The following is a 288,358-nucleotide window of genomic DNA, read 5'->3' as shown; positions in this document are numbered from 1 at the left end:
GGATGTAATGGAAAAAAGAGAGTGTGAGGCTAAGGTTAAAAATGAGCATGGACACCACTGAAAATGGATGACATAGGCATACATTAACCCACACAGTCCCTAATATTTGTTTCAAACCCTAAGAAGTGAATTTGGAAATAAACATAGGGTTTTACATTTCACACTTGTTTCTCCACTTCAAAACACCATAATCATGTCTAAATTTCACTGAGAAAACATAAAGAACCTACTTGCAAGAAGTTGGAGGAAATTTGGCATGAATCTGGATGAAGGAGCAAAAAATTTTACCCAATGCGTAGCGCACCCCTGAGTGCGTAGCGCCTGTGTATTTTTACACTGGCCAGTGAGGCCTAGTGCGTAGCGCCCATCTCAGTGTGTAGCGCCTTTTGCAGGAGGCTTTTGGAGGCCTTCCCAGTGTCCAAATCAGGTGCAGGATAGCTCGTTGGAAAAGTATTTGTGTCTAGTTATCATTTGACTCATCAAAATAGTAATTTGGCCAACCACGCTAGGAGAAAACGTGATTTTCCCAAGGTCACTTCAGAGGTGCATTCGATTCTCCTGAGGCAACGATATTTTTGACATTTATCTAAAGCCATAAAACCTGTGTAAAAAGTGAGGGAGTTTTTTCTTCTTTGGCATTTTGGGGACAAAAACCTCTCTCAGTTTTCCAAAATTCATCTTTGATTGCTCTGAAACATCTTTTGAGTGAAACCTATCCCGATGTGTGAAACAAGGGATTTTGTCGAAATGAAGCGAAATGAAGGGGATAGGGGGCTTCTAAATTCTTGAGGAAATTTTGGGGAGTAGAGAGGGATGTTAGGAAGCAGAGGAAAGTGGAATCTCAGAGATTGAGTGAGGGGAAGGGGTCCAAAAGGGCAAAACACAGGCCCAATCTAGAAAATTGCCAAGTTGTAGCAAGAAACTAGGGTTTGCGCGAAAATGAGGAATTTGGGGAATCTCAGTGATGGGAAGCATTTGATAAGGTACTTTAAGGATAGGGGAATGTGTATGAACATCAGGATACAAGTTTTTCCGATGATTTGACCGTCCAAGAGAAATTGCCTTCAAAACCCTAGGAGAGGGAAATGACCTTACCTGGGCGCAACTGAAGCATGAACAAGGTGTAAAATGACTCATTAGACACTGACATGATAATGAAAACCCTATGAATGATGATAGACTCAGCTGAATAGTGACATAGATTGGCATTTGAGCAATTTTGAAAAGAGTGAAAGCAAACCCTAGACCTAATGCCTAGTGACCAAATTTTACTTGAAGACTCACTGAAATGACAAAATTTGACCTTGACACTCTGAGACCACTTTGTAAGAGCATATTTGATCACTGGAGGAAGGTTGGAAAGACTGACACTAACAGTGTGTCCAAAATAAAAATCAAGCTTCCACCAAAATCAATATCCTCCATTATTTATTTCCTAGCCCAGGGAACCTCCACATGTTCTCTAGGCCTTCAATTATTTTCTCAAATACCAAAAATAAAGACCAACAATTCTTATTTCTCCTCTCATCCTCCTTCCCTTTATGTCTCTCCTACTCATCCACCTCAACCACCTACCTTTAATGCCATGAATACCCCCCATCCTTTTAATTTAATGACCTTGACTTTCCTTTTCATATCTTATCCAAAAATAAATATGAGAAGACACCTTGGGAATGAAAATATTAATATTTAATTCAGAAATAAATTGAAGAAGACAACCTGGAAAACCTTGGGAATTGAAATATTGATATTTAATTCAGAAATAAATTGAAGAAGACAACTTGGAAAACCTTGGGAATTGATTAATAATTAAATAATAACATATAATAAGAAAAGTCAAATCAGTAAAATAAAATTACAAATTCACAAGTACAGGTATATATGAATATTAGTTAATACTTATAAGTCAATAATTTTAGGTTAATTAAACACTATTCAAAATTAGCATAACAGGATCAAGTAGAGTTACAACAGTTTTACCCTATTGGGTATTGTTGACGATGTTGGAAGTTGCCAACAGTTAGAGGATTTCCCTAGTATGAAGTCCCAATTATGCCTCACACGTTTGGAGTAGGAGCCCTAATTCGAAAATTAGTCTGATTTCCATAATCTTAAAGATTTGAATTGGCTGCAATAAACAACACAAGAGAAACACATATACTTTCAAGATAAACAAGTAAGTTAGCCTTGTGATGTATTCAATTGCAAAATGTATAATGGTTCTTTCACGGAAAAGAAGAGAAAGTGAGTCTTTAAGAGAAAAGTAATAGTACTATCCTAATAAAGACACACACATACATATGAAATAATCATTAATAACATTTCCAAATAGTTCACAAATTAATAATGATCATGAAATAAAAAGATACATGATTCAAAGATGCATACTAAAGCCAACAAAATAGTTCATTTTCATTAGTATGTAGAAACATAAACATACATTGCAAACAATGAAAGAATAGTCTTACAATCATTCATGTCATATGCATGAAAAGTGTGCCGACTTCAAGATATTCAAATTACAAATTGAAAATCCCAAGATACGCGATTACAATGATACAACACTAGTTCGAATAGTGAAACTTTAAGCAACTAGTTGCTTATCAAAAGAGTAATCTTATCTCCTATGCCTAAATTGAGAAGCCAAGGTGAACATTCCTTTTCTTTCCAACTATGAGAGTGTATATATAAAAAATGAGGTGACTCTTCACCTATCTTGTGACTCTTGAGATCCCATGTGACTTTTCAAATTCCTATGAGACCCTTGAGCTTCTATATGACTCTTCACATTCTATGTGTGACCCTTGGGCTTCTACACATTTTAAATTTTCTGATTTTTGGAAATTAGATAACTACATCCACAATTGATGTGGAAAAATATAATGACGCACAAGAATCTAAAGTTAACACTTGGACAAGCCATGACTTGGCAATGATGACATGGAACTTCATTGTAGAGTGTCAATGTCAAGCTTCTCTACTTGCTGCCTTCTCTGTATCTTCATGATAAGTCTTGCATGCACTTCATTTTCATCCTCCAAGGTTGGGATGATATGGATTCTTCCATGTGGTTTTGATCTTCCTTCTTCTATTGTTATCTAGTGTTACTTCATCTCCTTGCTTGATGATATTTTTGTGGTTTCAACTTCACAAGTGTCTTCTTACACGATATCCTTTGCATCCTCCTTGAGCATCATCTTGTCATGTCAAGATACTAGCACTTGCAAATGGAATTCACTCACGAAAAGACGACACCAGTCCCAAAATATCCTAGTCTAACTTGTTCTTCATGCCACACGGTGACTGAGTCGAGACAATGAGCAAGATTGAGGAAGAGGCCCGTGGATTGAAAAATGTGCAAGAATAAGAGGCAATAATTATGGTATAGTCACTATACCTATGCAATGCGCGATATCTGAAGATTAGGAAGGTAGGATTGCATAGTTAAGGGAGTTTAGGATGCAGTGAGGTAAGATTGCTCACTCTGATTACACAAGGCACAATTTTGGAAGCACTGAGACATATTGTGTAGTTGGGAAAGTCAAGGACTAAGATAGAGCCTAACTACTGACTAGGAATGTGCAATGCGTAGTGGAGGCCCGACTAGGAAAATATTGGGAAGTTTACAGGTGCAAGAGTCAAGGACCGAGCACTGAGATTGTGCAATGTGTAGTTCTTAGAGGAAAAGACTATGTAGTGCACAATTCCAAGAGGTAAGGATGGCTGAATGGGGCTTAATACTATGTAGTGCACATTTTAGGAAGGCATTAATATGAGGAGTGGTTGATCAGGTAAGTTGCGAAGACAAGAACACTTCAGAAATTGACTAAGTGTGGGATTGGTGAGGGAAAATATGAAAGCAAAACATGCAACAAGATTGGAACATGATCAAACACTCATAAACAATCAACCATGAAAATGAAACACTTAACACCCAAATTCAACATACATCCATGAAATGACAACAAAATAACACTTTTCTCCAAGTGTGACACTTAAGATATACCTTGTGACACTAATGTCGACTGCAACAAGAAAGTGCACAATACTTTAGGAATAAGTCCAATTCCTATCTCTATGATATATAAAACCCACTAATACAAGATAAATCACCAAATATTCCTTTTAAAGGTGCACCATGACTCCCTTTCACAAAGAGAAACACTTTCCTTAACAAAATATGGCACTTGGAATTTCTTCACAGAGAGACTTGAAAACTTAGAAAACAAGTATAGAATGACTTTAACAACTAGAAATGATAGTTCACATGGTTAAAGGGAGGCTCCAAAGTTTGATTATATGCAAAATATTGGAGGGTGTTGTAGCAGAAAAAACAGGTACATAGAGGACCAGTGGATCTGGTGGTACTACATAGGGAAAAAGTTGGGGAAAAGCATGCAAGAGTACACCACAAAGTTTAGAGAGACGTCCATAATTTTGGGTGTCTCCCCAAAGAACCAAGATGTACTCCTCAAGTATTTGGGGGGTCTACTGTTATGAAACCATCTCACAAAAAGATAGAAAAGATAGATCAACACCTTAGATATAAGCCTCTTCGAGGGGGAAACCTCCTTTACATTACACAAATGAAAAATTATTGGATGATACAAATGAAAAGACCTCCTTTCTATATATAGGAGTCTAAGGGGTCATAATATAATCATAGCCAACATAACAATAATAATGTAAGGGCACAACAATAACAATAGTGGGCTTCTATGGGGCACAATAATAACAATATGGGTACTACATGGGCACAACAATATAATAAGGGGGTTGCACTAATAACAATAAGGGGTTACAATAGTAGCATAGGGACCTAACATGCCCCTCTCCTTCAAAAAGTGTTGTCCTCAACACTTGAGTCGTTCTGGATGCTTATGTATAAAACTATCATCCTTTCATGTGGAATCTTCAGCGGGTAAGTTCTTCCACTTGATGAGATACTCTGAAATTGATCGATTTCGCAACTGTCGATTTCTTGGTTCTATGACTACTTCAGGTTCCAATACGATTTTTCCTTCCTTGGAAAGTTCTGGAAATATTGTTTGAACTGGGATCTTCTGCAACTTTTGAATGAGTTCCCACCCCGCTTCGTCATTCTTCCATTCATCCATTTCTTCGTTTATCGAATTTGGTTAGATAATTATACCAACCTCTAGCATTTTTCCAACCATACGTTCAATTTCACTCCTTTGGGCATATGGATATCTGTAAGGCCTGATTTTTGGAGGAACACTTCCTGGAATCAAATTAATAGCATGATCATGATCACAAATAGGTGGGAGGCCTTTGGGAGTCTCAAAACCTTGGAATGATTGTCCAATACTTTTTGGACATTTGGAGAAATAGACGATTTCGATGTGGGAACCTCTAGCGAACATAATTGTACAATTAAGCCTCTTTGTTCTTTATTTAGAAGCTTTTTCATTCCGTTAGAGGTGATTATCTTTCTTGGTTTCCTTGTGATACCCCTTAATTCAACTTCCTTTCCTTCCGAAGAAATTTTCATGAAAATTTCTTGAAAATTAAAAGCTATTGTACCTAAGGACTGTAGCCATTGGACTCCTAGTACAACATCAACACCACCCATTAGAATGGAAAGAATTGGGCTATTCAATACATATTCTCCCATGGATAGCTTGATATTATGGCACTTTCCATAGAAGTTTATGGTTCCTCCACTTGCAACCATCACTTGACACTCTGGTGCTGGGATGTAGGAAGCAATTCAATTCCTTGGCTATCTTACAATGAATAAAATTATGGGTATTTCCCGAATCAATCAACACTATTACCTTTTTCTTCTTGATATGTCCTTCTATCTTGACAGTTTTAGGAGTGGTAATTCCGGCCAATGCATTACAAGATATGGTCAAATCAATTTCTTATTTCTCTAGGGTTTGTTCCTGGTGTATATACTCTTATTTTGATGTTTTTTGTTCCTTTTCTTCCTCCTCTTCACAATCTATGTAAATTAATTTCTTCTCAGCACACTTATGACCTTTAGTGTATTTTCTATCACGACTGTAACAAAGCCCTTTTTCTTTTTTTTCTTCCAATTTTTGTGGTGTCAACCTTATAGGTTGTGGAAGGATAGGGGAAACAATACTTCCATCTTTATATTTGTGAGTGGTAGGCTTCCTTGTTGCCATAATTTTGCTTTCCATTTTTCTTGCCAACCTGAATGCCTTCTCCAATGAATCAGGTTCCAAAGGCGAACCTCATGTTGGATGTTATCCTTTAAAGTCCCTATGAACACATTAATCCTATGCTCCTCTTGAATATCTTTTACCCTTATATACAATTTTTGGAAGTCCTCAATGTGCTCCATCATTTAACCCTTTTGTTTGAGGTTTATTAATTGGCTAAAAAAGTGTTGCTTTTTGTATCCTCATAATGTGCTATCATTTCTTCCGTAAAAATTGCCCAAGTGACAATTTGTTTATGAGAGCAAATCCATTGATACCATACAAATGGATTTGGTTTCAAATATAAAGTTGCAATGCATACCTTTTGTGTGTTTTGCACATTATGAAGATCGAAATATTGCTCCATCTGTAGTATCCATGTTACAAGATCCTTGCCATCAAACTTTCTCATATTGATCTTTGGAACATGGTGGGTCTTTGTTCCAACGTTAGAGTCTATGAAATCATGATTAACATTTCTTTTGTTCTCATCATGAGTTTCCTCTACTACCTTTTCTCCATTAAGAAGCCTTTCTTGTAGCAACTTTTTCAAACCTTCCTTCAAACCTTCCATGTATTTCTTTGAATCTTCAATATTGTCATTCTTCGAATCATGATTAACATTTCTTTTTTTCTCATTATGAGTTTCCTCTACTACCTTTTTGCCATTAGGAAGCCTTTCTTGTAGCAACTTTTTCAAACCTTTCTTCAAATCTTCCATCTTAGCGTCCATGCCATTCATCTTAGCTTCCATGCCATCCATCTTAGCTTCCAAGCCATCCATCTTAACTTGTACGCCATTCATATTAGCTTCCATGCCATTCATATTAGATTCTCTTACCTTTTGTGAGAGTGAAATTTGTTGTATTTGGTCTCGTAATTTTGATATATCATGTTGCATTTCTTCCTCTTCTTCATGAGTCATGCAGGTTGCTTACTATTTGTTGCCATTTTCTTTCTTCAGGGCATCAATTAATGATAATTATGCTTCACTATGCCCTTTGAAATTAAACCTAATTTTTCAACCCAAACTTACCTCTGAGGTCTAAAATTTCTTCCTATGGTATCCCTCTAAGTCCTCTTTCCAATTCCACCAGTCCGATCAAAATTGGATTCTCCAAGAAATAGTTATGCCCAATCTCCCAAGATGACCTGATTATATAGTTTTTCAGTAGAGCGAACTTGTACGATGTGCCACATGTCACTGTTTCGACCTTCGAATCTGAAAAAGGTACATAGAAAACTACAGTCCTTCTTATTTTTGTAACTTCTTACAAAATTTCAATATGATGCTCAGAGAGAAATTTATGATGCTTTTCCCAAGGTCACTTGTTTGGAATGTGATTCGAGAGTCTGCAAAAACCCTAACTTCCTCAGATCATATCTTTGAAAATATAGCAAGACAATATCAGAAATTTAGACCCGAGGTTTAGAACGATTTCGACTCAAATGGGTTTTTTTTAGCTTCTGAAACATCGTAGAAAAAACGTTATAGAGAAAATTCCACGATGACCTGTTTGGAGTAGCGAAACCCTAGAATCCAAAGCTCCGATACCAAATGTTATGAAACCAACTCACAAAAAGATAGAAAAGATAGATCAACGCCTTAGAAATAAGCCTCTTCGAGGAGGAAACCTCCTTTACATTACACAAATGAAAAATTCTTGGATGATACAAATGCCAAGACCTCCTTTCTATATATAGGAGTCTAAGGGGTCATAATATAATCAGAGCCGACATAACAATAATAATGTAAGCGCACAACAATAACAATAGTGGGCTTCTATGGGGCACAATAATAACAATATGGGTACTACATGGGCACAAAAATATAATAAGGGGGTTCCACTAATAACAATAAGGGGTTACAATAGTAGTATAGGGACCTAACATCTACAGTGCCATCTGCAGGAACAAGTGATGTTGTTCAAGCCTAAAATTAATGGATGAGGCATGTGTATAGGCAGAGTACTTGAAGAGCATAGGCCTGAAGAGAATACAATCAATTGTATCGAAATAGAAGGAGAAACATGATGCTTCTAAGGAGGGGAAGAAGAAGAAAAAGGGGGAAAATATAAAAATATGATAGCACAACACATCATTGCAAATATCCCGGCAACCACGACAACATTGATGGCCATACAAAGGAGTGTTGGAAGTTGCATCTAGAGCTAAACCCAAAGAACAAAAGGAAAGATAATAAGAATAAGAATCTCAATGCCACTAAATCAAGAAATGAAGTTTAAATAATATCGTATATGGATGAGAAGATTGTTTGTATATCAGTTCAAAAGTAGGTTAATTTGAGTATCCTTCAACAACAGGAAGAGAGAAATTACCAAACCCGTCCATATAAAGATATAGGTGAATCTCATTGTAGTAGAGCTAGCTAAGAAATTGGGATTGGAAGTTCATGATCATCCAAGCCCATATCCACTAGGATGGGTAAATAAGGATGCGAAGTTGAAGGTAAAAAAATAGTGCAAAATTAGATTTTCCATCCGTGTTGATTCTATTGATAACGTAGAACTAGATGTGCTTCCCCTTTATGTATGTGGAGTCATGTTTGGGAGTCCCTAGATATACATGTGAGATGCAATATTCACGCGGAGATCTAACCAATACTAGTTCGTCAAGGGTTGGAAATTGTTCATCATCAACGTGCACAAAGTAAAGTCGAAAATTTCAGTAGTAAGTGCCAACCAAGTCAAGAAATTGATTAGTTCCATCAAGAAGTATGTTTTATTATTTTTAATAGAAAATCATTTTGTAGAAGAATCCTAAGAGGAAAAGCATCCCTAGAGGGTGTACTAAGAGACAAAAACAACAACTGGAAGAGTTGCTAGAGGCATACAGGGGTGTGTTCCTGGAGCCTAAAGGGTTACCACCAAAGAGGGAAATGGGGCACGAGATCCAACTATTTTCGGACTCACCATTGCCAAACATTAATATATATAGGAAGTCTATTATAGAAGTGAGTGAGGTGAATAAACAATTGTAGTAGCTAATGAACAAGGTTTCATACAACCAAACACATCACCATGTGGCTCACCCGTCATCATTGTGCCGAAGAAAGATGGGACTTGGTGGATGTCTATAGACTACAGGGCGTTGAACAAAATCACGTTCAAGAATAGGTACTCCCTACCTAGGATAGGTGATTTTCTAGATGAGTGGCAACAAGAAAAATGCTCTGCCAAGCTAGACTTAAAGCCTAGATATCACCAATTTCAAGTCAAATAAGAAGATACCTAGAAGACCGCCTTCAAAACCAAGCAAGGTTTGTATGAGTGCTTAGTCATGCCATTTGTCCTATGCAATGCACCAACTATGTTTATGAGATTAATGAATGATGTACTATGTCCATTTGTAGATTCATTTCTTATTGTCTATTTAGATGATATTTTGGTATAAAGTGCTGTCTGGGAGGAGCACACCTCACATTTGACACAAGTGTTGGATATTTTAAAGAAGCATCGACTACTAGAAAATATCAAGAAGTGTGAGTTTTCACAACAATATTTGGTGTATCTAGGGTATGTGATAGGTGGAGGAGAGCTGAATATAGATCCTGCCAAGATGGAGGCCATCATGAAATGATCGATGCCTACTAATGTTTCTGAGGTTAGGGTTTTCGTGGGGGGAAACAATACCTAAAGAAATTCATAGCCTCATTTTCAGTAGTAGTAACACCGCTCCATGCCATAATAACAAGTGGAAAGAGTTTCCAGTGGGGAAAGGGTCAACAGAGGGATTTTGAGGAGCTAAAGAAGAAAATCAATCAAGCACAAGTTCTAGCATTACAAAACTTGCAACAACCCTTTGAAGTGGAGACAAATGTGAGTGGGTATGTTATGGGAGCGGTCTTGATGCGGCGAGGAAGGATTATATACTAACATTCTGAAGTATTTCATAGGGTAGTTCTTAACTATCTTGCCTACGACAAGGAGCTCTATGCCCTGTTGGAAGATGTGAAGAAGTGTAAGAACTATCTAATGGGAAAGGAGATAGTAATCCACACAAATCACCAACCACTACAATTCTTGTAGGCCCAGAATAAGCTACAACAAGCCATACATTACAAGTGGATGGGGTTTCTACAATAGTTTCAATTGGTGATCAAGTACAAGAGGGGAAGAAAAAATAAATTAGCTGACATGCTTTAAAGGCCACTCACACGAAATATCACAACTTTGGGAACTCTTATGCACATGGAGCCATTCACCCATGATGCATACATAAAGGCATATTCATAGAATGAGGACTTCAAGGAGGTTTTTTAGTAATTTTAAAGTCAAATTCATGTGCATGATGGTGATAACACCATTGACTACCATATCCAGGATGGGTTACTCAACAGGCTAGATAAGCTATGTATTCCTAAATGTGAGTGATTGTAGCTGACTAGATAGACTCACACCTCGAAGTTTATAGGGAAATTTGGTGTAGAGAAAACCGTAGAAAACTTGCATAGGTATTTGTATTGGACCAAGATGCAAGAGAAAGTAGGTAGGTTGATAACATGATGCATGCTTTGTTGTACCAAGAAGCATAGAAATAGGAAACATGGTCTATATCATCCCTTACTTATACCCATTCCTCCTTGGGAAAGTATTTCCATGGACTTTGTGGGAGGTTTACCAACAACCAGGAAGGGACATGACTACTTGTTCATGGTAGTTGACAAGCTCAACAAGATGTGGTTTTTGATGCCATGTAAAAATACCATCAATGGGAAAGAAGAAATAAACTTTTTTTTGGATAGGTCTGGGTGCACTTTGGGATACCAAGGAGCATCATTTCAGACAAGGCACAAGATTTCTCACTTTATTCTAGACTTCCTTGTGGGAAAAGATGGACATGAAGTTGAAGAGATCTAAAGCATTCCATCCACAAACAGATGGGCATAAAAAGTATTCAACAAGAATTTGGTGCAATTTTTGAGGGGATACAACCAGAAGCATATGAAGATGTGGGATGAAAATATGGCATATATACAACATTCTTACAATAGAGTAGTCTACACTTCTACAAGAAAGTTCCCGTTTGAAACCTGTTTTGGATATTTTACGCCTTCATCTTTGGACATTGAATATGGGCAGCAAGGAGGAGTGAGGGAATACCTTATAGGAGACGCTTCGAAGGCTGAAAAGTTTGTAAAAAAGATCAGACATATCCATATACATGTACAAGAGACACTACAAAAGTCACAAGAGAAATATAAGGCCAAGCATGATCATCATAGAACATAGAAATTGTTTAAGGTGGGAGATAGAGTATGACTATCGTTGCACAATGAGAGGCTACAAGGGCCTAGAAAGAAAATAAAGGCTCGAAGGTATGGACCCTTTGAGATACTAGAAAAGGCGAGTGATAATGCCTATCGACTCATTTTACCACCATATATTCACATTTACTTAGTTATGAATGTTGAGAATCTGAAACTCTAAGAGCCTTCCATGATAAATCAGGAATAATAATAGGTCCTACCTTCTGTGGAGGTTTTGGCACTAGATGCTAAGGAATATTTGAGAGAAGATACAATTTTTTAGAAGAAGTCTAGAACTATAAGACAAGGGCAACATGACCTTTGGTAGATTGGGTTGAAAGGATAACTTCTAATAAAAGCTAAATTGTACACCCGAGACAAGGTGGAGGAAAAATTTCCTCCCCTCATTTGGTAGAATATTTTGGGGACCAAAAGCCTCCCAAAATGGTGAGGCATGATCCAGATTGAATCATTATACTATTTTTAATCCATCTTGATGCTTTTAGAATGGAAAAAGCAGATGAATCATCTCACAGGAACATTTTTACTAGCATGACCTAGTTTGGCAAAACAAGGTCTGAAACCTTCCGAGAGAATTTTAAGGCATAAAACAACGTTTTTTGGGGGTAAAACTTTCTTGTTTTAGAACAACACATTTTCATATTATTCCATACATAAAGGAATTTTCATCGACACAAGAATTGTGCACGAATCACGTCAATCGAAGTCAGTGTGTGAAAGTTATGCCACTCAGAAGTCAACCTTTGTATTTTGACCACCATAATTCGAGAGGATGCCATGTCGGCCCCCATTATTATTGAAAAAGGGGTTATGATGTAGAAGACTCTAGAAGATTCTATGTTGTAACTCTGGTTAAGTGTTTAGGTATTCAAACCTAAGCATTAGCAGGCTATCGAGTTATGTTATAACCAGGCCACTAGGTGGAAAAAGGGTCCCATTCTTTCGAGTGCATTTGTTCCATAGATGAGGAAAAATATCCAACAGGGATAGGAGATAAAGCACACAGAAAGAATGTGTGCACTATGAAAACCCAAGGGCCAGAGGCCATACTTATTTGTACTCACAACCATATTTTCATTCAGAGAAAGAGAGCAAAGTGACCTCACCTTCTAGCTGGGTTTTTCTCTTGAAAGGGTTTCCTAGAACATAGCTTATGCTAAATGTGCACGTGAGATTTTATTTCTTTGTTCTCTATTTTATGCATAATTTTAATTTCACATGCATGAATGATTAACAATAAATCTATAGATCTGGAAATCTAATGAAAATGTAATACTATAGAATTTCAAATTTCAAATATAATTTTGTTAGATATGTTGTGAAAAACTGTCCAATAGAATATCTAGAACAATTTATAGATGAATAAAAGCCAACTTCTGTATATGCACGTATATGGATTCCATATATGAAAATATATGGAAGCATGCAAACTTTCATACATACACATATACATAAGCATACCTTCATAAATATACACATCTACAAAATTTGACTTCTATAGATACATTCACATATATATGGAAGATTGGTTTTGTAAATGCACATATAAGGAAGTATTTGTGTATTTTCACATATACAAAAAGGCTTCCATATATATGCATTTACGAAAGCTATCTTATGTATATGCATGTATATGTCTTCTATTTATGAACATATTTGGAAGCAAGATTTTGTATACGTGGATATACAAAAGGGCTTCTATATATGTAAATTTACAGATGCCCTTATGTATATTTACATTTATAGAAGCCTACTTTGTGATATATATATCCTTTTATATATGTGCACTTTTGTATATGCACATATATAGAAGGAAACTTGCATAAATGCACACATATAGAGAATCCAACTTCCATAAATGTATTCATATTTATGGAAGTTAGCATTCATAAATGCCTATATATGAATCCCTTCCACGCATGTGAAAATACAAATATCTTCTCTATATGCACAATTACGGAATCATTTAGGGAAGCTAGCTTCTATATATACATATATGCAAAAGTTGGTTTTTGTATATGTGCACATATATGGAAGCCTACTTCCATAAATGTTCCCTTTCATATTAACATATACAAAATTAGGATTTCACGCACACACACACATATATGATTCTGTAAATGTGCATATCTACAAAAGTGGGATTTCATAATGAAAGTGTGGAATCCCATCCTAGATTTTGTATCTATGATGTGAATATATGGAAGAGATTTTATATATGCTTTCTTATGTAAGTGCACATTTATGGAAGTCAATGATCTTACATAGGTATTTTTAGAGGTGGAACCTAGTTTCAAGAATTAGGGTAAGAATTAGGCTTTCATAGAGTTTTTTATATGCACATTTACATATGTAGGATTTTGTATATGCACATTTACAAAGTAAATATTTCATGCATGCACATATTGAAGTAGGCATCCATAAATGTGCCCACACAAAAGAAGGCTTCCATATATGGGCACATACGAAAGCAAACATCCATATATGTGCACATATATGGAAGTTGGGTTCTATAAATGTGTGTATATATGAAATTTGAATTCTATAAATGCATGAAAATATGGAAGTTGGCTTCTATATATGAGAAAATATGAATATAAGCTTTTGTAAGTGTGTGTATATACAAAAGGTTTCTTTTATAAATGTGTGCATATATGAAAGTTAGGTTCCGTAAATGCATGTTTATATGGACTATAGCTTTTATATATGCATGCATACACAAAAGTTGGCTTTCATATAAGTTTGTATTTATATATATGCACACATTTATGGAATATTACTTTTGTATATGTGCATATACGTGAGTGTGCATATATAGAATGGATTATGTATATGCACATATATAGAGACAGGGTTCCATAAATGCACACATATAAATAAGTTCACTTATGTATGTTCACATATATGGAAGTTGACTTCGATAAATGCATATATAGAGAAGCCTCCCCTAAAATGGATTCCTAGATCATATCCTTGTGTTTATGGTTTTTGAAGTGTGTCTGCATTTCACTATCTATTTTTCTGCGTTTTTATCTATTGCATGCATAATCACAAAAATAGTAATTAATCAATCTAGAAATTTAAGTAAATTTCATCTACTTCATGGCTTGCTTCCATACATGCACTATATGACTTCCATACATATACTATATGGCCTCCATATATGTGCGTGTGGAAAGAATTCTAAAAATGCATGCATCTATATATGCACATATATGGAAGCCTACTTCTATAAATGTGTGCATATACAAAATCCTACTTACACAAATGCTTCCTTATATGCACATATATTGAATCATGCTTTTGTAAATTCACACACATATATGGAAGGCAACTTCCATATATGTAGATATCCAAAAGTATTTTGTATATTCACATATATGAAATAAAACTTATGTATGTGCTCATATATGAAATCCTAATTTTATATATGCACATATAAGGAAGCACACATATACAAAATATTGCTTTTGTATATGCACATATATGGAAGCCTATGTTTGTACATGCGAAAATAAAAAAGTTTATTTGCATAAATGTGCACTTACATAAGCATGCATATATGAAGTACCTTCCATGTATGCACATTTATGGATACAAAATTCAGGAAGGGATTCCATATTTGGATATATGAAAGCCCACTTTTTTATATATGTATATATACATAAGCCCCCCCCCCCCCCCCCACACACACACACGCACACACACACACACATATAATAAAGGAAACATTATGTGTATAAGTAGAAGTTTTCTTCCCTAAATGATTCCATAAGTGTGCATATAGGGAAGACCTTTTGTGTTTCACATATATGGAAGGGATTCATGTATATGAATTTACGGAAGCCAACTTCCCTAAATATAAATGTATTTATCGAAGTTCACTTCGATATATGTGTGCATTTATGAATGTTTACTTTTGTATATATGCATATACAAAAGCACCCATATATGAAAGTACTTTCATATATGTGCATGGCAAAGTAGGCTTCTATAAATGCACATTTATAGAAGTACATCCATATATGTACATATATAGAATCCATATACATGCATATATAGAAGCTGGTTTTTTTAAATGCATATATATGCATGCCATTTCATATATGTGAAAATACAAAAAGACTTCCTTATATGTGCATTTACAAAGGTGGGCACACACAAAAACACACACACACACACACATATGCACACTTATATGGAAATTGACTTTATTTTTACCTTCACCTTGAAGTCTTTCCTTGCTGATGTACAACCAAACTTGATCGCCCACTTGGAAATCATGATCAACCTGATGCTTGCCATGTATTGCTTTTTACTTGGCTTTTCTTTTCTCTAGATATTATTGTACTCTTTGATGCACTAGTTGAAAATTTTCAATGAAATGCTTGGATTTTTCCAGATCATTGTGTCCATCTAATACAATATCTTTACCAAAGATGAAATCCAAAGGAGACTTTGGCAAATAACCCAAACAAGATTCAAATGGAGATACTTGTGTAGATGAATGCTTGGCATGATTGCAAGCATGATAGATGTAATACAAATGCTCATTCCAAATTTTAGGATTCTTACCAAAATATTCTTGAAGGAGATGCACTATTATTCTATTCACTACTTCTGTCTGGCTGTTGGCTCATTGATGAAATGCGATGCTATATTCAACTTTGTGTCCATGAGTTCCCATAAACTTGACCAAAACTTCTTGACAAATCTAGAATCTCGATCAGAAATAATAGAAGTAGGTAACCCAAAATGAACCCATACATTTTGGAAGAACATCTTTGCGATCTGTTCAACTGTAACTTGTTTCTTACGTGGCATCAATACACACATTTTTTTGAGACGATCCACAAAAACACATAGATAATCATAACCTTTCCTAGACATTGCTATCCCCTCTACAAAATCCATAGAAATACTTTCCCAAGAATGAGAAGGAATAGGAAGTGGAGTGTACAAACCCAATTTCCTATTACTAGGCTTGCTAGTAGCACACATGGAACATTCTTTTACATATATTGAAATAGTTTCATTGACACGACGCCAATAACAATACCTCTGAATTTGAGAAACTATTTTTCCTACACCAAAGTGACCAACAATAAGAGAAGTGTGGGCTTCCCTTATGACATTGACTCTTTCACCCCGTGGAACACACAACTTGCCAAGATGATACAACAAATTTTCATGAACATGATAATCCAAATCTTCAACATGATTTCCTTGAATCAAAATTGCATAAACATATTTAAAATCATCATATTGAGCATATTTTTCAATATAACTTTCTTTCATGTTTGATTTATGCTTAAGAATGAAAGATGCGTTAACAATAGGCCTTGATAACATATTTACAAGTTTGTTTTATATACCTTTCTTATACTCGATTACCAAATGAAATTGATGTAGGAATCCCATCCACCTGAAATGTCTAGCTTGTTATAGGTTGGTTTGCGACTAAAACTATTGCAAAGGTTGATGGTTAGTATGAATAATTGTTTCTTTATCCATCAAATCATGCTTCCATTTCTTCACGCTTTGTACCAAACCATACAACTCTTTATCCAAAACTGACATTCTATACATGCCAATATTTGGAAGTGGTGCATCTAGTTGCAAGTGAATCTCATGTTGGATTCCTCTTTTAGGATTCAAACCTTCAGGTTCCTAAAACATATTTTCATAAGTGTTAAAAAATTCAGATAATTCATGCTTGAGTTTAGAATCACATCTTGTGAAAGCTTCAGATTCAATAGTATATTTAGCTTTAATCATTAACAACACAAAATGCTTAGTAGCATTTACAATCCTTTTCGACCAAAACTTACAAGAGATAAGTTCATCTTCTTGCGATGTTCTCTAACAATATAATCAACTCCATCTTTAAAAAGATGATTTTTGTTCTCATGGCGATAGCATATGGCTTTTTGGTCATACAAGTATGGACTCCCTAAAACAATTCCGCAAATATCAAGTGGTACAACATCAAGCTCTACCTCATCTATAAAGTTAGTGGTGATGGAGAATTTGAATTTGCACTTTCTTATCACTTGTAATTTGTCATCATCACATACCCAAACCAAAGGGTAAGGTTTAATATGAGGTTTAGTTTCTAGATTTAGTTTCTTGACAATTGCTTCAAAAATAAGATTGACTTGGGATCCACTATCAAATAATGTATTAACTTTTGTATGTTTTGTAATGACCCTCATATGAAAAATCTCACTTATTTGTTTATCATTTTGATATTCAATAGGCTTACTATAAGAACTAATACTTGCATTAGAATCTATACCTTTCATTCCCATGGCTATGATTTTGGTTTCATCACCTGAATCAAATCTTAGATCTTATTGAGTTATAGCAACAGTCTTTTGTTTCCCCTTGTTATTGAACTTATTTGGTCTCATTTCTGGATGTAATTTTCAACAATGGTATTCATCTTGGCATTCTTTTGAATAATGTTTATAGGTAAGTTTCTCTCCCTCTTTCTTGACTGTAACATTCTTTTTGCATTTTCCTTTAAACTTCCCCTTTCCTTTGTCTCTAGATTTGAATGGTTTCTTGCTAGTCTCTTGAGGAACATTCTTTCCTCTTGATTTTAAACGAGTTTCCTGAACACATACTTCATCGATATTGGTGGGATTAAACATAAGTATAGTATGTCTCAAATAACTATGTAATCCACCTATGTATTTAAGGAGAGTATCTTGTGAAGACAAATCAACACCCAAGATTAAAGCTCTTCTTCTAAATTCTTTTGTGTAACTTTGGACACTCTAACCTTTATCTTGTCTAAAGTTTTTCCAATCCATAATTTCTTTTTGCATGTAATATAATGGTTAAAATTTCCTTTTAATGCAGTTATAACATCATTCCAAGAAGATATATTTTACCACTTTTGTTCAAATATTCTTGAGTTCCAGCGTCCCACTAGATGAGGGCTGCACTTTTTCTAACTAGCATTTACAAGCCTTTTTATCTGACCAACACTTACAAGAGATAAGTTCATATTATTGTGATGCACTCTAATAATATAATTAACTCCATCTTTAAAAAGATGATATTTTTTCTCATGATGAAAGAATATGTCTTTTTGGTCATACAAGTATGGACTCCCTAAAACAATTATGAAGATATCAAGTGTTACAAATATCTAGCTTGCTTCTCTTCGTTTGGAAAGTGCAACCCTCATCTGATGGGATAATGTTCCTCAAGAGACTAGAAAGAAACCATTAAAATTTGGAGACAAATGAAAGGGGAATTTTACAGGCAAAGGAAAAAAGAATTCCACAATCAAGAAAGAGGGAGAAAAACTTACCTGTAAACATTGTTCAAAAGAAGGCCATGATGAAGACCATTGTTGGAAATTACATCCTGAAATGAGACTAAAGAAGTTCAATAACAAGGGAAACAAAATATTTCCGCTACAACTCAATAAGATCTAGGATCTGAATCAGGTGTTGAAACAAAAATAACAACCATGGAAATGAAAGGTATAACTTCTAATGCAAGTACTAGTTCTTCTAGTTAGCCTCTTGAATCTCAAAATGATAAAGAAAGAAGTGATATTTTTCATATCAGGGTCATTACAAAACACATAAAAGTTGATACATTGTTTGATAGTGTATCCCAAGTCAATCTTATTTCTGAAGCAATTGTCAAGAAACTAAATCTAGAAACTACACCTCACACTAAACTTTACCATTTGGGTTGGGTATGTGATGATGCCAAATTACAAGTGACAAGAAAGTACAAACTCAAATTATCCAACACTGTTAACTTTATAGATGAGGTAGAGCTTGATGTTGTAGCACTTTATATTTGCAGAATTGTTTTAGGGAGTCCATACTTGTATGATGGAAATTCCATATTCTATCGTCATGAGAACATATATCATCTTTTTAAAGATGTAGTTGAGTATATTGTTAGAGCACATCACAAGAATATGAACTTATCTCTTGTAAGTGTTGGTAAGATAAAAATGATTGTAAATGCTAATAATAATTTTGTGTTTTTGATGATTAAAGCTAAAGATACTGCTCAATCTAAATATTTCAGAGGATGCGATTCTAAGGTTAAGCATAAATTAGTTGAAGTTGTGAACATTGGTGACAAGATATTTTAGGAACCTGAAGGGTCTCCTTGTAAAAGAGGAATCCAACATGAGATTCACTTGCAGCAGGATGCACCACTTCCTAATATTGGCATGTATTGAATGTCAATTTTGGAGAATGCAGAAATTAAAAAGAAAATTCAAGAGTTGCTTGACAAAGGGGTCATTAGGCCTAGCACATCTCCTTGTGGGTATCCTATTTTCTTGGTTCCAAGGAAAGATGGTACATGGTGCATGTGTGTGTATTTTCGAGCTTTGAACAAGATCACAGTAAAGAATCACTATCCTCTTCCTCACATTGATGATTTTCTAGATTAGTTAAAGGAAGTTGTTTACTTTACTAAGTTAGATTTGAGAAGTGGTTATCATTAGATAAGGATTGCTGAAGATGATATTTGGAAAACAGATTTCAAGACAAATAAAGGTTTGTTTGAATGGTTGGTTATGTCATTTGGGATTTTCAATGCACCTGCAACATTCATGATAGTTATGAATGATGTATTGATACCATTCCTTGGTGATTTTTTCATAGTATACTTAGATGATATTTTGATTTTTAGTAAGACTCATGAAGAGAATTTCAAGCATGTGAAACAAGTTTTAGATGTCTTGAAAAAATAGAAGTTGTATTTGAAGATGTCTAAGTGTGAATTTGGGAAAACCTATTTGGTTTATTTGGATCATATTGTAGGAGGGGTTGAATTGAAAATTGATCCCTCAAAAGTTGAAGTCATTGTGAATTGGCCTAAACCCAACAATGTAACAGAGGTTAGGAGATTTTTTGGAGCAACCCAATATTGGAGAAAATTTATCACTAACTTCTAATTCATTGTAGCACTATTACATGCTTTGAAAAGCATGAAACATGTCTTTCAGTGGGGAGGAAAACAACATAAATCCTTCGAAACATTGAAAGAGAAAATCAATACAACACCAGTTCTATCACTTCCAGATCTTAAGCAGTCGTTTGAAATTCAAACCGATACAAGTGAATATGCTATGGGAGCAGTTTTGATGCAACATGGTAAGCCAATTTGTTATCATTCTGAAACCTTTACCAATGCAGTAATTAACTATCCAACTTATGATAAAGAGTTGTATGGTTTAGTACAAAGCATGAATAAATGGAAGCATTATTTGATGGGTAAATAAATGGTTAATACATACTAACTATAAACCTTTTCAATACTTACAATCGTAAACCAAGCTACAACAAGCTAGACATTTCAGGTGGATGGGATTCCTACAAAAATTTCATTTGGTAATCAACTATAAGAAATTTATATACAACAAAGTTGTAGATATGTTATCAAGGCCTATTATTAATTCATTTGTCATTCTTAAGCATAACTCAATCATGCATGAAAGTTATATTGAACAATATTCTCAAGATGAAGATTTTAAAGACGTTTATGCAACTTTGAGTCAAGACAATCATGTCGAAGAGTTGGATAATCATGTTCATAAAAAGTTGTTGTATCATCTTGGAAAGTTGTGTGTTCCATAGGGTGAAAGAATCAATGTCTCTATTGGTTGATAGGTTTTGGTTTTGGCTAATCGGAGGGCGCCATGTCACCCTATGAGAGGTCACCATGTGGACCTATGACAGGGCACCATGTGGCCCTCAAAGTTTGTGCAAAATATTTGGTTATGGACTGATTGACCTCAATCAGGTTCGACCTCGTGACCTCTGGAATATTCTCTACCATCACGCCATATTTTTTCTTATTACTATATGGTTGGGCATGAAATCACTTAGAAATGTCCTCTTGGTTGTACGAGAGAATTTTCCAAGGTAACCTTTTCACTCCAACTGACAGACTTAAGGCTAGCCCCTTCAACCCAGAGAGGGCTCTCTATGACCTTTAAACTATGGAAATATCTTTAGATAGGTTGTGTTGATGTAGGGTTTGGTTGGGCTTGAAATAAATAGTTCATTGGGTGATGGAGTCAAATAGCTAGGGTTTAGATTAATTTACCAAGATAACTAGTTATCTGATCAGGATTGATAAAGGCAAGGTGGATAACAGATCCTATACCTTTGTCATTTTTGTAGATGGATGGAGAAAATAGGGGAACAATCCACTAGAATAGGGCAAACATAGTGAATCCTATAGTAGTTTTAGAGGATCAAAATGAGAACATTTGAAAAAATCAACTCATGGCCTCACAACAGAAATGAATTGTGAATCAATTAACGTTTTTTCAAATACTTGGAAGACATACATTCATGAGATTATAAAGAAGAAACTATGAAAAAACACAAAGAATACATACTAAAACCTACTATCACATGGATCATTATATCATTGGTCAGAATATACTGATCTTGGCAAACTAAAATGAATAAAGTATTCAAAACACATAGACAATGAATATTTCTTTTCAATAAACCAACCCTTTCTCCATATTTTTCATGTAATATATAGGAAAATAAAATATATATAAGCTCCTTGAAGTATGGTAGAAATTATTACAAAATATTTACATAATTTGAGAGTTTAATTGAAAAAAATCATAGTAACCCTATCATCTTAGCTACTCAGATCTCTAATATGGTACAAAATCACTGGTTAAAAAACAATACAAGACGACTATACGTCTCTCCTGTTGGTATCCTGGAACAATAGAGAAGTCACTACTGCAAGATAGGATCTATATCTATTTACTTGTTTACAGGCTTGATATCTTGAACCAAACTCGTATTCCCTCCTTATAGCCAACTAATGCATGAACTTGGAAATAATGCCAAAAATGTGTAACTATTTCTTCCTACACTGCTTTATTTTCTCATGTTGACTCGTAATCTTTTAGGCACAAAAATCTCTAATATTTGACCACAATATATTCAAAAAAAAATTATTGCTTAAAGATTAACCTTAGTAAGCCAATTGTTGAATAACCATTAGGGTTTGATGCAACAAAATTAAGGTTTATGTAATACTCTACCCTTGAAGTCAACTGATCACTTCTCTATATCTTCTATAACCTGAGCAAGGATGTCTAGCTTGTTTTGACTCCTTGTCACCCTTCTAGTAAGTTTTTTTTGACTTTTGTCAACTTTTAGGGTTTTTCCTTTCTTCTTCTTAACATGTTTTGTTTTCCTCTATTTTTTTTTTGAAGTATGTTATGTTTTCTCTTATGCATCAATGATAATGTTAGGTCCCTATACTACTAGTGTAACCCCTTATTGTTATTAGTACAACCCCATTATTATATTGTTGTGCCCATGTAGTCCCCATATTGTTATTATTGTGCCCTTACATTATTATTGTTATGTCGGCTCTGATTATATTATGACCCCTTAGGCTCCTATATATAGAAAGGAGGTCTTGTCATTTGTATCATCCAAGAATTGTTCATTTGTGTAATGTAAAGGAGGTTGACCCCTCGAAGAGGCTGAATTCTAAGGCGTTGATCTATCTTTTCTATCTTTTTGTGAGCTGGTTTCACAACATTTGGCATCAGAGCTTTGGATTCTAGGGTTTCGCTACTCCAAACATGTCATCATGGTATTTTCGCTATAACGTTTTTTCTACGATGTTTCAGACACTAAAAAAAAAACCCATTTGAGAAGAAATCTTGCTGAATCACATGTCCAAATTTTAGATCTTGTCTCGCTATATTTTTGAAGATATGATATGAGTAAATTAGGATGTTTGCAAGCTCTAGAATTTCATCTAAAACAGGTCATCATGGTATTTTCGCTATAACCTTTTCACTACGAAGTTTCGGAAGCTAAATAAAAAACCCATTTTAGAAGAAATCATTCTAAATCTCGGGTCTGAATTTCAAATCTTCTCTCACTATATTTTCGGATATATGATCTGAGGAAGTTAGGGTTTTTGCAGACTCCAGAGTTACATCCTAAACATGTGACCTTGGGAAAATCGTCATAACGTTCTCTCTGAGAAAAAAATTGAAATTTCGTAAGAAGTTGTAGGAAGAGGATAGAGTGTAGTATTATGTGCATAGTTTTCAGATCTAAAGGTCGAAACAGTGACACATGGCACATCGTACAAGTTCGCTCTACTGAAACATTATATAATCAGGTCATCTTAGGAGATTGGGCATAACCCTTTCTTGGAGAATCAAATTTTGATCAGACTTGCGGGGTTGGAAAGAGGACTCAGAGGGCTACTGAAGGAGACAATTTCAGAACTTTGAGATTTGAAAGTACAGAGTTACAATCATTTCAAGATCGAGCTCCTAAAATCAAGAAAAGGCAATATGAGGAAGTTTGATGGAAAGGATCCAGTAAATTGGATACTACAGATGGAACAATATTTTGATCTACATGGTGTACCACTGTTACAAAAGGTATGTAATGCATCTTCATATTTAGAACCATATTAATTTTTATGGTATAAAGGGTTTTGTTCTCATAAAAAAATTGTTACGTGGTCAATTTTCATGGAGGACATGATAGCACATTATGAGGATACAAAGAGCAACACCTTCTTTAGAGAAACACCACAATAATTGGAAGAAAAAAGAGAAAAATAGATTTGTTACAAAGTGGAAAGAAAAATTATGGCAACAGGGAAGTCTACCCCTCACAACTATAAAGATGAAAGTGTTGTTTCTCCTAGCCTTCCACAACCTACAAGGGTTACACCACAACAATTGGAAGAAAAAAGAGAAAAAGGGCTTTGTTACAATTGTGATTACAAATATATTAAAGGTCATAAGTGTGCTGAGAAGAAATTATTTTACATTGATTGTGAAGAGGAGGAAGAAAAGGATCAAGAAACGTCAAAATAAGAGTATATACACTAGGAACCAACACCAGAGAAAGAAGAAATGAATCCGACCATATCTTGTAAAGCATTGGAAAGAATTACCACTCCTAAAACTATTAAGATAGAAGGACATATCAAGAAGAAAAAGGTTCAAGAAGTGAAAGATCTCATCGAGAAAGAAGAAATGAATATGACCATATCTTGTAATTCATTGGACGAAATTACGACTCCTCAAACTATCAATATAGAAGGACATATCAAGAAGAAAAATGTTCAAGAATTGAAAGATCACATTGAGTCTCAAGAAATCAATCTGATCATATCTTGTAATGCAGTGGAAGAAATTACCACTCCTTAAACTATCAAGATAGAAGGACATATCAAGAAGAAAAAGGTAAGAGTGTTCATTGATTCGGGCAGTAACCATAATTTTATTGATTGTAAGATAGCCAAGGAATTGAATTGATTCCTATATCCAGCACTGGAGTGTCAAGCGATGGTTGGAAGTGGAGGAACCATAAATTTCTATAGAAAGTGCCATAATATCAAGCTATCCATGGGAGAATATGTATTTAATAGCCCAATGCTTTCCATTCCAATGGGTGGTGCTGATGTTTTACTAGGAGTCCAATGGCTACAATCTTTGGGTACGATAGCTTTTAATTTTCAAGAACTTTTCTTGAAATTTTTTTGGGAAGGAAAGGAAGTTGAATTGAGGGGTATCGAAGGAAAACTTGGAAAGATAATCAACTCTAACAGCATGAAAAATATTCTAAATAAAGAACAACGGGGTGTAATTGCACAATTATGTTCACTAGAGGATCCCACATCGAAATCATGTATTTCTCCAGATCTCCAAAACGTTTTGGACAATCATTCCAAGGTATTTGAGACTCCCAAAGGCCTCCCACCTATTCGTGATCATGATCATGCTATTCATTTGATTCCACAAAGTGTTCCTCCAAACATCAGGCCTTACATATATCCATATGCCCAAAGGAGTGGGAACTCATTCAAAAGTTGCAGAAGATCCCAGTTCAAACAGTATCGTGAGAACTTGACAAGGAAGGAAAAATCATATTGGAACCCGAAGCAGTCACAGAACCGAGAAATCGAAAGCTACGAAATAGATCAATTTCAGAGTATCTCATAAAGTGGAAGAACTTACTCGCTAAATATTCCACATGGGAGGACAAGAATTTATACAGAAGCATCAAGAACTACTCAAGCGTTGAGGACAACACTTTTTGAAGGAGAGGGGCATGTTAGGTCCCTATAATACTAGTGTAACCCCTTATTGTTATTAGTACAACCCCATTATTATATTGTTGTGCCCATGTATTCCCCATATTGTTATTATTGTGCCCCATAGAAGCCCACTATTGTTATTATTGTGCCCTTACATTATTATTGTTATGTCGGCTCTAATTATATTATGACCCCTTAGAATCCTATATATAGAAAGGAGGTCTTGTCATTTGTATCATCCAAGAATTGTTCATTTGTGTAATGTAAAGGAGGTTTCCCCCTCGAAGAGGCTGAATTCTAAGGCATTGATCTATCTTTTCTATCTTTTTGTGAGTTGGTTTCATAACAGATAATAATTGTTTCTTTCATTTGAGGGTTTATCCTAGCTTTGAAATTTAATCTCAATTTATTAGTAGGGTGAGTGTGAGGCCTTTTTCCATGATCCCTAATCTCTATCTCGGCTTCTTCATCCTTAGTTTCAATTTTCTGCTTGCCCTTTTCTCTTTTTGATGCTTTCTATTTTGTTTGCTCCTCTTCTACTATAATCTTCTATTGGCTTCTAGTCTTTCCTTCATAAATTTTAATCTCAGGTGTTTTCACAGGGACTTCATCATGTTTTTCAACCCGGGGGTGACTAGATTATCCCTTGGTTTCTTGAGATAAAGCTTTTGTAGAGGCTTCATTTTGGCCTCTCTTTGATATTCTAGGTACATGCGGGTTTGGGTTTCTTTTCCTCATTTTCCTCAATTGTTCCACTTTCTTATTCAACTCATGAGTGTGTAATATTTTAATTAGGCCACGATGATAAATATCATGGGCTTGTAGCTCAGGTATTTTCCTCACTTTAATCCACATTTTTAGGAAAAGGTTATGTAGAAAATATGGTAAATTCATCTTTCTAAAACCTACCATGTGACAAAGAAACCACATATGAGATAAGTAGGCTTTGGAATACCTGCCTTCACAAGTGAAGAAGAGATGAACAATTCTAAGTGCAACAAACCATTGAGGCTTTAGTATACTTTGGAGGATGCTTGCATCCCAATATTTATTTTGATAGTTCTCTTTTAGGAAGAAAATCAAATCTACATTCAACAACCTTTGTTTTTTGAACCATCTTTCACCCTTTGTTGGCAAACCCATTGCTTCAACAATAGACTCCTCTGTAACAGGGAACTATAGTGTCCTGATTCTATATGTGTTTCCATTCATGGAGAAGATAAAATCGTGGCACCAACTAATATTATGCCCATTGAAACATTGAAAAACTAGCTCCCAACCTGCATTTATAAAAATATCCAACATTTCAGGATATACCTCAAAATACATGCCATCGGGTTCAAATCTCTTGAAATGACCAGACTGACCCATTTTGCAAAGCTACTGGACCTTAAAACACTTTCACTAACCTTGAAACACTCTAACAGAAGGTTGTAAGACACTCAACAACCTTCCTGCACATGAAAACTGCAAATTTGGGTTTGCTGGAAAACTGTGTTTCAGGGAAAACATAACAGTTTAGGGTTTATTCTTTAAGGAATTTATTGGGCATGAAAACAATGGAAACTGTCACATCTTGAAGGGGCAGGAATATTTTTTTATGAATCAACACTTTTCTCAAAAGAATGGGATTAGAGGGTTGAAAACCATTTTAAAAAATTTTTCAATACGCGTTACGAAAATATTTCATAGCCCCACACTGCGAAATTTTTTTGTAGAGCCACCTGAAATTTCACTATAGGTTAAAGAATTTCGAGAAATTTAGCATAATATTAGGGTTAGGTGAAATAAGTTTAATAATAAATTTTCCTAGGCTTAGCTAGAAAACTTTAAAAAAATACAATACCTCCTTTACATAATTATGACCTTGCAAAAGATGCACTGATAACATTGCCTTGAAATGAAGGTCTAAACTTGATGCTAACAATAGGCTCCAATGTTAGGTTCCAACCATAACCCCCTTATTTATGTAATAAGGTCGAGTCATGGTTATAGTTAGTTAAAGAGTCAATAAAGCCCATATTAATAATTGTAAGTGGTTGACCCGCATTTAAAGAAGGGACCACAGTTAGTTGCAAATGGGCCATGGTATTAGATAGATGGTATTAATAAGAACGATGGTACTGACCCATGGTATTTCATGTATGAATCCTATATAAAGGATAGAGACTCCCCTTGAGGAGCATCATGTCTTATTTTGTGATTGAGCCCAGCTCTATTGGAGGTTGCCCCCTTAAAGAGGCAAGTGAACATTGCTTTCATTTCTGAATAATAAAATACATGCTGTTATTTCTTATTGTTCTGTGTTTTGGGTATATTTCTTCGCATATTTGGTATTCTGGTATCTTCTCGCAGGTAACAAGTGCTATCAGAGCACTTTCCAGGGCCGGTGGGATCTCCATTTTTAGCAGATTTTTTTTTGGCTAGATACATGTTCCGGCGTCTTTAAACCATGGGATCCGTTGTTGAGCGCATAAACCTGTGGATTTGGGGAGGCATACAAGTAGGAAATACAAGAGGTGGTCACACTTTTTGGACTCCCTTGTAACCCCTGTGGGTACCCCTTCGAGTAGTAGCACATTAGATAGAACCGCGCACTGACTATCTTCCAAGTACCCTCTAGGTATATTGGAAGCCCCTAGACTCTCTTGAAACCTCGCCATAGATAAATCGTTGGTCGTCTTGCTGCTACAGTACACTGAGCACATCACTCGGGGAGATTACTCGCGTGTACGATAGGGTAGTCAGGTTGTACGGCTAAGGGTACGGTTGATCCTCCTTGGTTAGTGCCCTGAAAGATTGGGCCGAATACTACTGTCGGACCCTTATGTATATTGCGATTTGTAGCACTTGACACTCCTTGAGACTATAGTTCCCTTGTCTCTCTCTAGATCATGCATCATCTTTGCTAGGTTAGATCTAGCATATTGGGTTCTGTCGTAGCCACGATAATCAGTTCCACCATTCAAATCTATTAGATCCACCATTCAGATCTATTAGATCCGCCAATCAGATCTATCAGATCTGCCATTCAAATCCAGCAGTTTGGGTTCTGTAGCAGTCGCAACAATAAGATCTGTCATTCAAATCTAGCAGCAGGGGTTTGATCACTACCACATTCCTACTCATACTCTGTAGTTGAGGGTTTCACCAACAGATCTGACTATTTGTGTGGCTCCTATACCTGGGCGTGATTCTCGTAGGACATTGGGCAGAATTAACTTTTCTGGGAATTGACTACTTTAGTATTCCTATAAGCGTCCCGGGACGCTTATAGGAGACTTAGCCCATAAGAATCAGGTCGACGGGCTGAGCAAGGTGGTACCATTCACTTGTCAGCGTCAAAATTTCAGGTGGTCCCAATTTTTTTTTCACAGTAACGACAAGTGCACCAGATCTGTGCATGGTACAAACCAGAGCTCAAGCTATGGCCAATGAGAAGATAGACACCCTTGAACAAAAGTTGGAGGCATTAACGAAGTAGATCCAGACCTTAAATGACATAATCACAAAGGGAAAGTCGGGGGAACAATCAGAGGCATATGATTTTAATGAAAACCTTGAGGGCGAGTCTAGCCATTCTCTTCACTTCTATGGAAACCACCAACAGTCCCAGCCTTGACCACCCAAGCTGGACATGTATAAATTTGATGGCTCTCATCCGGCCATATGGCTAGCACAAATGGAGCAATATTTCACATTGAATCACATCAGAGATGATGCGACTAAGCTAAGTGTGGGAAGCCTGTACTTGGACCAAGAAAGATGGAAATGGTGGTAGTGGCATAACCACTGCTATGCAATGCCAATGACTTGGCAGATATTCTGAAAAGCCCTTTCTAATCCCTTTGACCATGAATCCAAATTTTTGGGTCATCTTACTAAGCTCCGACATATAGGCACAGTGCAAGAATATATTAAAGCCTTTGAAGCATTAGCCTTCTGCACATGAGGTCTAGCAGATGAATTCTACTTGGAATGTTTTGTCAGTGGTCTCAAAGACACCATACAAGCCCACGTCCGACTGCAACACCCAGTCTCATGGCTAGCAGCTTGCAAGATAGCTTGTGAAGTAGAACACGCGTTAGCGGCCCAGTCGACTTGTCCAAATTTCATAGCTAAGGGATGCCCCACCCAGGCTCCGAGCACTACCCAAACACTTAAGGTTCAAAAGGTGTCACCAGTGGAAATGGCGGAAAGAAGAAAGAAAGGATTGTGTTACTACTGTGATGAGAAATACTCCCTGGGGCATAAATGCAAGGAACCCAAATTCTTTCAAATTGATGCTACTGATCACAGTTCATCTGAGGAAGCCCCACCATTTGAGGGACCAGAGGAGGAAGATGAGGACAACTAGCCGGACAATGAGCTCCCAGCTACACCTGAAGAACCAGTTATCTTGCTTCATGCTTTGGCAGGAATTTCTTTTCCAAAAACTCTCAAAAGTAGAGGTTTTATTAAGCATCACCTTGTAGTAGTCTTGATTGATAGTGGCAGTACGCATAACTTTATCCATCAAATATTTGCTGAAGCAGTGCATTGTTTTGTCAGAGCAGTCTCTAATTTCCAGGTCTAGATTGCTAATGGGGGGACAATGAAATGTGAAGGCCGCTATGAAAATGTCAAACTTCAAATGGGGGATTATCACCTAAAGACCCACATGTTTGCCATCAACATGGGTGGGTGTGACATTGTCTTGGGTGCTGAATGGCTTCGCACACTCGGCCCAATCACAATGGATTTCCAGGAGTTATATATGAGCTTTAAGCAAAATAACTACACACATGCCCTCTGCAGACTCTAGGCAGGTGCTCCTTCTATCATCAACTCGCATAGGATGGAAAAATTGTTAAAAAAGGGCCACCATGGAGTTATAGCCCAATTTAATGTCATCGAGGCCTTCAAACCCACTTCCCTTCATATTCATCCTGAGATGCAACAGGTCTTAAACAACCATCGGCAGGTCTTTGACAAGCCTCATGAGCTTCCACCCTCGAGAGGGGAACATGATCATAGAATTACATTGGTCCTAGGGGCACAACCGCCAAATGTGCTCCCATATAGATATCCTTTCGCCCAAAAGAATGAAATTGAAAAAATCATCAAGGAACTCCTGGAAGCTGGTGTCATTCATCCTAGAATTAGTCCTTATTCATCGCCTGTGGTCATGGTGCTAAAAAAAGATGGGGAATGGCGTATGTGTCCAGACTTCAGGGCCCTCAACAAGCTGACGGTCAAAGATAAATTTCCCATCCCGGTTGTTGATGATTTGCTGGATGAACTAAATGGGGCTCAATTCTTTACTAAGCTCGACCTTCTCTTGGGCTGTCACCAAATTCGCATGAAAGAAGTAGACATTCCAAAGACTGCTTTCTGAACTCATGAAGGCCATTATGAATTCTTGGTCATGCCATTTGGTCTTTGTAATGCCCCATCCACTTTTCAGAGCCTCGTGAATCACCTGCTCAAACCATATCTCAGAAAATTTGTCCTTGTTTTCTTTGATGACATCCTCACTTGGGGAAAACATCTTCAGCATGTAGATCTGCTCTTGCAACTGCTCTGGAAGCATAAATTATTTGTCAAATTGTCCAAGTGCTCTTTTGGCATGGAAGAAGTTGAGTATTTGGGCCACATTGTGAGGTGTGAAGGTGTCAGGTTGGATCCCAAAAAGATCCAGGAAATGCAGGATTGGCCTCAACCAAAGACCTTGAAGAGCTTGAGAGGATTTTTGGGTCTCACCAGCTACTATCGCAAATTTTTCTGCAATTATGGTCGCATTGATAGACCCCTCACTCACCTTCTCAAGAAAAAATCATTCCTCTAGAATGATGAAGCACAACAGGCATTTATAGCTCTCAAACATGCCATGTGTTCCACTCCCGTATTGGCACTACCCGACTTCACCAAATGTTTTGTGATTGAATGTGATGCTTCAGGTATGGGTATTGGGGCTGTCTTAATGCAGGAAGGTCGACCCTTGGCCTTCACTAGCCAACAACTAAGTGGGACAAATCTGGGACAATCTACCTATGAGAAGGAGATGACGGCCAGCTTACATGCAGTGGATACCTAGCGACCATACTTATTGGGGCCACAAAAAAATAAATGGCTAGCCAAAATGTTGGGATATGATTATGAGATAATTTACAAGAAAGGGTGCGAAAATTTCATAGCGAATTCTTTATCATGCCAATTTGAGGAGGAAAGCACCCTGCTAGCAATCTCTCTTCCCATTCCAGAGTGGATTGAAGAGGCTTGCAAGGAATGGTTTTCACATCCTTTTCTCTCCCAACTCATTAATAAATTGCAGGCAGATCCAAATTCCATAACGGTCAACTCTTGGCAGGATGAGATTCTTCGCTACAAGGACAAAGTAGTGATATCACCAACATCCACCCTCAAAAGTCGCATTTTGGCAGAGTTGAACTCATCTCCCACTGCATGCCATTCAGGCTTTCAGAAGACTTATGCTTGCACTCGACGTTCATTCTTTTGGACAAGCATGAAAAAGGACATTCTTACTTTTGTCGCTGAGTGTGATGTTTGTCAGCACCACGAAGGAGAAATAGTAAAATCCCCAAGCACATTACAACCATTTCCCATCCCTGCCTCAATCTGGACGGAGGTTTCTATGAATTTCATTACAGGTCTTCTGAAGTCAGGCAACAAGTTAGTCATCATGATGGTTGTGGATAGACTTTCTAAGTATGCTCATTTTTGCGCCCTACCCCACCCTTTTACACCAAATTTGGTGGTTCAATCTTTCATGGAGCAGATCTTCAAATTGCATGGCATGCCCACTTCCATTGTGTCTGATCGTGACCCGATATTCACCAATAGCTTTTGGCAGGAACTCTTCAGGCTACAAGGTACCCAACTACAACTCAGTACTTCCTATCATCCCCAAACTGATGGTCAAATTGAAGCAGTCAACAAATGTCTGGAGACCTACCTCAAGTGTTTCAGTTCAGAAAAGCAACATCTATGGGTATAGTGGTTACCTCTAGCCGAATGGTGGTATAATACTAACTATCATGCCACCACCAAAATGACTCCATATGAAGCAGTTTATGGTCAACTCCCTCCTTCACCTACCTCTTATATCCAGGGATGCTCGAAGGTACAAGCAGTGGATCAACTCCTACAAAACCGTGCGACCATGCTGGCCCACCTCAAAGATAATCTCCATGAAGCTCAAAATCACATGAAGCAATACGCAGACCAACATTGTTCAGAGCGCAAATTTCAAGAAGGGGATCAGGTATTCTTGATGCTGCAACCATATAAGCAAACATCACTCAAAGACAAGGGTTGTCAGAAATTATCTCCAAAATTCTACAGACCGTATCAAATACTTCACTACATCGGAGAAGTAGCCTACAAGCTAGCCTTGCCACCCGCTACAAAAATTCATCTCGTCTTCCATGTCTCAGGCCTCAAGAAAGTGGTTGGGAACCATTGCAGAATTCAAACCAGTCTACCGAAATTGGATGAAGAAGGTTCAATCTGGCTCCAACCTGAACAAGTTCTTGATGCACAAGAACGACACCTGCACGGCTGCACGATCAAGGAAGTCCTCGTCAAGTGGAAAGACACCTCTCCAGAAGATGTGACCTGGGAACTAGCCACTGTTCTTCAGCAGTTTTCGCAGCTTCAGCCTTGAGGACAAGCTATTTTTATGGGGGAGGGCATGTTAGGGTCCAAACCTAACCCCCTTATTTATGTAATAAGGTCGAGTCATGGTTATAGTTAGTTAAAGAGTCAATAAAGCCCATATTAATAATTGTAAGTGGTTGACCCGCATTTAAAGAAGGGACCATAGTTAGTTGCAAATGGGCCATGGTATTAGATAGACGGTATTAATAAGAACCATGGTACTGACCCATGGTATTGCATGTATGAATCCTATATAAAGGATAGAGACTCCCTTTGAGGAGCGTCGTGTCTTATTTTGTGATTGAGCCCAGCTCTATTCGAGGTTGCCCCCTCGAAGAGGCAAGTGAACATTGCTTTCCTTTCTTAATAATAAAATACATGCTGTTATTTCTTATTGTTCTGTGTTCTGGGTATATTTCTTCGCATATTTGGTATTCTGGTATCTTCTTGCAGGTCAAGAGCATAACATCCAATGGGGATAATGTCTCCCCGGGAGGCGATAAAGAACATGTAGACCCTGTGCCTTATCCATTGGGTAAGCCTCTAAAATCTACAAATTTAACTCTGCTTTATTTTAAAAGTAAAAATTTAGAAACTACTTAATTGAACTACGAAACTGAAATTCCTGTAAAGTTTGACAACCCCTCATCGAAATCTTATGGCCTTCACCTCAGGCCTTAAATTATTCAAAGTTGTTCTCCAATACTGAAAAATGCTCTGAACATGGATATGTACAATGAATTGTGATAATTTACCTCTTTTAAACCAAGAAATGTTTTAGGAAGCGTCCATTTACTGGACCTCCACTTAATAACACTCTAACAAGTTTTTGATAATTCTGACTATAATTTTGTTTGATGATTAAGCTAGTCCATTACCCTGGAGATAATAGGATGTAGAATGACCTAAAGTAATATGATAATTCTCATATAATTTGACCATTTTCTGAGATTTAAAATACTAAGTGTTATCTGTTATAATTTTTCTAGGGCATCCAAACCTTGAAAATATACTCTCTAAAAACAAAATTACTACACTATCTGTAGCTTATCTTGTAGAATGGATTCAATCCATTTGGTAAAGTAGTTTTTGGTATTTAATATCCATCTATGTTTTCCTAAAGAATGTGGGTGAATTTCTCCAATAAAGTCCAATCCCCACTGTTGAAATGGGGTTTCAACTGAGTTTGGTTTCAGAGGTAATGATAGTAACTTTGTTTTTCCTTCAAACATTTGGCACTTAAAATAGGCTGTGACTTCTCTATGTACATCTGCAAAAAGGGTTGGCAGATAGTATCTCGCCCTAAGGATTTTATTAGTAGTGGATTTCTAGTAGTGATGCCCTCGACACACTCCTTGATGACATTCTTTTACCACCAGTTTTGCTTCAACTTCAATGAGAAAGTGCAAAAGGATCCCTGTTGGATCTTCCCAAAATAAGTAACCATCAATATAACAAAACTTGACATTTTTTTTACTTTCAAAGATCATGCTCTAGTTTTATCCATCATTTGTGGAGCTTCTAAATTTTGCAAAATATAGATTATGTTGTTGAAAATGGTAAAAAGAAATTGCTAAAAATAGAAGTGCTAAAAATAGCACTACTTAAAATAGCAGTTTGGGTACCAGTGCTGGATTGGGCAACAGGGAATGAAAAATGGAAGTGCTAAAAATAGAAGTTCTATTTTTAGCAGTTCAGGATGGATTCCTATTTTTAGTCAGTCCCTGGACTAAAATAGGAAGTAAAATTCGAATTTGATATTAACAGCAGTTTGTAAATTAATTAATTAATTCAGTTTGAGTTAATTAGTTAAGGAATTATGAACTTGAAGTCTATGTGAGGACATGCAACAATTTCTCCTTTGATTGAGGGATTTAACCATCAGTTAAAGGATGAGGATGAGTTGTAATTAGTTGGCTCAGTTAACTGAGTCAATTCCAGTTAGATTAATTTAACAAGTTTTTAAATTAATGAGATTTAGTTTGTTAACGCTTGCATGCATGTAACAACTGGTATTTTCAGATAACTAAAGATTCACTCATGGATAACTCATGCATGTCAGTTCAGACAGAGACCTAGTTGAGATCAGATGGAGGGACAGTGTACTATCAGTTGCTAGTATATTCCTTGTGAATATTCCTTGCATGTAGAAGGAATATTATTCCTTATGGATTGCGTAGTTGGACCTGAGGTTACATCATGTATGATGTGGCCAATTCACAGATGTTATGACATTGGATCCCAATCAAAACTGCGCAAGGAAATAGGAGCTTGGAGGACTTGTGTAGCCTATATATTTAGGCTTGGGTAGTCCATGAGCTTGATCATCAAAGTAGAGAGAGAGCAGGATAGCTTTTGAGCTGATTCTTTTTGTATGTTGTTGAGGATTTCCACTTGATTGATAATACAAAGATGGGGTTTTAGGCTAGTGCTTTCCCTAGGTTATATCTTCTGTGTTATTGTTGATTACTTCTCATTCTCAGTTATATCTATTCATGCTTGATGTTGCTCATGTTCAATTAAGCTTCCGCAAAGTTTATGGTAGATGTAGATCCAGAATTATGCTTTAGTACATTGCATATATCAGTTTGATCTGCAGGTGAAATTTCTACATGATATCAGTGAGCTAGCTGATTTGTAGAGAAAATTCTACATGGTATCAGAGCACAGGTGATCAAGGAAGAAAAATATATAATAAGGGGGAAGTTGAAGTTTGTGGTTTCTGAATATTGAATTGAGTTCTTATCACATCTATTTCACCGATGGTGTTCTATGGTTTGAGACTCGAATATGCCCTTGATGGCAGTTCGAATTATATAGCTTATAAGGATCACATGAAGGCAGTATTATAAGATAATGGCCTTAAGGACTTCATTAATCAAGAAGTCTCGAAGTCGACTGATGCTACTCAACTGGCGGAATGGAAGAAGTGTGTGTCTAGAGCAAGGAGAATCCTTTTGGAGGGAGTTCGAGATCACATTGTCTCGAGCCTCTATGGGAAGGAGACTTCGTTTTCAATGTGGAAAACATTGAAATATCTTTATCAGAATAGCAGTGATAAGAGGAAGCTGGCACTGAAGGACAAACTTCGAAAGATCAAGTGTGAAAAGGATAAAACGATCTCTATGTATCTGAACAAGCTCACCTCATGCAGGGATGAGCTTGGAAGTGTAGGGATCGTGACATATGATGATGACATGGTGAGTCTTGCACTCCTCGGTCTTCCTAAGAGCTGGCATAACTACCAGGACTCAGTTAATGGAAGAGAGAAACTGCCAGATTGGGAACAACTTTGGTCGGATTTGATGTAGGAGGAGATAAGAAGAAGCACCAGAGATGGTTCTTCATCCATGGACAATGAAGAAAACTGTGCCTTAGCGAGTAAGGCGAAGAAGGGGAAGGAGAAGGTTTCTCTTTCTGAGTCCAGTTCTTCCCATGGTGGGAAGAAGTTTGACAAATCAAAAGTGCGATGCTTTCGTTGTCATGAGGTGGGCCATTTTATTACAAATTGTCCACTGAGGAAATCCAAGAAGGGATTCGAGGGAGGATCTGAAGGTGAGGCACTTGCTTCATAGTTCGAGTTGGATTTCACACTCTTCACATGCATTGTTTCATCCATGGTGGGAAGTGGTTGGTTTCTTGACAGTGGAGCTTCTTTCCACATGACTGGCAACAAGAGTTTGTTCAGTACTTTGGAGGAGAAAGATCTCTAGATACTCATAGCGATGGGTAATGATGAAAAGTATACTGACTCAAGTGAAGGCACAATTATTTTTCAGAGGGAGCATGGAGCTCGCCTTACCTTGACCGATGTCAAGTATGTACCAGGACTGAAGGGAAACTTGGTGTTGATCGTGATGCTGGAAGACAGAGGCTATGATGTAGTCTTCAGTAAGGGAAAGGTTTTCCTTAGACACATCATCAGTAGACAGGTGAAGCAGATTGGTTCATGGGTCAAGAACCTGTATGCTCTTGAGGTTCAAGATGCATGCAAATCCTTGAGTAGCAAGGAAACTGATGGAGACTTGGTGGTTGAGAGGGAGAGTACATTACCTCTCAACATGTAGCGCCAGAAGAAGTCTCAGACGATTGTGGAGGAGCCACGATTGGTGAAGCAGCTTTAGGAGGTTGTGGAGCAGCCACAACTAGAGAAGCTGAGAGGAGATCAAGTAGAGACATCTACTCATGCAAAGACCTCCAGTAGGGGGAAACTTCAAGCCAGGTGGGCAGAGGGATCACATGCAGCCATACCTCCAGGTAGGAGGTGGGGTGATGTGGAGTGATTGTCCCAAGGACTAGGGGCAGGATCCTTGAGGTACCCAACCTCTTTGATTCAACTTTGCTATAGGAGCCCCGATGAGAAGTAGTAGGACTGGATGATTGGGTAGAGACAGATTCAGATGGAGCAACAGAGAGAGCTACAGTGTAGGGAATCCTAGGACAACGCAGAGCTAGCAGGCTGCAGCAATGCAAGGGGCACAAGTGTGTTGCACGAGTGCAGGGTAGCACAAAGAGGTGTGCAATAGTGCGAGATGCATGAAGATGTTGCAGTAGCACATAGGTCAGAGAAGGAGCACTTGTCAGCAGCAGGTAGAGCTTCAACATTAGAGTATGTTTCTAGCCCAACAGAGAGGTCAGTTGGGAGTTTTTTTGTTCCGAGAGTTGCTGGAGCAACCACACATGGTAGAGGTGTTGCATGCAGAACATTCCGAAGGTACAAGATTGGGTTCAAGAGGAAGCCTTTCTTGTTGAGAGGGAGTGTTGAAAATGGCAACAAGAAATTGCTAAAAATAGAAGTGCTAAAAATAGCACTGCTAAAAATAGCAGTTTGGGTACCAGTGCTGGATTGGGCAACAGGGAATGAAAAATGGAAGTGCTAAAAATAGAAGTTCTATTTTTAGCAGTTTGGGATGGATTCCTATTTTTAGTCAGTCCCTGGACTAAAATAGGAAGTAAAATTCAAATTTGATATTAGCAGTGGTATGTAAATTAATTAATTAATTCAGTTTGAGTTAATTAGTTAAGGAATTATGAACTTGAAGTCTATGTGAGGACATGCAACAATTTCTCCTTTGATTGAGGGATTTAACCATCAGTTAAAGGATGAGGATGAGTTGTAATTAGTTGGATCAGTTAACTGAGTCAAGTCCAGTTAGATTAATTTAACAAGTTAAATTAATGAGATTTAGTTTGTTAATGCTTGCATGAATGTAACAACTGGTATTTTCAGATAACCGAAGATTCACTCATGGATAACTCATGCATGTCAGTTCAGACAGAGACCCAGTTGAGATTAGATGGAGGGATAATGTACTATCAGTTGCTAGGATATTCCTTGTGAATATTCCTTGCATGCAGAAGGAATATTATTCCTTATGGATTGCATAGTTGGACCTGAGGTTACAGTAGGTATGATGTGGCCAATTCACACATGTTATGACATTGGACCCCAATCAAAACTACGCAAGGAAATAGGAGCTTGGAGGACTTGTGTAGCCTATATATTCAGGCCTAGGTAGTCCATGAGCTTGATCATCAGAGTATAGAGAGAGCAGGATAACTTTTGAGCTGATTCATTTTGTATGTTGTTGAGGATTTCCACTTGATTGATAATATAGAGATGGGGTTTTATGCTAGTGCTTTCCCCAGGTTATATCTTCTATGTTATGGTTGATTACTTCTCATTCTCAATTATATATGTTCATGCTTGATGTTGCTCATGTTCAATTAAGTTTCCGCAAAGTTTATGGTAGATGTAGATCTAGTATTATGCTTTAGTACATTGCATATATCAGTTTGATCTGCAGGTGAAATTTCTACATGATATTAGTGAGCTAGATGATTTGTAGAGAAAATTCTACATATGTCACTATACCATGGAGAATTTCTGAGTTCACCAACTACTTTAAAAATCAGAATTTCATAAGAATCATTTGAACAAATTGAGAAGAAAATTATGCCCAAAGTGTCACTATTTGTTTCTGTCATCATTCTAGCTAGACCTTGACCTTTGATTAATTTTTTTGGTTAATGGTCATACTCCAACAACCTTGCAATCCACTTACCTCTCCGACCATCACTGTCAAGATGGTTTAGGATGCCTTTTACAAAAACATTAGGAACAAATGCTGTTACATGAGAGTGAAAAACATAAACTTTGAATACTTTTAGTGCTTTCACCAATGCAAAATCCTTTTTTTCCATAATACTGTATTTTAGTTAAGCATTTCTCAAATTTCCGCTAAAAAATGAAATAGGTTGTTCTTAGTTTTCTCGATTTCTCTGCAATAAGACTCTTGAGATAATATGTTTAGAAGCAAATAAAAACACCAAGAAATCCTTTGAAAAGTCTGGGCTGATAAAAATAGGATCTTTAGTTATTGCTAACTTTATTTCTTCAAAAGTTCACTTGGCTATAAGTGTCCACTTGACTTCACTATCCTTTTTCAACATGTTGTTAATTTCTCTTAGGATTTCAGCAAAGTTTCGAATAAACCTCTGCAGAAAATTTACTCTACCCATGAATCAATGGGTTTCCTTCTTGCTTTTGGGTAACTCAAGCTTTTGTATTGCTTCAATTATTTCTAGATCAATTTGAATTCCATCTTTAGACACTATATGTCCCAACAACTTACCCTCCTTCATAACAAAATGTGTTTTTTGGGGGTTTAATGAAATACCAAATTTTCTGCATTTCAAAAATACTTGCCTAAGATGTTTTAAATGCTCTAATTCCGATGTTGAATATATTGTGATGTCATATAAATAGATCATAGCAAATTTATCATTTTCTCCTTCAAAATATATGTCCATATCCCTCTGAAACGTAACTCTTGCATTCATTAACCCAAAAGGAATTTTGGAATACATGAATGTTCCCCATGGTGTAGTGAATGTTTTCTTTTCTTGGTCTTTTGGATTCACCAATATCTAATTGTACCCTGAGAAACCATCAAGCATTGAAATCTTGTCAGATCCAACAACACTTTGCAAAATGTGCTCCATCTTTGGTAGAGTGTAATTTTGTTTCAATGACACTTTGTTTAGATTTCTGAAATCTACACACAATCAAATTTCCCCATTTTTCTTCCTTACTGGTACTAGATTAGCCACCCACTTTTAAAATATGAGAGAATTTATAATCTTCGTATGGAACGACTTTTTCACCTCTTTCTCTATTAGTGGCAATAGTTTAGGATTTATCCTTCTCAATTTTTTCTTGAAAGGTTTTTCATTCTCCTTTAAGGGTATAGTATGTTGAATTATGCTTGTGTCATAGACACTTAAAATTTCATACTTCCATGAAAAGACACCAAAAAATTCTTTCAACAAAGTAGCATATTTTTCCTTTTGTTCCTCATTTAAAGAATTTAAAATTTTAACAATTTTTGTCTCCTTTTCTGTACCGAAATTGCATTCCTGTAATTCTCTACTATTAGGCTTCATTTTTGGTTTGACAGCTACATCATTGTTGTCAAACAACTTCTCCAAAGGCACTAACCCATTGGGAAGAAAATTATTGCTTAGTTGGATTATTTTTTGATCTTCTATAACATTTACAAAGTCATTTGTTTCAGCATGAGCTTATGAATCTCTTTCTTCATCAATAGGACTATTGGAAAACTCACCATCTATTTCCAGAAATATCTTTATTTTTTTATCTTCAAAGACTTGCCAATGCTTTATGGTATTTGGAATTGAAGGTTTTTATCTCATCTCTACCTGATATTGTTGATAAGGGTAAATAGGAACTTTGAAAATACTTCTTGTACTAGCCAACGAATCAACAATGCAATTTTCCTGTCTGGAAACCACTGAAATTTTAGCCTCAATAAAGAAATTTTCAAATAAATCCCAAACCTCATTTCTGTAAGCTCTCGTCCTTAGATGATTTTTCTGATACAATCATTTAACCTGTTTTATAATGAGCTTTGAATGTCCAAAAATGAGAAGTCTTCTAGCTCTTTGCTTCATAAGTATGTTCAAACCAATGACTAAAGCCTCATATTCAGCTACATTATTATAAAACTCAAAATATAACTAAAAAGAATATATTTGGTTGTCTCCCTTTGGTGGCATGATCCATATACAATATCCTTCTCCTTCTTTGCAAATAGAAGCATCAAATATCATACCCCATGTCATATGTTGGTATCAAATTCTGACTGTCCATTTCACTTAAAAATCCTCTTTTGTTCATCATTTTTGACCATCTAACCTTCATATTTCATCCATAACCCTTAGAAACTAAATGATATGATGTCATTATCATTATTTTTAGCTTGAAATTAATTTTTGAAATTATTGTGTTAAAAATGACATTTTCCAAAAAATTACAAGAAGTTGTAACTTCCTGTAATTTCTCCATGGTTTGACATGTTGCATAACAGGTTGGAAAATTCGAAGATTGTGGGCATGAAGTTAAATGTACATGGATGGTGGATTATCTATCCACTTTTGAATTTGAAGGAAATAGGTGTCCGATCAACGCTGGTCAAACCCAGCCACTTCAGTAGTGAACAAAATTTCTAGTTTCTTTGATATTTTTGACTAAATGGAGGATTTGAACCAATTTCAACCTCCTTTGATGTAAATGATAAGATTTGATTAAGATATTGGGGAGGATGAATAGTTTCTTTTTTTTATGGAAATTGGTGATAAATAGCTCAAAGGGAAAACTAGATAGTTTAGCTTTTGATTTATGAAGAACTTGGAACAGCCTATGTGTGATTTTTGATTTTCAAACTTAAATTCATAGCTACAACATTGAGTTCAGCCTATGCTTTCAGATCCAATAATATTCTTCACTTGAATTAGCTTACAGTGTGCTTGCGAAGTGTGGAAGGGCCCCCACTACAGAGCTGGTACACTCCTTATTTAGTTTTCTTTCTAAATTGCATTGATAAATATGATATTTAGAGTTTGCTATTTCATTTATGTGCTGCAAGTTTATGCCATTAAAAGTTGTTAATTGAAAGATTTGTATTTGTTGTGAAAGAGCCTTGTAAAAGGACTCAACCAATATCCATCTTAAGGATTAATAAACATGCTTGTTATCTCATGATTTTGATTTTAGAAGTTGATTCATAATTCATGATTTGGAATGCAGAATTCAATTAGTAATTAGCTGAATGAATCTTGTAAAAGAATCACTTACTATTTGACTTCTAGTACTACTCATCTTGAATATTGTTTTGAATAGCTAAGTCTTAGAAATTGTTTTGAAAGGGACTCTATAGAACAAAATTCTTGTAAAGGAATTGTAGAACCCCTAACAAAGGAATTAATACTCTGTTTTTGTTACCTAGGCAATCAGAATTTCATTAGATTTGTTTTCATCTAAATTGATGCTTAAGTGCTTGAAAAGACAAGGAAGGACCTCTTGTAAGAGAGCATTGTTAATTTCATTTCACTAGGCTATCATTAGAATCCTAGATCCTTCTAGATCTATATACATTAGATGAGTGCCTCTAAGTGTACTTTCTCGGGTTGATAAAGGAATTAGAGTTTAACTTACCTTAGTAAGTAAAGACCAAACATTTTGGCACCGTTTCCGGGGAGGTGCAACTAGAAATATTTAGAAAAAAAATCTAAAAAAAAAACTTAAAATCAACAAAACAACAAAAACATAGATTTAAATTTAATTTTTAGTCATGTTTATTTATGTCTAGATTTAGGGATGAGAAAGGAAGATTCACAAAAACCCCCCAACCAACAACTAACCCACCATTAGGAGTAGAACCATTAGAAAAGATTGAGTACACAACACCAACTGGAAAAGTTACTGTGGAAAAACTTGAGGAAAAACAAAGATCAGGCCAAAGACTTACTCTTGTTGAAAGACAAATCCTACTAGCTCATGAGGCAAAGAAAAGATATATACCTGAGACTTCTACAGTAGGGAAACTAAAAGAGAGTAGTACAAGAATCCAACAGCCTATCCTTGAACAGATTGTTCCTCAAGAATCAAAACAGGAAGAAGAGATAGAAACCTTAGACAAGTCACATATCACAATGGCTGAAGACGGAGGATCTAGAGGACCTACTGTAGAACAACTAAGAGAGTATGAGAGACAAATGGAAGAAAGGAGAAGACAAAGAGAGAATGAAGAAAAACAAGGAAATGATACTCTGTTTGGAGGAAATCAAAATCCACCAGAGGCAGAGGAATCCACATTTAAATTTCCAATTCAAGATAGAGGAGAGTATATGGATGAGGAAATTAAAATGAAAAATATACCGCCATCTATATTACCAAACTTTTATGGTATGGAATCTGAAGACCCTGATTCGTTTTTGTTTGAATTTGACATAGTATGCCGAACCTATGGATATACCGATGATGCACATAGACTTCAAATTTTTCCTGCTACATTAAAAGCAGCAACACTTAGGTGGTTCATGGGATTAGGTGAACACTCAGTCACTGATTGGGATAACATGAGAAAAATCTTTTTGAAGAAGTATCAACCTTAATGTCGATCAAAAGATTCTAAAGATGACATCTTTAGAATGAATCAACAAGAAGATGAGACCTTAGAGGAATACTTGGAAAGATTTTCATATAATCTACAAAAATCAAAACATAGAGCCATGTCTGTTGATCTTATTCGAACAATATTTCTTAAGGGCATCCGGGATGAATATCTAGATGACCTCAATCTCATGGGTAAAGGGGACATTTCTAATTTACCTTTTGATGAGATTGCTGACTTGTGTCAGAAGTACTCCAGAAGTAGGGCAAGAAATGGAAGAAGAGCTATGACATCTAAGATCACTAAATCTGCCACAGGAAATATCACTAGAGCTGAACTAGGAAATCTATTTGAAGATTTCAAAACAGACCTTTTAAGTACTTTGGGGAATCAAATAGACACTTTAAAAGAAAAGAAAAGACAAGATGAACAAGAACAATAGTTATCTATATTCTATCCCAAATGCAAACGAAAACATGCTTTGAAAGAATGTCCTTTAGATAATGTGCAGATTTGTGGGTTTTGTACAGAAAATCATGACACTAAGGATTGCACAAAGATGAAAGTTTTGCAAAACTATAATTTGGAAGCCAACGTAGAAATGGAGAACATGTATTTCATGGGAGCTAGAAGGCCATGGCAGCCAAGACCTCCAGGTATGTTTCAAAATCCAAATCTAGCAAATTATAACATGCTTGTTCAAAATTCTTGGAATGTTCCTATGCCTTGGCAAAATTGGTTTAATCAACAGCAACAAACTTATCCACAACAAGGATGGAAAGGATATTCCTATCCTCAACAATTTTCTCAACAACCACCTCAGCAATATCAACAACCATTTCCTCAGCCATATCCCCAACACTATCAGCAACAATATTCTCAGCCATATCCACAACAATACCCTCAGCAACCAGTTTCTTATCAACAACAAAATCCTCAGCAAACCTTACCTACTCCTCCACAAATAAATTCACCACAACTACAATTACCATCCAATAAACCTCCTAAATCCATGCATCTACCAGCTCAACCCATAGCTAACCCAAAAAACTGAATAGATAGACCATCTTATAGGGTGGATGAGGGACCATTATACCCAACTCTGCCATGCAAAATATTGAACTAAGGTCAGGTCGAATTCTGCAAAAAGAACCTCCACCTATTCCAACGCAGTCACAAAAAGAGAGTCAAATAGATGAACAAGAAAAACCAACACACAACAAACAAAATGATCCAACACAAAACAATCTAGAACAGGGTCAACAAATCAAAACAGTACAATCACCCCCATTTCCAGAACGATTACTTCAACCAAAATTACCCACACCATTGCCACAATTCGATGTTCTTGATGAATTGAGAAATGTGTATGTCAAAATGCCATTACTCCAAGCAATCAAGGATATTCCAATTTATACCAAAGCCATTAAAGAACTCTGTCTCAAAAAGCCTGCAAAGAAAAGATTTGATCCACAAACAATACATGTTATTGGCAATTTAGCTGGCTTAATGTCAAATGTCATTTCCATGGAAAAATATGTTGACCCAGGCATACCTAGAGTCACAGCAATTATCAACAAAATTTCAATTCCAAACACTCTGATTGACTTAGGAGTTGCAATAAATGTTATGACATTGGACACAATGAAAATTTTACAGCTAACAAATTTACAGTCAACACCGATTGTTTTGGAATTAGCAGATCGCTCTAAAGTCATTCCTGAAGGGATACTGGAAGATATAATTGTTTCACTGGACTCTTGGGAGTATCTAGTTGATTTCTTAGTACTCCAGCCAAAATCAAATTTAGGAGGACACCCACTCATACTTGGCAGACCATGGTTGGCAACTGCTGATGCATTCATTGGGTGTAGATCAGGTAACATGATTATTTCTAGAGGCACGGAGAGAAAACAACTTACCTTGTACCCATCAGCACAAGCTCCAACAGTAACACAAAACCTATGGCTTGATGATAAATACAATGATAGGGAAGAAATATACTCTGTTTTAAGCATCAATCAAATGTATGATTTCGGGGAGGACAACAATGAAGATTTAGTGGAAATGTTTATCTCTCAACCTGATGTTTCAGAGGAGTTGAGAAATGAACAATACACTGCTGCAGATCAAATATTGGCACAAAGCTTTCAGGAGACTTGTACCATGTATTCTCTGAAAACATTATTTGAAGATATATTTCCAATCAACTCCATTACAAACACACAAAGAAAGACTGTAGAAATCAGCCCAGGAAAAACACTGAACATTGGGGCATTTCTAGAAACATCTCAGGAACGGAAATTGCTTGATTTGCTCACCAAATACCAAAAGGCATTTGCTTGGGACTACACTGACATGCAGGGAATTCACCCAGAAACTTGCACTCACCATATCTATACAGACACTAGTATTCAACCAGTGAGGCAGCCACAGAGACGGATGAACCCCATGCTCAAAGAGATTGTAAGAGACGAATTGCAGAAGTTACTAAAAGTAAAGTTCATTTACCCCATTTCTGACAGCCAGTGGGTATCTCCACTAGTAATAGTTCCCAAGAAAAATGGTAAGTGGCGAGTTTGTGTTGACTACAAAGAACTGAATAAAGCCACCCTTAAAGACTATTTTCCATTGCCATTTATTGACCAAGTTTTGGATACATTAGCTGGAAAAATGTCATTTTCCTTCCTAGATTACAATCAGATCAACGTAGCCTCAGAAAACCAAGACAAAACAACATTTACATGTCCCTAGGGCACGTATGCTTACAATGTGCTACCATTTGGCTTGTGCAATGCTCCAACAACATTTCAGAGAGCAGTATTAGCAATTTTTGCTGATCTGGTCCATGAATGTGTTGAGGTATATATGGATGATTTTTCAGTATATGGTGATTCCTTTGACCATTCTTTGCAAAATCTTGAGAAAGTTTTACAACGATGTATAGAAACCAACTTGTCTTTAAGCAATGAAAAATGTTATATGATGATGAATGAGGGAATAGTCTTAGGACATCATATTTCTCCCGAGGGAATCAAGGTAGATCAAACCAAAATTCAAATTATTGTTAAATTGCCAATTCCAACAAATCAAAAAGATGTAAGAAGCTTTCTTGGTTATGCAAGATATTATAGGAGATTTATTGAAAACTTTAGTAGGATAGCTTTGCCTTTGTTTAAGCTTCTTGCAAAAGATGTATCATTCAATTGGAATGAGGCTTGTCAAAATGCTTTTGAGAAACTTAAAGAGAAACTAAGCACTGCTCTAGTTTTAAGGGGACCCAATTGGACTTTACCTTTTCACATCTCAACTAATGCATCCGATACAGCAGTAGGGGATTCATTAGAGTAGAAAGAAGGTGCTTTAACTTATGCCATTTACTTTATCAATAAAAATTTGACTCCTGCTAAACTCAATTACACAGTAACTGAAAAAGAAATGCTTGCAATTATACATGCAGTGAACAAATTTCGTCACTACATAACTGGATATGAAGTCCTCGTTCACACTGACCACTCCGCCATTAGATACTTAATGAACAAACCTATTACTAATGGCAGGATCACCAGGTGGTTACTCTTATTGCAGGAATTTAATATCATCATACTGGATAGACCAGGGAAAGAAAACTAGGTAGCAAACTACTTTTCTAGACTACAAAATCCAGGTGAAGCTGTTCCAGTTGAAGATTCATTTCCTGATGAACACTTGTTTGCAATTTTAGTGTTAACTCCATGGTATGCTGATTTAGCTAATTACTTGTCCACAGGAAAAGTACCTCCATCTTTCAGCTCAAAGGAGAAGAAAAGACTCATCAAACAAAGTGCAAGATATTCATGGGTTAATGGCGATTTGTTTTATACTGGTTATGATATGATTATTAGAAGATGCATTAGAGAGGATGAAATTATTGACATACTAAAATCATGCCATGATCAACCTTGTGGTGGTCATTTTGTAGCCAAAAGGACATCACACAAAATTCTTAGCCTTGGCTACTATTGACCATCAATTTTCAAAGATTCAAAGAAGTATGTAAGAAGTTGTGATAGCTGCCAATGCATGGGCAGACCAACCACCTCCGATGAGATGCCACTACAGCCACAAGTACATCTAGAGCCATTTGAAAAATGGGCTCTCGACTTTGTTGGACCCATCAATCCACCATCCAAAGGTAAGAAGTACATTCTTGTATGTACCGATTATGTGACTAAATGGGCTAAAGCAAAGGAACTTGTAAGGGCAACTGAACAAAGAGTAGTCAATTTCCTTTTTGAAGAAATATTTGTTATATATGGAGTGCCCAGAGAGATAGTAATAGACTAAGGGACTCAATTCACTTCTAGACTATTTCAAGAAATCACTGACAAGTACAAAATCAAACACAGAAGTAGTACACCCTACCATCCACAGGCCAATGGCCAAGTGGAATTTACGTACAAGACAATAAAAGGGATCAGACTAAAACAGTGGCAACAAACAGAAAAGATTGGGCAGATAAGCTCAATGAAGCACTCTGGGCATATAGAATCACCTGGAAAAACACAATAGGGTTTACACCTTACCAACTAGTGTATGGAAAAGAAGTCATGCTGCAAATAGAATTTCAAATACATACTTACAAACTGGCTACAGACTTAGGAATGGATCTCTCTGAAGCACAGCAAGAAAGAATCATGCAATTGAATTAGTTGGACGAGATGAGACAACAAGCAGTGCAAAGGACAACAATGATACAACAACAAAGGAGACAGTGGCATGATAAGTTAATTAAGAAGAAAGAATTTCAAGTTGGTGACTGGGCATTACTCTTTGACTCAAAATTCAAAGACTACAAAGCCAAATTTACAACCCATTGGATGGGCCCTTATGAAATCATTGAAGTCTTTGAGAATGGATCAGTCAAACTCACCACAATTGACCAAGAAGGATGAACATATCTAGTGAATGGACACAAGCTAAAGATCTATCATAGGTCTATCAACATAGAAGATTTTATGAAAACAGTGTCACAGCAAAAGGAGGTACAGATAGTACAGCAGTCAGTTGTAATATCTAAGCCTTAATCATTTTATTTTTCTCTTAACAAAAGTTAAAAAAAAACAATAAGAAAAAACTAAAAAAAAATAATAATAAATGTTTAGATATGAAAACCAGATATGGCATACTCTAAACATGAATTCTTACGAGAAAACCAAGCAATTGGCTTGTAAGAATTCCTTTTCATTCATTTTGAAGTTCAAAATAAAATCATTTTAAAATTTCTATCTCAGAAACATTACTTGAGGACAAGTCAAACCATCAGTAGGGGAGGAGAAAGTCTGAACTTCTTCATGCTTTCATCTCCTTAATTTCATCTCCAGCAGAAGAAGATATTTTTCTTTACATTTTCTAATGGATTCTCAACAAGAAATGGTTGTTGTTCAGTATTTTTCAAAGGATTTGATCAATATGATGTCTTAACACTATTCCCTCGTGATCAATATGAAGCCCAAATGAGCATCAACGCTTTACTTCAGGAAGTAGAGGTAGAAGCAGAGGCAGAAGGCAGAGTTTGACAGGTTAGAATTCATTTGCATGAGGGCATGCAAAATCCTGAGTTTGGGGGAATGTTGGTATCAAATTATGACTGTCCATTTCACTTAAAAATCCTCTTTTGTTCATCATTTTTGACCATCTAACCTTCATATTTCATCCATAACCCTTAGAAACTAAATGATATGATGTCATTATCATTATTTTTATCTTGAAATTAATTTTTGAAATTATTGTGTTAAAAATGACATTTTCCAGAAAATTACAAGAAGTTGTAACTTCCTGTAATTGCTCCATGGTTTGACATGCTGCATAATAGGTTGGTCAATTCGAAGATTGTGGGCATGAATTTAAATTTACACGGTTGGTGGATTATCTATCCACTTTTGAATTTGAAGGAAATAGGTGTCCCGTCAACGCTGGTCAAACCCAGCCACTTCAGCAGTGAACATAATTTCTATTTTCTTTGATATTTTTGACTAAATGGAGGATTTGAACCAATTTCGACCTCCTTTGATGTAACTGATAAGATTTCATTAGGATATTGGGGAGGATGAATAGTTTCTTTTTGTTATGGAAATTGGTGATAAATAGCTCAAAGGGAGAACTAGATAGTTTAGCTTTTGATTTATGAAGAACTTGGAACAGCCTATGTGTGACTTTTGATTTTTAAACATAAATTCAGAGCTACAACATTGAGTTCAGCCTATGCTTTCAGATCCAATAATCTTCTTCACTTGAATTAAAAGTTGTTAATTGAAATATTTGTATTCGTTGTGAAAGAGCCTTGTAAAAGGACTCAACCAATATCCATCTTAAGGATTAACAAACATGCTTGTTATCTCATGATTTTGATTTTAGAAGTTGATTCATAATTCATGATTGGAATGCATAATTCAATTTGTAATTATCTAAATGAATCTTGTAAGAAAATCACTTACTATTTGACTTCTAGTACTACTCATCTTGAATATTGTTTTGAATAGCTAAGTCTTAGAAATTGTTTTGAAAGGGACTCTATAGAACAAAATTCTTGTAAAGGAATTGTAGAACCCCTAACAAAGGAATTAATACTCTGTTTTTGTTACCTAGGCAATCAGAATTTCATTAGATTTGTTTTCATCTAAATTGATGCTTAAGTGCTTGAAAAGACAAGGAAGGACCTCTTGTAAGAGAGCATTGTTAATTTCATTTCACTAGGCTATCATTAGAACCCTAGATCCTTCTAGATCTATATACATTAGATGAGTGCCTCTAAGTGTACTTTCCTGGGTTGATAAAGGAATTAGAGCTTAACTTACCTTAGTAAGTAAAGACCAAACATCATATATGTATCAACTTGTTCATTTTATGTTTGAATTTGTTCTTCCACTTGTTGTTGATTTTCTTCTTCCAAATTCAAATCATTAAATAAAATTGTTGATCCCAAATCAATGTCTACAACATAAATTGGATGATTTTATGGTTCTTCTTTATTTCTTACCACATATTTCATTTGAATCTCCCTGTACAGTCTCCTTGTTTCTCCAAAAACAGGGATGGAGGCATATGACATGTCCATCTACAAAGTACCACCTACTTTAGTTGCCCAATCACAAGAAAGTAGCACACCAAATCTTAGTTGTATGTCTTCTACCACAACATCCATTACTATACTCTTTGCTAGAATTTGGGTTAAGTTCACAACCAAGTCTTTGATCAACCCAAGACACTGTACTTTTCTAGAATCAAATGAAAACAAATCCTTGTAAGGTCTAGTGATGTCCAGTCCTAGATTATCCATAACAATCTTGGGCATCAAATTGTGTGAAGCCCCTAAATCAAGCATTGCATTATGTAGAACCATGTCATGGATATTAAAGCTTACATAAAAGGGGGGCACATATTCATTTATTTCAGTAGCATGTGGACCAAATAAGAATTCAAGTGCATCATCTTGGATATTTAGAGAATCTTGACTATTGATGTTCAAAGTTTGATCAGTTGAATAGCTTTTTATCATTTTGAAAATCTATTCTTTGTACTACATATTCTTCAATAATTCAACAAAAGGAATGGATATCTTAACTTTCCCTATTTCATTTTCCAGACTGAAAGAAGACTGGACCTTTTCTAAATATTTGACACTTCCTTCTTTCCTGATTTCCTCACCTTTCTTCGATGCATATTTCTTCAATTTCGTTGTTTTCTTAGGATCTTATGTTTTCTTAGGATCAATTTGTTTCTATTTCATGGTAAATTTTCCTAAAGGAGGTTTAGCAACAATCACATTTCTGCCACGTAAATTATACGACCTCTGGAAGTCAGAAACAACATTATTATACCCCTCCTAATATATTTCTGAATCAAACATTAGTTGTTCACTATCCCTTTCTCCTGAACATTTAACAAACCTGTCATGTTCTTCCTTTGTTATAAATACTTGTGTTTCTTCATCATCAAAACAATTTATTTGTTGTTGCTCAGTTTCTTCATTATCTTCCTCATCAACAAAGTTTTCAGGAAATGGAGCTTTGATTGTTTGTTGATAATCTGGATTCTTCTAGTGAGGCTGAGGTCCAGGTGGTCTTCTAAAATTAGGATTTTTCACTTGAGGTTGGGGTTCGCTTCTGGGAGGGGTCAACTTATCAGATAGTTTCTCCATGGTATTTAGCATAACATCAAATTTCATTTCCGGTGAAGAAGATAATTCCTCCTTGAACACTACTCTTCTCTCAGTCTTCTTCTTTTATTTCTTAGCCAACATATTTGATTCTACTCCAATTGCATTTCTTTGCATCACCTATAATGTAGTAGGATTCCTCTCTCTGAGATGATAAGCTAGTTGGGCAATAGTGCAACAAGGCTAAACCAAGAGAGGTTTTATCTCAGTAGGGATCGAATTGTAAACCCTATTGAACCTTGTTGTGATTCTTGAACTGTCTCCCCTGGGTTCCTTTTTAGATTGTCATTTTTGGCTAATATTCGCAGAGGATTTTTCGTCACATATCACCTAGCAAGGAAGAGTTGTTAAAACTATTGGAAATTAGAAATTCTCGGTGTTGGTAAATCTCTTGACCATTTCTTAACCTCCCCTAATATAATTTGTGAAAAAATTCTAAGTTTAACATCCTCATGATCTACCTCCTCTAGATCAATGAAATCATTTAGGTTGTCTACATGGTGCTGAGCTATGAGGGGTCCTGTACCATCAAACTGAAGTAAACACTGACCATAATTCAAAGGCAGATCATGTAGGGGAGATGGGAGATTGAGAGGGGCATATCTAGTAGCCATGGTTGTATGAGGTGAGGTTGAACCAATAATAGGGATCTAGAATGCAGATGACAGAGGAAGTGAAATTGTTGTTATAATAGTTGATGAAGTGGGTATAGTAGATCCAACAAGAGTAGTTGAAATATAACTGTGTGGGATGAATAATGGAAATGAAATTGCTGGAGCAGAAAATGGTGGAACATGATACTGAAATGTGGGAGATTTAGAAACAACTATTTGAAGTTGATGAACTAGATGTTCTAATTTATAAAACTGTAACCAAATATCTTTATCTTCTTCTGAAACAATAGTACTAGGAATATAAGGTTTAAGCTTTGTTTCATCAATACCTATGTCTGAAAAAATGGACTCTCATTTTGATTTGAATAAAATATGTTCAATTTTTAAATCAAACTGAATGTCTTCAACAAATTTTGTCTCTTTAGGAAGAGAAAAATACTTTTCTAAAAGAAAGGTACCTGTTTCTTTTAGAGACTTCCTTTTCTTGAAGAGTTTTTTTGGGCTTGTCAAGACTTCTGGTGGATTTGGATCAGGATGACTCTTTGTATGCATCCTTCTATACACCATAATTTCCAATGAAATAATCTCAAACTTTACACTATGGAGTCACTAGAGCAAAAATAACAGTCAATGTTTTCATCTAACCTTCTGCTTTCCCTCAAAAAGTAGCTCTGATCATTAAAGCAATTATGGGGAAGATGTAACTTTTGAATTCCCTAGTATGGTCACCAAGATGTTATCACTTAGAAATGTCCTCTTGGTCATAGGAGAGATTTTTCCAAGGTAACCTTTTCACTCCAACTTACAAACTGAAGGCTAGCCCCTTCAATCCAGAGAGGGATCTCTCTGACCTTTACATTGTGGCTAGATATTTAGATAGGTTTCGTTGATGTAGGGTTTGGTTGGGCCTAAAGTAAATAGTTCATTGGGTGATGGAGTCAAATATATAAGGTTTAGATTAATTTACCAATATAACTGGCTGTTTGATCATGATTTATAAAGACAAGGTGCATAACAGATCCTAGAACTTTTTCATTGTTGTAGATGGATGGAGAAAGCAACAGAACAATCCACTAAAATAGGGCATACAAAGTGAATCCTATAGTAGTTTTAGAGGATCAAAATGAGAACATTTGAAAAAATCAACTCAAAGCATCACAACATAAATGAATTCTGAATCAATTAATCTTTTTTCAAATACTTAGAAGACATACATTCATGAGATTATAAAGAAGAAACTGTAAAAGCACACAAATAATACATACTAAAACCTACTATTGCATGGATCTTTATATCACTGGTCAAAATCTATTGATCTTGGCAAACTGAAATGAATAAAGTATTCAAAACACACATATAGTGACTATTTCTTTTCAAAAAACCAACCCTTTCTCCATATTTTTCATGTAATATATAGGAAAATACAATAGAGATAAGATCCTTGAAGTATGGTAGCAATGATTACAAAATATTTACATAATTTGAGAGTTTAATTGAAAAAAATCATAGTAACCCTATCATCTTAGCTACTCAAATCTCTAATCTGGTACATAATCATTGGTCAAAACAGAGTACAATTCTGCTATATGTCTCTCATGTTGGTATCATGGAACAATAGTGACGTAATTGCTGCAAGACAAGATCTAGATCTGTCTACTTGTTTACAGGCTTGATATCTTGAACCAAACTCGTATTCCCTCCTTGTAGCCAACTGATGCATGAACTTGGAAATAATGCCAAAATTGTGTAACTGTTTGCTTCCTTCACTGCTTTCTTTTCTCATGTTGACTTGTACTCCTTTAGCCACAAAAATATTTGATATTTGACCACAATATATTCAAAAATAATTTACTGCTTAAAGATTAACTTAAGTAAGACAATTTTTGAAGAACCATTAGGGTTTGATGCAACAAAATTAGGGTTTATGTAATACTCTACCCCTGAAGTCAACTGATCATTTCTCTATATCTTCTGCAACCTGAGCAAGGATGTCTAGCTTGTTCTGACTCCTTGTCACCATTCTAGTAAGTTTTTGTGGACTTTTTTCATCTTTTAGGGTTTTTCCTTTCTTCTTCTCAACATGCTCTGTTTTCCTCTGTCTTTTTCTGTTCTTTGAAGTATGTTTTGTTTTCTCTTCTACATCAATGATAATAATTGTTTCTTTCATTTTAGGGTTCATCCTAGATTTGAAATTTAATCTCAATTTATTAGTAGGGTGAGTGTGAGGTCTTTTGCCATGAACCCTAATCTCTATCTCAACTTCTTCATCCTCTATTTCAATTTTCTTCTTGCCCTTTTTGCTTTTTGATGCTTTCTATTTTGTTTGCTCCTCTTCTACTATAATCTTTTGTTGGCTTCTAGTCTTTCCTTCATAAATTTTAATCTCAGGTGCTTTCACAAGGACTTCATCATGTTTTTCAACCTGGAGGTGACTAGATTCTCCCTTGGTTTCCTGAGATAAAGCTTGGGTAGAAACTTTGTTTTGGCCTCTCTTTGATCTTCTAGGTATAGGTGGGTTTGGGTTTCTTTGCCTCATTTTCCTCAATTGTTCCACTTTCTTATTCAACTCATGAGTGTATAATATTTTAATTAGGCCGTGATGACAAATATCATGGGCTTGTAGCTCAAGTATTTTCCTCGCTTTAATGCACATTTTTAGCAAACTTTGATGTAGGAAATATGGTAAATTCATTTTGCTAAAACCTGCCAAGTGACAAAGAAACCTCATATGATATAAGTAGGCTTTGGAATACTTGCCTTCACAAGTGAAGAAGAGATGAATAGTTCTAAGTGCAGCAAACCATTAAGGCTTCAACATACTTTGGAGGACCCCTGCATCCCAATATTGATTTTGATAGTCCTCTTTCAGGAAGAAATTCAAATCTACATTCAACAACCTCTATTTTTTGAACCATCTTTCACCCTTTGTTGGAAAACCCATTGCTTCAACAATAGACTCCTCTGTAATAGGGAAATGTAGTGTCTTGATTCTATTTGTGTTGCCATTAAAGGAGAAGATAAAATAGTGGCACCAACTAAGATTATGCCCATTGAAATGCTGAAATATTAGCTCCCAACCTGCATTTATGAAAAGGTCCAACATTTCAGGATATACCTCAAAATACATTCCATCAGGTTAAAATCTATTTACATGGCTAGACTGACCCATATTTCAAATCTATGAGACTTGTAAACACTTTCACTAACCTTGAAACACTCTAACTGAAGGCTGTAAGACACTCAACAACCTTCCTACACATGAAAACTTCAAATATGGGTTTGCTAGAAAACTACGTTTTAGGGAAAACATGCCAGATTAGGGTTTGTTATTTGATGACTTTATTAGGCATGAAAAAGCTGGTATTTGTCACATCATGAAGGGAGAGGACTAATATTTTATGAATAAACACTTGAGCGCTCAAAAGAATGGGATTAGAGGGTCGAAAACCAATTTTTAAATTTTTTCGATACACACTACAAAAATATTTCATAGCACCAGCTGAAATTTCACTATAGGTCAAAGTGCTGCGAGAAATTTAGCATAAGCTTAGGGTTAGGTGAAATAAGTTTAATGATACATTTTCCTAGGCTTAGCTAGCAAACTTTACAAAAAATACAATACCTCCTTTACATAATTATGACCTTGCAAAAGATGGACTGATAACATTGCCTTGAAATGAAGGTGTAAACCTAATGCTAACAGGGTGGTTATATTTGAACCGTTATGTTTCCATCGTTTGGGGGGGGGGGGGGGGTGGAGGTGGGCCAGTGAGCTCGCCCGACTAGCCCAAAAATGATTCATATGGGTATTGCATGATCGTGTGTTAGTAGAGAGTGTGGGACGCGAGGCACTTGGCCCACACCCTGACCCAAGGTCTTATCACTTTACAAATAACTGTGGTTGGATGAATCAAAGGGGAGGGCACGTGGAACCCTTCCTGTGCCTAGCCCATGACCATTTTAATCGCTATGCAACTAGGAGCGGGGGCCAGCGAGTGCATGGCCTTTGGCCCATGTCCCCAGTCATATTATTGCCACGTGACCGAACTAAGGAGTAAAAGGATAGGGCCACAACCTTATTGGTGCACCTAACTTTCTGACAATTTGCACCTTTTTCGATGGAATTGTGGCTGAACCTACATAAATTTTTTGTTTTTCAAGGTCGCCAAAGACATAATTCGTTTCCACTTTTGACAAAGGGTCAATTTTGTAGAACAGTTAACATGGAAATGAAGAAGGAGGCCTAAATTGGCCATTTTCAGCCTTTTTGAGCCCAAGAAGAGCCTACACAAGGGATTTTGGGTGTTCTGGACATAATGGCAGTGCTATTTTTACAATTTGAGCATTGTATGTTGATGTAATTTGACGTTTGAGCATATAATTTAAACGACCAACTTTGGAAGTTAGACCCAAAGATGTAGCCCGGGAGGGGTGAACTCCGTCATCAAATTGTTGTTTTGTGTTGTTGCTTGTTGTTTTTTTGTCACTGGTAAAATCTACAAAACTTAACTAAGCTTACTAAGTTTATGTTTTTTTTCAATTTCGATCTGTTTCATATAAGACATAAACTAGCTTGCAAAATTTTATAGCAAATCTTCAATTTTAATTTCAAATCAGTTTGGTATCAGAGGATGGTTGTTGTGAAGGTTTGAAAGTTTTTGCAAGTGTTTTTCTTGAATGATTACAAGGTCTAAATTGAGAAGAGGAGGATTGATTAAGAGGAAAACCCTAAAATTGGTTAAAGGAGGTCACAAATTCCAAAAACTCCACTAGTCATGGAACATGAAGAAGGACAAGAGTTGATGTCTGAGGATGAGAGAGCTTTTAGAAAGGATTTCTATGATATGTATGAGATGGTGAAAGTGTTGTATAATGAGAGGACAACAAGGTTGCAAGGAGAAATTTCTAATCATCCAAAAGGTAATGGTGGTGATGGGAGAAAGCCTCCACCTCCACCTCCTCCTTCACCTCCATCTACACCTCCATCCTCACCTCCTTCTTCACCTCCTTCATCTCATAGACCTACTCCTCCTCCATCTCCAAAAGGACATGCTAAGTCTCCTTTGATTAATCTTGATGTCAAGTTTGAATTTCTATGTACAATGGGGAAGTAAATGTTGAAAATTTGGATAATTGGGTTCATATAATTGAAGTATATTATAGGATTCAAAACATTGATGATTATATTACAATTAAAAATTGAAGGTTTCTTGTAAAATTTTGCAAGCTAGTTTATGTCTTATGGGCAATGGATCGAAATTACAAAAACACATAAACTTAGTAAACTTACTTAAGTTTTTCATATTTTAAGAGAGAAAAATAGACAACAAGCAACATCATAAAACAACAATTTTAAGATGGAATTCACCCCTCCTGGGCTACATCTTTGGGTCCAGCTTCCAATGTTGTCCCTTTAAATTATATGCTCAAATGTAAAAGTACATCAATATACAATACTCAAATTGCAAAAATAACATTGCCATTATGTCCAGAACACCCAAACGCACCTGTGTAGGCTCTTTTTGGGCTCAAAGAGGCTTAAAAATGGCCAAGTTAGGCCTCCTTTTTCATTTCTTTGCTAATTATTCTACAAAATTGACCCTCTTTCAAAACTGACAATGAATTTTGTCTTTGGAAGAAATGCAAGGCGACAAATTTGCGCGGGTTCAACTATAATTCCATCGATAATGGTGCAATTTTTCAGATGATTAAACGCACCAATAGGGTCATGCCCCTATTCCTCCGCCCCTAGGTCATATGGCAATTAATGTGACTGGGGGCTAGGTGTGGGCAAGGTGCCATGTGCCAGCCCCCTCCTGAACTTCCTGCCAATGGTTTTATGGTTGTGATATAACCCTGGGCTAGGGCCACATGCCTTGCCCCTCACACCTTCACTGATGGTTATGGTAATAACATAGGACCTTGGGTCGGGCCGTGGGCCAGGTGCCTTTCACCCCAACCTCTCCGCATAACCCACAGTTATACACAACATATGTAACTTGGTGCTGGGCCATTTGGGCGAGCCCGCTGTCACGACCTCCCCCCATTAATGGTGGAACCATTGGTAATTAAACATAACTTGGTTTCTATGTATAATACGAAGCAATCGTGTGGTGTAGTGGTAGAACAAAGATTTGTGTTATAGGTCACAGAGTCAAACCCCATCGATGTCGATTAGTCCACCAAAAAAAATTAGCCAATGAAATAGAGCCATGTGGAAACTGCCCATAGGGTCATGTGGTGGCCTTTGATTGGGCCACATGGTGGCCTGTGGTTGTCTTGACCACAATCACTACAACCAATAAAATCTCACTGCTTGTCCTATCCTGATTGGTCCAACTGACAACTATATTGTAAAGTCAACCTATTGACATCAACAAGGCAAGCAACAAAATCAAAATGAAAAGAACGAGCCAAAGAAAATGCTCTTTGTAAAAAGGTCATTTGCCCCTAGAGACAAACTAAGAAAATTTGGAAGATACCAAAGGAGATTATTTTCTCCCTTGAAAGATATCAAATGTTTTTCTTGCCATGAACCTGGTGTTAGAAACTAGATCACTACTGAGAGGGGGGGTGAATTAGTAGTGAAAAAAACTATATATATATATATATATATATATATATATATATATATATATATATATTGTTGAATTACTAAATAGCCACACACATGAACAACATTAAAAGTTTGAAAGTAAAATCAGCATAAATTCAACACATAAAAACCATGAGAATAATCAACACAAACATGCACACTTGAAAACAAAACTATTTCTAGTAGAAACCCTTCTTGGAGAAAAACCACCATGCTGCTATTGTGCTTCTCTGAATATGCATTAATCAAGTTTTATTTTACTTGAATATTACTAGCACCCACTAGCAATGAGCTACTATTCCTATGCTTAGTATGTTGACTACCATTAGTTAGGAAGTCTCTATTCGCATGACTTATGGACACCCATCCATTGGAAGCCACCACGACTAACGAGCCTCACCCAACTATCATTGAACTATCTAGACACCACTGGATGGGGATATTATTCCCAATATATCGATTTGTTGGTTACCACCACCAAGGAAATGTCACCCCTGAAGACTCTTGGGCCACTTTTTAGAATATTTCAAACTAGGACCTATGCTCTTCAAAGAAACAATATCCACAATATAACCACAATAGATTAGCAATAATAAATCTCCAAATCAAAAAATTTGCAAACAATAAACTCTGCTCTCACATCAACTGTACCAAGCAATCTATCAACACAAATCTAAGAAAAATAACTTTTCCATATGATAAAAATGCTACAACCATACAAATGAAACTCTACCCTTACAGTCACAATTAATGCATCAGTCATGCAAACAAGTAGCTACACAATCCTGTTTCTCTCTTCTATGATGAACCTCCCTCTAATTAGCCTCTGCTACAACCTCTTCATATTCTGCATCAAATTTGATCTCTGGTTCCTGCAAACAACATTTTGATATATCTCTGAAAATATTTGCGAGAAAATATATTATTTCTCTCACAATGCCCTCTCAATGGCATGCTCTCACACTCACAAAAGAACTAAGAAAATAACCTCATAGCATTTTACTATTTGTAATTTTAAGAGATGATTAAATTAGTAAATGCTATAGGTGATGGAACACTCAACAACTCTGTTCATACACTTAATTTGATCTAGATTCAGATCCTTGACTTGATCTTGCCACTAACTTCACTTATTACGAGAGATTCTCCACTTTAACCATCTTCTAGAAGTTAGTTAACCTTTTTCGACCTTGTCATGAAAAATCTAGAGCAATACAACTGGAAAAACACATAAAACATCTCATGTGCACGAGGAATGCAGAGGAAATATCATGAAGAGGCTCAACTACACGCACACCAAGGCTAGATATTGGCTACAACCACATGCACAAGCCTTCCTCCTAATGGCTAGGTGCTTCCATCCACATGCACAAGCCTTCCTCCAAGTGGCCAGGGAAAAGTATAGGGAGAAGAAATGGACCTTCAACTCTAAACCTCTACCAATTATTTGCGCTCCTTCTTCAACACCTGTAGGACTTTTCCAATCCATGTAAAGTCTTAGAAACAAATCTGCAATCTCCTATTGGGCTCATACAAGACATAGACTTCACGAGGGCAGGAACAAAGTCATGTGTGTGTTATCACCCAAAAAATGATCACCTAGCCATTTCTTATTATGTGGATCGAAATACACCATGTAGGATTAATTTTACCATGCTAAAGCCACTTTCACCATGGAAATAATTTTCTAAACCATTTCTCATTAAAATTCAAAAACTCCATGAGAATAATTGAATAAATCATTATTTATTTAATTTTATCTAGAAATAATTATTAAATAATTATTTGATAATTATTTCTTAATTACTTTTGACTTAATCACCTTGGAATAATTAAATAAATCACTATTTATTTATTATTCCTTATTTATTCCATATTTTCCTTATGAGATAATTATTAAACCACTATTTAATAATTATTTATTTCTTAATTCTCACAAAGTGATTAATAAATCATTTTTATTTGTTAATTACTTCAACCACTTTCTAAATAAAGATATTTGACAATTTTTTGTATTTTTTTCCCCTCAAAAATATAATAAAGCATTCTCAGTGGCTAGATTTTGATTTGGTCAATAATATTTTATTATTTTCCAATTCCTAATTTAGCTCAATACTTTGTTATAAATAAGAGGGTTTTCCATTCATTCTTCACCTTGATCATTCTCATTGTCACCACTATCATTTCATCACATTTGAGCTCCCACTTGAGTTCAAGCTATTTTGTTTGTTTTTTTCCCATTGCAAGTTGAGAGAGAGAAATAGATCACTGAAACATAAGGATATCAAAAGGACTGTTGACACCTAATCATAGGGATTGGGTGAACAACTGTAATTAATGTAAATAAATAATAGAAAAGATGGAGAGTCACCGGGAGATGAACTGAACAGTCACTCCCTCTTGTATATAATAATGAACAACCTGAATGAATAACATGAATTTATTTGAGGAGTTACCTCCTGGTCTGACATGGTATCAGAGCCAATCCCATTTTTGACTTCCCTCTTTAATTTGTAACTCCTATTCTACCTATTCTACCTATGTTCTGAATCCTTTGCAGACTGGCATCTCTCTCATATCCCCTGCGACTCACCATTATTCTCCTGATTTTGGCTAAGCCTGGCAGCTATGATGCTGAAGCTTCCACTGGTCTGACAGTTTATTCATTGATTCTAGCTAAGCCTGGCAGCACATAGAACGTTTTGAGTTGAATGTTTCTGCTCTTGCCGCTGCATGATACCTGCATACAAAATGCTCAGCCTTGTCTGCGCTCCTTTCTTGTGACATACCCTCATTGTGGCATTGAGCCATCGTTTGAGCCAATTCAGGGCATCAAGCCTGCAACTACAGGCAGCTTTTCACAAGCTTTGTGGCACTCATACCACTCCCTGGATTGTGTTTTTCTTCTTAGGACGTTCAAAACTGAACTGTTGCATTCCCATTACACACTATCCCCTCGGCATCACTGTGATTAGAATTTCTATATTGTGTGAAAGGATTACATGTTGCGTAGTCCATAGTCCACCCTGCTCGGCTCCAAAATGCATCAACTCCCATATGTATCTGTCACTTTGACTGCCATATGCTCTGCTTTGACTGTTTTACGCTCTTCTTTGTCGAGAACAATGCTGGTAGTGTGGAAGCCGAGATCCTGTGCTGGTGGCGTCGCTCGGACATGAGATTTGGAGTGTTGGTGCATTGAAATACTCTAGTGTGTTGCATATAGTGTAAGTCAATTTTTTTTTTCGAAGACTGTGTGGCATGTGCGTACATGTTAACTGAGATTCGAAATATATATATCACATGATACTATGTTTTTTTTAAGACTAGTCAACATATATATTGTATGACAGAGGTGATATTCTATATGGATAGAATATAGCTTTTCTCTTTGTATATTAAATCAATTTCTTACCTAATCAAGAAGGAAGAATAAGGCTGCATTATTTTTAAGCACATAGTCCTTTTAAGAATGCATTCAATCATATCTATTGTGGGATTAGTTCTCACTGGAAAGAAGAACTATCCTGAGTGGTCTCAGAAGATAAAACACACCCTCATTTTCAATGAGTTGTGGAAAGGAGTGTGTATTGGATATGGAGTCAAAGAGCCAGAACAACCTACCTCAAATAAGGAGTTCGCCATTTGGGAAAATAATAAAAGCAAGGCATATGCATTGATTGCAGCATCAGTAAATGAAGAGGTGAGTCGCCACATTTCACCATTTTCAAATGCTTTCGAAGCCTTATAAAAAATGAAGGAACTCTATGACTCACACTCTGCACTTGAAGTTGTTCAACTCATGATTAAACTCTTCACCCTTGAATTACAAAATAATGATCCTCTTGCTCTTGCATCAGAAGTAAAATATATAATGCATGATATCAAAGTCACTAATGTTGAACTGGATATTCCTCTGATAGCTTTTCTCAAGGCACTTTATCCCACTTACTCAAATTATCTTGAGTCATTGCAAGCAAATGGAAACCTCAAAGATATTACCTTTGACTCCCTTGTGAAAAAATTTGTTGAAAGAGAGAAAGATTTTGGCAAGAAGACATCTCTTGAGTCTTCTGAAGAGGCTGTGTGCCTTGCTCATAGAGAAAAGAATCTTGCTCAAGATTCTTCCAAAGGAAGAGGTGGTCGAAGAGGAAGAGGAAGAAATTTCAGAGGCAGGGGGGGCAGACACTCTCAAGGAGAAAAGTCAGATTTACACTGCATACGCTGCAAAAGAGATGGATCACATGATGCATCCACATGCAAGTTGCCTTGGGACAGAATTGAGCAGGAAAGAAATCAACCCAAAGGTAAAACTAATGACAAAGACAAAGGTAAAGCACCTGAATCCGCTCACTATGTTGTGGCACACTGTAATATTGGAGTAAATGAAGGCTTATTTAATGCTTCACTTGCTTCTTGGAAAAATGATTGGTTGCTTGATTCAGGAGCAACTTGCCACATGAATTTTAGAAGAGATTTTTTTGAAGAATTTACTGACAATGTTTATGGAGCAGTATACTTTGCAAACAAATCAAAACTCAAGCCATCAGGCTTAAATTGCCTAGTCTTCTAGACTTTCTTCTGCATCATGTTCTATATCTCCCACATCTGAGGAGAAACTTGTTGTCCTTCATCCACATCCACTAGCAAGGAAACTCCATTCATATGTTTGATGGCAAGCTTGAGCTGAGAAAAGCTTCAAACCACTCACTTGTCATGATGAGGATAGAAGAAGAAAGGCTTCTCAAGCTGCAGGGTACCTCTGCTTATGCACAAAATTTCTCATACAATTCTCATTATGAAGAAGGTACATTTCCATCAAGTTTATTATGGCATGCTAGATTTGGACACTTGAACTATGACAGCCTCCGCTTGTTGAAGAAAAATGGTGTTACTGGTTTACCTACAATTCCTAGGAAACTTAAGCAATGTGATACTTACATTCTAGGAAAGCATAGCAAACAATATTTTCATGATTCAAATTCAAGAGCACATAGAAAACTTGAACTCATTCATTCAGATTTAGGTGGTCCAATGCTTGTTCCTTCTGCAAATGGAAATAAATATATGATGACATTTATTGATGACTACACCAGAATGTGTTGGGTTTATTTATTAAAGAGAAAATCTGATGCTTTTCAAACATTCAAGAACTTTCATACATGGATTGAAAATGATGCACAATCTCATATTGGCTCTATTCACACTGATAATGGAAAAGAATACACTTCAAATGAATTTGAAAACTATCTTTGCCAACATGGGATCAAACATCAAACAACTGTGCCTTATAATCCCCAATAGAACGGAGTAACTGAAAGAATGAATAGGACAATTTTAAATATGGTACGCTCCATGATGTTTTTCAAAAATGTAAAATTGATGTTTTGGGTTGATGCAGTTCTATGTGCGGTATATGTAAAGAATAGATGTCCATATAATGCTATTAGAAACAAGACTCCTTATGAAATGTGGTATGGGCACATTCCTTTGGTAAAGCATATTAGGGTCTTTGGTTCCACATGTTATGCCTTGATACTAAAGGTACATAGAAACAAACTTGGCGCAAGAATTCGTAAGTGTATCTTCCTGGGGTATTCAAACACCTCCAAAGCATACCGTCTCTATGATGAAGTCAATAAAAAGTTTGTTGTATCTAGAGATGTAATCTTTCTTGAATCATCCAAAACTACAATGTTGTTGAGCGACAACTTGATCGCTTGGATAGATTTTCAAATGAAAAATCATTTCAAGAATCTGATAATCAGATTCCACATCTTGAAGGGGGGATTCCTATACTATATCAACCTGTGGAATCTTCTTTTGAACCACTATATTCCCCTCATGAAACTCCAACAACGGATGATACTTTGAGTGATGTGATTGACATAATTGGGAGACTCAATCTTGATTCAGTCCCAACTCAATCAACGAAGTAGCATGTACCATCTGAGAAAGGTCCCCCAAAGTGGCTGACAAAGACACTTGAAAGTGTTCATCCTGATTAGGTTGGAAAGACAGGAGCTAGAAACTCAAACTGACAAAATGGAGGTGATGTAGATGACTCTGATTCACTTGTTGATATGGATGTTTCTTATGATTGTGAATTGAATTTGTCTACATATTTTGAACCAACTTCCTTCAAAGAAGCTGCTTCTCATGATGAATGGGAAGAAGCAATGCAAAAGGAGTATGATGCCCTGATAAAGAATGGCACTTGGAAGCTGGTTGATCCTCCATTGGTAACCAAACCAATTGGCTGCAAGTGGGTCTACAAGAACAAGTATAAAGCTGATGGCTCACTTGACAAGCACAAAGCTAGGCTTGTGGAAAAAGGTTTTGCACAGAAGGAAGGGGTCGATTATGAGGAGAATTTTTCCCCCACAACAAAATGGGCTACCATCCAAACAATTTTTTCCCTAGCAGCTCAGAATGGTTGGAAAGTCCATCAAATGGATGTAAAAACTGCTTTCTTGAATGGAGATCTAAAAGAGAATGTTTTTATGTCCCAGCCTGAAGGATTTTCTATGAAAGGACATGAACATAAAGTATGCAAACTTGTGAAATCCTTGTATGGCCTCAAACAAGCACCACGAGCCTGGTATGAAAAACTAACTGAGCATCTTCTGAAACTCAATTTCAAACATTATGATCTTGATGATGCAACTTTATTTGTCAAGAAGGTTGGAAAAACAGTTGTATATCTTGTGGTATATGTAGATGATCTTTTGATGACAGGGAACAATGAAAGCTACATTGCATCCATAAAGAAGGAATTGAGGAAAGGTTTTGAAATGACTGATTTGGGCTATGTTCATTACTATCTTGGTATTGAAGTAACTCAACATTCGAATTCCATATTCCTTTCTCAAAAGAAGTACATTGGAGATCTGTTGAACAGGTTTGGCATGACTGAATGCAATCCTCTGACTACTCCAATGGAACAAAACTTAAAGCTCACATCCATTGAAGGAAAATAATTTGAGGATGCAACAAAGTATAGACAGCTTGTAAGAAGTCTCAACTACCTAACTACTACCAGACCAGACATTTCCTTTGATGTTGTAATCCTCTCCAGATTTATGCAAAAGCCTTGTGAGGGACATTGGTTTGCTACAAAAAGAGTTCTAAAGTACTTGAAGGGAACTCAAGACTTTGGACTCAAATATACACAGGTGGGCGACTTCAGCTTGATTGGATACTTTGATTCAGACTTCGATGGAGACAAAGAAACTGGGCTATCTACTTCAGGTTATGCTATGAGTCTTGGATTAGGAGCTGTCTCCTAGAGATCATGCAAACAATCAGTTCCAACAGATTCCACAACAGAGGCATAATATGTGGCAGCAGCTGAGGCAACAAAAGAAATTGTGTGGCTTAGTAAAATTCCTGAAGATTTGCAGGTAAAACAAGTACAATCGACTCCACTCATGATTGACAATACCTCGGCAATAAAGTTGGCCAAGAAACTAAAGTTCCATGATCGAACAAAGCACATCAATACTAAATATCATCTGATTCAACATCATGTTGAGGCCAAAACAATCCATCTCCGCCATTGTTCCACTAATGAGCAAATTGTAGACATCTTCACCAAAGTGCTTGGAAGAGAAAAGCTTGAAAGATTCAGAATGATGCTTGGACTCACCAACATCCCTTCATATTAAGGGGGGAATGTTGACACCTAATCATAGGGATTGGGTGAACAACTATAATTAATGTAAATAAATAATAGAAGAGATGGAGAGTCACCGAGAGATGAACTGAACAATCACTCCCTCTTGTATATAATAATGAACAACCTGAATGAATAACATGAATTGATTTGAGGAGTTACCTCCTATTCTACCAAGGACCTATCCCACAAAGGGGGATCTATAGACTCAAGTTCATAAATTTTCCTCACTAGGTGTTTCATTTGCATTAATACAATTTACTTATTTATATGATCCATTGGGTTGGAACACTTTAATTTTTGTTGTTATATGTTTTGGGTTGCATATGATCTTTTGTTGCAGGGTTTTTCTTCTTTTTTCATTGCAGATCTGAAGCATAAACAACCATATTTTGTTGTTAGGGTCACTTGTCACCAATGACTTAAGTGAAACATTTTTGGTACACTTGCTAAGAATTTTCATAGTAATAAATGACGACTCCATTGATGTAGTAATTCACAACCTTGGTGACTATTGTTTCAACTATCTTCAATGTTTTTCATCTATTTTTATCCCTCTCAATTTCTATTTTTAGATCTACTCTATTTTTGGGAAAACTTTCCTCTTTTGTTAGGGTTTCACATCTTTTCGCAAGTCACAGGTACTAGCCGAGTAGGAGACAACACAATCTGGGTCCGATCTGTTGAGCGAGAGAAGTGGGAACAAAGCACACTTTTTGGCCTATTAACTGCACCCAACACACTTTTATGCCCAAAATATTGTGCCCAATGCACTTTTTAGGTCAGTTTTCGCACTTTGTAATTTTTCAGAAATTTTTTCAATTATTTATAGTTTTGCCGAGACTGTTGTGTATGTGATAGCAAGGGTTCCTTTTATTTCCCGAGCCACCTCTAGTCCTAGATCCACTTAGAAGTTTCTCATTGAGGAATGAAAAATCCCCTTAGGGTTTAGAGTATACTTTCACCGTTTAGGAAGAGAATAGTTCAACTAAGGAGTCTAGTGTGCAACATTTTCAACCATTGTTTTTTGGGGACTTTCCCACTATTTTGTAGCCCTTTTGGATAGGTTTATACAATAATTTATTCCCTTCAAATACTTGTGCTGTTTTCCCCCTCAATATCTCTTTGTGTATCCTTGTTTTTAGAGCTTCTTGCCTATCCTTTTCCAACATTTTCACCTCTATTTTTTTTTTTTTTCTACACCATTTTCAACAGATTTTAACCTTTAGATCCTAGTCCCTTAGACATTAGATATTTTGGCTATTTTGTGTGTCTTTGTGTTGCTTGTTTGCCCTCATTTATTTCTACTTGATTGCCTTCTTGGGTGGCAGTTTGTGTGCTTCAATTTATTGTTTATTTACTATTCATTTTTAGTATTATTTATAGTTTATGCACTTTATTTTCTGTAACATTATCATCATAAAAACAGGCTCAATTAACTCATCGAATTGACACAATTTTCACACATAGACACCCTGAACAAATGTGAGCTTGGTTAACACAGCCAAGATAAGACTTGAAACACTACACCTTAATAATTCAATTCACATAGATTAATCCCACTTGGGCACTAGGGTTAAAACAATATTTTTAGTTAGGTGTAGGATGACTGGGATAGAATTCCAATAACACCCATTTATTTTTTACATTGAGACATATAAAGTTGACATATTATGGAGCTTAAAATCCTTCACCATCCCATGGTCCAAAGCCAGAGTGTGTCAGAAACCCGATTAAGGGGGTTTAGGATAGATCACGGTGTTGTGGTTGATCGAGGCTACCCAACTTGTGGTAAGGAATTTTGTGTCGTGGTTGATCACCAAGAAGCTTAAGACTCAACCACCCTTGTGGACAAAGGTAACCTTAGTGGAAAATATTAGGAAAACACCCTATAGGACTAGCTGTGGGCAAGAAGTTGGTCCTCTACCCCACCTTTCTCTAGACAACTCTACTTGCAAGGATCAAATTCTGTCAAGTAAGAAGTCCCTTGGAAGGCCATCTAAAATAGTATAACTAGGACTTATTTGAGGATTTAGATCACCTTTAGGCTAGAGGTCATTTTTTCTTTGATAGGACGTGTTTGCTTGAATTAGAGTAGCATATCATTATAGTTAGTTTACACTTGGAACCACTACACTAGGTGTTTTCTTGTTTTTTGTTACTCTTTTCTCCTATCATCACCTTTTAGTCTATTGAGTCATCTTTGTCTTGACACCATCGCACCCCCTAGGCATTTGTCACGGAGAATTTGTGGCCTTCACCCCCAATTTCCTTTGGGACATATTACTCCCTCTCATCGAGTTCAAACCCATCATCCTAGTCCTCCATTGAGTCTCCATAATGAATCTAGTTCTTCTAATTCTTCTAGTTCTTCCTCTGATTCCGCATCTTCCCATCCCCGCACCACCACCATGTCAGACATCAATGTGGGTGGAGGAACCAAAGGTGGTAACCAAGGTCCTAATAAAGGTAACCCCACTGGAAGAACCTCTACCGGTATGGCCACTAACCCTCCCTTGCTTCTTTATATGGCTAGAATGAGCCTCCCTGATTTCAATCAGCTCATCAATGACCCTCTTCTCCATAACAAAAATTGGCCTCCTATTCCTACCAAGCTTCCTTTTGACATTCCCAAGTTTGAAGGTAATCCTAGAGAAGACCCCATAAATCATGTTCTCTCTTTTCACATGTGGTGTTCATCAAATTCCATTACCGAAGACTCCATTCGTCTTCGTCTTTTCCAATGCACCCTAACTAGATTTGCTTCCAAATGGTATGTGGACCAACCGTATGCCTCCCATTCCACCTTTGCGACTCTCACCAAAACTTTTCTTTCCTATTTCCAGTTACCTCTCCGATATAACATAAGTACTAAACTCTTGACCTATTTTCGTTAAAATTATTCCAACTGCCTTTTTGGCCATATACAAGATTGGTGCAGAAGGGGGATCATGTGTAGAGCCCCTGATTTTGAAGATCATGTATACATGTATTGGTTTCTAATAATTCTTTCGGCTCCCATAGGTAAATATGTCGACTCTCACTTCCCTCAGAATAAGGAAGAACTTCTCTAGATAACATTTAAATACGATATGATATATGCCCAGTCTGGTTATGCTTATATTGTCCTCCCTAATCTACCTCATCCTGGTGCTACTAATGCGCCAAGGGCATCTCATGCCACTGATAGTATCATTGGATCTCTTTCCCACCCTCAACCATCACCATATCCTCAACCTTATATGAGTTATGGTCAACCCTAGGGGGGGACCAGTTCTGCTTACACCTATCCCCCTCCTGATCCTTCACGTGTCAACTCTTACCAAGGTACAAGCACGTCATATGCATATCCCAATCTGCATTAGTTGATGCCAGGGCCAGTTGTTTCTCAACCTGGTTATCCAAATGTTGCCACGAATCCTTACTATCCTTATGCACCGCCCATCGTTCCAACCCCACAAGCACTAGTGCCTCAACCTCCCACGCCTCTGCCTCCTCTACCACAACAAAAACCACCTCCATAAAATCAAGTATATGCTTAGCAGAGTACTGCCAAAACCCCTAAACACAAGAGAAGGGATAAGGGGAAGGGTAACCCAAACCAACAACCTCAAGGTAACCAAGGTAATCAAGGTCAAAAATCTAATGCCCCTAAGGGTGACCAGCCTAATCTCGCAACCCAGCAACAGGGCAGACAACCCAAGTAGAACAAGGCTCTTAGAACCAATAAAATTTGTGCCTTTTGGAACGTTTTTGAACATTATAATCATGAATGTCCCCTTCTACCTCAGATGTGCCAGGCATGGTAAGCTCAAATATTTTCCTCTCGAGGACCTTAGCCCATGGCTCCACCTCCTCCCCCTCCTGCCTCATCCCAACCAACTATTCTTATGAATCCTTTTCTTCATTAAGGATATGTGGTTTCCCAACCCACACAAAGTACTACAACCCATCAACTATCACAATCTAGCTAGAACAATTACCAGATCCGCATGATGAATTTCAAAGAAGTCAACAAAAAGCAAGTCACATTAGAGAAATTTTGAGGTCTAAAATGGGCCTCTTAAGAAATATTGTAAAATAATTGTGGAAATAATAAAATAATATTAGATTACATCATCAAGTTTTAGAGGGAAAAAAGAAAAAATTACTTTTCAATTCATATTTTCAACTTATCTCCTTACGTTTTTACTCAAATTTTGAGAGGAGTAGTCATTGGATGCATAATTTAATTCCTCATCCAAGGAGTACCCATGTTGCATACTTTCAAATGGCCCTACTACACAAAAAATGAGAAATACATGAAAAACGTGATTACAATCATGTTTTTCATGTATTTCTCATTTTTCATGTAGCATGGTCCATCAAAAGTATGAAACATGGGTAATCCTTAGATGAGGAATTAACTTATGCATCCAACAAGTGCTACTACTCAAAATTTGAGTAAACTATAGGGAGATAAGTTATATCTATATATATATATATATATATATATATATATATATATATCTTTTTACTTTTTTACTCCAAAAATGATGAATCATCCCCCATGGTTGACATCATCATATTGAATCCTATTGGTTCTTATAAATTTTATTTTGGTTGTACATTTTTTTTTGGAGGCCCATTTTAGACCTCAAAATTTCTCTAATGATCTTTAGACTCGGTCGTGCCAATATGACAACTTCCTACGAAGTCAATGGCTGATTCCCAGACCAAAGTTTCAATTGAGCCTCCATTGTCACCAAATGGTGCCTTACATATTCCTCCACCTAAGGTAGAGGTGCCCCCCCAAGATCCCCAAAGGTTCATTACATCGAAACATTGTTTCTTATAAAGTCACCCATACCTATAGCATAGTAGATGACTTGGTACAATCCCCTGCTGCCATGTCAACGCTGGAAGTAATTCAAACGTGCCCATCCCAATGGAAAGCTATACTATTTTCTTTGAGCACTATGGATCCCTATGATGATCATATGATTGTATTTTATGTTGATGAAGTGGAACATCCCCCCCTTGCTTCATTCATTTCCTTTTAAATTCCAACCTCCATAAAGAATGCCACCGTACAACAATGTATAATAGACGAAAGAGCCTCCACCTTTGTGACGACCACTATTTTTTGGAAGAAAATTTGTTCCCATGACCTATCACCATCCAATATCACTCTTTGTGCTTGGGATGATCACCCCTCGTAGCCTCTCAGTTTATATCGCAACTGTCCCATCACTGTTGTTGGCAAGACAATCTTGATTGATATCGAAGTCATTGATGCCCCATTAGATTATAACATCTTGTTGGGTCATACTTACACCTATGCCACGCTCGTCGTTGCGTCTAATTTCTTTTGCAATATGTGTTTTCCTCACAATGAAAATATTGTCATGATCAGTTGACTTACTATGACCCTCAATCTCAGACCTCTCCTCAAACCACTATCTCATCAATGACTGGAAATAAGACTATCCCTTCCTTAACCGATGTTTCTCCTGGAGTCTACAAAGATTCCACGTTTCTTGGGGCATACTATGACTCGCTACCTACTCCTTTTGAGCCTACCTCTTCCATTTTTTGCATGCTTCAAGCATCACAGGCCATAGAAAAGCAGTCTGGTATGCTTTCTAAGCAACCAACTCCTGCACAACCTCCTACTCAAGGCTCAACTCATCCTTCCATACAATTCCTCCAAGCCATTTTCCTCTTGCTGGTATCTCTCCTGGTCATTTCCAACTAGGAACCATACCCCTACGTCTTTCTCATACAAGAGTAGTTCTCTAGGGCATTACCCCTTTGGTCAGATACCTTTCTTGTTCCTGCCACCAAGAATTTTTTCTACCCCTATAATGGCTACATTGAGTCTTCCTAACATCACCTTAGTGATCCTAGTCTGGTACATTGATCCTCCCACAAACACTACCCTTGACCAAATCAAACCTTATACAACTTTGACTCTGGTTCAACCCATTGTACCTGTTATTCAAGGTTATGATTGATGTCAATATGGCATTGGTTGTAATAGAAAATTCTTTTGACCTGTGATGTTGCCCAAAGATGCCCATTGATCATAATGCTCATAGTGATGAAAGTTCTTATGAAGATGCCATATAAAGAAGACAACATATGATGATATGGTCAAAGACCATATGGAGTGAATATACCATAATAATTGAATATATATACAGACAGAATAGAAGAAATGGACCAAGGGAGAAAGAGGAGGAAAATCCATCAGAAGCAATTGGAATCCATCAGAAGCCAAAGGAAATCCATTAGAAGTCAAGAGCAGGAGCGATAAGCCAAGATTCAAGAGAAGAAATACATCAGAAGCCATCAAAGCCATCAAAGAAAAGCCATTGAAACTCACAAGAGTGAGAAGCCAAAGGAGCGACAAGCCAAGGAGGAGAAGGTCGATGAGAAGACCGTATATGCCCAAGAGAAAGAGCTGAAGGGAAGAAACAATGACATTAGAGGATCAAAGAGAAACATATCAGCAAACCACATGAGAGAAATCATATCAACGCTTTTTATGTGTCACCACTCAGAAACCCTGACCTCCGATCTCCAGTCTCCAACTCCGACTCCAATCTCCGATTTACGATGTATGGACCTCCAACTTTCGATATGCAGACCCGGTTGTTTTATCTTATTATTCTTAAATGTAAAATCGCATCCGCTGTTTATTAGAGATTTTGGAGTGAGACGTCCGATTAGATTTGCTGACCTCCAATTGAGATATGCCATTCAGATCCGATTAAATTTATTATAACGATTTTAATGTAATATCGCATCCGCCTCGTCACAAATTTCATATCGCAAGTCTTGAAGCCATGTCTTGTTGAAACCTATAATTGCGATATGCGTTGCAGACCCGATTTCTCTATCATAACACATTTAATATTATATCATATCTGTCGTATCGCAAGTCTTGAAGGCTTGACATTTTAAAACCTCTGACTGCAATATGGTTGTGGACCCGATTGATTTATCAAAATCTGATTGGAGTATCAAAACGAGTTTATTGATATATCGCATCCACTACGTCGGAAGTAGGGGAGATATGTGTTATAGGAATATCGACGATGTTGATATTGGAAGTTAGAGCATGTGCACAACTTAAAAACCTTCGATATTCATGAAGTTGTGATATGCCAGATTAAAGTGATGATGTGGCATGTGGGCCTTCCGACATCTATTATAATGTGGTTTTCGATCAATGAAACTATGCCATATTTGGTCTACTATTATCAAAAGACCCCTTCCGATATATTTTTAATGTGCCACCTCATGCACAAGTCGACCTCTCCTCCAATGAACATGTATTTTCGTTATTGACAAAACTTGTATATATACAAGTCAAATACTTCACTTCAAGTATCGATCTCGGTCATCTATTACAAAGAAGAATATATAGTTCACAACTCGTGAACTTGAAAGAACAGAGGAAAGGAAGCCAAAGGCCAAGTAGGAAAATAAATTTTTGATTAGGTTAATATTTGGAAGGCTCAGACCTGTGATGAATTAATCTGTAGAAGAAGTGAAGATCGTGACCGGAAGGATAGTCCTGTGGAGGTTTGTTTATTAGCTCATATCAGCTCTATATCTCTGCCTTGAAATTGTGAAAAGATTAGTTCTTGATATGTATAACCTCGAACCAGTGAAGTAAGATTATGCCTGTCCTTATTTGAAGGGAGTTGAAGATGGTACCAACATTGAAGTATTTGTGTAGTAAGTATATCAAAAACTCTTGAAGAAGTCACTCCTAAAGCAGTTCCCTCATCATTGTGAATAGAGGATCCAAATAGAGAATTGGTTGGGGCAGATATTGAGGCTTAGCGCAGTTTATTGAAAATATCTTGTTGAAAAGCCTTAACATATCTTGGAGGCATCATTGAAGACCATGATGCATTGTTGAAATCATCATGAGGTAACTTTGAAGATTCTGTTTGGGTAACATGAAAAGTTGTGGAGATTCCTTCAAGTGAAAGTAAGGTTTTCATTGATGAAGTTACGCAGAGATTAAGTGGAGCCATTGCTGAAGATTGAAAGGGACCGTCGAAGAAGACATTGGGATTTGTGAAATATTACTAAATCTATCTTGAAAAATTGAAGCAGGAGGTTGGAGACTCATAGAGACATGGTTGGTGCCTTGGAAGATAGAGGATAGGAGTCTTGAATATATCAGGTTGGAGCTTGTATCAGTGAGAGGGTTGGAGCCCTAGAGGATAAGAGTCCTCAATATATCATGTTGGAGCCTACATCGAAGAGAGGGTTGGAGCCCTAGAGGATATAAGTCCTCAATATATCAGGTTAGATCCTACACCGAAGAGAGGGTTGGATCCCTAGTGGATTGAAGTCCTCAAAAGACCAGGTTGGAGCCTGTACTAGAGACAGGGTTGGAGCCTCAAAATCAACAAGGTTGGAGCCTTGGAAGTTCCAAGTCAACGCTTGGCAAAATACAGGTTGCAACCTGGGAGATTGAAGATTGGTGTCTTCATCTAGGGTTAAAGCCCTACACATTATTGTATTGAATTTATTGTAAATAGTATTGGAGTGTCATTATTGATTAATAAAATTATTATTTTATCATTGTTCATTTTGTGTTCTAATTATAAGTGATCTAACTAGTAAAATATAGCAATTGAAAAGAAATATTGATTCACCCCCCTCTTAGTGTTTCCAACAATTAGAATCAGAGCCAGTACCTTCTCTCAAAGCTTAACAGCTTGAAGGTTGATCCTTAGAACACAACTGGAACAACCAAGGAAGAAAGCCTCCAATCCTTATACAAATGTCTCTTGCTCAACTATGAAAACTGAAGATAATCATATTGGGAAAGTTCCATTGTTCAATGAAAACTTTGATGTATGGAATGTAATAATGAGAAACTTCTTAATGGATCAAGGTGTTGAAGTATGGGAATCAATGATTACTGATAGCATGATGGAAAAAGAATCCAAGGAATATAATACAAAAGCAATGACAACAATCTTGAATGGGATACCTGATCATATAAAGGCTAAAGTGGAAAACTGTTCTTCAACAAAAGGTATGTGGGACAAACTTCATGATCTTCACTCAAAATGAGCATTGATCATGAATGCTAGTCAAGAATATGATGGAAAGCAAGAACGAAATCCATAATCCATTAAGGAAGCTGAAAACATGAGTGAAGACTTAAAGGCCAAGAAAGACCTAGAAGATGAAGAGATTAAAGATAATTTTGAAGAAGATCTCAGGGCGAAGCTTGTAGTTTCCCTAGAAGAGATAAGCAGGTTGAAAAAGGAAAATGAGGAGCTCAAAAATAAATCCCAAGATGGTGACCATGACCTTGTCAAGACAAGGAAGGAAGCTAACCTATTCAAGATTCAAGTTCAAGAAATAAATAAGGACCTCACAAGCTTAAGGAGTAATTTCATCAAAACAAGAGGAAGCATCATGAAGAAGTCATATCCATGAAAAATCAATTGGATAAGGCAAATAAAATGGAATAAAATTTGTCAAGCCACCTTGAACAAAGACACAAGATCTTGAGAAAACTTGAAGCAGAAATTGGTCAATAAAAGGAAGAGGCCTCCCCCTTTAAATCTCGACTAGAAGAAACAAGAACAAGGAGGTGAGAAGGTGATGGAAGATTTGGAACTCATAAAAGGACAAGTTGATGATGCACAAAAAAAAAAGAAACACCATGATATGCCAACTAGAAGAAAAGTATGAAGAGATATTCAAACTGAAATCAGATATTAACTTGCTCAAGGCCGAAACATGTGAAGCAATAAGGATGAAAGATGAAATGGAGAAAATTGTAGTAAAGGAGAATGAAGAAATATTAAAGATGAAATCAGATATCATCTCTCTTAAAGTAGAAGCTAATAAATCAACATGAGTAAAGAAATAAATTGAGAAACAATTGGCTAAGAAACATGATGACTATGGAAAATTGGAAGAAGAGATTGTTTCACTAAGGAAAGAAGTTGAATTGTTGAAAAAAATCTTGAAAATTTCTCAAGCCTTGGATGAATTTCTCAACCATCAGAGATATCCATTTGATAAAATAGGTCTTGCTTATACAGGTGAATCCTCAAATAGAAAGGAAGCAACTCTTATTGCTTCAAACAACAGAGATATGGAAATTTTTTGAAGAAACATTGATGTCCTCAGTTCCAGCAAAGGAAAAGAGAAGAATAAAGATGACACTGGAAGAAACTCTGATCCAATAATATGTGAAGATGATATCAAGACTGCAAGAGGCAATAAATCTAATCAAAGGATTCCAGGACAAAATAAATGTAGAAGTACATCAAGACAAAACTGTGCAGAAAGTGTCAAGGATATAAGAGGAAATGGATATCGTCAAAGAATTCCGAGGCATAATACTTTTACAAGTGCATCAAGGCAATCATTATTTACTAGGTACCAAAATTTATTTCATGGTTATTGTTATTCCTGCTCAAATTTTGGACACATGGTTAAGGACTACAAAGCATATGAAGATTCCTATCAACTCTCCAAAGAAGGATTTTCAAGAAGGAACTATGCTCCATATTTCATGTTTAAGACTGAGTGTTTCAAATGTCATAACATTGGATATGTGGCTCACAATTGTAACTTATATTGGGTCGCTAAACAATCTCAAAGCGTAACTAACCATCCTAAAAAGAAAGTCACACAAGTTTGGAGAAAGAAGTAGATTGGATCAGAAATCCTCTCGAACACTCAAGCCAACAACACATGTTGTTGATATGATGAATTCATCTTTGAAAATTTTTGATGATGAGATTATATCAATAAGAGACCATCCATACCGTTAGGAGGAGCATATATTTCTGAACTTACAAAAACTAGTTGTGAAGAGCCCTATGAGACACTTGATGTGCTACATATGGGCAATTGTGTTATGAGGCATATATTCCAGAAGTAACTCCATGAAGACTATCATCCATTGATTGAAGATATCTTTCACTTGCAACATTCTTTCTTTTCATAAGAAAAAAAAAGAGAGTAAAGGAACTTATGCAGGCAGGGGGTGCTGATTGATCATCTACAATTGAATTGCAGACAATCACTAGCATTGAAAATTAGAGGATGAGATCAGATTGATATTAGAAGGCAGTAAATACAGAAAAATGAAGATGATCTCAAAAGATTATGAAAAAATCTAAAATATGGAAATGACATTTGTGGAAGCAGACAATAATTGAATCAGAAGGATATACAAGTAGTTATAAATTATTCGAACTAGTATTTGAGTCTCTACAAAGAAGACCCAGATAAATATAGCACCATTGGAGAATTATAGATCAGAATGACAGAAGTGACTGAGCATCATAATGATGACAGAAAAGGGAGCATAGGTTCAAGGGGAGTTGTCTAGTGAAATAAGAAACATGACAAGAAGTAGTGTGATAGGGGCAGTACTTGGGCACCCCATTTGCCATTGATGTCAAAGGGGGAGAGAATATTGGAAGGGAAAGAATATTTCCATAAATGAAAAAGGGGGAGACTGTTAGTCAAGGTTGTCATTGATGTTAATATGGCATTGATTTTGATGGAAAATTATTGTGACATGTGATGTTTCCCGAAGATGCCCATTGATCACAATGATCATAGTGATGAAAGTACCTATGAAGATGCCATATCAAGAAGACATCATATGATGACATGGTTGAAGATCATATGATGAGATGAAGGACCATATGTATTGAATATACCATAAAATTGAATATATATAAAAACAAAATAGAAACAGTGGACCCAAGGAGTAGACCCAAGGAGTAAGAGGAGGAAAATCCATTGGAAGTAATCAGAAGCAATCAGAAAGCCATTGGAAGTGAAAGGAAATACATCAAAAGTCAAGAGCAAGAGCGATAAGCCAAGATGCAAGAGAAAAAGTCCATCGAAATCTATTGGAAGTCAATAATAGGAGCGACAAGCCAAGAACCAAGAGAAGCAGCCCATCGGAAGCTATCGGAAGCCATTAGAACTCACAGAAGCGAGAAGCCAAAGGAGCGAGAAGCCAAGAAGGAGAAGATCCAAGACAGGACTGCATATTCCTAAGAGAAAGAGGCGAAGGGAAGAAACAATGACATTGGAGGAGAAAAGAGAAACATATTAGTGAACCACATTTCAGAAATCATTATGTATCACCACTCAGAAACCCCTACCTCTGATCTACAATCTCCAACTCTGACATCGATCTCTGATTTACGATGTATGGACCTCCAACTACCGATATGCGGACCCGATTGTTTTATCATATTAGTATTAAATGTAAAATCGTGTCCACCCTTTATCAAAGATTTTAGAATGATACCTTCGATTAGATCCGCCGATCCCCGATTGCGATATGCCATGCGAACCTGATTGACTTTATTATAACAAATTTAATGTAATATCGCATCCACCTTGTCGCAAATTTCATATCGCAAGTCTTGAAGCCACGTCTTGTTGAAACCTTCGATTGTGATATGCGTTGCAGACTCGATTGCTCTATCATAACATGTTTAATTTTATATCACATCAGTTGTATCCCAAGTCTTGAAGGCATGACATGTTAAAACCTCTGATTTCGATATGGTTGTGGACTCAATTGTTTTATCAAAATAGGTTTAATATAATATCGCATCCATCAATGGTCAAAACATGATGTGAACTCGATTGGAGTATCAAAATGAGTCTATTGAAATATCACATCCGCTACGTCAGAAGTAGGGGCGATATGTTTTATAGGAATATTGTTGATGTTGATATCGGAAGTTAGAGCATGTGCACAACTTAAAAATCTTCGATATTCATGAAGTTGCGATATGTGGGATTAAAGTGATGATGTGGCATGTGGGCCTCATGACATCTATTATAATGTAGTTTCTAGTTAATGAAACTATCGCATGTTTGGTCTAATATTATCAAAATACCCCTTCCGATATATTTTTAATGTGCCACCTCATGCACAAGTCAGCCTCTCCTCCAATGAACATGTCTTTTCGTTATTGGCGAAACTTGTATATATACAAGTAAAATACTTCACTTCAAGTATCGATCTCAATCATCTATTACAAAGAAGAAGATACAATGTACAACTCTTGAACTTGAAAGAATTGAGAAAAGGAAGCCGAAGGCTGAGCAGGAAAATATTTTTTTGATTGGGTTAATATTTGGAAGGCTCAGACCTATGATGAATTAATTTGTAGAAGAAGTGTAGACCATGACCTAAAGGACAATATTGTCGAGGTTTGTTTAGAATCTCAGATCAACTCTTTATCTCTGTCTCAGAATTGTGAAAAGATTAATTCTCGATCTGTATGACCTCGTACCAACGAAGTAGATTAATTTTTTCCTCATTTTAAGGGAGTTGAAGATGACACCAACATTGAAGTATTTGTGTAGTAAGTATATCAAAAACTCATGAAGTAGTTACCTCAAAAATGTGAACAGAGGATTGAAATAGAGAATTGGTTGGGGTAGATATTGAGGCTTAGCACAACTTATTAAATATATCTTGTTGAAAAGATTTAGTAGATCTTGGATACATCATTGAAGACCATGATGCATTGTTGAAATCATCATGAGGTAACTTTGCAGACTCTATTTTTGGTAACATGAAGAGTTGTGGAGACTCATTCAAGTGAAAGCAAGGTTGTCATTGATGAAGTGGCATGGAGATTAAGCGGAGGCATTGCTGAAGATGACACGGATTGTTGAAGAAGACATTGGTAGTTGTGAACTACTACTAAACCTATCTTGACAAATTGAAGTAGGACATTGGAGCCTCATAGAGATAGGGTTGGTGCCTTGGAATATAGAGGATAGGAGTCCTCAATATATCAGGTTGGAGCCTATATCAGTGAGAGGGTTGGAGCCCTAGAGGATAGAAGTCATAAATATATTAGGTTGGAGCCTACACCGAAGAGAGGGTTTGAGCCCTAGAGGATAGGAGTCCCCAATATATCAGGTTGGAGAATACACTGAAGAGAGTGTTGAAGCCATAGAGGATCGAATTCCTCGAAAGACCATGTTGGAGCTTGTACCAAAGATAGGGTTGGAGCCTTGGAAAGTCCAAGTCGGAGCTTTGAAAAATACAGGTTGGAGCCTGGGATATTGAAGATTGGTGTCTTCATCTAGGGTTGGATCCCTACACATTATTGTACTTAATTTATTGTAAAGAGGATTGAAGTCCTCATTATTGATTAATAAAATTATTATTCTATCATTGTTCATTTTGTGTTCTAATTATAAGTGATCTAACTGGTAAAATATAACAATTGAAAAGAAATACTGATTCACCCCCCTCTCAATATTTCCAACAATACCCACCCCTTCCTTTGCTTCAGTTACATAGCAACCTAAATAGGAAGCCACTCTTGCTATGAAAGAATTTGGTGATGGGGGAAAGCCTAGAAAAAGGGAACCAAAGACAAGGCACCCCAAGCAACTCCCACTCCTCCTAAACCACGAAAGCCTTCTCCTCCATGCACTTTGTGTAATGTTGTTGGGAAGGCCACCAATAATTTTCGTGAGCTCCCTCATATTAATAATGTGGTCTCTGATACTTTTCATGGCCCTAACATTCTTGAGCTCCTTTTTACCTTACCTGAGTTTGCCAAGAAGAACAAATCCCTACGCATGAATCACCATTGTGCTTTGTGTGATAAGTATAGACATTATTCTCATCACTGTCCCCATCTCAAATATTTTTGTGATAAATTATAATTGCTTCACGAGTTAGGTGTCACTCATAGTGATTGTACTTCCCCTCTACCTGCAGGTCCTGGCCCCAATGCATTGCTAGGACAAGAGGTCTCTCAGCCCACCATCGTGATCCCTCCTCCTGACGTCGAGATGACGAATATTTATGCCCCTATTCTCTACCTATTTTCATCCATGGGATCAATTTATTCAAACTCTTTAGGAGTTTCATATTGTGCTTCTTTCGAACCTTCTTCGAAGGACACTTCAGTCTCAACATCGGTGGACCTTGTATCCACTTGTCAACTATCTCCCTTTATAGATGATGCATATGTGAATTTTCTCTCCCATCATGATGATTTGTTCCATTACCCCTTAATTTGAACTCGTGAATTTGAACCACATCCACCTTGTGGCCATTACATTAACACCCAATGTTTGGGTAAAGGGGCATCCACTTTAGAGCGTCTAGAAGAAGAAATTCTTCCCAACCCTCCTAATGTATATGGTAGTGTCATCTCTATCACCATTATTCTTCCCCACCTTGAAGAACCTCTAAAGTCCCATATCACTCCAAATCACCCTGGGGATGATCCAATTAATCATCCCTTCATCTTATATCAACAACCTAGTCCCTTAAACATTGTTTTTGTTCAACCCTCGTGTCGTCTAGGTGAGAGCATCAATTCATTATATTTGAATCCACTCTTTGATATGTGACACCATGTATGTGAAGCCATAAGTTCAGTCCATTTGATTCATATATGAAATGGCAAGTGAGATTAGTAATCCTCCATTTCCTTTCTCATACTGCACCCATCATACATTCTTCTCGTAGGAAGATAACCATAAACAACAAATGGTGAACCACACCATCAGAATGTGTTTAATGTCCACTATTATAAACACATTCGTTATGTCCATAGCATATTATAACCACACATACAAAAATGGGGGCACCTATGCCCCTAAATCTATTCATCATCCTTTAGAGACTCTGTGCCAGTAGGGCCGAATGATTAAATCCCTAATTTGAGCACTTAGAACACAATGATGCTCCACAAACTTATCTGGATAGGGGCATCATTTCTACCTTTGCAAACCTAATAAGTCCCCTCCATATTCATATACTGGGGGGAAATATCTCATGGTTGGGGGCATTATGTCACCCTTGGCTAACTTCTCATTTGATTAACATCAATCTTGGCCTAGACCCCAATGATCTAGGTATGGTATATTATCCTCTCATCCCTTGGATAGTTTGTCCTACCAGTCTCTTCAGCGATCCATATAGAATCACATATCATATATGTTTGATACCATATATTCAAACATTCTACTCTATGGCATGCCCCACTTACCATATGGTCCCCATGTTTGAATTGGTGGACAAAATGATTCTAGACCTCCTCTAGTAGTTCATTCCGATATTTTTTCTTACCTTCATTATTCACCAAGAACCATACTTCCAAGAAGCGTTAAGGCCATTTTTAGACAAGTAAGGTCACCTACCTGAAAGTATGATATCTGGATTCCGATGGTGAGTTTTTCTACTACTAATTTACCAAGATTTCAGACCTCCTTCTCCTCTCTGACTTCTCTAATTGCTCACTATGAAAATGCATTGGATTTGGGGGCAAGAAGCCCTTTTATAGGAAAAACTCTAGTTTTTTCTGTTCACCATTACGAGAAAACCATAGCACGGTTTGACGAACCGTCATCATCATTGGAAATCTCTCACCGAGATCTATAATCGGTCTCTCTTTATTTTTGGTAATTTGAAACTTCATAATGAAGCCTTTTTCTCCATGAGTTCTCACTTTACCACCCATCAAAAATGAATCTCTTCATATGAGTCACTTTTACTCTGGTACCACTTTTCCTTGGCACTTATTGACTTATGTGTCGATTTTCTTCGTGAGTAACCATTACTTACTCATGTTTTTATGGTCCCCTTAGGGCCTTTCCCATGTGGCAACATCATAAAGTCACCCTTGTTCAGAACATCAAAGATGAGTCACCCTTGCATCATGGAGTCTGTTTAGAGTCCCATTGAGTCTTGTTATAGTGTATCATCCACCTATGCATCACATTCATCCCATTTTTCTCATATTTGGTCTCCAACTATACTGATATGTCTTCTAAAATCCTTCATTTGAGTAATTGACCATACCCTCTGGAATCGAGTTAGTCGTTTCCAGGTAAACCATGCATATTATGCTCTGAGAAGGGAAGTCATAAGTCCACCACTCATCTTGTAGCCTTCCATTAAGTCATAAGTCACATTACTATGATACTCATGCCTTTGTTGATGAATCCTCATTGCCTCAACTATGATGGGCCCTCTTCTATCAACTCCAACACATTTATTTTAGGAGAGTTGTTTAGAGAGCAGTGTACCTTGGTTCCAACCTTCATTATTGTTCTGAACCTTGGATTAATAAAATGAAATCATAATATCCCTTTGACTTGATTGTTTCTCGCATGCTCAACTCCAACTCATTATTGCATGATTGAGAATCATACACTTGATGTTCTAGGGATTCAACAGATTATACAATCATTTCCTGGGTGTGCGTGAGATGTTCCGAACCTCATGGGGGGGTGTCCCTTTAGGTAGACCCTCACATGTTTGGATGACAATGGATTATGATTCCGCCTCTGATGCAGTTATGTAGATTTGACTTTCTCAGTTCCCACCACTTGTAGCACCCCTAGGATGCATGTCTTCTTCAAATTATTCATTGAGATCTTTAGAGCCCTTTCTTGTCTTGCAAGGATTCATTGGTTATGATCTCCCTTCACCATGTCAGCTTGAGGGGCATCCTGTCTCATGTACTCAGATCAACAAATGTTATTATATTCAGTCATGACCTCTATTTTCCAGGAGCATTATGTATATGGGACTCATTGTATCACGATATCACTTTCTGTCCCATTGACGCCAGCATATCATGTATCATGTATCATGTAATTTGTAGCTTAGTCCCACATTGTTGGGCACATCATTATTATTTGTACTTAGTTATCTCAGTGGGTATGGGTATGCCTCCCCTACCTCATTTGATATTATTTACTCCAGAATAAAATGAGACTTATATAAGTTTAGTAGGTCTCGCCCACCTCCATTTCCAGTTCTTCCTTTCATTGATTCAACTTTCTCTCTCTGTGTGACTCCCCCTCGGTGTCTTGTGAAAGTGCAACCTACAATGTATTTCAGTCATACGATTTTCTCCTAACACTCTTACGTCAGGGGCAATCTGTTATCACCCAAAAAATTATCACCTAGCCATTTCTTATGAGGTGGATCAAAATACATCATGTAGGATTAATTTTACCATGGAAATCCGGTTTCACCATGGAAATAATTTGCTAAACCATTTTTCCTAAATCATCTCTCATTAAAATTCAAAAACTCCATGAGAATAATTGAATAAATCACTTTTCTCATTTATTTATTAATTGATAATTATTTTTTAATTAATTTTGGCTTAATCACCTTGGAATAATTAAATAAATCACTATTTATATATTATTCCTTATTTATTCCATATTTTCCTTATGAGATCAATATTAAACCGCTATTTAATAATTATTTATTTCTTAGTTCTCACAAAGTGATTAATAAATCATTTTCATTTGTTAATTACTTCAACCACTTTTTAAATAAAGATATTTTACCATTTTTCATATGTTTTCCCTCTCAAAAATATAATAAAGTATTCTCAATGGCTAGATTTTGATTTGGTCAATAATATTTTATTATTTTCCAATTCCTAATTTATCTCAATACTTTGTTATAAATAATAGGGTTTTCCATTCATTCTTCACCTTTATCATTCTCATCACGTTTGAGCTCCCACTTGAGTTCAAGCTATTTTGTTTTTTCTTTCCCATTGCAAGTTGAGAGAGAGAGAAATAGATCGTAAAAGCACAAGGACATAAAAATGACACATCCCATAGAGGGGGATTTATAGACCCAAGTTCATAAATTCTCTTCACCAGGTGTTTCATTTGCATTAATAAAATTTTCTTATTTATATGATCCATTAGGTGCTGTATCTACTGAGGGTGGGGGCCCCGTTGGTTGGTTTCCGTGTCGGTGAAGTGGATGAAGTGATACAAATGGGCTATGCAATATGGATTAATGATAGGAAAAATGTAGGATGTTGAGGTGCATCCATTTAGTATTGTGAGAGGGCTCGGGAAATGGGGTGTATGTGTAGTGAATGTAGCATAATGAGGCTAAAATTCAAGGTATGCATGTGAGATGGTTCTCGAGCTGGAGTGAGTGGTCATGGCTCCTTTTAGTGACGAGGGGTCTACAAAGATGAAGGGAGCCATGAAGGGGGTTTCTATCAACCAACATGAATGTTTATCATATGCAAGGGTGAGATGGTGATAAACATGGTCGAGATGATGGACCTTATGGTGCATTTTGGAGAAATGATGTCAGGATATGCAAATATTTTAGGAGGAAGCCTATCATGTTGAGTGGAGAATGATACCTGCTCTATTATTTGCTTGTCGGGTTGTTGACCATGTGTGATGTTCCTGCAATGGATACAAGAAAAACCCGAAGTGAAAGCGTTGCTCAAGACACACATATATAATTAATGTTATGGATTTAGAGAGCTAGAGAAGTGCCTGATAGTAGTTTTTGAGTTGTGTGACAGGCCAAAAAATTATTTTTTGCATTTACTGGAACAAAGGGTTCCATGATGAAGATGTCATGGGACTGATCTTCGCGTCTCTTCCGGTTTTGTCAACGGAGATCCCAAGCTTCTGTAATGTATCCCAATAGATGGAAAAAAGGGCAATAGATAAGGCAAAGGGGCCCAAATATCACTCATTTGCATTGCTGAGCTGTTGCGGTCAGCCTGAGTACCCAAGATTCGCATGGAGAGAGACAGATAAGAGCTTGAGCCTTAGCCTTTGTAAATTTGGGTTTTCTAGGTTAGGTAAGTCATACAGGGGTCCCCTATATGACCCTTTTAAGGGTAACTTAGCTTGACCACACGGGTGACTCATCCTGAGTCGCATGATCTTCACGCGAAACTTGATGTTTCACACGAAGACTTCACGCAAAAGTGATAATCAGACATGCATTGCACACATCACAGTTTGGGATTTGTGCGACGAACCCTTTCAGGATTCATCACACATTTCTCACCATTTAGCGCAGTGCACACACGCGTGTACAAGATACAAGCATGCGCACCGTGCAATTTTTTGGAAGAAAGACGTGAACACCATGCGCTTTTTTAGGAAACAGGCGCGCGGTGGGGAAAATGATTGATTTTTTTCCCATTTTTTCCTTTTTTGAGGACCTGAGGGGTCCACTTTTTTTATATGTGGTATCCTGGGTGGTAGGATGATTTGGAGGTAGGGATTCTAGGTGTCTCTTTGGGCTGCTATGGCATAGGATCCTGCAGCAAGCCAACAATTGGTTCAGTGGGGGTTGCTGAAGTTTTTCCAGAACCCTTTGATGAGGTTGCAAGATAGGTTCCTGTGATTTTTGGTGCAATGCTGGGACGCAGACCGTTAAATGATGGTCATACAACTCACTAACCTCCAGATATTGGTGCAGACCAATATCTATTTTGTGACTGTATTTGTGTCACACGGGGAGGTGCTTCCCTATCCATTGCCAACTGGGCATGTGGATATTCGTATTTGGGCTGAGGTTGAGGGTCACTGTGGCTCTAACCCTTAAGAGGAGGGCTGCGTTAGGATCACAACTATTCTAGACTTAGCTGAGTGAGCAACGTTGGCTATGATTGTCAGAGTGGTGGGGTCGGCATCCTCAAACTGATGTTAAAGGCGACACATAATAGTGCTGCAACATCTGTAGGTGGGGCAGTTTTTTGAAAGGCAGACTTCTTCGTTAATGGATTCTCTCCCAACTTACACAAGTTCAACATGGTGCATTGAAGAGTTTTTGTTTCAGGAGTGTGATATGTAGCATACTCTACTAGTGGGTTGTCATGCTTCACCCAGTCCTTGCAGTTCCAGTGGGCCCTGCTTGGGACCCTTGCATGTGCCGTTGGGGAGGGGTGACACTGAGAGACGGCGGTGGAGCGACATGGTGTTACTGGAATGCCATGGTAGAGGGTTGGTTTAACTCCAACCCTCAACTAATCTTTGATTTTCCATACCATGGAGCCAACTTATAGGGAGATCCAGATATGGGGCTTCCTCCAAGTGTTGCCTGGGGACCAACAAGTATCTCTTTTTATTTCTGCATTTTTATGCATATGTGTGTTTTTCATGTATTTATGATTTACGATGATATTGACACTATGTATTGTTTACTTGTAGATGCGGGGTCTAAGGGACATCCAATGGCCTATCTGGTAGGCCATGACCCGAGGCATATGGGTGTAGTATGGGATGCTCCTATTTCTTAGAGAACCAGGATGGCGAGGCCCTCGCCTGCTCCTCGGGGTGCTATAGAGTGACGAGCACAACGACGCAGGTTCAAAACTAGTGGGACCTCATGAGAGGGGGTGATGGATGTAGAGAGACTGGTTGTGCTTGTTGAGGATGCAGAGGCATGACTAGCGGCAACAGAGGCAGAGTTACGGAGTTACCTTGACTCCTGGAGCCGTGTTGAGTCCCTGACTAGAGGTTTGCCTACTGATGGATGGGACAGCCTGGCGAATGTTGTAGTGGAGAATACGATGTCCCTACAGAGAGTACATTGACCTGTTTTGTGCCATATTGCCATGGCTATGGCTACAGCTGGTCCTATTTTGGCTCTGGACGCGGAGATTGAGCCCCATGATACTTAGACGGACGTGATGTTTTGTTTTTTGATGAGATGATGTATGTACCAGGGCAAGCACCCATTTATGAGGATGCTCCCCTATCTTTTGTTGACTTATTCCTCCTGGTTGTGGACTAGTGATTTGTACTCGTATAATTTTTTTGATGTATATATATACGAGATCATTTTTTGGCGGCTCACATGATGTGATACATGCGTCTATACTTTTGATGTATTTATGAATTTATATTCTTTTAGATGTATCTTATGCTGATGTTTTATGTATCTTGATGGTTATATATATGCGATGCATGCCAGTCTAGGATTTGATTAGCAATGTGATCAACTATATGATTTTGATCTCTTGGTATATGTGTAAATGTGATATGATCAAAATATCTAGCTAACCTTTGTGCATGCATGCATTTCCAAAAAAGACATGAATCATGGATTTGAAACGTCCTGTTTAATTGTGATACTACGAGATGGGAATCAAGGAATACATGCACGTGACAGATACCTAGGTGGGCAAGAGGCTTATGACGACATCGTATTCTGATTGATTGTTGGTGGCTGATCCAATACAAATTTTATTAAAGAGACGAGTTGTCTGGTTAGGAGAGTATATGGCCCATGCTGCAGCAGTGATATTTTGTGACCATCGAGATGCACCATCAGTGAACTCGTGGTGATAAGCTAGCGGAAGATCCATCTATTGACATGCGATGAGAGAATGGGTTGTTTAGAATAAATCCATGATGAGGTGATCATCATAAAAAATAAGTCATTGTACATACATGTTTTACTGTAACATTTTATGGATGAAATGTTTTGAGGTAGAGACCATTGGCGAGATTTATTGGGCAAGTCCCATCGAGATTTGATAGTATGTATGCCCCCCTGTGGAGGAAATTCTTGATGATGTCTGGGCCCTTGCAAAGAGTTTCAAACTTTCTAGGTCCTATTTTTTCTTGGGAAACATCGTAGCAAAGGACTAATTCTCCCTCGGTGAATGTCTGAGGGTTAACGTTGTGGTCGAATGAGGCCTTGACCCTCTTTTTGTGGGCTTCATTATTTTGAAGGGATTCTCGCCAACATTCATTGACAAGGTCTAGCTGCACCAACCTTTGTTTCCAAATATTTGGTGTCTTTGAAAAGCTCGATGGCTAAGTGTAAAGTGGGGATCTCAAACCCAATAGGAAGTACTGCTTCTATACCATATACGAGTTGGAAGGGTTTGAACCCTATGGATTCTTATACTGCGGTGCGGTAAATCTGTTTGGTCAATTTAATGTTCTTAAATTGCAAGCATAAATTATTGACCAGAGTTGGTAAAATTATGAAGTGCAGGTGCACTATATATGCTAGAAGCCTATTCTTTCATTTAGTAAGATGATGGTTATGTTTGTTGCTATCTAGATTTTCATTAGAGTTAGATTTCTACAAATTAATACTTGAAAGTTAATCTACTATTAGAATAAATGAGAGTTAAGCTATTGTTAGATTAATCTATCAAATCGTATCTAATTGAGTATCATTCTAAAATGTCTTATGTTATTCATCCTAAAATTATGAATCTATATAAACACTTTGTTGCTATGAAACAGAGTATTGGAATTCAAACAAAATCTTGTCTACGAAATATATATACAAATTCTGATCTTAAAGAGCATGAAAGAAATATCTAATTACAAACTACAGAGTGATATAAATTTTGATTCTAGAAAGAATGGAAATACTACCTGTAATGAAGTGAAAAACGTTAAAGGAATAAACTATTAAATGACTGCAAGCATAACGAAATATGAAATGGTAAACAAGATAATCTGAGTTCTATGAAATAATGAAAACAACGAAGTAATTAAACTAGAATGCAGTGATAACAGAAAGCAATTGAATGAAAACAATTATAAAGAAATGAAATGAAAATGAACTAAAAACATTCACTGTTTGCAGGGGCCCTCCGCATCCAGTAGGTATAATTCACAGTCACATATGCATTGAATCACAGAAAGGTAACTTCAAATTAATACAAGAACGAAGGTCTGGTTCACAATTTCTTCAGCAATTAACTAATACTTCCACCCTCATATCGTTTATAGAGGATACATATTTATATAAAATGTGTGCTCAATCAGTTGAGACTTCTATGCCTACAGGTTTGTTGTTCAATCCTAATTCAAATATGAAACTAGACAAGAAAAGTGTTATTTCATCGATTTTCTATTTGGAAAGCAAATCGAGAAAACATGAGGTGCCCTAACTTTTGCTGCTATGTGTTGACCTGTGTCTTTGACCGTGCCAATGTGTGATTCCTTTGGTGAATTGGCTTGAGTGAATAGGAGGAGATCCATGAGGGGATCGATCCTCAACTACCCATATGCTTAGTTTCTTCATTGGTGCACCAGAACCCTGCGAACCATGGAGGTAGCTGCAGATTTATAAAATGGCTGCAGAATCATGTTAATTCCTTAGCTAATGCACACTTTAATATAACAATACGGAAAATTAACACATATGAAAAATAAGACATGCAAGATTTGTTACCTTATCAAAATATATGATTTACTACCTTTATTGAGGTGATAGTGATGATGAAAAAGAGGAAAATGGTGGGAAAAAGGGGGTCAAAACAAAATAGTTATGGAACTCTACATTCCCCCACACTGAAGAGTTTGTATGTCCTCATACAAATTGCAAAATTGATATCTTGAACTACTACATTTTTTTGGACACTTCTGCCAGTACATCCAACTTCAACTTTTTCACTTTCTTTCTAGTAATTTCCATCCTTGGTTTCCTCATGAGAATCTTGTATTTCAAGTTTATAACTTGTTTCTATAAAGCCTTGTTTTTCTTCTTCAGTTTCTTGTTCTTATTAAACCACAGACTTAGATGTAAGAGGAAATTGTCACTCTTAGCTATTTGAATTTCATTCTGTGCTTTCAAGGCTTGATTTTAATTTTTAATTTACCTATTTAATGTCTCCAGTTCAAAGATTTTTGTTTCAATACATTGACTACTGGAGGTTCTTGTGGCTCATTAAACTGATTTTCTCCTTATCCTTGAATTGGAATTTATTTTCTTGTTGCGTCCCTTTTCTCTAGGGACTCAATATAATCATAGATCTCTTGCTGCACTAGATCAATCTCTGGCGTTCTTCGTCTTGGACTCTAAGGAGGCGATGTGACAGTTGGTGATGAAACCCTCGGTGGTGAAACCCTTGGTGACAAAACCCTTGGTGATGAAACCCTTGGAGATGAAACCCTTGGAGGAGTTCCTGAATCTTCTTCTTCTGCTTCTGAGTTTTCTTCTATTTCTATACTGACATGCTTTGTGCTCTTTGAGGGTAGTCCTTTTGCTGAGTTGAGTCTGGTACTCCTTCTTAAACCTATGACAGGGGTCTTTTGAGTTTTCTTCCTTTCTGTTTTAGGCTTCTCTACTTGTGATGAAATCTCTGTTTCTTTACTGGCTTTCTTTCTTCTAACATTTCTTTTGTTTATTTTCTCTAAAACTTTTGCAAGAGGATGTCATCTTCTGACAGTTTCTGTGGCTGTTGTGGTTCTTGTTCCTATGTCTTATCAATTTTTATTTTCCTTCCCCTCTTAGGTCTGCTGCTATTTGGTTTCCCATGAGTTTCTTCCTGAAAGTGATTTCTTACTAAAAATCTTTCCCAATTATCACCTATGTTTTGGAGATGAAATTCAACAAGTATTTTTACTAGACCATGGTGATACATTGTATTATCTATAAACTGAATTCTCCTTTGAACATTTCCTGACATATTTCTAAGACTATTCAGCAAGAAATACGAAAGTTTTATCTCATTTTCTTCAAGAAAATTCATTAGTAGCCAAATATGATAGAAAAACATACATCCAAACCTTCCTTTGCAGGTAACAATTTTTTGGATTATTAGAAGTAGGTTCCTCCACTTACTTTTCAATGTCGTGCTTGGGATGCCCTTCTTGAAAATGGTGGTGTCCATGCTTGGTTTCTTCAGGAAAACCTTCCAGTCCTCTGTTTCAATACCTCTGTTCTTGAACCATTTCTCTCCAATCCGCGACAGTCCAGTGGCTTCGGCTATAAATGACTCTGTCACTGTGAATTTGATGTCCCCTATCTCCACTTCAACTCCATCAAAGGCCCTGGCGAAGGATTTGGTCACTTCTCTATGGAAGCCATCAAATTTCTCTACAAATTCTAGCCACTGCGCTTTCTGCAATAATTCTTTTGTCTGTGGATACCCCTCCAAAAATTTCTTCCCTGTTGGCTCTGTTCTGACTATCACACCCATGGCCGAGAAGCTTTGTTTCAAAACTGTTTTGTTTGACAGGGTAGGATGGCTTGGTAGGGTTTTTAGAGCAGAGAGGCCAAGAGTGTGAGTGATGGAATAATGAGAGCGTAGGTAGTGAGGGTATAAGGAAATGAGGCAGAATCTAACTGTTAAGATCATTCATGCTTATGTTTTGGACGACCGATTCAATGGATCAGGATATGAGCTATGATGACTGGAAGTGAATGGTGGATTTATGCAAGATTTGATATGACACGACCAACTCTTTGCAATAATGATTTTGATTTTTTGGTAGTACTATGTCTTACAATTCATATATGTAATGTTTTGATCCCTATTATTAAATTAAAGAAATGCATACCTTTAATTTATTTTCTTGCTAACCTTTGGTTTCCTTTTATGTTGTCTTCAGGTACTTTGCAGTGGAGGGAGTCAATCATTCCTTCAATTGCATGATCAGAGGTGTCTGTCAAATTGGCTACAGAAAGTCATCAGAGCTGCAGAAAATCAATAATTTTGTAGCTATTTATTCTTTTTGAAAAGAAAGGGATAAAAGAAGATGGATTTCTAGAAAATGGGATACAAAGAAAATTTAAGATGCCAAGAATTCTTGGTTTTCATCTTGAATTTTTTGCATAAACATGCCAACAATTGTTGGTTTTCATGTTTATACATATTTATTTTTTATTATTTTATTATATATATATATATATATATATATATATATATATATATATATATATATATATATATATATATATATATATATATATATATATATAGATATATATATATATATATATATATATATATGAAAAAGAAAATTTTAAGGTGGAGAAGAAGAAGAATTCTTCTTAACCAACTTCAAATCAGAGTTGTCCTGGAAAAGCTTTACAAATTCCTTTGTCATTGGTTGTGATAGATCCTGAGTCAATGTCCATTCACTAGGAGAGGAAATTTTTCTTCATCAATAGTTCTAATTCTGACTGCTCCATTATCAAAAACATTTTCAATCTCATAAGGCCCAAGCTAGTGAGTTTGAAATTTTCCTTGGAATTTTTTTAACTTTGAATCAAAGTGTAATGCCCAGTCTCCTGGCTGAATTTTTCTTTCTTTGATGTACTTATCATGCCATCTAGATCTCTGTTGCTGGACTAACTAGTCCTCTGGATAAAATCTTGCCTTATTTCATCAAGCTCATTGAGTTGTCCCATTCTTTTCTTTTATGCTTCTAATAAGTCAAGTCCCAACTTGACTATTGTCTTCTAGGTCTGAATCTGGAACTCAATTGGAAATAGGACCTACTTCCCATAAACAAGTTCATAGGGAGTATGCCCTATAGTGTTTCTCCATGTGGTATGGTAGGCCCATAAAGCTTCTAGAATATTTTCTGCCCAGTCCCTTCTGTGCAAGTCAACTATCTCGGTGAGGATTTCTTCAATCACTTTGTTGGTAGACTCTACTTGTCCATTTTCTTGTGGATGGTATGGAGTAGACTTCCGATGCTTGATTTTATATTCTTCCACTATCTTTTTCACTACTTTGGATGTAAATTTCTTTCCTTGATCTATTACAATTTCTCTTGGGACACCAAAATGAGTAAAAATATCCTAAAAAAGAAATGAAACTACAACATTTTCAATAGAAAAAGAAAGTGCTTTAGCTTCTACCCATTTAGTAACATAATCAGTGCATACAAGAATATATTTTTGTTTTGTTTTGAAGATGGATTAATTGGTCCAACAAAATCCAAAGCCCATTTTTCAAAAGGTTCGATGAGTACCTGAGGCTGTAGTGGAATTTCGTCTAAAGGAATAGGTTTCCCCATTCTTTGACAACTATCACACCTCTTAACATATTCCTTGGCATCCTTAAAAAGAGAAGGCCAATAATATCCTAAGAGAAGGACTTTATAAGCAGTTCTTTTTTCAGCAAAATGAGATCCACATGGTTCAACATGGCATGCTTTAAGTATTTCAGGTATTTTATCTTCTCTTACACACCTTCGGATGATGAGATCTAGTCTTGTCTTGTATAATTCTTCATTTACCCATGAATAAGATGCACTTGTTTGGATTATTATTCTCTTTTCTCTAGCAAACAAATAGGAGGATAACTTTCTTGAAACTAAATAATTGGCAATATCTGCAAACCAAGGTGATTTAGTAAACACTGCAAAAACATATTCATCAGGAAACTTATCCTCTACAGGTATATCATTGTTATCATTTTGAATTCTAGATAAAAATTCAGCAATTGTGTTTTGTTTTCCAGGTTGGTCTAGAATGGTGATATTGAATTCTTGTAACAGTAATAGCCATCTTGTTACTCTACCATTAGTAACTGGTTTATTCATTAAATATCTAATGGCAGAATGGTCTATATGAACGAAAGTTTCATAGCTAGTAATGTAATGTCTAAATTTATTAATGGCATGAATGACAACTAAAAACTCCTTCTTAGTTACAATATAATTTAGCTCTGCAGGAGTTAAATTTTTACTGGTATAATAAATGGCATAAGGAGTGAGGTATTTTTGTCCTAACATAGCTCCTAGAGCTGTATCTGAAGCATCAGTTGATATATGAAAAGGCAATTTCCAATTAGGTCCTTTTAAGATGGGTGCTTTAGAGATCTTCTTTTTCAAAGTTTCAAAAGCCTTTTGACAATCAGAGTTCCAACTAAATTCATAGTCTTTGGTAAGTAATTTGAAGAGTGGAGATGCAATATTTGTGAAGTTTTCTATGAATCTTCTATAATATTCAGTAAAACCAAGAAAAATCCTAACATCTCATTGACAGCTTGGGATTGATCATTTGGAAATAAATTCTACCTTAGATGAGTATACCTTAATTCCATTTCCTGAAATATGGTGACCTAAAACAATTCCTTCATTAAACATCATAAAACATTTTTCATGACTTAAAGAAAGATTTTCTTCTTTTTATCTTTTGAGAAATTTTTCTAAATTTTCAAGTGCTTCTTCAAAAGAATTTCCATAAACTGTAAAATCATCCATATACACTTCCACACAATCATGAATAAGATCAGAGAAAATTCCTAGTACTTCTCTTTGGAATGTTGCTGGAGCATTTCATAATCCAAAAGGAAGTACTTGGTAAGCATAAGTCCCCCATGGACAGGTGAATGTGGTTTTGTCTTGATCTTTAGGTGCTACTTGAATCTGATTATACCCACTAAAACCATCCAAAAATGAGAAATATTTTTTCCCTGCTAATGTATCTAAAACTTGATCTATGAAAGGAAGTGGAAAGTGATCTTTCAAAGTTGCTTTATTCAATTCCCTGTAATCAATGCATACTCTCCATTTTCCATTTTTCTTAGGAACGATTACTAGGGGTGAAACCCATTGACTGTCTGATATTGGATAGATGAAATTTACATTTAACAGTTTCTACAATTCCTCTTTAACAATTTCTTTTAAGTTTGGATTCATTCTTCTTTGTGGTTATCGATCTAGTCTAGAATTATCTTCAATATAGATGTGATGCATGGAGATTTTAGGATCAATTCCTTTCATATCAGTGTATTCCCATGCATATGCAGAAGAGTGTTTTTGCAATATTTCTACCAGTTTCTTTTTCTGTAATTCTTCCAGGTTTTCATTGATGTTCAAGATTTTTCCTGGAAAAATTTCTATTGAAGAATTTCCAAAATTTTCCATAGAATGTAAAGACATTTGTCTAGATGATAGTCAATATTACATTGTTCTTGAAAAAATTTACTATCGTCACAATATAAAGAGGGTTCATTATTTTCAATTGAATTTAAAATTTGATCCTCCTCATTTATTTGTGCAATAGTGAAAACTAGTTGTATATCATTATCTTCACCTATCCATTCTTCATTTTCTACTTCAATTATTGTTTTTGCAGGTGGGTACAATGTAAATTTCCATGTCGAGCTTCCATCTGAGATAAACATGTCTCCTAATCTACAATTGATAAAGGCATCGATTGTAGCAAACCATGGCCTTCCTAAAATTAATGGATGCCCTCCTAAAATATTCTTGGGTGTTAGAATCATGAAATCAACAGGATATTCCCAAGAATCTAAGGATACATATATATCTTGTAACACACCATTGGGTTTAATTACATACATGTTTGCTAATTGTCACAATGTTGGTGTGTATTGAAGATTAGGAAGCTTCAATTTATCCATACTTTGTTTGCTCATTATGTTTACGGCTGCTCCTAGATCAATCAAAGTGTTTGGTATTTCAGTTCCATTGATGTGTGTTTTCACAATGGGTCTCCCTGGATCTAAATATTTTTGAATTACTATTTTCCCCATCATGATATCTGCAATTTTCCCGACTAATTGAATTATTTTTATTTCTTTTCTTTTTCTGCCTGATCCTTTAATACCCAATTCTTTAATTATTTTTGCAAAAATTGGTATTTCTTTTATTGCTTGTAATAAATGAATTTTTATACATACATTTTTCAATTCATCTAACATATCATAATCAGGCAATATGATTTGCTTTCCTACTCCTTTATCGGTTTTCAACCTTTTAGGAAAAGGTGGCCTTGAGATAGATACTGAAGGTTGTTATATAATAGGAGTATTATTAGAATGTGTGGGACTTTTTTCTGTTTCAATATTTTCTTTTTGAGGAAGGGAAATTTCTTCTTCAGAGTTATTATTATCTTTTTTAGAATTCTTTTCTATTTCCTGAATAACAATAGATGGTTTCTTCCTTTCTAATACTCTACTAAACCTTAATTGAACATTATTCAGATCTAATGGAGTTATCATATAAGTTTGAGGATTTTGTCCTTCTAAGTTGTAAACAGGTTGTGAAGTTTTATTGTTTGGATTTGGGAGTGGTTGAATGGGTAATTGATTTGGTCTTTGTGAAAATGGCAAAGAAAGTTGTGGATTTTCATTTTGAGCTTGAGCTTGAGGTAATTGGTTGGTTTGAGGGAAGTATTGTGGTGGAAAATTTGGATAAGGTGGCGGATATTGTTGATATTGAGAATATCTTCCATAAGGATTTTTCCATCCTTGATTCCAAGATTGTGGTGGTTGAGCCCAAGGTTTCCATGGCATAGGTGGATTCCAATTATTTTGTGAAGATTGTGCAAATTGTTGAGGATTAAAACCTTGAGTTTGATTTGTTTGAGGATTTTGCCATGGTATTTTGGCAATAAAGTAAAGGGGGTCTACCTGATTTGGCATTCCTTCTTCACTAAACACAACCTTAAGACTTGGTATAGAGGGACATTCTTTTGTATCGTGATTTTCCACACATATAACACAAGTTTCTATGCTTTTTAAATCTAAAGGACATTCTCTTAGAGCATGTTTCTTTCTACACCTAGGACAAAAGATGGATAATGCAACATTTTCGACTTTCTGCTTGTTTTGTATTTTAAGGGTGTCAATTTGCTCACTGAGACTCCCTAAAATATCTGTTTTAAAGTTATCAAGAAAACTACCTATTTCTACCCTACTTACTGTCCCGGCTGTAGATTTATTTACTCTTGATAAAAGAGGATCCCTTGAAATTTTTCCTGTTCTTGCTTTACCTCTTGAAATATGTACACATAGATCAAAAATATATGCAAATGGTAACTGAGAAATATCTCCTTTTCCCATTAGATTGAGAATATCAATCCACTCATCTTTAATGGATTTGAGTAAGAGAGCTTTCAAAGTTTCCTCATCTAGATTATTCATTTTTTCCCTTTTGATATTATAAACAAATATTTCGACAAAGTCTTCAAGATTCTCATCTTATTTTTGTACCATTTTTAAGACTACATCTTTGATGCTATGAGGCATACAATAATCCTTATATTTCTCTAAGAATGCATCTTTCATTTGTGCCCATGTCCTTATAGAATTTGTTTCTAAACTCATAAACCACTTTAATGTTGCATCCTTTAAGGTGGCAGGGAACAATTTTAGTTTTTGAGAATCATGCAGATAATCATATGATCTACATAATACTTCAAATTCAAAGAGAAATGTCTCTGGGTCTTCACTTCTTATTCCATGAAAATTGGGGAGAATAGAGGGCGAGATGTTTTTCATTGTTAATGTTGTATCTTCATCAAGGATAGGGAACCCAAAAGGTTCTGGATCTCCTCTTCCTCTTCCTCTACCACCCCCTCTGTTTCCTCCTTCTCCTCCTCCAATCCTATGCTTTTCACCATTGACATTGTGTACTTCTCCTTCTCCTTCTCCAACCATGATGGATTCCTTAGAAGAGATATCTGGTTCTACAATAGTATTATCTAGTTTTTCTTCTATTTCTTCTGGTTCCTCTATCAATGGTTTGAAGTAAGTTTCTTCTTCTTCTTCTTCTTCAGAAGGAACTTCCAACTCTTGAGCTAAAAGTTGTTCCCCAGTTGAAGATAGGAAAACTATTCCAGTTGTTGGAGATGTAGGATCTACTTCTATCACAACCTCTGTTGATGAAGTTGGTGAACCTTTAGATTGGATTTCAGATCTTAAGACTTCAGGAAGTCTATATTGGCCTACTATGGATGGAATTTGAGTTTGTGTGGGTGGTGTGGCACTACGAGGTCGTGGTGGAGTGAGTGATGATGTAGGAATTGAACTTCTTCCTCGACCTACAAACCTACCTCTAGAGTCTCTTTCCCTATGCATGTCATGTTTTTATTTGATTTTTTTTTAAGGCTTCTATTTACACTTCCCCGACAATGGCACCAAAATGTTTGGTCAATTTAATGTTCTTAAATTGAAAGAATAAATTATCGACCAGAGTTGGTAAACTTATGAAGTGCAAGTGCACTATATATGCTAAAAGAATATTATTTCGTTTAGTAAGATGATAGTTATGATTGTTGTTATCTAGATTTTCATTAGAGTTAGATTTCTATAAATTAATACTTGAAAGTTAAGCTACTGTTAGAATAAATGAGAGTTAAGCTATTGTTAGATTAATCTATCAAATCGTATCTAATTGAGTATCATTATAAAATGTCTTATGTTATTCATCCTAAAATTATGAATCTATATAAACACTTTGCTGCTATGAAACAAAGTATTGGAATTCAAACAAAAGCTTGTCTATGAAATATATATACAAATTATAATCTTAAATAGAATGAAATAAATATCTAATTACAAACTATAGGGTGATATAAATTATGATTCTAGAAAGCATGGAAAGACTATTTGTAATGAAGCAAAAAAATGTTGAAGGACTAAACTATTAAATGACTGCAAGTGTAACGAAATACAAAATGGTAAACGAGATAATCTGAGTTATACGAAATAATGAAAACATCGAAGTAATTAAACTAGAATGCAGTGATAAGAGAAAGCATTTGAATGAAAACAACGATAACGCAACAAAATGAAACTAAACTAAAAACCTTGACTGTCTGCAGGGGCCCTCTACATTCAGTAGGTATAATTCACACTCACATGCACATCGAATCACAGAAAGGTAACTTCAAATTAATACAAGAATGAAGGTCTGGTTCACAATTTCTTCAACAATTAACTAATACTTCCTCCCTAATATCGTTTACAAAGGATACATATTTATATAAAATGCATGCTCAATCAGTTGAGACTTCTATGCCTACAGGTTGTTGTTCAATCCTAATTCAAATATGAAACTAGATAGGAAAAGCATTATTTCATCGATTTTCTATTTGGAAAGCAAATCGAGAAAACGTGATGCGCCTAAAATTTTGTTGCTATGTGTTGACCTGTGTCTTTGACCACGCCACTATTTGATTCCTTCGGTGTATTGGCTCGAGTGAATAGGAGGAGATCCATGAGGAGATTGATCCTCAACTACCCATATGCTTAGTTGCTTCATTAGCACACTAGAACCCTGTGAACCATGGAGGTAGCTACAGATTTATAAAATGGCTGTAGAATCATGTTAATTCCGTAACTGATGCACTCTTTAATATAACAATAAGGAACATTAACACATATGAAAAATAAGGCATGAAAGAGTTGTTACCTTATCAAAATCTATGATTTAATACCTTTATTGAGTTGATAGTGATGATGAAAAAGAGGAAAATGCTGGAAAAAAGGGTGTCAAAACAAAACAGTTATGGAACTCTACAATTCCCACAGGGCGAAGAACACCATGTGGTGCCAATTATTTTTGTGAGTGTTCACCATACACTGTAACATAGTTTTGAAGACCTTGTTGACGACTTATACTTTCCCATTGGACTAGGGGTAGTATGGTGATGCAAACTCGTGAGAGAAACCAAGGTTCTCGGACAACTCTTGAAAGATTTAGTTTTCGAAATGTTTACCATGGTGTGACACCAATTCTTTGGTAACACCGAACCACGTTATGACGTGGTTGAAGAAAAAATGTGAATCGGTTTTAGCGATGTTATTATATGTGGGCATTGCTTCTGCCCATTTGGTAAAATAGTCCAAAATGACTACAATGTATTTGTGGATGCCGGACGATGGGGGGTTATAGGTCATAAATTCGACACCTAATTCACAGAAGGGGTCAACCACTATAAATGGATGTAAGGGGGTAGGTGGTGCACTTACCTTATGAGAGTATATTTGGCATCGCTCACATCTTTTGACTGCTTGTATACGATTGTGGAAGAGGGTGGGCCAAAAATAACCAGCACAAAGGATATTTTGGGCTGTGGCCATTCCTGATAGATGGTCACCACATGCCTCGCTATGATAGTCATTTAAGGCTTGCTCAGTTTGTTAGTGATCGAGACATCGACATAGGATGATTTCTATGCCTCACCGATAGAGGACATCCCCTAATAGGAGGTAATGAGGGGCTTTTTGGCATATGCGTCTACGATCGTCATTTGTAAGTTGAGGTTTGAACATTTGAGTTCGTAAAAATGGAAGGATATCACCGTACCAAGGGTCATCTGTGGACACCAAAAATCGATGTTCATCGGGGAGAGCCTCATAACTAAATACCTGTGATGAATTCGACCAGGATGAGTGATTTTTTTCTTTTGGGGGTGGTAAACTATAGATCAAACTCTTGTAGAATAACCACCCATCGGGTGTATTTATGGTTCATCATACGGTGAGTGAGCCGGTATCGCATGGGGTTGATGGTTGCTACTACCATAGCGGTTTGAAGGATGATGTAATGTCGAAGTTTTTATACAGAATGTATGAGGGATAAGGTTTTTTTTCTTCAGGCTCATACTTAAATGCAGGTCCGAATAAAATCTTTCTCACGTAATAAATTACGTGCTCCTTTTTTTCTGGTCCATCTTGGACTAATAGCCCATGGATGGCTATTTCTGACATAGATAGGTATAGGGTATAATATTTGTTGTGGTCAGGGGGGCTAATCAAAGGCGCTTGAGATAATGTATCTTTCAAAGCGTCGAATGATTTTTGGGCTTGATCATCCCATTGGAAGGGGATGTCTTGACAAAGGAGGTGTAGGAAACCTTGCACACAAGTGGTGTAATCAGGTACAAAGCGACATAAGAAGTTGGCCTTACCCTGCAAGATTTGTAATTGCTTTAAATTTTTTGGTGGAGGTACCTCTTTGATGGCTTGGAATTTAAGGGGGTCTACTCTAATCCCTTGCTAGGAAACGATGAACCCCAGAAGTATTATAACATTGATGAAAAATACACACTTGAGGGGGTTCAAGCGTAGGTTATATTTCCGACATATTTGCAACACCAGGCGGAGGTCCTCTAAATGGTTGGCGCGTTTCTTTAAACGTAATGTGAGATCATCGAGATATGCAAGGATGAGGTGAGCTAGATCATGGAAGATGTTATTCATGGATCACTGGAAAGTAGCGCTAGTGTTTTTAAGACCAAAGTGTGTGACTTAGTATGCGAATGTCCCCCAAGGGGTGGTGAATGATATTTTGTACTGATCTGTGTGACGGATATGAATTTGGTTGTACCCATAGAACCCATCCATAAATGATAAGGCATCATGATTGGCGCAAGCATCAATGACTTGATCGATGAATGGTGTTGGTTAATTATATTTAGGGCACGCGTTTTTAGATCCCTAAAATAGTACAAACGCAAATGGTGCCCTGTTTCTTCATGACGGGTACAATGTTGGAAACCTAAGACATGTAAGCAATTGGGTAGATAAATCCAACTTTGTGAAGTTTGTCAATTTCTTGTTTAATTGTAGTTGACTTAGAGGGATGTAATTGACATTATTTTTGTCGTACAAGATGAGCGTCCGACGATGTGTCAATATGATGTTCCACTACAGTGGGACTAAGGCCTGGCATCTCTGAGTAGTCCTTGTTAGGACCCTATAATATTAGTGTATTCCCTTATTATTATTGTCATTGTAGCCCCTTATTATTATTTTTGTGTCCATGTTATCCCCATATTGTTATTATTGTGCCCCATAGAAGTCCACTATTGTTATTTTTGTGCCCTTACATTATTATTGTTATGTCGGCTTTGACTATATTGTGACCCCTTAGACTCGTATATATAGAAAGGAGGCCTTGTCATTTGTATCAGCCAAGAATTGTTCATTTTTTTAATGAAAATGAGGTTTCCCCCTCGAAGAGGCTAATTTGAAGTCGTTTCTCTATATTTCTTCTATTTTGTGAGCTGGTTGCACAAAAATTTGTATCAGAGCTTTGGATTCTAGGGTTTCGTTGCTTCAAATAGGCCATTGTGTAATTTTCGCTATAACGGTTTTTATACAACATTTAAGAAGCTAAAATTAAAACCCATTTGAGACAAAATCGTGATGAAACTCGGGTATGAATTTCAGATCTTGTCTCACTACATTTTCGGAGATATGATCCACAGACGCTAGGGTTTTTGCAGGCTCCTGAATTATATCTAAAATAGGCTACCTCAGAAAAATCGTCATAACTTTCTCTCTGAGCATCCGATTGAAATTTAGTAAAAAGGTACAGAAAGAGGATGGAATGAAGTTTTTCTTTATATCCATTTCAGGCCCTAAGGTCAAAATAATAACACGTGGACCTTCGTACAAGTTCGCTCTACCGAACTAGTCTATACTAAGGTCATCGTCGGAGATTTGGAATAACGCTTTCTTGGAGAATCTAATCTTGATCAGACTTTCAGGGTTAGAACGAGGACTCAAAGGGCTACCATAGGATGAAATTTCAGACCTTGGAGATCTTAAATTACATAGATAAAACTGATTCAATATCGAGCCCCTACAAAGCCAAAAAAAGGTGTGTACTCTTTTTAAAATTTTACATAATTTTGGTTTGAAAAATCAGTTTGAAGGAATTCACAAGACATAGTGAAGCACAATTATCATTAATTGATGCCCCGAAGAAAGAAAATGGAAACACCTAGTAAGCAACCTGAAATCTCTAGCATGACTCATGAAGAAGAGGAAGAAATGCAACATGATATATCAAAATTACGAGACCAAGTGCAACAAATTTCACTCTCACAAAAATTAACAAAAGCTAAGATGGATGGTTTAAAGAAAGGGATGGAAACAAAGATGAATGGTGTGGAATATAAGATGGATGGCGTTGTGAGCGATGTGGGGAAATGGATATAATTGGTTGAATGCCCATAACTCAGGGCACTAGTTGATCAAGTTTTCTGGTGCGTCACACAGAGCACAAGTGGGTGACAGAATGTCATGTGTTTACTGAGGTTGTCTTTGGTTGTGGCGGGGTGTTGATGGACTAGTTGACGAGGAGGAGCAAGAAGCTTCTTCCCTTATGTTAGGTCCCTATAATACTAGTGATGCCCCCATTACTATTGTAGTTGTATCCCTTATTGATATTGTTGTGCCCCTATTGTCCCCATATTGTTATTACTGTGCCCCATAGAATCCCTCTATTGTTATTTTTGTTCCTTTATATTATTGTTGTTAGGTTGGCTTGGTTATATTATGACCCCTTAGACTCCTATATATAGAAAGGAGGTTTTGTCATTTGAATCATCCAAGAATTGTTCATTTGTGTAATGTAAAGGAGGTTTCCCCCTCGAAGAGGCTGAATTCTAAGGTGTTCAACTATCTTTTCTATCTTTTTGTGAGATGGTTTCATAACATTTGGTATCAGAGCTTTGAATTCTAGGGTTTTTCTGCTCCAAACAGGTCATCATGGCATTTGTGCTATAACCTTTTTTCTGCGAGGTTTTAGGCACTAAAAAAAAAATCATTTGGGTTGAAATTGTTATGAACCTCGGTTCTGAATTTCAGAGCTTTTCGCGCTATTTCAGAGATATGATTTGAGGAAGTTGGCCTTTTTGCAGACCCCTGAATTTCATTCCAAATAGGTGACCTGGGGAAAATCGTCATAACTTTTTTTTTGAGCATTAGATTGAAATTTCGTACGAAGTTACAGAAAGAGGATGGACTATAGTTTCCTGTGTATATTTTTTAGATACTAAGATCAAAACAGTGACACATGGCACTTCATACAAGTTCTCTCTTATGGAAAGGTCTATAAGTAGGTCATCTTGGGAGATTGTGCATAACTCTGCCTTGGAGAATCTAAATTCAATCAGACTGGTGGCATTGGAAAGAGGACACAGAGGGCTACTGCAGGTCGCAATTTCAGAACTGGATGATCCGAAATTACAGAGATACATCAGATTCAATATCGAGCTCCTACAAAGTGAAAAAAGGTGTGTAGTTTTTTTTTTAATTTTGCATAAGCTTGGTTTGAAAAATTAGTTTGAAGGAATTCAAAGGGCATAGTAAAGCATTATTATCGGTAATTGATGCCCCAAGGAAAGAAAATGCAAACACCTACTAAGAAACCTGAAAGCTCTAGCATGAATCATGAAGAAGAGGAAGAAATTCAACATGATATATTAAAATTACGAGACCAAGTGCAACAAATGTCACTCACACAAAAAGTAACAGAATCTAAGATGGATGGTTTAAAGAAAGATGTAGAAGCTAAGATGTATGGTGTGGAAGCTAAGATGGATGGTTTAAAGAAAGGCGTAGAAGCTAAGATGAATGATGTGGAAGCTAAGATGGATGGCATGGAAGCTAAGATGAATGGCATGGATGCTAAGATGGATGGCATGGATGATAAGATGGAAGAATTGAAGATAAATTTGAATAAGTTGCTACAAGAAATGGTCACTAATGGTCAAAGGGTAGTAAAGGAAACTCATGATGAGAAAAAAATAAATGTTAATCATGATTTCATAGACTCTAATGTTGGATTGAAGACCCGCCATATTCCAAAAATTGATATGAGGAAGTTTGATGACAAGAATCCCGCAACATGGATACTACGGATGGAGAAATTTTTCGATCTCCATAATGTGCAAAACACATAAAAGGTACGTATTGCAACTTTATATTTGGAACCAAATCAATTTATATGGTATTGATGGCTTTTCTCTCGTAAACAAATTGTCACTTGGGAAATTTTTATGGAAGAAATGACACCACATTATGAGGATACAAAAAGCAACACCTTTTTTATCCAATTGATAAGTCTCAAACAAAAGGGTTCAATGATGGAGTACATTGAGGAGTTCCAAAAATTGAACATAAGGGTAAAAGATATTCCAGAGGAGCATAGGATTGATGTGTTCATAGGGACTTTAAAGGATAATATCCAACATTAGGTTCACCTTTGGGAACCTGATTCATTGGAGAAGGCGTTCAGGTTAGCAAGAAAAATGGAAAGCAAAATTATGGCAACCAGGAAGCCTACCACTCACAACTATAAAGATGGAAGTGTTGTTGCCCCTAGCCTTCCACAACCTACAAGGTTGACACCACAACAATTGGAAGAAAAAAGAGCAAAAGGGCTTTGTTACAGTTGTGATAACAAATACACCAAAGGTCATAAGTGTGCTGAGAAGAAATTATTCTACATAGATTGTGAAGAGGAAGAAGAAAAGAAACAAGAAAGGTCAAAAGAAGAGGATATACTCCAGGAACAAAGCCTAGATAAAGAAGAAATGAATCCAACCATATCTTGTAATGCATTGGTTGGAATTACCACTCCTCAAACCATCAAGATAAAAGGACATATCAAGAAGAAAAAGGTAATAGTGTTGATTGAGTTAGGAAGTACCCACAATTTTATTCATTGTAAGATAGCAAAAGAATTGAATTGCTTCCTATATCCAGCACCAGAGTGTCAAGTGATGGTTGCAAGTGGAGGAACGATAAATTGCTCTAGAAAGTGCCATAATATCAAGCTATCCATGTGAGAATATGTATTAAATAGCCCAATGCTTTCCATTCCAATGGGAGGTGCTGATGTTGTACTAGGAGTCTAATGGCTACAATCCTTGGGTACAATAGCTTCTAACTTTCAAGAACTTTTCATGAAATTTTCCGCGGAAGGAAAGGAAGTTGAATTAAGGGGTATTTTAGGGAAACCAAGAAAGATAATCAGCTCTAACAGTATGTCAAAGCTTCTAAAAAAGGAAAAACGAGGTGTAATTGCACAATTATGTTCGCTAGATGTTTCTACATCGAAATTATCTATTTCTCCAGATCTCCAAAAAGTCTTGGACAATCATTCCAAGGTATTTGAGACTCCCAAAGGTCTCCCCCCTATTCGTGATCATGATCATGCTATTCATTTGATTCCAGGAAGTGTTCCTCCAAACATCAGGCCGTACAGATATCCCTATGCCCAAAAGAGTGAAATTGAACGTATGGTTGCAGAAATGCTAGATGCTAGTATAATTCAACCTAGCCAAAGTTCTTTCTCTGCTCCAGTAGTATTGGTTCACAAGAAGGATGGATCATGGTGCATGTGTCCGGATTATAGGGAGCTCAACAAGCTCACTATTAAATATAAGTTTCCCATTCTTGTCATTTGTTATCACAAAATCGTGTACTAAGGGCTGCTACTTAGCAAGATCTCATGTAACTGTTTCAGACCAGGCTTTAGACTAAGGTTTAGCCTCCTTAGTCAGAGAGGGCTCTCTCACAGATTTTTGATATGCATTAAGGGCAAGAAAAGATGGCTAACTCTTTAAACAGTAGATGAAATTTAAGCTGGTTGGAACAACAAAATTAGGCTTCTCCCATTGGGCTCATGGAGTCATACACTTCTGCAGTAAACAAGTGGCTACTCAATCATGGAAACCAAGGCATATAATGTCTAAATGCTCAAAACATTTACCAAGAAGAACCTCAACTCAAAAAACATACACAGGAAGTCTGAGCACTAGGTGAATTCAGAGTGATTGCATGTTTAGTGAACTGTAAAACAAGATGAATAAAACCAAACCACATATACTCTGAGCATTTGAGACACAAGATGAATCTTGGGAAGAAAAAGTATTCTTTCTATTACTGTCAAAGTCTTTTACATAGGCCAATATGAAAACTCTGTTTTTATAAAAATCTCCAACCTTTTTTACATCAGAGTTTTTCCTATATATAGGAAAACAAAACTACAACTACTTGAGACTCCTCTTCCAGCATGAGGGGAGCTCGAAATCCTATCATTAATTGCCTTATCTATATCTAAACAAACTTATTAAATACAAAGGTATTGCGTTGTAAATACATAGAGTCCCATTCCTATTGAAACTCTAATTCTATCTCGTGTGCATTGATGCTTTCTTGAACTTTAACACCTGTACCATTTCTGTAGTGGCCAAGACATGCTGGAGAAACATTCACTGAACGAGCAACTTCGGATACTTGCTGTGTGGATGACTCATTAGTTGATGAGGATATGTGCCCTGTTTTCACGGTCCCTGCCTTCCATTAGTCTTCATGTACTAAAAGACTATGCTCCAAGCCCTTTAATACCTTTAATAACCACGCATAATCCAATATGCCTCATGATCTGGATGCTTTGTGAGCTGAACAGGTGTACCACCCAAAATTTCGGTAACCCTACCAGAACCCTAACAATTCGGTCATAAAGTAACTTTAGGAAGACTTTTAGCAAAAAACAAAAAGTTTCACCTTTTTCTTCAACACTCACACCTGTCACCCTTTGAATATCTGGATAGCTTTGTATAGTCTCCTTACTGGCCTCGAGTCATCCTTTTCAAGATTTGCTGACCTCAGCATCAATTTCATTTTTTCTCATAAAACAGTCATCTACAGCAGTTTCGTAGCGCGCTACGAAACTGCTGTAGATAATCAAAACAGAACATATGAATCTTAAAGCACTGTTGACTTAACTTCATGATTTCTTCAGCTACTTTATACAGGTGTAAGGGATCCAAAAAGTTTCAAAATGATGGAAACCAAAATTTATCAAAACTTGAAAAGCAAATTTCCCCTTGGATTAATCAGCTAGTTTACCTAGCTTCTTCTTCAAACTGCTAACTTCTTTCTTCAAAGCCTTGTTTTCTGCTCTTAGGCTTGTGTTCAGCTGTTTCATGTTTTTTGCCTGCTTCAGAGCTGGCACTGTCCACAAATATGCATCAGACACTGAGTCAGTTTGGCCCATTAGACTTGTACTGCCTTTTAGTACAACCTTTTTATAATTTGCATATCTCACTGCCCTTTCCTTAGAAACATTTTTAATCTGAGGCACTTCTTCTTGTGTTGTTCCTGCCTGTTGCTTGATAGCAATGACATTTCCACCTTGGCTAATGATGACCCTATTACTCTTGTCTTTACTCCTGGTTGCAGGAACTGTTCTGGTCAAAACCTCAAGTACATCTGTACTAGGCACTTCTAAAGGTGCCTCCTCTTTCTGCGCTTTCTCCACCTCTTTCATTTGTCTTCTTGTAACTGGCCTACGTGGCTTGAAAGCATATTCTTTACTAGGCTCCTCGAATCTCAACCTTTTTGAAGCTCTTGGTTTCTTAGTACTTTCGGGTGAAGATTGAGTGAGGTCAATATGCATTGGCTGCACTGGGTGATCTTGCTCAAACTCTATTGGTTCAATCTGTATTGGCTGATCTTGTTCAAGTTCAATAGCTACAAGTAAGTCACTTAAACTGCCTTTTGACATAGGGATTTCTTCCACAGTAATTGACTTACCTTTCTCCTTGTTTAGTTGACCTCTGGTTTTTACCCTTGATATCTTTTCAACTTCACTTGGTCCAGCTGCATCCTGCTTCTGCTTGATCTTCTACTTTGATGATTGAGGTGTCTCCTTTGATGATGATTTAGGTGTCTCCTTTGCAACCACAGACTTCTCTGATTTCCTCAACTTGGCTTTGGGCTTCTTTTGGTCTTTCACCTCCTTTCTGAGCTCAGCCAGAGTAGGTTCTTCAATTCTTTCTTCTCTTTCCCTAACAGGCAATGGAGTGAGGCCTGTTTTGCTTTGAAAGCCGGCCATAAAAATAAAAGAATCCCAATCTCTACCGATCTTTTGCAAACCATCTAACACCAGCAACTTTACTAAACCATGGTGAAACAGGGATGTTTCACAATCATCTTTCTTTAACTAGATTTTATCACACATTTTACTGAGGCTTCTGAACAAGTAGAAAGGGATATCTATTGATACTTTACCTGTGAAATGCAACAAAAGTTTGAAGTGATAGGAATAAACTTTGTGGTACCTCCCCTCACATGTTAGGTATTTCTGGATGCATGTAAGGAGCTGAGCAAAATGTTCTTTTATGTAACTCCTTGGCACAGCTTTGGTGAGGTCCTAATTTACATACGGTTCCTTCAAAAATTCTTTACAGGGACTCATGTCAAATTTAAAATTTTTGAACCATTCTTGTCCTCCCCTCGGAATTTCAGTGACAATAGAAATGGCTTCAGGAGACACAGGAAATTCTAACATTGACACCTTTGAATTCAATCCAGTAAAATTCAATGCAAAAGTCTTCGTTACCTCTGCATGTCCTCCCTTCAACTTCTCGCAGAACCTCCAGCAACCAGCATTTCGAAAGGCTCTTGCTACACCTTCATCTCTGAGTGTAACATCAAGCCCCTCTGGCTCTGTTCTCAGGCACCTACCGGATCGATGTTCCCTCTTTTCCATCTTGCTTCGAATATCTTCACACAGGAAACTAATAGCAGCTACAGCTCGAAAACAATCTCAACTTTGGAGTGCAGGCTCGCTTGCGATGATCCCTTTAAATGAGAACTCGGGCTTCTTTGCGTTTTTTTTTTTTTTTTTTTAAAACACTCGTCATACAGCAGACATGTTTACACATCATGAAAACACATTATGACACAACCATACCTCATAAAATCCCTTAAGATGATATTCATATGCGTGATCCTGGACCTTATGGCGGAATGATGATCTATCATGACCTGGAGAGGACATCAACTGACAAACGTGGACGGACCTATGACTCACCCCTCCCAGACTTGACATTTCAAGAAAAGACGCTACAAAAACCCCGAAACCCCGATTTCGTAGCGCAGACAGTTAAGATTTGACAAAACGCACTACGAAATGGCTGGTAAACAGTACGCTGCGAAAAGGCGGAAACATCATTGCGCAGCTAAATTGACCAAACAGACTGCGCTGCGAAACTGCGCAAAGTACTAATGACGCAATCAAGACAAGACATGCCTTAACTGATAATGATGGAGGGTATCTAACGATTTTTTACACGGACTTACATCAATACCTTTTGAAATTCTAATTTCAAAGTGACACACACACATATAAACCTATTCACTAAACCAAAGATTTTTATATGAAACTTGTGGACAACATTACATACATGAACTATGGTTCTAAGTGATAACATCATTGATGAATTATTGGATGAATTGCATGGATAAATTTACTTCACCAAGTTGGATCTTCATTCAGGATATCATCAAATTAGAATGAAGACTGAAGACATTTTGAAAACAACATTTAGAACTCATGAGGGTCACTATGAATTTTTGGTCATGCCTTTTGGCCTTACCAATGCACCTTCTACATTTCAAGGTTTGATGAATTCCATTTTCAAACCCTTAGAAAATTTGTGTTAGTATTTTTTGATGATATACTAATCTACAACAAGTCTTGGAAGGATCATGTTGAACATGTTGACGGGGTGCTACAACTAGTGGAGGAGAAACAATTATATGCAAAAATATCCAAATGTTTCTTTGGAGTACAAGAGGTGGAATATTTGGGTCATATTGTATCTCATGAAGGAGTTAAGGTAGGACCTAGCAAAATTAAAGCCATTAAGGAATGGAAAATCCCCACATCCATAAAGCATCTGTGAGGATTTCTCAGGTTGACAGGGTATTATCGCAATTTTGTTAAGAATTATGGGAAAATAGCAGCACCTCTAACAAAATTATTGAAGAAAGATGCATTTTCATGGACTCCAGGAGCAACAAAGGCCTTCGAACATCTTAAATAGGCAATGTGCCAAGAACCGGTCTTAGCTACACCGGACTTCACAAAAACCTTTATTGTGGAATGTGATGCTTCAGGAAATGGAATTGGTGCTATTTTAATGCAAGATAAAAGACCCATTGCTTTCAAAAGTCATCCAATCAAGGGAAAGTATTTACACAAAACTATTTATGAGAAGGAAATGTTGGAAATACTACATGCACTTAAGAAATGACGACCCTACCTAATGGGAAGACACTTTAAGGTAAAAACGGATCATGATAGCCTTAAATACTTTTTAGAACAAAGATTATCCTCTTAATAACAACAAAAATGGGTCACAAAGATGTTGGGTTATGACTTTGAAATCATCTACAAAAAAGGGAAGCAAAATTTTGTGGCAGATGCACTCTCAAGAAAGGATGAGGATGTGGAAGCATTGTTGTGCACCATTTCTATTATCCAACCAGATTGGATAAACGAAGCAAGGGAGTAATGGAATAATGACGAAGAAGTGTGGGCACTTATTCGAAAGTTACAACAAGTATCCAGTACATCTGATACATTTCGCTAGAAAAACGATTCGTTATGGTACAAAGATCGCTTATACCTATGTAAGAATTTCCAACTCAAACAAAAGATTCTTCTGGAATAGCATGCTTCTCCCTTAGGAGGGCACTCAGGATTTTTAAAAACTTACCACAGGGTTAAAAAGGAATTTTTTTGGGATGGCCTTAAATCGGATATTCAAAAGTTTGTGGCGGAATGTTTGGTTTGCCAACAAAATAAAGTTGAAACAATTAAGACACCAGGTCTATTACAAACTTTATCCATTCCAAGCCAATGTTGGGAGGAGGTTCCAATGGATTTTATTACAGGTTTACCCAGGTCTGAAGGAAAGAGTGTCAACATGGTGGTAGTTGACATACTTGCCAAGTATGCACACTTTTGTGCATTATCACATCCATTTAAAGCCAGCACAGTTTCTACTACATTTATGGAAACAATTCAAAGGCTACATGGAAACCCAAAGATTATTATAAGCGACAGAGATCCCATTTTTACTGGAAATTTTTGGAGATAATTATTTTCTTGTCTTGGTACTCAATTAGCTCATAGCTCATCTTATCATCCTCAATCTGATGGAAAAACTGAGATAGTAAACAAATGTTTGGAAGGATATCTTCGTTGCTTTGTATCTAATAAACAGACACAATGGGTCAAATGGTTGCCTCTGGCTGAATGGTGGTATAACACTTCCTTCCATATTGCAACAAAAATGACCCCATTTATGGCACTTTATGGATATCAGCCACCATCGATCACATCATATTTAAGAGAAAATTCTAAAGTTCAAGCAGTGGAACATCATATTGAGCATCAACAACAAGTTCTCCAACTCTTAAAGGATAACCTCATGTTGGCGCAGAATAAAATGAAACAACAGGCAGATCAACATCGCAGCGAAAGAAGTTTTGATGTAGGTGACTGGGCATTCCTACGGCTGCAACCATATAAACAAATGTCCCTCAAGCAAGCTAAGAAGGATAATAAATTATCACCAAAGTATTATGGTCCGTACAAGGTGTTGCAAAAGATTGGTACTATGGCATACAAATTGGAGCTTCCTGTAGCTTCTCGAGTGCACCTAGTTTTCCATGTTTCATGTTTAAAGAAGGTTATAGCCGACAAGCTCCCAGTTCAAACAATATTGCCAGAACTTGACGAGGAAGGATAAATTATATTGGAATCGGAAGCAGTCACAGAAACAAGAACTCGATAGCTACGAAATCGATCCATTCGGAGTATCTCATCAAGTGGAAGAACTTATCCGCTGAAGATTCTACATGGGAGGATGAGAATTTTATACAGAAGCATCCAGAACTACTCAAGCATTAAGGACAACACTTTTTTGAAGGAGGGGGTATGTTAGGTCCCTATAATACTAGTGATGCCCCCATTACTATTGTAGTTGTATCCCTTATTAATGTTGTTGTGCCCCTATTGTCCCCATATTGTTATTACTATGCCCCATAGAATCCCTCTATTGTTATTTTTGTGCCCTTATATTATTATTGTTAGGTCGGCTTGGTTATATTGTGACCTCTTAGACTCTTATATATAGAAATGAGGTTTTGTCATTTGAATCATCCAAGAATTGTTCATTTGTGTAATGTAAAGGAGGTTGCCCCCTCGAAGAGGCTGAATTCTAAGGCGTTCAACTATCTTTTCTATCTTTTTGTGAGCTGGTTTCATAACACCTTATGACATAAAAAATGTCTTTGGAACCAACCTATGTGGAGAGTAATGGGGATTTTGATTGGGTAAGCGTCATTAACACATCCTGATATCACGAAATTTTGGGGAAATGATGGGTATAAAGCCCGTACTCGGCACAGATGGAACATGCATGATTAGTGCATAATGTTTTAAGATGCGTGGGTGTGTTCTTGTTCCCGATAGGGGGAGAAGGTTTACTTGCTCTTATGGGTCATGTAGTAAGGTTTTGAGTTCTTTCAACTCAGGGCATTGATTAGTGGGGTGTCCTATGGTTGTGCACAAGGCGCATGGTTGAGTGACTCTAGAGGAGGGAGCATTTGCAGCTTTCGACTTTTTACCTTTTTTTCTATCCTTCAGTTTCGTCTCAGTTGGTGTTGGTGCAGGCACTTCTTATAATGTATGGGGTGTCGTATCATCCTAAGGAGGAATAGGGACTACGCCTGTTGCCGTGAAACATGTACTTGCTGGTGTGGCCTTGGGGGCCAAATACCATACTGGTATTGTGAGGGCTATGTCAAGCAATGAGAGTGTTGCGATGACTTGGTTTGAGACAAAACTCAGTGGTGGATATAAGAAGGGTGTGTTGGTAATAGAGTTAGAAAATAAATTTAGATTTGTAGCAGCATCGTTGTTTTCACCCAAAGCTAGTTCTTGCTTTTGGGTGGTGTTTGATGAAGTCATCATGCACACTGGTTCTCCGGTATTTGGGACAAGTTCTTGTCCTACCAGAGGGTCTCCTAGGAATGTTCCTAGGAGATTTGATGGCTTAAACTAACCTGGGCTAATCTTAGTTTAAGTAGTGATCACCTCATGGGAGGATGAGACAAAGGGAAAAACGCCAACTGGAGTGGGTAAGGTTGACTTTTCATAGTATGTGAGTTGATCAATAGTAATGATCTTTCTCTTGTGGGGGAACATCATTATTCTGAACACCGATGAGGCGACTGTGAGAATTTCATACATACAACTTCGGCCTAGGAGGATGTTGTAATCCAACTGGGCATCTAGTACTTCAATGTCTATTAGCACAGATTTTCCAGCCAACATAGAAATTCTCACTGTAGATCACCTGATAATGTAATGTACTAAAGCAAAATACTTTATATACTTCTACTATCAAACTTTGCAGAAGCTTAATCAATTTGAGCAAGATCAATCATAACACATATAACAGAGAAGAAGAAATCATACACATGAAACATAGAAGAATACTCTGTGGAAAGCCTCAGCTAAAAACCCCGCTATCTGTATTATCATACAAGTGAAAATATCTCAGGATTACACAAAGCTTTAGCTCACAAGCTATCCAGCTATCAATACAATCCCTCACTACTGCTCATAAACAGAATAGACAACACCTGTGCCTTCCTTCAGTCCTCCAAGCCTCCTATTTCCTTGCGCAGTTTCTCCTGGGTCCTCAAGCTTCCACCTGTGTGTAATTTCCTCACACACTGCTCACTAACCTTTGAAATAACTGCACAATCCTAAAGGAGATAATTCCTTCTGCATGGATGAGTTTCTTATATAGGAAAATTCCTCCAACTGATAGTACATTGTCCCTTCCTTTGATCTCAACTGGGTCTCTATCTGAACTGACATGCATGAGTTATTTATGAGAGAATATTTAGTTATCTAAAGTACACTAGTTGCATGCATGCATGCATTGACTAACTGAACTCACAATCAGTTCCACAAACTGTTGGAACTAATCTAACTGGACTTAACTCAGTTAACTGAAATAACTAATTACAACTCATCCTTATCTCCTTAATTAAGGGATAACTTCCTCAATCAAAGGGATAACTGTTGCATGTCTTCATATAGACTTCATGTTTGATTTTCTCTAACTAATTAACTCAAGATGAATTAATTAATTATTTTACAAATAGCTGCTAAGCTCAAATTCGAATTTTAATTCACAATTTTAATTTAGGGACTAATTAAAATTGGAATGTATCCCGAAATACTATTTATAACAATGCTGTTTTTAGCATTTCCATTTTTCATTCCTTGTTGCTATGTCCAACACTGGTACTTGAAATGTTATTTATAGCAATGCTATTTTTAGCATTTCTTACATATAAGGTTAGCCAAACGCCGACAATCAAAGACATTTTCGCAGAACGCAACAGTTGCCAGTAACGCTGGGTATTACAAAGACTGCAAGGGCTTTAGTATTATGCAGTTAATTTTTTAAACTTCAGTATGGCGGTTTCTATATATCGTTGAGCAGTTTGTTAAATTCATGATATACGCAGTTTATATGATTCAAAGCGTTCAAAATATTGCGGTGTTTCCAGCATTACATATATATTTGATATATTGATATATATTGAAGTGATCCTTGAGAGTTTTTTTTCTTCTCAAAACATAGTAATATTGCAGTGATATAAGAAATGCTGATATAAGAAATGCTGATGCAAACGTTAGAAGAAAATAAAGTGCATAAGGCTGTGGCATAAGGATTTTTTCAGCAGAAGTTTTTTTTTATCAACAGAAGTTTTTTTTAGCAGAGATATTCTTTTACAGAATGCATTCAATCATTTCTATGGTAGGAATAGTTCTCACTGGCAAGGAGAACTATTCTGAATGGTCTCGGATGGTAAAACACACCCTCATCTACAATGAGTTGTGGAAAGGAGTGTGTGTCGGAGAAGAAGACAAAGACCCTGTGCAGCCTACATCAGATAAAGAACTTGTCATTTGGGAAAACAAGAACAGCAAAGCCTATGCATTGATCGCAACATTTGTAAATGAAGAAGTAAGTCGTCATATTTCATCCTATTCCACTGCCTTTGAAGCTTTACAAAAGATGAAAGAACTCTATGATACACATTCTGCACTTGAAGTTGTTCAGCGCATGATTAAACTCTTCACTCTTGAACTGAAAAATAATGATCCTCTTGCTCTTGCATCTGAAATAAAGTCTATAATGCATGATATTAAATCCACTAAGGTTGAGCTGGATATCTCTCTTATTGCCTTTCTCAAAGCACTCTATCCTACCTACTCCAATTATCTTGAGTCATTACAAGCAAATGGAAATCTTAAAGATATAACCTTTGACTCTCTTGTGAAAAAGTTTGCTGAAAGAGAGAAAGCCTTTGGAAAGAAGACAGTCCCTAAATCTTCTGAAGAGACTGCTTGCCTTGCTCATAAAGAAAAGCATCCTGCTCAAGATTTTACAAGAGGAAGAGGTGGACGAAGAGGAAGAGGAAGATACTTCAGAGGCAGGGGGGGCAGACATTCTCAAGCAGAAAAGGCAGATCTGCATTGCATTCGCTGCAAACGAAATGGATCACATGATGCTTCTACATGAAAGCTACCATGGGACAAAATTGAGCAGAGAAGAAATCAGCAGAAAGGTAAAACTGATGACACAGACAAAGGTAAAGCACCTGAATCCGCTCACTATATTGAGGCACAATGTAACATTGGAGTAAATGAAGATTTGTTTAATGCTTCACTTGCTTCTTCGAAAAATGACTGGTTGCTTGATTCAGGAGCAACCTGTCATATGACTCATAGGAAAGATTTTTTTGAAGATTTCACTGACAATGTTGATGGAGCAGTATACTTTGTAGATCAGTCAAAAATCAAGCCATCAGGGCTTGGCACAATCAGGCTTAAACTGCCTGGTCTTCCAGACTTTCTTCTAGATCATGTTCTATATCTCCCACAGCTCAAGAGAAACTTGTTGTCCCTGGTTCACATCCGCCAGCAAGGTCACTCCATTCATATGTTTGATGGAAATCTTGAGGTAAGAAAGGCATCTGACCACTCACTTGTCATGAGGGGTATAGAAGAAGAAAAACTTCTTAAACTGCAAGGAACCTCTGCTCATGCACAACATTTCTCATATATTTCTCATCATGAAGAAGGTACACTTCTGTCAAGTTTATTATGGCATGCTATATTTGGACATTTAAACTATGATAGTCTCCGCTTGTTGAAGAAAAATGGTGTTGCTGGTTTGCCTACAATTCCTAGAAAACATAAGCAATGTGATGCTTGCATTCTAGGAAAGCATAGCAAACAGTCTTTTCATGATTCACATTCAAGAGCACATAGGAAGCTTGAACTCATTCATTCAGATTTATGTGGTCCAATGCCTGTTCCTTCTGCAAATGGAAATAAATATATCATGACATTTATTGATGATTACACCAGAATGTGTTGGGTTTATTTATTGAAGAACAAATCTGATGCTTTTCAAACATTCAAGAATTTTCATAAGTGGATTGAAAATGATGCACAATCTCATATTGGGTCTATTCACACTGATAATGGAAAAGAATATACATCAAATGAATTTGAACACTATCTTCGCCAACATGGGATTAAACATCAAACAACTGTACCTTATAATCCCCAACAAAATGGTGTAGCAGAAAGAATGAATAGAACAATCTTGAATATGGTACGATCCATGCTTTTCTTCAAAAATGTAAAGACAATGTTTTGGGCTGATGTTGTTCTATGTGCTGCATATATAAAGAATAGATTTCCATCTAGTGCTATAAGAAACAAGACTCCTTATGAATTGTGGTATGGACATGTTCCTTCTGTAAAACATCTCAGGATCTTTGGTTCCACCTGTTATGCTTTAATACCAAAGGTACATAGAAAAAAACTTGGTGCTAGAAGTCGTAAGTGTATCTTCCTGGGGTATTCAAACACATCTAAAGCATACCGCCTCTATGATGAAGTAAATAAAAAGTTTGTTTTATCTAGAGATGTCATTTTTCTTGAATCATCCAAATCTGACAGTGTTGTTGAGCGGCAACTTGATCGCTTGGATAGATTCACAAAACCGAAATCATTTCAAGAGTTTGATAATCAGATTCCACATCTTGAAGGGGGGATTCCTATACTAGATCAACATGTGGAATCTTCTTTTGAAGAACAATCTCCCCTGCATGACACTCCAACAACGGATGATGCTTTAAGTGATGTAATTGATAGAATTGGGAGACTCAATCTTGATTCAGACCCAACTCAATCAACAGAGCAGCCTGGACCATCTCAGAAAGGTCCCCCAAAGTGGCTGACAAAGACACTTGAAAGTGTTCATCCTGATGAAATTGGAAAAACAGGAACCAGAAATACAAACCAACAAGATGGAGGTGATGTAGATAACTCTAATTCACCTGTTGATATGGATGTTACTTATGATTGTGAATCGAACTTGTCTACAGATTTTGAACCAACTTCCTTCAAAGAAGCTGCTTCTCATGATGAATGGAAAGAAGCGATGCAGAAGGAGTATGATGCCCTCATAAAGAATGGCACTTGGAAGCTGGTTGATCCTCCATTTGGAACCAAACCAATTGGCTGCAAGTGGGTCTACAAGAACAAGTACAAAGCTGATGGCTCACTTGACAAGCACAAAGCTAGGCTTGTGGCAAAAGGTTTTGCACAGAAGGAAGGGGTCGATTATGAGGAAATTTTTGCCCCCACAGCAAAATGGGCAACCATCCGGACACTCTTTGCACTAGCTGCTCAGAACGGTTGGAAAGTCCATCAAATGGATGTAAAAACTGCATTCTTGAATGGAGATTTAAAAGAGAATGTTTTTATGTCCCAGCCTGAAGGATTTGTTGTGAAAGGACATGAACACAAAGTATGAAAACTTGTGAATTCCTTGTATGGCCTCAAACAAGCACCACGAGCCTGGTATGAAAAACTAACTGAGCATCTTCTGAAACTCAACTTCAAACATTTTGATCTTGATGATGCAACTTTATTTGTCAAGAAAGTTGGCAAAACAGTTGTATATCTTGTGGTATATGTAGATGATCTTTTAATGACAGGGAACAATGAAAGCTATATTGCATCCATAAAGAAAGAATTAGGAAAAACTTTTGAAATGACTGATTTGGGCTATGTTCATTACTATCTTGGCATTGAAGTAACCCAACATCCAAAATCCATATTTCTTTCTCAAAAGAAATACATTGGAGATTTGTTAAACAGATTTGGCATGACAGAGTGCAATCCTCTTTCTACTCCAATGGAACAAAACTTGAAGCTCACATCTATTGAAGGAAAGGAATTTGAGGATGCAACAAAGTATAGATAGCTTGTAGGAAGTCTTATCTACCTCACTACTACCAGAACAGACATTTCATTTGTTGTTGGAATCCTCTCCAGGTTTATGCAAAAGCCTTGTGAGGGACATTGGTCTGCTGCAAAAAGAGTTCTAAGGTACTTGAAGGGAACTCAAGACCTTGGAATCAAGTATACACAGGTGGACGACTTCAACTTGATTGGATACTCTGATTCAGACTTCGATGGAGACAAAGAAACTGGGGTATCTACTTCAGGATATGCTATGAGTCTTGGATCAGGAGCTGTCTCCTGGAGATCACACAAACAATCAGTACCAGTCGATTCCACAACAGAAGCAGAATATGTGGCAGCAGCTGAAGCAACGAAAGAAATTGCGTGGCTCAGGAAAATTCTTGAAGATTTGCAGGTAAAACAAGTACAATCAACTCCACTCATGATTGATAACACCTCTGCAATAAAGTTGGCAAAGAACCCAAAGTTCCATGATCGTACTAAGCACATCAATACTAAATATCATCTGATCCGACATCATGTTGAGGCCAAAGCAATCCATCTCCTTCATTGTTCCACAAACGAGCAAATTGCAGACATCTTCACCAAAGCGCTTGAAAGAGAAAAGCTTGAAAGATTCAGAACGATGCTTGGACTCACCAACATCCCTTCAGATTAAGGGGGGGAATGTTGACACCTAATCCTCAACGGATGGGTGAACTGGAACGTGAACAGTCATCAAGAAGATGAACTGTTCTGTCTCCTTCTTGTATATAAACAATAGTTCTCTTAATGAAATATCATCTCAGTTTTCTTCTGTTCATTGTGGAGTTACCCTGGCCTGACAACTCCCTCTCAACAAGAAAGGTATTCAACTCAAACCCGATCCTGAACCTTTGGAATGTTCTGCATCCAACACTTCTCCCAAGTGTTGTTGCTCAAGCAACTCTAGAAACAAAAAAATCTCCCAATTGACCTCCATGTTGGGCTAGAAACACCCTTTGATGTTAAAGCTCTCTCTGCCGCTGACAAGTGCTCCCTCTGTGACCTCTCAGATGCTGCAACACTCCATGCATCTCGCACCATTTCACACCTCTTTGTGCCATCCTGCACTAGGGCAACACTCCTGTGCCTCTCGCATTGTTGCAGCCTGCTAGCTTTGCACTGTCTTGGGATTTGTGCACTGTTTCTCTCTCTACCGATCCATCTACATCTATCTCTACCCACTTAGCCAGTCCTGCTACTCCTCATCGGGGCTTTCGTAGCGAGGTCTAATCAAAGAGGTTGGGTACCTCAATGATCCTGCCCCTATTCCAGTCTTCTTGGGACTGTCACTCCACATCACCCCACCTCAGACCTGGAGGTATGGATGCATGTGATCCCTCTACCCACTTGGCTCGAAATTTCCCCCTACTGGAGGTCTCTGCATGAGTGGATGCCTCCACTTGATCTCCTCTCGGCTTCTTCTGGCGTTGCATGTTGAGAGGTAATGTACTCTCCCTCTCAACCAGCAAGCCTCCATGAGTTTCCTTTCTCCTCAAGGCTTTGCATGCATCTTGAACCTCAAGAGCATACAGGTTCTTAACTCATGAACCGATCTGCTTCACCTGTCTCGTGGTGACGTGTCTAAGGAAAACATTTCCCTTACTAAAGACTACATCATAGCCTTTGTCTTCCAGCATTGTGATCGATACCAAGTTTTTCCTCAGTCCTGGCACATACTTCACATCTATCAAGGTAATGCGAGCTCCATGCTCCCTCTGAAAAACAACTGTGCCTACTCCTGAGACACTATACTTTTCATCATTACCCATCTCTATGAGTATCTAGAGATCTTTCTCCTCCAAGGTACTGAACAAACTCTTATCACCGGTCATGTGGAATGAAGCTCCACTGTCAAGAAACCAACCACATCCCACCATGGATGAAACCATGCATGCGATGAGGGTGAAATCCAACTTGAACTGTGAGGCCAGTGCCTCACCTTCAGATCCTTCTTTGGATCCCATCTTGGATTTCTTCAATGGACAATTTGTTGCAAAATGGCCCACCTCATGACAATGAAAGCTTCACACTTTCTATTTGTCAAACTTCTTCCCACCATGGGAAGAACTCGATTTGGGATGATAATCCTTCTCCTTCACTTTCTTTGGCTTACTCGCTAAGGCGTAGTTTTCTTCATCCTCCTTGGATGAAGAACCATCTCTGGTGCTTCTTCTTATCTCCTCCTGCATCAGATCCGACCAAAGTCGTTCCCAATCTGGCAGTTTTTCTCTTCCATTTACCGAGTCTTGGTAGCTATGCCAGCTCTTAGGAAGACCGAGGAGAGCAAGACTCACCATGTCATCATCAGCTGTCGTGATCCCTACACTTCCAAGCTCATCCCTGCAGGTGGTGAGCTTGTTCAGATATGTAGAGATCATGTCACCCTTTTCACACTTGATTTTCCAAAGCTTGTCTTTCAGCGCCAGCTTCCTCTGATCGTTTCTGTTCTGATATAGATCTTTCAATGTTTTCCACATTGAAAATGATGTCTCCTTCCCATGGAGGCTCGAGACAATGTGGTCTCGAACTCCCTCCAGGAGGATTCTCCTCGCTCTAGCCACACATTTCTTCCATTCCGCCAATTCTGTAGCATTATCCGCTGCTAGATTGGGGACTTCTTAATCAATGAAGTCCTTTAGACTGTTGTCCTCTAATACTGCTTCCATGTGATCCTTCTAGGCTATATAATTCGAGCTGCCATCAAGGGTATACTCAAGTCTTAAACCGTTGAATGCCATTGGTGAAATTTTAGATGTGATAAGAATTCGAATTCTATAATCAGGAACTTGAAACTTTGAACTTATCCCTTCTTTGTATACTATTCTTCGCTTTGATCACCTTTGCTCTGATACCATGTAGAAATTCCCACTGTAGATCACCTGATAATGCAATGTACTAAAGAGAAATACTTAATCTACTTCTACTATCAAACTTTGCGTAAGCTTAACCAATTTGAGCAAGATCAATCGGAACACATATAATAGAGAAGAAGAAATCATACACATGAAACACAGAAGAATACTCTGGGGAAAGCCTCAGCTAAAAACCCAGCTATCTGTATTATAATACAAGTGGAAATATCTCAGGATTACACAAAGCTTTAGCTCACAATCTATCTAGCTCTCAGTACAATCCCTCACTGCTGCTCATAGACAGAATAGATAACCCCTGTGCCTTCCTTCAGTCCTCCAAGCCTCCTATTTCCTTGCGTTGTTTCTCCTAGGTCCTCAAGCTGCCACCTGTGTGTAATTACCTCACACACTGCTCCTTAACCTCTGAAATAACTGTACAATCCTAAAGGAGATAATTCCTTCTGCATGGATGAGTTTCCTATATAGGAAAATTCCTCCAACTGATAGTACACATCCCTTCCTTTGATCTCAACTGGGTCTCTGTCTGAACTGACATGCATGAGTTATTTATGAGAGAATATTCAGCTATCTGAAGTACACTAGTTGCATGCATGCATGGATTGACTAACTGAACTCACAATCAGTTCCACAAACTGTTGGAACTAATCTAACTAGACTTAACTCAGTTAACTGAGCTAACTAATTACAACTCAAATACAACTCATCCTTATCTCCTTTATTAAGAGATAGTTTCCTCAATCAAAGGGATAACTATTGCATGTCTTCACATAGACTTCATGTTTGATTTTATCTAACTAATTAACTCAAGATCAATTAATTAATTATTTTACAAACAGCGGCTGAGCTCAAATTCGAGTTTTAATTCACAATTTTAATTTAGGGACTAAATAAAATTGGAATGTATCCCGAAATACTATTTATAGAAATGCTACTTTTAACATTTCCATTTTCATTCCTTGTTGCTATGTCCAACACTGGTACCTGAAATGCTATTTATAGCAATGCTATTTTTATCATTTCTATTTTTAGTATTTCTTGTTTCTATTTCCAACAATCATCATGCACACTAGTTCTCCGGTATTTGGGACAAGTTCTTGTCCTACTGGAGGGTCTCCTGGGAATGTTCCTAGGAGAGTTGATGGCTTAAACTAACCTGGGCTGAGCTTAGTTTAAGTAGTGATCACCTCATGGGAGGATGAGACAAAGGGAAAAACGCCATCTGGAGTGGGTAAGGTCGACTTTTCATAGTATGTGAGTTGATCAATAGTAATGATCTTTCCCTCGTGCGGGAACATCATTATTCTGAACATTGATGAGGCGACTGCGAGAATTTCATACATATAACTTCGGCCTAGGAGGATGTTGTAATCCAACTGGGCATCTAGTACTTCAATGTCTATTAGCACAAATTTTCCAACCAACTTAAATGGCACGCTAGGGTATAAACTGACAGGAGGAGAAGGGCTTCCATCATACGCAATAGGTGTTATGTCAGAAGGCTTGAGTTTAGGGGATCCTAATTTCTCCCAAACATATTTGGACATGACACAAGTGGAAGCCCCTTTGTCGACAATGCAATGATGGATGTTGATATTCTGGATTAAGACAGGAATTTGGAAAGTGACGACTGAGGGTAGCTGTGGAGTAGCTTTGTCCAAGTCAAAAACCACGAGGCGAGAATCAGATAGGTCAATTACGCATAGAGAATAAAGTAGGGTTTTCTACGGGGTTGGGCACGTTTGTAGGACTTCAAGTGCTGACATAGCGGATGGAGATTGAGCTAATTCGTTGACTATGCTGTAACTATGGGGAGCCTTTGAGTTGTGTCATGTGCTTCATAAGGTTCCTTTCACCATTTTAGGCATGGCTTCTACAGAAGGACGAGTGATGGTCAATGACCCTATAGGTATTTTCATAGCTAAGGTGGACAAATTAGGCTCTGGGGAGCCTCATAACTTCAACTCCGCATTTGTACGAGGATATCTTCTCCTGTCATGAAAATATCATGGTTAGGAGAACTAGTAAGGTTCCCTCCATATGGATGAGTTTGGAAAGTTTGTTTCTGTGTGTTAACAACTCCTGATGGGGGAAGGGGCCCTGCATTACTAGTGTTTGTTAACTGCCTTGCCCCCTACTATGTTGTATCCTTTTCAAATCAGGAAGTTGAGGATAGTGGTGGGTATAATGGTCATATTCTCCATAGATAGCGCATGCATGATCAGTTCACATATTAGTGTTCTTTCCCTGTTTCCGTGAGTTATTGTTGGTCATTCCCTGGTTTTGGGTCTGATTGGGGTTATGCCTTCCCGGTGCCCTTGGGGGTTGCTGCTGATTGCTACCTCCCTGCTCGATTTCTCCCTTTGGCTTATTTTTAGGTTTTTTCCTAGCAGTGTTGGAAGGATTACCTAAATTCATTTGTTCCTCCAATTGTTGTTGTGAAGCAGGAGAAGGTTGCACTAGATTCACCCATGCATTATTTTTCATTGGCGGGATGTTCCATTGTTGTGTTGGGAAAGGGGAATATTGGTTTCCATTTCCATGGTTAACGTACTGACTCGGGGGAAGATACGTCTTGTCCATACTTCAAGAGGATTATTGGTTTCCCTTAAGGGGAGGATACGAAGCTCCTTGCGGGGGCTGGTGTTGGTTAACCCTGTTGACTATATTTTGCATAGGTACGAGTTGACCATTATAATACCCTATATGTTGCAATGGTGGTGCATTTTTTGTAGCACCATATGCTTCACCATTGAACGAATACCCTGGGTATTAGACACTATTGTTGTGGTGATTTTGGGATAGGTACCCAATTAATCTGTCAGCAACATTGAATGTGCCTGGGATCTCTTTATAAGTTTGTAGGTGCAGGGGGTATGGGAGAACATGATAAATTTACCCAGATTGGGTATAGATAAGCTCCATCTATTGGGTTTTCTAATGAATTCTTCCTCGAATTTCGGGGATGAATTTTCCACATCCTTCAAGATTTCAGGTGTGAGGGATCTCAAGAATATGTCCAAGTAGATTTTATCTTTAAACTTGATTTTTCATAGGCTACGACGTTTTCGCCATTCATGGAGATGATATGAAATGTGAGTAGATTATGTTTGCTTGAAGTTGGTGAGGAGTTCCAGACCCAACTCATGACGGAAAGGGAGCTGGAAGAAGGTGAGGAAAGCAATAGCTATTGAGCGAAAGGTTCCGTGTGACGCAGAGGGCTGGTCCACATACCATTTCACGGAGGGCCCAATTAGGGTTCTTTGAAACAATCGTAATATAATAGTATCTTCCATGATACTATTAGACGAACACCACAAGTGAAACATCATGACATGGTTTCCTGGGTCTTTGCCCAGATTTCCCTCGAAATTTGGAATGTTCGAAGGGATCCTTATGGGCATAGCTAGCCAATTTTGGCCATGTCTGATTGGGTCATTGATTAGCTTGCTTAAATCTAGGAGGTTTAGTGAAGCCAGGAATGTGATCTGCACATTACATTCCATCGTAAAGTGAAATTTGATAACTATATGGAATGGAGTCCTCTGTGGGGATGTCTTGGGAGAATTACCTCAATGGGTATCTCGGAGACTATCGAGAGGAGAGGTTCATGTGCTCCCGAAGGGGGTAGCACATGGGGAACTTTTTGGAATGGTGAAAGGTGTACCTTTCCGAGGACGAGTTCCAAGAAAATATGCACCAATAAAGGAAGATCCAGTAATGATTGTAGAGTGTCTTCCTCTATGCATAAATGGCGGGAGTCCTAACACACCTCCCGATAATGTGGGGAGGTCTAAAAAATGTCTACATCGACGGTGAGCCTTGTGGTCCCCTATTGTGTCTATTTAGAGTCTATGCTAATTTGTGTATGGTGAGGGAAGGATATAAATATCAATGCAACAGGATCACATTAATAAAACAAATCGAAAATATAAATGGTTTATATTCCTTTAGTAACTAGATTATGTGATCAATCAAACGAGAAAATGGTTTTTTGTTTGTTGCGTATGATAAAAAATGCTATGTAGGCCTAATCGTCCTGTCCACTCTCAAAGTAATTTGGCCTTGCGAAGATATCCTCTTATGGGTCCTAGGGAAACATACTGAAAGAACTTGTGACGCCTTCCAGTAGCCAAGGAATCAACCAAGGTAATGGTAATGAGGCTCAAGTGCTGCCTACACCGTCACCTATAAGGAAAGGATGCTCTAGTTTTGGTCACTAAGTACCTTCATCCCACATGAGCATTCAATTCTTTAGCTTCTTGGTAGTCAGTTACTAGTACCGAGCACTAGATGGGTGAGGTAGCCGAACCCCCTCTGAATCGAGTCTTTGCCATGCTCGGGTATTCTTTTCCGTTGGATGATTGAAGGATTTTAAGCTCCCTAAAAAGTCAGCAACTATGTTTCAATGGTGTAACATGACCATGGCGACTTATGGGATGCAACCCCCCAATGATCTTAACCTGAACTAAAAAAAAGATTGGTGGCCCCTATGGGGAAATTTAATTGGTTCAAGTTATGGTTGTTTTTAAGGAGTCTTAATTCACTTATGGAGTGACTTGGTAAGCCGAAATAGACTAAGTACCTCAAGGCTCCAAAACTGGATGCTCCTTGAGTACAAAGTGTGTGGAGGCTTAGTGTTTGATGCAAATGAGCATACAAAGTGTGATAAGATGTGGATATACAGTGATCTTTACAATATCCTTTTAATTACACTAAGTGTTGGTTGCTCCTTGCACGACAAAAAGAAATATATTTGTGGATTATGGGCCACTTACTTTTTTCCTATTAAACTATGTGGATTTTAATAAGGGATATGTAAATTCAAATGTTTTCTGGAATTTTTTCATATGCAATCCCAGTTTCGTCTAAGAGACGCAAGGGGAGCAAAGATTACTTACTTTCTCTAGTAACATTTTCTCCTAGTCCCAAAAAATGCTTTGGTTAGTAGTAAGATTTGTGGATAATGGGCCACATACTCCTTCACTAATTAAGCTATGTAATTTGCAAAAAAATTAAGAAAAATAGTTTAAAATCATATGTGGATTTTGGCCACTTACTTTCCTCCCTAATTAAGCTATGTGGGTATTTTTCAAATACATAAAAAACTCTAATTGCTTCACGAATTATGGTTCATCAAGCAACCAAGAGTACTAAACAAAAAAAACTAAATGCAGGGGTGAAGGAAATTCACTAAAGGCGTCCAATCACCTGAGAAATACAAGGCTTTTCTTTGCTTTCTATCTACCATGGGGTTTTTGAAGACACAGACGCGCGCGTGTGAGGAATATTAGAAATGTTTCACTTCCATAGGTTCAGAATATATCTGGGGGTCTATAAAAATCCATGGAGGTGAAGAGCGCCTTATAGGATGGTTTTGTAGAGAGGAGGTCCTGCAAAAACAATCTCTAGATTAATGAAAAGAGATCAGTATGGTCACCATTCCTATTGTAGTGTTTTTGGAGCACAAGTGCACCAAAAGACACCCCCTTAGTAGTGGATTGTTGCCTGCAAAGGATCAAAGTCAAAATTGGTGTTGTTAGTGGACAAACTTAAACAAACACAACATTGTAAATAGTGGAAACAATGCATACATAAATATAAACTTAAACAAAGAGGTACATAAACAAAGCAATTCTCAAATGGAGAAAACAAACCAATAACATATGGAAAAATCTCCCTTTATTGATTGTTGGTGGTAGATTTTGAATACAATAGATGAATCTTAAACACTTGAAGGGAACTCTTTGAGCTATGGGGCTAAAAAATCCTTAGCAAGGGGGTTTCTTTCCTCAATCTATTTGCAAGTTTCTCCTCTCTCTCAAAGAAGTGTGAAGACTCTCCAAGAGTGGATTCCTCTTCACTCACTAAGATGATGGTTTTCTTAGAAGCAATATGAACAACATGTTAGTTCTCTTCACTTCTTTGGCTTCAACAATGGAATGGTGGTTTTCTCAAACAACAATTTGGCCAGCATAATAATGTCTCGTGTTTTGGTTCTCCCATGGTCTGTTTATATAGAATTTTTTGAATCCTTCTTCCCCCTCTTGGTACATGTATGATAAAGACACATGAATAGGACAAGAGGATTCCATTGAGGGCTGCACTTCTCCAAGGAAACTCAAATTCAGAAGTACAGATTGATCTCATGTCAGAGAATCGGCCCCAAGTGTGTAAAGTGGTCCCAGATCATTGAGTCATCATTTTCTGCAACCGAACGAATTTTGGAGGTTTTATCGCACGAGCACGCTTATCGAAGAAATATATGCACAATGTTAATTGTTTTTTCCTTCATAAACTTTGGACCTTGGGAGAAATTTGATTCTTTAAACTTCATAATGTATTCAGCTGGAAAAATGTTCACCTGTGCATTCTGCTAGACACTTTTGATGTCTTCTGGATTGTACTAACATGTGTATGATTTTTTTGTGTTAACAATCACCATCATACTAATCTCCATGACAACATAAATCCAGAAACACATTTTTATTCGGGCTAATACAAGCCAACTACATAACAATTCATGTAATACTACTAGGCTACACATAATCCATGCACAACCAAAACACATAATCATGGAATGGATCAATGTCAGAAAATAAAATAGCATGGAATACATAACCAACTCCTCCAAGGAATTATGATGCCATTAATACCACTGCAATATTGGAAGCATTTGAGATTATCCCCGCGAACATGTGCCATCACACTTTGTCAACCTTCTTCCTGGAGAGATGTGTACTCATGCTCACATAACAAATCCTCTATCATAACCTAATCACAATAGCCTTTACAAATACAACATTAGTAGAAAAAATCTAGCATCATAAGATCATCACCAAAAAGAATAAGCTTCATTGAACCCTAGCTGCATACATCAAAACAACTCCTCAACAAGAAAATGTATTCTCAATCACTTCTCTTGTTATGGATACGCCTTCAATGATGATACATGAAAAAAACATATGTGTCATATGCTTCCCTTGAGGCCTTGTGATCCTAAGTTTCTCCTTGCATACTCTTGCTGCTCTTTCTTCCTCAAAAATTTAAGTGACTAGTCTCTTGCATGTGAATGATTTCTTGTCCTCTTGTCTAGCCTACTTTGCATGCTCTTCATTCTTTGATTGGATGGCCTTAAGAACCTTGGCATATTATAATCTTTGGCCATATGACCAAGGAATAGAGGAAAGGACTTGAATAGCTTTATCTTCCTTTCATTACTCTTTGCATGCAACTTGCATTCAATAGCCTTGTGGCCAAAATCATTGCATGTGTTATCACTCAAAATTTCACCAGGTTGTGATGGTAAAAAAATCTGATGTATCCTTTAAATCCTTAAGGATTGAAATCTAACCCTTGAATCTAGAGACGGATCTCTCATCAACTCTGCTACCCTAGGTCACAACAACAATAAGTCTTTAATATGATCAATGACCATATCTTTAACTAGGATGGAGTTTTGAAAAGGGTTTGGTTGAGAAAGAGATGAAATCCATTGGGAAATGGAGTTAAACAAGTTGAGAGTTAATGAAAACTAACAAGAAATTGGCTAGGAAGTAAGAAAATCTTAGAGGCAAGGTAGACACATTTTCCTTAGACAACTCGTTTCTCATTGTACTTGAAGGTTGAAAGGAGAAAATAGTCCACTGCAATTGGGCATGTAAGATGATTCCAAAAACAACTTTAGAGGGAAGAGGTGACAAGCATTTGAATATATGAAGAAAAGCATCTACAATGAATTCTAATTCATTTACTTTTACTCAAATACTGAAGATAAACATCAAATGAATTATAGAGAAGGAAACATAATCACATGTAGGAGAAAAACAGACTAAGAAAGCATGGCACATGAATCTCTAATATGACAAAACTTCTTGCTCTATCTTGAACAACTCTTATTAATCTCAAACAAATTATGATACACAAAGGCCAAGGAGTCCTTTTCTCAGGTCTAATCCTTTATTTACATATGAAATAATAAAATATATAGACAATACCATCTCAATCTATTTCTAAGTTTCTGGAATAAAATCAAATAAAAATCATAAAATAAGCTAAATCTTAATATAGTTTGAATAGGCTTCAAATGTTGAGACTACTGATATTTATCCTCTACCTGAAAAGTGGAATGGAATCTTGGGTCAATATTTATCTGTGACTGTCACTTGCTCCAAAATCCCACCTATCTTTAACTTTTGATCTCTTTCCATGGAATCTAGGATTAGGGAAATTGTTTGTTGATTTAATTCTATGAAAAGATTTATCTCTCTTTTTAAGATACCTGAAAATATGTAAGAAATCCTCCAACTTTTAGCTGACCATCTAAGTGTTGAGTTTCTGTCTTACAATGTTGGAGGAAATCCCCAAGTCAAATTGATGAGGTGGTTTCATCAATTGATGACTAGGCATTTTTTAGGAAAAATAAATCTGGCGAATTCCTAAAAAATAGGGTCTAATTATCCATTTGTATCTCCAAAAATGTGATATTTGTTTAAAAATTGAGAGAGGATTTTTTTAAATCATCTTGTTACCAACACAAGCCTTTTTTGTTTTCAAAAAATCATTTTTAGTTGTTTAGAAACTGCACCCAAAGTTACTATATTTTACAAGAAAAAATAGTCTTAAAAGCAAAATTTTGTCAAGAATTTCATTATAAGTCTATAATACTTGCAAGTAAACTTAGCACTAGGATATTTGACCTAATGCACTGCCAATATTTGAAAAAAAACTCTTATGAAAAAATGGATAAAAAAAGTGTTGTGTCGAACATATGAAAATGAGAGCGCTAACAAATCATTTGACAATGTTGTTTTGGAGTCTTCATTTCAGCATGTCTATTGCTTTAAGAAAAATTTCTATATCAGTTGTTGGGGCTTGTTTTTCCCTTGTGTTCTTTTTGGCCTTGGGGCCCTGTTCTTGCACAATCTTCTACTATTTTTCATAACGACAAACTGATTTGCAACCAAAAAAGTGGAGGAAAATCAGGGATTTACCAATGCTAATACTAGAAACTAACAAATACACTTACCCAAAGAAACAACGAAACCTTTATGGATAAATGATGCATAAAATATATTCACGTAAAAATATCAGCTATAAACTACCTGGTAGAAACATGACCAATGCTTTCACAATCATTTCTCGCCATGCTTCAATCATTTCTCCTCATAACCATTAACTTTGACTATGATTACCATACATGGAAGATCAAATTTAACTCAATAAACTTAAATCTAATTATTTGTGACAATTGATCTATCAACGACACTTATCGAATGATGAGAGGTTATCTTTCCAATTGATTTGGAAAAGGCCTATCTTTTCATTAAATAAACCATTCACTGCCATTTAATTTGGTAGTGCTTTCCTTTTTAGTCGTTGGAACCAACGTTGGTAAATTAAATAGCAACACCTACGATCCTTATAAATATTCAACTCTTTGTCCCAATCAAGTGACCCTTGGAACTTGAATTGTGATAACAACATGAGTAGTAATAACCGTAAAACTGACCATTATACCTGATTTGGATGAACATTGTGAAGGGGGTTTTCCTCTTTGGTCGTTTGCTTGATAAGGCCTTCTATACAATTGCTTCTTATGTTGCATGCTTCTATAATTTGCAACGATATGTCCATACTTATGACAGTTGAAGCATCTCACATCTCCCAATGGTGAGAATGATATTCTAGGTGCTTTTCTTGGCATCGCCTTTGGGTTTTCTATCTTGAGTTCCTTCTTTGACTAGTGGTTTTGTTGATGGGTTTCTTTCTTGCATCTTTTGTTATTTTCATCACCTGTTATGCATGTAGCTGCAACTAAGCTGGTTTCTCCTTTGTTGAGAAATGGAAACAAGAAATTCCAGTTTAATTTGTCCTTGAATTAAACTGTGAATTAAAATATAATTCTTTTCTCATAGCAATTTGAAAATAATTAATTAAGTTTAATTAACTTAATTAATTTAGGAAATTCGAATTGGAAGTCTTTTATAAGACATGTATATGTTCTCCCTAACTTATAGGAGTTAAGGATGAGTTATGAATGAGTTATTATTAGTTAACTCAGTTTATTGAGTTAAGTCCAGTTAAATTAGTTCCAATCAGTTTTAGGAACTAATAGTGAGTAAACAGTCAATTGGGACACTAGTGACCTAATTAGTGATACTCTAGTTAACTGAAGATTCCACCATCAGAAACACATGCATGTCGATTCTGATAAAGACCCAGTTGCGAATAGAGTGCAGGGACAGTGTACTATTTCTTTTATATTTTTTCTGAGTTGCACTGATAGTGCATGCAATCACGAACTAATCCTTGAGGGATTGCGCTATTTTTAGAGGCTTTATTTCCCTTTAAATAGAAGCTATACTTCATAGGAATTACACATTGGAATAGAGACTTGGAGATCTTGTGAAGAGGATAAGCTTTGGCCTTGAGCTTGCTTATGAGTTGGATATTGAATTTTTTCAGTGCTGCGATTGTTCTAGAGAGAACAAGCATTGTAATTTCATCTTGATTTTCCGGATTAATACAAAACAAATAGTGGGGTTTTGAGCTGTGGATTTCCCCGGATATTTATTGTGTTATGTGCCTTTGATTCTCTTCCTCTATTGATTATTGTTTTCTCGATCTTTATGTGTTTCCGCTGTAAAGAGTAGAAGTAGATTCTTGTCTCTTGTTTTAGTAGATTACATGAGCTTGTGAATCTACAGATTTTTCTACATGGTATCAGAGCAAGATTTTTTTTTGGGCCGAGATTTTGTAGAGAAGATATGAGAATTTTAGTAAAAAAAAATCAGAAACAAATTGCAGATTTGGATTCCTTGGGAAAAGATACCCAAATTCAAAAAAAAATCGGCCGAATCAGAGTTCGGATGAGGGAGATATTGCTGATTTAAAATCAGCTCTCTAGAGGAGATTTCAAAGTTTTGAGTTTCTGGGTTACAGGTGAAATTTGGATTTGCAATACATACTTCAGGATTGACAGATGGTGTTCTACAGTTTCCTGCTCGAGTATGCCTTGGATGTAAGCTCGAATTATATAGCCTTGAAGGACATGTTGGAGGTCGTGTTGGAGGATAATGGTTTGAATAATTTATTGATCAGGACATTCCTAAGCCACCAACATTAGATGCTCAGAATCTGGCCCAATGGAAGAAGTGTGTGGCAAAGACAAGGTGGATAATCCTTGAGGGAGTTCAAGACCACATTGCCTCGAGTCTCCATGGCAAGAAAACTCTGCATGCTATGTGGAAAACATTGATGGACTTGTATCAGAATAGCAATGATCAAAGGAAGTTGGCACTGAAGGATAAAATTTGTAAAATCAAGATGGAGAAAGGCAAGACAATTCCAAAGTACTTGACCAAGTTCACTCAATGTCAGGATGAAATTGGAATTGTTGGAATCACAGTTTCTAAGGAGGATATGGTGAGCCTTTCTCTTCTTGGACTCCCAAAGAGTTGGCATAGTTATTAGGACTTTGTCAATGGTTGAGAGAAGCTGCCAGATTGGGAACGACTATGGTCGAATTTGATGCAGGATGAGATCAGGAGGAACACCAAGGATGGATCTTCATCAAATACTGATGATGAAGAGAACTATGCCTTAGCGATTAAGGAAAGGAAGGGGAAAGGTAAAATTTCTCGTTCCAAATCAGATTCTTATCATGGAGGTAAGAAGAAGGACATGACGAAAGTTAAATGCTTTCATTGTCACAAGATGGGTCACTTTGCTACAAATTGTCCATTGAAGAAGTCCAAGGAGAAGTCCTCAGGAGGAGCGGTGGGTGAGGCTTTGGCCTCCCAATTCGAATTGGACTTTTCCCTCATTGCATGCATGGTGTCTTCAATGATGGGAAGTGTCTGGTACTTAGACAATGGAGCTTCTTTCCACATGACCAAAGACAAAGATTTATTCAATGAACTGGAGGAGAAATATCTAAAGATGCATATCGAGATGGGTGATGACGGTAAGTATAGTGTTATTGGTGTGGGCACTATTACTTTTCAGAGGGAGCATGCAGCTCCACTCACCTTGAAGAATGTTATGCATGTACCCAGACTAATGAAGAACTTGGTATCCATTGCCATGCTTGGGGATAGAGGCTATGATGTGATATTTTTCACGAGTCAAGCAAAGAAGATAAGGGTTCGATTTCAGAATCTCTATAAGATAGAGGTAGAGGTTCGTGTTGCTTTGAGTTCAAAAGCAAAAAATATGTTGAGTTGAGATGTCGGCGAGTTGTGGCATAGGAAATTAGGCCACTTGCATCATGGGGCTTTGAAGATATTGCAACAAATCTCTATCAGTATCTCCAAAGGTACAATTGAGCAAGTTGATACATGCAAGGGTTGTACTTTGGGAAAATACACCAAGTCTTCCTTTGGAGACAGAGATAGTTGAGTAGAGTCTATTCTAGAGAGAGTCCATTCATATGTGTGTGGACCATTCTCGACAGTATCCACCACCAAACACAGGTATTATGTTATATTTGTAGATGACTATTCTCGTAAATGTTGGATATTTTTCATGCAGAGAAAGGATCAGACATTCACAAAGTTTTGTGAATTCAAAGCATTGGTCGAGAAAGAGTCAGGCAAGAAGGTTAAAGATCTACGGAGTGATAATGGTGGAGAATATGTCTCCAATGAGTTTAAGAACTTCTGTGCAGTGAAAGGGATTGAATGAGAGTTGATGACACCTTATAAATCTCCACAGAATGGGGTTGCTGAGAGGAAGAACAAGAGCATAGTAGGGGAAACAAGGGTGATGTTGCATGATCAGGGCCTACCACTACACTTGTGGGCTGAGGCATGCAACACAATGGTTTATGTTCAAAACCGTAGCCCACATCAGATACTTGAGAGTAAAACACTAGAGGAAGCTTATTCCGGTAAGAGGCCAGATGTTGGTCACTTCAGGATTTTTGGGTCATTGGTTTATTGCCATGTGACAAAATATGCACAGAAGAAGATTGAGCCAACCACAGAGTTTGGGATATTTTTGGGGTACAATGATATTCCCCACAACTATCGGGTGTACATGAAAACTAGTCGGATGACAGTGGTTCATAGGGATGTCAAGTTTGATGAGGAGAAGGCCATGCGAGTATCCCTTGAGAGGGAGATTGAGCTACATGTGGAGGAGGAAATTTTAGTTCCTAAGGTTGAGGAGCCTCAGATTGATGTGGAGAAGCCACATGCAGAGGTTCTGGGAGTGGAGACATCCACTTAGGAAGAGTCTTCCAGAGAGGGAAGAAAGCGCACTAGAGAGGCTGACAGATTGTTGGATGATGCATGGGAGAATGTGGGAGCACCCTCTTCTCAACGGAAATAGAGGAGGTCACTAGAGAGGTACACTAGATACATGGCACTTATGGGTGCATTTGTTATGACAGAGCCATCTTCCTTTCAGGAAGCAGTGTAGTAGTCAGTTTGGGTTGATGCGATGGTGGAGGAGTATGACTCCATAGTTCAAAACAGTGTTTGGGATGTGGTCTCGAGACCAGAGGACAAGTTAGTTGTGAGCTCTCATTGGATTTACAAGGTAAAGCAAGATGCAGATGGTAGTCTGGAGAAGCATAAGGCCATATTTGTGGCATGTGGCTTTTCACATGTAGAGGGGATTGACTATAATGAGACCTTTGCTCCTGTTCCAAGGTACTCATCAATCAGATCTATTTTGGCACTATCAACACAGATGGGTTGGAAGATCCATCAGATGGATGTGAAGATTGCCTTCCTCAATGGCATGATTGAGGAAGAGGTGTACATAGAGCAGCCTGAAGGTTTTGAAACCTTAGACTGTGAGTCACATGTGTGCCGACTCAAGAGAGCGTTGTATGGGCTGAAGCAAGCACCCTGTGCTTGGTACACCAAGATAGATAGCTACTTCACTAGGTTGGGCTTCATGAAGAGTGAAGCAGATGCAAACCTATATCACATAGTGGTGGAAGGTAAGATTTTGATCATTGTACTTTATGTAGATGATCTCATACTGATAGGTGATGAGAAGCTCATCAAATCTTGCAAGGAGGACCTTGCAAGAGAGTTTGAGATGAAGGACATGGGTCTCATGCATTACCTTCTTGGCATGGAGGTATGTCAGGAAGATGGGGAGTTGTTTGTTTCTCAAGGCAAGTATGCCAATGAGATACTCAGGAGATTCCGCATGGAGAGCAATAAACCCATGGAAACTCCTCTAGCTGGCAACTCGAGGAAGGAGGATGCTAATTTAGGGGAAGTAGTGGAAGCTACTATTTACAGGAAGCTTGTGGGTTCACTCATGTATTTGGTGAACACGTGACCGGATATGTGCTATGTAGTTAACCAGCTTATTCAAGTGATGTTAGGCCTACCAAGATGTATTGAAAGGTGGAAAAGCATGTATTGAGATACCTCATAGGCACTACTCAGTTTGGGTTATGATACAAATGGACAGAGGGAGTGAAGCTTCAAGGCTTCACCGATGCAGATTGAGAAGGGAGTCCCTCTGATAGGAAGAGCACATCAGGAGGTATCTTTAGTATTGGGTCAGCGACAATATCTTGGTACAGTAGGAAACAAATATTGGTTGCACTCAGTTCGATAGAGGCAAAGTACATCGCTGCAAGTCTGGAAACATGTGAGGCTATCTGGATGAGAAAGATTCTGGTTGGTTTGTTTGGTTAGAAGATGGATCCGACAATGATTTATTGTGATAATCATAGTTGTATCAAACTCTCTGAAAATCTAGTTTTTCATGATTGGTCCAAGCATATAGATATTAGTATCATCATCTCATAGATTGTGTATTGAGGCGGATCATTTTGTTAGATTACATTCCCACGGAGGAGCAAGATGCTGACATCTTGACAAAGGCATTGCCAAGATGTAAATTCGAGCTTCACAGAGACAGGATCGGTGGATAATCCCTTTCTTGTTGAGAGGGAGTGTTGAGAAATGGCACCAAGAAATTCCAGTTTAATTTGTCCATGAATTAAATTGTGAATTAAAATATAATTATTTTCTCATAGCAAATTGAAAATAATTAATTAAGTTTAATTAAATTAATTAATTTAGGAAATTCGAATTGGAAGTCCTTTAGAAGACATGTATATGTTCTCCCTAACTTATAGGAGTTAAGGATGAGTTATGAATGAGTTGTAATTAGTTAACTCAGTTTATTGAGTTAAGTCCAGTTAAATTAGTTCCAATTAGTTTCAGGAACTAATAGTGAGTAAACAGTCAGTTGGGACACTAGTGAACTAATTAGTGTTACTCTAGTTAACTGAAGATTCCACCATCAAAAACTCATGCATGTCAATTCTGAGAAAGACCTAGTTGAGACTAGAGTGCAGGGACAATGTACTATTTGTTTTAGATTTTTCTGAGTTGCATTGATAGTGCATGCAATCAGGAACTGATCCTTGAGGGATTGTGCTATTTTTAGAGGCTTTATTTCCCTTTAAATACAAGCTATCCTTCATAGGAATTACACATTGGAATAGAGACTTCGAGAGCTTGTGAAGAGGCTAAGATTTGGCCTTGATCTTGCTTATGAGTTGGAGATTGAACTTTCTCAATGTTGGGATTGTTCTAGAGAGAACAAGCATTGTAATTTCATCTTGATTTTCTAGATTAATATAAAACAAATAGTGGGGTTTTGAGTTGTGGCTTTCCCCGGATATTCATTGTGTTATGTGCCTTTGATTCTCTTCCTCTATTGATTATTGTTTGTTCGATATTTATGTGCTTCCGTTGTAAAGAGTAGAACTAGATTCTTGTCTCTTGTTTTAGTAGATTACATGAGCTTGTGAATCTACAAGTTTTTCTACATTGTGCATGTTACCATTTGATTTGTTAGATGACATATTTTGGCTACTCTTCAATTGAGTGGTTTTCTTTTTTAAATCACTCCTTAATGAAACCACCTTCGTTTCTAATCTTTCAATTTGATCCTCTTTCTCTTCATATCTCTTTTTCATTCCTTCTTTAATTTTCTTTGCCTCCACTAGCTATGTTTTTAATCCAATGATCTCTTCTCTTAGTCTATTCTCCTTCTCTTAGGAAATTTGTAAAACCATTTTGTGATCCTTACATGCAGTCGTTAAGCACAAGACATGCAACACATAGCCATGAGACCGGTGAAGCAGATCGGGGTTCATGTAAAGAACTTGTATAAGGTAGATGTGGAGGATTGTGTTGCATTAAGAACAAATGTGTATAAGGTGTAGAGTCGTGATGTCAGTGGAATTTGGCATAAAATACTTGGCCATTTTCATCATGATGCCCTGAATATTATGCAACAGATAACCACAAGCCTCCCCAATGGAGCACTTGAACAACAGGATGTATGCAAATGATGTAGTTTGGGGAATTACACAAAGTACACATTCTATTAGTAGGGCAACAAAGCATAGGAGGTCCTAGAAAGGATACACTCTGATGTTTGTGGACCTTTCTTGATAACCTCCACTACTAGACACAAATATTTTGTCATTTTTATTGATGACTTCTCACGGAAGTGTTAGATCTTCGTTATGCGGAAGAAGGAGGATACATTCTCCAAGTTTTTAGATTTCAAGGCACTAGTTGAGAAATAAGCTGACAAGAAGATGAAGGCTCTCAGGAGTGACAATGGAAGTGAGTACATGTCAAATGAATTTAAAAATTTCTGTGCAAAATAATGCATTCGACGTGAGTTGATAGCACCCCACAACCCACAACAGAACAAGTTAGCTAAGAGAAAGAAACGTAGCATTATGAGAGTAGTGAGGGTGATGTTGCATGACCAAGGGCTACCTCTGCACTTGTGGGTCGAAGCATGTAACACAATAGTCTATTTGTAGAACCGAATCCCTTATCAGATTTTGGGCATGATTACACTGGAGGAGGCTTTCTCGAGAGGAAGCTGGATGAGTCACCCTTCAGGATTTTTGGAGCCTCTATCTACTGCCATGTCTCCAAAGAATCAAGGAAGAATCTCAAGTAGACAACATAAATGGGGGTGTTTGTGGGTTACACATAAAGTCCCCACAACTATCGTGTGTACTATCCATCCCTCATAATGACAGTTGTGCTAAGGGATGTAAAATTTGATGAGGAGAAAGCGATGCAGTGCTCTCTTAAGAGGGAGATTAAGATACCACCAGAGGAAAAGATTTTAACTCCAAAGGAGAATCCTCAGGAAGTTGTGAAGTAGCCAAAAATTTAGGAGTAGGGAGTGGAGACAACCACTCAAGCAAAACAATCTAGAGATGGCAGGAAAAGAATGAAAGAAGATGAGAGACTTGTTCAGGATGTGAGGGAGAATGTGGGTGCTCCTTCAAATTTGCGTAGGTAGAGAAGGTCACCAGATTGGTAGACTGACTAATAGAGAAACATGTGTCAGTTGATGCAATAGGGGAGGAATACAAATCCATTGTAAAGAACAATGTTTTGGAAGTGGGCCCTAGACCAACAGATAAATAAGTTGTGGGTTCAAGATGGATATTCAAGGTAAAGCAAGTAGGAAACAAAAGCATAGAGAAGTATAGGGCCAAATTTGTGGCTAAGAGGTACTCTCAAGTTGAAGGGATTGAATATGATAAGACCTTTGCAAATGTAGCAAGGTACTCATCCATTAGATCAATTCTTTCTCTAGTTGTGTAGATGGGGTGGAAGAACCACTAGATGGATGTAAAAACAATATTCCTCAATGGATTTATTGAGGAGGAGGTGTACACCGAGCAACCAAAATGCTTTGACACTTTTGATTGAGAGTATCATGTGTGCAGACTCAAGCAAGTGTTGTACGGTCTCACGCAAGCACCCCGTGCTTGGTACACTAGGATCAATAGCTATATCAACAGTTTGGGCTTCATTACAAGTGAAGCCAATGAAAACCTCTATCATATCTTGGTAGAAGGTAAATGGTTGATTATTGTCTTATATGTGGATGAATTTATTTTAACTGGTGATGAACAACTGATCAGATCTTGCAAGGAGGACCTTGCAAGAGAATTTGAAATGAAGAACATGGGTCTCATGCATTACTTCCTTGGCTTGGAAGTATGGAAAGGCAATGGGGAATTTATTGTCTCTCAAGGAAAGTATGAAAATGAGATACTACAGATATTTTTCGTGGAGAGTTGCAAACCCATGGAGACACCTCTAGCAACCAACTGGAGGAAAGAGGATTCCACTTCAGGTGAGGAAGTGGATTCTACCATTTATTGGTGGCTAGTGGGTTCACTCATGTACCTTGTGAACACGCAACCAGATATGTGCTATGCAGTCAACCAACTGAGCCAAGCTATGGTTAGGCAAACCAAATTATTCTGGAAAGAATCTAAGAATGTTTTACGATACTTAAGAGGCACTACCCAGTTTGGACTATGGTATAAACGGACAAAGGGAGTGAAGTTGTGTGGATTCCTAGATGCATATTGGGTGGGGAGTCCATCAAACTGAAAGAGTACATCAACTGGACCTTTCAGTGTTGGGTCTATAACGTTTTTCTGGTAGAAGAGGAAGCAAATATTTGTGGCACTCAACTCGATAGAAATAGAATACATGGTTTTAAGTCAAGCAGGAAGTGAGGTGATCTGGATGAGAAATATACTTGGATTGTTTGGTCAGATGATGGATCCAACTATGATCTACTGTGATAATCAGAGTTGCATCAAGCTCTCTGAGAATCTTGTTTTTCACGATTGATCTGAGCGTATAGATATTTGGTATCACCATTTACGGGACTGTGTGCAGAGGTAGATAATGTTCTTGCAATACATTCGGACAAAGGAACAAGATGCTGACATTTTTACAAAGGTCTTGTCAAGAGGGAAGTTTGATTTCCAAAGGTGCAGGATAGGGGTGGTTGATAATCCCTTTCTTGCTGAGAGGGAGTGTTAAAAAATGCAGCAAGAAATTATCAATTTGATTTTGCTTTGATTAAATTGAGAAAATTTGAATTTCCACATCAACAAACAACATGGATGATTTTAACTTATGTCACATGGCTTATGTCACCAAGTTTACTCAGTAAATTCGAGTTGGAGGAGTTAGAGTTCAGTTAAGTATGTGTGATTGTTTATTTGTAGCAATCAATGTCGGTTATCTAAGGTTGTTTTCAATTAAATGAGTTCTAACTATTGGAGGAACTAGTGGAGAGTCAATTATGCAGAGGGACTTCAGTCAAACTTAGTGATGATCCAGTTAACTGATCAATCATCCCAAAATATCTAGTGCATGCAGATAATTCAAGTTCCAAAGTTTCAGTGGATATTCTAAGGCAATGTAACATCAATTATAGACTAGTCTTAAGTGTACAAGTTCTGCATGCAGTCAGTTGATCAACCTAATGAATTGCGCAATCCATTTTGGAGGAATTCCTAAACAATAGGGGCCTAATTCCTCAAGGAATAATGAAAGGAAATAGGAGCTCAAGAAGAGGAAAAAAATGACTAAAGTCTGGGTCACAACGTCTTAGTGAATAGACAAATAGGTTATGCACTTGCAGAATGTGCTTAATTGAGCAAAGCAATTGTTATAGACCTACATTCATTTGATTAATGTAAGCAGACATTGTGGTTTTTAGTAGATTACTTTCCCTAGAGAAAAATACTTGTTGCATGTCTGTGATCTCTTATTGCATGTCTAAATTTTTTACTTAATGTTTGCAGAGAAATAAAGTAGGTTTATGTCTTGTTATTTTTATTAAAAATTCATGAGAAGTTGCAAATATACGCCATAATTTCTACATGGTATCAGAGCAGGATTCACATTAGAGAAGAAATTTCGAAGTTATTTCTCAGGAGGCTCGAATTTGGAGATCAGTACGGTATGATTTCTTCAAATCTGAGAAGATGGCCTTCAATGGACTAAGGCTAGAGTATGCCTTGGAAGGAACATCTAATTTTTTCGCATGGAAGGATCGCATGGAGGCGGTATTGGATGAAAATGGATTTCTAGAATACATCAGGACAAATGTTGCAAAACCACAAGCATATTATGCCCAAAACCTCGTTCAGTTGAAGAAAGATGTAGCCAAGGCGAGGAGAATAATATTGGAGGGAGTACGGTATCACTTTGTCTTAAATATCCATGGAAAACAAAATTCGTTCGTAATGTGGAAAGAACTAACATAATTGTTCAAGAATAATAGTGACCACAGGAAGCTGGCGCTCAAGGATAAACTTTGAATTATCAATATTTAGAAGTATGACACAATTCCACGGTATCTAAGTAGGTTCATATAATGTCATAAAGAACTTGGCGGGGTCAGTGTAAATATCCCTGAAGAAGACTTGGTAAGCTAGCCCTTATGGGCCTTCCCAAGAGATGGAATAACTATCAAGATTTGGTGAATGGGAGGGAGAAAATATTGAATTGGGAGCGCTTATGGTCTGATTTGGTATATGAAAAAATAAGGCAAAATACGAGAGATGAGACTTCATCCAAGGTTGAGGATGAAGAAAAAATTGTATTGGATGTAAAGGAAAATAAAGGAAAAGGGAATAAATCTCAATCCAAACCAGAATCCAGTCAAGGGGGAAAGAAGAAATACTTGTCCAAAATTAAATGCTTCCATTGTCATGAATTGAAACACTATACCACGAAGTGTCCACACAAAAAGGCAAGCAATAAGACCTCAGGAGCAAAAATAGGTGAAGCTTTGGCGTGATAATTCGAGCTTGAATTTATCCCCATTGTATGCATGGCGAACATAGTGATGGGAAGCGTGTGGTACTTGGACTTAGGTGCATCGTTCCACATGACAGGGTGTAGATACTTTTTGAGTGACCTGGAAGAAAAATATTTGCAGATGAAAATCGATATGGGGGATGACAAAAGGTATAACGTGATTGGGGTTGGTACAGCCACATTTCAGAGAGAGTCAGGCTCCCCCCTCAGGCTCAAGGATGTCATGCTCATTCTGGACTTAAAGAAAAATCTCGTCTTTGTTTCATTTTTGGAAGAACATGGTTATTATGTGATCTTCAGCAAAGGAAAAGCATTCCTGAGACACATAGCCATAGGACAAGTGAATCAGATTGGGGTTCATGTAAACAACATGTATAAGCTAGATCTGGAGGCTTGTGCTACATTGAGCACAAAGGCAAAGAAGTTACAGAGCCACAATGTCGATGAACTTTGGTATAGAAGACTTGGTCATTTGCATCATGGCGTTGTTGGCTTATTGGGCCCTAACCTAGGTTCGAAAAAGTTATTAGCCAAACAAATCCCGCAGCTACCGGCCCTTTTGGCAACAGTCCGTGGAGCACGAACTGAGGTCTCACCCGAGGTAGCAGGGGAGGGTGCTGGAACTAGGTTTCCGCACCCTTGGGATGTCTTGATGTGGTCTGGAGGGGTTGCGAACCGTTCTGTGGCCTTGCGCCACTCTAGATTATTATCGGGCTTTCGCGAAGATCCACGCGGGTGTACTTTCTTATTAATGAAATTATTATAGATCTGATCTTCTGATTACAACCTTTAAGCAAACATTTAACAATAAAACCCAGTGCGCGCAATTATAAAAAGATATAGACTCATATAACAAATGCATAAATAAAAACACAATAGATCCGCAATACTTCAGAAACCACTTATCTTTATTAAAATCTTTCGCCAATACAACCAGATCTACCCTGCGCACTCAGCTGTAGGGGTCCACGCACATAGCTACAGACTCTACCAGGCCTCTACACACACAGCTGTAGAGCCTCTATCTATCTACCAACACCCTTGACTCGAACTTACAGACGCAGATAATACTATCTTCACAAACCCATAACACCAAGATCGATCAAAACCAAGAACTGCCTTTTACCCTTAGAGCCTCGCTCTATTTATACATTCCAATGGTCGGTGGACCATAGGCAGGCCGACTTACTTCCTATTATTCTATATTATTTCTGGGTAGACAACCCTTTGACTCGACCTATTACATTTCGCACTCCGTGCATTTCAGAGATTTACAATATTATTACCCTAACTTACAAGCTTTAAGCCCAAAAATCGTTACGCAGGGCCTCCACTACCCAATAGGCCCCCAACACAATCATCGTGACTCGTCTCGAGTCACTCATTGGTGTGGAAATACGCGCTACCTAGGCTCCGCAGTTCACCTCCTTGTGAGTGATGCACTTCGTTCTGTTGCTCCCTCTTTGTCTCCTGCAACGCTTCTTCCAGCTCCTACTCCATTGCCTCTACCAATTCACGCAACCAATGATGCTCATTCTGCTCTGCTCGGTTAACACAGAACACCCCCTCATAGGATTTTAGCTCTAGCTGGGGTGCCGCATACGGGAACTCCTCGCGCCATAGTAGAAAATTTCCAACATCTGGTCTACTATACGCACTATCTATTGTAGCTTGTGTTGCAATTTTGCAAGACCATTTCTTCTGTCTGTGAGATCCCAATCTTCAAGGTGCACCAGAGATGAACTGTTAACGGAAATTTCATCATTTGTCTCCGTATGTACAGTCTTTCCCTTATCGTTTATAGTTCACTGGCCAACCCATGGGTTAAGCAGTGTCATCCGGACCAGTTCTGCTTTGTGTCTAGGAATTTTCGGCATGTCCCCTACCATCGGTGCTAAAATCTACAGCTCCATTGGCCATATCACAACCCTCGGGCTTACTCCTTGAGCGTAAATAATGAACAGTTCCATATCGGCTGGAAGGCACAATAGCTTACTTTTCTCAAAATCACAGCTCATTTGGCGGATGCCTCCCTGTAATTTATAAGTGTTTTGAAATTCAAATTCAGTTGTTCCCTCCAGTTCTGGTGCCATAACGTTAAGCCTGCGGTAGATCGGTTCAGATCTGGTTTGTACCTTGTCTCTCAATTGCCCGCCACCCACTTCTTTTCGCCATGAGTCAGACATCTTATCATGAATAGTGACAGCAATGGTCACCTCTCTGCTTGTCAACACAACAGCGCATCCCCTTCCGCGCAACCGCGACCCTTGTGACAGACCAAATCTACGCACACCCCAGTTGTTGCGCAGCTTCCCCCCAGACTGCTTTATCGTCCCGCGCTCTCTTTCAACTGGCTGGAGCGGTGAGACTGTCCTTCAGGCGGTTAGTCAGGCAGTCGGCCCACCTGTGTAGAGCTTCAGGTGATTGCCATTTACTCTTCCCAGGAAGGGGTCTCCATTGAGCTTGGCAAGCTGGACCGCGCCTCCATCTGTAACTTCTTTGACTACATAGGGTCCCAACCAATGCATTTAGAGCTTGCCAGGGAATTTCTCGAACTTGCTGTCATATAGTAAGACTAGATCATTCTCCTTGAAAGTGTGCACCTTGATATGGCGATCATGCCAAGCTTTCTCTCACTGCTTCTATACCTGCTAATGGAATCCGGCCAAAAACTGTTCCTCCTCAAGTTCCTCCAGTTGTGCAAGCCGTTCTTCCAAAGCCCCGCGGTCTGCCATGCTTGTCATTGCCGCAATTCGCAAACTAGGTACAATGTATTCCATTGGTATTATGGCGTCCATGTCGTAGACTAACTGGAAAGGTGTCTAGCCCATCAAATTATTGCACATGGTTCAGTATGCCCATAGCACAGCGGGGATGCGCAAGTCCCAATCGTTTAACTGCGCATTGCATACCTTGGTCAACGCAATCTCCAAAATCTTGTTGAATGCTTCGACGGTCCCATTCGCTTGTGAATGGTATGGCGTACTCTGTTGATGATATATCTAGAATTCCTCAGTGAGTGCGCTGATAGTCTCATTCAGGAAGTGCGTTCCACAGTCGCTCATTAGAATTTTGGGACATCCAAACCGTGTCAACACATTCTCGAATAAAAATTTCACAGCTGTAGCAGCCCTGCATTCCTTAACTGGTTGTGCTTTGGCCCACGGGGTCAAGTATTCTGTCGCAGTGATGATATAGCGTGCACCCGTCTTCCCTTGAGGTGCGATAGGCCCCACAAATTTGATTTCCCATTTTTCAAATTGTTGCAGCATCATCTGTGGTATGAGTGGCATTTCGTCCCTCCACGATGGTTTCTCAGTCTGTTCACATACATCGTAGGCCCGACAGTATGTTTTTGAATCTTGATGTAGAGTTGGCCACCATAGTCCGGCGCGGAGAATCTTCTATGCTATGGCGCGTCCTGCATAATGTCCTCCTACAGCCCCCCCATGTACTTTGGAAAGGATCTGTCCTCACTCGAATTCAGGTACATATCTGCGTAATATTTCATCGTTACCCATTTTGTAGAGGTGCCCTGCAATAACAGTAAAGTCTGCTGCGCGTATTACCAGTTCCTTCTTCTGCTGCACAGAATACCCCGGCGGCACAGTTCCTATGGTTAAGAAATGGATTATATCCTCAAAGTGGCCATCTGCGATGCGCATGGCATAGAGTTTGCGTCAGGTAGTCCCTCCTCTAAGTTTGTGGGCTCTTCACCGTTCTCAATTTGGGACAGGTGATCTGGGCCGGCATTTAGACATCCTGGCTTTACGATGACTTCAAAATCATATTCCTGAAACAATAACAACCATCGACAAATGCGCCCCCCAACACAGGCTTATTGACTAAGTATTTTAACGCTGAATGATCAGTATACATCTTAAAGTGTCCCCCGAGCAAATAGTGGCAGTATTTCTGGAGCGCGTACACCATTTCCAACCCCTCACGCTCAGTGGTGGAGTAGTTCTTTTCAGCTTTGGACAATCGTCGGCTTGCGAATGCGATTGGGTGATCAATTCCTTCCGCTCCTTCCTGTGTGAGTACCGTGCCCAGCGCGATACATGACGCATCAACATGTACGTGAAATTCGATGTCCCATTTTGGAAAGACCAAAATGGGCGCTGATGCCATCTTTTCCTTGAGAGTTTCCAAACTTTTGTTACATTCCTCACTCCAACAATAAGTGGCATCCTTTTTCAACAATTGTTCCATCGGTGTCGTGATCTGTGCATAGCTCTTGATGAACTTTCGATAGTACCCAGTGTGTCCCAGCGTGGCGCACAATTGTTTGACACTTCGCGGCGCTTGCAAATTGAGTATGACAACGATCTTCGCTAGGTCTACCATCAGGCCTTACCTGCAGACCACATGGCCGAGCAAGTTCCCGAAGGGGACGAGGAAAGTACACTTCTTTAGATTTAGCGCAATCTGGTGCCGTCAGCAAGTATCCAACATTAACCGTAAGCTCATGACATGTTTCTTGACTAACCCAAATATGGTCCAATCATCAAGATATACTTCCAAGAAATTATGTATAAATTCCTTGAATGCAGCTACCACAACGCGCGAGAATATTGTCGGTGCGTTCTTCAGTCCAAAGGGCATCACAGTGTACTGAAAACAGCCCCATTCGGTGGCGAAAGTTGTTTTACTCCTGTCCTCTGGCGTGATCTTGATCTGGTGATACCCCGAGAAACCGTCCGTGAAGGAGTAGGCTTCCTGTCCACCCACATTTTCCAGTACCTCGTCTGTAAATGGCGTCGGAAAGGGATCATTAACACATGCATCGTTGAGCTTCCTGAGATCCACGCAGATGCGAATTTCACCTTTCTGTTTTTTCTCCTGTACAACCATAGGACTTACCCAGTTGGATTCCTCCACTGGTTCAATTATTCCTGCTGCAAGCATTTTTTCCAACTCTTCGTGGACCTTTGCTTTGTATTTTGGATTCAACCGATAAGGTCGCTGCTTGACTGGCTTCGCGTCCGGTTTCAGAGTTATCTTCATCATCCCTAGGTCGTCGAGGATTCCTTTTAACTTTGTGATTTTAGTTGGGAATAAGTCTTGATATTCTCGAAGTAACTCGACGACCTTTTCCACCATGGCATCATCCCAATAGTCCCCAAGCATCGCATACTTTGGCTCCTCCTCCATACCAATGTTCACCTGTTTTGTTTTCAGCGGCGCAGTGATGTTGGGGTCCTTGAACCTTGTGGCTCCCCTCTGTTTCTGGAATAGTGATGTTTCTGGGGTCATCATCATCATCCTCTATCTGTATGTTGTAACATTCCAGGGCCTGGCTCAACTAACGCGACCAATCTGGCTACACTATTTCTTCTGGTTCCAATGGTACCTTGAAAATGGCGGCCTTCACAACTTGCAATGCATCATCAACAATATCCATCCATTGGTCCTCAAATAAGAATGTCAATAAGAACCCATCACGTAAGATATCTCATTCGTCCGTACCATGTTGGAGTTTTTTTTCAGTATACCAGTTCTGTGGGATGACATCCAAGGTATGATAAAATAAGTGTACCCACTCTAGCTGGGGCTATTCTCCATATGCCTGGGTCCATCTGGTGAGGTGCATGCGCAGGTCATCACGTCCATTGTATTTCTTAGTTATTCGTAGTTTTGGCTTCCCAAACCTTATCTGCATCATCCGCCTTCAATCGCGCCAGTCTTCAAGGGTTCCTTCATGCGTCCCCCACCAACGCGCTGGCGTCGCACGCAATGCCCATTTTAATGCATTGAACTGATGGTGCTCTGGTACCGTGCATTCAAACTTGTTTAGGAATTCATCTACCGTCGTCAGCCCATCATACATCGGCAGTTCTCAATCCTGATATTTTACGTAATACAGAGACCTAGTCATCATGTTGCAGTTTAACGTTGTTACCCCGTTTAACCGATTATGCCACCACTTGTCTTTTTCATCTGAATCTGCAGTGCGGGACTCTATATTCAGATTGACCCAATCTTGATTTCATGCTGATATTTTACGTAATACAGAGACCTAGTCATCATGTTGCAGTTTAACGTTGTTACCCCGTTTAACCGATTATGCCACCACTTGTCTTCTTCATCTGAATCTGCAGTGCAGGACTCTATATTCAGATTTACCCAATCTTGATTTCATGCAGTGATCTTATAGATGCAATCCAGTTCATCATCACTTCCTTGGACGGGTTCCATGTAGCGCGCTCCTTCAGCCGGGTCTAGCGGAATAACTATGCGGAGTGACTTCTTCTCGAATATCATTTTCCGCTTCTTTAAATTAATGACCCCATTCATATCTGTGGCCCAGTCTATCCCTAACAATGCAGGGTAAGGGCTATTGTCATCCATGATTTCTATTACCTCAAAGTCTGTTTGTGTGCTCGTGCCTTCTATATCTACTGTGATTCCTTGCAGTCTCCCCATGGGCAAGATCTTTTGTTGGTTTTCCATCCGCAATTGAATAGGAGACCATTGCAGTGTGGGCTTGCCCATGTGCTCCCAAGTCTGTTTAGGTAGCACATTTGCATCCAAGCCTAAGTCCAAGATAACCTGATCCATCTCATAGGCGCTGATTTGCGCCGTTAACCGCATCTCCCATCTAGTATGCGAAGCATGTTTCCCTAATTTTCAGACCATGCGGGGTTCACTTGACCCTGCGCATCTAGTTATCAGCTCTTGTAATCCTTTAACCACCCTACTATCGTGAAGCAATTTCATGCATGTCTCTAAAAAGGTAGTTAGCATTGAGGGATCCCTTTCCGACTCGGGTTGATCCTTACTACCTGGGGTAGAGACCTCCGCGAAGCTCTTCCTAGCTTCCAAATCTGTCTCCTTACAAACCCCGGCATCGTCCTTGGTTAATTTCCTCTTATCCTCCCCTGTGGCTGCGCCACTTCTGAGCACCATGTTCACGTTGGGGTCTTCCTCGCACGGTTCGGCCCTCATCATTTGGACATTCTGCATCGCCGTAGGTTGCGCTGCCCTCTTCTCATGTATCTGTGCTATCAATGTGGGGCAATCTATCATTTCATGATCGAACTGCTCGCAGTAAGGGCATGATATTCTGGTCAATTTGGTACAGTCCCGCGTGTAGTGTCCTGGTCCACCACAGTTATAGAAGATTAGCTACCTGCGGCCCCTTCCTGGCCCCATTCCCCATCCTCGTCCTTGCCCTTGGAACCCACCGCATGCCATCACTGTGGCTGGATCCTGACCTCGCACCTTAGTCTGAATCCTGTAGGCAAGTGTTCGATCCATCAATAGTTCATAACTCTGGTAGTCCCATTCATCATGGCCCACCGATTTGCAAAAATTGCAAAATAGCTGTTGGGGGTCTGGGTAAAATTTTGCAGTAGGTGACAATTGTCTATGGTGTGCTTTCCTCCCTCCTGACAGATTGCGCACTAGAGTGAGGGCATCGCGCTTGGCCCTACCTATGCTTCTGGTCAAAATGGCATTGTCCCCCCCCCTGCCAAATAATTTGCGAATATCGGACAATGATCCTTATCGTGACCATGGCCTTTGCATTTCACACACCACACTTCTTCTCGTGCTTCTGGGCAGGGTGCCTTTTCTTGTTTTAAATTCTGCATTTCTAAACACAGGTTTTGTATTTGCGCGTGGATTTGTTGAACTCCCAACCCCGGATCTTGTATTGGAGTTTCATGCAACCTCATCGCTGTCTCTAATGCTTCAGCCTGGGTTGAGATCTTTTGCTGTGACAGTGTCGTCCTCAGATGTGGTGTCAATGACGCCACAAACCACGTACAGTGTTGTGCATCCATCAGCGTCATGTTCGCCTCGCAGATTGTACTTTTCAATCTTTGATCTAGATCCCATGGGGTTTCACCAAGCATCATCGTGATCTCCTTGAACCCGATGATCGACTGCGTTTCTGATTTCAGCCGGCTAAACTCTTTTTTCAATGCCTCCCAAATCTCCGTTATTCCTGCATTTGGGTGATCACTCGAGTGCTTTATATACCATGTCAACGCACGGTCCTGCAACGCGCTAACCAGAGTAGCCTTTTTGATGTTATCATCCATAACTCTGTGCGCTTCCCACACTACCCTTACTACGAACCAAAACTGTTATGGATCTTCGCTTCCTGCTCCTTTGAATACTGGTAGCTTGATCGCGCTTGTCATTTTTAACTCCTCTACACGCGGGTATGCTAGAGCCTATTACGACCTCGTACCACTTCTGATCCAAACAATCTTCAATCTCTTTCTTTGTAAGGCTTCAAAATTCCACCATCAGACATCCCTTAGGCCAATCCCAGTCCCGGCAACGGAACCATTTGTTGGCTTATTGGGCCCTGACCCAGGTTCGGAAGAGTTATTAGCCAAACAAATCCCGCAGCTACCGGCCCTTTCGGCAATAGTCCGCGGAGCACGGACTGAGGTCTCACCCGAGGTAGCAAGGGAGGGTTCTGGAACCAGGTTTTCATACCCTTGGGATGCCTTGATGTGGTCTGGAGGGGTCACGAACCGTTCTGTGGCCTCGCACCACTCTGGATTATTATCGGGCTTTCGCGAAGATCCGCACAAGTGTACTTTCTTATTAATGAAATTATTATAGATTTGATCTTCTGATTACATCCTTTAAGCAAAAATTTAACAATAAAACCCAATGCGTGCAATTATAAAAAGATATAGACTCATATAATAGATGCATAAATCAGAACACAATAGATCCGCGATACTTCAGAAACCACTTATCTTTATTAAAATCTTTCGCCAATACAACCAGATCTGCCCTGCGCACTCAGCTGCAGGGGTCCGCGCACACAGCTGCGGACTCTACCAGGCCTCTGTGCACACAGCTACAGAGCCTCTATCTATCTACCAACACCCTTGACTTGGACTTACAGATACAGATAATACTGTCTTCACAAACCCATAACACCAAGATCGACCAAAAACAAGAACTGCCTTCTACCCTTAGAGCCTCGCTCTATTTATACATTCCCATGGTTTGCGGACCATGGGCAGGCCGACTTACTTCCTATTATTCTATATTATTTATGGGTGGACAACCCTTTGACTCGACCTATTACATTTTGCGCTCTATGCATTTTGGAGATTTACAATATTATTACCCTAAATTACAGGCTTTAAGCCCCAAAATTGTTACGCGGGGCCTTCGCTACCCAACAGGCACCTTGAAGATTATGTAGCTAATAACCACTTGCCTCCCCAAAGGAGCACTTGAGCAACATGATGCTTGCAAAGTATGTACTTTAGGGAAGTACACAAAGTCCACATTCCATGAGGAGGACTACAAAGCACATGCATTCCTAGAAAGGATCCACTTTGATATTTGTGGACCTTTATTGACATCCTCCACTTCCATGCACAAATATTTTGTAATTTTTATTAATGAATTCTCATGGAAGTGTTAGATATTCTTCATGCAGAAGAAGGAGGAGACATTGTCCAAGTTTGTAGAGTTCAAGGCACTGGTTGATAAATAAATGGGTAAGAAGGTGAAGGCTCTCAGAAGCAATAATGGAGGTGAGTATGTGTCGAATGAATTTAAAAATTTATGTGCAAAAGAAGGCATTTGACGAGAGTTGACAACACCGCACAACCCACTACAGAACAAGGTGGCTGAGAGAAAGAACCATAGAATTGTGGGAGAAACGACGGCGATGTTACATGACCAAGTCATACCTCTTCACTTGTGGGTTGAACCATGCAACACAATAGTCTATTTGTGGAACCAGAGTCCTCATCATATTCTGGGCATGATTACACCAAAGGAGGTTGTCTCGGGGAGGAATTCGGATGTGTCACACTTCATGATTTTTGGAGCCTCTGTGTACTTCCATGTCTCCAAAGAATCAAGGAAGAAGCTCGAGCCAACAATAAAATTGGGGTTATTTTTGGGTTACACAGAAACTCCCCACAACTACTTTATGTACTTTCCATCCCTCAAAATGACAGTTGTGTGAAGGGATGTAAAATTTAATGAGGAGCAAGCAATGTGGTGCTCTCTTCAGAGGGAGATTCGGATCCCACTATAAGAGGAGCTTTTAGCTTCGAAGGAGGAGCCTCGGGAAGTTGTGGAGTAGAAACAAATTGAGGAGCAGAGAGTGTAGACATCCACTCAAGAAGAACCATCCAGAGAAGGAAAGAAAAGAACCAAGGAGGTTGAGAGACTTGTACAGGATGTGAGAGAGAATGTGGGTTCTCCTTCAATTTTTCACAAGCAGAGAAGGTCACTAGATCAATACACTCACAACATGGCTCTAATGAATGAGACTGTAGAGACTAGGCCATCCTCTTTCAAGGGATCAATAGAGAAACCTGTGTGGGTTGATGCAATGGTGGAGGAATATGAATTCATTGTAAATAATAGTGTTTGGAACTGGTCCCAAGACCAGCAGATAAATCATTTTTGGGTTCAAGATCGATCCTCAAGGTAAAGAAGGAAGCAAACGAAAGAATAGAGAAGTACAAGGCTAGATTTGTGGCCAAGGGGTACTCTCAAGTTGAAGGGATTGACTATGAGAAGACCTTTGCTCTTGTAGCAAGGTACCCATCCATTAGATCAATTCTTGCTCTAGATGCATAGATGGGGTGGAAGATCTACTAGATGGATGTAAAAACATCATTCCTTAATCGATTTATTGAGGAGGAGGTGTACATCGAGCAACCAAAATGATTTGAGACTTTTGATTGAGAGTCTCATGTGTGCAGGCTCAAGCGAGCATTATACGGTCTCAAGCAAGCACCTTGTGCTTGGTACACCAGGATCAATAGCATGCACAACAAGGCCGGTTCTCAATTGCATCCACACACACAAGCCTTCCTCCTAGAAATCAAGGGCCTCTAACCACACGCGCAAGCCTTCCTCCCAGCAACTAGGGCAGAGTATAGGGAAAACCAATGGACCTTCATCTCTGAACATATTCCAATTTTTTGCACACCTTATTTAGCACCTGTAAGACTTTTCCAAGCCATAGAAAGTATCATAAACAACTCTACAACCTCTTATTTATCTCATACAAGACATAAACTTCATGAGTGTAGGAATTGCATCAAGTAACATCAATCATCTAGCCCAGCGTTAGAAATGAGCTTGATACATCATAATAGCCTCTACAATACTGCTGCAACATCATGACACTAATGATCATGACAAGACCTCCAAGAATGTGCAATCTCTTTATGCAAGTATTGGGTCTCCTCCATCTAGTAGGTAATCTTTAGGAGTGAACATGAGCTAACATGAGAGTTATCTTCAAACTCTCTAACACCATGATAAACTATTGCAACCCTATGACAACATGACATACATCAAGAATGCATCTATACAATCATATGAATCATTATATCCATCAGGTGACATTAATGACAACATCAACTTGCAAACACTTGGACATGTAGCAACATAATGCAAGAGAAAAAAAATCAAGACTAATTAGTAGAAGATGCATAAAACAATAATATTCCCTTAAGCAAGAAAAAAAAGAAGACATGCATTCATCAGGTATACAAATCGTTTCTATGGTTACTATTATTTGTGCAATGAATTTGGACATAAAACAATTGAATGCAAAATGTATGCAAAGAACAGTAAAAATGACTCAAGAAGATACAAACCATTTCCGCCATTTCTTGGTCATAGAAAGTGTTACCTATGTAGAAACCCTGGCCACAAATCCAAATATTGCAAGCTTCCAAATACCCTAAAGTGCTCTAAACATAAGGTGGAATCCACTCCAAGCATACCAAACAATGAGCCAAAAGGAAATGCACACAATAGCAGGCAATCTACTAAAGTGTGGAAGAGGAAGAAAAAGGGGTAGTCAATGATTTCAATGACAAAGTGAAGTTAGCATGACCTTAGTGGGGATCTTCTCATGAAAGCAATGAATAATTTTATCAATGAGAGTGTTAGAGAAGGAACATCTCATGGGAGATAAATCTCAATAGTTTCTTGACAATATACTGCATATTTTGATGTCTCTGTAATAAAACTTTAGTGAAAAGGAATAAGAAAGCAACATATGGTTGTTGAGCTTAGAGTATTGCATTTGGAACGATATGTGTGAGCATTTGGGCTTGAAGTAGCATCAAATGGGAATCTAGGATAATGATGATACTCTACTATACCTACAACAGACAAGAACTGTGCAAGAAGATTGGAACATGCATATTTTGAGAACACTTTTGACAACCCTAGAATTCTTGACAATATACACTCTTTGAAGCATATTCATTAGATATATATGGTTGATTGTATGCCAAATAGATTGAAGCCAATTTGAACAAAGGCCACCTCAATTATGGCTAAAATTCATTATTATATTTTCAGTGAAGGAGTGGGTTACTTGGTTCATGATTTGAAGGGTTTACAAAATGATGTGACATAATGAATTCTAACAATACTAGCATATAAAGCTTAGTGCATATTTGGAAGAAAGTCTAAACTATTCTTGGGATTGATATATATATATATATATATATATATATATATATATATATGTGTGTGGAAAGGATATGCTTGTACTTTGGCTTATTTGGAATTTGGTTAGTATGTGTGATGGCCCAAGCACTTTATGCATTGGAAAGTGTTTGAAAGATGGTTAAATGATAAATCTAGCACAATTCCCACAATATCAAAATGCTACTCTGCAAGCTGAAAAAAAAGGACTAGAATGTGGTAATTTCTCTATCCTCACTTTTTGAAGGCCAAATAGGTCTTTGGACAACTGAGATAGTGGATGAGGTGCTTCGTGACACAAAGGAAGCTAAAAATAAGAAGGCTAAGCAAGGTCCTTTGATATCAGAAAGAAAATAAAAGCGGAAGCTTACAAAAAGGAAGAAACAGACACTAAAGGACAAATAAGTTGGTGTTAAAAGGTCGAAGTTGACACCAATCACCAAATCCAAGCCTGTGATTTTGTGTAAGTTCTACATTAAAGGGTGGTGTGCACAAGGTACATAATTTTCTTTCTCACATAAGAAATTACATCATACTTATGAAAGTATCATATCAATCACTATTGTTTGAAAGGGGATGAATGCCCATTTTCACATGATCTCTCAACTTTTCCATGCAAATTTTACCATATAAGGGGCTATTTTTTGGAAAAAGATATGTGTTTCTTCTACCATAAGTCGATTACAAATATTTTTTTACAGGATCGTTTAAAGCAATCTAAGTGTTGATAGTGTTGGAATTCACTGAAAATCAAAGGGTATCCCTGGTATGAAGTGCCAATTAGACCCCACACCATTTGGAGTAGGAACCCGATCCCAAAATTTAGGTCAGCTACCATAATCTTAAATATTTTCCTTGGTTGTGTTAGGTTCCTATAGCAATAGGTTTCATTTTTCATGATTGACTATGGAAGTGCCAAATATGTTCATCCTTGCATGCTGCAAAGGTTCCATATTTTGTAGAACAAAAGAAGAAGATTAAAAAATGAGAAGAGGGTATGCCTTAAAAGAAAAATCAAAGGGCAAAAAGAGTAAATTGGTCAACAAAAGCAAAGAAAATGAACCCCAAACCAAAAGACCAGGAAAGTGGCTAGTCAAAATGCCACTGCTATCTTATTTGCAAGCTCACAATGTGCAAATACTGTTGTTTATCACACTTGATGGATGGCCCAACAGTTCAATCTGGACCATGCCATGTTTGAATTTCCTGCTGTAGAATAGAGAATGAATATCTGTCCAAATAGTTTAAGCTTGGCAGATGAGTAGATAGATAGAGAAAATAAGGAGCTCAACTGCTTAATCTGGGCCCTTGGAAGAGATAAGGGTAGACTTAGATAGGAGGGCAGTCAAAAGAAGAGAGGACAATCAGGGTTTGCTAGTCCAAATGCACCCAATCAAAAGGAGGAAAAAATGTTAGGTGTATTAGGCTGGGTAGGCAGTTTGAGGTTGCAGAAGCAGGTGGGTGCTCACTTTTGTCTTGTCAAGAAAGACTCATATCATCAGTGACATAAGTACTAAGGCAGTTGTTGGACTGTAGAACAATGGAAGCATGACTAATTTCCCTTTCATTCCCCACAAATCATTTACTAACATCCCCTCAAGGAGCTTGGGATCTGCCCAAGGGTCCTGTTTCACTTCATTTCATGATAAATGCTGAGTTGAATCTTGACTCCACTTAGTGGAAAGAAGCCACATTTCTTGTGTAAAAATCATTCCAAACTCCTTTCATTTCCCTATGCCTAAGTTTCATTCCACATACTTAGCATTCACCCATACAATTTCAATTCACAAGGTCATATTAACCTCTAATTCTATTATATAGCTCCCTTAATCATTTCCCTATCCCTATAGTACAAAAAACTATATAAAAACCCCAAAAAAGTATAAATATCCCCACCCCTTGGCACTATAGCCATATAACCTAAGTTTGGGAAATACTAAAGTCCATTTGGGACTTATATTAGCCCTTCCGCGTATGTACCTTGGGATTAATTTAACATCTGGTTAAATTAATAACCATGCGCGCCCCCCCTCACACATAAGCCATACTTTATTTACCTTCCGCGCTCATATATTTCGGGGTTTGTTTGATATTTTGATTAAACAAATAAACTATATCCCCGACGCCGAACACATAACCCATATAAATCTAAAGTTTTATACCCCGCATATATTGTTAAAACGTTTAAATATGCGTGGGCCCCCGTCATTTCAAACCCCGCAACTTTAATGTCCCGACCGCCGTCTGATCTAGGGCCTTAAATCTAACGGTGGGCGGCAATATCACATGCCCTGATCCGCCGAAGATTAGTGTGCGGGGGATGGGCAGTATTGTTGCCGTACCCCCGCCATGCGTCAATCTCCCGGCGTGATCGGAGGCCCCCTCTGCAATACCGCCCGAGGCCAAGAGCGGTGCGGGGAAAACCGGAAACCGCCTGCCACCTACCCCCTGACGTCAGCTCCCCGTCACCTATGACATCATGTCCACATCGGCCCGCCGCTGCCCTCTACCGTTGCCACATCACCCGCTCACGTCACCACCCCGCCAACGTGTCATCTGCCACGTCACTATCCTCGTCAGCTTCCACGTCACCGTCCCGTACCCGCTGCGCGCCAAAATACGTCATGCTGACGTCATCAATCAAACACGCCAAAAAGCGCCGAAATGTCCAAAATTCGATAAAAAGTCGTGAAAACGACTATTTTGTTTGTTTTCTATTGTGCGCCCGTGGAGCCTTTTGCATGAAATTTTACGTCCAAATCGCCCAACAACCTGCACAGTGCATCACCCGGTGAATTCGGCTCCATAGTCCGACCCTGCAGCTCGAAGTTGTACCTGCTAACCGTTCTTCGCGCCATATAAATAGGTATTTACCATCTGTTCACCTGCAAACCCTGTTTTCCACAGTTTATCCATTAAAGTTGTTTGAACACCTGCGAATTCAAACCAAAAAGGCACTTGAGCTCCTAAAATTCCACCTGTTAACTCACTTATTGACCCTTTGTTCAAGTGCAACCCGGCAAATTTGCCCTCCTCTGCAAATTCCACCATTTAAATACATTTTAAGCTTGTCTCCACCGGCGGAGTCTATAAATTGCCCATGTATTCACTCCCTTTGTCAAAATTCTCTGCAAGATTTCACTCATTTGGCCAAAATCAATCCCATTCCCTCTGCAGTTTACCCACAGAGCCTATCAATCCAGTGAAATCATTTAAAAGCCTCTCTAAATTCTGCAAATTTGCCTTTTTATCATAAACTACACACAGTGAAGGCCAGTTCTATATCTAAGCTTATTCTACAGCTTCCTCACAAAGTTTCTGAGGCAATTCTCACTGTTCAGCTGTTTCACCAATCCAAATTTCAAATTACAGACATAGAGCATACAACATGGCCACTCCAGCAGCATTGAACATTGCTCCTCTAAATGCACCTCACAAGGAACTTGAAGCATTACCCCTAGCTGATAGAGACCACCTTATTCAAGATTTGGTTGGGGACAGAAACCACTTGCAGACCTTCTGTCAGCTGAGAAATAGTTTTTTGAACAACTGTGATATGTATGGGATATGGGAATCTAACCTGCCCATTTACTTCCTCCCTTCTGTCAACATTTTCCCTGAGATAATTCATCTCTGTGCTGAAAACTATGAGCCAAATCAAAGAGCAATCAAGTCTCCATCTGGGAGCATTCTTTTCCAAATAACTCCTGATTCAATCAACCAAATGCTTAACTTCAAGCAAACTCAGCTTCTGATGCCTCTTTCTATGAAATACCTGCTTGATGAAGGTCCCAAACTCTCCACCTCAGAGATAGCCAGAGTTGCCAAAATATTCATGAGAGCGGATCGCCAGCCTATAGAGCCACCTCCTTTTCTCTATGTCAATTTCAATGAAGTAGGGAAACTACTGGTAGACATGATATCCTATGTTCTAGGTTTCAAAACAAGTGAGCACATTGATGAAACCATTCTGGTCCTATTGTCTGCATATAGCCTAGGACAGCCTCCTGCTGTCAAGTACAACTATGCTAAATTTATCTCCAACAAGATACATGACCAACTACTGAAACTGGATAGGGAGGGAGTCTTCAAATACTCATCATACATTTATCATTTGTTCATGTATTATCAGCCAGACTGCTTCCAGTGCCCCATCAAAAGATTGGACTCTAAAGGGGAAAAGAGGTCTGTAATTTTCTGGACCTCAGTCTTTCATGAAGTCCAGAACTCCCCCTACTCTTACTGTGAGTTTATTGACATGTTTGTCTATCCAGTCTCTTGTCTTCTAAAGAGAACTCCTCCTGCTAGACTATCCTGTGACATGCAGAAAATATTGCAGCTTTCAAAGAACTACAAAATAGGTGACTGGTACTTTTACCAGAATCACACTATCATTAGGATCTATGGCTGTGAGCTCTGTCCCTACAGGCTCCCAAGGTATGTGCCAATGAGACTCTTTGCCTTGGAGTATTACAGGAAACTCATCAATTCAGACTTAACTCATTTTCATAGTGCCAAGAAGAAGGCTCGCCTGAAATTCAGAGACCAACTAGGCCCCTTTGTCATGAACAAGAAAGAAGGTTGGCAAGATGCTGATCAAATATTGGGGCAGAAACTCAAGTTGAAAAGGAGTTTCTAGTGGGTTCCTTATGACCCAAATGGCTTTATCAGTGCTAGAAAAGTAAAATATAGGCTGACAACCTATGAACATTGTAAAATCCCATAGATTGAACAATTTTCCAACCAAGATGAGTGGGTGCAAGGTACACTAGTTGAGGAATTCACTCAAGAAGAAATAATGGAGCAAAATGTCAAAGATTTAGAAAAAACTCTTGACTTGGATTCTTTTGACCAGGTAACATTCAAACTGCCACAACAAGTCGGAGAAGGCCCATCTACTGCTGCAGCTTCACAAGCTGCCCAAGAAAGATCTACATCAGCAACAGGTACAGCAAAAGGCAAGGAGGTAATGGATGCAGGGCAGGAAACAGTGACAGAACAACCTACTACCTCAAAGGAGCAGGGTCAAGGACAAGCCCCTCCACAGCAAACTGAGGCACTACAAGTGCCAGCTTTACAGACTCCCGTTAATGAGGAAAGAGGTAAGAAGCGGGACCGAGAGGAGACTACACCTGCTAGTGGATCAACACAGCAACCGGAAGCCAAAAGACAAAGAGTTGATCCTCAAGTTGAGGAGGAAATTAGTGAAGAAGTGATAGAGAGTCCGAGGAGAGAGAGGGAAACAAGCCAGCAGACACCTACTAGCTCATTCCAGCAAGAGCAAGAGAGGCAGCATGGTATGGAGGTGTCTTCCTCAAGACAGCAAAGCAAGCAACCGCCTGGCATCAAAGCAACTTTCATGGAAATCAAAGCTCAGAATGAACTGTTAAGAGTACAGCTATATGATCAGTTTCTCAAGGCAACACCCTCCAAACAACAAAGATTAATGGCAGCCTATGACTTTAAAGAGGAGAAAATGATACTAAGTCATTTCAAGCCAAAGATCCCACAGCCCCAGACAGCTGCAGACTATATAAAGACAAGCTTAGAGGTCCTCTCCAAGGACATACACCCGATGGACCTGTTAGCTTTGCTATGCCAGAGGATCCATGGTGGCTGTTGAAATCCACAAATTATGGCCAAAAACCTCCCTCCGATCAAAAAACTGCAAGAGGAAAGTCCTTGAAGGGGCGGAAATACATTATCGGGAGGCACAATTGCTCTAAAATCATTAACAAATTCAAAAAACAAGCTTAAGGATCCGCTGTAATCTCGGTCGTTGGATCTGGCCGATCAACGATCCAGATCGCGTCGGCATTTCGCAATCGGAGGAGGCAGGCAGCGGCAGCGAGGTGGTATCGCCGATGGGCGATCGCCGATATCGCATCGGCACTTTCAAGAGGGCGGGGCTTTAACATAAGTTATGGTGCGGGCCGACGGGCCAGACCCGATATATGCACAACACTCCATTTCATATTTTTTCAAGTCCGCGCCCTTAGCGTTTTCAATGTATTTTGTGTATTTTCTTTATATAAAGAAAATACAAAAGGAAGCGTTGGTGGGTGCCTTGCGATGCGAGAAGTCCGGACCTGATATCATTCAGTGCTCCATTTTATAAACTTTCAAGTCCGTGCTGAGGCCATTTTCATTGATTTTGGGCGCGTTTTCTGTGTATTTTTCAAATTTCAAGGAACAGAGGACCGGCCGGCTACTATACGCGACTGTGACCCGAGAGGCGACCCGATAGAGGAGTTATGCATGAATGAGCCTTTGGTGCTCAAATGAGGCAAAGGGGGCACAATTTCTCAGCGGCGCGGAATGTGTTAAAGCAAGCATGGGGCAGTACAGCACAGCAGCGGCTGCAATTAATTCACAACATGGCCGCATGGAAAGAGGACATGCCTTGGGCAGATAGCAGTAATTATCAGTCATGGACTTCGTCCATATCACACGCTTCCTACTCAGAGAAGAACCGACGAACTGCAGAAAGGGTCAATTTATTCAATAAAGCATGCAGATCGTAGCAGAGGCCCTTTTTTAACTGTAAATGTGGTTGGTGGCCATTTATGGGCTCCTCCACGCATCACCAGCAGAGCAATTTTGTAAACAAACTCCATATATACCCAAAAGAGGGATGTAAGAGGTTGATGAGTGTTAGATGAAGAGAACCCTGTTGTAAGGTTCAACTTCTGGAGACTGTAACTACTTTGTAACCTGCAACGTCTGGTCTTCATGTCCAACTAATACAAGCTTCTTTTGTTGTTTATTGCTCACTTTCCACTTCTCTTTCTTGTTCCAGGCTGTGCCTGTTTGCATTTGTTCTATTGCTGTGAATGTTTAGCATCAGAGAGGCTGTCATCCCACCTCTGTGTTAGGATTTAGCATGTATCATAGAACATGTGTGCAGGTTTATGTTGTTTAATGCATAAGAGAGTTGTCATCCTGTCTCTGCATTAGAAACTAGATTTACAAACCTCTTAACTAGTTGCAGCCGGCCATCACAGGGTCCTGTGCATCTGCTGGTGTGGTCAGTATTCTCCATTATCACCTTATCCTCAAACTGTGAGTAATAGGTGGTTACAAGCCTTGTAGTCCGGGGGTGTTCACCCATGTCTGGGGTCAATCATAGTAGAAGTGGTTATCTGGCTTGAATATGCGACATTTGTTCCATTCATCCACCATTTATCCAACTATATTTGGTTGAATTTGTAATGTTCCCGAGCATCACCGATATGCAACCTAGGTGAGTTTCTTGGGGTGATAACATTAAATGGCGCCGTTGCCAAGGAGAGGAGAATCGAAGCTCAGCTTCCCTGGGAGATGACACAGCTTCAAGCTTTGATGACAAACAAGGCTTGAACACAGATTTTGGTTGTAATCATCTGTCTCGCGACTCCACTGGAGGAAGGCCATCCTTTGGCGACTCCACATTGAAGTTCTGGTGCAGTTCGTGAAGCTTACTCGGAGAAATATTCAGAAATCACTAGCTGGCCAGTGCCTGATCCTGAGAAGATCGTTAGTCGAAGAAAATATTGCAGAAGGAGCATCAGGGTCAGGTAAGCCTTAAAGAAGTTTATGTATCTCTGTTGTTGAAGTATTTCCTTCAGAGATTCATTCAGCTCCTTCCCCCATTCATTTCCCTTTCGGACCTCAGTTGAAAGAAGCATCCATGTTGTCTATCATTTTCCTCGGTCTCTCCTATCCTCTTTATTGATTCATATCACTCAGTTTACCAGTATCTTTTTACCTTACCTTAGTCATGGCAGGCCAACAAGCCCTTTCAAAGATAGAACGAATAGTTGCTGCTAGGTATGCACCTTTGGTCTTGCCTACCCCTTTGAATGCCATGCCTGTAGGAGATTACATGGAATATATGCCTAAGTTTACTGGTGCAGAAGGAGTATCAGCTGAAGAGCACCTTGAATCTTTTTATTGTTACGCTGATAATCTTCATATCAATGAAGAGGATGTTTGGATGAGGGTTTTTGTTTAAAGCCTAGATGGGGAGGCTAGAAAATGGTTTAGAGATCTACCCCTAGGTCCATTGCAGACATTGATGCTTTAGATGATGTATTTTTAAAGCACTGGGGAAATAATAAAGATCTTCTCTTCTATCATGAAGAATTTGGGAACTTGCAGAGAGAAGATGGTGAGCTGTTGTCTGATTTCAATATCAGATTTAATCATTTGTACAGCAGAATGCCAACAGAAATAAAACCTACCCCTTCTTCTGCCATGCTCACATATGCTAATGCCTTCGATTCTCAGTTCTGCCTGTTGTTAAGAGAAAGGAGATGTGATTCTTTGGCTGATATGCAAGCTGCAACCTTTGAAGTAGAAGCCAATATTATGGCTGCAGGAAGACTTGAAGGTGACGATGAATGCAGAAGTTAGAGAGGTGAATCCTCATCATCCTTAGAGCCTGAGATTGATAAATTAGCTAGGATGATTGAGCTTTTGACCTCTGAAGTTTCCAAGTTGAGAGCTGAGCAACATTTTGAAGAAGCAGGAGCTCATTGTTCTATTTCTTTTCCAACTCTAGATCCATGTAGACGGACACATGAGCATGCGCAGATTTTGCAGAGAAGCAGAGAGGTAAACGAAGATCAAAGGGTGAAAACCCTTTGTCAAAATATAGTCATGGAAGAGGAGCATCCCGAAGAGGAGGAGGTCCATGTTTTGGAAGGTGCTCCTTTCTTTACAAGGGCTGCTTATGAGGAAGCAATATCCAAAGTCACTGTTCAACAATTTGTCGTAACTGCAGAAGAACAAGTTGACCAGCAGTGGCAGCCAGCAGCAGATCCCTTCCCCCTCGAAGAATTTGTGCCTGAAGCCAGCTCATTTTTACATGGCTATGCAGATCTGCCAATTTGCTAGTCCGCTTTTGTCCCCAATCCAGCGATTAAAAAGGGAGAGGAAAGCTCTCCATCATCATATTTTGTTTCTTTGTATGCTCAGATGACAAGCCCTCATGTTTGCCCACTAAGCCCTGAAGCAGGCTATAACTCAATGCCCAAGGCTGAGATTGATCACCTCAGTCTTAATATTCTGATGCCTGCTCAGGAGGTCTCCACACAAATCGAAAGGGTAGCCATCTAGATAATAGAGGGAGAGAATGCGCAGTCATGGGAGTCCTCCTTGGATGAGGATTGTTCAAACAAAGTTTCAGGAGCAGAGGCTGTTTCTATATCCCCTACACAAAAATTCAATGGTTCCTTTTTTATATCAGTGGAGCAGGCCGCAAAAGACACAAACTCGTACACTGCAGCCATGATTATCCAGCAGGTGTACTAAGGCTCCTCTAAAAAACGTCCAAGGAGGAAAACACACAGAAAGGGAATGAAGAATCGATCATCTCTACCTATTAAGCTCAAGTGTCCTAAACTGTTTGAGGTGGATGATCAAATCAATCCTGTCCTGCTGATATATGATGAACCGGGCTGAGAGCAGGAGAAACAATTTTGGTGGCCCAGCAAATGGGCAAATTTTGAAGTTTGCATTTTCAGGCTTTTATGTTTGTAATTAAGTTCTTTTACAGTTTTATGTTGTATGCTTAGTTGACTCCATGCCCAATGGACACTAGGCAAATGTTTTTAAAGCTTGTTTTGTAGGAAGGCATTGGTCTGCAGTTCTTGAGACCTCACAGGGAGGATCTCATCCCCAGAAGGAGCCAGTGTTAGCTTTGCTATGCCAGAGGATCCATGGTGGTTGTTGAAATCCTCAAATTATGGCCAAAAACCTCCCTCCGATCAAAAAACTACAAGAGGAAAGTCCTTGAAGGGGCGGAAATACATTATCGGGAGGCACAATTGCTCTAAAATCATTAACAAATTCAAAAAACAGGCTTAAGGATCCGCTGTAATCTCGGCCGTTGGATCTGGCCGATCAATGGTCGAGATCGCTTCGGCATTTCGCAATCGGAGGAGGCAGGCAGCGGCAGCGAGGTGGTATCGCCGATGGGCGATCGCCGATATTGCATCGGCACTTTCAAGAGGGCGGGGCTTTAACATAAGTTATGGTGCGGGCCGACGGGCCGGACCCGATATATGCACAACACTCCATTTCATATTTTTTCAAGTCCGCGCCCTTAGCGTTTTCAATGTATTTTGTGTATTTTCTTTATATAAAGAAAATACAAAAGGAAGCCTTGGCGGGTGCCTTGCGATGCGAGAAGTCCGGACCCGATATCATTCCGCACTCGATTTTATAAACTTTCAAGTCCGCGCTGAGGCCATTTTCATTGATTTTGGGCGTGTTTTCTGTGTATTTTTCAAATTTCAAGGAACAGAGGACCGGCCGGCTACTATACGCGACTGTGACCCGAGAAGCGACCCGATAGAGGAGTTATGCATGAATGAGCCTTTGATGCTCAAATGAGGCAAAGGGGGCACAATTTCTCAGCGGTGTGTTAAAGCAAGCATGGGGCAGTACAGCGCAGCAGTGGCTGCAATTAATTGACAACATGACCGCATGGAAAGAGGACATGCCTTGGGAAGATAGCAGCAATTATCAGTCATGGACTTCGTCCATATCACATGCCACCTGCTCAGAGAAGAACCACCGAACTGCAGAAAGGGTCAATTTATTCATTAAAGCATGCAGATCGTAGTAGAGGCCCTTTTTTAACTGTAAATGTGGTTGGTGGCCATTTATGGGCTCCTCCACGCATCACCAGTAGAGAAATTTTGTAAACAAACTCCATATATACCCAAAAGAGGGATGTAAGAGGTTGATGAGTGTTAGATGAAGAGAACCTTGTTGTAAGGTTCAGCTTCTGGAGACTGTAACTACTTTGTAACCTGCAGCATCTGGTCTTCATGTCCAGCTAATACAAGCTTCTTTTGTTGTTTATTGCTCACTTTCCACTTCTCTTTCTTGTTCCAGGCTGTGCATGTTTGCATTTGTTCTATTGATGTGAATGTTTAGCATCAGAGGGGTTGTCATCCCACCTCTGTGTTAGGATTTAGCATGTATCATAGAACATGTGTGCAGGTTTCTGTTGTTTAATGCATAAGAGAGCTGTCATCCTATCTGTGCATTAGAAACTAGATTTACAAACCTCTTAACTGGTTGCAGCTGGCCATCACAGGGTCCTGTGCATCTGCTGGTGTGGTCAGTATTCTCCATTATCACCTTATCCTCAAACTGTGAGTAATAGGTGGTTAAAAGCCTTGTAGTCTGGGGGTGTTCACCCATGTCTGGGGTCGATCATAGTAGAAGTGGTTATCTGGCTTGAATATGCAGCATTTTTTCCACTCATCCACCATTTATCCAACTATATTTGGTTGAATTTGTAATGTTCCTGAGCATCACCGATATGAAACCTAGGTGAGTTTCTTGGGGTGATAACAGGACCAAATAGAGCTGCACAAGCAAACGGGTGAGATGGTCTATGCCACTCTAGCAGACAAGGCCATGCTGGCCCATCAACTGAAGGAATCACTGAAAAACACAAACACTCAATTAGATTTGGAAAGAATGTCTTCCTCTGCCAAAGATAACAGAATAAAGACATTGGAGGAAATTATTGTGGATCTAGGGCATGATCCTAAGAAGGATGCCAAAGCCATTCAAGCCCTCATAAGGAAAAAAGAGGATGATATTGCTGCACTTAAAAAACAATTGAGGCTGCCTTCAACTATGCACCCTCAAACTGCAGAACTTGTGCAAGAGAAAGAAGGTGAAGATACAATGGATCTGCTGATGAGGATGAACCAAAGAATAATTCAGATGGAACAAGAGTTGGAGAGAGCACTGCAAGGCAAGCAGGGAGAGTCGACCTCCCAGCCACCTCAAACAGCTCCAACTGTGGTCACTGTTCCTCCCACACAAGCAGCAACAATCCCTCCTATTATCCCAGCAACTACAACAACTACAGATGCTACAGCAGCAACAACGACAGCACCTGAATCTAGCATGAGCATGGAAGAAATGATGAAAGCAGTCAAGGAGCTAGAAGTTCAGGTGACAGAGGTGAAAGAGGCCAAAGAAAAGCTGGCCAAGCTGGAGGCAAACTATGACAAGTCCAAGATGACAGTGGCTGAGAAACAAAGAGAAATAAAAGCCTTGGACAACAAAATAAAGGCCTTAGAGAAGGAGCTTACTTTAGACAAGACTCTAGCTGAAATAAAGAAGATTTTGTGGGCCAAAATTGGCCAGTCAATCACTGACCAATGGCGATCGATTCAGGCCATACATGAACAGATAGAATTAATAGGCCTAGCACAGTTTGAGACTCAAAGGGCTAGAGTAGCATTGGGAAATATGCCTGAGCAGGCCAATAAAATGATTCACTTCCTCAACACTCATACCAAAGAGGAATTGGCAGCATTAGACATCAGCAGCAGGACAGATACTATTCTGACAGCAAAGAAGGTGCTGACCCTAAGAAATTTTGTGCAAACTCTAGAAAGAAAGTGCCAGGAAATGCAGGCAGAAATAGATGATTTCAAGTTAAAGCTTGCAGCATTGCAGAGCAGAGGATTGCCCAGCCTATTAACCAGCGCCAGAAGACTGCTGACCCGTGAGCAGTATGCTACCAGGGTGAATAATTATGTTTCAAATCAGATTACAGCATCCTCAAGTACCTCAGAGGAAACAGGGCCTCCCTCTGGACAGACTCTGTATGACAAATTAGAGAACCTGTTTTATATTGAACATGAAATAAATCACCTCTTTGAAGTACAGCCCAATTTTTACAGATATACTGAAGCAGATGAGACATTAGTAAAGATACAAAGGCATCAATTGCCTACAGAAGATTGGTGGCAGTCAATGCTGGAAATTCTGCCAAGGTGATATAATTTTATTTCTTTTTTAATCAGCTACAGGTCAGCAACTCCACATATACGGGTCAGCTGCCAAAGTGTCAAGGTGGTAGAAAAAGAAAGTCAAATATGATGGCAGCTCATTAAAGCAAAGCAATCACAAGTGGCAAGAGACAGCACATCAGGAACGCAAGCCAAAGCTACAGCCACCAGCCGAAAAAGCAGCCTAAAAGTCAACAAAGCAGGACACCTAAAGCGGCCAAGTACCACATATTTACTCACTCAGGTTGCGCTGGCTTCCACATCAGTTATTGCTATTCAGCAAAGTAGATGGATAAATTTATGACTAGATATTTTCCTACGGGATATTTTTGTAACAAACTCTCTTATATATAGACCGAACTCATATGTTTTGTGGGTTGGTGATTTTCTCTCTAAGCTACGCTGTAATTTCTGAGACTCTCTAATACAAATGGCTATTGAAGTTCATGGTTTCTGCACTGTCTGAATGTGCAAATGATGTTCTGGGACCTACTACAGAATTCTCGTGTTATTCAATGGAACAATAAGTTATTATAAACTGTGTTTTATGTTTTCTGTGTTTACAAATGTCATATCTGTTCAATAATCTTAGTAGTAGAGAAGAAGAATAGCCCAGGATTTGTTTGAATGCACCCTGTGCTCAATCTCTGCTGCTAACTGTGTTTTCTTCAGGATTAGTCATAAATATGAATTCTTAACTACTCATATTTGCACTAATTCTTTCATTTGAATACTGTTTAGGAATTCTTAATTGCTCCTATATAATATTCATCAATTTCCCCCTGCCAGTATAATGAAAGATTCTTAATTTCCTTTCATTCCCTGACTTCATTCCATCATTTCCAGATTTGAAAATTGTTCCAAAACTGCCTATCTTGCTCTGTAGCATTACCATTTATCCAAGAGACACTTTCAGCTGTACACCATCATCGACTCCATAGCCCAATGGAACAGACTGTCTTGGACTTGCATCCCAGCTCTGCCTGAAAATCACCATCCAACAAACTTAAAACAAAAACCTGTGCATCATAACTAGCCTAAAATATTACAAAACAAAGCTAAATTACAAAGAGAGAGCCCTCTCTAGTTGCAGGTAGGCTAGGACCTGCAACTAAAAGATTGGTTAGTGGTTACCTCGGCCATATTCCCTACAGGAGGTAGGGAACAACCTGAGTGATAACAGGTTGCAATAAAAGACACAAGATAAATGCATATAATTTCAAGATAAACACGTAACTTATCCTTGTGATGTATTTAATTGCAAAGTGTATAATGGTTCTTTCATGAAAAGGAAGAGAAAGTGAGTCTTTAAGAGAAAAGTAATAGTACTATCCTAATAAAGACACACACATACATCTAAAAGAATCATTAATAATATTGTGAAATAGTTCACAAAGAAATAACGATCATGAAAGCAAAAGACACACAATTCAAAGATGCATACTAAAGCCAACGAAATAGTTCATTTTCATTAGTATGTAGAAACATAAACATATACTGCAAACAATGAATAGTATTAAAATCATTCACGACATGTACATGAAAGTGTGTTGGATCCAAGAGATTCAAATTATAAAGTTGAAATTCCAAGATACACCATTACAATGATACAACACTAGTTACAATAGTGGAACATTAAGCAACTACTTTCTTCTCAAAAGACTAATCTTCTCTCCTATGCCTAACTTGAGAATCCAAGGTGAAAATTCATTTGCTTGAGCTATGAGGGTGTATATATAACAATTGAGGTGACTTTTCACCTCTCTTATGACTCTTGAGATTCCCTCATGACTCTTGAGCATCTCCCATGTGACTTTTCAAATTCCTATGAGACTCTTGAGCTTCTATATGACTCTTCATATTCTATGTGTGACCCTTGGGCTTCCACACATTTTACGTTTTCTAATTTTTTGAAATTACACAATTACCTCCACAAATGATGTGGAAAAATATAATGACACATAAGATTCTAATGGTGTCACTTGGAAAAGCCATGACTTGGCAATGATGACATGGAAATTCATTGTAGAGTGTCAATCCCAAATTCTCTGCTTCATGCCTTCTTTGTATCTTCATGATCAGTCTTGCATGTACTTCATTTTCATCCTCCAAGAGGCTAGGGTGATATGGAGTCTTCCAGGTAGTTTTGATCTTCCTTCTTCTTTCATTATCTAATGTTCCTTCATGTCCTTGCTTGATGATCTCTTCATGGTTTTAGCTTCACAAGTGTCTTCTTATATGATCTCCTTAGCATCATCCTATCATGTCAAGATACTAGCACCTGCAAATGGAATTCTCTCATGACAAGACGTTACACGTACCAAAATATCCCAGTCTAACTTAGTCTTCATGCCACATGTTGATTGAGTCGGGAAATGAACAATATTAAGGAAGAGTCCTAGGGATTGTGTAGTGCACAAGAACAAGAGGTAGTGATGATGGTCTAGTCACTATAATTTCACAATGCACAGTAGCTAAGGGTTAGGAAGGCATGATTGCGCAATTGAGGGAGTTAACGATGTAGTGAGGCAGGCTTGCTCACTATGATTGCACAATGCATAGTTATGGAAGGAATGAGATAGAGAATTGCACAGTTAGGAAATTCAAGGACTAAGATAGAGCCTGACTACTGCCCGGGAATGCACAGTGCATAGTGGAGGCCTAACTCGACAAATATTGTGCAATTTGCAAAAGAAGGTAGCAAGGACTGAACATTGGGATTGTGCAATGCACAGTTCTTGGAGGTAGAAACTATGCAGTGCGTAGTTCCTAGAGGGAAGGATGGTTGGTTGGGGCTTAATATTGTGCAATGTGCAATTCAGGAAGGCAAGATGAGAAGTGGTTGGTCAGGCAAGTTGCAAATTCAAGAACACTTCATAAATTGTCTAAGTGTAGGATTAGTGAGGAAAAAGATGAAACCAGAACATGTAACGGGACTTGAACATGATCATAGACTCATAAATTATCAACCACATGACAATAAAATTCTTAACACCTAAAATCAACATGCATCCATTGAAATGACATTAAAATGACACTTGCCTCCAAGTGCGACACTTAAGATACACCTTGCAACACTAGTGTCAATTGCAATAAGAAACTTCACAAAAATTTAGGATTAAGTCCAATGCCTATCTCTATGACATATAGAACTCACTACTACAACAGAAATAACTTAATCTACCTCTTCAAAGGTGTTCCATGATTCCCTTTCACAAAGAGTGATACTTCCGTTAACAAAAGATGACACTTGGAATTTCTTCACAGAGAGACTTGGAAACTTAGAAAACAAGTATAAAATGAATTTAACAACTAGAAATGACAATTCACATGGTTAAACGGAGGCTCCAAAGTTTTAATATAGTAAAAAATTTGGAGGGTGTTGTAGCAGTGACACCACTTGGTGATTCACTAGAAGAACCCACAACTTCTCTATTCTGGTCTATATTTATGCACAAGATCTAGTCTTTCAGGAAGTATTAATTCATTGTGTGGATCACTTCAACTTCCTCATTTAGCCCAGTTATAGATGTATTCTCTTCCATTCCTTTTATCATCCAAAAAGATTTACAAATATTTCTATACCAAAATTGTTTCAATCTGCGAGAAGGATAGTATGTATTCGTGATTTTTAAATGATCAAAGTTTTTGTTTCATCTCCAGCATTGCTCCACTGCTAGCAGGCCTCTTCAGTACCCCAACAAAGTCACTACTGAAACACAAGCATTCTTCACTACCAGTGATCCTATTCAGTACCCCATCGAAGTTACTTGCTTCACCTCCCTATGAAGGAAGCCTTTCTCTTCTTTCACCCCTTATTTGATTTCAATGTGCTCATTGACATTTTATCGACGTTTTATTTCCAATGTGGAAGAGGGATCCTAAATTATTGAGAGAAAGAAAAATTGTTTCCTTCAAATACTATTATATATCTTTGAAATTAATATGCTCGCAATTAGTTTTACCCTTACCCTTATCTACTTGATTAGATCGGCATGCAAAACACCACTTAAATACAACACCGATTCAAGGAATGTAGGTTCTAAAATAGGTACCGGTATCATGGTGTTGCTTAAAGCTTCCCATTTGACTGAGTCATATTTTCCATTGAGATATCATTGACCTTAAATATATCATACCAAGACAAATAAGAGGGCTCAAAATTTAATCAAGTGTTGTTGTATGCCACAAAACCATTTTAAACTTTTTCCACATTCACTAGAACTAGAAAAAACATTTTCACACAAGGTTTTATTAACAGAACTAACAAAAAAAAAGACAACAAAAAGGATATAACATGACATCAAAGAAAAAAATATGTACATAGGTAGGGACAAAACCCTAGGCTGTTATCAGAAATAATGTTTAATATCTTGTCCATTGACAGCAAGAGAGTCAATCTTCCCATCTAAGGATTGAAGTAGATAAATATCATGGAAAATCCTATCACGCACAACAAAGGGTCTTGTTATCACTGAGCTAATAGAGTTGGGTTGTGTCAACCTTTAACCCATCATAACTATTCAAACCACTTTGACTGGAAGTAAGTCCTTCTAATCTGAGAGGGCTCTCTCAAATACTTATCAAGTTCACTCCAAATAACTCAAACTATAGATGAATAACTTTGATTTATTTTTATGTGGTTTTGCAGTGAAGGAAAATGTGATGGCTGCCACCACTGGGCATGGAGTCAAATTAAAGAAAATTATGGCCAACAACAATATTCAATGGAAGATGAGGCATCTTTGGCTTTAAAACTAATATCAAATGAACATTTACAGTCATACATAGTAAGTGAAGGAAATTTATGAAGTTTGACAAGAGTTCCAAGTAATCAAAATACTATGAATATTAATATTAAAACAAAAGCAACATGGTAAGAACACGTGAAAGCCATGACATGAGCCTCAGGTACAAAAACAAAGTTGCTGCAAATTTTTATATTAATGGGATCAAAAGATTACATAAGGCCAGTTCTTCACATTATCAATAAACCCCTTTAGAGTCAAGGATCTACAAATATATAGAGTAAGACCACCATCATATCATTAATTACAAAAATCTGCCACTTGGGCTAGATTCGATCAAACAGTTTTGAAACCTTATCCTTGAAACCTTATCCTACTTGACACCTATTGAGAAATCTTAGGAATTTCTGTTTTACATAATTTGAATACAAGTAGGACTCTTCCACCATAAATGAACTCAACTAAATTTTGTTTGATGAAGCTTATCGAACCAAACTGATTTTCTGAATATGTTGGAGTTGATGATGTGTCTCATTGCCACGTGGATGCTGACCTGGTTGGCTTGCTGACCTGTCTCCCTGAAAAATAGGAGTTGATGTGGACACCCTTCATGACCTGTAATCCATTTGGTGCTTGGATGTTTGATGTTCAAAAACTTCAAAAAACGTAGAAAAACAAAGTTTTTGACAGTTTCGTAGCAAAAAATAGAGTCTTCAGCAGTTTCGTAGCAAACTTTAGTAGCAAATTCAAAAAACACCCTTCTGCTACCCCTTTGCTCTTTTTGCAAGTTTTGAGGTTTTCCTTAATGTTTTTAAACTAAATACATACCTTCAGAACTTCCTTTTCTATATTTTAAGTTTGCCTTCTCTTCCATGAAAAGCTACAACAGTTTTGTAGAAAACGTTTGGCTTCATTATGGGGAGTTGCTATTAAATTTTAAAATTATGAGTTTTCTGAATTTTCATGGTTCCTAATGCATCCTTATTACTCCTAATACCATGTTCACTATACATAAGGCTGAGTTTACTGGTTTAAGTATAGTAAAGACAAAATTGAAAGTTTTACCATTTTCAAGGAGTAGCATCTACTTCAGCAATAATCTTGAGATTTCTCTTTTTGAGTTCAACCTTGATCATTTCAATTTGTGTTTCTAGTGCTATGAATTGTCCCTATAAGATATTCATTCCTGCTTGTAGCCAGATATTCCTTCTATACATCTGCTTCAACATCTTGTGCAAAGGCAAAGTCCTCTTTATCATCCTTTTGGATTTATCTACAGTTTCATCATAAAAATCTATCTACTTTGATACTTATTTTTGCCACTCCTAAAACTCAAGTTTGGATATAATAACTTCTTGTCTAGCTTCTCTTAATTGTTCCTACAGAACCTCTATTTCACTTTTTTCTTGTACAACCTCCTTGCCTCTCTTTTTCTTTGATGGCTCCTTTGATGGTTCTTTTGATGGTTCTATTTTATCCAAAGGTACTTCTGACATATTTTCAGGTTACTAGATTGACCTTGTGACAGGTTTCCTTGGCCTAAAGATGAAACCATGTTCTTCTTGTGTAAATTCCAACTTCTTAGCCCTCTTGCTTTTCTTCTTGGTTTCAGTTTTGGTCACTTCTATAGGCTGCTCAATTGGGCTTTCTTCAATCTCAATAGCATCTAGGATATCAGTTAGCTTGTCCTTTTTTGTTCTGTGTTCTCTACTTTGTCTTTTGGTCATCCTCCTTTTGGTGCTTGTGGAAGCCTCTACTATAGGATGCTCTACCTCTGTTTGTTGCTCTGCCATTGGTTACTGCTCTTTTCTAGGGGTTGAAGATTTATATTTTGGAGTTATCCTAGAGGGGGTTGAAAAATCTAACTCATAGACACTTAAGAATAGGAAGTTAATCCAATCACTTTTTAACATATTTAGCTATTCTACAACCAACAGTTTAATAACGTCGTGATGAAAAAAAGAGGTGTCACTTGCATAAGGTTTGGCTTGAACCTTGTTTGCCATTTTTCCCAAACTTCTAAATAAATAAAATGGAATGTCTAGAGGTGCATAGTAGTGAAATGAAGTAACAATCTGAAATGATATTGATACACCATGTTGAATCTGCCTTCACATGTGAAGTACTTCTGAATGACCATCAAGAGCTTGGAGAAATGTTCTTTAAGGCAAGTTCTGGGAATGCCTGCAGTCATATCAATACCTTTGTGTTCTTCTTTGAGAAATTCATCACAGTTTTGTAGCTTGATCTTTTGGACTTTAAACCATACTTCTCTTGACCTAGGGATTTCCGTAGCATGGGAAATTATATCAAGAGACACTGCAAAGTTTAGAAGAGCGACTTTGTTTTCCATTGAAATTCATAGAAAAATATTTAGCAATTTGTGCATGAAAACCCTATATATTTGGCATCCCACATTGGCAAACGCTGGAAAAAAGGTGAGGTCTTCCTCTAACACTTTCATGTCCACGGGCTCATAATGTACCACTGATCCTCCTTTATACTGTTTCCTGTGTGCCATGGCTGCAACACGTAAGGTTCCTCCTTGTCACCTGCAAATCAACCTAGAGATAGCTAGACAACAGTGGACCCTAACCTAGAGACAACAAGACCTGTATGAAAGCTAGGTTGGTGTGAGAGACAATAAGGCAATTTTTTGACAGGGTGAAGCTTATGGTAGCAAAGTAAAATACGAAAGAGCGAGTTAGTAGAAAGGAGCTATGTGGTGTTAATATATAGGGAAGATGGACAAAGAGTGATAAAGTTGTTGGGTTGTCTTATATTCTTTCCATGACTAGCCCACGTAGTTAACCGAGGGGTTGCCCCCACCCTTCGTTGCGCCGATTGTGTAGCGGGGGGGTCACATGGGGTTTGAGGGGTGCGTGTAGCCCCCCTCTATGGGGTCCAGGGCAGTGCCCTAGAAAATTTTTGTTTTGGACCCTATATTAGGTTGGGCAGACCTACCTATGGTTTTGTGAATGATTTTCACACATCGTTTTGGACACGATGGTTTTCAGTCCATGGTATTGGATGCTTCGGCATGTATAAATATGTATTTTAACATTGAAAGGAACATAATGAAAAAATCAAGCTGGTAGTCCCGGTTTTGGGATCCAGGGGAAAATCTCTGTGTATATATGTTTTATGTGTTATGCTCTCGCATTTTTTATTTTCTGTGTTTAAGAATTCGTATGTAGGTAATTTATGTACGGGGTTAAAACCTACATTTGGTATCAGAGTTGCTCTGGCTTCAAGGGGACGCCTTTGTTGCTGAGGGGTTTCGCTTAGGCCTATGGTAGACCCTGTTCAGTGGGAGATCTACAAGATCGATTCTGGTGGTGAAAGAAGATGGTGACCAGTGGAAAGATAGAGATCGAGAAATTTAATGGTCAGATTTTTGAGTTGTGGAAACTCAATATGGAGGATCTGTTGGTGGACAAAGATCAGTGGATCACAGTAGATCTGGGTACTAAACCAACAGATGTGTCCAATGAAGAATGGAAGAAGTTGGATTGGAAGGCAAAGAGCACAATACGATTGTGTGTCTCAGATTCAATATTGTTGAATGTATCAGGGGAAGCTACGGCTAAGGCTTTGTGGGACAAGTTTGTACCAATCTAAGTCTCTGGTGAACAAACTGTTCCTACGGAAAAAGCTATATAAACTGAGAATGAAAGATGGAGACTCAGTGACAGAGAATCTGAACGCATTTAATACTGTGGTAAGTCAGTTATTATCTATTGATATTAAAATTTCAGATGAAGATAAGTGCATCAGTTTGTTGTGTTCTCTACCAGATTCATGGGATAGTCTGGTTATTGCAATAGGTAGCAATGCAACTGCCTTGCAGTTTGATGAAATAGTCTCATCCTTGCTGACGGAGGAGATGAGATGGAAAAATATGGAGAGCCAGAATGATGATGTCTTGTATCTACGAGGACGGTCCCAGAACATAAAAAAAAATTAAGTCATCGAGTGGGAGATCTAAATCTCCAGGAAAGCCTGTAAAGGTGGTGTGCTAGAAATGCAGAAAGGAAGGGCACTGCAAAAGGGACTGTAAATCTAAAGCTCCTGACAAAGGAAAGGTATCTGATGATGCTCTTTATGCAGAGGCGAAAACCACCTCATATGAAGGTGGAGATGTGTACTTGGCTTCTTCAAGTACACATGTACATCATGAGGTAGGGTTGATTGACTCAAGTGCATCCTTTCACTTCACTCCCCATAGAGAGTGATTCTGCGAGTATGAGAAATATGATGGTGGTGATGTCTTCTTAGGGGCTGATAGGAAGGCTAGAATCATTGGTCGTGGAAAAGTAAAGTTGAAGTTGCAAGGTGGAAGGGTTAGAACACTTTCATGTGTTCTGCACATTCCTGCATTGGCCAGAAATCTAATTTCTGTAAGCAAGCTAGATGATGCAGGTGTAAAAATAGTGTTCGAGAAGGATACCTTCAAAATGGTTTGGGGAGCACTAGTATTGATGCGGGGAGTTCGGATTTGAACTCTGTACAAGATTCAAGGTAGCATTGTTATTCATGGGTGCAATAGTTCTATGGTTCCTGAAAGTGGAGCATAAAATCTAGTGGTCTCTGGAGAGAAGACCATGTTGTAGCATCAAAGGCTTGGACATATTGGAGAGAAGGGCCTTTGAATACTTAATGGTAAAGGTATGGTAGAAGGTATGAGTAATAACTCTCTAGATTTTGATTTCTATGAAAATTGTGTATATGGGAAGCAGAATCAGCTGAGTTTCCCCTCTGGTGGTAAGAAGGTGAAACATATATTAGAACTTGTGCACAGTGATGTGTTTGGACCTGTGAAGGTTCCATCACTGGGTAAGTCTGTGTACTATGTCTCATTTATAGATGACTTCTCAAGGAATACATGGATATATTTCCTTAAGAAGAAATCTAAAGTCTTTGACAGGTTTAAAGAATTTAAGGCTCTGGTCGAAATCCAGACAGAGAAGAAGATAAAGGTGTTGAGGACAGATAATGGTGGAGAGTTTTGCAGCAAGGAATTTGAAGAATTTTGTAAGAAGTGTGGTATAGCATGACAGAAGACTACTCCATACACACCTGATAAAAATGGATTTGCAGAAAGAATGAACAAGACGTTGATGGAAAGGGCAACAAGCATGCTCAGTTGTGTCAGGTTAGGACAAGAATTTTGGGCAGAGGCGGTGGAGATAGCATGTTACCTGGTCAACAGATCACCTTCATCAGCGTTGGAGGATAAGACTCCACAAGAGGTATGGACTGGTAAGAAACCCTCTCTTTCACATCTGAGGGTATTTGGATGTGATTCATATGTACATGTTCCAAAGGAGAAAAGAACCAAGTTGGATAGTAAATCTGAAAAGTGCATCTTTATTGGGTATAAGGATGGTTTAAAGGGTTATAAGCTTTGGAACCCAGTAACAAGGAAGGTTGTGTACAACCGAGATGTGGTGTTTAGAGAGGTGAAAGATGTTATTAAACATGAAGTCCAACCAAAGGAACCTGAGAAGATAGAGTTTGAGCTTAAGGAGGAAGAATCAGACTCTATAGCAGAGGAGGAATCAGAAGATGAAGAGCCACAAAATCCGGGTGTGAGAAGATCAGTTCGAGAAAGAAGGCAGCCGAAAAGGTATAGTCCATCTGCTTTCACTTCAAATTTTTCTTTATATGTTACTGATGATGATCCCAGAATTGTGAAGGAAGCAGTAGATTCAGATGATGGAAAACTCTGGAAAGAGGCCATGGTTGATGAAATGGCATCTTTTCACAAAAATGAGGCTTGGGATCTAGTGGAGTTCCCAGCTAGAAGGAAACCCATTGGCAGAAAATGGTTGTTCAAAAATAAGACAAATGCAGAAGGAAAGGTGGAGAAATACAAAGGTCGGTTCGTAGCAAAAGGTTATTCCCAGGTGTCGGGAATTGATTTTGGTGATGTTGTTTCTCCTGTTTCCAAGGTAGCTTCTATTAGATTACTTTTATCTGTTGCTGCTACTTTTGATTTTGAGGTAGAACAGATGGATGTGAAGACAATATTTCTTCATGGGGATCTAGAAGAGGAGATCTACATGAAGCAACCTAAAGGTTTTGCAGTTAAGGGTAAGAAAGAAATGGTATGTAAGTTAAAGAAGTCTTTGTATGGGTTAAAACAGTCACCAAGGATGTGGTATCAGAAATTTGATACATTTATACGATGACTTGGCTTCACCAGAAGCAAAGCAGATCACTGTGTGTATTTTAAATTAATTGGTGACCGTGTTATTTATCTGGTCTTGTATGTGGATGATATGTTGCTGATTGGAAATGACAAAGAAATTATCAAGGATTTGAAGACCCAATTGTCCTCCAAATTCGGAATGAAAGATCTTGGTGCTGCAAACTATATTTTGGGCATGGAAATTAAAAGAGACCGGGCAAAGAGGAATCTTTGGTTAAACCAGAGGAAGTATGTCGAGACAATACTGCAGAGGTTTAATATGCAAGATAGTAAACCGGTGAAGGTTCCTATTCCTATAGGTGTGATGTTATCCGCTGAACAGTGTCCAAAGACAAAAGAAGAGGAAGAGGACATGTCCCATGTTCCATATGCAAGTGCAGTCGGTAACCTGATGTATGCAATGGTTTGTACTAGACCAGACATTGCACATGCAGTGGGAGTATTGAGCAGGTTTATGTCAAAACCAGGGAAGGAGCACCGGACAACAGTGAAGCGGGTTTTCAGGTATTTGCATGGCACTAGTGATTATGGTTTGTGCTACCAAGTGTTATCACTTAGAACTATAAACATTTGTATATAACCCTTTGTCCAAGTTCAATGTCTAAAGTTGGTGTTAAATTGTTTTTAGTCTATGTTTCTTACTTAGGGTTGAAGCTCTAAAGGTGTTTGATGTAAAGTGTACTCTAATCCTATCGGTCATCCTCCACCATCATGCTTTCATAAGACATGTCTTGTCTAATCCATGTCACTGATCCTTTCCGTAATTTCGTAGTGCAGTCTCTTATTGGTCAGTTTCGTTGCATGATTATTGTTTAGCCATTTCGCAGCGTCACCATCAAGCCGTTTCGCAGCGCATTATGACAATTCAAAACTAATCGCGTTTCGAAATCGCAGATTCGTGCGTTTTGCAGCGAATATTTCGAAAAGGGTCAAGTCCGTTAATGAGTCACCACTTCCATCCTCTCATGTCAGTTTTTTCGTACCTCCCAAACGCTCATTAACCATCACTCCACCAATAGATTTGCAGACATGCGCATCAGTATTAATTCAAATGAGTTTTACTATGCATGGATTTTTATGATGATCGTGAATGATACATAAGTGACCAGCCCGTGTGATGATTATATGTGAGTTTGCAAGTGAAGCTGCTTTCAAGTGAGCCTGTTTACAAGCGAGGCCGAGCCAAAAAAGGATTGAATTACCATTTCAGTTGAAGCTGTTGCTCATTGTCAGTGCGAAGATTTCAAAGGCAAGATGGAGAGGAGAGAACACCGGTCTGGAAAATGTCAGAGAACAGAGCCTGAAGGTTTAGACTTAGCATTAAGAGATGAGGGTGTGAAGAAAGCCTTCAAGGATGCCGGCTGTTGGAATTTCTGTAAGAAGCTACAGGGTGGCCATGCTCAGGTAACAAAGGATTTTGCTTTAAACTTCACCGGTTTGAATTCTAAAATAGCTATGTTAGAAGTTAAAGTGTCTCCGGAGGAAATAGCTGCAGTAACTGAGATCCCAAGAGGGGGGCAAGAATGGTTTAAGAACTTCAAGTTCGATATGAATCCATGCAAAGAATTCTTGAAAGGAAGCAAAAACCTAGTAGGCCAGGTGGATTCAGTGGCTGATGTTTACACATGGACAGTTCCAGCTCTCAAACAGGCCAAAGTCATCAAAAAGACAAACATGCATTTAAGAGCTGAAAACAAAGCCATGAGAAAGGAGGTTGCAGAATTGAAGGCACAGCTAAGTAAATTAGCTGCTAAATGAAGTTGCTGATTCCAAGAAAGGTGTTGCTCTAAGTTTTGTCAAATTTTGTTTAGTTTCAGTATTTTGAAGGCATGTAGACCCTGTTATACATATCCGTGGTCAAAAGGAGTTTTGCAATCAAGTGGCAGAGCAGTAAAATCTCAGGGAAAAGAGAAACTGTTTAAAACAGTTTCGCAGCGCGCTACGAAACTGCTGTAGGTGTTGTTTTAAAAACGCAGGCAAATAGTTTGATGGAATAATCAGAAATTGGCAAAGAGAACACCTAGGTGACATGAAAGAGATCAAAGGAGGCTGCTACAGCCATTCAAAATATTCCAGGTGTACTTTTAACAAAAGATGAAATATTTTAACCTAAGCTTAAATTTTTGGTTATAAAGCCACTTTATTCTCGGTGATTAGGGTTTTAAGGGAGCTGCATACGAGAAGTTTTGGTTGGCACACCTGTCCATCAGAGAAGCCTCCAGCATATCAGGAACATGGTGATGCCCTTTATTCTTGGGCTATTAAAGACTTAAAGTTCATGCTGCTGCATATTCGAAGTGATGGGGGACCAGAGCCGAAAATTTAGGGATATTCTCAACCAACACGGAGCAGATCAAAGCCTTCAGTATCCAAAGCCAACATGGGACATTAATTGCTCATCTCATGCCATCTCAGCCAAATGAAGAGGAAGCCAAGTGTCAAAGCTGCAAGGAGGAATCAATTTATGAAGAAGATAGAGTTAGAGTTATAACCAAATTAGAACTCTTTAGAACTTCTGTTAGTGGTTATTGTATTAAATAGTTTGTTAAAAGCAGATAGGTGTCATTAGTGGCAGTCATCGAGCTCCCCTCATGCTGGAGGAGGAAGCTCCAAGTAGTTAGAGTCATGTTTCTATATATAGTTGAATCATCTATGTAACAGGGGTTGGATATCTTGAGAAACAGAGTATTGCTTTGGCTTGTGTAAAAACCCAGTTTAGTAATATAATTTGCTGCTTATCTTCTCAGGATTCTTACAGTGTTTCAAATGCTCAAGATATGTGGTTTTGCTTTATGTTTAATGTTTTTACAGTTGTATGAATACACAATCACTCAGAATTCACTTATGCTGCTCTGATTTCCTGTGTGTATTTGTAAGCTGAGGTTTCTATGAGATGTTGTTTTGAGTATTTAAACATTACATGCCCTGACTTCTATGCATGAGCAGTGTTATAGCTACTGAATATGATCAACTCCATAAGCCCAATGGAAGTCTTTGAAATGTCTGTCCAGCCAACATGTTTATTAAATTTACTTTACAAGAGTTAGCCCTCTTATCAACAATCAAAATCAATAATTTTTTTTTAGAGAGCCCTCTCAGGCTAGGGAGGCTAATCCTTAGTTAAAAGATTGGTCTGAAACAGTTACACGGAGTCTACCTGATCAGCAGCCCTTCAGTGCTTGATTTTGTGATAACATTTTGGTGCGTCTGCCGGGAGCCTGAAGATTACTCATTCCCGAAAATATGAGACTGAACTTCTGAAGGTAGCAGAAGCTCAGGAAGGTGTTCGAGGCTGCATTCTACCTTGGTGACTCCATTCAATCTTAAAGTTAAAAAGGTGGCTTCGAGAGGAAGATACACAAGGAGTAATCCTGACCCAAACCCACCTAGTCCAGTGGATAATCCTAACATTATCTCAAGAAGTAGACAAAGATTTTCTGATATACCAGGTACTTCAAACATTTCAAAATCTTTGTTTCCTGAATTTTCAAGAAGTCCTGAAGATAAAATTGTTGATGATAAAATTCAAGAGGTGTTGTTGAGGTCTGAAAACGAAGAAGAATTGATTGGAATTATTTTAGATTTACAAAAGAGAGGCATTGATACTTCATCTTTAGTGTCTCAAAAAGATAAGGAAGAGTTTTGGGAGGTTGTTACTTCAGAATTGCTATTAGAAGAAGAGGACTTAAATCAGCTCAAACAGCTTGATCCTTTTGAAGTGTTGCTCAAATCTAAAACTGGTTTACCTCTCCCTAATTGGAGTTCTTTTGTCAGTGGTTTGCAAAGTCCAAACAGTCCTTTCCGTACCAGTACTTTATCTTCTGCCTCTGCTAGTCCAAACAGTTCTCAGACATCATCTCACACTAAATCTTCTCCCTCTGGTCATACAATACCTGCTGTCACTGCTCCTCCATTCATTATGGCCGTACCTGCTAGGTATGCTCCTCTAGCTCTCCCTGCTGTTTTACATGATCTTCCTAATAAATATGCTGCTAGGATTCCAACATGGGGAGGGGATGAAGATATTACAGCAGAGGAACATGTGGATAGATTCAATGATTTTATTGATAGGTATGAAGTGGATGATGAAGATGTAAAACTGAGATTGTTTGCTCAGACTTTCATTGGGGAAGTCAGAAAATGGTTTAAAGCCCTAACAGCTGGTAGCATTCATAGTTGGGCTGAGTTTGAAGATAGTTTTCTGAGGAAATGGGGAAATAGAACCAATCCTGTTCAAGCCCTCACTGAATACAATAGCCTAAGAAGAGCTCCAGATGAAACTGTCCAAAACTTTTCTAAGAGGTTTAATAAGGTATATAATTCTATTCCAGCACACTTGAAACCTCCTGGAGCTTTGGCACAGTTAAGATACGCTGAGTCATTTGATTCAGATTTCTCCCTTTTACTCAGAGAAAGAGAGTCTGCTACTCTGGATGACATGCAAAATGATGCAGTTAAGGTAGATGTGAATATGCTTGCTGCCAAGAAGTCGAAGATGGCAAAGACTAAGATAAAGGAAGAGGAGAAGCCTTCTACCTCTGCTCAAGAAGACAAGTTTGAAACCATGATGAGAACCATGGAAAAGTTGATGGATCAATTAGCACTTGGGAATACTGCTGCTCCCCAAGCACAGCAAGAGCCTCGATTTAGAAACCCTCAATTTAGAAGGCCTCAAAATCAGCAAAGGCCAAGAGACAATAGAAATCAGCAGGCAGATTCTCCAGTGAGACCTCCTTTTCAACAAAACTTGGTGGATGAAGAAGAAGAACCTGAAGTACCTGAGGAATCTATTCATTGCTTTGATGAAGAAGGGTCAAGAATTTTCTTGACCAAAGAGGAACATGATGAGTCCAGCATGACAAAGTCAGAGGAAGAACCTTCAGATTTCTTAAAGGGCTATCAGCATGCTATTTTTGAGATACAAAAGCAGTATAATCTCAGGAATAGAGATGTTCCTATTACAGCAGACAAAGCACAGTTCAAGAAGAATACCTCAAGGACAGCTGATGATAAAAAGGAGAAAGCAAAGGTAGGTGAAAGTAAAGTTGATCCTCCTCTTGACAAAAGGGACATTCAAATTTCTTCTCCTCCTAAGGAAAGTGACAAGTCTACCTCTGTTTTTAATATTGAGAATGAGATTGCAAAAATTAAAATATCAGTCCCTTTTAATGAAATTCTCAAGGTAGATAAGTATAGAAGCAAAATTGTTGAAATGCTTAATTCACAACCAGGGGTGGCTGATATCCTAAATGTACAAGAAGATAATCCTATTATCTGCTTGGGTCCAAGGCTTGAGGATGAACAAAATGAAGAGTTCCCTCCTTTCTACATAAGCATTACTATCCATGACATGACTTTACATAATGCTATGTTAGATTCAGGAGCATCACATAATCTTATGCCTAAAGTAATTATGGAAAGACTGGGGTTAGAAATTACTAGGCCATATAAGGATTTATTCTCCTTTGATTCTAAGAGAGTTCATTGCATAGGTTTGATAAAAGATGTGGTTGTGGGTCTACAACAAATTCCAGCAAAAACCACTGTTATGGATATTGTTGTTGCAGACATCCCACCTAAGTTTGGAATGCTGCTTTCAAGGTCTTGGGCAGCCAAAATCAAGGGCACAATGCAGATGGATCTCACATATGCTACTATTCCAGTGTTTGGTGAGCAAAGGAGGTTGTACCGTGAAACAAGGATGGCCTACATGGTGAGTAGCAAAGAAAAACCTCAAAATTTTCCTATTTACTCATGTGATACTGGTCTTGGTTCAGCTATCCTTTTTAATGAGTCAGTTGGGAGAGAATTGGAAGATAAATCAGCAGAAAATCAGAGTCATGAAGGACAGCAAGGAGATGAAGAAGATATCATGGGCTGTTGGTCATTATACTTTGACGGAGCAGCAGGAAAAGAAGGGGCAGGAGCTGGAATTTGGATCACTAGTCCAACTGAAGAAAGTAAGTTTCTGTCATACAAACTAAACTTTGATTGTACCAATAACATGGCTGAGTACGAATCTCTGGTGTTAGGCCTGGAAACCTTGATAAAATTGAAGGCAAATAACATTACTGTTTGTGGAGATTCTGAATTGATTATTAAGCAGGTACAAGGTACATATCAAACAAAGGATGCAAGGATGAGAGCCTACAGAAATTTAGTCTTGGAATTATTGGAAAAATTTCAATCCTATACCTTCAGTATAAAAACCAGAGATCAAAATTCTGTTGCAGATTCTCTTGCTGTGGCAGCCAGTCTGTTTATTATTCCCAAACATGCTTCTGATAGCTATGAAGTGAAGGTTCGCCATAGACCAGTTATCCCAGATAATATCCTAAACTGGCAGGTCTTTGAAGATGATCAGCAGGTAAGAAATTTCCTAGAGTTGAAGGAAGAGTTTGAGCATAATCAAATTGATCAGCAGAATATGTTAGCAGAGACAAAGGAAAAGTCTGAAGTGTTGCAGCTACAAAACAACCTAATTCCTAAAGGCCTTATTCCACTTGAAAAATTATTTGATCAAAATGATGTGTTTAAAGCACCAAGATTGCAAGCCAATGAAGAGGAAATAGAAAGCTGTAATTTAGGTGACTCAGTTGTGCCCAAATTAGTCAAAATTTCAAAGTTTTTATCAGCTGATATGAAGGTCAAATATGTTGAAATGATGAAGAAATTTATTGATGTTTTTGCATGGAGCTATGCTGATTTGAAACAGTATGATTCTTCAATCATACAACATACCATCCCAATTAAGCAAAATGAGAAGCCTTTTAAGCAAAAATTAAGAAGGATTAATCCTCTTTTGATGCCACTAATTGAAAAAGAAGTGAAAAAGCTTTTTGATGCCAAGATTATTGTTCCAATCAGATTCTCAAATTGGCTTGCTAACTTGGTACCAGTCAGAAAAAAGAATGGGGAGATTAGAATTTGTATAGACTTCAGGAACTTAAACAAAGCTTCACTGAAAGATAATTACCCTCTTCCCAAAATGGATTTCATTTTGTAAAATATTGTTGGTTCACAAAGAATGTCTATGCTTGATGGCTTCTCAGGGTATAATCAGATCCTTGTTCATCCAGATGATCAGGAGAAGACAACTTTCACTACACCATGGGGCACATTTATGTATGCAAAAATGCCCTTTGGCCTCATGAATGCAGGAGCCACTTTCCAGAGGGCTATGGACATTGCTTTCGCTGAAGAAAAAGATAAATCAGTGGTGGTATATCTTGATGATATCACAGTCTTTTCAAAGAAGGAAGAAGATCACTTAAAGCACCTAGAAAGGATCTTGCTAAAGTGTAGGAGGTTTGGTATTTCTTTAAACCCAACCAAAAGTATCTTTGCTTTGACTTCTGGCAAATTGCTTGGACATATTATCTCTGAAGAGGGAATTAGGATTGATCCTAATAGAGTTAGTGCTATTCAAAGCCTATATTTGCCAAGGAGTAAGAAAGAGGTTCAATCCTTTCTTGGAAAGGTTAATTTTGTTAGGAGATTCATTCCTAACTTTGCTGAGGTGGTCAAACATATAACAAAAATGTTAAGGAAAGGAGCAGATTTCAAGTGTACAGTTGAAGCAAAGAAATCATTTGAAGAGATCAAAAAGGCACTCTCTCAAGCACCAGTTCTTATCAGCCCTGATTTTACCAAAGAGTTTCTGATCTTCACGTTTGCTTCTGAAGATACAATTGCTGGAGTCTTGTTGCAAAAGGGAAGTCAAGGTATTGAACAACCCATTTCTTTCTTTAGCAAGACATTGGCTAATGCTGAATTGAAATATAATATCTTAGAAAAGCAAGCATATGCATTGGTGAAAGCAATTAAGGATTTCATAATTTATGTGTTGCATTCTCATATTGTTGCATACGTGCCAAGTGTTGTTATAAAAGATATTCTTACACAAGCTGACCCAGATGGAAAAAGAGGGAAATGGATAGCGAAGCTGTTGGAGTATGACATTGAGATTAAGCCCACCAAGTTGGTAAAGGGCCAAGGCTTAGCAAAATTGTTGACTCAGTCAAATCTGGACTGCATTGGTATCAATTTTAGCACAGAAATCTCAGAAATTTCTGAGAATGAAGAAGAATTGGTCCAAATCAATAGAAATTTTTTTATCTCAGAGTGGTATAAGGATGTAGCGTTTGTCTTGCAGTACAATAGAGCCCCTGATAACCTTTCAAAATCTAAAGCTCAGTTCACCAAGTTGAAATCTCTCAGATATTTTGTATATGATCAAAATTTATTTTGGAAGGATGCAGGAGGAATATTATTAAATTGTCTCATTGAAGAAGAAGCTGATAAAGTAATTGATGAGTTTCATAAAGGGGATTGTGGAGGTCATCATTATTGGAAAGCCACTGCAAACAAAATTTTGAGAGCTGGATATTTTTGGCCAACTATGTTCAGAGATATTTATAAAAAGATAGCAACATGCCATGAATGTCAAGTATTTGAAGGAAAGAGAAAGCTCATGCCAATGCCACTGGTTCCTATTTATGTTGAGGCACCTTTCCAGCAGTGGGGATTAGATTTTATAGGGGAAATTCATCCTCCTTCATCAGGACAGCATCACTGGATTCTCACAACCACCGATTATTTTACAAAGTGGATAGAGGCAATACCCACCAGGCAAGCAAATGACTCAGTAATAATTTCCTTTTTAGAGAATAACATCTTATCAAGGTTTGGTTGCCCAATCAAGATTATCACAGACAATGCCCAGGCTTTTAAGTCTAAAAGAATGATAAACTTTTGTCATCAATACCACATTTCCCTTGGTCATTCCACTGCTTATTATCCACAGGGAAATGGCTTAGCTGAAAGTTCAAACAAGAGTCTTGTGAGAATTATTAAGAAGCTGCTGCAAGAAAATAAAAAGGCTTGGCATTTGAAATTAAAGTATGCCTTGTGGGCTGATCGAATTTGCACAAAGAGGTCCATTGGAACATCACCATATGAACTTGTGTATGGAGCAGAGGCTATATTCCCAACATCTCTCGGGGTACCCGTAATGAAGCTGATTCAAGGATTAGAGGAGGAACCAAATGCCATACAGCGAAGGATCAATCAGCTAATAGCTCTGCAGGAGAAAAGAAGTGAGGTGTTTGAAAGTCATCAGCAAAATCAGAATAGGGTCAAGAGAGCATTTGACAAGAAGATCAAAGAGGATACTTTTCAGATTCATGATAAAGTCCTGAAATGGGAAGCCAGAATTGAAGAGAAAGGTAAACATGGTAAGTTTGAAAATTTGTGGAAAGGGCCATATCAGATTTTCGCTTTCCATGGAAATAACACCTACATTCTGCAGGAGGTGGATGGATCACCATATGCTGGAGGACCTGTTAATGGCAGGTTCTTAAAGCATTACAATCAATGAAATTCTGCCAAGTATCACATGAACATTGTATATAACCGTTTTATGAATCTTTCCTGTTGAAAATAAATGACAAGCGGAACAGAAAGGCTTAAGCCCGAGGAGAAGGCCCACAAAGCTAGAAAGGAATGCTTGTCAACTTCGTGTGTGTTTTTAGGAAATGGATAAAGCACTGGATCTACAAGTTCTTAGTGTACTACAGGAGCACACTATCCCAAGTGGAGCCACTGTTATCACTTAGAACTATAAACATTTGTATATAACCCTTTGTCCAAGTTCAATGTCTAAAGTTGGTGTTAAATTGTTTTTAGTCTATGTTTCTTACTTAGGGTTGAAGCTTTAAAGGTGTTTGATGTAAAGTATACTCTAATCCTATCGGTCATCCTCCACCATCATGCTTTCATAAGACATGTCTTGTCTAATCCATGTCACCGATCCTTTCCGTAATTTCGTAGCGCAGTCTCTTATTGGTCAGTTTCGCTGCATGATTATCGTTTAGCCATTTCGCAGCGTCACCATCAAGCCGTTTCGCAGCGCATTATGACAATTTAAAACTAATCGCGCTGCGAAATCGCAGATTCGTGCATTTTGCAGCGAATATTTCTAAAAGGGTCAAGTCCGTTAATGAGTCACCACTTCTGTCCTCTCATGTCAATTTTTTCGTACCTCCCAAACGCTCATTAACCATCACTCCACCAATAGATTTGCAGACATGCGCATCAGTATTAATTCAAATGAGTTTTACTATGCATGGATTTTTATGATGATCGTGAATGATACATAAGTGACCAGCCCGTGTGATGATTATATGTGAGTTTGGAAGTGAAGTTTCTTTCAAGTGAGCCTGTTTACAAGTGAGGCCGAGCCAAAAAAGGATTGAATTACCATTTCAATTGAAGTTGTTGCTCATTGTCAGTGCGAAGATTTCAAAGGCAAGATGGAGAGGAGAGAACACCGGTCTGGAAAATGTCAGAGAACAGAGCCTGAAGGTTTAGACTTAGCATTAAGAGATGAGGGTGTGAAGAAAGCCTTCAAGGATGCCGGCTGTTGGAATTTCTGTAAGAAGCTACAGGGTGGCCATGCTCAGGTAACAAAGGATTTTGCTTTAAACTTCACCGGTTTGAATTCTAAAATAGCTATGTTAGAAGTTAAAGTGTCTCCGGAGGAAATAGCTGCAGTAACTGAGATCCCAAGAGGGGGGCAAGAATGGTTTAAGAACTTCAAGTTCGATATGAATCCATGCAAAGAATTCTTGAAAGGAAGCAAAAACCTAGTAGGCCAGGTGGATTCAGTGGCTGATGTTTACACATGGACAGTTCCAGCTCTCAAACAGGCCAAAGTCATCAAAAAGACAAACATGCATTTAAGAGCTGAAAACAAAGCCATGAGAAAGGAGGTTGCAGAATTGAAGGCACAGCTAAGTAAATTAGCTACTAAATGAAGTTGTTGATTCCAAGAAAGGTGTTGCTCTAAGTTTTGTCAAATTTTGTTTAGTTTCAGTATTTTGAAGGCATGTAGACCCTGTTATACATATCTGTGGTCAAAAGGAGTTTTGCAATCAAGTGGCAGAGCAGTAAAATCTCAGGGAAAAGAGAAACTGTTTAAAACAGTTTCGCAGCGCGCTACGAAACTGCGAAACTGCTGTAGGTGTCGTTTTAAAAACGCAGGCAAACAGTTTGATGGAATAATCAGAAATTGGCAAAGAGAACACCTAGGTGACATGAAAGAGATCAAAGGAGGCTGCTACAGCCATTCAAAATATGCCAGGTGTACTTTTAACAAAAGGTGAAATATTTTAACCTAAGTTTAAATTTTTGGTTATAAAGCCACTTTATTCTCGGTGATTAGGGTTTTAAGGGAGCTGCATACGAGAAGTTTTGGTTGGCACACCTGTCCATCAGAGAAGCCTCCAGCATATCAGGAACATGGTGATGCCCTTTATTCTTGGGCTATTAAAGACTTAAAGTTCATGCTGCTGCATATTCGAAGTGATGGGGGACCAGAACCGAAAATTTAGGGATATTCTCAGCCAACACGGAGCAGATCAAAGCCTTCAGTATCCAAAGCCAACATGGGACATTAATTGCTCATCTCATGCCATCTCAGCCAAACGAAGAGGAAGCCAAGTGTCAAAGCTGCAAGGAGGAATCAATTTATGAAGAAGATAGAGTTAGAGTTATAACCAAATTAGAACTCTTTAGAACTTATGTTAATGGTTATTGTATTAAATAGTTTGTTAAAAGCAGATAGGTGTCATTAGTGGCAGTCATCGAGCTCCCCTCATGCTGGAGGAGGAAGCTCCAAGTAGTTAGAGTCATGTTTCTATATATAGCTGAATCATCTATGTAACAGGGGTTGGATATTTTGAGAAACAAAGTATTGCTTTGGCTTGTGTAAAAACCCATTTTAGTAATATAATTTGCTACTTATCTTCTCAGGATTCTTACAGTGTTTCAAATGCTCAAGATATGTGGTTTTTCTTTATGTTTAATGTTTTTACAGTTGTATGAATACACAATCACTCAGAATTCACTTATGCTGCTCTGATTTCCTGTGTGTATTTGTAAGCTGAGGTTTCTATGAGATGTTGTTTCGAGTATTTAAACATTACATGCCCTGACTTCTATGCATGAGCAGTGTTATAGTTTACTGAATATGATCAACTCCATAAGCCCAATGGAAGTCTTTGAAATGTCTGTCCAGCCAACATGTTTATTAAATTTACTTTACAAGAGTTAGCCCTCTTATCAACAATCAAAATCAATAATTTTTTTTGAGAGAGCCCTCTCAGGCTAGGGAGGCTAATCCTTAGTTAAAAGATTGGTCTGAAATAGTTACACAGAGTCTACCTGATCAGCAGCCCTTCAGCGCTTGATTTTGTGATAACACCAAGGAAGACCAGGATTGGACAGGGTGTTGGATATCCGTGGCTTTGTTGATGCAGACTGGGCTGGAGATCTGGATCAGAGGAGATCTACAAGTGGGTATGTGTTTAACCTATTTGGAGGTGCAGTCAGTTGGATGAGTAAGAAACAATCTGTAGTGGCACTATTAACTACAGAGGAAAAATACATGGCAGCCACTCATCCAAGAAAGGAAGCAGTTTGGTTGAAGAGATTGTGTTCAAGTATGGGGTTAGTATAGGGAGCGATAAGGATAGATTGTGATAGCCAAAGTGAAATTTTCTTGGCAAATAACCCTGCATATCATTCAAATACAAAGCACATTGATGTTCAGTATCATTTTGTGAGGGATATGATAGAAGACAAAAAGGTGTTGCTCGTAAAGGTGGGGAATTTTAAGAATATTGTAGATGCATTGACAAAATATGTGAGCTCTGAGAAGTTCTCTTGGTGTAGAGAAACAATGGGCGTTGTAGGGTTGGATAAATGAGTAAGCTCTCTTGTGGGCCCCTGTGGAAAGAGAAAAACAAGTGGGAGAATGTTGGGTTGTGTTATATTCTTTCCACGACTAGCCCACGTAGTTAACCGGGGGGTTAGAGGGGGGGGGCGGATCCGCCCCTCCCCCCCCACCCCCTTCATTGTGTCAATTGCATAGTGGGGGTGTCACAGGGGGTTTGAGGGGTCTGGGGAAATGCCCCAGAAAATTTTGGTTTTGGACCCTATATTAGGTTGGGCGGACCTACCTATGGTTTTGTGCATGATTTTCGCACATGGTTTTGGACGCGATGGTTTTCGGTCCATGGTATTGGATGCTTCGGCATGTATAAATATGTATTGTAACATTGAAAGGAACATAATGAAAAATCAAGCTAGTAGTCCTGGTTTTGGGATCCAGGGGAAAATATCTGTGTATATGTGTTTTATGTGTTATGCTCTCGCATTGTTTATTTTTTGTGTTTAAGAATTCGTATGCAAGTAATTTTTATATGGGTTTAAAACCTACAAAAGTGTAATCATGACCCATCACAAATTTTAAACCTAAAGAACTGTTACTTAACCGTTAAGAAAGTATGTGCAGTTCATCGCAATTTCGTAATGGGACAGGTATTCGAAAATATGGATTCACTATGGAAGTGTCAGGAACTTTCATAGAAAATACCCGTTATACATAATTGGAGTTGCTACGGATTTCTGTAAAACTAACAAATTTCAATTATGAACAAATAAACCTGACACATATGAAATATTGGAATTTTAACTTTTATGATTGACCCTATCTGAACTTAGATGGACCCCACATCATGTCATGATGACCAAAAACCCTATGATCATGAACTTTATTTTGAGAAAATTTGAAAACCCTAATTAACTTGACCAACAGACTTGACAAACTATTCCTAGGTGTTATCATGGATAACAAGTCCAATATAGAGGGATTGGAAATTGGTGTTTTTACCTTTATCTTCATGGGCTTTGTCCCACTTGAATACTAGGTCTCCAACACTAAATTCCTTGTTCCCTGCAGATTTCTTGTCAAACCAACACTTGATATGATTATGATGGATAGCAAACTTTTCTTTTGTTTTCCGTCTTTCTTATTCTAACTTCAAAGGGGTGTTTATCTTCCTATGAACAACTAGACATGGTTTACCTCGGGATTCTTGAGAAATTTGAAGGGTTGGGAGGTATATGTTTGGAGGAAGGATACCCTCTTTTTCATATACGATTAAGTAAGGCGAATTCTTTAGAGAAGGTTTCAATGTGACACGATCAACCCACAAAGAATTCACCAATGCATTATGCCAGTTCCTCTACTCAGAGTAAACAGTTTATTGGATGATGTGAATTAAATTCTTGTTAGTAGACTCAACTAAATTGCTTCTCTGAGGGTAGTAATTTGATGAGTGCTTTAAAACAATACCACTTTATAATGAAAAATCATAAATTTTTAACAATGAGAAATAATTTATATTATAAAAAATAAGTGATGTAGGAATGTCAAATCTAGTGATGATATTCTACTTAAGGAAGTTGATGATTTCCTTCTCATTCACTCACTTCAATGGAACTGCTTCAGTCCACCAAGTAAAATAGTTTGAGCAGTTAGGATATATCAGTGCTACTTTGATGAATGTGGAAAAATCTCACCAATAACATCCAATCCCCATTGTTGAAAAGGTTCTTCAATGGTAATGGGATGCAATGGGGTGGTTGACTTTCTATCATGACTAATACATATTTGACAAACAAAAAACTTATGGGAATAGGCATCAACATCCTTAAATAATGTGGTCCAATCATAGTTAGACTGCATAACCTTATGTGAATTACTATTTCCTATTTAGTGCCCACTAGTTTTCCCATCGTGAAGTTCTTTCAATACCCTTTCTGAGTCTTGTGCTTCTAGGAATCTAAGCAAGACACCATTATGGTACTTTTGAAAAATCACACCATGTACAAGTTGATAGGATAAAGATTTAAGTCAAATAACTCTTTTCATTTTTGTTGATAAGTGCGAGGTCAAGGTGTTTTTCTCTAGAGATTTCTTCACATCAGAGTACCAAGATGTGGCTGCATTTGTAGGGGTAGCGTGCTTGATATTATACATTTTTATCTCTTATTCACATCCAAGAGATTCCTCTTGTGGTGAATTAACCGCTTCTTCTAGAATTGAACAGAGACGATGTCCTTTTATCATATGAACTAGATTGAATTCTATATCATTTTATTGAAGGCTTGTCATCCAGTTCACTCTCCTCTCACCCAACTCTTGTTGCACAAAAATAGATCTAACCGTTGGGTGAGGCACAAAGATAATAACGTGAATTTTCACGAGGTAAGGCCTAAAATGTTTCACCGACATATATACTACATAATCTTGTTTATCATTAGCAAGATATTTTAATTCATATCCTTGTAGTCCAACACTCATGAATCATAGAGGCCGCTCATTTCCTTGATCATATTTGTAAGTAAGAATGGCTACAAGAGATGTGTCAGAAGAAAAAGTATATAACAAGAAATCTTTGCCAAAATATGGACTATACAATGTTGGGGTTTTGGAAATTTCTTGTTTAATCCAGGCAAAGGAATATTTCTCCCTTTGATCCCACTTGTAAATTGCATCCTTCTTGATCATCTCTTGTAATGGCTTTACAATCTATGCATAATATGAGATGAAATTTTGAAGAAAGTTAATCTTCCCCAAGAAGGATTGCGTGTATTTCTTATTTACAGAAAAGGGAATCCAAGCAAAGGTCTTGACCCTCTCCAAGTCCACTTTAATTCCACTCTTAGCTATAATGTGTCCTAATATATTTCCCTCATACACTTTGAAGATTCTCTTCTTTGGATTTAAAGATATATCGTATCCTTGACGTTGATCAAACATTTTCCTTAGATGATGAAAATGATTAGATAATTTCTTTCAAAATACTGTAACATCATCCAAGTACACTACTACACTTTATCCCACCAAACCACATAATGTGATGTCCATAGCTCAATGAAAGGTAGCAACCGCATTGATGAGTCAAAAAGGCATCTGCCAAAATGAAAATGTACCTTGTTTAGTCTTGAGTGTGGTTTTGAATCTTTTAGTTTCTACTACTAGAACTTGGTTGTACCCAAAAAATTCATTTAATAGAGACAAAATTTCTGACCCAGATATCATCTGAAGTATCTTCTCCATAGATGGCACGATATATATGTCCTTATCTGAAGCCTAGTTTAGGTTTCAGAAATCAACACATAAGTGTATCTCTTCGGAATTTTTCTCACAGGAACCAAATTGGAGACCCAAGTAGAATGAAAAACTTTGAATATGATCCGAGCATCCAACAATTTTCTCAGTTCTTTCTGAATGAGGGGTTCAAGCATAGGATGAAATTTTCTTAACTTTTGTTGAAATGGATTTACCCCTTCCTTGATGGGTATCACATGTTGGATAATTCATGTATCATAAGTCTTCAAATCATCATATTTACACACGAACACATCTCGGTACTTATTTAAAATATTAACAAAGGATTGTCACTCTTTAGGGAGAATAACAAGTAGCAATATTTACATAATTCATCTCTTCTTTCATGCCCAAATTTACTTGTTCGTGCAGCAGTGTAGAACTGTGGGTCTTAGCATTGCTTGGCCCCTTAAAATGGGTTTGTAGGTCATAAAGTTTTTCCAAAGATACCACACCTTTGGGCATGGGGTTCCCTTTACTTTCCTGAGATGATTCCTACAAAACCTTTTCATGCTCATCTTCATCTATTACCTCATCCTTAAACATGTTATCATTCGCCAAAAAATCCAATATTTGCTAGTCTTCATTAAAAACGCGAAAAATTAGTAACATTATCGGGGATGAATGGCTTCTCAATTGAAAACCCATCTCTTAATGGTGATAACCTAGAAACAACATTAGCTAATGTGTATGTTGTTGCATTATGAACTCTGGGAACATAATTAATATTAAAAGCATGAAAAAATGAAATGAGGCACCATACCTCTTACTAGCAGTTTCTAATATTAGGTGACCCACAATGAATAGTTTTTCGTACCTGACGCGTGACAATTATGAGTCACCTGTTACCTTGAGTGCTTCCATTTTGAGGTATATGGTTGTATTTAAATCTATATGAGTGCTTCATATTTGGAAATTTTGTTCGTGCACACAAATTCCAATCCACATGAGATTAGATATTTTTTCTTTCACGGGTCTATAAAAAAAAACCAGCTTCAGAGCCCTCCTGTGTTTTCGAACCATCAAAATACAGAGTCCAAATGTCAATAGCAACAGGTTTAGTTCCTACACTAGTACTATTTACATATATATTACAAAAATCATAAGCACCAATTGGATTGCAAGGATTTCCAACTGTGTATCTAGTGGTACAAGGGATGGATGCACAAGATAACATCCATGATCAACTTCTAAGAAACAATTTCTAAAAATTACTTGCATATAGTTGATAGGCTCATTAGTATCTTCAAGTGCCATGATGGTATGCTTCATGAAAGTGTCACTCTCAACTTAGATATGATTATTATTGTTCTTATACAGAAGCCACAAATGTGACCAGTCTGTAGCAAAGTATCCTTGCAACTTGCTAGACCAATCTCTACTCAAACTAAAGCCATAAGCTTCTGTAATTTCCAGTATGATAATATCAATAAATTGTTGAACTTTGAGGTTTGATGATAAATGGAGTATAACATTATTAATCTCACCAATTTCATGTACTAAAGATCTATCTAATTGAATGATTATGGTGTCAGTATTTTCCCATTTAGCATTGATTTTATTTGCAACAAATAAAGGCATGACATTCACAGATGCACCAAAACCAATTAGGAAATTATGGACATTATAATTAAAAATTTCAAAATCGAAAAGAAAATGGGGGAAAGTGGATCTATAATTTACGTTAGTTGCATTAAAGACTGATTCAAGAATCGTAGGAGACATACTAGACAAGGCTTGAGAGTAGAAATTGTTCTACCTGACGGAGGTTGAGATGAAAATGCTTGAATGATCAACTCACATTTCCATGCCAATTTAGCTAGATAAAATATGGAAATATTTGCATGAGACTTATTCATGTCCTCAAGAACATTGTAATTGATATCTTCATCTTGTGCAGTGTGTGTTGAGGTGGTAGGTGGTGTGACCTTGTTCGATGCCTCAAGGGTGACATATTTGTTCTTATTATTTCTAGAAGATTTGTTTTCAGGTTGTGTACTTCTAGATTTGTTTTAAGTGCCTCGAGAAAGATTACTAGGAGGTAATAAATTTCTTAACAATTTCTTTCTCACATCTTGCTCAGGCACCGGTACTTTTCTCCCCAAATTATATTTCTTAGCAAGTTGTTGAGGAGGAGCATCACCCTCTAGGGGCTCACCAACACCTTGTCAATCATTGTTCAATATAAGATCAAAAGTGAAAATTGAATCACCCTCATTTTATTTTTCCTCTGTCAAGGTAGGTTCATCAGTGTCTTGAGTCTGCTCTGAATGCTCTTCTACTGACAAACTTTCTATAACATTAGCAACCACAACATTCATGTTGTGTTTCCATTGAGGGCATGTTTTCTCTGAATGAGCCTCTTGATGAAAGGTATAGTAGTTATCCATGCCCAAGTTCTCAACATTGAATACAACATTGGAGCTTTGTGCAGACTTAGCCAATTGATTGATGTTCTTCTTGAAAAACGACTTAAAATACTTGTTGCTAGTAGAAGCCTCACTTGACTTCCTCTTGAGTTCTGATACTTTGTTGGTTAACAACTTCAATGATTTAGTCAAGCTATCCATGTCAAAAGGATCTTTCTCTTTAACTTTAACTTGGGAATTTTTAGTAAGGCCTTTGGAGTCCTTTGAATATTATTGATCAAGAATGACCCCAATAGACCTTAAGTCCTTCTCAATAGCAATTGCTATTGCAAAGTTAAGAGTTGAAGTATATTTTGCAATGTGCTTGAAAAAGAGGAAATATTAGTGGGCAAGGAAGCAATAGAATCATGTAGTTGTACATCAGTGGGGAATTTTTTCAAAATACATTTAAAATATTTGATTTAAATTGTTAACCTTTTCTTTATCCCCCATCTTAATATTTCCAAATTCTTAATAGCATGGTTGGAGTTTTATGATCAATTTTTTTTTCCTAAGAACAACTTTTTAAACTCCCTCCAATTATGGATTGAATTTGGTGGAAGGCTATGATACCAAACTGATGCTCTACCTTCTAGAGTGTACGAAAATAATCTACAAGCAACATCATCAAAACATACCTCTAACATCCGTAGATGCAAGTAGAAGTCATCAATATGATCTTCAGACTTCACTTTCTTATCAGGATCATACTTGTTAAGAAAAATTTTCAGGTTCTTTGGTAAGCGATAAAGATTTCTTATAAGAGAAAGAGGCCCTTCGGACATCAGATCCAATTGGTCATCAACCATGTATTTGTTCTCCTTTTCCTCCTCACTCTCTGATTCTGAAGACTCTTCTCCTTCACCATTCAAATTCTCGTCATTATCAAGTTTTTCGTATTCCCTCGGTTATTGTTCGTCAGAAAAACGAAAATCCTCCCTATCTCCATCCAAATTCTCCTCAATATGTGGTGGAAGATCCCCTTGATGATGAATTCCTTCAAACGGTTTAGCCAAATATTCAATGGTTGCATTAACCAATTCTTCCACTCAAGAAATCAACACACTATGATGGGTTGTCTCTTTCTTTATTTTCTTACGAGGAAGAAAGGATGTGACAGGAAGAAATCCAAGAGCTCTAACAAATTGACAAGTAATAGGCCAAGGTGTTTGAAGTTGCTTGTAAGTGACTTTGTATGCATGCTCTGGACCTTGGTGAGATGAGTCTACTTTCTCAGATATATGAGTTGGAGATGGACTCTGAAAATTACTATCTTTCACAGAAGGTTCTTTATGTGAATGTGTTGAGTTGTCAACCATAAAAAGGTTTCCCTCCTTCTAGCACCAGAATTGATGACAGTGTTAGAATTTGCCAATAGTCAAAGGGTCTCCCTGGTATGAATCCATAATTAGACCTCAAATGTTTTGGAGTACGAGCCTCAACTGGAAAATTAGGGTAGTTTCCATAATCTTAAAGATTTTCCTTGGCTATAATAAACAACACAAGAGAAACACATATGGTTTCGAGATAAAAAATTAAGTTATCCTTGTGATGTATTCAATGCAAAGTGAATAATGGTTCTTTCATGGAAAGGAAGAGAAATTGAGTCTTTAAGAGAAAAGTAATAGTACTATCCTAATAAAGACACACATACATTTGAAATAAGCATTAATAATCTTTTGAATTAGTTCACAAAGAAATAATGATCATGAAAGCAAAAGACACATGAATCAAAGATGCACACTAGAACCAATGAAAGAGTTCATTTTCATTAGTATGTAGAAACATAAGCATACACCACAAACAATGAAAGAATAGTCTTACAATCATTCATGGCATATGCATGAAAAGTGTGTTGGCTCCAAGAGCTTCAAATTATAAAGTGAAAGTCCCAAGATACACAATTACAATGATACAACACTAGTTCCAATAATAGAACATTAAGCAACTACTTGCTTCTCAAAAGACTAATCTTCTCTCATATGCCTAACTTGAGAAGCTAAGGTGAAATTTCTTTTTCTTGAGCTACGAGGGTATATATAACAAATGAGGTGACTCTTCACCTCTCTTGTGACTCTTGAGCTTCCCTCATGACTCTTGATCTCCCATGTGACTTTTCAAATTCCTATGAGACCCTTGAGCTTCTATATGACTCTTCAAATTTGATGTGTGACCCTTGGGCTTTCACAAATTTTACATTTTCTCATTTTTGGAAATTATGTAACTACATCCACACATGATGTGGCAAAATATATTGACACATAAGACTCTAAAGGTGACACTTGGACAAGCCATGCCTTGGCAATGATGACATGGATCTTCATTGTAGAGTGTTAATGGGAAGCTTCTCTCCTTGTTTCCTTCTTTGTATCTTAATGATAAGTCTTGCATGTAATTCATTTTCATCCTCCAAGAGGTTGGGATGATATGGAGTCTTCCATGTGGTTTTGATCTTCCTTCTTGTATTGTGATCTAGTGCTCCTTCATCTCTTTTCTTGATGATTTCTTCACGGTTTCAGCTTCATAAGTTTCTTCTTACATGATCTCCTTAGCATCATCCTTTCATGTCAAGATATTATCACCTACTAATGGAATTCATGCATGACAAGCAGATGCTAGGCCAAAAATCCCCTAGTCTAACTTGTTCTTCATACCACATTATAATTGAGTTAGGACAGAGAACAATCTTGAGGAAGATGTTTAAGGATTGCACAGTGCATAGGAACAAGAGGCGATGATGATGGTCTAGTCACTATAACTGCACAATTCAGAGTAACTAAGGGTCAAGAAGGCAGGATTATGCATTTGAGGGATTTAAGGATGTAGTGAGGAAAGATTTCTCACTGTGATTGCGCAGTGCATAGTTCTAGAAGGACCGAGACAGAGGCCAAAAATATCTTAGTCTAACTTGTTCCTCAAGCCACATGCTAATTGACTTGGGACAAAGAAAAATATTGAGGAAGATGTCCAAGGATTGCACAGTGCGCAGGAACAAGAGGTAGTGATGATGGTCTAGTCGCTATAACTGCACAATAGATAAGGGTAAAGAAGGAAGGATTACGCAGTTGAGGGAGTTAAGGATGTAGTGAGGAAATCTTGATCACTATGATTACACAGTGCATAGTTATGGAAGGACTGAGAAAAATAATTGCATAGTTGTGAAAGTCAAGGATTGAGACAAAGCCTGACTACTGACTAGGAATGTGCAATGTGCAGTGGAGCCCTGACTAGGAAAATATTATGCAGTTTGCAAGTGCAGGAGACAAGGACTGTGCACTAGGATTGTGGAATGCACAGTTCTTGGAGGAAGAGACTATGTAGTGTGTAGTTATAGGAGGAAAGGATGGATGATTGAGGCTTAAGACTATGCATTGTGCAGTTCAAGAAGGAAAGATGAGGAGTAGCTGGTTGGGAAAGTTTCAAAGACAAGAACAAATCAGAAATTGACTAAGTTTGGGATCAGTGAGGAAAAATATGAAACTAAAACATGTAACAAGACTTGAACATGATCACACACTCATAAAATATACCCACATGAAAATGAAACACTTAACACCCAAAATTAACATACATACATTGAAACGAAAATAAAACGACACTTGCCTCCAAGTGCAACACTTAAGATACATCGTGTGACACTGGTGTTGATTACAACAAGAAAGTGCACAATAATTTAGGAATAAGTCCAATGCCTATCTCTATGACAAATAAAACCTAGTAATACAAGAGAAAGTTGCCTCTTAAAAGGTGCACCATGACTCCCTTTCACAAAGAGCGACACTTCCCTTACCAAAAGACAACACTTGGAATTTCTTCACAGAGATACTTGAAAACTCTGAAAAAAAGTATAGAATGAGTTTAACAGCTAGAAACTACAGTTCATATGGTCAAAGAGAGGATCCAAAGTTTGAATATAGGCCAAATTTGGAGGGTTTTGTAGCAACGATGACACTAAGCTAGAAAAACATGAATTGCGTGAGCAGGAAAATATTCAAGGTAGTATTCAACATTTTTTTGCAAATAATCCACAGAAGTTGAACAAGAAAAGGAATTTTTTTGTTAGATATCGATTTGAAAAAGTTACTTGCATAGAACCTTCTAAATATGCTTTAAGAAACAAGCATAAAATGTTAGAGGAAAGGAGAGACAACTTAGCATTTCAAAATCCTGGGAAAGGCACTTGTGATGAACCTTATAAGACTATACTTTTAGAATAACAACAAATATTTATGTGTTTCCAATATATCACCAATCTTGAAGCACAACAAACTTAGTTATGAGCTGGGAGCTGAAGAGTACCCTCTACAAGTGCAAATCCTACTTTGAATACAAATATGGATGTTGATTATCTTGGTTCCTTAGGTATTGGCACTGAATATGTAGAGGCACATAAAAGGGTCATGGAGAACATTTGGTGGGAGGAAATCACAAAATTCCTCCTCGTGGTCTCTTGAATGGTTCAAAGAGTGAAATAAAAATGTTAGAAGATTTAATATGTGGCAATAAAGAGTTTGACATACACAGCAAACATGGAAATTCTTTTTGTATTTATCCAAGTACTGACATACTATAAGATCAATCAAGACAATAGGGATGGTGTTAAGAAAGAAAAGAATATTGTGATGGCCCAAGAATGAGAAAGATTGAAGATTGGTAGGGATGATGTTAAGAAAGAAAATAAGATTGTGATCATCATCTATATGGAACAAACAGAGAGGTACACCAAAGGACAGTGGATAGGAATGCAAAAGAACAAAGAATCTAATAGGTAACATTCAGATGTCCAGGTCAATAGAGAAACAGAGAGGACATTAATAAGAAGCATTGGCATGCCAGAAATGCAAAGATTAAATGAGATGGATGTTACATTTGGTTGGTACGTCATTAAAGGATGTTACAATTTGACCACCAGAAGTCACCAAATTAGATCAATAATTGCTTGAACTGCGTTATGTGAATGAAGTGTACTAGGAGTTGCACGAGATGTTATACACATGCCTAAATTCATAGCACATAATTATTATCACTAAGTGTGTAAAACTTCTACATGACCACAAAGAATGGAGTGTTACTAGTTAGTGCTCAGACAAATAATACCCATGCTACCAAGTCAGAAAAAAATATGTTTATGATAACTCTGACACAAGGAAAGGCAACACTGGATTTCTGAAACCTTTTTTGGTAACCAATTTTTGGAATATATGGTAATTTTCCCACAAAGTATTCATCAAGATAATGTTAAAAGGTGACATCCAAAAAGGACCAAGAATTAGCAAAATACATTTTTATAATATTTTGGCTAGCATCTTTCATGAACACCATAAATATAGTGGTATTCATTTCATTGATTTAAACAACAAAGGTGTGGTCTCTTTTATGCATTGACAAAAATAGAACTAAAACAAGTGTAGTGATATTCTCATGAGTACACTCGTCTTCGCATATAACAGAGATTGATTTCTTTCACAGGGAGCTAATCCATGTAAAATTCATAAGCAAAGATAGGTGATGATTCAATATTTCTTGACCCTAAATACAAACACTAGTCACATTTTCCCACAAGACCCCTTGTCATTAATGTCAAAGGGGGAGTGGTTGGTAGGATAAATGTAGTTGAAAGGAGAAGTAATTCTCAGGGGAAATAAGAAGGATGGATCTTAGGGGGAGGATCCCAGTGTTTCCATCAATGCTAAAGGGGGGTATTATTAGCATTGTTGTCATTGATGACAAAGGAACAATAGGAGAAACAAGACATGTCTATTATGCTTGATGACTTTGTATGCTTGATATGTTGATCAAATATGAAGGTGATGGAAAAGGAACAACAAAGGAGGAGCAGGGAGAGAACAAATATATGGCATTGGAGAGTGAATGTTATGCTTGCATATGTGATGTTTATTTGTACGTTGTGTGTACATTGTGTTGTAAGGCTAATTGTACATTTGTAGGTGTTGTTAATGAATAAGTTGAGCTTATTTATGTTTGTGATCTTGAGGTATGCTTATGATGCTTGTTTTTATGCTTATGGAAAAGGAGAAAAAAGGTATACAAGATATGTTGGAGTTAATGGCTTGGTTGTTATGGCTGCAAAGCAGCTTGGTATGCTTAATGTTTTTTGGTGCAAGGTATGTTAGTATCATTGAAATATTGACAACAGAACAAAGGAGAAACATAGTATCATGGCATAGTTGATGTATGCAAAGTTGTGTGAAGAGGTGCATTGAGTTATGCTTGTGTTGATGCACTGGTTATGGAAATGTAGTTGCATATATTGAGTTGGTTTTTTATCAAGGATTTTTATATTGCAAAGATTGTTGTGATGCAAAGAAAATACATGATGCAAGGCAAAGGGAAAGTTATAAGGAAAAGGCATGAAAAATGTTATTATGCTTTTAATGTTGTGATGTTATAGTTGTTGATGTATTGATAATGTGTGTTGTGAAGGTTATGGTTGCTATTCTTTCTAATATAATCATTACAGGCAGCTGAAAATAATATTTGGTGAAGCATTTATTTATTTTAATATGAAAAATCTCAAAAGATGTGAAATGAATGAGTGGAATGCCAAGAGGAAAGTCTTCTCACTTCATATTATTATATGGAATACTAATATCCATCAAATATTATGTATAAAAGTGTGTGAGGTTGGATGGTTGTAATGTTTGAGTTAGAGAATGTGAGAGCATGTGAGAGCTAATTGAGGTGTTTTTCATTAATTAACTCACACATTTATAGAGTTGATGTGAAGAAAATTTGAGGAGAATAAGAAGCATAGACAAATATGGAGATATGCAAAGTTATATACCATGCTATAGGCAATTTTTTCACGTTTGGTCAATAGGCCTACAAACTGGATCAATCAACATCTGTGTACACCTTGTCATCATCCCTACATAAAGCCCTAAGCATGACTATTTCAAATCCCTAAGTTTATGGGTCTGACTAATTCAAATCGGTGCTTTTAAGGCCCATTGCACCTTGCCACTTTAGGTACCTCTGTTCAGTAGCAGGTTGCTTCCTTCTACACCAACGCTGATTAGTATAAGGTTATCCCTTGTTGGGGGTGTGCTGATTCTAGAAATTAGGGAAAATTAAAAATAATCCTGAAGCTTCTAAGGGTTTCTTTAAACATTTATCTTAAATAAGAAGTTTGAATCCTATCTAATCCTACCTGGGATATTTCACCTCTTATCCCTTGAGCTCATCCTCCTAGTCTCAAGCCTAGATTGGTAAGTGGATAAGAATTCTTAAACTACCATCGCTCTCCTATAAATTTATAACCATCTACAACATCAGGGTTAGATTTTGGAGACTAATCATGCCCTTATTCTGCTGTCTTGAATCTAAGAGGTTTATCATCTTCATGCATTAGGGTGACATTGAGGTGTGATTTGTGACAAGGAAGGACAAGTCAACTTGGGGATATCTCTACAAGATTAGCTACTATTATTGGTTGTAAATTCTCTCATATTCATATTAATACAAAGAGTATACCATTTTCCAATATGTTTTATGTTATGTTTACATTCATATATTTCAATGCTTCACTGATCTATTAAATAGAGTGATTGGATAATGCTAGATAGATGTCATAGATCTTTGACTTGTGTTGATTGTATGTACAAGGTCTAATTATAGAAATCAAAGCTACAATTGGAGCTTACAAGCTGAGAGGAGAGAATAACTTGTGATGGATTCCAAGTAAGCCTCTTTCCATTATTTAATTTCTCTAAGGGGAACTTTATATTATTTTCTTTATGTTGTTCTAGACTAGTCCACTAGGTCTAGGGAATATAATTTTGTTCGTAGTTATAAATTCTGCATAACAAATTGGTGACTCCACTGGGGATCATTTCATTCCCTTAGTGGTTTCCTTGTCCTTAGTACTTGTTTCACCTCTTAAACATACCTCCATTGCCTCACTCAGTCTAAATTGACCCTAGGAAGACCTTTCACTGAGCTTCATTTGATTTTTTGTGTCGGAACTTGGCCTTACCTTGATCAACGCTCCCCCTATTCTGGAGACAGAGAATTGCAATGCTTCTCAACCTTCTCTACACATGCACTGTAGAGCATTAGTTCCCTTTCAGCAACTGCGCTGACCCTTGTTTCATGCAAAAAAAATCTTTTTTGTGATTTTCTCTCTCATTATCTTTGTTCCAGTTGGTTCTCCTTGAGTGTGTATTGGTCTTTAAGAAGCCTTCATCTTGTTTTCTTTTAGTTTTGAGTGTCTTTGATAAGAATTTGTTTAGATTTTTATTTGTTCTTGTCAATAAGGTCATTAGAAAACTGATTTCTTGGTTGTAGATTACTTGAAATAATTGGTGTTTCAGTCATCATTCTGAATAGTTTCTTTTATCAGTGATTAGGAAAACATATTAGTTTTCATCTAAAAATTAAGTGGAATTGAAAAGAAAAATCTTATGCATCTTGCATTGTATGTAGGGTTTTGTGTCTAAATTGGAATTTGGAACAATTTCATTTGGGAAATTGACTTAACAATATTGTTTGTTGCATCTTGTATGTTACATACTCTTTGTTCTCTTCCCTCTTGTATGTAGATTTTCATTTAAAAGAAAGTTTCATTTCATCATGCTAGATTTCCTTTTTAGGATATTCAGGTGAAATTCGTGGTGAGAATTGAAAACTGAAACTTAATTTAAGATAAACTTTAAAATTTATTGAATCAATCTTAAGGATCATTTGAAATATTAATGCGAAACATTTATAGGTCTAGGCTAGAGACGTGTTCCAGTGTATTTAAACGTAGGAGTTGTCATTTTTTCGAGCGTTGCATTCTGTGGGTTATATCTTGTTCCATGTACGTAAGTGTATCAAAACATTCTCCATTATGGGTATATCAGATGGTGCTCCACGTTTGATGAGAACACTCTCATCAAACAGTCACACATTAGACAACACTACTACGTATTGCGCTTCCACATACCTTCAGGTATATTTTGGAAGTCCCTTATAGGTTGTTATCCTACCATAGGTAATAGAGTTGGTCACCTTATATGCTATGATACACCAAACACAATATTCAGGGAGATTGTTTGCCTATACATAAATCCTTGGTCCACCAAGGTGGTATATTGCAGTTCACAGTGACTTGGTAATCCTTATCTGTCTAGTTACCCCTTTGCTTTATTTTGTATTTTTAATTTCTAAAATCAATTAATTTACTGCAGAACAACATTCTCATCATGGAAAAACTCCTTAGTGGATCTTAGGTTGAGACTAATGGCAACAATTCCTAAGTCCACGAGTCAAGGAAACTCCTATGGTAGGAATCCTGGTCCCTTTCCTTCTTTTGGAAATATTGGTCCTCTTGATATGGAAACGTTGGCCCTACCCAGATTTACCATTTGTTTACTAGTTTGGTTTTTTTCAACCTCCTTGGTTCCAAATGTCCAAATTTCTTCTCAACCAAGTAGTCCCCCACCTGAGAAAGTTGACCCTAACATTGACCATTTTCCCTCTTCTCCTGCTCCATCTTCTTCCTCTTCTTCCCCTTCATTTGGTGAAAGCCTCAACGTTAGTAACCAAGTGGATAAGAAGAAGAAGAAAATGAATATTAAGGAGAAGAAAAATAAGGAGGGGGGCAAAGAAGTAACCATTTCTACCAATGCAACTAGTATGGAGAAACCTTCCAATCAACCCCACTAAGTTAAATTTCCTTGTAAGTTGTGTAAGGGTGACCACCTTTTTAGAGATTGTCCTATTATTCCCAAGGTATTAGAAGTGTCGTCCACAAGCTCACATCAACCTTTGTCGTAAGATTTTGGAGATCATGCTGGTGACAAACCATCGTCCAGTGATCGTAAGGTTAATGGGAAAAAGGGTAAAGTTAAGTTTCCCTATAGGTTATGTGAATGGAATCATCTTATTCACCTTTTTACTTATATGGATGAAGCCTCAAAAGTGGTCGAAAACCTTACCGCTTCTCAGCCACAACTCCCCCCTGGATACCAGAAGATTTCCCCTAATTCTCCACTAGTTGATGAAGTGATTGATCAAAATCTGTCTCGAGTTAATACCACGCTCTCTAAATGTGAATCCCATGAGTTCATTTCCAACCAATCACTGGTTGAGAAGATGGTTGATTCCATTCAAAATTCAGTTGATCGTAACTTTCCCATAGAGATTGAAGTTCATACCACTCAGGTTCTTCTTGTTTATTCAGATTCAAATGAATTGGGGGGAAATCCTCCCATTCCAACGATATAAGGGGACAATCCTTCCATACCCATGACACTGGGGGGAATCCTCCCATACCCACAGTACAGGGGAGCACTTCTTTCGTTCCCATAGCACAAGGGGGAATTTATCCCATTCCCACGACAACCCATCCAAGTAGTTTGGTCACTTCCTTTGATTGGAGTCGACTGGAAGGATATCGTCTTCCTCCTTACGTGACCTTCAATATCATAGTACATGCTTATAATATGCCCATATCTGGCATAGTCATAGACAAAGGAGCATATGTTTGTATTATGTCCTCAACTGCTTGGAAATATTTGGGTTCTCTAGTGTAGCTTGTGCCTGTTACCCAAAATCTATTGAATTTTAACAGATGAACCAGTCAACCGTTAGGGATCCTTCATTAGTTGCCTTTAATTTGGGAGGAAAAATTGTCTATATCGATGTGATGGTAGTCCAAGGTCCTTTGGATTTGAATTTACTCCTTGGGCCTGACTATGTTTATCATGGGAGCTCTTGTGTCTTCACTCGTTCGTGTGATGTGTTTCCCGCATGAAGGAAGAATCGTTACCATTAACCCACTTTCCTTTGATGGTCCTAATTTGACTCCCAATCAACCAAAATCACTAAATGGTCCTTATATGCAAGTGTTATCTTCCCCGCCACAAATTAATTATGTGGAAACTTACTCCATTCCTATGTTTACTGATGATCTAGTTGGTGATGTAATGCATCATGTACTAGGAAAATTGGTGCTTGATCTTTCCCTTGGATCCTTTGATATGTATCCCTTCTAGATAGTTGTGTTTGAAATACAGAGAGGGGGGGTGAATCAGTATTTCTTTTTCCGACTATTGTTTAACCAGTTAAACAATTTATTTTCAAAACACAAGATGAACAACAATAATAAATGCTTTTATTAATATAATCTTTGCAGTAAAATAGATACAATATATAAGTGGTTGCAATCAGTCACCAAGCTCCAACTCAGACTTTGTTAAGGTTCCAACCTTCAGAGCACCAACTCTATTTTGCCAAGACACCAATCTTGGACTTAGGAGCACCAACTCCCAAGGACTTCAATCCTTCCATTTCTTGAGACACTAGCCCCAAGGACTCCAATCCTTCCTACTTCTAAGGCACCAGCCCCAAGGACTCCTATCCTTCCTACTTCTGAGGCATCAACCCCAAGGACTCCTATCCTTCCTACTTCTGAGGCATCAACCCCAAGGACTCCAATCCTTCTTACTTCTGAGGCACCAGCCCCAAGGACTCCTATCCTTCTTTCTTCTGAGACACCAGCCCCAAGGACTCCAATCCTACTTACTTCTGAGGCACCAGCCTCAAGGGTTCTGACCCAATCTTGTCAAGGTTCATTTGATAATAATGTTCTGCTCTCAGAACTCTTCTCTACTGAGTTCTATCTGATTATAGCTTCACTGTAGTCTCCAAGCTACAGCATCAATGACAGCCAATATTCTTATGAAGAAGTCTTTACAACTCTGCACACTGCCCACACATAGTCTCCAATAGCCTTCATGCTCTCTGATAATGTCTTCACACAGCTTTAGTCAGTCTACTGTTAGCTGCACTAAGCTCTGCATAAAGAACAACTTCCTGTTCAAGCTTATGTTCTCTGCTGGCACCTTCTCCCCTTCGACTGTCTGTTGTCCTGTTGGCCCTTCGGCCCTCTTTCTATTCTGCTGGATCCTCACGCTGCCTCTGTCTCCTCCAGCTTATTTTCCACAGCATTTTAACAGCCTTCAATAGCATTCACAACTAACTGTTCTCTGCTTTTCTGTCTATTATTCATTCCTCATGCCTCTGTCTGTCAGTTTCCTCTCTTCGCTGGCCCTTTAGCTTCCTCAATGCTCGTTGTCATTTCCTTTGTGCTCGCTTGCTTCTTCAACTTCCCAGCTTACGGTTTCCTCTGTCTATTTGTGCTCACAGGACATGTTGATTCAATGGTGAGGACCGAATCATCCATAGAGAACACATATTCAAAAACTTGTAACAACACTCTCCTTTTTTAATGATGGCAGACATACACAGAGTCGGCATAGCTTAACGAACAGCCACGTCCCAATCACAATCACTATCACCATGATTCACCCCATTTAACTGACGTTCAGCCTCTTGAACCATTGGAACAGTTATCATAAGCCTTTTGGCCTAAAACACCCTGCGCAAGCCAAATATTTAATTACACAGAGAATATGAGAAAAACCAGTCAAAAGACTAAGGGGCGGACTTCAAGCAATATTAAACCCGCATCTAAACTGTATCGGGTCCGCAGCTTAAATCGCAATCGGCGATTCGTGACTCCCGGGGGTCCTTTATATATCGCACCCATGACTTCGTCGATGGCCGACGGCCGATCCTCCACTACTCCGATGGACCGGATGCGATATGGTATTAAACCATAGTTAATATGCCCATCAGGTCCACAGCCTTATCGCAATCAGCGCTTCCAATGTGGCAAGGCTTTATGGCTTGCGATATGCGACGGATGTGATCATAGATTAACTTATATTGCAATGTTGCGGCGGGTCTGCATATATATGTATCGCTATCGGCGATCACAAAGGGGCTGCTTAACACTGTATGACTTCCGCTCCCGAAGTCCCGATGCGATATTGTATGCCGGACCCGATACGACTCAACACTCCCGTGTATAAGGTTTCAAGTCCGCTTTCCACCTCCGATAGTGTAAAGGCATATATATGTGAGTTTTGGCCTCTGATAGTGTATTTTCTGGGGATTCATAGTTTTGGCCGCCGATAGTGTTAAGCCTATATATATATGGGTTTTTTTTTTGGCCTCCGTTAGCTTTAAACGCATATATATAAGGTTTTCTCCTCGAATAATGCATTTGCCTATTTATATATATATATATATATATATATATATATATATATATATATATATATATATATATATATATAGATATATATATATATATATATATTCTCCACTCCTTTAACCCTGCATGTATATATTGCTCCGTTGTTTCCTTTAACCCTGTATATATATATATATATATATATATATGGCTCCTCCTGTAGCTCCTCTTGCTCCAATGTGGCTCCTCTGGCTTGGCAGTGTCTTTCAAATACCTCCTTGCATATATGAATGCCTCTCTTGCTCTGATGTCTTGTAATATGCTTTGATATGCCTCCTTTGGTAACTCTTCCTGCTTATGGCTTGGCTATCCTGATGGCCTTGCTCCTGTCTCTTCATGGATCTGCTCTGCTTCCCCTTGGCTTCATATCGTCATCTAGTATCTAGAATATTTCCATATTGACATCAATGACAACCTAGGTCAACAATCTCCCCCTTTGTTATTGATGGCAATATTCTTCTTCTCTCCCCCTTTGACATCAATGGCAAAGGAGTGCTCTGGGACTCCCCCTATCATACTGCTTCTGTTCTTCATGAATGGTATATCTTCATGGGTCTGTGACTCCCCCTGTCATAGTGTTCTTCTTCTTTTTACTCGAGATAGAAGGATTGATGCTTTATCATCAATTTGCACATTATTCCTTCTTCATGTCTCAGAACTACTCTATCATGGTTTCAACAATGCTTAAGGATGCTCTACTTTAATGCTTTCATTTAGATTTCAAATATCCATACACCAAATGTCGAAGTCCAGGCTTTGATGCTTCAATCCATATTGTTGTCTTCATACGGAGAATTGAGAGGCCTTCATAGTTCGAATCAAGAGAAACTACCACCGAGATTATCTATCTTGCTGTCTTTCTTCAGATCTGAGTTCCTTTGTGTCACTGTGCTTCTCTTTAAATCACTGCCATCCAGTATTCAACATCATTTCATTTGGGTGAAATGGTGAGAGGTTGTGCCTTACTGTTGCTATATTTTCTCAGTGAGGTTGTGCCTTTTGCCAGGTTATTGCCCTAGCAGATTTAGATATCCAGTCTATGCCCATCTTTTAGATCCAATTACTTATTTGCATCTTCATGCAATGCTTCAGTTTTGTTATATGCTACCATCTTCTCTTATTTCAATCTTCATTCCATATGTATCTGTCTGTTTGAAGATTGCCTCTATTAGTGTTCAGAATTTATCTATTTTCTCATTAAATCCCTGAGTTAAGACATAAACTTCTATGATAACAGCGCCATAGTTGTTTGCCCTATTTTCTCTAGCATTAGATGACTTTCTCAGTTGCTTCAATTACTACTTAATGATTAAGTGGAAAGCATCTTTAACAACAGTCCAAAGAATGGTTACAGGATCATATTCTTCAATGGAGTACCCCTGAGAAATGATCTTTATCAAAGAATGATTGTTAATATAGTTTAGCAAGGATTTCATAAGGACCCTTTCACTAATATTTTCAGCAATAATGATCAAGAATTATAGGCTCCCCCTAACTGTATGCATCATCTCCTTTTGGCAAAGTCTTCTCATAAAATGCTTAGATTGTCAAAATTCAGGCCAATGACATATGTTGTTGGCTAGAGAGCTCAAGGGGCTTTTGGATTGTATTTCCTTCCTTCTCCATACTTGTGTAACTTTCTTCTTTTGCATGGTTCTATCTTGTGCAAGAGCCCAAGTTAAGTTACAATCACGTGCCATATGAACAACGTTGTGACACTTGAAGCATTCTACATTGTTCATGAATAAGAATTCATGATTTCTTCCTGCAAAATTGTTTGCTGGAGATTGTTGGGGACTATAATATCTATCTCTATGAGATGGTTGGGGACCATAACATCCATATTTATGATATGCTTTACAATCTTTTTCCATGTGACCAAAGTTTGTACAAGAATAACAATAACCAAAAAATGAACTTTGGTACCTGGGAGATGGAGATTTTCTTGATGTACTTCTGAAGCCTTTCTGCCTTGAGATCCTTTGATGATAACCATTGCCTCTCGCCTCTTTGACATCATCTATATTTCTTCTTGGAGCTGGATTTCTTCTTGGAGTAGGATTTCTTCTATTGCAGCCTTGATTTTTCTCCTTGCCTTTGTTGGATCTAGGAGCATCACCATTTCTTTCTAGCTTCTTCACATCTATTTTGTTTAAAGCATTTTCATTCTTGTTTGAGGATTCACCTACATATCTGAGACCTGATTTATCAGATGGACATCTGTGATAGCTGAGCATGTCATCCAAGGCTTGAGAGCTCTTCAAGATTTTGTTCATCCCTTCAACCTTTGTTCTGAGGAAGACAATCTCTTCTTCCAATCTTTCACACTCATTATTCTTCTTGGCAAGTTGTTTCTCAGTTTCTTCCTTGCTACGAGTAGCTTCATCTGCTACTATTTTAAGGGAGATGATATCTGACTTCATTTTGAAGATTTCTTCATCCTTTGCTTTCAGTGGACAGATTATTGTTTTTCTTTCCTTTCCTACTTCATCAACCTGTCCTTCTATGACTTCCAATGCTTCCATAGTCTTTTCAGCTCCTTGTGCTTGTTTCCTAGCTTCTTGTAGTTGAGACTTGAGAGAGAATACCTCTACCTTGTACTGACCAATCTCTTATTCAAGTTTGTTCAAGCTCTTGTGCCTTTGTTCAAGTTGACTTGACAAGGTATCTTTTTGCGTGTTTTCTTTATTCATTTGATTTGTCATGGATATGACTTCTTCATGATGCTTTCTTTTACTTTGATGAAATTCCTTCTTAAGCTTGGCAAGCTCTTCATCCCTTTCTTGTACTTGAAGCTTGATGAGGTCAACTTTCTTCCTTGTTTGATCTTGGTCACCATCTAGAGCTATCTTCTTAAGTTTCTCATTTTCCTTTTTCAAATTGTTAATCTCTTCCATGGCAGTCATAAGTTGAGCGAGGAGTTCTTCCACAAAATCTTTTTCATTCTCTTCATCTTCTAGGTATATTTTAGCCTTGATGTTATCATTATCATGTTCAGCTTCTATGATGGGTTCTGGATTTCCTTCTAGATTTCCATCATCTTCTTGACTGATGGTCATGGTCAATGCTCCTTTTGAGTGAAGATCATGAAGTTTGTCCCATATGCCCTTTGCTGATGAATCTTTTCCTAGATTGTTCTTTACAGAATCAGGTAGCCCATTCAAGATTGCCTTTACTGCTTTTGCATTGTACTCGTTGGATTCTCTATCCATCATGCTATCATCACTCACTGATTTCCAGATTTCAATGCCTTGAGTCTGTAAGAAATTCCTCATTCTTGCTTCCCATATATTAAAGTTCTCATTGAACCTTGGAGCCTCCTTAAATTGATTGTCTTCTATTTTAGTAGTAGAGGGAGACACATCCTTAGGAGGATTGGAGAATTTCTTCCTTGACTTCTCCATTTGTGTTCTAATATCAACCTTCAAGCTGTTAGGCTTTGAATAAAGTTACTAGCTCTGATACCAATTTTTGGAAATACTGAGAGGGGGGGGTGAATCAGTATTTCTTTTCCCGACTATTGTTTAACTAGTTAAACAATTTATATTTAGAACACAAGATGAACAACAATAATAAATTCTTTTATTAATATAATCTTTGCAGTAAAATAGATACAATATATAAGTGGTTGCAATCAGTCGCCAAGCTCCAACTCGGACTTTGGTGAGGTTCCAACCTCCAGAGCACCAACTCTATTTTGCCAAGACACCAATCTTGGACTTAGGAGCACCAACTCCCAAGGACTTCAATCCTTCCATTTCCTGAGACACCAACCCCAAGGACTCCAATCCTTCCTACTTCTGAGGCACCAGCCCCAAGGACTCCTATCCTTCCTACTTTTGAGGCATCAACCCCAAGGACTCCTATCCTTCCTACTTCTGAGGCATCAACCCCAAGGACTCCAATCCTTCTTACTTCTGAGGCACCAGCCCCAAGGACTCCTATCCTTCTTTCTTCTGAGACACCAGCCCCAAGGACTCCAATCCTACTGACTTCTGAGGCACCATCCTCACAGGTTCTGACCCAATCTTGTCAAGGTTCATTTGATAATAATGTTCTGCTCTTAGAACTCTTCTCTACTGAGTTCTGTCTGATTATAGCTTCACTGTAGTCTCCAAGCTATAGCATCAATGACAACCAGTATTCTTATGAAGAAGTCTTTACAACTCTGCACACTGCCCACACATAGTCTCCAATAGCCTTCATGCTCTCTGATAATGTCTTCACACAGATTTAGTCAGTCTACTGTTAGCTGCACTAAGCTCTACATAAAGAACAACTTCCTATTCAAGCTTATGTTCTCTATTGGCACCTTCTCCCCTTCGACTATCTGTTGTCCTGTTGGCCCTTCAGCCCTCTTTTTGTTCTGCTGGATCCTCACGCTACCTCTATCTCCTCCAACTTATTTTCCACAGTATTTTAACAGCCTTCAACAGCATTCACAGCTAACTATTCTCTACTTTTCTATCTATTATTCATTCCTCATGCCTCTGTCTGTCGGTTTCCTCTCTTCACTAGCCCTTTAGCTTCCTCAACGCTCACTGTCATTTCCTCTGTGCTCGCTTGCTTCTTCAGCTTCCCAGCTTACGGTTTCCTCTGTCTATTTGTGCTCACAGGACATGTTGATTCAATGGTGAGGACTGAATCATGCATAGAGAACACATATTCAAAAACTTGTAACAACGCTCTCCTTTTTTAATGATGGCAGGCATACACAGAGTCAGCATAGCTTAACGGATAGCCACGTCCCAATCGCAATCACTATCACCATGATTCACCCCATTTAACTGACATTCAACCTCCTGAACCATTGGAACAATTATCATAAGCCTTTCAGCCTAAAACACCCCGCACAAGCCAAATATTTAATTACACAGAGAATATGAGAAAAACCAGTCAAAAGACTAAGGGGTGGACTTCAAGCAATATTAAACCCGCATCTAAACTGTATCGGGTCCGCAGCTTAAATCGCAATCGGCGATTCATGACTCCCAGGGGTCCTTTATATATCGCACCCATGACTCCGCCGATGGCCGACGGCCGATCCTCCACTGCTCCGATGGACCAGATGCGATATGGTATTAAACCATAGTTAATATGCCCGTCGGGTCCACAACCTTATCGCAGTCAGCGCTTCCAATGTGGCAAGGCTTTACGGCTTGCGATATGCGACGAATGCAATCATAGATTAACTTATATTGCAATGTTGCGGCGGGTCCACATATATATGTATCACTATCGGCGATCACAAAGGGGCCGCTTAACACTGTATGACTTCCGCTCCCGAAGTCCCGATGCGATATTGTATGTCAGACCCGATATGACTCAACACTCCTGTGTATAAGGTTTCAAGTCCGCTTTCTGCCTCCGATAGTGTAAAGGCATATATACGTGAGTTTTGGCCTCCGATAGTGTATTTTCCGGGGATTCATAGTTTTGGTCGCCGATAGTGTTAAGCGTATATATATATATATATATGGGTTTTTTTTTTGGCCTCCGTTAGATTTAAACACACATATATAAGGTTACGCATATATATAAGGTTTTCTCCTCGGATAATGCATTTGCATATTTATATATATATTCTCCACTCCTTTAACCCTGCATGTATATATTGCTCCATTGTTTCCTTTAACCCTGTATATATATATATATATATATATATATATATATATATATATATTGCTCCTCTAATGGCTCTGTCTGCTTCCTCTGATGGTTGTTTGCATCCTCTGTTTGCTCCGATGGCTGTCTGCATTCCTCTGTTTGCTCCGATGGCTGTCTGCGTCCTCTGTTTTCTCTGTCTGCTCCTCTTCTTTGGCATTTATATGGCATATATATATGCTCTGTTCTGCTCGCTCTATTTTCTTTTGTAGCTCTGAGAACTCAGTTTTGGCATATATATATATATATATATATATATATATATATATATGGCTCCTCCTGTAGCTCCTCTTGCTCCAATGTGGCTCCTCTGGCTTGGCAGTGTCTTTCAAATACCTCCTTGCATATATGAACGCCTCTCTTGCTCTGATGTCCTGTAATATGCTTTGATATGCCTCCTTTGGTAACTCTTCCTGCTTATGGCTTGGTTATCCTGATGGCCTTTCTCTTGTCTCTTCATGGATCTACTCTGCTTCCCCTTGGCTTCATATCATCATCTAGTATCTAGAATATTGCCATATTGACATCAATGACAACCTAGGTCAACAAATTGTTCTTCCATATGATGAGAACCTCTTGGAAGCCATGGCCTCCTGCAAGTCATGATCAAGGAGGCTAGAGTAGAGTTCCTTTTCTTGTGTCAAACTCATTTAAAAAATGAAACAAGAATCGGAGCATAGTTCCTTTTCTTGTTTCAAGCCCCTTAAAAAAATGAAACAAGGTCCATGAGCAGAGTTCCTTGTCTTTTGTCAAGATCATTAAAAAATGAAACAAGGTCCTTGGAGCATACTTCTTTTCCTGTGCAAGCTTGTTTAAAAAATGAAACTGATCCCCCTCCAATTCAATTCTTTGATTATATCTCGTAAATTCCCAGTCGAGTCTCTCATTTTATGGCATAAATGAACCTTCATTCCATCCACCTGTTAGTAACCAATAGTCTACTTAGGTGAATGAAATGAAGCCTGGGGCACATTTCCTTAGACCCGAGTCATTATGCTGGGGGCATGAAAACTTATATCAAGCATATTTTTCTTTTGTTTCAAGCTTGTGTAAAAATGAAACCAATTTCAAGAATAGTTTTCCATGTTTCAAGATTGTGTAAAAATGAAACAATTCCCACTTTACCTCTCATGATTTCCATTTTTATCAACCTGTTTTTTCCAAATGAGCCTTGGTTTTCTCATTCCATCGTCACCATCCATTTGGCCGATCATACGCTTTCACTTGGTTTTTACCCTTTCCTTGGAAACCACTGTGAGGAGTGGTCTTATTAGCCAGCCTTTTGACCTCTACATATTTTGAGAGGTTCCATCATGACCGAAACCAATTGTTATCCTTTATGTCACATGTTCCTCCAGGAGGAGTCCTCTTTCATCTCTTTTCAGACTCCCAAAATATGAAAATATTATTGAGAACTTGTCTTTCAAAACTCGTTAAATTAAATGAAAATACGTCTACTCAGTATAAGTTTAACGTTTTTCCATACTGAGATAGACTAGTTACAGAAAAGGAATACCTTAGTCGAACATGGCTAAGAGGTTTTCTTAAGTATTGTTTTCTTCCTTTTCAGACTCAAGAGACTATTTACAAAAATGAATCTTTAGAGTTTTATTTTTCGCCTCTTTTTAAAACGTTCTAAACATGAAAAAGGAGCGAAGTTACACCTTCTCTGGACTCGTAAAAACATCAAACAATGATGGACTCATTGAACATGATGAGATTGAACTACTCCTTCTCAGTGTTCATTAAAGATACTGAGAGGGATTCATCTTAAGGATTAAATTATTGATCAAGCATATGTTATCCTCCTCAAGATTGTTATAAAATAAAGAGTTATTGACCATAAATGATTGGGGAAATTGGGAAAATAGGGTACTCCACATATTAATGGCAGTAAATTGCTCTTGAGCATGACACTCTTCCACTTCATCTCTATGGCTATTGGGTTGGGAAATCTCCTTGTCTTTTGGCTCATCATACCATATCAAAGCCTTCACTTTCGGTTTTGGGTCAATGTAGCCAACTCCATTCAGTGTCACCAATATGTTCAAGAGAAGTCATTCAATTGATATATTCTATGATAATCTTAAGCCTTTATCCATGTTTACCATTCCTAAACTAGTTCCACATCAACATCATTTTGTCTGAAATCATGATACTTGTTTCATGACATTGATGGGGGATACATCAAGGCCTTCATGTAATGGGTCACTTCATGTCAACATCAGCTCATTATCCAAGAATTTGACTTAAAAACTCCACCTTCAGTACCTTGGGACTTGTATACATCAATGGAAAGTTTCCTCGCTCTCGGAAATAGGTTTTCATTATTGGCCTTTGACCGAAATATTTTGTGTGGTGTTCGACTTAAACTCGTTTATTCACACCATATGGATTGTACTATATTACCTTTAGAGCCATTAACATCATCGGTGGTTTCTCTCACGTCTATTAATGGCTTCCATCATTGGTTGGTAATTAGATGGTGCCTGTCATGTTCAACTCCATCTCCTTTATTCACATGGTTAGACTCGTACATTTGATAATCGAGTGAATGAGATAGAAGACCCCAAATTTAGTTCCATCCATTCGGGCTGTTATTTCAGGATTAATAGAGGATCAAAAAATATGATGGCTATGATCATATAGAAAATCATTCAATCATGGGTCCACACTTTTTCACCGGTGGACATGACTTCTTGATCATTGTACATGTAATGTTACCTTATGTGTCAAGCATGGGTATGCCTCCCTCATAAAAGATATTATGATGAAATGTATTGTAACAAATGATGGTCTCGACTAGTTGTTCTTGATCTAAACTTGTCACAAGGTAAATCACTTCAGTCATCAACCAATGTTTTTGACTTTGCGCTTTAGGGGGAAATCTGTTATAGTCCATTTTGTCACATATGGTCAATAGGCTTGAAAGATGGATCAATCAACACCTGTGAACACCTTGTCATCCTCCCTACACAAAGCCCTAAGGAGGACTCTTTCAAATCCCAAGTTTCTGGGTCTCGCTTATTCAAATCAATTCTTTTAAGGACCAGTGCACCCTGCCTTTTAGGGACTTGCGTTCAACATTAATTTTCTTCCTTTTGCACCAACACTAAATAGAAATAGGTTTTCCCTTATTTGGGGTGCGTTGATTCTAGAAATTGGGTAAAGTGAAAAAGAATCCTTAAGCTTCCTTTTCCATAAGCTTGGAGGGGTTGTTTTAACCATTTACCTTGGAAAAGAAGTTTGAATCTTCTCTAATCCTACATTGGAGATTTCAACTCTTATCCCTTGAGCTCATCCTCCTATCTTAAGTGGATCTCAAGCCTAGATTAGTAAGTAGATAACAATTCCTAAACTAACATCCCTCTCCTATAAATTTACAGTCATCTACAACATAAGGGTTGGTTTTTGGAGACTGATCATGCCCTCATGATGTTGCTTAGAATCTAGGATAGTTATCATCTTCATGCATTAGGGTGACATTGAGGTGTGCTTTGTGACAAGGAAGGACAAGTCAACTTGGGGAGATCTCTACAAGATCAAATACTATTCGTGGTTGTAAATTCTCTCATATTCATATTAATACAAAGAGTATACAATTTTCCTATATGTGTTATGTTATGTTTACATTCATATATTCCAATGCTTTGTTGAATCATTGAATAAAGTAATTGGATAATGCTACATATATGTCGCATATCTTTAGCTTATGTTCATTGTATGTGCATGTTCTAACTATAGAAATCAAAGATACAATTGGAGCTTACAAGCTTAGAGGAGAGAAGAGATTGCGATGGATTCTGAGTAAGACTCTTTCCATTCTTCAATTTATCTCAAGGGAACTTTATATTGTTTTCTTTTTGTTGTTCTAGACTAGTCCACTAGGTCTAGGGAATATATTTTTGTCTGTAGTCGTAAATTCCGCATAACATACTAGGTAAACCAACATGTTGTTTCATATATGTATCAGGGATTGTAGTTTCCTTTTAAGTTGTAGCTTGATAAAAAGAACAGGTTGGATCCTATTGAGGTATGAGCCTCTTGTGAGTTGTAGTCTGCAGAAAATTGATGGGAGTTAGAGCTTCCTTACAAGTTGTAGCTTGCATAAGAATTGATGTAGAAACCTCCTATAGTTTGGAACCTACATAAAATCGGATGTAATAAGGGAGTTGGTGTAGAAATCATGTTGTATATTTGCAACTTCTCATGAAGTTTTAATCAAAATCACAAGACACAAACCTAATCTACTACTCTACAGACATTAATTCACAATTTAGAAAAAATAAAATTAGACATGCAATAAGAAATCACACACATGCAAAAAGTATTTTTATCTAGGGAAAGTAATCTGCTAAAAACCCCAATGCCTCCTACATTAAGTAGATGAAATAGAGATGGATTACTATTTATTTTCTCAACTGAGCTCACGCTGCAAGTGCACAACCTATCTCACTACTCATTGAAGGCCTCTAACTTGGACTTAATCAATTTCTTCATTAGATTGAGCTCCTATTTCCTTGCGTTGTTCCTTGGGGAATTAGACCCCTATTATTTAGCAAATTCCTCAAATTGATTGTGCAATTCCTTTAGGTTGATCATCTAAATGCATGAAACATTTGTACACTCATAACTAGTCTACAACTGATGTTACATTGCCTTGGAATCTCCATCTCAACTGGGTAAATCAAATTCTCTTCATGCGCTAGCTATTTTGGGTTGATTGGTCAGTTAACTTGATGATCACTGAGCTTGACTAGAGTCCCACTACACAACTTGACCCTCCACTAGTTCTTCCAAAAGTTGGAACTAGTTTAACTGAAAACAACCTTAGATAACTAATCTTTATTGCTACAAATTAGTAATCACACATTCTTAACTGAACTCTAACTCCTCCAATTTGAATTTACTGAGTAAACTGGGTGACACAAGCCATGTCACTGAAGTTAACATCATCCAAGTCGTTTGTTAATGTGGAAAATTGAATTTTCTCAATTTAATGAAGGCAAAATCAAATTGAGAATTTCTTGCTACATTTTTCAACACTCCCTCTCAACAAGAAAGGGATTATCAACTACCCCTATCTTGTACCTATGGAAATTGAACTTCCCTCTTCACAATGCCCAGCATCTTGTTTCTCTGTCGGAATGTATTGCAACAACATTATTCGCCTTTGCACACAGTCCCGTATATGGTGGTATCAGATATCTATATGCTTGGATTTATCATAAAAAAAGGATTCTCAGTGATCTTCATTCAATTTTGATTATCATAGTAGAACACAATTGGATCCATCATCTGACCAAACAAGCTAATAAGTATCTTTCTGATCCAAATCGCCTCACATGTTGCTTGACTGGAAAGCATGTATTCTACTTTTTTTGAGCTGAGTGCTACTGAACTGTACTTCTTGTTGTACCAAGAAACGTTGCAGACCCAACACTAAAAATTTTACTTTATGTAATATTTCGGTTTGATGGATTACCAGCCTAATCTGCATCTATGAAGCCATGCAACTTCACTTCCTCTGTCTGTTTGTACCATATTCCAAACTGGGTAGTGCCTCTGAGGTACCATAGAACATGCTTACGTGCCCTCCAAAATAATTTGGTCAGTCGAACAATATCTCGGCTCAACTGGTTGACTGTATAGCACATGTCTGGTTGTGTGTTCACAAAATACATCATTGAACCCACCAACTATCAGTAAACAATAACATCCACTTCCTCAACTGAAGTGGCATCCTCTTTCCTCTAGTTCATTGCTAGAGGAGTCTCCATGGGTTTGCATCTGTCTATGCGGAACCTTTGAAGTATCTCATTGGCATACTTTCCCTAAGAGAGAAACAGGTCCCCATCTCCTTGCCACACTTCCAAATCGAGGAATTATTGCATGAGACTCGTGTCCTTTATTCCAAACTCTCTTGAAAGGTCCTCATTGCAATATTTGATCATTTGTTCATCGTCAATTAAAATCAAATCATCAACATATATGACAATAATAAGAAATTTACCTTCTACCAAGATATGATAGAGGTTTGCATTCGAGTGAAGCCCAAATCGGTGAGATAGCTATCGATCCTAGTGCACCAAGCATGGGGTGCTGCTTAAGACCATACAATGCTCGCTTGAGTCTACACACATTAGACTCCCAATCAAAAGTCTCGAAACCTTATGGTTTCTCGATGTACACCTCCTCCTCAATATTCCATTGATGAATGATGTTTTCACATCCATCTAGTGGATCTTCCTCCCCATCTATGCAACCAGAGAAAGAATTGATCTGATGGATAAGTACCTTGCTATAGGAGCAAAGGTATCCTCATAGTCAATCCCTTCAACTTGAGCATACCCCTTGGCCACAAATCTAGCCTTGTACTTTTCTATGATTCCGTTTGTTGAATTTTTTACCTTGAAGATCCATCTCAAACAAACAACTGATTTATTTGTTGGTCTTGGGACCACTTCCCAAACATTGTTTCTTATAATGGATTCATATTCCTCCACCATTGCATCAACCCATACAGGTTTCTCTACTACTTCCTCGAAATAGGATGGCTCATTTTCTACAAGCACAATCATTAGATCCATGTATTCAGTGTACCGTTCTGGTGGCCTTCCCTACCTACACTAGTTTGAAGAAGCACCAACATTCTCCCTGACATCCTACACAATTCTCTTGGCTTCCATGTTCCTTTTCCTACCTTCTCTAGATGGTTATGCTTGAGTGGCTATCTCCACTCTCTACTTATCAATTTTTGGTTGCTCTGTAACTTCCCGAGGTTCCTCTTTTGGAGCTAAAATATCCTCTTCTAGTGGGATCTGAAGCTCCCTCTCAAGAGAGCACCGTATCACTTTCTCTTCATCAAATTTTACATCCCTTGGCAAAACTATCATTCTGAAGGATGTAAAGTATACACAGTAGTTTTGGGGAGTTTTTTTATCCCAAAAATACCCCCAAATATGTTGCCAGCTTTAGCTTCTTCCTTGCATCTTTGGAGACATGGCAGTAGACAGAGGCTCCAAAAATCTTGTAGTGTGACACATCTGGCTTCCTCCCCGAGAAATCCTCCTCTAGTGTAATCATTCCCAAAATCAAAAGAGGACTTTGGTTATGCAAATATACTGTTGTGTTGAATGTTTTATCCCACAAGCACAAAGGCAGGCCTTGGTCGTGCAACATTTCCCTTGTTGCTCCCCCAATGCTATAGTTCTTTCACTTAGCCACCCCATTTTGCTGTGGGTTCTGGGGTGTTGTCAACTCTCGTCGAATGCGTTCTTTTGAACATAAATTTTTAAACTCATTCAACATGTACTCACCTCCATTATTTCTCTCTGAGAGCCTTCACCTTCTTACCTATTTCTTTCTCAAAACAATGCCTTGAATTCTACGAACTTGGAGAATGTCTCATATTTATTCCGCATGAAGAAGATCCAACATTTCTGGGAGAAGTCATCAATAAAAATGAAAAAATACTTGTGCCTGGTATTGGAGGCTGTCAAGAAAGGTCCACAAACATCAGAGTGAATCCTTTCTACGACTGCATGTGCCTTGTTGTCTCGATCATGGAAAATGGATTTTGTGTACATCCCCAAAGTACATCCTTTGCATACATCCTGTTTCTCAAGTGCTCCTTTGGGAAGGCTTGTGGTTATCTGTTGCATGATATTCAAAGTGCCATGATGAAAATGGCCAAGTATTCTATGCCAAATTTCACCGACATCGCGGCTCTACACCTTCTCTGCCTTTGTGCTCAATGCAGCACAATCCTCCACATCTAGCTTGTATAGGTTCTTCACACGAACCCCGATATGCTTCACCTGTCCCATGGCTATGTGTCTCAGGAATGCCTTTCCTTTGCCGAAAATCACATCATAACCACGATCTTCCAAAAATGAAACAAAGATGAGATTTTTCTTTAGGCCCAGAATGAACATGACATCATTGAGAGTGGGGGGGAGCCTGACTCCCTCTAAAAGGTGAATTTACCAACCTAGTTCGCATTGTACCTTCTATCATCCCCCATATTAATGTGCATCTACAAAAAAAATTCCTCCAGGTCACAGAAAAAAACTCTATTCATCGTCACGTGGAATGATGCACCTGATTCCAAGTACCACATGCTCCCCATCATTGTCTTGGACATGCATGAAATGAGTGTAAAGTCAAGCTCAAACTCTAAAGCTTGTAAGTTTTAACCCCATACAGAAATTACCTACATATGAATTCTAAAAGCAGAAAATAAACAAAGGCGAGAGCATAACACATAAAACAAATATACATAGAGATTTTCCCCTAGATCCTGAAACCGAGACTACCAGATTGAATTTTCATTATTTTCCTTTCAATGTTACAATACATATATATACATGCCGAAGCATCCATAAACCCCAATCCATTAACCCTGGATTAGAACATAATCGTAGTTCCCTTGCCCGGATCTACAAATTACCATGGACCGAAAACCATCACGCCCAAATCCATGTGCGAAAACCATGCACAAAACCATAGGTAGGTTCGCCCACCTAATATAGGGTCCAAAAAATAATATAACACAACCCAACAAAGCCAAGGCTTCACTTGCTGCTCCTCCTTAAGTGTTCTTGCTTGTCTTCTTGTGTGGACACTTCGTTGCATGGAAGCATTTAATTTTTGACAAATTTGTCTTCTTTCCCCCTTGATTGGATTATGGTTTGGATTGGGATTTCTTCCCTTTTCCCTTATTTGCCTTTCCATCCAATGAAAATTTTTCTTCATCCTCACCCTAGGATTAAGTCCCATCTCTTGTGTTCCACCTCATTTCCTCTTGTACCAAATCAAACCATAAGCACTCCCAATTTGGTAGTTAATCCCTCCCATTCATCAAATATTGATAGTTGTGCCATCTCTTGGCAAGGCCCAGAAGGGATAGGCTTACCAAGTAATATTTAGGTACATTAACACCGACCCCGCCAAGTTCATCACGGCATTGTGTGAACCTGCTCAAATACTGCAGAATTGTGTTATTCTTCTGCATCTCGATACTTCAAAGTTTATCCTTGAACGCTAGTTGTTGGGTCTTGAAATTGTCATTCACTTCCATTACACTTTCACTATCATGTCCATTATATCACCTCCATTTCACCTTCATTTCACTACCATGTCACTACATTCATCTCACTTTCATCATTATTGGGTCACATTTATGTTTTTCCAAACTTTATTAATTCTTAGCATTTTTAAGTGAATTTGTGGTTAAAAATTAGAAAATAATGTGCATATGCTTATACCTAACAAGTGGGATGAGATTGTTGACATGTGTAGGTCAAAAGGAAGCTTCTAAAAGACCTTTATGTGGCATCCTAAGGCCAAATTCGAATTTGAGTGGAGAAGATCATGGGATCATGAGGATATGTGTCACATTTCCTATTTGTATTGAAACTCTAAGAAGACATGTGTCTTATCATTTCCTATTTTGATTATAACTCTAGAGATATAGGGAGAGATTCATGGACTCTCATTAATGAGATAACTTCTCATCTTTTTGTATAAATAGGAGATCTCTCTCCTTTATTTGGAAGCTTTTGTTAACTTTGTTAGCTCAACTTGTCATTACTTTGTACTTTGTAATTTTGAAGAATTTGAATAAAGCTTTGAGGTTCCCAACATGGAAGGAGATGTGAAGTAGGAGATGTCATGGAGCATATTAGAATGTAAGGTAGAGTAGATTTTATTTTGTAATTTTGCTTTGATTTCATTCAAGTATGTCATTTTATTTTTATGATTGTTTTCAAGTTTAATAGTTTAGATTTTCCATTCATGCAAGTGTGTTCAACCAGTTGATTGTAGATTTATCTAACTGTGTAATCTATGCTTAACAAAATAGTCCAAGAAAGTAGTCCTCCTATTTTCCAATTGGTGCTTGGAGCATTAGAGCACACAGTAGATTAGTTTTCCTTTACATGTTTTGTATTTGCTTTCCATTTCAAATTAGCATAACTGACTGTGTTTCCTATGCTCGCTAAATCGTCTCAAGAAGGTGGCTCTACCATTTTCCAAATTGGACTGAATTTGGGTGTTTGTTCACACAGCAGTGATAGATTCATTTCCCATGCTTTCTTAAGATCACATCTATTGTATACTCAATTTCTTAAGTCATTTCAAGAAGATGATTTCGACATCTTCCTATATTGAATGTTCCCAATGGTATTTGAGCCTGCAGTAGATCATAGTTGTTTTTGTATTGTTTTAAACTAGCATTATCATTTTTGCTTTCATTTCATAGACATTTTGCCGGCCTAGATTAATCTAACTATTCAAAGTTTTGATTTGTTTTTATCTAATGTTCATTTCCTTTTCTCCCTTCTTTAGAAATTAGATTTTAACATTAAAAGTCATTAGATTTAGTTGTCCATTAACATTTAGAGATTTCATCTAGAAGCATAACTTTTCTTTCTTAGATTAATTTCCTTAAGCATAAGAAACAAAACCCCCAAAAACAACATAAACTATAAAACAACAAAGTAAGAAAAAGGTTAACTAAGCACATATAGTGCACTACACTTCATCAATTTACGATACCCGAATTGATAATTTATGTAGAGCAATTTAAGACATTAAATTGACTAGACATTTTGGCACCGTTGCCGGGGAAGTGTAATTAGGAGACCTTATTTCTTACATCTAAAAAAAAAATTAATAATTTCTCGAGTATGCTCTCCTCCTGCACTTTGTGTGATCTGGAGGATCAGAAAAATAATTTTTATGTTAAAAAAAAAAATCATCATTTCATTTGATTTAATGAAAAACTTTAATTTCAATAAATTGTTTTGTTTAATAAAATATATATGTATATTTTTAAATCTTTGAATATATATATATATATATATATATATAATTTTAATAACAAATCATTTTAAAAAAAAAATTATATCAAAAATCAAATTTGCCATATTCATTTTCTTCAAGAAAATTAAAATAAAATTTAAAAAATAAAAATAAAATAAAATTATTGTTTTGTTTAATGAAATATATATATATATATATATATATATATATATATAAATTTTCGAAAGTATAACATATCATTTTATTAACAAATCAATTAAAAAAAAATTAACGAAACACATAAACCAAATAAAAACAATAAAAATAATATATACTTTAAACATTCACAAATAAAAATGCAATAACAATATTGAAAGTTGATCAAATGCATCATAGTTTGCAATCCTATAAATTCACTGCCCATCTGTGCACACACCGTGTCTAGCCATTTACAACTTTTTCCAGTTCGAAATGGGCAAACATTATCACAATTTTTCCGGAATAAATTTGCAGAGAGGTAACTATTCGCAGAAATGGAAATAGATACAGACATATCATTTGAAACTTCATGTTTAAGTTCCTCTAAATTTTTCTTCGTTGATTCCCTCAATGACATGGCCATTATTTTCTGTTCTATTTCTTCTAGGCTTGCCATATATGTAATACAATCAAAGAAATTAACTTTGCACTCAACTAACTCCATTGCTCGCTTAATAGTTACATTCTCTCGGCAAGCCCTTCTAACCAGAGTAAACGCAGGACGGCGGGCACACTTTTCAGATACTAGTTGCTAAGTTAGTACTTGCAGGCCCAGTGTAAATGAAACTAAGGCCAGAGAGTTGGTGCTAAGGCTACACCAGGGAGGTGAGGACAGGTCCAGGACGGACTATTCTTGACGGAAACCAACAACAAACCTGCAAATAAATTTTTTTTTCAAGACCAACAATTATCTGAGCATTTGCCAGAAATGCGTAATAGCTGAAAAAGAATCGATTTTTAAACACAAATTCTGGTTAAATGAAAACAAATTTAGGAAAACCGAGACATGGGTTTTTCTCAGGATATGCCGAACTAAATACCCTAGAAATGGTTTCCTCAATTTCGCAACGATGTGAAAGAAATCTGGGATTCTTCGAGACCCTGTTTCGCTGACTGCGAGAGGAAAAACATTTTTTATTTTTTTTTTGCACAATTGCGGCCATATTCCGATTTCTCTGAAAAATATCCACCCAGATCCGATTTCCCTGGCTGCCAAGTCATCCACTGTGTCACTGAATGCGTGAGAAAAAATGGATTTTGAATTTAATGCACAGAGACAATAGTGCGGCCATGCAAATCCGATTTTGAATGCTGTGGTTGTTTGAGGAAACACGATTCTGATTGTCTGTCATTAAAACCCATGAATTTGCTGCCACATAAGGAATACGTGTGAAAAGGAGCGACAAAGGAGGGCATTCCCCGCAACGTTTGATTTTTGCTGGCAAGCAGTTGGAGGATGGGAGAACTCTCGCTGATTACCATATTCAGAAAGAGTCAACTCTACACCTGGTTCTTCGTCTGAGAGGTGGTGCCAAGAAGAGAAAGAAGAAGACTTACATTAAGCCTAAGAAGCTCAAGCACAAAAAGAAGAAGGTAAAGTTGGCTGTTCTGTAGTACTACAAGGTTGATGACTGGTAAAATGAAAAGATTGCGAAAGGAATGCCCGAACCAGGAGTGCAGAGCTGATACATTTATGGCAAACCATTTTGTTTGTTTATTTCAACCACTGATATGGAACATTATAAAAGGTTTTCAAAAAAAATAAAATTGAATCAATGAAATAAGTAGATTATTTGCTCACTTTTCTGGAAGGTATTGATTAATTTTGGACTGATGATGAAAAATGCATAGCTAACTTTCTGTTCAAGATTTTTAGCTACAGAAACTGTGCACGTTCTGCAGCTAGAAAGCCATTCCGTAGCTAAACATCAATTCTGCAGCTGAGAAACCTCACTGTTCAAATCAGTCTAACTTTCTCATACGAAATCGGATTTCGACGATTCAAGTGTCGTTGGAAAGATATCAACGAGATCTACACAATGAGAAATCCATCATCAGAGTTTGAAATAGTCAAGAATGAAGAAATTGCTCAAAAGATATAACAGTTAACTTGAGGCACTAATTCCGAAGCAGGTATAAATTCTTTTGGTTTTCCTTCGTGAACTTGTTTCATTAGTACGAATTCTTAGTTTTGTGTGTAAATATCATAACTAGAGAGATTGATCACCTCTCTCTTTTGATAGTCTTACATTCCATTGTAGAAGAAGTATTAGTTTTTTTTGCAGGTTCCAGGAGGAAGGACAGATGACTACAAGTGAATAGTGTCTCTCTTAGAGACCAATTTGTTTCATAAGAGGATGATCAGCAACAAAGAAGAAACATCAATGCATGAGCACATGCTAATGCAAAATCAGATCCAAGCACTTGCAAAACTTTCAGATACTATTGTCTCCATTACATCCATACTTCATAATAAACCATTCACCTCATTTCCCTTCATATTTTCCATTTACATTCACATACACTTTCCATTACTTTTTGTCCACTCCTAACCCACAAATAAAAGCAAGAGGCTCAGTTACATGCTTATTTCCCATTGCCATTATTACTTTCCATTGCCATCTTCCATTTTCATTTTCCCTTTCCTATCATTTTCATTTTGCAAATAAACCCTGCTTCAATGCAAATTATTGAGTCCATAGTCCTTTGAGTCTAAATTCCTTGCAAAAACACCTTGAGGCTTGCATGCCTTAATGGCAAGTCCTCATGCCGACGAACAATGGGAATACATTAATGTCCCTTGTTCATCGGATCTTCTAGGTGACTTGACATCGGCAAATTTATTCGTACCTAGCAAGATGTGTTTGGGCATCTTGACTCTCATTGTCATCAATGGTGAGAGTTCTCGTGTTGACTAGTGGCATCCATTAATGGCCACTAAGTCAACAATTTCCTGCTATGTTCGACATCAGAACATCTATTCACATAGCAGGAATTGTGCCAATGAGTTTTGAAGACATGAAGACTATTATTTTCAACATTTTGGAGCAGATATAAAAGATATGTAGCTGCAACAGATCAACACCATTCAGCAACAGATTCAACAAGTTTTAGTAGAAGCAATAAAAAGTCATCTTGACTCTTTTATCCATGACTCTTTTTGTCCAACCACTTGAAGAAGATTATGATCAGAATTTTGTAGCCACCACACATACAACTCATCCATTTCCAAAGGGTAAGTTAAGGTACGTCATTTTCTAACTTTTTACCATAGAATTCCATAAAAAGCTAGAATGATAATTGTTGGAAAAACATTTCTCTTCCTCATTTCATAAAATTGCCAATACCATCAGTTGGGGGGGGAATACATTCATATTCATATCTTGCCATGTTCATATCATATTCAGAAGCCCACATACTTCCAAAATATATTAACTATTACATTATTATTATGAGCATACAATGGTTTTTCAAAAGTGCTTAAAGGATAATTGGATACAAACACAATCATGGTTGTCACACAAGAACCAACCATGATGCAATCCAATAAAGATATACTTTGCAACAATAATCAAATTATCATTATGCAAAGTTCAAAGATCAAAATTGAATGCAACAACAAAATATGGTTGTAACACAAGAACTAACCATGTTGCAATTCAAGTAAAACACTTTGCAAAAGTATGAAGTTATCAAATGATATCATGCAAAGTTAAGCCAAAGCTCAAGGATCAAAAGAATTAATGTAATATATATTGCATGAGGACATGCAATAGCTTCAGTTGGGGGGTATGTTGGGTCTTGAAATTGTCATTCACTTCCATTACACTTTCACTATCATGTCCATTATATCACTTCCATTTCACCTTCACTTCACTGCCATGTCACTACATTCATCTCACTTTCATCATTATTGGGTCACATTTATGTTTTTACAAACTTTATTAATTCTTAGCATTTTTAAGTGAAATTGTGGTTAAAAATTAGAAAATAAGGTGCATATGCTTATACTTAACAAGTGGGATGAGATTGTTGACATGTGTAGGTCAAAAAGAAGCTTCTAAAAGACCTTTATGTGGCATTCTAAGGCCAAATTCGAATTTGAGTGGAGAAGATCATGAGATCATGAGGATATGTGTCACATTTCCTATTTGTATTGAAACTCTAAGAAGACATGTGTCTTATCATTTCCTATTTTGATTATAACTCTAGAGATATAGGGAGATATTCATGGACTCTCATTAATGAGATAACTTCTCATCTTTTTGTATAAATAAGAGATCTATCTCCTTTATTTGGAGGCTTTTGTTAACTTTGTTAGCTCAACTTGTCATTACTTTGTACTTTGTAATTTTGAAGAATTTGAATAAAGCTTTGAGGTTCCCAACATGGAAGGAGATGTGAAGTAGGAGATGTCATGGAGCATATTAGAATGTAAGGTAGAGTAGATTTTATTTTGTAATTTTTCTTTGATTTCATTCAAGTATGTCATTTTATTTTTATGATTGTTTTCAAGTTTAATAGTTTATATTTTCCATTCATGCAAGTTTAATTCATGCAAGTGTGTTCAACCGGTTGATTGTAGATTTATCTAACTGTGTAATCTATGCTTAACAAAATAGTCCAAGAAAGGAGTCCTCCTATTTTCCAATTGGTGCTTGGAGCATTAGAGCACACAGTAGATTAGTTTTCCTTTACATGTTTTGTATTTGCTTTCCATTTCAAATTAGCATAACTGACTGTGTTTCCTATGCTTGCTAAATCGTCTCAAGAAGGTGGCTCTACCATTTTCTAAATTGGACTGAATTTGGGTGTTTGTTCACGCAGCAGTGATAGATTCATTTCCCATGCTTTCTTAAGATCACATCTATTGTATACTCAATTGCTTAAGTCATTTCAAGAAGATGATTTCGACATCTTCCTATATTGAATGTTCCCAATGGTATTTGAGCCTGCAGTAGATCATAGTTGTTTTTGTATTGTTTTAAACTAGCATTATCATTTTTGCTTTCATTTCATAGATATTTTGCCGGCCTAGATTAATCTAACTATTCAAAGTTTTGATTTGTTTTATCTAATGTTCATTTCCTTTTCTCCCTTCTTTAGAAATTAGATTTTAACATTAAAAGTCATTAGATTTAGTTGTCCATTAACATTTAGAGATTTCATCTAGAAGCATAACTTTTCTTTCTTAGATTAATTTCCTTAAGCATAAGAAACAAAACCCCCAAAAACAACATAAACTATAAAACAACGAAGTAAGAAAAAGGTTAACTAAGCACATATAGTGCACTACACTTCATCAGTTTACGATACCCGGATTGATAATTTATGTAGAGCAATTTAAGACGTTAAATTGACTAGACACTAGCTTCCTGTGGTCACTATTATTCTTGAACAATTTTGTCAGTGCTTTCCACATCACGAATGGAGTTTCCTTTCCATGTAGAGTTGAGACAATATGATCCCGTACTCCCTCCAATATGATTCTCCTCACTTTGGCTACATATTTCTTCCACTGAGCAAGGTTTTAGGCATCATACGCTTGTGTTTTTGCAACATTTGATTTGATGTATTTTAGTAATCCATTATCATCCAATACTGTCTCCATGCGATCTGTCCATGCAACAAAATTAGAGGTTCCTTTCAAGGAATACTCTAACCTTAGTCCATTAAATTCCATCTTCTCGATTCTAAAGAAAACATGCACCACTGATTCAAACCTTTGAGAAACAACTTCAATTTTTTTCTCTATTATGAATCCAACTCTTATACCATGTAGAAACTATGTTGTATATTTACAATTGTTCATGAAATTTTAATCAAAATCACAAGACATAAGCCTACTCTAATTCTCTGCGGACATTAATTCACAATTTAGAACAAAAATTTTAGACATGCAATAATAAATCACACAGATGCAACAAGTATTTTTATCTGGGGAAATCAATCCGCTAAAAATCCCAATGTCTCTTGTATTAATAAGATGAAATAGAGTTGGATTACAATTGCTTTGCTCAACTGAGCTCACCCTACAAGTGCACAACCTATCTCACTGCTCATTGAAGGCATCTCACCTAGACTTAGTCAATTTATGCCTTAGCTTGAGCTCCTTATTCCTTGCATTGTTCCTTGAGGAATTAGACCCCTGTTATTTAGGAAATTCCTCACATTGATTGTGCAATTCCTTTAGGATGATCATCTGACTGCGTGCAACACGTGTACAATCAAAACTAGTCTACAATTGATGTTACACTGCCTTGGAATCTCCATCTCAATTGGGTAACTCGAATTCTCTGCATGCACTATCTATTTTGGGTTGATTGATCAGTTAACTAGATAATCACTGAGTTTGACTGAAGTCCTACTGCACAACTTGACCCTCCACTAGTTCTTCCAACAGTTGGAACTATTTTAACTGAAAACAACCTTAGATAATTGACCTTGATTGCTAAAAATTAGAAATCACACATGCTTAACTAAAATCTAACTCCTCCAACTCGAATTTACTGAGTAAACTAGGTGATACAAGCCATGTCACTCAAGTTAGCATCATCCAAGTTGTCTACTGATGTGGAAATTCGAATTTTCTCAATTTAATCAAGTAAAAATCAAATTGATAATTTCTTGTTTCATTTTTCAACATTAGGAGCTTGCCTTGGCATCACAACAATAACTAAGTTGAAATTTTCTCCCTTTATGGGTTTCCACTTATATCTGGTGTTCACATGCGATGATTTTGTGTGTTGATTTTATGTTGTCATAAAATTTGTTATGTTGTGATTTACATATTGAATGTTGGTTATATTTTAAATCTGTTGTTCATAAGATTAATTATGCTCATTTATTAGTTTAATTAACCATTAAAAAACAATAATAATTTAATGTCCATAAATGTAATACATTGATTCATCCCCCCTCTCAGCTTAGTTAATTTTACATCACTACATTGGCATTATAATGGTGGGTGGTCATTAATTAGCAACGATATACTAGGTAGAATTGATAAAGAAATCAAGAGCTATTGGAATACTCGTTTGAAAAAAACTGAGGGTGATGCATGCTTTAGTTGATTGAATTCCTTTAGATTATCAAACCCAAATGTTAAAGGACTAAGTGTTAGTATGATTGCAATATTTGATATCCAGTAGGGTGAAAGAGATGAAGTTATTGTCTATCTTGTAATACAAAAACTAAAGAAGGGATCAACATCTCATTTATATTATATACATAAATAGTGGAAAGACCTTAATGTCTCCAAAACAAAATTTAAGATTTTGTTTAGAAGTAAGTATTATATCGACAAAGATGACATTATGGAATCCATTGCTATTAAATTTTATCATTTCCTCACACTAGGCTAATTTAAATTTCTTGCATATCAATGAATCCAATGGTAATAATCTAAATGGTTATAATGAGGAGAATGCTTGTCTATGATCATGGAAACACCAACACATATGCTCTCAAGAATAGAGTTCACCACCACCTATGCTCTCTCAAGTATAGAGATCCATTTGCTATGGGTCACAAAAAACCTTTTTCATTGACTGAAATATGTGAAAGCATTGTCATCTTAGGAACCCACGAAGAAACCTTTGGACTTCACCTTCTCCAAAAACTCAAATGGAAACACAACACACTAACCATGGGTGACATAAAGATGAATATCCCACACCAAGAACCACCTACTTACCTCTTCAAATAGCTTCTAAATATAAGGATTGTGAGTAATCGATCACATATTTATCTTTTACATCATACCAGCTAGAATTCAAAGTACACCTATCATTTACACCACCTTGTTGATGTTGAATCTCTCAATAATGTCCAACATTTTGCTTCAAAATTTCTAGTAAAACAAAATATGGACTGGGAAGGTTTACAAATTTGAAATTCAAATTTGAACGCCTTTGCATAAGTGGCCTTCTTAAATTCAAAATTCAAAGTAAAATGGAATTAGTGTACACAACAATTATCATCAATGTAGTATTGTAGCAATTAATCAGGTGGCGAAGAATTGATGACGACTTTGTAGAGAAATTTGCTATGACATCCACTTAAGACACATGATGATATGTGTGCCCAAGCAGGCCTAGAATTTCAAATAAAACTTGCCTATCAAGTAAAAAATTGATGATGGTCATTTGTTTTCCATGCCTTCACTTGATGTTTTATCGATATTCGTGAGTGTCAATTTTTTGTGTATTGTTTTATGCAAAAAAAATTATAATAATTGAGAAAAAGTCTTGAAGGTAGGAATCCTTAAAGAAAGCATAATGGCTCACTAGTCTAGTTCTATAACATCAAAAACTTTTTTATAATATGTAAGCCAAGGATGTCCAACTAGAGAATGCCACTACTCCAATCCTTCTTTGTATTCCTTTTTGTGTTTATAAAAATCTCATTTCCATCCAATCAATCAACGAATGGTGACAAGAAATTGGTTTTGAAACTAAGCAAAATGTTTAATTTAACCTCTGTTTAAACCACTCATTATAATTTATGAAAGACAACTTACAAATTCGAAATTAAAAAAAGAATGCTTTACTAAATTCAAAATTCAAGGTAAAATGGTATTATTGTGCACAACAATGATCATCAATGGAGTGTTGTGGAATCAAGCGGTGAAGAATTGACAACAACTTTGTAGAGAAATCTGATGTGATATCCACTTAAGACACATGATGATATGGGTGTCCAAGTAGGCCTGGAATTTCAATTTATTTTTCCTATCAAATGGAATTTTGATGAAAGTCATTTATTTTTCATGCTTGTTTCTTTAGGGTTTATGTATATTAATGAGAATCAACTATTTTTGTATTGTTATATGCAAATATTTTAATAAAAATTGAGAGATGGGATTAAAGGTAGTTATCCTTCAAGAAAGCACAATAGCTCACTAGTCTACCTCTATAGCACTAAAAAATTATTTATAAAATATATGCCAATGATGTCCAACTAGAGAATGCCCTATTCCAATCCTTCTTTGTATTCCTTTTTGTGTTTATAAAAATCTCATTTATAGCCAATCGATCAAGGAATGGTGACAAGAAATTGGTGTTGCAACTAAGGAAATTGTTTAATTTGACCTTTATTTAAACCACTCATTATAATTTATGATAGAACTTAGAAACTTAAATGTCAAATTTACGGTTTCAATTTTTTTTCACCTGCCACTTTTGTCATTTCAAAATTTTCCATAGCCCTCAAATACTTTTGAAAATAGAAAAAATAACTTTGCGTAGAATGTCAAATTCCAAGACTACCCAAGGCACACCAATTTTTGGTCCACGAGAAGAGTGTGATTTCCATGACCATTCTCATGATCAAACATGGTGCCTATACCATGTTGGGGATACAGAGGTATGGTTCATGCTCACCATGTAAAATTCCATTCACCAATGATTGGGCTTCTACATGATGGATATTGTTTTCCATAGAGTGATGGGAAGACAAAGCCACAAATCAATACATGTTACAACACCCATCTAGCTCACTTCCAAAATGGATTTGATTTCATCAAGTAGAGTAGCATGTGATGGGATAGATTGAACAAAGTAATTTCTTATGGAGAGAAGCACACAAAGTGTAGAGATAAGCACATGGATAGAAAATGAATGACCTATTTCACTATTGATTAATTCATTCTGCCTCATAGATTATTCATGTATGTTAGCCTTAACAAAGTTTTGAACAATGTGGTGGGACAACATCGAGCACTGCATGGGGGTGCTAAAATCTCCAAGAAGTCTCCATGTGACCATCCTCCACTATAGAATAGAGTTGTTGGACCCGTAGGTTTATAACAACAACGATTTATAGAATTTGACATGTTTGGTAACCTATCAAATTTTTGATAGCATGGAAATAACACAAGCTAGATATCCCAGTCATTCACCTTACTAAAATATTCAACCAAAATGTATCATCTAAAAAAAAGAATTTGAATACTCACAATGCCTAGAATTGAGTGCATTGCACAATATATTTATGGGTTCATACACCCAATGTGAGGCAGATGTATTAATAGGTACATTGTTATCTTTCTACAATATCTTTGAGCCAAATCAAACAAATTCCACAAAGGAAAATATTATGCACTATATAGTAACCCAATCATTATCTGACGACTTTCTCATTTTGTCCACTAGATAAGAATAAAGTGATATCTAATGGATAATATGGAAAGTTAGTGAGACAATGATTGACTTATTGCATGGTTCTTGATATTTGTCTATCATAAGTGGGGTCTATCATACTAGCAAGAATTAGGATTTCATTTTGGGTGTTGACAATCAATGCCTCCCTCATCATGTCATTGGCAGTTGTTTGAAAGCACATGGTGGCGATGTTGTACTTTTAGCTTGGAGAATTAAATAATTGAAGAAAAACTTTGCAATGGTGTAAGAAGCAAAGAGATTCACATGAGAGAGCTCCTTGATATTCAAGCTAGTGACAAGGCAATTTTAAGCTACAATTCATAGTAATTGGGTATAATGAGGTGCGATACAAAAAATCATGGAAAGGACAATCCTTGTGAAGAGAAAAGAATCAAATTTATGTGAAGGAGGCGAGTTGATTTATTGCCATTGTTTTGGAATGAGTTGAGTCGGATGGGTAAATTCACGGCAGTAGTGTTGAATGTACAATATAGGGGGCATTATTTGTAGTAGAAATCCATAATAGAGGAAGATGAGTAGCTAAAGAGAGAATTAGATGCACTAATAGAAAAAATAACCACGTAAAGCATTGGGTTTGACGGGTCACATATTTGACAAACTCTAGAGTGTCTAAGTCCAATGCAATAGATCCACTAAGATTAATAAGATTACATACCTAAAAAGGTGGTAGAATTGAGTGAAACAAAAAAACTAACATAAAAACTATAATTTGATATCACTATTAAAGTCATTATTAAATTCACAAAAATAAAATACAAATTTATGACAAATGTGAGATACATATCTCATTCATATAATACACACTAATATAATAGATTAGATTAAAACTCTCAATTTCATATTTAAGAAATATCTTGGACACCTGAGGACTCTTCAGGTTCATCAATACCCTTTTGCCTTCCACACTAAGAAAATTATAATGTAAAAAGGATTATATTTCCAACGTTGCAAAAAATAATTTTGTTTTTTAAGTTTACATTGAAAGGGTTGACTTTATGGTTTAGCAAATCGTAATATGAAAAATGCTATCAAACATTGGGGCTCTCCTGGACTTGAAAAGAGAAACCACTTTTAAACTTCGGATTTTTAGATGATTACAATCGGATTTGAAAAAACGTTTTGGGAAATGTAAAAACAAATATTGTGGGGTTTTTCAGAATTATATTTAAATATGTTTATATTATAAGTTATTCTCTTTTTAATGTTGTAAGTCAGTGATTGTATTTAATTATTATTTTATTGTTTTTAATTATTATTTTGTTATATTAAAGGTGTGTTTTATTTTCAATAAGATTTTTAGAGTTTAATTATTAATAATTATTACATGGATGGTAGGGATTTAATTTCCTTTAAGTATTATAGAGAATATCCTTAGTAGTAATTAAATTTAAAGGTTGAGATTTATTTTAAAAGTAGTTATGTGTCTTTTTTATAGTTTTAATTAAAATGATTAATTACAAAAAATGTTAGATGGATATGATTTATGGTTTTTTGGACATGTGGTATTCATAAGTCGTGGTATTGTAACAAAACATATTTACAAATTAATAATATTCATGGTTAAGAATATTGTTACATATTTTTTTAAATGTATATATGTTTAGTTTATATATTAATTTCTTTCAATATTAATAATAATATAAAAATTATAATTTAATTATTATTTATGAATTTCTTTAATATTGGCAACGAGAGATATATGATGAGATGAGTATTTTGACGTCTATAATCATTTACCAACCATTTAATTTTCATGATTATTGTAATTATAACTTTTAATTAAATTGTAACCTTTGAGAAAATAATCATGACCAAATGCTATCAAAAAATAATTAATTCATTATTATTATTTAAAAAATACCATAATGTTAAATAATCCATTGTTAAAGAAACAAACTTTTACTATATATTTAAATACATGAAGAGTCATGACGTGTCCAAAATGAACCACACTGGCTGGTTCTAAACGCCTAGACTAGATTCTCTCTCATATGAATTTTTCCAAAAAATGTTGTTACAATTATTATGGATCACGAAAGTCTAAATTCAAAAATAAATAAATAAATAAATATTATTTCCACATTTTTATAAAATATAAAATAGTTTTATATCATATTATTAAATCTTATTTTTCTTAAAATTATTGTATCCCTCAACAACAGTCATAACCTCAGCACCAGTTTGGGTGAGATTGACAAACCTAGCCTTGCATCTCTGGAATTTCTCTTCACTAAAAGCCATTGGAAATGCAATCGAGAAATTTTACTGCAGGTGCCCAGAAATAGAGGAATATGCTAGAACCACCTATGCACGCATCTATGTGGAAATGGACTTTAGCACCGGATTCCCAGCTGAAATACACCTAACAAGACTATGTGTGGAACCAGAAACTCAATTATGAAAGTGTCCTCTTCAGATGTCGATCCTGCTTTAAGATAGGCCACCTAGCCAAAAATTGCCCAAAAGCCTCCCAGAAAAATTCTGCTAGAAAAAATCACCACAGATCTACATGGTGGGAAGGAGCACAAAAAGAACACTACACTGTCATCAAAGAAGAATACTCTCGAGAAAACTCTAAATCATAAGAAATCGAGCAAGAAAGAAACAACTCTCAAGACAAGCAGGGGGAAAGCCCTGCCCAACAACAAAAGAGTGAACTCGACAACCCCTCAAGCATCAACAGTTATGAGGATTTGAATACCGCACAAAATAAATCTTCATTTAACAGCAAAGCAGATCTCCTAGACCAAACTTCTTCTTCGACTATCTTCAAAAGGGCGAACACAATAGAAGCTAAGACACCAATGTCCCAAGAACCAGAAGAGATGAAGGAGATGTAAGATAAAGAAAGTTGGAACACTGTAGAGAAAAAAAAGAAAGCTACAGCACCAATCTTGCCGAGAAAGACGAGGAGCCAGACAATTAAAAACTAAGAAAATTATAGGTCCGATAGACCAATTTGATCTCAGTGGACGTTAACCACCATCATCATCATAATATATAAAATTATTCTATAACAAGTAAAATCATCGCATTCATAAGTATAATTGTGTTTATATAATTATTTGAAATAATTCATCATTTCATTAATAATATGGAATAAAGCTATTTTAAGATACATTAATCAAATACCCTCAACCCTATTTAATTATTTCCATACAAATTATAAATAATGAAAAGATAATTTTAAAAATTCCAATTCATGTAGATTCCTTATAGCACATATTTTCTTTTCATGGTATTTTTGATAAAAAGGTTAAGTGATGCTAATGTAAGCCGTAGTATGTCTGGCATACGGTATAATATTTTAAACATGAGATATATTAATTACTAAAAAAAGGATAGAGTTAATTGTAAGTTAATTATTTTTAATTTTTAACCCAATGGAAGTATCATCATGCATAACAGATGTATACTAGCTGATAATGCAACGGAAAAAAAAAAAAAAAAAGTTTAGTATTACGAATAGTAAATATATTAACGAGTGTAAAATAATAATAGAGTTATTAAGTTGATTTCTTTTAACTCTCAAATCAATATAAATAGATGTATTATTATGTAAATTTGGAATCTTCGTTTTAATTGGGTATTTGGGTAGAACAATTTTCTATAATGTTGCAATTTGTTGGTATTTAAATTGTTTTAGTAATTGAGGACAATCTAAGGTCATAACATTGAGGATGCTAGATCTTCCTGCTCTATGTAACAAGGGTTGGTCTCTTTTTCACCATAGGTATATTCCCTGGCAATAATATTAATTAAAGAATTATTCAATTTAGGCAAATAAATAAGGTCAATTTATGATATGATGCAAAGAGGTACAAAGGGGGGAGGTCTAGATGGGAGAAACCTATACAACATGTAGTGAATCATATCAGGTTGTAACCTTGATTATATGACAAGAAAAACGATATTCTGCAAATAACTTAAAACCAAAGAAATGATAGAACATAAAATAAAATAAAAGTGATTAAGGTTAGACACGCTTGTATCTTCATATGAATAACTTATCTTAATGAAAAATGTGAAAGGTGTAATATCAAGTATTATACGTTTCTGCTCACTTTACAAAAGGGCAAGTATCGAGATCAAATCATCATCTGATAATATAGATATCAAGAAATAAACAAATCTCTTATTGGTTGCAACATAATAGTGTCGATCAAGTCAACTATTACCCTGCCAACAAATATAATACGCAAGCATATGAAATAAATGAAATGTTAACAAAAATGAAATAAAAAGAACATGTAACTGTTGTAAATAATATTTACATGAGATATTGTAGCAGAATAGAACTCTCAAGCATTTGGAAATTCTATCAACAATAAAACTTGTAAATAATTCTATCTATTTGCCTTTGATAGTATGTATATTTGAGAGGCAATCATATCAGATAATGAAAGAAATTCATATAATTGATCATTTCAACTATTTAAACCTTTTATGCTCTTGACCTGCAAGAAATTCCAGAAAACCAAAAATGTGAAGAAATATAACCCAGAACAGAGAATAAAATGAGAAAAACAACAAGTATTTTATTATTCAGAAATAGATTTAATGTTCACTTGCCTCTTTGAGGGGGTAACCTCCAGCAGAGCAGAGCTTGATTACAATAAGACTCGATGATCTTTCCTTTACTAACTAAGACTTTTTATAGCTAAATGACATCCAAAACCTTAACTACTAGTGGTCCCTTGCATAACATGGGTTAACCAATTTATTTATTAACTGTGGTCCCTTTTCTCTAATGTGGGTGAGCTACTTACAAATATTAATGTGGGCTTTATTTACTTTCTAACTAACTATGACTATGACTCGGCCCATTGGGCTTATTGCATAAATAAATGGGTTAGGGTTGGACCCTAACATGCCCTCGCCCATCAAAAGAAGCCTTGTCCTCAAGGATGAAGCTGTGGAAACTACTGAAGAAGAATGTTTGGTTCCTAGGTCTCATCTTCTGGAGAGGTGTCTTTCCACTTGACGAGGATTTCCTTGATCGTGCGGCCGCGGAGATGTCTTTCACGGGTATCGAGGGCCTGTTTTGGTTGGAGCTAGAGTGAGCCTTCCTCATCCAATTTGGGTACATTGTTTTGGATTCTGCAATTGTTCCCCGCCACTTTCTTGAGGCATGATACATGGAAGATCGGATGGATTTTTGAAGTTGGTGGCAAGGCGAGTTTATAGGCAACTGATCTAATGTGATGAAGTCTCTGATAAGGTCCATAGAATTTTGGTGCTTGTTTATGGCAACCCTTTTCTTTGAGAGATGTTTGCTTATATGGTTGCAGTCGCAGGAATACCTGATCGCCTTCTTGAAATGTGTGCTCGGAACAATGTTGGTATTCCTGTTGCTTCATTCAATTCTAAGCTTGATGTAGATTATCTTTGAGATGAGCTATCATGGAGGAATGGTTATGTAGGAATTGATCAACTGCTTGCACCTTAGAACATCCAAAGATATAAGAAATAGGTGAAGGTGGGAGTTGGTCATACACTGCCTCGTATGGAGTCATCTTGGTGGCTTCATGATAGTTAGTATTATACCACCATTCAGCTAAAGGTAGCCACTGTACCCATTGATGTTGCTTTTCTGAAGTGAAGCACCTTAGATATGTCTCTAAACATTTGTTGATTGCTTCTGTTTGACCATCGGTTTGGGGATGATAGGTGATACTTAGTTGGAGTTGCATGCCTTGTAGCTTGAAAAATTATTGCCAAAATTTGCTGGTGAAAGTGGTGTCGCGATCAAACACAATGGAAGTCGGCATGCTATGCAGTTTGAAGATCCGGTCCATTAAAGCTTGAGCCACCAAAGTGGGGGTGAATGGGTGGGGTAGAGCGCAAAAATGAGCATTTTTAGAAATTCTGTCCAAAAGCACCATGATGACGGATTTGTTGCCTGACTTTGGGAGACCAGTGATGAAATCCATGGAAACATCCATCCAAACAGAGGCAGGGATTGGCAATGGTTGTAAGGTTCCCGGTAACTTGACTGTTTCTCCTTTGTTTCGTTGACACACATCACATTCAGCTACAAAAGTAAGAATGTTGTTTTTCATGCCAGTCCAAAAGAAAGAGGAATGAGCACGAGCATAAGTCTTCTGAAAGCCTGAATTCCTTGTAGTTGGAGATGGGTGCAATTCTTCCAAAATGCAGGTTTTGAGGGTGGATGCTAGCGATATAACTACTCGATCCTTGTAGAGAAGAATATAATCCTTCCAAGAGTAGTCGGCTGAGGAATTAGGATCTTCTCTCAAGTTATTAATAAGTTGGGAGAGAGGGGTGTGAGAACCATTCCTTGCAGGCCTCTTCAATTCAATCTGGTATGGGAAGAGAGATTGATAGTAGGGTGCTTTCATCCTCAAATTGGTGTGATAAAACATTAGCTACTACATTTTCATGCCCTTTCTTGTAAATTATCTCATAATCATATCCCAACATTTTGGCCAGCCATTTATTTTGTTGTGGAGATGATATATGTTGCTCCAGTGTTGCGGGGGAGCCCCCCCCCCCCCGATCCCGCTCCCAATCCATGCTTCATGCGGGAGCGACTCCGGAGTCGGTCGGAAGCGATTTTGAGAGCATGCTCCCTATAAAAATTTTCGCTCCCTGCCTTTTCGGGAGCGTTTTGCCTTTTTTGCAAATTTTTTTGTAGTAATGTTCGAAATGCAATTTTTTTTGAAAGAAACAAATAATTTTTGAGTGGGGCAGCTTAATGATCAAGTCTATGTCCCTAGTATTGATATGCTATTCATGGTAATGTTTAAGAAGTGACATTCTCCTTAATCTTCATTTTCATCCTTTTACTTAAATTTTTAACATTACCATGAAATGACTCAGGATGTTTGAGAGTGGTTCCGGCCTCATTGGATTTCATATGAAGAAATTAGAATTTTAGATTTCATTCAAAATCCAACAGACTTATTAGTTTTTCAGGATTTCAGGATTGGGGGATTGCAATGTTTCCATTGAATTTTGTCATGTATTAGGGTATGGAACTTGTATTTAATCAAGAGCACCAATCCCTCTATGTATCTTGATGTTAGTGACATTGGTTTTCGAACTCCTCTATGATGACCCTCCTAAAAATATATGCCTAACTCAAGCAAAATCTTGACTTGACATGCTATGCTTTTTCTATCTTATGTTAATGCTTAGAGGGTGATATCAATGACGAAGATCCCTATAGAGATACAGAGGTAATGACAAAGATACCTCTGGATATTAATGCTTAGAGGGTGATATTAATGACAAAGATCATGATTTTCCAACAAGACTAAAAAATTAGACATTTCTCGTGGTGGCAAGAGGCCCAAGCATTAGAAATAGATAATAGATTTACTTCTCTTTTCTAGTTTCTAGTAGTTTTTATAACTATTGACTCTTTCATATTTATTATGATATTTTTTTAAACAATATATGACAATTTAAGTTTGAAGTTGGCAATTATAACTCATTAGTAATGAATTATGAATATGATGCTTCATGAAAGTTGAAAGTTGTTTCATTTTATAACATTTCATTTCATGTTAGATATTATTTGTTGTAATGGTTACACTTAGCTTACTATGTTACTATGTTACTAACTTGTAGATGTGGTTGATGAAGATTATAACTTCTAGATGATTGTTGTTATATGGTTCAATCTATGTTTTTGTATGTTTTTTATATCTAATTCATTATTCTACATGTTTTTGTTGACATATATGTATCAAAATATAAATATATATATATATATATATATATATATATATATAAATAAATAAATAAATAAATATATATATATATATATATATTATATAAAAAACGCTCCGGGATTCGCTCCCAAACCGGGAGCTTCTGAAAATGTCGCTCCCGCTCCCGTTTTCGCTCCCGCTCCCAAGTAACACTGCGTTGCTCCAAAAAATATTTTAGGCTTTGATGGTCCATGCGGAATTGGAAACATTGCCCCAACAAGTATGGTTGTCAGGTGTCTACTACATGTAATATGGCCATCATTTCTTTCTCATAGGTAGATTGACTCAAATGTTTTCCACTCAGTTGTTGGCTAGTGAAGGCCAATGGCCGACCTTCCTGCATTAATACAACACCAATACCAGTACCGGAAGCATCACATTCAATCACAAAATATTTGGTGAAGTCTGGTAGGGCCAATACGAAAGTGTATCACATGGTCTTTTTGAGAGCCACGAACACCTATTGAGCTACATCAGTCCAGAGAAATGAATTTTTCTTGAGAATATTAGTGAGGGGTCAAGCAATGCTACCATAATTGCGGACAAATTTGCGATGGCAGCCAGTGAGACCCAAGAATCCCCTCAAACTCTTCAAAGTTTTTGGTTGGGGCCAATCTTGCATTTCCTGTATCTTTTTTGGATCAACCCTCACTCCTTTATGACCCACAATGTGTCCCAAATACTCGACTTATTTCACGCCAAAAGAGCACTTGGAAAATTTGACGAATAATTTGTGATTTTGGATCAGTTGCAAGATCAAGTCTACATGTTGAATATGTTTATCCTAGGTTAGGTTGTAGATGAGAATGTCATCAAAGAAGACGAGGAAACGTTTTTGGAGATATGGTTTCAACTGGTGGTTCATGAGCTTTGAAAAGTGGATGGATCATTACAGAGACAAAATGGCATGAACAAGAATTCATAATGGCCTTCTTGAGTTCAGAAGGTAGTCTTGGGAATATCTACTTCCTTCATGTGTATTTGGTGATAGCCAGACCGAAGATCTAGCTTGGTAAAGAACTAAGCACCATGTAGTTCATCAAAATTATCATCAACAACTGGAATAAGAAATTTGTCTTTCACAATGAGCTTATTGAGGGCTCGAAAGTCCAGACACGTGTGTCATTCTCTATATTAGTTTAGAAACATGACCACTGGTGATGAATAAGGATTGATGTTGGGATAAATAACACTGGCTTCGAGGAGTTCCTTGATGATTTTTTCAATTTCATTCTTTTGGGAGAAAGGATATCGGTATGGACACACATTAGGCGGTTGTGCCCCCGGGTCCAAAGGGATGCTATGATCATGTTCACCCCTAGAGGGTGGAAGCTCTTTAGGTTTGTCAAATACCTACTGATGGTGGTCTAAGACCTGTTGCATCTCAGGATAAATATGAGGAGTAGTGGATTCAATGGCACGGATGGCATTAAATTGGACGATGACACCGTGATTGCCCTTTTTCAAAATCTCTTCCATTCGATGCGAGATGATGATAGTACGAGTACTTGCCTGGATTCCACATAATGTATGCATGTGGTTGTTCTGCTTAAAGCTCATATATAACTCCCATAAATCCATTATGATCGAGCCCAACGTGCGAAGCCATTCAACACCCAAGACAATGTCACAACCACCCATTTCAATTGCAAACATGTGGGTCTTTAGGTGATAGTCTCCCATCTGAAGTTTAATATTTTCACAGCGGCCTTCACATTTCATGGTCCCCCCATGGGCGATAAGGACGTGGAAATTAGAGATTTCCCACACAAAACAATGAACAAATTCGGCGACTCGCTTGTGGATAAATTTATGAGTGTTGCCACTGTTAATCAATACCACTATTGGTCGATGTTTAAGAAAGCCTCGAATTTTGAGAGTTTGAGGTGAAGAAATGCCTGCCAAAGGATGTAGTGAGATAACTAGTTCACCTGGCGTAGCTATGAGATAATCGCCAGACTGGGTTTCCTCAACTTCATCCTCGAGCCTCCTTAGATGAGCTGATATCAGTAGCATCAATTTGAAAAAAATTTGATTCCTTGCATTTATGCCCCAAGGAGTATTTGTCATCACAGTAGTAGCACAATCATTTTTTCTTCTTTCAACCATTTCTGTTGGAGACACCTTTTGAACCTTAAGTGTTTGGGTAGGGCCCTAAGCCTGGGTTGGACACCCCTTGGCTACAAAATTTGGATGAGTGGATTGAGCAGCTAAAGCGAGTTCCACCTTGACGACCTTTTTGTAGGTGTCCATCCACGTAGCTAGGTGGTGCATCTGTACATGGGTTTGGATGGCTTCTTTGAGACCACTGATGAAATACTCTAAGTAGAATTCATCTCGTAGACCGTTAATACTGATGGCCAATTTCTCAAAGGCTGAAATGTAGTCTTTTATTGTGACTGTCTGTCAGAGCTTATTGAGACAGTCCAAAAAATTAGCTTCCCTGTTAAAGCGGTCACATAGGGATTTTGAGAACATGTGCCAAGTTATGTTCCCGAGATAACATTTTTGGTGCCACTTCCACCATTTCCATCTCTCTTGGTCCAAGTAAAGGGATCCCACATCTTCACATATATCATTAAGGGATAAATATTGTTCCATTTTTGCGACCCATACTGCCAGATTAGAGCCATCAAATTTGTACATGTCCAGCTTGGGTGGCCTAGGGTGGAAATGTTGGTGAATTCCATGGAAGTGAATGTGATGGCTAGATTATCCTTCGAGGTGTTCATGAACCCTATGCTCCTCCCGATGATACCTCTGCATCATATTGTTCAATTGTGAAAGCTGTGAGATAATTCAGTCCATAGTGCCCTGGAACTCATCCAACCTTTTTTCAAGGCTCTCGATCTTCTCATGGGCCATGAATTGAGATATGGTACCTACCATACACAAACCCCGGTTAATTACTTAAGAGTAGTCTTCTTGGAAAGAGGGCGAGCTCAAGAATCTATTGGCGGGGGTCACTTGAAGTCACTTCGGAAAAAAATTGGGACCGCCAGAAAATTGAGGCTGACAAGTGAATGGTACCACTACGATCATCTCGTTGTACTGAAGCTTATGGGCTAAGTCTCTCACAAGAGTCCCGGGATGGTCCCCCGCTGATCAATACTGTAGTGGTCGAATTCCAGAAAACTTGATCTTGCCCAATGTCCTGCGAAAACTGGGCTCGGACTGTATTCGTAGTAAGCCTCACTACACAAAGAGTCTGAGCGGCACTATGAAACCCAAACTGCTAAATGTGAGTTGCATGGTGGCGACAGAACCCCAACCGTTGGATCTGATTTGTATGGTGACGACAAAACCCCAACTGCTGGATTTGATTTGCACTGCGTCGGTAGAACCCCAACTCTTGAATCTGATCTAGAAGATATGGTAGTAGGAAATCTTCATATAGTAGAGGGAACTATGGTCACAAAGGAGTGTCAAGTGCTACAGATCTCAATATACACAGGGGTCCAACAATAGTACTTGGCCCAATCTTTCAGGGCGATAACTAAGGATGATCGACCATACCCTTATCTGTACTACCTGACTGCCCTATCGTACGTGCGAGTAATCTCCCCGGGTGCTATTCCCAGTGTACTATAGCAGCAAGATGACCAACAGCTTATCTAAGGCTAGGTTTCAGGTGAACCTAGAGGGCTTCCAATATACCCAACAATACGTGGAAGTGCATTATGTGTGCGGTTTTTTCTAATGTGCTACTCGAAAGGGTACCCACAAGGTTTACAAGGGAATCCAACAAGTGTGACCACCTCTTGTAGTTCCTTCGTCCATGCCTCCCCAAATTCACAAGTTTATGCACTCAACGACAAATCCCGTGGTTTAAAGACATTGGAACATGTCTCTAGCCTAAAAAACAATTCTACAAAAATTGGAGGTATAACTGGCCCTGGAAAGTGCCTCTGATACCAATTGTTATGCTCTTGACCTGCGAGAAATTCCAGAATACCAGAAATGTGAAGAAATATAACCCAGAACGTAAAATAATCTGAGAAAAATAGAAAGTACTTTATTATTCAGAAATAGATTCAATGTTCAGTTGCCTCTTCGAGGGTACAACCTCCAACGGAGCAAATCTCTATTACAGTAAGATTCGATGATCTTTCCTTTACTAACTAAGACTATTTATAGCTAAATGACATCCAAAACCCTAACTATTAGTGGTCCCTTCCATAATATGGGTTGACCACTTTATTTATTAACTATGGCCCGTTTACAACTAAATGTGGTTCCTTTTCTCTAATGTGGGTCAACCACTTACACATATTAATGTAGGGTTTATTTACTCTCTAACTAATTATGACTATGACTCGACACATTGAGCTTATTACATTAATAAATGGGTTAGGGTTGGACCCTAACAAAACCACTATTGCAAACCAACTCATGTTCATGAATTGAAAACATAAAGAAATTGCAAAAATATCAAATTCAGATCATATAATCAAAGGTTACAAAATATTTTGATTTATGGATTATGCATCATGTGTAGTCATGCATCTAATACCTAAGTGTCTTATCTCTTCTAATCATCAAACCTCCAGCCCCCCTCTGAATGATAAATTAGGGGTTTTTGTATAAAATTTTGAATAACTACTTTACATAACCATTTGTTTAACAAATAATTCCTAATAACTTTGAAACTTTAATCTTTTATCTTTGTGGTCTTTGACAATTAGAAAAATATGTAATTCATTGTTGGGCCTTTTGTCTCGTGCTAATCCATTGAAACCCAATTTCTGCATAAAACAAATTAGAATTAATCCTTTGGATAATTAGATAACAACAAGTAAATAAAAACAATAAATGTTCTATCTTTACTTCACCAATATTTTCTGTAATATAATTTTTTCACACACCTTTATTTCTGAAATGACTTTCCAAAACACTATAAGGAAAATAATTGAGTGAAACCTCATACCTTATGTTCTTTCTCAAATAAATGCTTTCTTGACCTAATTCCTATAGTAAATCTCGGTAAACCCTTTATAACAAAATTCTAAAATTTGTTTTATGTAAGTCTGTTTGATGGTTCTCATAGTAAACTACCATAAATCCTCCTCAACATGTAAATAAAGCTCTAGTTTCTAAAATACATTTCACATAGGTGAACATAGCTTGAAATAAATCCTTTAACTAGAACAAAGTCTAAATAAACCTTTTCATGAGGATGAATAAATGAATTTCGGACGTAAAAATCCCTAAATACCCAGCTAAGGTGTAGGAATAACCAACCTAGGGATTAGAGCCATTTTTAACGGAAGGTTGAGATGTTATATCAGGTGAAGAACTAAGGGGAGGTTAATGAGCCATTTGTGATCCAATGAAATATTAATGATGAGCTTTTTTTTAATCGAACGATGGTCATTCCATATCGGGTGGTAAGGTGGTGGTGAATTAACTTCCCTCCTTTGACCTGATGACCTCAACACGAGTGGAGTGGGGCCTCAAAACATTAAATTTGAAATCAAATGATTCGTTAATGTTTTAATATAAGTCTTTGTCCAATACCATTCGCGCATCTATGAATAAACTTATTAAAAATTTGATAAATGGTTTTAAATATTTCTTGGACACCCATTTAAATAAATGGATTAAAATTTACTTATTTAATGATCATAAATGGATTTGAATAATAGAGAGTAAAGTTGTCGAGGTTAATAGTTATGTTTCTTTATTATTTATATATTTATATTCATGCCTTTAAAATAATAAAAATTTAAAAAGATGATTTATAAACTTTGTGTTATATTTCAACCTTATGACATTTAGATATGAAAGTGAAGGATGAGATTCAAAAAGTAAATCACAAGTAATATCATATATGCTAGAAAAAATTTACCCTTCATTAAACCATATTTTATATCATTTATTACTTTTGGACATTGTTCCCCTTTTTGTGGACATTGTTTGCCCATTTTTAGGAGTTCTTTAGTTAGGAATACAAATATTAATAACTTTTAATGATATACCTTAATTAATGAAGTTAATATTTTAATTGTTGTGTTTTAAACTCATATGTGATTTAAAAAATTAAAATCATAATAAGGTATTACATATGCATATTTAATAGGCTTTAGTGCCTCCTTCCTTCTCCTATTGTGTTATATTTGTACATCCTTCAATCCTATCCCAAGTTGTTCTTAAGGGGGGATGTTAGGATATTCCGACACATAGGAAATTGTTAAGTATAACTTGATCTAGTGTAGAGTTAGGTAAAGTGTGCTTCTTTACTATGTATTATTGTAACTTACAATCCGATGGTCACGATATTTTCTAGACATGAAGTGATCCGGTAGTTCATTCTCGACACATAGGAAATTGTTAAGTATAACTTGATCTAGTGTAGAGTTAGGTAAAGTGTGCTTCTTTACTATGTATTATTGTAACTTACAATCCGATGGTCACGATATTTTCTAGACATGAAGTGATCCGGCAGTTCATTCTCTCCTCGGTATTACTGACACTTGATCTGTGGCTTAACACCCGATTGGTCCATGAACTCTATTTAAAGAGCATGGAGGGTCATTTGTAGTGTTATCACAAAATCTAACCTTGATAGGTTGTTGATCAAGTAGACTCTAAGTAACTCTTTCAAACCAATCTTTTGGTTGAGGCTTAGCCTCCTCAACCTGAGAGGGCTCTCTCAATAGGTTTAAGATTTTTGATTAATGATTAGATGGCTAACTCTAGGAACAAAATGGAAAAATGTATAACTAGTTGATTGGTTGAATCAAATATTAGCAAACATCTATTGGGTTATGTGTTGTGGGGAAAAGTGCCTATTCAGGACGACCCTATCCACCTAAGGTGTGATAGTGCCTTAGCAACAAACAGAAACAACTATTCTAGTATTCTTCTTTATGAATTAAGAATGAAGAGAGATGAGATGGACTAACCGGTGTCTTCCACTTGTCCTTTGATCCGGTTTCTCTTCTCTTTGATAGCTCCCAGCTACTTGCCTTCTCGCTTGCCCAGCTTCACCAAGTTCCTGCAAGATCACAAAAGGGGAAAACTACACAAAGACATAGATTCATATTCATAACTAGCTTAGGATTAGAAATAAGCTAAACATACTAATGCAATCATACATCAAAGACACATCAGCATGTAGGAGAAACTCAAATAGTTTTATTGATGAAATAACAAGGTTCAGGAGGAGATACAACCAAGTGAGTTCCAATCCAGCATCAACCTCCCAGCAAAGGAATCCCTTCTTCACCTCCTTTCAAAGCATAAAGCACCCAATGATCTCAATCTCAAACCAACAGCAATTCTTTGCAATGTACAAAATTCCAGCCTCTGGATCTCTTGGATGAGGGATCCATATATAGATGTTTGGAGAGGGGATGAGTCAGCTTGTGATCTGACTAGTGTCCTCTCTCTCTGTCAGTTCTTGCTTCCACTTGGAGGCTGAGAGCCTCTTACTCATCACTTGGTCCAACTCAATGAGGCAAGTGTCATGGAGGAAGATTCTGGAAGCTTCCATAGTCTTTACACCTCGCGGAATGGCACTGCCATTTGTCATTTCCCGCTCAGTGCACCCTGGTAGTGCATTTGGGTGCGTTGCAACGCACCTAGCTAGTGTACTGGGGTGCTTTGCAACGCAGGTGGCTAGTGGAGCCACTGAAATGATCCTGATTTGACTGTTTTTGAGCAGTTTCTAGTGGAGAACTTCTGAGAAAAGTTGTGGTTCGCTGGCTTTGTTCCTTTAGGGGCAGGAACAACACATTTAGGGACTTTGGATCCCTTGGTTTATGGACATTTCATGCTCAGAGCTGTAAGGCACAAAAATGTCTATAACATTATGGAGTCAAGATAATCTTCAACAAAACAACATGATCAGCAAAAGATGGAAGTCAAGGCACTTAGAGTTTAGGTTCATAAATAAAATAGTAACACAATGAATCAACATAGTTTACAAGCATCTGAAGGAAGTTAGAGCATTTTCCAATGAATTCTAAGTATCACAAGCTCATACCACTGTAAATAGGTAATTGAACAAGGCCATAATAACATCAAACACGTAAACTCCTTGTGAATCCTGAGTAGTCAAACTAATCTCTGTATTAAGTATGAAAACCACAGTTTCTTACAATAACACAACTTTCTTTTGCTAATGAAATTACCAACCTGGTGCTTTGCTTACTTGTTCTTTCACCTGCTTCCTAGGTTTCAACTTAACATATCTTTTTGCCCTGGACATTACAGACTTGCTGGTTTCTGCTAATGGAGTTCCTTTAACCCTAGGGCTAATGTCTACACCTTGTTTTTCTGCTCCAAAGTCACATAAAAACAAAAACGAAGACCATTCTTTGTTGATCCTCTTGAATTCATGTAGAAATATCAGTTTAATTAGACCATGATGAAACAGGGAAGTTTCACATCCTTGAGATTTCAATTGTACTTTATCTGCCATCTTAGCTGCACTTCAAAATAAGAAGTAAGGAAAATCTAGAGAAATCATACCAGTAAAATGTAACCGGAGTTTAAAATGATATGAATAAACCTTTTGATATCTGCCTTCACAAGTGAAATAACGTTGAATATTGAAGAGAAAGTTGGTATAGTTGTCCTTGATGTAGACTTTGGGAACTGCCTTGGTTAAGTCGGTTTCTGAAAACTCTAGCTTTAGGAACACCTTACATGGTTCCATGTCGAATCTAAAGTTTTTGAACCATGTCTCTTGACCCCTAGGAATTTCTATCATCGACGCTATGACCTTTGGAGAAATTTGCAAGTTCAGCATTCTGACCTTTGTGCTGGAGCTAGTGAAATGTAGTGCAAACTCCTTTGTCACTAGCGTATGTCCTCCCTACAATTTCTTACAAAAATTCCAGCATCCTACTTACTTGAAGGCTTCTACAACTGCTTTGTCTCTAATTAAGACCTCAGTGCTTTCAGGCTCTGTTCTCAAACAATGACTAAACCTGTGACGTTTCTTCTCCTCTATCATCTTTCCTTCTAAATTCCTATGACAAAACCGACCTGTTTTGAAATTCTGTTGATCAGCCTCGCTTGCCAATGGTGGTCAGCCTTGCCTGAATTGTGGATGAGGAAAACCTTGGTGGAAAATTACCAAAGCTTACTATTTGAAAAACTTATGTTCGAGGGTTTGCATGCAAACTAAAATGATGAGACTAGCCAACCCTTTCGAATTTGAAATTATCTTTCATAATGAACCCTAAATTTGAAATGATGAGTTTGGATGGTGGCATGCTTAATGACTAACTCCTAGCTAACACCTAATAATGAAAATTATAATGGAATATTAACGGATTGATGTTTGACAAGATTATTCTTTGAATCCACGCTTTCATAGCTCGCAGGGAAAAGCGCTACGAAAAGAGCAGCATTTTCATAGCGCAAAACAGACATTTTACACTGTCTGTGCTACGAAAACATGGTTTCGGGGCTAATTCCAAAAATTTTCAAAATGGCTTAAGCTATGAGTTTCTAAAAATAATTTAGGACTCATGAAACATCGAAAAAGGATGTTAGACTTTATTTGGACATGAAAAATTAAACCTTTGAGACTCCTAACCTACCACCTATGCATTAAAACATAGGGTGACTTGACACTAATCTAAGACCATGACTAGGAAAAATGTAAACCCCTATTTGGTGATAACATGTAGGTTAACCGTTCATGAGAGAAGCTTATGTAAATTTTCATTCTTTTATTAATAAATTTCTTGAAGTGGCCGCGTTAGCTCAGGTCGTGGATTGTTTCCCTCTTTGAGGGTTTTGCCACGTCAAGAATATTGGTGTATTGGTCTGTGATCTATTTGTGAGTGGTGTTCTTTGGTGTTCTGCCTAAGGATCTTACCCTGTAAATTCCTACATGGTATCATAGTGATTTGACGGCTGCATCCGTTGGTGATCCAAATTTGAAGCCAGTAGAACTGCATCTCACTGTCGTTTCCTAGATCTACTGTTTTTGACTACTTTCAGGCCGAGAGGAGTGCTCTATTGTGTTAGGAGCATCTGTTCTAGTGAGGAACCCCTTTCGTTTCACGAGAAAAGGTTTCCGGTAGCCCTATCAACATCATTTTTAAGATCTGGAGGTATACAGTGTTTATTTGCAGTTTTTAGTTATTTTCTCTCTATTTATTTTGGTTTATTTATCTCTTTGTTTTTTTATTACCGGATATATACCTTTCATTTATGCGTATGCTCTTTGCCCCGCGACTCTGTGCGACTAGGCAAATCAGAAACAGAAAGGAAGGATTTTTCTCATGAGTATGCTCTTTTCTGTCGCGCCTTAGTGTGATCTCGGAAAATCAGAAACATTGAGGAAAATTTTTAGTTTTCGGGTAAAGCTAACTTCAAACTATAAAGTTTGTTTTTTTTTTGTATGTCCATGTTGGGTTTTTGTTTTGTAGGCAAAAGATAGCTTTCTCAAGTAAGCACGCACCCCAAAGCTTCAGTGACTAAAACAAAAACAAACAAACCCCCCTTCCTCTTTTCCAAAAATTACTAACCTTTTAAACTAGCTCACTTGGTCTAAAGTTATTTTATGAGAATAGAGGTCTTGGGTTCAAGTCTTTCTTTTTGTTGAGTTACTTTTTCAAAAAGCACATGTAGCTTATGTTTTAAAGTTACTTTATATAAAAGTGTTCTCACCCATTATAAAAAGTGAGTCACTTATAATTCTGAAGTCTCTTTATCTTTTATTTAAGTTACAATTTAGTGGGTAGCTCATAAAGTACCATTGTAAAAGTGACTTTCACTTAATTATAAGACTGAGTCACATATTTTTTTTTAAAAGTAAGCTAATTAGATTTAAGTTTGGAAAGGGGGGGGGGGGGGGGGGGGGGGGGTCGGGGGGTTTTAATATAACATTATCATTCATTTCCCCACATTCGTGCACTTCGTCGACATCTTCAACAACTTTTCTTCAAGAAACCATAATTTCTTCATCCGGAAGCCATTTTCAGAGCCATTTTTTTTTAATCAGCCTAATTTTTCGAGATCTTTCCATTGGAACACTTAGTTTTAGTATCTCCAACTATAGTTTCTGTTAAAATGGAAAGTCCATGGCAAGTTATTCTTAACAGCACCAACTACTTCCAATGCTGGTCCTACATTGTGGATTTACTTAGAAGTAAAGGTCTTTATAGAATAGCCTCAAGCCAAGAAACCAAACCTCAAGATGAAAATAAGGCAGCCACATGGGAAAGTAGGCAATATCAAGCACGTGGGTTGATAGGGATGTCTATTTCTCAAAACCTTAGATTCCATATCGCAGAACTTGATACTCCTAATGAAGCAATGAAACAGCTCACTAAAGCTTTTGGAATTAAAAATGAAATTAGAGCCCATCAACTCGAAAATGAGTTGCTTACATTGGACCCCAATAATTTTTCTTCCATTGAATATTTTTTGTCCAAGTTCAAGACCCTTAGACTTCTCTTGGAAGGTGTTAAGGTTAAGAAAGAAGATGGTAGCCTTATCTATTCCATTCTTACTAAGTTGGGACGAGCATCTCTGTGTTTGTTTCCACCTTCCATTCTACTAGAGAATCCTTTATCTCTCAAGGAAAAGACTACAAGTCCCCCTCTTTTGATGCCTTTTGTGATTCTTTAATAAGAGAACAAGAAAAATTCTTATATCTTGGTCTTCTTAATCTTGGAAACTCTTCTAAGAAAGCCTTAGCCGCCCAGCAGCAACCAAATTCAAAGAATCCTAAGAAGCAGTATCCTAAAAAGAATGGTCCTAAACCAAACAAGGGTCCTAAGCAATTTCAGCCTCAAAATGAAAAATCATTTCAACAAAATGATAAGGCAAATAAAAACAAAGGGAAGAAGACTGATAGACATTGCCACTTTTGTAATCGAGATGGCCACTTAGAATCCAAATGCTTTAAAAAGATGGAAGCCTTGGAAGCAGCAATGAAGAAGCATAACATCCATTTGGAGCACTCTTCTACTTCAACTTCATCTTCAGGAATAACACTTTCTTCATGTGGTTGTCAAGCATCTCGGTCTGGTTATGCACTAAATGTATCTTCTTCTTTTCATTCTCATGAGTGGCTCATTGATTATGGAGCTTCTTATCACATGGCCAAAAACAAAGCCATGTTTTCTTCTTTAAATGATTGTAACACCAAAAATATATATGTTGGTGATGATAGATCTCTTAGTGTTGTAGGGACTGGAACTATGCAGCTAGACAATGGTCAATTTAATGATGTATTATGTGTTCCAAGCTCATCCTGCAACCTTCTATCTGTATATCAAATAACTCATTTAGGTGAAGGTAAAATCATTGAATTTTCACCTCAGGATGTTGTAATTAAGGACCTAAGAGATCCTAGACAAATTTCAGCTACTGGCATTGTTGATGATTCTACAAGGTTGTATAAGTTTAACAACTTTAGGTCATCAAATATTCCCTCAGTATTTGTTGCTCATAATGATGAAGTGAACAAACTTTGGCATGAGCGATTTGGTCACTTAAACTATCGCTCCCTTCAAAATCTATGGAAAGAAAATATGGTGACAGGTCTTCCAATGGTATCTTGTAGAGATGGTGTGTGTTCCGGATGTGTACTCGGAAAACATCATCGGGATAGTTTTGAAAAATGTGCCTCTTGGCATGCCTCAGTCCCTTTACAACTTGTGCATAGTGATTTATGTGGTCCGCTTCCAGTTGTTTCATTCTCTGGCTACAAGTATTTCTTAACTTTCATTGATGATTTCTCCAGACGCACTTCGGTATACTTCTTAAAACTCAAGAGTGAAGTATTTAACATGTTCTTGGCCTTTAAGGCCTTTGTTGAAAAACAATTTGGACATCAAATTATTAAGCGAAGATCTGATAATGGCAGAGAATATGTTAACAACAAATTCATCAACTTTTGCACTGAGAATGGAATTCAAATGAAACATATTGTTCCATATACTCCACAACAAAATGGTGTAGCTGAAAGGAAGAATCGCGCCTTAAAGGAAATGGCTAATTGTATGCTTCAATCTAAAGGACTTAGTCTTAATTTCTAGGCAAAAGCAATTAACTGTGCAAATTACATACTAAATCGCACTCCCACTAAGGTTTTAAAGAATATCACTCCAGAAGAAGCATGGAGCTCAATTAAACTAGATGTAAGTCACTTTCATGTTTTTGGAAGTGAAGCATGGGCCCATATTCCAGATGAGAAACATAAAGCTCTAGAACCTAAGAGAGAAAAATGTATTTTTGTTGGATATTCTGAAGATGTCAAAGGATATAAACTTATTCCACTTAATTCCAAAAATGTTATCATTAGAAGAGATGTAAAGTTTGCTGAAAATATATCGACCTACAAGCCTAGTTCGACAGATGTTCCACCTCTCTCTATCCCTTATACTTCTGAAAATATTTCTTCTTCAAATGATGACAGTGAGGATGACAATCCTCCCCCACCTTCTCAGGATCCTCCTTCAGCTCCCTAGCTTCCAAAATGGGTCTGTTCTATTTGGGATGTAGCAGGTGCTCTTGTCGGTGATCCTACAGATCAACGACGTACACATTCTCAGTTCGATAGAGCCTCTTCTTTACTGGCTCAAGCTTCAGCGAATTGTGATCCTCACACCTTTGCAGAAGCTTCAGGCCATCCAGATTGGGATGTAGTTATGAATGAAGAATATCGTTCATTATTGGCAAATGATACATGGGATCTTGTTCCTCTTCCAAAGGGACGAAAACTTGTTAGATGCAAATGGGTTTACAGAACCAAGTATGGACCAGATGGAAAAGTTGATAAACATAAATCTCGCCTTGTTGATAAGGGTTTCTCACAAGTTGAAGGCATTGATTATACTGAAACCTTCTCCCCTGTTGTCAAAATGAACTCTATCTGCCTTGTTCTTTCCCTTGCTGCCTCTTTCAAATGGGAAGTCCATCAGATGGATGTTAAATATACCTTCTTACATGGGGACTTGCATGAAGAAATCTACATGGAACAACCTACTGGCTACAAACAGACTCCAGTCTTGTATGTCGGCTTAAGAAATTCCTTTATGGTCTCAAGCAAGCCCCTCGGGCTTGGTATGCCAAAAAGGATAGCTTTCTTTTAGAAACTGGCTTTTCTAGGTGTGATTCTGACAATACTGTCTACACCAAGAAAGTGGGCAAGTCTCTTATCATTCTTTTTCTTTATGTTGATGATCTTATCCTTACTGGTAGTGATCCCAACCTTATAAACCATGTGAAGTCTAGCCTTAAAAAGAAGTTTGAAATGACAGACTTAGGACACTTGCATTATTTTCTTGGTCTTCAAGTCTTACAATCCAAGGAAGGTATTTCCCTTTCCCAGTCCAAGTATGCCTGTGATATTCTACGCCATTTTCACATGGAAGACTGTAAGCCAGCCCCTTCTCCCTTTCAGTCTAGAGCCAAACTTTCAGTCACTTGTACTTCCCCTGAAGTTGATGCTACCTTATACTGTCAACTTGTAGGAAAACTTTTGTATTTGACCCATACTCGTCCTGACCTTTCCTTTTTTGTTGGCCTTATTGCTCGGTTTATGAAAAACCCACATGAAAGTCATTGGAAAGCAGCTAAAAGAATACTTCGTTATGTTCAAGGTACGGTTCAGTTTGGGATTCATTACTGTGCAAAAGCATCTCCTCTATTGATTGGTTTCACTGATTCTGATTGGGCTGGTGACCCTGATGATCGGAAGTCTACTGCAGGTTATGTTTTCACTCTTGGTTCAAGACCTATTACATGGGCTTGCAAGAAACAAAGTGCCATTTCTCTTTCTTCAGCAGAAGCAGAGTATCATGGTGCAGTAGAAGCTAGCAAGGAAGCCTTGTGGCTTCATCAGATCCTGTCAGAGTTTGGCTTTCAATAGCAACATCCGACTACACTTTGGTGTGATAATCAAAGTGCCATTCAACTATGCAAAGATCTAGTCCAACATCAATGCAGCAAACACATTGAACGGCACATGCACTTCATCAAAAATCTCATTCATGACCATGTTCTTGAAGTGCAATATTGTTCAACAGATGATCAAGTTGCAGACATATTTACAAAGGATCTCATAGAGCTTAAGTTTACTAAACTTCGATTTATGGTTGGAGTTCAGGAAGTTGTCACTAAGGGGGGATAGGCTCTAATGCCTCCTTCCTTCTCCTATTGTGTCATATTTGTACATCCTTCAATCCTATCCCAAGTTGTTCTTAAGGGGGGATGTTACAATATTCCGACACATAGGAAATAGTTAAGTATAACTTGGTCTAGTGTAGAGTTAGGTAAAGTGTGTTTCTTTACTATGTACTTTGTAACTTACAATCTGACGGTCACAATATGTTCTAGACATGAAGTGATCCGACGGTTCATTCTATCCTCGGTATTACCGATACTTGATCCGTCGCTTAACACCCAATTGGTCCATGATCTCTATTTAAAGAGCATGGAGGGTCATTTGTAGGTTAACCGTTCATGAGAGAAGCTTATGTAAATTTTCATTCTTTTATTAATAAATTGCCTGAAGTGGTCGCGTTGGCCGCGACTGTTTCCCTCTTTGAGGGTTTTTTAACCATGTCAATAATGCTGGTGTATTGATCCGTGATCTGTTTGTGAGTGGTGTCCTTTGGTGTTCTGTCTGAGGAACTTACCCTGTAAATTCCTACATATTTCTATTGTGACATTTCTTTAATTTCATTTAGTTATAAGCCCTACTTAGTTTTTTCCTAATCCTTTTTGTTGATTTTCCTTTTGTATTTTAGGGAGTGATTTTTTATCACAAGACTAAGAGAGGGAGTCATATGATGAGGGAGGTGCATGGAGAAACTGATAGAAGGAGCTAATATCTAATTGGGGTCAAATTGACGACAAAATTTTACTCCAACTGGGATGATGCTCCCCTAGGGAAGATCAAGAACGTCGACTAGAAGCCTTCGTATTGGGCATGGATTCGAAAAAGGAAATTGAAGAGACAAAAAGTAATAAAATGAAAATAATTTGCATCTTAAAGGATTAGTCAATCGATAGCAAGAATGAAACATGAATAAATGTTGGGTCCCAGTACATATAGATGAACAAGTTCAATGATTATTTACATACATAAAAGACATATGTTTGTATATTTAGTGTATCGGGGTAGTTATGATAATGTTTAAGGCACATGATCTCAAAAATGATAAATGTCTCACTTCATAAAAACATTCAACATTATAACAAATCATACTTGCTTACAATTAACGATTATCAAATTGCATAAATCGTAGAACTAATTAGGATTCATAAGAGTGACTTCCATATTTGAGTAAGAGTTTATTGAAACTAAGGAGGCTAGTGATGAGGGATTTGTTTCCCTTTCTATTGCATGACATGAGTTTCTAGAATCGGATGTTGCTTTGCTGCCAGCAAGCATTCATAGTCCCGATGGAGTCATCCACTATCCTAAGGTAAGGAACCTTCTGGATTCTTGTTTTCTCTTTGTGTTAGATGCCATTTTTTCAATTTATTTAGTAAATATAGCATTCACAGGATGGGAGGATTACGCACTGGACTTAGTCTAATACCACTGACCTTTCTCCACTGTCAGCGAGTGTTGATAGCCTTGGTGGAGATGTTAGCATACCCCATTGGAAGTTACCTCAACAGAAGGAGTGGGAGGATTACACACTATATTTTAATCTAATGTCATTGGCCTTTCTCCACTACCAACGAGCATCTATAACCCTGGTGGAGATACTAGCAAGCCCCACCCAAGAAGACATAAGTTTCTATCCCTGGGGTAGTATGTTGATTAGGAAGATCTCATGCATTTTTATAATGTAACTAGTCCTACCAAAGCTTCAATTAAATTTTATGAAACCTCAATCTTATGGTTATAGGTCTATTCCTTATGAATTAATGTGATCCCTTAGTATTTGTGTGTAAGTAGTATGAAAGAGAGATGTGGTGAGAAATATTCAATATGAAGTTGACATTACTAAGAAACTAATATCTGAGTCCTTTAAAGATTGTTACCCCTCAAACATGATTTACAAACCAAGTCTTTAAATATGTATTAAAACATTGTTAATATAGTTCATGCTAAGGACTCATCGATGTGTATTCCATTCTACTATGATTGCATAAAGACTCTTCAAGATGAAAAAACCTTCATATTTATTCATTCTAAACCTAAGAAGCATAAAAAGGTTTATTTATGTACATGGTTTATATACAATGTGTTTCAATGACAATATTTATCAAAAAAGTAAAAAATCAAGTTTAACCAAACAGAAATCTTTCCAATGGAAAAATTCCTAACATTGGACTCCATTCTTAACCAAAACTATAGTATAGGAAGCAAAGAGTAAGTTTCGTCAACTAGCATGCTCTCTAGGAGAGAGTAGATATATAAAAAATACATGAGATTGATATTCTTTTAAAAACTTGATTCATCCATTCCTCCACAAAGTCATGATATCCTATTTGAAAATTTAAATGATCAAAAATTTCAAGTGTGAAATTTTTAACAATTATTTCATAGGAGGGATTCTTGTTGCTTTCTGAAATGGTGATAGAGTTAGTCCCACAAAATTCTTCAGATTCATGGTTTTAAAAATATAAAGAGTATTTTTCAAAATAGTCAACATGTTCCAAATCAAAGCTTATAGTACTATGATCTAATTGAATCCTTAGCATATTACAAAACAGATTGTAAATGAAAATCATTGTTGTCATTATAAGATGCAACAACCTCAAAATTTTTATTGAAAGTGCCATCATTAGAAACATGAGAAACTTCATTTTTCTCATTATAAGACTCATGTTTAGAAAAATGTGAATTTAAATCATGATTATCTTGTAGGCTATTAGATCAATTATAGCTATAATAAATAGGAGGTGATGAAAGGAAAGAATTGATATGTTTAATTTTATTTTCATTTATAAATTAATTTTCCTCGTAATTATCATAAACATCTTGCAAAAATATTGGTTCAATTAAGTTATCTTAGTCTTCACTCTGACAAGTATTAAAAATATCTAAAGTATGTTCAAAACAAGAACTAAACTCGTGATCAAATTGTAAACCTATTTCATGATTCAATTCATCATCATATCGATCATAAACAGGGGGTTGGGAAAATTCAACATGAACATCAGGTGAAGTTGAGTCAAAATAGTCAAAGATAATTTCATGTGATAGCTTCCCTGTTACATCACAAAAAGTTTTAAGAATAGGATCAATAGGTGGAAGAATATCTTTTTTTATCAATTGTTGTTGAGGACTTTCAGGAACATGTAACAGAACGTTTGATTGGTAAGATGTAGAATCAAATATTTCAGTTGTAACCTCTCCTATATTATTATGATCATTATTATCCTCTATGGAGACGAAACTAGAGATAAATCGGAATTATCAGGAGTTATAGAATCTAAAGATTTTCCTAAACATAAATGTGTTGTATGATATTCTATTAAAGAAATAGAAGTGACTTGTTCATGATCTTCAAGATTTGACAACACATTTTTTTCATTAGCACATATGATAGAAGATTATTCTTCAAGGTTTTCAAAGTTAGATTCATTAATATTGCCTTCTACTTCAATTCATAAGTGTTGAAATTGGCAACTAGTGCCAAACTCCACCTTGGACAGCTCATATGACAGAGATGATATTTTTATTGGATTCCTCTTTCCGAGAGGTGTAGGATTTATCTAAATATCATCTCATTTTGACAAGTATAAATGGAATTATGAATTTATTTATTCTATGGACAAATTGTCAAGGTTGACGAGAAGTCTAATGTAGGATCATGAAGCCCAACCGACATGTCTCTTCACCCTCAATGTTGTGTATAAATAGAAGAGGCATTTTCCTCATTTGGACTCAATCCAACATACACATTTCTCTCTCTTCATATGATTGGGTCGTACAAGATACAGGCAGCCTGTTCTTCTCCACACGTGTGAAGGTTTGACTCGGATTTTTGTTCTTTGAGTTGACCGAGTTGCAACCAGCATTGATCAGGTAGTGTTTGACTTCATTTGACTATGTTTTTTGTGGGAGAATATATGTTTTGGTGGGCCACATATTTTGGCACAGATATTGAGGTTTTTTGAGTAGGTTGGCCAGTGTTGACTGCAACCCTTTGACCGCAAAATTTGATTGCGTTGACCAGGTTTGACCATATTTGTTAGGATTGTTTTGGGCTGATTTGGACTATCTTTGGAGGCTGAGTTGATTGGGTTTGACCAAGTTGATTTGGAGGAGACTTTCTATCGGTTTGACCAGCGTTGACTTTCTGGTTAGGGCATCGTATTAACTGCAGTTTGATTGGACTATTTTGACAAGGTTTGGGAAAGTAAATTTTGTATGTTGTACTCTCTCTCTTTTCTGAAATTTTGAAGAATAATAAGAAGATTTGATTAAAGGGTTTTCCCCACATTGGGGTTTTTCCCTGGCATCTTCCAAATATTGTTCCCTCTTGTCTTGGCTTGTCTTCTGCTTATTGTTTATGTTCTATCTCCATTTACTATCAATGTTAACGTGATTTCTAATCTGGAAATTGATATTGGGCTACTAAGAAAAATTGAAGTAAATTGCTCTAAATCATATAAAATACCATTGTTATCTAAAATTAACATGGTATCAAATTCGAGGTGAAGACAAAGCCCAAGCAAGGGTGAGAAGAGCATTCACTGAGATTTGTTGGACAAGGACAAGATTCAATGGCCTCCTCATCTTACTTCAAACCTGATGACAAGCTCAATGATAAGTCTTATTATCATGCATGGAAGATGTCTCTTGATTTGACTTTGGAAGAGCATGATCTTATGGACTATGTGCATGGAAAGATTACTGAACCTCCTTCAAATACATTGGTTGCCACTAAGACAAAGTACAAGAAAGGTGAAGTCAAAGCTAAGAATATCATTAGGGATTCTATTCATAAGAATTTAGTTGCTTACATATTCAATTTGAACACATCTAAGGAGATGTATGATAAGTTGGTTAGCATGTTCAAAGCTAGAAATGCAAACCAAGTCCTCTTTCTTAAGAACAAGTTGAAGGACATAAAGAAGGGAAGAGGAGAATATATCCAATCCCACTTCATGAGGATTACCAAAATAAAAAATGGTATTCTTTCACTTGGAGAAGTTATAGCTGATAGGGAGCTCACTCTCATTTCCCTTGGAGGTCTCCCTTGTGAATGGGATGTGTTCAACACTCTTATCCTCAACAACAACTGAATTCTTGGTTTTGATGAATTTTTCACTGGATGTACTCAAGAAGAAACAAGGATGATAGAGAGAGACATGCTTTCAAATAGGAATGATCCTACTGCATTCACCGCTCATGCTAAGAGGAATAAAAATGCATGTTCAAAGAAGCAATGTCAAGGAAGACCAGGATTCAAAGATAGAAGAAAGGGTAGATGCTTAATTTGTAACAGGTTTGGACATTATGCTAGGGAGTGTCCTAATAGAAGGGATACACCTCAGAATGATGACAACAATAACCACAACAATTTCAAGGGCAAAAACAATCAAAGGAATGGTAGGTTCAACAAAAAATGAAAAAGGAATGCTCCCGCTACTCAATATGGAAATAGTCAACCTCTCAAAATATCAAGAAACTCCAGGTATGATGAATCTAATGTTGTAGATAACAAGCAAAAAGAATTTTGTCTTATATCTGTCCTCTCTACTGCCTCTCCATACCTTGGGAAATTAGTTGATTGATAATGGTGCCTCAAGGCACTTCACTGGGTACAAGGAGGCTCTTTCAAACTTGATAGAAAAGCGTAAAAATTTGGAAATCATTCTTGGAGACAATGTCACCTATCCCGTGAAAGGAGTTGGGAATGTTACTCTTCAATTGAATCAAGGTAACATCATTCATGTACAAGAAGTATTATATGTACCTGATCTAAAGAAGTACTTGGTATCTATCTCGGCAATGGAGGACAAAGGATTCAAGGTGCCATTCATTGATGGAAAGGTACGTGTTTGGAAAATAAATTTCAAAGAAGAATTTACTCTTGGATTTAGGGTTGATAGCCTATCTCAAGTTGGAGGAATTCCACTAGGAGCTATGTCTTGTGACACATCTCTTGAATCTGAATTATGGCACCGAAGGTTTTCTCATATACATTATAAGGCTATACCCGATGCAAGGAATATAGTGACATGTATGCCTGAATTTAAAATAGAACATGGAGGTGTTTGTCAGGGATGTGCCAAAGGAAAACATACAAGGGGACCATTCCTCTCAAGTGATAGCAAGACTACCGATATTTTTCAATTGGTTCATTTTGATTTATCTTATATGTTTCCTATGACATCTTTGGGAGGATATTTATATTATGCTATCTTTGTGGATGACTTCTCTCACAAAAATTGGATTTATTTCTTGAAGAAGAAGGACGAAGTGTTCACATGGTTCCGCTCTTTCAAAGCCTTGGTTGAAAATCAAACAGGGAAGAAGATCAAAATATTAAGGACCGATAATGGAACCGAATATGAATCAAATGAGTTCAATGATTACTGTAGAGAAGCATTCATTAATAGGGATACTACTGCCCCATATACTCCTTAGAAAAATGGTGTTGTTAAAAGGAAGGATCGTTCTATTATAGAAGCCACTCGTGCCATGCTTCATGATCAAGGCCTTCCAAAGCTCCTATGGGGAGAAGCTACCAACAATGTCGTGTATGTTCAAAATAGATGCCCACATCAAGAATTGGACTCCAAAAGTCCCGAAGAAGCTTTCACCAGTAAGAAACCTGATGTTCCTCACTTTAGAATTTTTGGTAGCCCCATGTATTTTCATGTGCCGAAAGAAAAGGGAAGAAAATTGGATGCATCTGGGAAGAAAGGAACATTTGTGGGCTACAGTGAAACTTCAAAGGCATATAGAATCTATGTGCATGGTCAAAGAGAAGTGGAGATAAGTCATGATGTCACCTTCGATGAAGATGTTGCCCTTGGGAAGATTAGGAACCTTCCTATTCCAAGGAAGGACAAAGAAGTAGATATAGGAAAGCAAGGAGAACCATAGGATGAGTCGATGCCCGATGTTGAAGAACTGATGGATCTGATTGATCCACCTCCCCATGAGCCCTCCTCCTCAAAAGGGAGACCCTCAGTTCTTAGGGACACTCTCGAAGATGTCGAGATACATATTGTAGCTAGTGGGTGAAAGTAAGAAGTCATGTAGGTACCAAGGGTACATAGATTCCATGAGCACCATTGTTCATACCGGGCCTTTCACATTCGAAGAAGTTGTGAAGCAACAAGTTTGGAAGGATGTTATGAATGAAGAGTATGAGTCGATTATGAAGAATTATGTCTGGGATGTGGTCCCTAGACCCAAGGACAAATCTGTTGTCACCTCAAAATGGCTCTACAAGATCAAGCATGGAACTGATGGAAGTGTTGAAAAGTTCAAGTCCAGGTTTGTTGCTCGAGGCTTCTCTCAAAAGGAAGGTGTGGACTATGATGAGATATTTGCACCAGTTGCCTGATATACCACCATTTGTTCGATCATTTCCCTTGCTGCCTCTCGAGGATGGAATCTACATCAAATGGATGTCAAGACCGCCTTCTTGCATGATTCACTTAAGGAGGAAGTCTATGTAGAACAACCAAAGGGGTTTGAAGTTCTAGTTCGAAAGAATCATGTATGCATGTTGAAGAAATCCCTTTATGGGTTGAAGTAAGCTCCCTGGGCTTGGTATGAGAGGATCAACAACCATCTGATGAAGCTGGGTTTTACAAGAAGTAAAGTTGATATGAACCTTTACTTTAAGGTTGAAAATGATAGACCTCTCATCTTGGTACTTTATGTGTATGATCTCTTTTTGATAGGTGCAGACCCTCTTATTTATCAATGCAAGAGGGAGTTGGCTTTTGAATTTGAGATGAAGGACCTAGGATTGATGCACTACTTCTTATGTTTGGAAGTCTGGAAAAATCCAGGTGAGATTTTCTTTTCCCAAAGAAAATATATTGTGAAGCTACTTGAAAGATTTGGGATGGTGGATTGCAAGTCTGTGACTACTCCAATGGAACTTAAATTCAAGAAGTTATGCAAAAGTGTTGTTGGGACCGATTTGGGAAATCCTTCCGAGTATTGTCAACTCGTGGGGGCCTTGATGTTCTTGGTGAACTCTCATTCGGAAATATGCTTTGCAGTGAATACATTGATTCAATTCATGTTCGATCCTCATCACATGCATTGGATTGCTGCAAAGAATCTCTTGAGATATCTTCGAGGCACAATCACGTAAGGGCTGAGATACACTACCAGGAAGTTGAGGCTCCATGGTTATTCTAATGCTGACTGGGCTAGTAGTGTGGTGGATCGTAAGAGAAGATCTGGATGTTGCTTCTCACTAGGTTCTACTTCGATATCCTAGATGAGCAGGAAGCAGAAATCAGTTGCTTTGAGCACCGTCGAGGCCGAATATATTACTGCTAGTATGGACTCTTGTGAAGTTGTTTGGTTGAGGAAGATATTTAGTGAGTGGTTTGGGCATGTGATGGATACCACCATGATCTACTGCGACAACCAAAGTGGGATTCATATTTATGAGAATCTTGTGTTTCATGACTGCTCCAAGCATATTGATATTAGGTACCACATTATCCAGGATATGGTACAACGGGGAGAAATAAGGCTCCATCACATTCGGACTGATAAACAGATCGCAAATATTCTTATGAAGCCCTTGAGGAAGGTCAAATTCTTAACCTTCTGTAAACGACTTGGATTCATGGAGAGACCCTCTTATGAGGGTCTCGTTTGAGTTGGATATTGAGCTTTGGGAGCTCCAGGGGGCTTGGGGTACTTCTTGGAGCTATGAGCAACCATAGGGTGAGTGGTTCACCTTACCCTAGTGGTCCTTTTTGTATAGGGTGAGTGGTTCACCTTCCCCTGCGATACCCCATGATGGTTGATATATTCATAAGATGAGTGGTTCACCTTCTCCTATGACATATGAGCAGGATGGGTGATTCACCTTCTCCTATGGCATATGAGCAGGATGAGTAGTTCACCTTCTCTTGTCGATACATCCTACCCATGAAGTCCGGGACTCATGGGAAGTACCTCTCATCTGGCTAGTGAGTTGGGAAATGAGGATAGGAACCATAGTACTACCTATGGATACATCGTGTACTACCGTACTCCCTATGTTAGGATGTTTGATATTGATCTAGGATCAATGGAGACTGACTTCGGGTCAGTGGAGAGTGATATGATACAATCTTTATTATTTCTTCTTCATTATTCTTCATGGTTCAGTAGAGTAGAGTAGGTATGGTACAAATTGACAGATGGTTTGGCAAGTGGAGTTATCCCTAGTTGAGAGGAAGTGTTAAAATTGGCAACTAGGGCTAAACTCCACCTTAGACAACTCATATGATAGAGATGATATTTTTGTTGGATTCCTCTTTCCGAGAGGTGTAGGATTGATCTAAAGATCATCTCATTCTGACAAGTATAAATGGAATTATGAATTTATTTCTTCTATGGGCAAATTGTCAAGGTCGTCCAAAAGTCTAATGTAGGCTCATGAAGCCCAACAGACGTGTCTCTTCACCCTCAACGTTGTGTATAAATAGAAGAGTCATTTTCCTCATTTGGAACCACTCCAACACACATCTTTCTCTCTCTTCATCTAATTGGGTCATACAAATTATAGGCAGCCTATTCTTCTCCACACGTGCAAAGGTTTGACTGGGATTTTTGTTCATTGCGTTGACCGAGTTGCGGCTAGCATTGATTGGGCAGTGTCTGACTTCATTCGACTACGTTTTTTGTGGGAGAATCTTTGTTTGGGAAGACTACATATTATAGCAAAGAGATTGATATTTTTTTAGCAAGTTGACCAGCGTTGATTGTAGCCTTTTGACCACAGAAGTTGACTATGCGTTGACCAAGTTTGACCAAATGTTTCAGGATTGTTTTTTGCTAATTTGAACTATCTTTGGAGGCTGAGTTGACTGGGTTTAACTGAGCTGATTTGGAGGATACTTTCTGTTGGTTTTACCAACATTGACTTTCTGGTTAGGGCATCCTATTGACTGCAGTTTGGCTGGACTGTTTTGATAGTGTTTGGGAAAGAAAATTTTATATGTTGTACTCTCTCTCTCTCTATTGAACTTTTGAAGAATAATAATAAGATTTGATCAAAGGGTTTTCTCCACATTAGGGTTTTCCCCTTGCATTCGCCAAACACTGTGTCCTCTTGTCTTGGCTTGTCTTCTGCTTATTGTTTATGTTTTATCTGCATTTACTATCAATGTCAATGTGATTTCTAATCTGGAAATTGATATTGGGCTAATAATAAAAATTGAAGTAAATTGCTCTAAAGCATAGAATGTACCATTGTTATCTAAAATTAACAATAATCCATTTGGGTTTCTTCATTGTTGTCATCATATTAATTTTCAAGGTTATTATCATTATTATGTTCGCAATAGTCAAAGTCAAGTAATCATATAGGACACATACATCTATGATAGTCATGAAAACTTGTATGAAAATCTTTAAGAGAGGAAATTGTACTAAGAGGGAGACTTCTATACCACTTACGAGTGTCTCCTTCCAAGGACATCATGAATAACTTCATAAGACTGTCTTCATGGTGTAATCCCATTTTTGGAATGAATTCATGGAAATATCTAAGGTGTTTTGTTGGATTATCGCCTTCATCGTTTCGAAAACGAGGCAGGTGAGAACCCCATATGTCTATGTCAGTTAAATCGCGTGGAGAACCTCCAATATCATAAAAAATAAAAGGATAAAAACGTGAAGAAATCCATGAAACCGCCATTAAAACAAATTTAACAAGCAAAATATCTAAGGAGCCACCAGGTGAACAAATAAATAAGAAAGATTTACTTTGATAGCCTATAAAGTGGATAAAATTGTAACCTCGTCCACCAACATGTCACAATGTTAACAAGTTAATCTAGCTACCAGGAAAACGAAACTTGTCAATTCGCTCCTTGGAAACAGTGCTAAAAGATGTTGGTGCTCAAATTTTCCAAGTAACTAAGGACAACCTATGACCACATCACTGAGGATCCTAGATCCTCCTGCTCTAGGTGACAAGGGTTGGCCTCCCTTTCACCACAGGGGGTATTCCCTGGTAATAATATTAATTGAAGAATTATTCAATTTAGGCAAATAAATAAGGCCAATTTATTAACATGATGCAAAGTGCAAAGTGTGAAGGTCTAGGTGTGATAAACTTATACAACATATAGTGGATCATATTAGGTTCTAACCTTGATTATATGACAAGAAAATTGATATTTTGAAAATAACTTAAAGCCAAAGAAATGATCGAACATGAAATAAAATAAAAATGATTAAGGTTAGCTATGCTTGTATCTTCATATGAATAACTTATCTTAATGAAAATGTGAAAGGTGTAATATCAAGTATTATACTTTTCTTCTCACTTTACAAAAAGGCAAGTATCAAGATCAAATCATCATATGATAATATAGATATCAAGAAATGAGAAAATCTCTTATTGGCTACAACAAAATAGTGTCGATCAAGTCAACTATTACCCTGCCAACAAATATAAGATGCAAACATATGAAATAAATGAAAATTTAATAACAAAGGAAACAAAAAGAACATGTAACTGTTATAAATAATATTTACATGAGATATTGTAGCAGAATAGAAATGTCGAGCATTTGGAAATTCTATCAACAATAAAACCTGTAAATAATTCTATCTATTTGCCTATGATAATATGTATATCTGAGAGGCAATCGGATCAGATAATGAAAGAAATTCATATAATTGATCATGTCAACTATCTAAACCACTATTGCAAACTAGCGCATGTTCATGAATTGAAAATAGAAAGAAATTGTAGAAATATCAAATTCAGATCATATAATCAAAGGTTACAAAATATTTCGAGTTCTGGCCTATGCATTGTGTGCAGTCAAGCATCTAATACCTAAGTGTCTTCTCTCTCCTAATCACCCAACCTCGAGTCCCCTTCGAATGAAAAATTAGGGGTTTTTGAATTAAAGTTTGAATAACTACTTTACATAATTGTTACATAACTATTTGTTTAACAAATCATTCCTAATAACTTTGAAATTTTAATCTTTTATCTTCGTGGTCTTTGATGATGAGAAAAATATGTAATTCATTATTGATTATTTCGTCTCGTGCTAATCCATTGAAACCCAATTCCTGCATAAAACAAATTAGAGTTAATCCTTTGGATAATTAGATAATGAGTAAATAAAAGCAGTAAATGTTCTCTCTTTACTTCACCAATATTTTTTGTAATATAATTTTTTCACACACCTTTATTTCTGAAATGACTTTCCAAAACACTATAAGGAAAATAATTGGGTGAAACCTCATACCTTATGTTCTTTCTCAAACAAATTATTTCTTGACCTAATTCCTGTGGTAAATCTGGGTAAACCCTTTATAAAAAAAATTTAAAATTTGTTTTATATAAGTTTGTTTAATGGTTCTCATAGTGAACTGCCATAAATCCTCTTCAACCTGTAAATAAATCTCTAACATCTAAAATACATTCACATAGGTGAACATAGCTTGAATTAAATCCTTTAACCAAAACAAACTCTAAATAAACTTTTTCATGAGGATGAATAAATGAATTTCAGACATAAAAATCCCTAAATACCCTTCTAAGGTGTAGGAATAACAAACCTAAGGATTAGAGCCATTTTCAATGGAAGGTTGAAATGTTATATTAAGAGAAGAACTAAGGGGAGGTTAATTAACCATTTGTGATCTCGTGAAATCTTAATGGTGAACTCTTTTTTAATCGAACCATGGTCACTCCATATTGGGTGGTAAGGTGGTGGTGAATTAACTTCCGTCCTTTGACCCAGTGACCTCAACACAAGTGGAGTGGGGCCTCAAAACATTAAATTTGAAATCAAACTATTCGTTAATGTTAATACCATTCGGGCATCTATTAATAAACTTATTAAAAATTTGATAAATGGTTTTAAATATTTCTTGGACACTTGTTTAAATAAATGGATTAAAATTTACGTGTTTAATGATCATAAATGGATTTGAATAATAGAGAGTAAAGTGGAAGATGAGATTCGAAAATTAAATTACGATTAAAATCATATATGGTAGAAAAAAATTATCCTTAGTGAAACCATATTTTATACCATTTATTACTTTTGGACATTGCTCCCTTTTTTTTGGGAATTTTTTTTGCCCATTTTTAGGAGTTCTTTAGTTAGGAATACAAATGTTAATAATTTTTAATGATATACCTTAATTAATGAAGTTAATATTTTATTTGTTGTGTTTTAAACTTATATGTGATTTAAAAAATTAAAATCATAATAAGGTATTGCATATGCATATTTACAGTGTGCCATTTCTTTAACGCCACTTGGTTATAATACTTAGTTTTGTTTCAATCCCTTTTGTTGATTTGTCTTTTGTATTTCATAAAGCGAATTTTTATCACAACACTAAGAGAGGGAGTCATATGATGAAAGAGGTGCATGGTGAAATAGATAGAAGGAGCCAATATCTAATTGAAGTCAAAATGGTGATAACACAATCTCATACTATTGAACATCCACTTCCATAGTTAACTATCCCTATTGCTAAGTGTAACAACTCATTTGATATATTATCTTTTTTCAACTTTTTATATTTTTTTAGTTTGTCATAAAAATTGTTGTTTACATAATAAATTTGTAACAATTCATTTTGATACATAATATTCTTGTAACTTTTTATATTTTTTAATTTGTCATAAAAATTGTTGTTTACACAATAAAGTTATAGAATAAAATAGGGAGAATTTTTTCTTATAATTTATTTATTATCTTAAAAGTGAAAAAAAACAAAAATAAAAAAATAAAATAAAATAAAATAAAATAAAAAATTCTGCTACTTCTCATCCTAGTTGCTTCCACTGAATTGAAAACTGTGTGTTTCAAATTCCATTAAGATGAAAACCTATGACGATGGTGGTTTGGTTTTTGTCATATTGAATACACAAGAAAAATAATTGAATATGGACAAAATATTGAATGTGTCCACACAGGGGTGTGTTAAATGGATGGACATAGAAAAAGCATATTCTGAGCTGCACAATCCTGATATGTAAGGCTAAAATATGGTACAAAGCTTGATGAGATTGGGAGAGATAGGCCAGGATGAGGTAAGCATTGTAATTCTCCTTCGGTCTATCAGGCTTAGGCCTTAATAGTTAAGTCGAATGAGTGTAAGGCTCTCTAAGTGGGTTTACTTAGGAATGTGCAAGGAAAAAAACAAAGGTCATTGATTGAATGGCCAATAAATAAATAAAGTAAAAGGGTAGATCATTGATTGAATGACTAGTTTTTTTTGGGTAGGATTATTTTTTGATACCAAAGGTTTTGCAAAGACAAAGAGAATCATATATTATTAAAATCCATATGAATAGGCAGTTGGTACTACGCCTAGGGATAGAATTTGATGGCCAATTTCCCAGTCAAAGGGTGATTTGCCCAGCAAATATGATTAAAATTTTTGTTAAGCTTTGAAACTATAAAAACAGATCACAAATATATGAAAACCTAAATTTAATAAGTGGATTTGCTTTGAAATGCCAACCTTGATTGTGCCCCACCACTTTACACTAAGCAGTAGTGAATACCGATTATGTACTGGCCTTGCATTCATTCATCTGGGTTTTTGTTTTGGGTCCCATATCACATGATTGATGTAAATATATTGATGATTATTTTCTGGTTATTATTTCGAGGCGTGACTTCACCCACATTTAATATAATATAACAATACGTATAATATTATATATTTTTAATTTAATTTAATTTTATTTTATTTTTTAATATTACGGGGTATTCACAATTCTATGGTTTCCATTGCGTTGAAAATGTGAAGGCCTCAGCAACCATTAATAAAAAAGATAAAATTCTGTTATATATATAGAAATAGACTTTTAATTATAGAATGCAGGTTTTAAGAGATCTTAATTTGATAAAAAATTTAGTTTTTAAACACCGTCAAATGGAAAAAGAAATTTAGATTGATTTAATTTTAAATGAAATTGAGAATTTACCTTTTTAAACCATTTTTAGATGGAAAATAAAATTTACAATTAGATAATTTTGGATTAAATTCAACTTTTAAAAACCCCATAAAATGTTACATTAAGGTTCTGCACACAATATTTCAGGCATAAACTCACAACTCTCTAATAAAATACTAATATTTTACTAAAGCAGTTATCCCGTACCTTTATGGAGAAAACCGCCTTATAGAAAGTAGGTTATTATTTTTCAATATAATATAGGGAAATCTCTCAATGTGTATTGAACTGTTATTCAAAATTTGTATACAAAATGTCGTAGTCTAAAGAGGTTATAATTTTTTCAAATGAAATTTTCGTGGGATTTAAAAGAAAAGATTGATAGAATTTTTTGAAAATTTAGATTATAGTTCTAAGTATTATAATTTTGTACGTTTCATGAGTTTTTGATGGGGTTAAATCTATTTCTACTATTGGAAAAACAATTCAAATACTCTCAATATTAAATTTTTGAAAGAAAAAAAGCATTCACTAGATTTACATGAAAATTTTACCATCCAAATGAAATTGTGACCTCGATAAACAAAACCTGTACAAAATTCATTTACAATACCAATGACATACAATATACCTTAATACACATTTATATGGTAAAATTGATGCAGGAGCATCTAGACTTGGGCCAGCAATGTGACGGGGTGGTCACATGTTGTGGCTAAATGCAAGACTTGAGGAAGACTTGGTTGTAAATTTGTGTTAATTTCAATAAGGGTAGGTAATGTTGAGTTATAACTGAAGTTTAGTTAAATGTTGAGTTATAACTGAATAACTAATTCTTTCTTGTGTGGAAAGAAGTAGTTAGGGGTGACTAAGGTAGAACTTCTGGTAGGGGAGAATAGAACGGACAGAGGAGGAGACAGGGGTTTTTTCCTGTAAAGTCTAAGAACAGCTGGAAGGGCCATGGATTTTCAATATCTGGCCATGAACAAGAGGCTATTTGTAATTGTTGTTTTTTTGGTCTCTGTAGAATTTGACTTTTGAGCCATATGCATATTGTTGAATTCGATTTTGTATGAATTGTTTGGTTTTAATATCCTTTGTGTTGTGATTCTGCACATGGAGTTAGTTCCGGAATGTATGCAGGGGTAACCTCTGAATGAATCGGTTCTTGACCGTATATGTTTCATCTGTAAACTGTAAGTGTTTTTTTTTTCCTGCGTAGAATCGTTGATGGGCGTGAGTATAGTCAGTGGTTATGCATTCAAAACTGGTGGTGTGTCGGAGATTAGCGCTGGTTAAAAATACCTGTGACCGATTTTGTTATAAGCTGAACAGAGTCGTTTTGGCAAAAAAAAGAGAAATCGATGAGTATGTGAGAGTCGTCGCTTGTTTGCTGTGGTGATGGAAATGGGGTTTGGTTCTTTGCTGGGATAAACGAGTAGGTATAGCCATCGACCGATTGTTGGACTGATCGTTAAGGAGGTTGACCATCAGTTTCCTCCATTCAAATGATTGTAGATGCAGTTGCCCTAGCGCTGGAATAAACCAATGCGTAGAGCACAGAACTCTGTTTCGGTGCAGAGTCAGAGAGCGTCCAACGGAGATAACGAGAAGCCAAAGGTCTGTGTGTGGATATGATCGAGCAGAACGGTAAGTTTAAAGAATTCCGGAAGGAGGTGTAATGCTTTGGAAGGTTTGAACCGTAGATAGGTTAATTGACATTTGGATTGTTAAGGTAGCGGCATTCGTTGATCTTGGTATACATGAAATCGATGCGTGTAGCATGACTTTGCCAGGTTGAATTTTTGAAGCAGGGGCGCAGTGATTTTTTATTGAATTTTTGATTTTAAGTTCCAGCCATAGGTGATTTAGTTGAATGATAATACAAAGAAGCTTCCGCATATGATGTTTTGTAAGATTGCTCGGACTTTGAAAGAATTACTCGGGCGATTATTCGAGAAGGGCTTTGTATATGCCTGAAAACGGAGAGATTCTGGGTTTTGCAGGGTGAGTCCTGCATCAAGTGGTATCAGAGCAGGAATAGCTCTGTGTGGAGATTTAAGTTTTCAGTTAAATTAATTGCATGTGTTAAGATCAGATTCTGGAACTGATGAAGACTGCAGCGCAGATATGCAAGTGCAGTTGAGGAAGTGAAGCAAGATCAACAGGATCTTGAAGGTGAGTTGTCAGATGATATTTAACTCTGGTTTGAAAGTTGTTTGCAGAGTTCAGGTTGCAAGCAGATTGAAGAAAGTCTCAGCGGGAGGAAGCAGATCACAGCTGAAGTGCAGTGATGAAGGAGTCCAGCAAGGGATTCTAGGTGAATGTGGCAGAACCTAAAGATTCAACAGAGGTTGAATGAAAAGGACAAGTGTGTTCTTGAAAGTTGCAGATGAGTGAAGCCTGAAGGAGCAGTGGAGAAATGCTCAAAAGGTTCCAGTAGAGGACCGGGTGATTACCAAAAGACCAGATCCGGAGGAAGGGATTGGTGAGGTAAGTGGCAGCAGAAGAGTTTGCTGTTGCAGAGGCTTGGTGCAACTCATGGGTGAGAAACTCATGGCGAGGAAGATGACTATTGAAAGTCATAAAGGAGAGAGCAGAGGTTCAGGAAGAGGCCACAGTAGAAAGAGGGAGAAAGAGGATGCCAAGGTAAGTGGCATAAGACAGCAGTTGACGGATGAAGAATATGAGAAAGAGAAAGCCGAGATAGCAGTGCAACTTGGGTTATTGATGGAGTTGTTACAGGAGAATGTGAAAGACCAGAGACATGGTTGGACCATGAGGAAGAGAGTGAAGTGGCAGAGGCTACAACAGAAAGCAGATCAACAGATGAACATGCAGTTAACAAAAGAGCTGAGGAAGCTCGAGCAGAGGATGAGTATACAGTTGAGTCGTGAAGAACTCAGAGTAGCTGAGTTGAAAGCGGAGGTTTCCATTGGTGAAACAGAAGAAGAGATCATTGATGATTTCTTGAACTATTGGGTAAACCCAGATCGGCTGGATAATGTAAAACCTTGTATTTTTGTAGCTGACAATTGTGTTGTGACTACAGGTTTGACTGAGGAAGATGCGCGATCTTGTGAAGCTGTCACAAGTATGGGGAAGAATCTTTCAGGAGATAAATACTCGGAAGAAGAAAGCAGCGGTGCGTTTGAAGCTGTTGCAGTAGGGAGAGGAGCTCAAGAAGAAAGGATGAAGACAAAGATAATGGCAGATGCCGCAGGCAAATTTGTTCAGAGGAAAATGCTTGAAGAAGTAGGGGAAGCAGATGAAACAGATGAAGTTATCTGCAAGCCAGAGGAAGGAACATCTCTGGATGATGATGAGGAAGTGGTGAGATCGTATGGGGGTCTCAAAAGTTCAGAAGAAAACTTGCATCAGCGTACTGAAATGTTGACACGAAGGCTAGATTCAGAGAAACAGGTGACAGAAGATAAAACTGGTGGGAAAGACGCAAATAAGATAATTGATGCTCCACAACAGCTTGATGACCGTTTGTTGCATATGCCCTTGGCTACGATGTTGCCGCTCGAAGGAAATTCAGAGGAGGTGCAACTTCCCAAGAGCAGCCTGAGGGAGATGAAAGAGGAGAGAGAATTGAGGATCCGGAGTCTGTTTAATTTCTTTGATGCAATGAACAGTGGGCACCTTGACAATTCGCAAATTGAGCGGGGTCTACAGGCATTGCGGATACCGGCAGAAAATAAGTATGCCAAGGATCTGCTTCAAGTTAGCGATCCTAATCAGGATGGCCGTGTCGAGTACCAGGAGTTTCGGCGTTATATGGATGACAAGGAACTCGAGCTTTACCGCATTTTTCAGGCGATAGATGTGGAACACAATGGCTGCATTTTACCTGAAGAGCTATGGGAAGCACTCGTTAGAGTAGGCATTGAAATGAGTGATGAAGAACTTGCACGTTTCGTGGAGCACATAGATAAAGATAATAATGGAATCATAACATTTGAAGAGCGGCGGAATTTTCCCCTTTTATATCCACATCAGGCAACCATAGAAAACATATACAGGTATTGGGAAAGGGTTTGCCCCATAGAATTTGGGGAGCAAGCAGTTATTCCTGAAGGTATTGACATGCACACACATGCATCCAATTATCTTATTGCTGGAGGGGTCGCTGGTGCTTTGTCTCGAACCGCCACAGCTCCTCTTGACCGTCAGAAGGTGATATTGCAGGTGCAGACATCAGGAGCTCATGTTATTCCAGCTATTAGTAATATTTTTAGAGAAGGTGGTCTTAAAGGATTTTTCAGAGGGAATGGGATTAATGTTCTGGAAGTAGCTCCTGAATCTGCAATCAAGTTATTTACTTATGAGATGATGGGAGATTTTGTTATTCACATAACTGAAGAAGAAAAGGAAGAAGCGTTGACAATGACAAGAAGTCAGCAACAGGATCAAGGAGGGAATAAAACATTGGAATTTATAAAGAAGGTGATGGAAGACTTCAAGGATCTGGAAAACATACGCAGAGGGTGTGCATTTCAAATGGTATTGCAAGTAAAGGAATTGTTGGAGGCGATTTCTCCTAATGGAAAGAAATTCACTGTTTGTGATGACATCCATGGTCAGTTTTATGACCTTCTTAACATCTTTGAGGAGGTTATGGAAACTGTAGATATTCTCATTAAAGAGGCAGAAGACACTGCTGCCAACGAAATGGAAAAGTGGCAACTAGAGAAAGAAGCTTTGGAGCTGAAGAAATCGGAAACTGATATTGAATTGAAGTTAATTGAAGATGCCGATGCAAAACTCAGAGAATCAATTAATGATTCTGTTAGGGAGGACATGGAAGAAGAAAAAATCCTTTTTAATACACGAGAAACACTGATGCAAGAGCTGCAACATCTGCTCGCCATGGTTACAGCTGAGGAAGAAACGATATCAGAAAGTGATATGCGAATTCAAAGTGTTGGAAAAAGGATTTCTGATAGAGTGTCCAAGTTTGAAGAAAATCTTATAGGAACAAAAGAAAAGTCTGAAGAACTACAGTGTGTACTAGACCAACTGCAGACTAACTCTGGAATTCTTTCCATAAAGAAAATGGAAGTCGATCAGTTGATTACCTCCGTGGACCAAAAGAGGGTAAACCTCGTTAGGTTGGCTGACAATGCGGGGGATGAGGCAAGGATACTTCAGGAGTTGGTGGATTTGAGGAAATTGATAGTTTCATCCTTTTTGCAAACCAGAGAAAATAAGGTGAAACTGGCCGAGAAGGAGGAACAAATTTCACAAGAAGTCCAAGGGTTGAGACAGCAGGTTGCAGCTGCAAGGTCATCTCTTCAGGAGCTTTCATCTGCCAAAGCTAACCTCAATCAAGAGATCACTTCCATGAAACAAAAACTGTTGTTCATTGGAAAAAGGGGTCCAGAACTAGAAGCCGAAAAGAAAGTGGTAGCTGCAGCAAGAAATTTCATGGAAGTTGGCCGGGTTGCTGCTGAGGCAAAGGTATTGAGCTTGGAGAATGATGCTGTCAGCCATAAAATGGAGAGGGCTTTGTCAGATTTGCAGAAGCTGGAGGAAGAAATAAAAGGCCAAGTTACTGCGTTGCAGGAGGCTGAAAATCTCATTATTTCAAAGGAAAGAGATACAACAATGGCAAGATGTGAGAGACTTAGATTAGTTGTTGCCTCTGTCAAGGAGGAATGGTCTGCAACACTTTAGATTGAGGATATCGAGGAAGCAGGAAATTTGCTTGCAGAGGTAGAAGCTACGGATTCTAAAGCTAACAAGCTTCAAGAAGTTTGCAACTTTGATGGTGACCAGAGAAGGAAGATGAAGCAGGAAGCAACTGACATGCCGCCTAAACGGAGGAGCAGAGCATATGGACAACTCCTGGACAAAGTCTGGGATCCAGGAGGAATTTTTCTTCATTCCTTCTTGAAAGCACATGATCAGGAGATCATGAATGTTTTCAAGCGTGAGAGTCTGATGCAGGAGCATCTAGACTTGGGCCAGCAATGTGACGGGGTGGTCACATGTTGTGGCTAAATGCAAGACTTGAGGAAGACTTGGTTGTAAATTTGTGTTAATTTCAATAAGGGTAGGTAATGTTGAGTTATAACTGAAGTTTAGTTAAATGTTGAGTTATAACTGAATAACTAATTCTTTCTTGTGTGGAAAGAAGTAGTTAGGGGTGACTAAGGTAGAACTTCTGGTAGGGGAGAATAGAACGGACAGAGGAGGAGACAGGGGTTTTTTCCTGTAAAGTCTAAGAACAGCTGGAAGGGCCATGGATTTTCAATATCTGGCCATGAACAAGAGGCTATTTGTAATTGTTGTTTTTTTGGTCTTTGTAGAATTTGACTTTTGAGCCATATGCATATTGTTGAATTCGATTTTGTATGAATGGTTTGGTTTTAATATCCTTTGTGTTTTGATTCTGCGCCTGGAGTTAGTTCCGGAATGTATGCAGGGGTAACCTCTGAATGAATCGGTTCTTGACCGTATATGTTTCATCTGTAAATTGTAAGTGTTTTTTTTTTCCTGCGTAGAATCTTTGATGGGCGTGAGTATAGTCAGTGGTTATGCATCCAAAACTGGTGGTGTGTCGGAGATTAGCGCTGGTTAAAAATACCTGTGATCGATTTTGTTATAAGCTGAACAGAGTCGTTTCGACAAAAAAAAGAGAAATCGATGAGTATGTGAGAGCCGTCGCTTGTTTGATGTGGTGATGGAAATGGGGTTTGGTTCTTTGCTGGGATAAACGAGTAGGTATAGCCATCGACCGTAGCCATCGACCGATTGTTGGATTGATCGTTAAGGAGGTTGACCATCGGTTTCCTCCATTCAAATGATTGTAGATGCAGTTGCCCTAGCGCTGGAATAAACCAATGCGTAGAGCACAGAACTCTGTTTCAGTGCAGAGTCAGAGAGCGTCCAACGGAGATAATGAGAAGCCAAAGGTCTGTGTGTGGATATGATCGAGCAGAACGGTAAGTTTAAAGAATTCCGGAAGGAGGTGTAATGCTTTGGAAGGTTTGAACCGTAGATAGGTTAATTGACATTTGGATTGTTAAGGTAGCGGCATTCGTTGATCTTGGTATACATGAAATCGGTGCGTGTAGCATGACTTTGCCAGGTTGAATTTTTGAAGCAGGGGCGCAGTGATTTTTTATTGAATTTTTGATTTTAAGTTCCAGCCATAGGTGATTTAGTTGAATGATAATACAAAGAAGCTTCCGCATATGATGTTTTGTAAGATTGCTCGGACTTGGAAAGAATTACTCGGGCGATTATTCGAGAAGGGCTTTGTGTATGCCTGAAAACAAAGAGATTCTGGGTTTTGCAGGGTGAGTCCTGCATCAAAAATCCTAATGTCTTGTTAAAGAAATCTTTACTAAGAGACAAATAGAATTTTATTCTTCAAACGAAGTATTACATTCATATTTAGATAATCTGCATGGTATCATCATCTCTCCAAATATCCAGACGATATCATTTGGATCATGAAATTGAACAATGCCGCATAGCTAGCTTTTCCTGCAGCTTAGTTCAACTATTGAATTTTGAAATGTATGAACTAACTATTGTATTTGAACAAGGGATACTTTTTAGATATTATGCTTATTTTAAGTATCCTTAAATTAGAGGTCCATGCCACAAATGTTATCAAATGTATTATTATAATAAATGTACATAAACACATGTTATAAACGTTGACTAGGGCCAATCTAATTTTAAATATTAAATTAGTTTGTTTATACATAGGACCCTAATAACGTGAAAGTGTTTATAAATAACGTTACAATATCAAATAATAGATATTAAATAATTTAATGTGAATTTTAGTAAATTAACCATTAGTTATACATGGTTTAAGATAATATGTAATATTATTATCTCCATAGGCTATTATATGCGTTTAAGTATGGAATTGTCTATCAACTTTTACTACACATTATCCTTCTTGATGTATACTCTATTATCACTGCCTCTCGCAGGTATTATGCATTAGTTTCTTGATTTACAAAGTAAAACTTTAACAATTACTTTTTTATTTATTGCAATATTTTTAATCAACATTTATTTGTTGTAATTTTAAAAATCTTATTATTCCATAATTCTTACTTAATTCGTGATTGCACAATAATAAATAATAACTTATAAGTAAATTGTTAATAATATTTACGATTATTTGTACCTTAACATTAATAGTTCCACTGAAACATTGATTCAAAAAATTCCATAAATTTGAAACACCAATAAATTATTGTATCTCAACTAATACATTATTAAAGATTGAATGCTTATTATGCTTGCGCCCCTCTAAGATTTTTGTATATTTCTGGTAGTTGTTAGATCACATTTATTAGGATATCTTTCCTCCTAAATATAAAGTAAACTTGTGGGCTAGGAAACGTGTGCCCATTTAATAGTGAAGTACATCTGCCATCATTACATAATAAGAAGTGAAAGAATTGAACCAATAGTATTTTAGATAAATGAATTTAAATATGGTTTAAAAATAATAAATTTTAATTTATAATGTTAAAGTTTGGAAATTTTTCATAAATTTTTGGACAACTTAGATTTAATGTCAATATCAATTTTTTTAATACATTAATAAATTATTTTTCAAATTATATATTTAAAATTTTAATGTATACAAATTTTAATACATACAACAATACTTTTTATCAAATTAATGTTGTTAATATATATATATATATATATATATATATATATATATATATATATATATATAATTTGTTACTTTAAAACAAGTTAAAAATGAAATTAAAAAAAAGGTCATGTAATTGTCTAAATAAGTTAATTTGAAATTAAAAGAATATCTAGTTTTAAAATTTAAACAATAAATTAAATTGATATTATATTGATAATGAGATTGCCTTTAATTACATCATTGAGATTTGGTCAACATTTTGAACGGTCAACATTTCGAACCACTTAATGTAGTTCATCTGTAGTTCATCATAACATGATATTATACTTTTAGGTAATGTGATAAATCCTAAGATAAATGTGAAATTATGAAAAACAAATATAAATTATGTTTCAAAATTAAAAAGAAACTATAGTTTCAATTTTGCAAAAAAGATAATTACACTATTCATGCAATAAATTAAAAATTAATAAACATATTATTAAATCATACAACTCAACCATGTAAAAAAACATAGTAACTAATTATTTTAATATATAGCAAATAGCTTCACTATTCTTTTACCGAGTGGTGGGAAGAATCTACATGTAGCACTTGTTTATATTCAATGTAGTTATGTATGATAAAGGTAAGGATTGGAGATTTAGTGTTTACAACTATGTAGGATAAAGCTACTAGGTAATGATCTTCCATTACTTAATTTTTTATCAATTTTTTTCGCTCTCATTTGTAAAAAATTATATTGCTCCCTAATCCCATAGCTAAGGGAATATTTAATTTTCATTTAGTTATCTAAGGAATAGTTGTCCATCTTATAATCTTGAATCACGAGATGAGGGTATAAAGTTCAATAAATTGTTTTGGATATTTTTAGCAAGGTTCGCTCTGAAATCGGCTCAAACGTTGTGTCCAAGCTCACTAATGGTTCAAGAAAATATTACATGATGAGATTTAATTCTATGGTATGACTGTCCCTCTGTCAGATGATTCGAATTTTTGAATTGCAGACTTGCATTTAATATTCTCCTCCAGATTTCACTCTACCATAATTTTGTATCTGATCATTAATCACGGTATCTTTCTACTGATTTCCTCATAGTTATGGCTATTGATCGTACAGTTAAAGCCGCTAAGGTTTTGCTTATTAGTATTTGTTGGCATTTGCATACAAACCCTGGCCTTTTAGCTAAAGAGGAGAGTGAGAGCCGAGGGGGGGAGCTGATTACGAGCGGGCCAGCAGCTGCAATTGCACAGTGAGTAGTGGGGAGCTAGAACCTTAGATCGCAGGTTTCATATGCGATGGTAAGCCTTGGTTTCTGTACTTCATGTCTTCTCAAACCTATTCCATGTACATTTATGGAGTAATTAATCTTAGTTTGGTTAATAGTGGAAGTTGTACATCAAATTGTACAATATTAATTAATAGTGAAGTACATCTGCCATCATTACATAATAAGTGAAAGAATTGAACCAATGGTATTTTAGATAAATGAATTTAAATATGGTTTAAAAATAATAAATTTTAATTTCTAATGTTAAATGTTGGAAAAATTTCATAAATTTTTGGACAACTCAGATTTAATGTCAACATTAATTTTTTTTTAATACGTTATTACCCTATTGCGGCAGGGAATAATAACACCAACAACTAAATCCTATCACATTTTTGGAAAACTAAAAGATTTTTGACATGATAATGGGCTTCTGAAAACAAGTATTTAAAAATAGAAAGAGAAAGAAGGGGCTTCGCGTTGTGTGGACAAACACAACAGGCAATCGTCTAAGAGAAAGGGAGTTGTGTGGGGGATGTGGATAGAGAGCGGGGTGTAGTCAGAAGTGTCATACACGCCAATTCAAATATTTGTTGGAATTCACTAGACGTACACTCATAAAATTGTTCATTTGAATGTGCATATTCACTGGAATGCATTCATAAGATGTTTATTTTTGATCTATTTTAAAATTAATAATTGTTCCAAAAGGTGCAAAGAGATGCCGATAGGATTGTTAAATTTAAAAAGTTGTACTTTGAATTTGATAATTAAGAAAATAATAGTTAATATATTAAAAATTATAATACTCTCCTTCACATGAAAATTTATTGGTTAAGGAAAAAGACCATGTGAAATAAAAAATTCAATCTAGTGGGAAGTTAATACCAAGCAGATGAATGCTTTGATAGGGTAGTCTAAAATGTTCAGAGGTGTTATCCTCCAATGCCAACCATATAGGTTGATGGTTATAGTTAAATATTTAATAAAGTGTTTATAGTCCATTAGATTTCTTGAGGCATTAGTGAGTTTCTTTCTTAACCCATAACTTCATAATTGTTTTTTAGTCCATAACACCATAATTGTTCTTTTAATCCATAATGTCATAAGCCAGAAATAAACAGATGATGTAATGAAGTGATCCGAACTTAAACATGAACGCAACAACTTATAGATATAATCATAAACACAAAGATGCAACAAAAAAACACTTCATTTCATTAATAGAAAAATATTGAACTATGCTTACAAACAAAATGGAAATAAGATAGCTCGGGCGATGGTAGCTTATCTCTTAGAAGAGATGTGGCAGCTACATGCCTCTGAACTGTGTTACAATGAGGCTCAAGGGCCTATTTATTATTAGAAAACATGAGAAAACCCTAATCCCAAGAGATGTAACACCAAGAGTTTGTGGGCCTCGTTGGGGTTTGTTGGGCAGCTAACTTCCTGGGGTCGTAACTTGGTCATATTATCTCCATTTGGCGTGTATGATACCTTGTTGGAAAGGTCTCTTTAAGTACTACATGTTTTTCTGCAGGCCCCTACCTATGATTGCGAGCCTACCGCGGACCCAAAAAAAATGTCGTTTAGGGGGTCAAAATTGCTCTGGAAGTTCAGGACCCGAAAAACCGCTAAAAATAGTAAATGCTAAAATGAACAAGGAAACATATGAAACTGACTAGGAGGTCTAGGTGGAATAAGCGGGTGGCCACCAATATACACCTAGATCATGGATAATGGTCAACAGTAGGCCAAGGTTATAATGATGTAACAACCCATAATAAGAGTGTTTTCAAGTCTTCTAAGACATGTTTTTCCATAGGTTATTTATGATCGGTAGCACTTTTTAAGTTAATGGATACGTTATTTCTGTCTGTGAGGCTGTGTTTACATTCATGGCCAACATCACACAAAATGTCAGTGTATTGAAAATGCATAGTAAATTGAATAGGAAGAACAATAAATTGACCAACAAGGAACAAAAAAATGGTTGCAACAAACCTATACTCAAGGGTTTGTGTAAAAGAATTGCACCGAGGCTATAGGATTTACTTTCCAAAAGTTTTTCCTTCTAAACCCATCAGAGCATAGTTCAAAAGCTCAAGATCTACTTCTTGCTATAAATTGCATTTTCTATGATGGTTTATCCAGCTCTAGTTCTCACATATGCTAGCCAAGTAGCTTACTTGATTGAGAATCCAAAATATATGTGATACATTCTACAAGTCAATACTAAATGTTATGTCTTGGCCAATGTTTATCATTGTCACTTTAGCAAATGTGATGGATAAATTGGCGTAGAGATGCCTTGTTCACACAAATTTGATCAACTTTGGGTATCCCCATCTCACAGGATATAATGTACATTAGTTGGTACATGTCATATATATATATATCAAAAAATATATATATAGATAGATAGATAATACACTAAAAAAAACTCAAATTTAATATATCAACTATTATTTGCTTGCTCGATTTTTATTATTTTTACTGTGACCCGGCCATCCAATATAGATGGAATGTTTAACAACACTATTAGTAAAAAAGAATGG

Source organism: Pinus tabuliformis, chromosome 4_2 (assembly GCF_031772625.1).
Source record: "Pinus tabuliformis cultivar Carrire ecotype Pingquan chromosome 4_2, CPIR1, whole genome shotgun sequence".
NCBI lineage: Eukaryota > Viridiplantae > Streptophyta > Pinopsida > Pinales > Pinaceae > Pinus > Pinus tabuliformis.
The sequence above is the reverse complement of the archived record's forward strand: the minus strand, read 5'-3'. Positions refer to the sequence as shown.